A 275,372-nucleotide genomic window follows, 5' to 3' on the forward strand; every position below is an offset into this window, starting at 1 on the left:
CCCGTAAAATGCTCCTCAGGATTTAACCGCCTTTTTATAGACCCTTTTACAGCCCACGTGAACAAATAGTTGCGCGCGCATTTTGGCAACGGAAGTGGTGTTGTTCCCCACTGGCTCTAACGTGTTAGCAACTAAATTTTATCAAAACGGTGTCCCAGCATCAAAATGTCTGGTTGTTGTGTTTACGGTTGCACTAATAGATATTCCACCAAGGGGCTTAAGTTTTATAGGATTCCGACAGGATCACGGCCGTTTCAGAAGAACCAGTGGCGCCTGTGGCTGCAGGCGACTATAGGGATAGTTCACCCAAAAATGAAAATTTGATGTTTATCTGCTTACCCCCAATGCATCCAAGATGTAGACTGATGCCAAACTCGTGCACATGACAGATGGACGTGGCTGTGTATCAAAGGTAAAAAATGATATAAATACTGTTCAGTTTCTCACAAAAACTGATCGTTTCATGTCTTAGGACATCAATGTATCATCACGAGCCGCAGGGTGTAATTTGGATTTGTCTGTGCATGTTTTTGTTTACTTTTAAAGGTTTGGTGCCCATCCATGTCCATGATAAGGCTGGCAGACTGCACCGGTTTTCGTTAAAAATCTTCGTTTGTGTTTTTCTGAGGAAACAAAGTAACCTACATCTTGGATGCATTGGGGGTAAGCAGATAAACATAAAATTTTCATTCCTGGGTGAACTATCCCTTTAAACGTGTTGATTTCAACACACAAAACTCTGAGTCTATGTCATGGTATTTGACGTTCTGTACATGACCACAGACAACGTATTCATAAGCATCCAGTGATTCTCTCGGGTGTACACGCTCGGTTTCTCAACTAAATACGTATATATATCTGGCCACTGTATATTTGGCCATCTGCTAACGTCTTCTATCCACTCCACTATAGTACACGGATCTGGTAGCCGGATACCATTTGATAAAGTCAACTTTTCCAAATTACTTTCTCTGTCTGTGTTGCTTAATCCGCTCGCGTAGCTTGACACACTGCTGATTCTCGCCATACTTCCGTTGCCAATATGTGCGCGCATACGTTGCTACGTCATCATTGTGTACAAACAGTAAAAGGGTCTATTAAGGCGGCACTGTAGTATAACAATATACAAGCAAAACACTGGTGCACTTGGAACTTGAATGCAACATAATTTCGACTCAGTCCTCAGAGTTGATGAGTGATGTTAGCGAGGTGAAGTGTTTTCTCATGAAAAAGTATTTTCATAAAAGTTTGTTGTATATTTTGACTGAATTTTAAAATCTGTCTTTAAAGCCTATAAATAAAAATCTTCATGTTTTTCACAACACTTCAGCATGTTAATCTTATTAAGTGAAAGTCCTTTATTAGGATTTTTACCCAAGCAAACCTCAGAGAACGTGACACATTAGGCTTCTGGAGACTCCAGGTAGGTTGCAGTTCTGGAAAATAATGGCACTGTAGACTAAATGTTTCCTGTTGTTTTCACACCTAATTGTAGGTGTACAATACATTCATACTACATGTATTAATCAGGAACACAAATGGTAAGATAAAAACAGACAAAAACAATATTAGCTGTCGTAGAATTCTGCAAAATCATTACATTGAACAAAATGGAATTTTATTATACAATGTTTTGTAAAGTACCTTTTGTTGAACCTGTATTTAATTCATTTTATTTTTTTAATTTTAAACAGCCTTTTATTGTTTTTGTTTTTAACTTGTAAAATATAGGCTACTTGTACATTTCTGAACTCAAACATGCAACAGACAAAACAATGTCACTACTTGTTAATGCTAAGTCATACTCGTTTCTTAGGTCAGCATTCTCCAATCACACTTAGAAGAGAATTAAAAGAAATCTCTTTAGTCTGTGACTTGTGTTAAAATTTCAGACGGCAGAGGAAAGTCTGTTTTCCACAGAATGGGTAATTGAAGTTGCCTTGAAAGCACTTTAGGTCTCCTCATCAAAGACACTTTCTATCTTTGAAAGAAAGAAATACCATTGTTTCTTTGAGTCCTTGGCCATGAATGCATAGAAGAATGGGTTTAGAAAGCTGTTTGTGCACGCGAGAGAAGCAGATACTTGTAGTACTGTGTGAAAGACAGGGTCGTGCTCTTTTCCATGTATGTCTACCTCTAAAATAGAAACAATTTGAAATGGCAACCAACAGATGAAAAAGGCTGCGATCAGTAATGTCATGATCTTGTAGGGCTTGGTGAATTTGGACATGTGGTTTGCTATAAGTTTACAGATCAGGATGGAGTAACATGTGAACAGCCCATGGTCACCACACCTCCTCGGGGCCCTCAGGAGATCTGTCAGGTAACCCTGCCAGTGTACAAGGCGCGGCAATCTCCCTCGAACGTCATCTTCTAGTTGTTCCGCCCGGAAACGTAGCGAACCTATAAAGTTTGCAACCCCCACGGGGGTCTTCAGGGCAACTAATTCAGGTTAATCCTGCCATTTCGCTGCTACAGTTCCTCAAAAATTCAGAAACCAGCACTGCGCACTGTAGAGAAAGGTTATTACAACCCCGAGCAGGGTCTGGTAATGGAACAGCAAGTAGAAACTCTCCTGAGGAAGGAGGCCATCGAGGTGGTCCCTCCTAAAAACAGAGAGTCCGGGTTCTACAGCCGGTACTTCATTGTTCCCAAGAAGGATGGAGGGCGTCTCCATCCTTACACCATAGAGGAAGTCTCTCAGGTTTGCTTTTAAGGGCAAAGCTTACCAGTACAGAGTTCTTCCTTTCGGCCTAGCACTCTCACCCCGAAGTATGGATGCTGGATGCTGCTCTGGCTCCTCTGCGACTCCAGGGCATCCGCATACTCGAACGACTGGCTGATCAAAAAAGACTAGCCAGCTCAGGTCAGTTAGCGATTCAACATCGAGATGTTGTTCTCACTCAAGTGAAAGACCTGGGGTGAGACTCAACACCAAGAAGAGTGTGCTATCTCCATTACAGAGAACCACTTATCTAGGTGTAATTTGGGATTCGACCACGCTGCAGGCACGATTGTCACCTGCTCGGATCGAGTCGATCCTTACTGCAGTAAATGCAGTCAAGCTAGGCCTTTCACTCACTGTCAAGCAGTTCCAAGTACTGTTAGGTCTTGTGGCAGCAGCATCCAACGTGATACCTTTTGGTCTGCTGTACATGAGACCACTACAGTGGTGGCTCAAAACCAGGGGGTTCTCCACGAGGGGAAACCCATTTCACAAGATCAAGGTTACTCGGCACTGCCTACGTGCCTTGGCCAAAGAAACCCTGGTTCCTCTCTCAGGGTCCGGTACTGGGAGTTCTTTTTAACCACGTCACGCTAGCGACAGATGCATCCCTCACCGGGTGGGGAGCGGTCATGAGTGACCGCTCAGCCCAAGGCCTTTGGAGTGATCACCATCTCCCCTGGCACATAAATTGCCTAGAGATGCTGGCCGTATTCCAGGCCCTTAAATGTTCCTTCCAGACCTGAGAAACCGTCACGTGCTAGTTCGTACAGACAGCACTGCGGTAGTCTACTATATTTATCACCAAGGAGGTCTCCGTTCACGCCCCTTATACAAGCTGGCATACTGGATTCTCCTGTGGTTTCAAGGAAAACTTCTATGCCTGAGAGCAGTCCAATATCTCTGGACGTCTCAATGTGGGAGCAGACTTCCTGTTGAGGCAGGGGCCGAGGCCCGGGGAATGGATGCTTCACCCAGGAGTAGTGAAGCAGATTTGGAGAGTATTTGGCCAGCTTCAAGTGGACCTCTTTGCGACTCAAGAGACATCGCAATGTCCCCTCTGGTACTCTCTAGTGCCTCCAGCTCCTGCGGGACTGGACGCTATGGTACAGATGTGGCCAAGGCCTCGTCTGTACGCCCTTTCCCCGATCGCTCTGCTCCCGGGAGTTCGGGAATAAGTTTGAGCCCTTAGGGGGCGCATCTCATAGTGGCCAGTCTCTCAACCGAGGTTGCTGAGACCATCCTTCACTCCAGAGTTCCCCCTACGAAGAAACCCTATGACCTTAAGAGGAAGTGGTTTACAGCATGTTGTACCCAACACCATTTTGACCCAATTCACTGCCCGACTGGTACAGTACTGGAGTCTCTGCAGTCTCGCTTTTCCGCAGGGCTAACCCACTCCACCCTGATGGTGTATGTGACGGCGTTATTGGCCTTCCACTCCCCTTTCGGTGCCTGTTAGTGGGTAGAGTCCCCTTGGTAATACGTTTTCCTCCACGGTGCACCTGGTGACCTAGCTGGTCCTCGAGAGCAGACGTACTGCTGAGGCAGGGGCCAAGGCCCGGGGAATCGATGCTTCACCTGGAAGTAGCGAAGCATGGAGAATTTTTATCCAGACTCAGTTGGACCTCTTGCGACTCGAGAGATATCGCAAAGCTCCCTCTGGTTCTCCTTAGTGCCTCCAGCTCCGCTCGGACTGGACACCATGGTACAGACGTGGCCGAGGCTTCGTCCGTACGCATTTCCCCCGTGTGCTCTGCTCCCAGGAGTTCTGGAAAGAGTACGCTGGTATCGGGTGCGGCTGTTACTACTAGCCCCGTACTGGCCGGTCCGAGTATGGTTCTCGGACCTCCTCTGTGGAAATTATGGGTGTGGCTCCTGAGGGGGCACAACTCATAGAATCTGGTCTTTCAACTGAGGTTGTCAAGACCATTCTCCTATCCAGAGCTCCCTCTACGAGGAAGCCTTATGGCCTTAAGTGGAACCTGTTTGCTTCGTGGTGTCATGAACACCGTTTAGACCAAGTTACTGCCCGTTTCGTACAGTACTAGAGTCCCTGCAAACTCACAAAATCAGCTCACTACACCCTGAAGGCGTTTGTGGTGGCTCACTGGCCTACCACGCCCCTTTCAGTGGTCTGTCAGTGGGTAAAAGCCCCTTGGTTATATGTTTTCCTCTGAGGTGCACCCAGGTTGAGACCCCGAGGGGTCCCAAGCCTCTATTTCCTCCATTCTTGGAGCACGACCAAAATTTTAAGTATAACTGCATGTGTCCAGTGTGAGCACTGGGCACATACGGCCACAAAAGCATGTGGCATAAACAGAGCTATCAGTAGATGGATCATAGATGCCATTTCTACTACTTTCAAGTCCTCTGGTCTCCCATCTCCATGGGGAAACAAGACTCACTTCCCCCGAGGCTTTCCGCCTCTAAAAGCTCTGATGGCAGGTGTCCCTAGCCAGGACATCTGCAGTGTTGCGGGTTGGTCCTCGCCTCTGAGGTTCGTCAGATTCTATGAACTCGACCTCAGAGCCACTCCTGGCTCCTTTGTCCTCTCACCTTAGCAAAGGCTAAGCCCAGAAATTCAGCCCCCTTGCTAGCCAGGAGGAGACTTCTCAAGGCGCATTCTTTCTGTCAAGAAAGAAGAGAAGTCTTTTCGCCTACTTTCTTCTCGAGTGCCTGAGGGCCGAGGAGCATTTCTCCCCCTGCGCTGTTCATATGACAGGCAGCGGTTGAGAACCCTATCCTCGTGTGCCCGAGGGCTGAGGATTATATTGCCCTCTTGTCCGTGGAATACTAAACAATGGCTTATTCGGTCCCCCTTGTTCTGGCTCTTCCCAGACAAAGGACTAAGACTCCGCGTACGTCTGAGGGCCGAGGAGTACCTCTTGCTCTGGCTGGCGACCAAGCAGAAGTCTACTACTTTCCTCATGTGCCTGAGGGCCGAGGATCACATTGCCCTCTTGTCTGTGGAATACTAGACAATGGCTTATTCGGTCCCTCTTGTTCTGGCTCTTCCCAGACAAAGGACTAAGACTAAGAGTACCTCTTGCGCTGGCTGGCTACCTGGCAAAGGTGTATCACCTTTCATCGTGTGCCTAAAGGCCGAGGATTATATTGCCCTCTTGTCCGTGGAATACTAGAAATCGCATCCTGGCAAGGTTACCAGGCGGAGTTTATTCAGTCCCTCTTGTTCTGGCTCTTCCCAGACAAAGGACTAAGACTCCTCTTGTGCCTGAGGGCCTAGGAGTACCTCTTGCTCTGGCTGGCAACCAGACAGAGGTCTACCACTTTCCTCATCTGCCTGAGGGCCGAGGAACATTCTGGGCTGAGGACTATTTATTCCCTCTGCACTGGTCAAATGACAGGCAAAGGTCGAGAACCCTATCCTCGTGTGCCTAAGGGCCGAGGACCATACCGCCCTCTTGTCCGTGAAATACTAGACAATGGCTTATTTGGTCCCTCTTGTTCTGGCTGTTCCCAGACAAAGGACTACTACCTCTCCTCATTTGCCTGAGGGCCGAGGAGCACTCTAGGAGGTTGAGTACCCTGTCCTCGTGTGCCTGAGGGCCGAGGACCACAATGCCCTCTTGTCCGTGGAATACTAGACAATGGCTTATTCGGTCCCTCTTGTTCTGGCTCTTCCCAGAAAAAGACTCCATGTGCGCCTGAGGGCTAAGGAGTACCTTTTGCTCTGGCTGGCGACCAAGTAGAGGTCTACGATTTTCCTCGTGTGCCCGAGGGCCGAGGAATATTCTCCTTCTGGTTCTAGTACAATACTAGACCAACGATTATTCTCACTCTGGTTCTGGTATGACCAGACCAAGGATCATTCTCCCTCTTGTTCTGGCACGTATGGTTCCCGGACAGAGGTGTACTACCACTCGCGTCCTGGCAATTTCCCAAGTGGAACCATTCCAGTGTCTCGGCAGGTAAGAATTTCAGACACTGTCTTTCCCTCTTGCACTGGCAACCCAAGGGTTCCCAAGACAGAGGGTACTACTTCTCTGGAGTGATGCACCAGAGACTCAATGTGTTCCTTTCCCTTGACCTAGCAGCAGACACTGCGCAGGGACTTGGAATCATGGGAGCGTGGGTCTCGTTCCCCAAAGCGTTGATGACGCAGTTCGAGTTCCCGGAAGGGAATGTCTCGTAATCCTGGTTCCCTGAGGGAACAAGACACTGCGTCATGGACCATAATTCCTGCATCCCTGCGGCGCTCGCTTCATTCCTAAAGAGCTTACGCCGGCATCAAACGCACGTGCTTTATACTTCCTGGTCGCTGACGTCACCGCGCCTGTGACGTCACTCCCGTCATTTCATTGTTTGCAGACATGATTCAGAGGGCGGCTCGCCAATGGCGTTCCCCAAAGCGTTAATGACATACGTAACCCGAGACAGTTTCCACACTCTCTTACACTAAATGCCAGCTCACTTCTATAATGCTTGTGATTGTAGCCATTGCTAGCTGACCACAGCCAAAATCTATTAACTAAATTCAAAAGTGTGTTTTCTCAACAAGATATTCTCTGGATGAATATTGTTATGAAAAACACTTCGCTCAATGCAGTGCTGTACTACTTGCGCAGCCTGACGCATCATGACCGCTCTGTTGTCTGATTCATTTAAGGATTTTTGTTGATGAAGTCCGACAAGCTCTAACAGAGATCTGGAAACTCCATAATGTGAGTGAATTTTCCAGGGTGCTCAAACCACTCGTATAGTTAGTTGGTGTGAGGGCTTATGGGTTCTTGCCTCATCATTAGCAGCAGTGCAACTTCTGTAATGAGAGGACTGGGATGCCCAGCGTAGAGAAAAGATGAAATAAAAGGTTAATTTGGTAAAACTCTGAAGACCATGTATCATTTTAAATGTACTTTACATTGTTTTAAGCTTTGAGATTTGATCAACAGAGTCAAAAATTTTGCTTAATCTACAGTAATCGTCACTTAAACAACTAAATGCATATTATGTTTTGCCAGCATACAATTGAAGATATTGGTCCAGTCTTTTGAATATGTTTGATGGCAACCTGCAGAAGGTAAAAAAAAAAAAACACAGTTACCCAACCATGAAATTTGTAAAGTAATTTGAATAAAAACATAACATAAAAAGTTCGGTCAAATTTGACAACGACTTGGATAGCTGCTAGTTGGTTCATTTTTAGGAAACACTTTTAATTTACAGTATGCAACTTACCCTGGACCACAAAAGCAGCCATAAAGCTTAAGACAGATATTTGGCTGAAATACAACTATTTGGAAATCTGGAAATTGATGGTGCCAATAACAAAAAATCAAAAATCGCCTTTAAAGTTGTCCAAATGAAGTCCTTAGCATTGCATATTAATTAGCAGAAAAACGTTTTATTTTGTTTTTTAAGAAGGAAATTTACGAAATATCTTCATGGAACATGATCTTTACTAAATATCTTACAGATTTTTGGCCATTAAAAAAATCTATAATTTTGAGGCACAAAAGGCTCCACTTTGTTCTTGGAGCAGAAAGGACACTTCGAAGCCTTCCACACTCTCCTGAAGAAAGAGCGGACTCCTTTCCTCTTCCTAAGTTTTGAAACTAAGGTCAACAAAATTGATTTCATTGAGTTATTAACTATTAGTGACATCTCTGACCTTCAATTCAGTGAAAAGAGTTGACATTTTACTGTAAAATTTACATGTAATGCATTATTGTTTGTAATGATGTTTAATCATTTGAAGCCTCTAATTGCAGCCTCTATACCGTCCTTAGAGATGATGTCAGGTGTAAAGTTTTCTAATTTGGACACTGCCTTTTGCTTAGGCAAGCTGAAGTTAACTGTGGGTCTAGCTGTGGTTGACGGTCCATTGTGTGCTGGGAGCAGCAGAAGGGGAGCTTTGCAGTAGGGATGCTCCGATCGATCGGCCGGAGATCTGTATCGGCCGATAATCACTCGATCAGTGCTCACTAAATTTGGCCGATCTCACAAATTGATCGCAATTTGATAACGTCAACGCTTGAGGATGTACATGTTGCATGTGTACGTGAATGAATTTGGTGTGGAATTACTACGGCAAAGAAATACTATGTCAAAGAAATTGTACGTGCAGGAGCATTGTCCAAAACATTTAATACCACTAACCTGATTCAGCACTTAAGAACGGGCCACCGAGAGACGTATAGAGAGAGAGAGAGATTAGGCTTGTGAATGTTGATCAGAGAGATTACATATCAGTTATATAAAGCTCAAAGCATCAGAATCGGCATTGGTATCTGTCGATCGCCATGACACAAAATCGGTATCAGCTACAAAAATCCTGATCTGAGCATCCCTACTTTGCAGCCTTACATACTTTCTTGAAGAAAGAGTGCATGATCTTCTTCCAGCTTGTACACTGTAAAAAATGACCATGAATTTAACGGTAAAAAACTGTAAAAATGCCACGGTAAAAACCTGTGAAATGGTTAATGGTAAGTTCCCCTTCTATATACGGTGAAAAACTGCGTTGCACATTGCATGTTTTTTTAAGTGAAAAAGAACGTAAAATTTACAGTGAATAACCGTAAATTGACATTTCCAGAATTCCCTGTTTCATTTTTTTAATTGAATGTTTTTTTTTGTTTTTGTTTTTGTTGAAATAACTTTTTCTTTTTAGATTTTTCTTGGCAGTTTTGTACATTAGGGTACATCTAATGTTGTTAAATTAATGTTTTTTGCATTTTTTCAATTTTATGTGTGTTACCATGATAGTGTTTGTGTGAATGACACTGTGCACCTTCTATATATGTTATTATTTAAAACCTCCTTGTGATGGGCTTTGGTTCATCATGTGATGTTGTCATCACCACCTGCTTTTGGTGATTATCAGTGTATTACAAAGGTACAAAACAGATTTCAGTGCTTTAAAAGGTTGGTACATCACCATTATATCAGTTTAAAAAATTTAAAATTACGGTATTTACCTGTATATGTAAGTGAAAACTGTAAAATGTAAAACATTGCTACCGTATTTTTTACTGTAAAACCACAGCTGCCAGTTTTTTTACCGTAAATTTTACGGCTTATTTTTTTTTTTTTTACAGTGTATGTTTTTCTGAAACTAAGAAAAACAAATAGAAAATACTAATAGCGACAATAGTTTTAATAACTACATAATTTTAATTTCACCTGTTGAGCTCTACTCCACAGGAGAAGTCACCATGACACTCTGAGTGTCGAGGCTCAATTAGCTCTCAACACTCTCCTCAGAGATGGACAATAATGTTGAAAACATAAAGTCCAGTGTAGATTTATCAGATTTACACAGTGTGTTTCTATAAAGTCTGCACACTACATTTAGACTTGTGTATGGTCTGCACACTGTGCTTTCAGATATGAAGGCTTTTGTCAATAGACGATTTTACCAAATCTTTCTCTGATAAGAACCAGAAAATGCTTTTCATAACATTATAACCAGATACATTTGTCCACTTGTAGTTGCTGATGGCCAACATACTCTCTGTTTGGTTTGTTTTTAGGAAGGTTAAAACTTCGGTGTTCAACATGCAAACAATTAAATATTGAAATTCATTTCAACATTTGGTTGGTTCGACTCGTTCGACTGACCCTAACCGGGGCAATTTTTTTCAATAAGAAGCCATATTTTTAGAACCCTTTGTCATAGAGACATTCTGATCTTTTAACATTATAGGAATACTTTTATTAGGATAGGATAGGATAGGATAGGATAGAATAGAATAGGTGATGCTGTCTTAGAAAAAAACAAAAAAACTGGCACATCACACATTCTAAGTCGGCAGCACTGACCTTCATCATCTCTGTAGACCCCAGGTGTTCCACAACCTTCTTCAAATCTTCATGGTAGTAGCTCTTCATCATAATGAGGACCTTTTTGTTGCTGTTACTAGTGGACTCATCAGAAATTTGCCACTTCCTTATGTTGCTTAATGTTCCTTTTGAAAAGCTCCTTTCCATGCTGTAGACCTTTTTTATATGCAGAAATCAGCTTTCCTTCTACTGTTCTCTTTCAAACACACACACACACACACACACACACACACACACACACACACACACACACACACACACACACCATCATCATCATTCGGATCATTTGGAGTGAGGTGCGTAATTTATTTCAAGACACAAGTGTTCAGGATGGAAACATGACATGACATGGTGTCTTGAAATAACATATTTAAACAATGTTTTGAAATGTGGTTGTGACTCCAGGCCATTAAAATTATTAGAAAAATAATGCACTCCCAAAGTGATAATGACACCAGAGCCAATTAATGGAATAGGCTTTCTCTGTTCTCAAATGAATTAATAGCTATATTTGCTCTTCAATGACTAAATGCAAGTATACGACTTCACAATATTTTATTGCGATAGAACTGAGAACTTTCTTTTTTCCCTTTGTCAATATAAGAGTTTAATCCAGCCCTGATCATAGCACATGCTTTACTTCCACAAAATACTTCCACAACTGTTTTTGTTTTCCTCATCAACAAGATTTTCATCATCTGCTTTCACTTCTTGATTATTTCTTTTGTTGTTGTTGTTAGTTTTGGAAAAATAGATTCAAGAAACAAACTCAAAGCTTTGGCCCACTATGATCTGATGTAATGCAGTGCTGTCATCTATTGCTGAGACCGGGTAAGACTACATATAAGTCCTTGTAACATTCAAATAGTCAGTGCTCTAGTAAACTTAGCAACTATATTTCTCCAGTATATTTTGTACATTTTCATGTCTCCATTTTTTTTCTCTATTATCTGAATAAGATAATTAAGTGATCATTTTAAATCATTCCTTAATTGGAAATGTTCCAGGTGTTTCTTTTCTTTTTTTTCTGTTCTTCTGTTTTCTTGAGAATGTTGTTTTAATAGGTGATGCTTTAATGTTTCATGTATTCCTTATTTATTATTTTATAGAAAATACAGCTTAAAACTTTTATAAAATCTTAAAGGGTTAGTTCACCCTAAAATTTAAATTCTGTCATTAATCACTCAACCTCATGTTGTTCCAAACCCGTAAGATCTTTGTTTATCTTCGGAACACAAATTATTATATTTTTGATGAAATCCAATAGCTCTCTGACCCTCCATAGACAGCAAGGGTCCTTCCACATTCAAGGTCCAGGGCTGTGTTCTCCGAAACCACCTTTACGCTATGTCGTTCTTAAGTTGTACCTTAAGAAGTACCTTATCGTTAATAACTGTCACCCCCCATTTTTTAAAAATAGGCATGAAAGTGCACTATCCAAACTTCAGTTGTTGTAATTCATGAACACTTTGGAATACAGATCTAAGGTTGGTCTCTTTTTAAAGAAGACAATTAGCAGATTATTGCAGATTTTTTTCAAAAAATAAAGTATCAACAAAATATAGAAGTTTAAATTTACTGTAAATAAAATGCACTGTACATTTTTTATTATATTTTATATAAAATACATATTTTACATGACAGGTTTTATCCCAAATTGAAGCCTCACATCTAAATAAGTTATGTTCCAAATTTGAAGTTGATATGAAAAAAATTACGGTTCCTGTGAAAGTTTGTTTAGGACGTTATACCACAAACAGCCACCACTATTTCAAATATTATTTTCCTAATCTTAAAACATTCAAATAATAATTTAAACTCAATAGCTCTTTGTACAACATGCTACTGGTCCAAAGCAGAGAAATGGTGCTTTTATACTCTTTGCAATCCAGCTAACGCAACTCCACCTAATAAAAAAAAAACAGGAAGAAAACTTGGATGAAACAAACATCCCATTCTCCTCTGGCTGGTCTTTGAGTTATTTAAACTGACTAGAAACAGAACTTGCAACCACCCTTTTTCCTTATTGTGACGTAAATCTGAGAATGTTTAGTAAGATAAAATGAAGGTCAGTGCTTGGTTTTGTCCATTGGGTATTGACTAGATTGTGGAAAGTTGGTGTTGCAAACTAGAGATAGATTTAAATAAAAGCTTGTGTCACACTGCCATGGAGATGAGCCAGGAGGAAACTTGCAGGAAACCGGAGGAAAAAAAAACAGATATTTATTGAAGAAAACATTGAATGGGAACAAGAATGTCAATGAACTAAGTAACATTAATAATGGACAAGGGGAGTGAGGAACTGAGGACTATATATACACTGGAACAGGGGAGTGGCAACATAACAAGATAACAAGGGGAAGTACAAATATGGGCAGGGGGAAACCAAAGACACTAAACCAAAAGGTGGAGCCAGCGGAACAAACCAAAACACTGGAAACACAGGGGGAAAACACTAGGAAAAACAGAACAGAACAGGACACAATACTGACAGCTCTGGTGGTGTTCGGGTCAATGTTATTGCATTGAGCTAAAACGTACTGACTTTTCTCAAACAGGGCTACAAGTAATCAGCAAGATTTTAAAATGTATACAATGTTTAATACGGAGGCAGTGCAGTGCTGACAGATAGGGTCATGCTAATATGGTCATGCTTCCTAGCTGTAGTGTTTATAAAAACATAATATATGAAAATATATCAAATTGTATTACATGCATTAGACTGGAACCATATTAACCTACAAACATATACATACACATTCTTAGTTTACATTAAACGCAACGTTACAGTATCATGACAACACGGCAACAATATTACAACACACCATCAGAAAAACAAATGCTTCAAATGGCCTTCTATATAAGGTTGAAATTCATATACAACAGGATATAGTGTGTTAATAGTATTTTTGTAGCGATGCTTATTCTAGCAATGTAAGGTTATGAGTTTGGTAAGTGTATACATGTGATGTAGCAGGAAACACTGGACGGATGACCAGTCAATCACAGGAGAAACTCTTACTCATATTCACTTCACAGACAAGTTAGTGTCTCCAATTGACCTATGGAAAAACTCCACAGAGACAGACCTCCAAGCTCATTTGGGATTTGAACTGGGTGCTTTTCTGGTGTAAAGCAACAGTTCATTCCCCTCACAAACCATGATTTCACACTGATCTGGGTCATGTGCCATCCAGTTCATTTTAATGCTGCATCCCAATAACAGATAGATGATGGGGTTGATAAAAGAGTGGCTTGTGGCCAGTACAGTGGCTGCTGGAAGTCCATATTTCAACGTATTTGAACCCAAGCTGTCGTTTACAGCGGCTTGAATCATGGTTAAGACAATCTGAGGGCCCCAGAACACAAAGTAGACAATCTTTATAGCACAGATGATCTGTTCCTGCTTCTTGCAATATTTACAGCTTCTATTAGCTGATGTCAAACAGCTGAGAAACATTGTCAAAGCTGGCACGAGAACCCCAATGAGAAATCGCATGATAACGACTGCCTTAAGCCTTGCAATGCCATCTTGAGTTGTTCTCGATTTGTCCAAGTCATAATCATCAATGCACTGAGATTCTCTGATCTCTCTGGAAAACAGTGAAGGACATGCCAAGACAGCTGCAATGGTCCAGGAGAGTGAAATCAGAATAATGTTGCAATTCTTGCAATTTTTAGTGCACTTTCTTTTGGAAAAAGAAGCACTGATGCTCCAGAGACTCAGCATGGCTGCTGTGGAGAACATACTGCCGTAGACGATATAGGATGACAACTTGCAGCTTGCACTTCCGTAATTCCATTCAAAGTTATTGTAAGCATACAAAAGCTGAAAAACAGTAGATGCACTGCAGACTAAGTGTGTTGCAGCCAACGCCATAATCCAAGTGGCAAACTTTGGAGAATTCTTGTTTTTCAGGCAGCTGATGACAATGACGATGAAGTTGAGGGTGACACCGAGGATGAGGACAATAGAATATGTTATTAAGTAAGTCATCTTCATCTCTTGTTGGTACTGCTTGGTTACATTCTCTGATACATTTCTTAATGGTACACTTTTAAGTTCTCTAATGATATCATAATAGTCCATGGGATTTTCTTCTCCAGACATTTTGTAAAGCCTGAAACAAAAAGATATTAATTATTATTTTACTGTGAGTAATACACAGCCCAGGAAAGTGTTCAATATAGTCAAAATAGTGTTCTGTTTATTTTATTTTGTTGTGGAACTAACATATTAACTCATGAGAATGTGATAATATGTTCATATGTCCAAATATACTTGTCACATATACACAATGCCATAGAAGAACCCTTTTTTTCTAAATCGTTATATGAAGAACCTTTCTTTTTCACAAAAGGTTATTTGTAGCAAAAGAAGGTTCTTCAGATTATAAAAAGGTGAGAAAGAGATGGTTCTTTAAAGAACCTTTGACTGAATGGTTCTTTGTGGAACCAAAAATGGTTCTTCAAGGCATCGCTGTGAAGAACCTTTTAAAGCACCTTTATTTTTAAGAGTGTACATGTAATATAACCTGCTCCTTCCTGGACACTGAATAGAATATAATCTTTAAAGGAAACCCCCTGTATTAAAGCTTGTATGGCTTAATATAACATAAATGATGTCACTTACTGAAGTCACTTACACTTACTGGCCCTATGCTTAAACCAAATTTCATAACAAATGTCATACCATTGATTTTCCCTACAAGGAGTCTAAATGCTGAGAACTTTTTTCAGTGGCTGTGGCATCAAGGCAAGTGCCGGCATGTTTACATCCTGTCAGGATCTTGTCTCTGCTGTTTGTAATCTCTTATAGTAGCTGTGGTCTACTAAAAGCCTCAAAGGCATCAGGACTAAAGTGGAGAGAACAAAGACTTGATTCTCTAGAAAGTTGTACTTGTCCACAGGCAGTCACTCACATTGCTTCTCTTGTTGCCCTTTGACTGAAAATTACAACCAAAAGCCACACAATGTGGCATCGTATCAGTATTTTATTTTCCGAGTTGTGTTGAGGTAAAAATAAGCAACAGGTAGTGCCATAGTCCCCCCATAGAGGATTTTTTAAATAACGTAAATCATTAATGGGTTTTTTGAAAACAACAGTTTTTCTTAAAAGGAATAATGCAGTCCCGCCTCCTACACTAGAAATAGACAGTCAAGCTGCAGCCACAATCGATCACTTGTTAACAGAGTTAGAATATCCTGTACGGTGACTGGCACATAGTGCACTACATAGGGCAGGCAGAGGTGGATTAAGGTGATCAGGGATTTATATAATAAATGTATATTTATATATAAGAGACAAGTTGAAACACGAGATTTGATTCACGGGAACAAAGCTAAATTTTTACACATTATTTAGATCTAAATCTAAATCATTTTGATAATTTCCACTCAATTTCTAACTTTTAATTTCTATCTAAAATCCTGGAAAAGGTTGTTGCAGCTCAGGTACACGATCATCTTTCAGTGAATAATCTATATGAACAATTCCAATGAAGTTTTCGTTCATGTCATTGTACCGAGACTGCCTTTGTCAAAATTTTTAATAATTTATTGGTAGCGGCTGACTCAGGACTCTTATCTATTTTAATTCTTCTTGATTTAACTTCAGCATTCAACACCATTTCTCATAAAATTCTATTAGATAGATTGTAGCCCATTGGAATCGTAGGTACTTCTCTGGCTTGGTTCACAACTTATCTCACATATCACAAGTCATCACATATTACTACAGGTGTCCCACAGGCCCTTTATTATTTGTCATTTATCTACTGCCACTTGGAAACATTTTTAGGGAATATGGTATACATTTTCATTGTTCCGCCGATGACACCCATCTGTCTCCTTCTAAACTTAATTCATCTTCTCTTTCTAACTGTTTGCCTGAAGTTAAAGCTTGGTTTTCAAGCAGTTTTCTTAAACTTGACAGTAGTAAAACAGAAATACTTCTTGTTGGTCCAAAATATGATTTGTCGAGTACCAGTGATTTTTCAATGTGCATTGATGGTTCTAGTAAAGAGTTTGGGTGTTATCCTGGACAATACTCTATCTTTTGAAGCACATATATCAATACGTTTACTCTGATGGCTTATTATGCTATTATGGTCTATGCTCTTGTCACTTTTGTCACATTGACTATTGTAATGCTCTGTTTTTGGACTTCTTGTTAAACTTTTACACTAGTTACAGTTGCATCTTTTTAGGCATACCGGTAATAATGTTATGTAATTCCTAATGCCATTTTATTGTTTTTATATGTGTTTTATATGCATGTAAGGTGACCATGAGTGTCATGTAAGGCACCCATAAATAAAATGTATTATTAATATTACTTTCAAAAAGATTCTCAGTGACCAAATACATGACTGGAAAAATCTGCAGGTGCATTTTTAAGTGTTTTAACTAATCATCTTGTAATAAATGTAATTTCAGTTCTACTTTCTAAGTATGAATTATCATATGTAATAAAAGACAACAACACAAATAAAAACAGTATAAATAGCAAAAAATAAACAACACAGTTTTTTCTTAGTCTTATTAATTGCAAACATAAAGTACAGCCATAATCAAAGTATGCTAATCTTTCAATATCCAAAGTGCAAATAGAAAAATTTTCACGTATGATACAGCAATAGACAACTACACAACCTATTATAGCCTACATACTAATAACAGCCTAGATATTGTATGTAGCATAATTTGCGTGCATCAGGGAGTCGGTCTCAAAACGCTGCATATTAAAATCATGTGTTTTACTTTACTTTCGGTTTCGAGTTAACAATCACACGAACTCTCGCGGTGCATTCAACAATGTAAGACATTAATTTTGTCAGATGCTCTGCAATGAATCCTCCTTTAATGTTTGTTATGGGCCAATGAGGGTTTTTTTTTTTTTTTTTGTTCACGCTTAAGTAAATTTAAAATAGCCTAATAAAAAATAAATAATAATAAAAAATTGTCTGGCCATCCGCTCATTGCTCTGGCTCTACTATACAGGTATGTGCCAAAATATTAGAATATCGAGGGAAAGTCCATTTATTTCAATAATTTGTTTCAAAAAGTGAAACTTGTATGTTATATTAGTTCACTACACACAAAGTGAAATATTTCAAGCCTTTATTTGTTTCAATTTTAATGATTATGGATTAAAGATAAAAAAAATCGTCTCAGGTTACGTATGTAACCCTGGTTCCCTGAGGGAACGAGACACTGCGTCCTGAAACGCTATGGGGAACGCCATTGGCGGGCCGCACTCTGAGTCATGTCCAACGTCCAATGAGAAACGGGAGTGACGTCACAGGCGCGGTGACGTCGCCGACCAGGAAGTATAAAAGCACGTGCGTTTGAAGCCGGCGTCAGCTTCAAAGGAATGAAGCGAGCGCAGCAGGGATGCGGGAATTATGGTCCGAGACGCAGTGTCTCGTTCCCTCAGGGAACCAGGGTTACATACGTAACCTGAGACGTTCCCTTCCGGGAACTCTACACTGCGTCCTGAAACGCTATGGGGAACGAGGTATCAACGCCCCCATAATTTCCGCACCCTGCCTAGTGTCTGCTAGAACAAGGGGGGAAAAACAGCGTTATAATACAATACAAACCTCAGCCTGGGAATCTGCCAGGACATGGGTGGTAGTACATCTCTGACTGTGGAGCCCACCAGATCAGAGGGAAAGGAGACCTCGGCCCTCGAGACCACGAGGTCATGTCATCCTTCGTCTGGTCTCGCAAGACCGAGAAGGGACAGTGTCTAAAAATGCTTACCTGATGAGACACTGTGGTAACTCCGCCTGGTAGTCTTGCCAGGACGCGAGTGGTAATACATCTCTGTCTGAGATCCATCACCAGACAAGAGGGATAATGAACCTCGGCCCTCAGGCACTCGAGGAGAAGTGGCGGTCCTTTGTCTGCATTACAGCCAGTACAAGAGGGACGCAAGAAGTGCCTGGTGACCTTGCCAGGGCACTGGAATTCATCTCTGTCTGTGATCAGCCACCAGACAAGAGGGGTAGAGTAGGCCTCGGCCTTAGGCACGCGAGGCTAAGGTTCTCAACCGCTGCCTGTCATCAGACCAGTGCAGGGGGAGAAAAAGCTCCTCGGCCCTCGGGCGTACGAGGAGAGATGGTGGTCCTTTGTCTGCATTACAGCCAGTACAAGAGGGACGCAAGAAGTGCCTGGTGACCTTGCCAGGGCACTGGAATTCATCTCTGTCTGTGATCCACCACCAGACAAGAGGGATAAAAAGACCTCGGCCCTCAGGCACACGAGGATAAGGTTCTCAACCGCTGCCTGTCACACGACCAGTGCAGGGGGAGAAATGCTCCTCGGCCCTCAGGTAGTCCGTTGTCTGCGTACAGCCAGTACAAGAGGGATATAGGAAGTGCCTGGTGATGGCATCAACGATCCACTTACTGATAGTAGGCTTGGAAGCCGGGCACCCCCTCTTAGGGGGGCCGTAACAGACAAACAATTGCTCTGACTTACGCCACAGGGCAGCTCTGTGGACATAAGTGTCTAGTGCTCTTACTGGACACATCAAGTTATACTTCCTCTGGTTGTGCTCCACGAATGGAGGAGGATAAAATGCTAGCAGCGTTATTGGCTGTGGTGTTACTGAGGGGACCTTGGGTGTGTACCCAGCTCTTGGGTAGAGAAATGCTTTGGCCAACCCTGGGGCAAAGTCAATATAAGAAGGGGCCACTGAAAGGGCCTGCAGGTCCCCGACTCTCTTAAGAGATGTTAGCGCCAACAGCAGTGCTGTTTTTAGGGTAAGCATCCGATCGGAGGCCTCCTCCAGAGGCTCGAAGGGGGGCTTACACAGCGCTTCTAGCACCACAGCCAAGTCCCATGTAGGGACTCTCGGTCTTGCACGAGGCCTCAGCCTGAGTGCACCGCGGAGGAAACGTGAGACCAGGGGGTTTCTGCCCACTGAAAGGCCGCCCTGAGGGGCGTGGTAAGCCGATATAGCCGCCACGTACACCTTCAGGGTGGAGTGAGCTAACCCAGCGGACAAACGAGTTTGCAGGAACTCCAGCACTGTACCAACCGGGCAGTGGACTGGGTCTGAGTGGCGTTCATGACACCATGACGCAAACAGGTTCCACTTTAGGCCATAAAGTTTCCTCGTAGAGGGAGCTCTGGATTGAAGGATGGTCTCAACAACCTCGGTTGGGAGACCAGCTTCTATGAGCTGTGCCCCCTCAGGGGCCACACCCATAACTTCCACTTCTCTGGGTGGGGGTGGCAGATTGCGCCCCCAGCCTGAGAAAGAAGGTCCCTCCTGACAGGAATCTCCCATGGAGAGCCGTCTAGGAGGGCGATTATATCCGAGAACCATACTCGGGCCGGCCAGTACGGGGCTACTAGCAGCAGCCGTACTCCGTACCGGCGTACTCTTTCCAGAACTCCCGGGAGCAGAGCGATCGGGGGAAAAGCGTACAGACGAAGCCTCGGCCACGTCTGTACCATGGCATCCAGTCCGAGAGGAGCTGGAGGCACTAGAGAGTACCAAAGGGGACATTGCGATGTCTCCTGAGTCGCAAAGAGGTCCACTTGGGCTTGACCAAAGACTCTCCATATCTGCTTCATCACCACTGGGTGAAGCATCCATTCCCCGGGCCTCGGCCCCTGCCTCGACAGGACGTCTGCTCCCACATTGAGACGTCCAGGAATGTGAACTGCTCTCAATGAGAGAAGCTTCCCTTGCGACCACAAGATGATCTGGTACGCCAGCTTGTATAAGGGGCGTGAACGCAGACCTCCCTGGTGGTTTATGTAATAGACCACCGCAGTGTTGTCTGTGCGGACCAGCACGTGACGGTTTCTTAGGTCTGGAAGGAAATGCTTCAGAGCCAGGAACACTGCCAGCATTTCTAGGCAATTTATGTGCCAAGAGTGATGCCGGTCGTTCCGTAGGCCTTGGGCGGAGCGGCCACTCATGACCGCTCCCCACCCGGTGAGGGATGCATCTGTCGCTAGCGTGACGCGGCGGCAAGGAGCTCCCAGCACTGGACCTTGTGATAGGAACCAGGGCTTTTTCCACATGACCAAGGCGCGTAGGCAACGCCGCGTGACCTTGATCTTGCGGAATGGGTTCCCCCTCGGGGAAAACCCTTTGGTTTTGAGCCACCACTGCAGTGGTCTCATGTACAGCAGTCCAAGAGGTATCACGTTGGATGCAGCTGCCATAAGACCTAACAGTACTTGGAACTGTTTGACAGTGAGTAGCAGGCCTAGCTTGACCGCATTTGCTGCAGTAAGGATCGACTCGATCCGAGCAGGTGACAAACGTGCCTGCATCGTGGTCGAATCCCAAATTACACCTAGATAAGTGGTTCTCTGTAATGGAGACAGCACACTTTTCTTGGCGTTGAGTCTCAACCCCAGCTTTTTCATGTGAGCAAGAACAACATCTCGATGTTGAGCCGCTAACTGTTCTGAACTGGCTAGGATGAGCCAGTCGTCTATGTAGTTGAGTATGCGGATGCCCTGGAGTCGCAGTGGAGCCAGAGCAGCATCCACACACTTCGTGAAAGTTCGGGGTGAGAGCGCTAGGCCGAACGGAAGAACTCTGTATTGGTAAGCTTTGCCCCTGAAAGCGAACCTGAGAAACTTCCGGTGTTGGGGAAGGATGGAGACGTGAAAGTACGTGTCTTTCAGATCTATCGTGACAAACCAGTCCTCGGACCTGATTTGATACACGACCTGTCTGACAGTCAACATTTTGAACTTCAGTTTTCTGACTGAGAGGTTTAGCTGTCTGAGATCTAAAATGGGCCGCAGGCCCCCATCCTTCTTGGGAACAATGAAGTACCGGCTGTAGAACCCGGATTCTCTGTGCTGAGGAGGGACCACCTCGATGGCCTCCTTCCTCAGGAGAGTGTGCACTTCTTGTTCTAATACCAGAGCCTGCTCGGGATTTACAAGGGTAGGAAATACCCCGCTGAAAGGCGGCGGCTTGGCGCCGAACTGAATGAAATAGCCTTTCTCTACAGTACGCAGGACCCACATAGAAATGTTTGGCAGTAGTTTCCACGCTGCCAGAAATTCTACTAAGGGAACCAGCCTCTCGAGACTGGTTTCTGGATTTATTAGAGGAGCTAACTTGGTGACCTGTAACAGCGAACTGGCAGGATGCACCTGAAGTGAGCGCTCTAGAGACCCCCGTAGGGGTGGCGAACTCTCTGGTTCCGCTACGTTTCCGGGCGGAGAGACCAGAGAATGATGTTCGCGGGAGACTGCCGCGCCCTGTAACACCGGCAGGGTTAGCTGACGAATCTCCTGAGGGCCCCGAAGAGAGGTGGTCACCGTACTCCTCAGAGGCGGTTAGGCACCTGGTTCTTCGAGAGGGGCTGCCCTCATTGGCCCTGGGCCACGACCATCAGGGCCGTTTAGCCGCGGCCCTCTTAGACTGTAGGACGACCCTCAGGTCGGGCCTAGTCTTCGAGGGCCCCGGCTTGGAGCGTTGCTGAGCCCGCCCTCTAGGCCGCGCCGGAGGGGCACGGGTAGCAACGCTCCTTTTCTGGGTCTCCCTGTGTGAGGAGCTGGAGTGCGGCTGGGGCTGCTCCCGTCCGGCAGCCCCAGAGGAGAAAGTGCGGCGAGGAAGGTAACGCTGGAACGCCGCTGCCTGCCTACGGGCCTCCTGGTGCCTGTTGACAACTGTGTCAACAGAGTCATCAAAGAGGCCGGAGGGGTGCAGGGGGGCGTCCAGGAGCGTGACCCTGTCCTTCTCTTTCATGTCGGACAGGGTCAGCCAGAGATGCCTCTCCGCGGCCACCAAGGCTGCCATAGACCGCCCAACAGCACGGGCGGTCTCCTTGGTGGCCCGGAGCGCCAGATCAGCGGTCCTGCGCATCTCTGACACGCTCACCTCCTCGCCGTCACTAAGCTCCTTCAGCAGGTCGGCTTGGTACGCCTGGAGCACAGACATGGTGTGTAAACATGCACCAGCCTGACCTGCTGCCGCATAAGCCTTGCCCATCAAGCCTGATGTTACCTTTAATGGCTTGGTGGGCAAGGACGGAGCCTTCAGGGACGATGCCAGGCCGGGAGACAGATAGCTCGCTAGTGTCTGCTCGACCTGTGGCATCGCCCTGTAGCCGTATTCCTCCATCCCCCCCACATTACCGTAGTAATCTGAGGCGGGGGAGTAGAGACGTGAGGAATACGGCCTGTCCCACGACCTCGCGATCTCTTTATGGAGGTCGGGGAAAAAGGGAAGGCTCCGTCTGGGAGGTGCTGATTTAGCCCGCAGGAAGCGCTCATCAAGCCTGCTCGCCTGGGGCTCTGGATCTGGAGCGGGTGACCAGCTGATGTTAAGCTTGGCCACCGCGCTCGTCAGCACCTCCACCAGCTCCTCATACTGGGGTGAACGGGGGGGCGGTTGTGGGAGGTCAACGCTCTCGATGTCAACCTCCTCGGAGGAAGACAGGAGAAGCGTTGACTCCTCATCTCGGAGGGAAGGAACCGCAGTGCAGGCTTCCTCATCCAAGAGGAGGTCATACGATCCGCTGGGTGAGGAGAGAGATAGGGGATCACCCGTCTCAACTCCCTCCAGCAGATCTAGCTGCGAACCCCACGAGTGCAGCTGCCGCTCCGCCTCGACGGAAGCGGGGCCAGACCCGCGGGGAACGCTAATGAAAGCCCCCTCCTCAAAGAGGGCTTTCCGGGAACGGAGCAACCGCAGCGGCATCCGCTCGCACTGCGGGCAGCCAGCCCCCTCAAGGGCTGACCTAGCGTGCTCCGCTCCCAAGCAGACCACACATAGATCGTGTGTATCCCCACCAACATTGTAGCGTTGGCAGGGAGGGACACACCGTCTATGTGGCTGCTGAACCGCCTTAGAACGTTCGTTCTTAAAAGAACGTTTTCCCCCTGGCATTTCTGCTCAAATAAAAGTAGTGCAAACTGGCACTGAAAAACAGCAGAATGCAGACAGACAGACAATAACACAGAGCGCTCTCGCTGAATGACAAAAGCTGACGCCGGCTTCAAATGCACGTGCTTTTATACTTCCTGGTCGGCGACGTCACCGCGCCTGTGACGTCACTCCCGTTTCTCATTGGACGTTGGACATGACTCAGAGTGCGGCCCGCCAATGGCGTTCCCCATAGCGTTTCAGGACGCAGTGTAGAGTTCCCGGAAGGGAACCAGTATTTCACAAAATTAGAATATTATGACAAAGTTCAACATTGTAGGCTCCCTGTGTTCCAATCTAGTCAGATAATTAACGCAAAACATCTGCAAAGGTTTCCTCAGCCTTTAAATTGTCTCAGTCTGTCTTAGTAGACTTCAGAATCATGGGGAAGACTGCTGACTTGACGGTGGTGCAGAAGACCATTATTGACACCCTCCAAAAGGAGGAAAAGTCTCAAAAGGCAACTGCAAAAGAAGCTGGATGCTCACAGAGCGCAGTAACGAAGTATATTAACAGAGTGTTAAGAGGAAGGGAAAAATGTGGCCGGAAAAGGTGCACAAGTGACAAGGATGACCGTAGCCTTGAGAGGATTGTCAAGCAAGGGCGGTTCAGAAATCTGGGGGAGCTTCATAAGGAGTGGACTGAGGCTGGTGTCAGTGCATCAAGAACTACCACATACAGATGTCTGCATGACATGGGCTACAGCTGGAGAATTCCATGCATCAAGCCACTCCTGAACCAAAAACAACGGCAGTGCTGGGGTAAGGAGAAAAAGTACTGGTCTGTTGCCTAAATTTTGCATTTCATTTGGAAATCAAGGTCCCAGAGTCTGGAGGAAGACCGGAGAGGCACAAATGTCAAGCTGCTTAAAGTCCAGTGTGAAGTTTTCACAGTCAGTGATGGTTTGTGGAGCCATGTCATCTGCTGGTGTGGGTCCATTGTCTTTTATCAAGTCCACAGTCAACGCAGCTGTCTACCGGGAAATTTTAGAGCACTTCATGCTTCCTGCTGCCGACAAGCTTTTTGGAGATGATGATTTTATTTTCCAGCACAATTTGACACCTGCCCACAAAGCCAAAACTACCAGTAGCTGGTTTAATAGCCATGGAATAACTGTACTTGATTGGCCGGCAAACTCACCTGACTTAAACCCCATTGAAAATCTATGGGGTATTGTCAAAAGGAAGATGAGGGAACAGAGACCCTGAAATGCAGATGAGCTGAAGGCCAGTATCAAAACAACTTGGGCTACCATATACCTCAACTGTGTCAAAGGCTGATCAACTCCACGCCACGCCGCCTTGATGCTGTAATTAGTGCAGAAGGAGGCCCAACAAAGTACCTAGGACAATACAATACTTTTTCAGAAGGATAACGTGTTTAAGATCATTTTTTTATTGGTCACATGAAATATCCAAATTTTCTGAAATACTGTTTTTTTTTTTTTGTTTTTTTTTTGTCTTTAATCCATAATCATCAAAATTGAAACAAATAAAGGAAATAAATGGACTTTACCTCGATATTCAATTTTTTTGGCACATACCTGTATATTCGAAACGCTATTGGCTATTAAAAAAGGGGAGCAAGGCAGCTCGATGTGTCCCGCCCTCCTCCTGTTTCAAAGCATTTCAGTGGAACTTTAAGGAGTGGGGAAAAAAGTTTCCAAATAGGGTATACACCTGACCAAACCCGAAAAGCAGGTCTCATTGCTTCCACTTGTCGGAGAACGTGTTAATAGCTGTTAATAACATTTATATATAAATGTTAGTCAAAATAATGATTAAAAAATTATATATCAATCCACATATGTGATAGACATTGGTTATGATTATCTTTAGTATCTACTTTGAAGGCATCTTAAATCAGCTTCATATTTAACGAGGTATAGTCTGTTGTGTACAACCCCTAATGAGGCACCAGTGAATGAATACATGGAATTCTGTACTGTCTTAAAGCACAGTATTGTGCTTTAAATATATCTTATATTAGAGAGTTCTTATATTACAGTCAGTGAAATCTGACACTATCAGTGATGAGCATATTTAAATACTTTACATTATAATTAGTAGATACTAGTAAAACAACAGCAAACTCTGGAAAACTGTAGTAATTCAGATACCACAGGAAAAAAAATCTTAATTTAATATTGTGGATTAAGAATGAATCTCCAAAACAGTACAAAAAAAAAGCAAAATTCTGCAAAATGACACTACATTAACAAAAAAAGTAGTGTTGTACATTTTTTGCACGCATAATTTACGTTGGAAATCAAGTTATATCAGAAAGGATCTTAAAGTTTCGCCAGAATAACTTCAAATGTATTGCTTTCTGCATACTTTGTGCAAAATGTCCTTACCTTTGGCAGCAAACAAGCCGAAAAAAAGAAACCTGTGTCTGTCTGTGACAACGGTGTACTGAATAAGAAAGTAAAACACAGGCTTAATATTTAAGCTTTTTTTTCCCTTGAAGCACGTGATGGTTTTCGTCAGATGCAATTTGAGCTCTGCTCCAGGACACAGTCCAGAGGTTTAAACAATACCGCTCCTGTCTGATTGATGTTGTTATGCAACCTCATATGAAATGTTTTATTCTTCTAAAAGTAACCATGTTTAAAATCTTGCTTAAAAAGATAATGAACGTACACATGTACATTGGTGGTTCTAAGACTAAAAAGAGAGAGACTTGCACCTAAGATGCCGCATGTTTAGTATAGCTTCACTTGGTATGATGACTGCAAAATTAACTATTTACCTTAACACCGTGTCATAACCAGACGCAATGCGATGAGATTCCAGCGACAAGCAATTGTCTGTCCAAACCAGACGCGACGTGACAGAATAAATCATAAATAACACAGCCAACAGAAGCTGTATGCTGTTGTCCCAGCCGAGTCGTACCAGAAATAGAAACCCTTTCTAAAATATGACAAATTATGACAAACCACTAATTATGGAAACGGACAGGTAACATCACAGACCCCTCTCATCCCAGCCACAACTGCAGACGACCTCACCCTAAGCAGACGTTACATATTTGATATCTCTGTGCACTAGAAAATCATAAAACAGTTCCCCCCCCCATGCCATCAGTTAACACAGAAATTACCACCTGTTTTCTGTAATTCATTTCTTACTGCCTCTTTCTCAATAGCCTATGTAAATACATATTTTTATTTATACAGCTGTATATACAGTATGCACAAATCTGTACACAAATCTTCTGTTCCAGATATGTACCACATTATTATTAGGCCTATTTATTTATTTAAATGTTCTTTCTGATCTCGTATAAAAGTATGTTTACCAAGAGTGTACGCAACAAATTCCTTGTTTATTTGCACACTTGGCAAATAAAGCTCATTCTGATTGCTGAAAAGATAGCTTTTATGTCATGTCGTGTGAGGAACCGAATTCCTAAAACGCAAGTTTTCCTTGATTTATGCATGGTTGATCTGATGCTTGGTGCAGACACTATCGATTTACAATCACATACTGTCATTCAGTGATAAACAGAGTGCAAGCACAATACACGCATCAAACAGCACACGATTAAACATCCAATAAATGAAATAACTTACCTTTTTTTTTTTTTTTTTTTTTTACAGCTGAAGGTATTCCTCTTGATAATATCCCCGCAGAATGCTCATCAGAATTTAACCAGCGTTGACAGACTGTATAGACGATTACCAGCCCAAAAGCTCACCAAAACCCGCCCACTCTAACAAAAAAAAAAAAAAAAAAAACGCACAAAATTTTTACTCTCAAATAGAATGTTGTTGTCATGTCAATCAATGTTGATTAGGGCCATTTCAACTCCTTAAAAGAAAATAATGATGACAAAATAATAAAAGATAGTAGATTTCCCAGTAAAATAGATCAAATATAATGTCATATTTGGCAAATCTCTTTAATTTTATGACATGTCATATTAATAATATTTATCATAAACTTTGATATTTTAAGTGTCAAACGTCAGAATAAGCCAATTTAAGATGTCAACACTGTCATTCATTGATAGCTACATAGTGTGGGATAATCTGACAATAAAAAATAATAACAACAATATTGCTTTTATCTTTGTAGAACACTTTGCACAGTCAAAACTAAGTTCAGCAGCTTTCAAGGATATGCCAGTCTGAACAGTTTAAATGACGCCCTGATGCAGTACACTTCATGTAGTCCCATATTTCGAAATTGTTCAAATGTTTACTAGTGCCATCTGCCTCCATTGGTGTAATTCATGTTTTGAGAGCTGAGTCAGTCTCCCACTCTTTACAGTGTAATTTATATTTAAGCCACTCTCCCTGCTGAAAAAAAAACAGCCTATGCTGGTTGGCTGGTTTTAGCTGATCATAGCTGGTCAGCAGGCTGGTTTTAGAATGGTTTGGGCCACTTTCCAGCTAAAACCTGGATGATGACATCACTGTTTTCTGCATTGTTTTTTATTATTAATAATACAGTACATATATATATTTTTTTGTTTAATAGAGTGTTGTCATTGTATTTGTTAATTTTTAATACATATTTATATAAAAGTATATTTGGTAATTTTATGATAAAACCCCTAATCTTTTTCAATGGTTGTATTTGTGTTTCATTCCTGAATAACATTTAGTTTCTGGGCCAGATCTGTTTTACAGTGCCTGGGCCAGACTTGGGACACATAAAACAACAAGTAATTTTATAGGGAGTGGGCCAGATCAGAGTCAGAGTATGAGTCCTGGCATGTAAAATGACCAATCGTGAAGCAGGCAGGGTGGTCGCCAGAACAGATGGTCTCGGAAAAAGACATTCACCAAAACAATAACAACCGTATTATAACTGAAAGGAAAAGAGGTGAAGTGAGGCCAAGTATGGTGACCCATATTAGGAATTTGTGCTCTGCATTTAACCTATCCAAGTGCACACACACAGTAGTGAACACACACGCAGAGCAGTGGGAGTGGAGAGAGTGCTGGTTATTCACCTTCCCCACCAACAATCCCTGCCAAATCTGAGACTCGAACCCGCAACCTTTGGGTTACAAGTCCAACTCTCTAACCATTAGACCACGGCTAATGAGCTGAGACCACAGTTGAGACTATAATAACAGAATTTTGGCAAATCATCCATTGTGTATTTGTGTTTGCACTTAGGAGAGTGTCAAATGTTTTTACTTAGATTTGTGTTTTTGCAGCACTGAGCAATGTCAATCACAGATACAGGTGCATCTCAGTAAATTAGAATGTTGTGGAAAAAATAAACAGACTATAGTAGTTTAAGTCTTTGGTTCTTTTAATTGTGATGATTTTGGCTCACATTTAACAAAAACCCACCAATTCACTATCTCTACAAATTAGAATATGGAGACATGCCAATCAGCTAATCAACTCAAAACAACTGCAAAGGTTTCCTGAGCCTTCAAAATGGTCTCTCAGTTTGGTTTACTAGGCTACACAATCATAAGGAAGACTACTGATCTGTCAGTTGTCCAGAAGACAATCATTGACACCCTTCACAAGGAGGGTAAGCCACAAACATTCATTGCCAAAGAAGCTGGCTGTTCATAGAGTGCTGTATCCAAGTATGTTAACAGAAAGTTGAGTGGAAGAAAAAAATGTGGAAGAAAAAGATGCACAACCAACGAGAGAACCGAATGATTCAACCTAATCGTTTGAATCACAGACAATGCCAGACAACGTCAGAGGCGTCTAAGGAGAAGAAGAAATGGACTGTTGCCCAGTGGTCCAAAGTCCTCTTATCAGATGAGAGCAAGTTTTGTATTTCATTGGTCCTGGAGTCTGGAGGAAGGGTGGAGAAGCTCATAGCCCAAGTTGCTTAAAGTCCAGTGCTTCCACAGTCTGTGATGATTTGGGGTGCAATGTCATCTGCTGGTGTTGGTCCACTGTGTTTTGTCAAAGTCACTGCACCCATTTACCAAGACATTTTAGAGCACTTCATGCTTCCTTCTGCTGACCAGCTTTTTAAAGATGCTGGTTTAATTTTCCAGCAGGATTTGGCATCTGCCCACACTGCCAAAAGCACCAAAAGTTGGTTAAATTACCATGGTGTTGGTGTGCTTGACTGGCCAGCAAACTCACCAGACCTGAACCCCATAGAGAATCTGTGGGGTATTGTCAAGAGGAAAATGAGAAACAAGAGACCAAAAAATGCAGATGAGCTGAAGGCCACTGTCAAAGAAACCTGGGCTTCCACCACATCAGCAGTGCCACAGACTAATCACCCCATGCCACGCCGAATTGAGGCATATTAAAGAGTAATTAAAGCAAAAGCCCCTACCATGTATTGAGTACATATACAGTAATGGACATACTTTCCAGAAGGTCAACAATTCACTAAAAATGTTTTTTTATTTGTCTTATGAAGTATTCTAATTTGTTGAGATTTTTGTTAAATGTGAGCCAAATTTTCACAATTAAAAGAACCAAAGACTTAAACTACTTCAGTCTGTGTGCATTGACTTTATTTAATACACGTGTTTCACAATTTGAGTTGAATTACTGAAATAAATTAACTTTTCCATGACATTCTAATTTATTGAGATGCACCTGTATATCCGTTGATTTCTGGAACGCAATGGCCAATCAGGGGGATTGTAGTTGATCCAAATAAAACGCTGGAGGTTTTGTTCAGTATTGAGTTCTGCATGATCGCAAATCCTCTCATAACAAAGAAAGTATAGACGCAATGTAAATAAGAGATTCAATGTGCAGTGTAAAGAGATTTGTTGATTATGACGGCAGATTGCGATTAAGATGAGTGACAACTTTTAAGGGGAGCACTTTATATGCTAAAAATAATTCATTAAGAATTTGAATATAGCCAAGTTTTGTTTTTTCATGCTGCTAAGAGCAACATGCTACAAAGTTTTCGGGAGTGACATCCACATATAAATGCAATATTTTCTTTCAAAACAAGTTTCATTTTTTATTTTCTTTCAAAACAAGTTTTCATTTTTGTACAGTGTACAATTTTATTTTTTGCATCTTGAAAAATATATTTCTGTGTTCTGTATTTTGTTTGGAAGATAAATGAGCCTTTAAATCTTTGCTTTACAAGGTATACATATTTTTTAGATGAGCTCAAAAATAGGCTGGCAACTACTAAATGTTTTACAACTACCTGACTTAATCATGAATTACGGCAGGAATACGTGTTAATAAAGCATTTAAGCAACTATTATCATGTGTCTAAATAAAAAGATTTATAAATGTAGATTTAAATAGTTTATTAATAATTTACTTAAACTTAAATGACCTTATGAACCACTGACAACTCCTAAATAACAGGTTTGTAAATAACATAATTTAGAAGTGATAAACTGATAATTAATACAGTATGGATATACAATTATTAAACATTATAGATATGCTCAAGAACAAAACATTTATAGATGTATTTATAAACTGCTTACTAATGCCTATTAATGTGGGAACATTGCTTTATAAAGGATGAATTGACTATTTACTAATGCTTAAATAATGATTCATAGAGTGCAGTGTTTATAAAGTGTTACCAATTATGGCAATATAAATGTATATTTAAAACTTTAATGTTAGATGGGATTAATTGCGATTAATTAGTTCTTTTTTTAATTGATTGGCAGCACTATACATTGTATTGGGCATTTAATGTAAACAGTGTCATCTGTATACTGATTAGATTCAATATAGTTTTTAGTGAGGGGATTCTGCTGGTCTCTGATCTTTCTGCAGAAAGTTAACTAGATGGGAATTGTTATACGTATTTTGTTCTCGTGGCCAGGTACAACTTAAACCATTTGGGTACTGTTATCTCTACACTGAAAAAAATGTTATGTTGAATTTACTTAATTTTATTACGTCAAGGGGGTTGCACGAAATAAATTGATCTAAATCCAGATATATTTTTTAAGTTGAGTGAATTTATATTTTATAAGTTGAGTTTACTTATATTTTATAAATTGGTTATATTTTATAAATTGGTTACTTATATTTCATACATTGAGTTTATTAATATCTTTCAGTAATTTCAGATTAATTATATTCATAATTTTAAGTAAAATTATTTTGAGTAGAATTTACTCAAATTAATTGTGCAACCAGATCAATTTAATTGTTTAATTTCTACATATTAAAATTAATTTTAATCCAATATTTTTTTTTAATCTAGCTGGCAGAGGTGGGACCAAGTCTTTCTATTCAAGTCACAATTTAAAGCCCAAGTCCTCAAAGAGTTAAAGGTAATGAGATAATTAAGTGACTAATTAAATGATGATTGTGCATTAGTGATAAACACCTACTGTTATCGAGAATTACAGAGGATCAAATGTTGATGTTTTATTGGTTAAGATGATGCTACCGTCATGAAGATCAGTGTTTGCTTTAGTTGGGCTCTTGACCCTTAACTTATTATGTTAGATCTCTCTTTGCAACATTATATGTAGTACTGTAGATTAGAGAGATTAAGTCTGTATGTAATGTGATAGTTATCAGGTAGTGGCCTGATTACATGTAGAGTAGCTACTATTGTGTTCAAGTTTAGGTGTTGAATGATTAGTTCTGTGAAGCTTGACATGTAATTAAAGTTTTGTTCTGATAGTTCAAAATTAAAAATTCTGCTAAATGTAGGACATACAAATAACTTCAGCTCTTGTGCTATTCAGACACATGCAGACATCAAGAACCAGCATATGAATCTCAACAATGGTGACAATGAACTAAATTCTTCATGCTGCAATGCATGCTGGGTAACACCATAGTAAAAACTCCCATCATGCACTACAGCATGAAGAATTATTGTCACCACTGTTGAGGATGGTATGATAAGTGTTTATGTCTAAAAGCCTGAGCTGCTGTAAGTCTCCCTTCAATATTTAAGCATTACAGTGGCATTTTTAATAAGACTTTTTCTCCAGCTGTTTGATAGTTTAATGTCAGTCTATAAACCAAAGATTAACCATTACATGATGTTTACTCACATGATTTAAAAGCAAAACATGTTAACTGGACTGCTACCACAAGTTTTTGATTCAGTAATGTGCAAAAATTCGCTGTAAAACAATATTGCAATTGCTTAAAAGCAATTTACTTTGAAATACTAAAAGAGTCAAAAGCCCAACTAAAGCAAACACTGATCTTCATGATGGTAGCATCATTTTAACCAATAAAACATCAACGTTTGATCCTCTGTAATTCTCGATAACAGCAGGTGTTTATCACTAATGCACAATCATCATTTAATTAGTCACTTAATTATCTCATTACCTTTAACTCTTTGAGGACTTGGGCTTTAAATTGTGACTTGAATAGAAAGACTTGGTCCCACCTCTGCTAGCTACCATGTTCCAAAACACAGCTTGAGCTGGTCTAGCTGGATTTTCCAGTAGGGGGATGCAGAATTCAAACAAGTGCATCACGTTCAATCCCCCTGCCTTGGCGCCTTCAGAAAAAAAAATGTGTCTGCACATGCGCAGACCGGACAGTATTTGATGTTTGATTAAACAAGGTTCAGGAGGAGCACGATCAGATAATCAACCCATTCGGCACAGGTGCAACCTGTTTAACCAATCATTCAATCAGCGCATCCTCTATATATTACCAGCCGTCTTACCTCCATCCAGCGACAGTTTCTTGGCATCAAGCTCCTCTGAAAGCCGAAATGTCCGATACCGAGCTCTCGTCATCCGACATCGAGCAGGACGCTCCACCACGAACCACCAACGCGAAGACAACTATTTCTGCCGGATCCAATGCACCCCCTCCTCAGCCTCGCTCCTCAGCCGAGCCCCAGGCCCCGGCGCGCGGGCGGAGGCCCACGAAGCCGTCTTCCCACTCACTGAGGCCACGAAGACACCGCTCACCTCCACCATCAAGACCCGAGTCGTCGTCATCATCTTCATACACCTCGGCTTCACCTTCTATCCCTCCCATCGGGAAATGGACAGTTGCGGGGTTAAGACAAGCATTGGCAAATGCAGAAATTAAGTTTTCCCGAAACATGAGCAAAGCTCAACTCCACGATCTTTACGCGACAATGGGAAAAACCGCCTCACCCCCATCCAAGAAGGTAGTTAAATCCCGCAAGACACAGCTTCATCATGACTCTACTTTTCTTTCTTCCAGGTCAAATTCCAGCTCTCCTCGGACGACGAGACGCAGCAAACCGTCAGCAAGCATGGGCCGCGCTCCAAACTCAGACGCTCTTCCCTCCGCTCCGCCTCCGTCCTCTTCTCATCCTATCACCGAGGCTCCTCCAGCTACCGCGCTACAAACAACTTTGCCCGCTGGAGTGGTACAATTAAACCCTATCCTTCCTACTCCCTTCTTTCCGTCTCAGACAGCTGACGCTAGCGTGAGGCTGCCTCCGCTAGCCGCTCAAGCTCAGTTGCCTGTCTATCACTCTTCCTCTGCCCCTTTTTCATACCAGTGGCCAGCAGCCGCCACTGCAGCTGGCCGAACAGAGCATTATCAGCCAACCATGCATTCTCACTTGCTTCCTCCTTCCTTTCCCTCCACTTCTTCTTACGTGCTTCCCCAAGCACCAGAGGCTATTCCGTGCGTGAGGCTGCCTCCGCAAACGGTTACGGCTTCTTCTTCTCTTTCTTCCAATCCTTCTCTCCAAGCAAAATCTCAGTACTCTTTATTCACAGCAGTCCCTCTAGCCATTCCTTCAAATGCCGCCGTACTGGAACCAACCCCCGTACCGAACTCCATCAAATCCCAAATCTTGGCAGAAATTCAGAACGCTGGCTCCGGAGGCGGATCCATCGCCAACTCCAGTACCTCCCTATTCGCAACTAATATTCCCATAACGCACCCCTTAAAACCTCTTCTCGAGGCGTCACTTGATTCGATCCTCCAAGCAGTCTCACCTAGAACCATCCAGTCATATCTAACGGCCTGGAGATGTTTTAAAACATTCCATGTCTCCTATAACCTACCATTTCCTGATTTTTCTCTCCTCTCAGTCACTTCATTCATTTCCTATCTTAATTCCGTTAGGAGCCTTCAAGCTGGATCTATCAAAGGTTACTTAAGCGGGGTCCAGTTTTTTCACAAACTAATCTTCGGCTTCCCGTCTCCCGAAATAAATAATTCTCAAACCTCTCTTTTAATTAAAGGAATTCAACGCTCTCAACCATCAAGCCCAGATCTTAGACAACCTATAACATTCGATATCCTTTCAAAATGCATCCAACGTCTCCGCACGGGGTACCATTCAAATCACACTGCTCATACCCTCGACGCTATGTTTCTGTTGGCTTTCTTTGGCTTTCTGAGATGCTCAGAAATTGCAATAACTGCTAAATTTAACCCCAAAATCCATCCGACCATCTCTGATTTGTCCATACTCGATAGTGAAACAATTGCTTACTTCATCAAACAAAGCAAAACAGACCAAGAAAAGAAAGGGCACTACATATACGTTTTTAACCTCCCATCTCCTATTCAACCATTTCAGACTCTTCTTTCCTACTTTCAAAGAAGGAACGCCCAAGCTAAAACCTCGCTGGATCCGCTCTTCGTCGACGATTTTAACCAACCCGTGACACGTTTTTGGTTCCAAAAACACCTAAGACTGGTTCTCGCTCAATCAGGCCTACCCGCAGAAAAATTTTCCAGTCACTCATTTCGCATCGGAGCAGCAACCACTGCAGCACAAAAAGGCCTCTCACAACAACAGATTCAAACTCTCGGTCGATGGTCGTCAGGAGCTTTTAAAAGCTACATTAGATGTAACCATATCCACATTAAGGAAGCCCATTTAGCCCTGATCAGTTAAAAAAAAAAAAAAAAAAAAAAACAATTCGCAGTCAGTAGCGGACGAGGCTCTCCCTTCCGGTGCAGCAGAGCCGCGCCTCCCTTCGGACAAGGCACGAGCCCCGTCAGTCGTATGAGTTACGCTGTGTACTCTGTGGCGGGCGTGCTCTCCTTTCCGGTGCAGCAGAGTCGCGGCTCCCTTCGGTTGTAGCGTGGGCCTCCCATCCGACTCTCCAAATCTTGCATACTTTTGCCAATTCAGCGTCAGACAGGGCTCTCCCAGCCGGTGCAGCAGGGCCGCGGCTCCCTTCGGTCGCAGTGTGAGTCCTCCGCCTGTCACACGAGTTACGCTGCGTACTCGACGGCGGACGGGCTCTCCCTCCCGGTGCAGCAGAGTCGCGGCTCCCTTCGGTTGCCGCGGGAGCCCTCCATCCGACGCCCCAACCCCCGCCTCGCAAGGGGGACTCTTCCTTCCGGCGCAGCAGAGCCGCAGCTCCCTTCGGAAGCAGCAAGGGTCCCCCCATCAATCGATTTATTTTCATATTCAGCATCGGAATGGGCTCCCCCTCCCGGTGCAGCAGGGCCGCGGCTCCCTTCGGTCGCAGCGTGGGCCTTCCGTCTGTCACATGAGTTACGCTGCGTACTCGACAGCGGACAGACTCTTCCTCCCGGTGCAGCAGAGTCGCGGCTCCCTTCGGTAGTTTGGGGGCCCTCCACCCGACGCACCTCGCAAGGGGGACTCTCCCTTCCGGTGCAGCAGAGCCGCAGCTCCCTTCGGAAGCAGTGAGGGTCCCTCCACCAATCGCCTCATATTTGCCCATTTCAGGGTCGGACTAAGCCCCCCCCTTCCGGGTGCAGCAGAGTCGTGGCTCCCTTCGGTCGCAGTGTGAGCCCCCTACCCGTCGCTCGAGCTACGCTGCGTACTCGACGACGGACGGGCTTTCCCTCCCGGTGCAGCAGAGTCGCGGCTCCCTTCGGTCGCAGCCGGGGGGCCACATCCGACCATCGATTCGTTTATACTCAAAACAAAACCCGCCTCGCAAGGGGGACTCTCCCTTCCGGTGCAGCAGAGCCGCAGCTCCCTTCGGAAGCAGCGAGGGTCCCTCCATCAATCGCCTCATATCATTGCCTATTCAGCATCGGACTGGGCTCCCTCTTCCGGTGCAGCAGAGCCGTGGCTCCCTTCGGTCGCGGCATGAGCCCTCCGTCTGTCAGCCGAGTTACGCTGCGTACTCTACAGCAGACGGGCTCTCCCCGCCGGTGCAGCAGAGTCACGGCTCCCTTCGGTCACAGTGGGAGCCCTCCATCCGAGGCACCTCGCAAGGGAGACCCTCCCTTCCGGTGCAGCAGAGCCGAAGCTCCCTTCGGAAGCAGTGAGGGTCCCTCCACCAATCGCCTCATAATTTTGCCCATTGCAGGGTCGGACTAGGCCCCCTCCTTCCGGTGCAGCAGAGTCGCGGCTCCCTTCGGTCGCAGTGTGAGCCCCCTATCCGTTGCTCGAGTTACGTGTGCTTGACGACGGATGGGCTTTCCCTCCCGGTGCAGCAGAGTCGCGGCTCCCTTCGGTCGCAGCTAGGGGGCCACATCCGACCATCGAATCGTTTATATATATAAAAAAAAAAAAAAAAAAAAAAAAACCTCTCCTCCTTTTCCCTACATAAATTTAGTTCTACGCATATTTTGGGGGGGGGGGCTACCTAAATTTCTCGCTTCGTGGCAGCTGTCCTATGCATAAAAGCTTCTTTGGGGAGTTCTCTGGGTCCGGCCTGTATTCCGGCCGGAACCCTTCCCCCGGACAGCACGCCAAAATATGCTTAATACTTGCTCAAGCAGATTAGATGTAAGGGCGAACTCGTGAATTGATGTTTGATTAAACAAGGTTCAGGAGGAGCACGATCAGATAATCAACCCATTCGGCACAGGTGCAACCTGTTTAACCAATCATTCAATCAGCGCATCCTCTATATATTACCAGCCGTCTTACCTCCATCCAGCGACAGTTTCTTGGCATCCCTCCTCCACCCCTACTCCCCACTTCTAATCTGTTTCTATCCCACACTAGCAGGGGGAGTTCTCTGGGTCCGGCCTGTATTCCGGCCGGAACCCTTCCCCCGGACAGCACGCCAAAATATGCTTAATACTTGCTCAAGCAGATTAGATGTAAGGGCGAACTCGTGAAATGGCAATTAAATGAAACATATTTTTTTCTAATTACTTTTAATTGAATGAAATTAACTTGTTTTAAAAAAGGGCAGTGAATTTGAAAATTAATAATAAAAAATAAGTAAGTTTAAATAACACATTAAAATCAGTGAAATTAACCAGATAAAAACATGTAACATTTACAAGGGGTCAGAATCATTTTTTTCAGTGTAGGGAGTAAGTTTGCTGAAACTCAGTCGGGGTTCGACTTCCTGTATTGTCTATTGTGTAAGGTCAACACTTTTAAGGACTACCCAATACAATGCATCACTGCCTTAGTTAGAGTTTTGATGACTGTCTCCTGGTCTTTTGCTTCTTGCTAAGCCATCATATTGATTATTTTGTTTGTGTACTCAACTGGCTTTGCTATTGTGTTTGGCTTCCCTGGCTGTGCTATTTATATGTGAGAATATCGCTTGTGGGAGTTTTTGAGTATGTTGTGTTCTAAACTTGTGGGGACAAAAGTTCTGACCGGTTTTAGGGATGTGTGTATGCACATGCTGAGAGCTGTTCTCCACTGTGAGAAGAACAAAGACTGACATTGTTTGGGCTGTTGGCGAGAGTAAACTTTGACTGACCTTCTTTAAATGTCATAGGGTATTTATTATATCCAATGACATCATTAGATGTTTACAAGTGAAACGTAAAATCCTTCATTTGACAATATTCTGTTACCTTCACAAAAAAAACTGTTTCAAATATCAAATTTAATATGATCAAATTATTACCTTTGCTTTATAACTCAGTTTGAATAAAAGATCCAGCTAAATATATGAATATGAATGCATATGATTTTGCACCCTAAAGAAAATGAACAATGATCATTATATATTAACAGCATTTTGCCTCTGCTGAATTTTGTAACCGACAAAGATTTGCAGTGTGTGGTTTTTCACGGTCTCTTTTCCAATAATGAAAGCCTGCATTATATGTTGTCATTCTTACTTGTTCTTCTTTCACTCTTGAAGTGCATGAAACACAAAATCACTGTTCTAGTGGAATATTTTCTCCCTTTTGAAAATAAAGGCTGTGTGATAAATGGTTGTTGACATCTGGACAAAATGGTTTGAGAGCACTGCATTCCTTGAAATTCTAATTTTAATTTGATTACATCACTGATTACTGCATTTAAAAAGTAATCAGATTACTAATTACTTTACTCTCAATTAACTTTCAAGTTTATTTTACTCATAGTTACATAGCATTATTTGTATACACTCCCTTGGATTTTTTCCTTATAGCGGCGGAAACAACTGTGTCATACAGATAAGCATAAGACATTATTCAGAACTATAAAGAGTTTAATTTTATTTGTGTATACAATACTAAAAACAAGCAGAACTTGTGGCATGGTCACAAAAATTAAAAAAAAACTCAGTGTAGACTCATTATTTGAGTTAAATAAATTTCGCTTAGGACTATTTATTTTATTCCTTCTTATGTTGTTTTATTCTGTTTTTTTCCCTACACAGTAGCGCTGCAGGTGCGTGATGTGACGATGTGTGCATGCACTAACTTCTAATTTAATTTAAGTCTAGTTTAACTTCTAATTTTGTTGGTTGACTGTTAATGATCGGTTAACAAGCATCTGTTGTCAGTCCAGAAAATTAACAAAACACAAGTACCGAGACTTGCTACTGCCAATACATCCATAACATGCTGCTGTGAGCATGTAAGAAATACTGCTGCTGCACATATAACATATATGAATACCCCCATATAACATGCAAGAATCACCCTGTAGCAGATCTATACAGGTGGAGCTGGGGAAGGTAGAGGGTTTCTGAAGCACGCTGAAAATGCTGATACAAAAGAGAACCAATCAGCTGCGCCATGTGATAATGATGTCACTATGTCAGACTGAGTTAGACCTGTCGGACTTTTATGACAGAACTTTGGATATATCTCAATAAAGCTATTTTTATTTTATTTTTCTTATTCAAAATAAGGACAACGCACAATAGAACAAAACCATAACCAACTGTGTTTACATTAACTGTCCAAACAACGGTCATGTTTGTCATGTCAGAAGTGGCTTTCTGTGCAGATGATTTGGTTGTATGTCATCGCGTGAGCACTGTATTGCATTCCTCACTGATATTCTCCAGAAAAACAAAATTATATAGCCTCGTAGTGATACTGATCACTGCAGTAGCTCTTTGTTCTTGTGCATGTGTGTTTGTGGCCTCAAATGAATTACAGCATTCCTTCTACACACATTCCCACAATTAATTTCATGTTGAACACAAATGGAGCGTTAAAACTGGTTGATGTAATGTTGTGCGGGTAAGAAGAATATTGTTTATGTGCTTGCATAAACAATACAGCGGGTGGATGGAAATGCCCTCCTAAGTTTGTCATGTGTGCAAAAAAGACAAGACAACATGCAAGTCACATTTGGCAAACAGGAATGACAGAAAAAAACACGCATTATGTCCTTGTCAACACCACATATTAGTTTAAGGGTTTAAAGGGATAGTTCACCCAAAAATGAAAATTTGATGTTTATCTGCTAACCCCCAGGGCATCCAAGATGTAGTAGACTTTGTTTCCTCAGCAGAACACAAACAAAGATTTTTAACTCAAAGCGGTGCCGTCTGTCAGCCATATAATGGCAGTGGATGGGCACCAAACCTTTAAAAGTAAAAACAAAACGATCTGTTTTTGCGAGAAACTGAACAGTATTTATAGCATTTCTTACCTTTGATACACAGCCACGTCCATTTGTCCTGAGCACGAGCTCATCATCCGACACGTTACATGTGTACGCACTCTGGTGTTGTATACGCAAATGCCGGAAGGGGAAATCGATGAAAAGTCAAAAGGCCCGGATGAGTTTGCGCAAGCAAACGTAATCTTTTAGCTTTAAATCAGTTTGAACAATCAGGATAAGCGCAAGTAATTACCATTTCGAATAGCCGCTATACCTACAATCTCTATGCACTGTGTAAACAATGGATGCCCTGGGCTAAGCAGATAAACATTAAATTTTCATTTTTGGGTGAACTATCCCTTTAATTTATTAAATGTGAGATTATGTATGGGTTTTGTTTATAGGAAGTGATCAGATCTAGGAATATCAAACAAAACGTTTCTTCTTGACCCACTTAGATTCTATATTACTGAGACAGATGACTTACAAAAAAAATCATGTCATGTCATTATCACTTTTTTTTTTTAAATAATATTTGTTTTTATTAGCACATTCTCCACTTTAATGATTCCTTAAAGGAATACTCATTTCATTTACTCCTATCATGCTGTTGTCATGGGCACTGAACCAAAAACAGAACAAAAACAGAACTAAACATGATAGCTGTCCTATGTAACCCTCCCCAACTGCCACATACAGTAACAGTGACATACCAAGGAAATGTGAGAAAGACAACTTGTTCCTCTGTATGAGTTTCATGAATAGAAGATATTTGTTCTTGTACAGACATGAAAACCAAACTGTCCCGTCAAATGTCCCAAGGTGCTAAATGTGTGACATTCTTAACTCTTTCCTAATGTCGCTGAACCAGTTTCACTCACACTTCATTGCCAACACAAATAAATGTGTGGATACCATTGTGTACAGGTGTGACTTAAAAAAAAAAAAGCTTTGCAAAGGAGTAGAAAACAGACTTTCAAAAGATGTTGCTTGTAGGGCTGTCTATTGCCAAGAATCTGCGATACATTGCGATACTGTAAGCACGGCAATATACTGGTATATTTCTTATTTTATGAATAGGAAAAGTAGTAATTAAGAGCATACCACCATATGCAAACATTAGCCAAACACACACAGTGGGATCTGCATTTGCACTAAACAGTCCCTGTAACATTCAATGTTTTTGAACCATTTTTTGTGCAGTACGAGTAAAGGGGGAAAATAAAAAGTGCTTGCAAGATTCTTTAGTCATTAAATGTATAAAATGTAAGCTTTTATAAACAGACCACTTTTTTCCTTTACAATTTAAGTTTACATATGTAAGTTAACATACAGCTTAAGAATTACAACTGCTTATTATCAGTAAAGTACTTGCAGGATTTAAAAAGCTGGTCAGCAGAAGGAAGCATGAAGTGCTCTAAAATTTCTTGACTTTGGTTTTCAAGAAACACAGTGGACCAACACCAGCAGATGACATTTCACCCCAAATCATCATAGACTGTGGAAACTTAACACTGGACTTTAAGCAACTTGGGCTATGAGCTTCTCTACCCTTCCTGCCAAACTTGCTCTCATTTGAAAAGAGGACTTTGGACCACTGGGCAACAGTCCATTTCTGATTCTCCTCAGCCCAGGTAAGACGCCTCTGATGTTATCTGTGGTTCAGGAGTGGCTTAACAAGAGGAATACGACAACTGTAGCCAAATCAAAGGCTTTTGGACTCTCTACATTACTGGGTGAATAGTTATTTCTTGCATTATAGCATTTCTTAATTTTTCTCTTCCTCTTTCTCAAAAATGACGTAAATGGTGAGAATGAAGTCATTCATACTTAGGAAATAGGCAGATCGTTCTATATTTAAAGAATCTAAAACATATCTGGTTCTAAAGCACACAAGGATCATTTTAGACCAGTGTTTCGCAACTCTGTTTCTGGCAGCACACCATTAGTACATATTTTTGAGGTCTACTCAAACACACCTAAAACAACACATCAACTTGTTGGTATAGTACTCCCTGCTGTATCTGAAAACCGACGGTAGACTTGCTGTACGAAAGAGAAGCTGAAAAATGGCCAAAAAAATTTGATATATAACACCGTGATAGATATAAAATCATATAGATTCCCTGTCATGTTTTTCTGTTTATTTGATCTTGTTTGCTCAGGCTGACAGTTCCAGATGGGTTGAGTAGAATGAGACTCCACAGCGGGAGCAGATACACTCAAGATCCAATTGCAATATTAGCCAAGATAGCCTAGGGCAATTCATTCCATGACTCAAGCGATTTATTTCTCTTGCACGCCCACTAAACATCGGCTGAATATGCTCCCCTTCTTGCAGCTACTGTTTTCCTTGAACACACTCCCACACTGTTAGGATGGAACATTGGATAAGTTTCCTGAAAGTCATGATTTATTAGGATTTTTTTTCTAAATATATGTAATGGATCCTACTTAACATAAACAACATTGATTGAATTAATAATTCAAGAGTGTAATATGCCAGTGGTTTGCAGTGGTGTTATGAAATGAGGAGGCAAAGTCAATTTTTATGTTTTGTTTTAATTAAATGTAATTCATGTCCCACTCACATCTTGGTTGAATAAACACCACTTACACTATCAAAATAAAAATCTATATTGTATTTTTACATTAGCAATGTAATTAATAGACTATAGAGGGTTTGCACTTACGTCACAATTTGGTCAGTTACCCAAATGCGCAGCCATTTTGGCAATACTCAGATGTAAACAACAGCATGGATTGCACAGTTAATGTACAGTACACTGAATACATTGTTCTGATAATTTATGCTGACTAAACCACGGAAAAAGTGTGTGGAAGCTGCTAAATCAAATTGAGAAGGACTTAGTAAGCAGGAAAGGGCACAATATTTTGACAAACTAAAGTGAATAGGTGGTAAAGATACGTACAAGCAGTATTAATTAAGATATTCGCCTAATGTTTCACCTACCTGACTGGAAATGATAAGAACAAACACAAATGCTGTCAAGTTTCTTGCTCTGGAAATCCAAGTTCAGATTGGCCAACCATAAACACCTTTTGTTCCTCAGACAGTTTTTTGCAATCTTCTCTTGATTTGTTATAACTTTTGGCAGGATATAGTACTCCAAATGTTTTTCCCAGTCTGACCAATGAGTACAGCCCAAAACATGACAATAATTAACCACTTTCAGCAGCAATAATCAGCAAAATATGCAAGTTTTGTTCAGTTTAGTGCATGGCACTGTTTATGTTTAGTGCCACCAATATGGCTGATTGATGACGCGTTGTGAAAACACTCTATTCTGTTTATTTAAAACCAAGTCTAAAACTTGTCTGTTCACTATTTTTAAGCATTTTATGTTTATTCCCAAATAATAACTAAAGGCAGTAACAATTTAAACAATATATTTTATTTAAACAGTTTTTATAACCTATTTTGAACCAATAAATAAACTATAACTTAGTTTATAACTGATATTTATTTATAAACCGATGTTCTGCTGTTCTTTTTCATAAGTCGTCAGAGCTCTGTAAATATTGGTTAAGGATGCGATTTACCTTTATGCTAATTTCTCACTAAAACACCCTACAGATCATGGCAATTTAAAGTTTGATTTTGACATAACAAAGTGCTTATATCTAAGTGTGTGAGTTGTTTACTTACTTTTTTAAATTAGTCTTCCCATTAACGCCATATTGTTCATTCAGGCTGATTCGCAAACGTGGAACATGCACGAACACAAGAGGCGGGATTTATCATATGAACCAATCACAGCCAATCAGAACCAGTCATATCCAATCATATCGCGAAGGAGGCATTGCTTTAAAGGGGTCATGGGATGCAAAACTAACTTTTACATGCTGTTTGAACATTTATGTATGTTGGTAGTTTGTGTACACAACCACCATACAATAATAAAAATCCACCCAGTAGTATTTTTTAATCTTTAAAAGTAATATCTCCTTTTTAAAATCAGGTCATTTGTAGCTTCTTGTCATTGAGATGGCACACAGACATAGGCCACTCCCACGATAGTTGATTGACATGAGCGCCTTACCTTAGACAGAGGTTTCATCGAGCTGAAACAGTCCGACTTCGATCACCATTGTGTGACTTGTGCAGACAAGAATGACTACGACTGAGGTGTTCTGTTGATGGATGTAATAATGAACATAGCAGTCATCATTTACTCCCGACATCTGAGCCGCTGAAGACGCAGAGGATTAATGTTACTTTCATTGCAGAGCTGATTTTGACACAGTAAAAGTTTTTTTTATGCTTTTTACACTACTATTGAGAATGTTTAACCAAATTATTTTATAGACTTTTTATTAGGACCCCAAAGAATCATATGAACTTGTGGAAAATAGGTATCTAATGAACCCTTTTTAAAAAAATTAGTGATTTACACTTTTTATGTCATTTCTTGTCATATTTGCCTTGTCTTATTTTTGTACTATCATTTTTTTTTTTCTGATCCAGTTTTTGCCTCCTTAACGAAACACCCCTGAGCCATAACAAAGAGACAATTTGTGTAAATATAGGTAAGGCAAGTTTATTTATACAGCACATTTCATACATAATGGTAATTCAAAGTGCTGTACATAAGAGGAATTAAAATCATAATATCATAAAAATGAATAATAATAATCACAACATTAAAAACAGAGAATTTAAGAACATTTAAAATAATTGATTTAAAATTAATTAACACAGTAAAAATGATTATACATAAAACTAATGCAATCTGTTCGGACGTAGCACAGTGCTCATTCAATAAATGCACAACTGAACAGATGAGTTTTGAGTCTGCATTTAAATGTGGCTAATGTATTAACACATCTGATCTCTATTTCATGCAATATCCATATTTTTCTGTGATGCACTAATAAATTAAGAAATATCATTACTGTCTCCATGCATCTGTGCTGAAACAAAAACATAATTTTTTGGTTTAATGGAGGGTAGGGTAAATGAATTATGAAACCAGAGAGAGAGAGAGCAGAGTTGTCCTATTCTTTCCTCTCTGTGACATCCTCTCTAGACATATTTGACGTCTCTGCATTTCCATGGTAACCCCTCGCCTTCATCTATCACGAAAAGCTTTGATTATGCGCTCTTATGAACTGTACAAAACATACTCATGCAAGCTGATCACGCAAACACACACTCAAACAAACCAGTTTATGAATAATTATGAAGGGGGGGCGTGCGGAAGGATTGAAAATGATTACTCAAACTCTACAGTGATGATTTGGATCCAAAATGTGCAACGTAACACAAGCAATACTATATGATTCCCTGAAATCCTCTAAGCCTGAGTCAGGAATGTTAATGTAGAAAACAAAAAATGAAACAACAACAAAAAAAAACATCAACAACAATATGTGTTAGAGGTTTCCCATTGCTACCCTAAGGCTTATTGCTTTATAGAAGAATGAAGCACACTGCTCTCATTATATGCTGTGATTCATACACTTCAGTTTTGCAGGTGGGCCGCCGTACCTCAGTAATTCAAATCATGATGGAGATTATTTCAAATGTAATTTCGGTGGAAACATGATTATAGCGTCTCTAGATGCCTCTCTAAAGGTTGCTTTATGCAGATATGCATCAAAGTCTGTAAAGGACATGATTTGTATTTCATGTTTATTGGATTTAGTGACTCTGTAATATGATAAATATGAATAGAGTCCTTCACTCTCCTCTTGGTGTTTATGAAATTGAGTGTGTGTGTGTGTGTGTGTGTTTAGTATTAACATCTGACCAGCTTTAGAACGGAAATAGAGTCATAAATCACTCAGCACATTTATTGCCTCCTTGACCACAACACACAAACACATACCTTAATATCCTTTGGTGTGTGTGTGTGTGTGTGTGTGTGTGTGTGTGTGTGTGTGTGTGTGTGTGTGTGTGTGTGTGTGTGTGTGTGTATGTGTGTGTGTGTGTGTGTACCTGGTATTCATCACGTTGTGGGGACCAAATGTCCCCACAAGGATAGGAATACCAGTAGATTTTGACCTTGTGGGGACATTTCTCAGGTCCCCATGAGGAAACAGGCTTATAAATCATGCACAATGAGTTTTTTTGAGGAAGTAAAAGTATGCACAATCTCCTGTGAGGGCTAGGTTTAGGTGTAGGGTAGGTGTAGGGCCATAGAAAATACGGTTTGTACAGTATAAAAACCATTACGCCTATGGAATGTCCCCATAAAACATGTAAACCCAACATGTGTGTGTGTGTGTGTGTGTGTGTGTGTGTGTGTGTGTGTGTGTGTGTGTGTGTGTGTGTGTGTGTGTGTGTGTGTGTGTTCTCATAAATAAAGCATGTGAGGAATTATTAATGAGATGGCAACACAAATACAAATACAAATACAAATACACTAGAATAAATTATTATATGAAGTTATTGTATCAGTGTATACTTGATTTATGTGTCGAATGGATTAGTCTTTCATCTTTGACAAAATATTTCAAAAATCCACATATTTGCAGACAAGAATTTAAAGGTTTATTACATTAATTATATTATATGTGACCCTGGACCACAAAACCAGTCTTAAGTCGCTGGGGTATATTTGTAGCAATAGCCAAAAATACATGGTATGGGTCAAAATTATTGATTTTTCTTTTATGCCAAAAATCATTTAGAATTTAAGTAAAGATCATGTTCCATGAAGATTTTTTGTAAAATTCCTACTATAAATATATCAAAATGTAATTTTTGATTAGTAATATGCATTGTTAAGAACTTAATTTGGAAAACTTTAAAGGTGATTTTCTCAGTCTTTTGATTTTTTTTGCAACCTCAGATTCCAGATTTTCAAATAGATGTATCTCGGCCAAATATTGTCATATCCTAACAAACCATATATCAATAAAAAGCTTATTTATTGAGCTTTCATATTATGTATACATCTCAGTTTTGTAAAATTTAACCTTATGACTGGTTTTGTGGTCCAGGGTCACATATTTGTTTGTTATAATAATGATTATATTAATGGTATATTGTAAAACTCGTCCTTGTTTGAAATGCAGTATTTGCAGTAAGGGCTATGTCTTTCTCTAGTCAAGGATTGCCAAGATTTTCATTGATGAAATGAAAAAGAACTGTTATTTATTTGATTACTTTTATTACTGAGGCAATACTGACCCCTAGTGTGGGAGAGTGATTTCAACTTTGCCGTAGTTAAAATAAAAGGAAGTATTTTATTTTTTACATCGTAAAAAAATAAATAAAAATAAATTAGTAAAATTATAAATACATAACATAAACTATAAAAATAAACAGTAAAATAAAATAAGATTAAATAAATACAAAATAAAATAAAAAAGATTATAATTTAAAATGAAAAAACAAGCTCTAAATAAAAAAAATAATAGTAAATCCGTTCATAAGAAGAAGAATAAATACAGAATATAAAATATAAAAAAACAAATTAAATTAAATTCATACAAAATTAAATAAAAGGTTCTAACTTAAAATGAAAAAACAAGCTCTGAATAAAATAAGAATAATAAATACAAAATATAAAGTATAAAATAAAACCATAAAAAAGAGAATAGATAAATAGATAAATAAATAGAAACAGTAAAATAAAATAAGATTAAATAAATACAAAATAAAATAAAATAAAAGATATGAACTTAAAATTAAAAAACAAGCTCTGAATAAAATAAAATAAAAATTGAATAATAAATCCATTAATAATAATAATAAGAAAAATAAATCCAGAATATAAAGTATAAAAAGCAATAGAATTAAATTAAATTAAATCAAAATAAAATAAAAATATTTATTTTACTTAAATAAATTATAACTTAAAATGAAAATAAAATAATAAATCATGATTGAATAGTAAATCCAATAATAATAGATTAAATAAATACAGAATATAGTGTATAAAAAACAATCAAATCAAATTAAATTAATACAAAATAAAATAAAAAGGTTATAACTTAAAATGGAAAAACAAGCTCTAAATAAAATAAGAATAATAAATACAAAATATAAAGTATAATATAAAACCATAAAATCAAATGAGAATAAATAGATACAAAATAAAATGAAAAATTATAACTTAAAATAATAATTAAAAGTAACTGATAATAACAACAATATTATTAACAATAATAATAAATAAATTATATTAAAATTCGAAATATATAAATAACACAAAATATATATAAAAATAATAAAAATAATAATATATATAAAAATCTAAAATTAAATACAAAATAAAATAAAAAGATTATAACTTAAAACAATATTAGTAAAGAACATTACATATTGACGTACCAATGAATAGAGCGTCTTGTCCAATCATGTAGTACTACGATCTGAAAACTGTATTGCTGCACAAGGGTGTGTGGCAAACATTTGACCAATCAGTAAGCACATACTAAGTAAAATCAACCAATCAATATCAACCTTACAAGTAGGCCATATCCGATTCGCGGAAGTTGACGTTGCTAACGCCGGAGGAAACATTTTTGAGCATATCCATCATTTAGAGTGAGAATAACACAACAGGTAAGGTATGTCTGAAATTGTACGTTTTGTTTTATGAAGTACGTAGCTTGCCGCCGGTTTTAAGTGTTTGGTGAACGTTTTTCTGTAAACATATATGAATAGTTTCATGACTTGTCATGAACTGCTGTAACGTTAGTCATGGACTGTCTACCATAAGGTGATATTTCTGGTGTCAGCTGGACAAATATCTTGTTCTACAATTGTACAGTTATTTCGCTACTGTGTTAAATAATACTATTATAACAAAACTTAAATGCCAGTGTTGTTAGCTACAGCATATAGGACGGCTATACATATCAAATACAGGCTTAGGTTGTTTCAAAGATGTAAAAAATGTTTGACCATTTGTGAATTTTACTCTCGTCTTCAGACTGTTAAACCACATGAAAGATGGTTGTAAATGTGGTTACAAATCACTTATTATGTTTCATAAACTGTCATATTCCCAAAAGCCACCTGGCTCACATTAGACTGAAAAAAAGACCATAAACCTGATTTATAATTTTAACGCTTAAAGGAGAAGTTTACTTCCAGAACAGACATTTACAGATAATTTACTCACCCCTTTGTCATCCAAGATGTTCATATCTTTATTTTTTTCGTCGTTAAGAAATTGTTTTTTGAGGAAAACATTTCAGGAATTTTCTCTATATAGTGGACTTCTTTCTTGCCCCCGAGTTTGAACTTCCTAAATGCAGCTTAAAAGGGGTCTAAATGATCCCAGCCCGAAGATTTTAGGTTATTTTCTTTAAAAAAAAAAAAAAAAAAAAAAAAAAGAACAATTTTATACTTTTTAACCTCTAATGCTTGTCTTGTCTAACTCTGCGTGAACTCTGTGTATTCTGATTCAAGACAGTTAGGATAGGTTTAAAAACTTCCATCTCATGTTCTTCTCCAACTTAAAAACTGTTCAACGTCACCATAGAAGTCAACTATATAGAGAGAAATCCTGAAATGTTTTAATCAAAAATCTATTTCTTTACAGCTGAAAGAAGAATGACATGAACATCTTGGATGACATGAGGGTGAGCAAATTATCTGTAAATTTTTGTTCTGGAAGTGAACTTGTCCTTTAACTTTTTTTTTTTTTTACATTTCACACAGATATTGTCTTGCAAGCATGTTGGACGCATGGCTTGTGAAATCTGGATCGTTTGATTGATGGCAGCTCTAGCAGTGTTCCGGCATGCCTGCAGCGGTCCTCTGTTCTGGGGCTGGGGACCTGTTCTGTTTGGCCTGCTGGGGTCTGTATTTGTTTTGCTGCTGCCTTTAGCAGGAATAGAGGAGCAATGCTGCGCCACGCTGAAGGGTCTTGCTCTTCTGCGCTGCCAGCTGTGGGGGGGTGCCCAGCGGCCTGTAGTGCACAGCACCAGCCTGACGGTCCCTTTCACTGCACTAGACCTCCTGCCACAGAAAGTCAAGCCCAGTAAAGGTACAATACAGTTGAATCTGCTGTTGATCTATCAAATTTTATGAAGTCTACCATTTTTAATAATATATAGTATATATAGTTGGTTAGGTGATTGGTATTTGACCCTGGACCACAAAACCAGTTTTAAATAGCACGGGTATATTCATAGCAATAGTCAAATATAATTTTTTCTTTAATTCCAAAAATCAGTAGGATATTAAGTAAAGATCATGTTGCATGAAGATATTTTATTTATTAAAACTTTTTTTTTTATTAGTAATATGAATGGCTAGGAACTTTATTTGGACAACTTTAAAGGCCATTTTCTCAATATTTAGATTTTTTTGCACCCTCAGATTTCAGATTTTCAAATAGTTGTATCTTGGCCAAAAATGGTCATTCCTAACACACACCATACATCAATGGAAAGCTTATTTATTCAGCTTTCAGATGGTTTAGAAAATCTCAATTTAAAAAAATTGACCCTTATGACTGGTTTTGTAGTCCAGGGTCACATTTGTTTTTGTCACCATCATTATCATTATTATTGTTGTAATTATATTTTGTTAATATTTCCATTTAGCTTTAGATTTTTATTAGTGCTGTCAAATCGATTAATCACAATTAGTCGCATCCAACATAAAAGTTTGTTTACATAATATGTGTGTGTGTATGTATATATTTGGAGAAATATTAAATGTATTTACATATATTCATATATATTTAGGATTTATATTATATATAAATATAAATGTATATTACATGTATTTCTTAAATGCATACATTGCTGTTCAAAAGTTTGGGATCTTAATTTATGTTTTTAAAGAAGTCTCTTATGCTTTTCAAAAATTCCATTTATTTGATCAAAAATACAGCAAAGTAAAAAATACAGGAAAGTAATATTATGAAATATTATTGCTGTTTAAAATAACAGTTTTCTATTTTAATATGCTTTAAAAGATAATTTATTCCTGAGGCAAAGCTGAATTTTTATTCTCACAATCACCCAGAAATCATCAATGTTGAAAACGGTTGTGCTGCTTAATATTTGTTTTAGAACCTGTGATACTTTTTTCATGTTTTTTTGGATAAATAAAAAGTTAAAAAGAACAGCATTTATTAAAAATTGAATTCTTTTCTAACAGTATAGGTCTTTACTATCATATTTTATCAATTCAACACATACTTGCTGAATAAAATTATTAATTTATTAAAAAAAAAAGAAAACCCCCAAACTTTGCACAGTATATTGTTACAAAAGGTTTCTCTTTTAAATAAGTGCTGTTCTTTGTTTTATTTATCAAAGAATCCTAAAAAAAAATATCACAGGTTCCAAAAAATAATAATCAGCACAACTGTTTCCAACATTGATAATAATCAGCATATTAAAAGGATTTCTGAAGGATCATGTAACATAGAGGACTGGAATAATAATGCTGAAAATTCAGCTTTGAATTAAAATAGAAAAAAACTGTTTCACATAATGTTTCACAATATTACAGTTTTTTTTCTGTATATTTAATCAACTAAATGCAGCCTTGAAGCAGAAAAGTCTTCTTTAAAAACATTAAAAATCTTATTGATCCGATATTTTTGAATGGCAGTGTACATGTACCTGTCTATGTTTATGTATACATAGAAATTTACACAGTGCACACACACATATATATTATGACAGCACTCATTTTTATTTTATTTATTTTTATTATTTTATTGACTTTAGTACTTAAACTAATTTGTTTAACTTTACATTTCAGCTATTATTTTATTTTATTGTATTTTTATTGCAGCTTTATTTCAATTAACTAAATCAATTTGTAATAGTTTTAAACTGTTTTGCCTATTCTAATTTTGTTATATATGTTCAATAACCAAAAAAGCTTTAAAATCTGATTTTCTTGTCTTATTGACCTCTGTGGCCACAGTTGAAATATTATTCTTGAGCTCTTGAAAACTCAACAGGCACTGAAACTCATTAGAAGCTTACTGCAATCTGTCTCCTGGATTTAGATGAAACGGACACAACTATAAAAAAACATTAAAAAATGAAACTTACTTTCAAGTGTTAATGTCTATCGATTATGCCTCTATCATCTAGAATGTCATACCGCAAAACACTGACCATCTGTTTGTTTACAGAGACTCAGTTGGAGGCAAAGGCGGCTCTCCAGCAAGCTTTGGAGATGAAGAAAAATGGCAAAAGGGAGAAAGCTCATAAGCTGCTCATCCACGCGCTCAACATGAACCCAGAGTTTGTGGAGGCACTCACCGAACTAGGAACCATACTGGAAGAGGAAAAAGACGTTGTCCAAGCAGACCACCTGTATACCAAGGCCCTAGCCATCTCGCCCTGTAACGAAAAGGCTCTAGTGAGCAGGGATCGCACACTCCCACTAGTAGAGGAAATAGATCAACGCCATTTTGGAATCATTGATGGAAAGGTACGACGTCTGATGTCCATACCCAAAGGCAACTCTGCTTTGCGTCGGGTCATGGAGGAGACCTACTACCACCATATTTACCACACTGTAGCTATCGAAGGCAACACGCTCACTCTGTCAGAGATTCGACATATTATTGAAACCAGATACGCTGTGCCGGGAAAGAGTCTTCAAGAACAGAACGAGGCAATTGGCGTTGATGTAGCCATGAAGTACATAAACACAACCCTGCTATCCCGCGCTGGAGCAATCGCTGTAAACGACATCCTAGAGATCCACCGACGGGTTTTAGGCTATGCCGATCCTGTCGAAGCCGGGCGATTCCGTGTCGGACAGGTTTTCGTGGGACATCACATCCCACCTCACCCTCAGGACCTGGACAGGCACATGCATGAACTAGTGCAGTGGTTGAACTCAGAGGAGGCGCTCCATCTACACCCAGTGGAGTTCGCAGCTCTCGCGCACTATAAACTGGTGTACGTGCATCCGTTTGTCGACGGGAATGGACGGACGTCTCGACTGCTCATGAATTTAATCCTAATGCAAGCTAGTTATCCACCAATCACTATTCGGAAAGAACAGAGGGCAGAGTATTACGCGGCCCTGGATACTGCCAATGAGGGCGATGTGAGGCCCTTTATTCGCTTTATCGCAAAATGCACAGAAATGACACTTGATACGCTACTGATAGCCACAACTGAGCATGCAGTTGGGCTCCCTGGGGCTAGTAATCACGCCTGTCCTGACTGTAAACGCACCATACCTGTGCATAGCTGATAGATATATGTTGGCAAGTGGGAAAATATTGCATGTGGTGTAAACTGACGTGCTGCCGTAATGGCCATATCAGCCTCTGTGATGAATCACTCTCCAACCTTATATTGCAAGCATGGGACCTACATAAAGAAATTGTGGATCCATTTTAAGTTTGTGCATTTACTGTGTAGCTATATCCGGTACGGTTTAGTTTTTTATTTTGAAAATGGACTGTTTGAAATGTCCGTATTTTAGATTCTTGTTTGTTGTTACTTTTAAATTTGAAATTAAAAGTAGAGCTGCAAAACGATTAGTCGCGATTAATTGATTCAAAGTGAAAGTTTGTTTGCATACATATGTGTACTGTGTATATTATGTATATAGAAATACACACACATAGATGTATGTTTTAATAAACATTTGTATTTGTATGTAAATGTATTGCATATATATACATGTTTGTGTGTGTATTTATATATACATAATAAATATACACAATACACACACATAGTATGCAAGCATAAACTTTTCTTTTGAATCGATTAATCGCGACTAATCGTTTTGAAGCTCTAATTAAATACTTTTCTTTTCCACTGAAGGAACAGCATTAGGTCAGATCTTTAGATCCTTTAGCGACTCAATCCTTCTGCTTGTGAGTTAATGATAATGTGGCATGAATGAACTCCTTTCTGTTGGGAACAATATTTATGCAAGCTTGAGTTAATCTTTTATGGAAAGTGAACAGGTTTGTGAAATGTGAAAGATTGCAGTTCTTTAGTGATGATTTTCAGATGCTGAAGTACATTTTGTGAAGTCTACAGCTTGTTGGACACATTTCTCATTTACAAGCTGGCAGGTTACAGCAAAGAAATGTCATGTTCAAAAATAAGTGTCTGCCAAACTCAGTTTGAGTAATAGTTAACCTTTAACATTTCCTAGAGCATAATCCATGATTTTTTTTTTTTTTTTTTTTTTTTTTTTTTTGAGACGCTTTAAAGTTTGGGGATGGTTAAAGGGTTGGTTCACCTAAAAATGAAAATTCTGTCATTAGTTACTCAACCTCATGTTGTTCCAAACCTGTAAGATCTTTGTTCATCTTTGAAATGCAAATTAAGATATTTTCTGATGAAATCCAAGAGCTTTCTGACCCTCCATAGACAGCAAGACACAGAAACGTAGTAAGGACAAAGTTAAAATAGTTAATGTCACATCAAAACGTTAAATAAAGCCATCATTTTTGTTTTCTTTGTGCACAGAAAGTATTCTCGTAACTTCATAAAATTACAGTTGAACCACTAATGTCTCATGGACTATTTTATCAATGTTTTTACTGCCTTCCTGGGCCTTGCATCAAAAAATCTTAATTTGTGTTTTGAAGGTGTCACAGGTTAGGAATGACATGAGAGTGAGTAATTAATGACAGAATTTAAATTTTTGGGTGAACTATCCCTTTAAAAGATAATTTATTTTGAGATGTTACTTTTCCATATGAAAATTATTATTTGGTGATTGATGTATGATTAATGTTATTTAGGAAGATGTATTACTGATTACATGAATAGTGTTGAAAACTTGTATTAAAAATGCTAGGGACTTTCATTTTTCAATTTTTTCAATTTTTTCAAATTTTTTTTTTTGATTGACATCTTTTGATTTAGTTTGCCACTATTTTAAGCACTTTAATCTATTTAAACATGTCTTTAATTTATTTTACTACTCATGAAAGCTATTTTATTATTGTGTGTAATAAATTATTGTGCAACTTCTATTTCCTCCTAGTGTGTGGTGGATTTATGTCTTTATTTTTTTTTCTATCTTTTCATAAGCAGAATAATAGCCAGTATCCACAGTTGTAAAATATGGAAAATGTTGAAACAATCCAATAGAGCCATGATCAGCCATCATGATTCCTTGATTCAATAAAGTGCTTTCATGACGTGTCATCAATCATCGATACTGGCGGCACAGAACTTAACTGCCATTGAACTAAACGAAACTCGCATATTTGGTGGTTATTGTTGCTGAAAATAGTAAATTATTGTCATGTTTTGGGCTGTACTAATCGGTCGGACCGGGAAAACATTTGGAGTACTGAAGAGTGCAAAAAAAATGTCTGAGGAACTAAAGGCTTTTTCTGAGCCAGGATTTCCAGGGCAAGAATCTTGACAACATTCGTGTTTGTTCTTATTTCCAGTCAGGTAGGTGAAATATTAGGCTAATATCTTAATACTTGTACGTATCTTTACCACATGTTAACTTTAGTTTGTCAAAATATTGCGCCCTTTCCTGCTTACTAAGTCCTTGTCTATATGATTTAGCAGCTTCCACGCGTTTTCCCCCATGGTTTAGACAGCATTAGCAATATAATAAACAATATATTCAGTAGAATATTAACTGTGCAATCCATGCTGTTGTTTATGTCCGAGTATCGCCAGATTCATTATAATGAATTATATAACGTCTATCTGGGAATAAGGTAAATCATTTATAAATCTACTCAAACACAGGAAAATAATGCTGTGTTCCAGGCAGGTTTTTGAGCTTTCAAATCACGACTCGTAGCGTCCCAGGCAAGTCACCCCAAACTGCCTGAGCGCATTTGTTTTTATTATTATTAATTTGTTTGCAACGTTCATACCTGCAAACTTGTCGCTTTTCGGCGACAATCGCCGTTTTCATTGTCAATTGGGTCATTCACGTGAATCGTGTAGAACAGGAGAGTTTTTTTGAGGAGGAGGGGGGGGGGGGTTGGTTGGGCTTGCGTTAATTGACATCTGGGCCGATCGGAATCTCAACTGAGCTCGCGCCTGTCAAGAGAGGGAGGTGGGGGTGGGCTTGCGTGCCATGTAGGCCATTATTGGACAATTCTTATAAATGACATTTTTCCTGGACCAATCTCAGCGCTTGCTTTGGTATCTTGAAACACACTGCCATCTGTGTTCGCGCCTGTCAAGAGACACCTGACCTAATGTTGAAACTCTGATGGAAATTGAAATGACCGTATGCACGGAGCGTTCTATAGAACTTCCGCATAAAGATAAGCAGCTCGTAAACTTCCGCTAAAGCTCATTTTATATGTGCTATATATTAGGTGGACACTCTTGAGACTGATCTACTGCCTCGTTCTTATCAGAAACTGAGAAAAATTATAATTGCAACATTATAAACAATGTTAGCGGCGTGAACATTCAGTTTCTTATTATTTAACAACACATCATTTAAATGCGGAGCCTGGTAATCCGTACTCACCACATCTGCATAGTTGTACATTTAAATGCTGACAGCTAAACACTATCATAACGTGTTTAGGCTAAGGTTAGCTAGCAAGCCATACTTCTCTTCAAGGACATCTTAATCGTATTCTTGATAATCACTAACTTGCCTTCAAAGTCATGAACACATTTTTAAAATCTTATCACAATATTTTAAAGCCTTTATTATTTTCCAAGTCTACAGCTGTGAAATAAAATGTAATTCAAGGACTCATTTTTCATTCATAAAAAACTGCATCGGACAAAATGACTTCGCAGAAAACGTCTTTTTTTAAAAATAATATGGAATGACCCATATAACCAATAGATGGCAGCAGAGGATTATGTATTATCAAAGTTCTATAGTCTTTGGTATTATGCAGCTGCCTTTTAAACTCCCTATATTTTTCAAGACGGCTTTCTTTTTGATTTATTATACAATTTCTAGCATAATAAATTGTAGTACTTTTACCGCCCTTAAGTGTGTATATATATATGTATATGTATGTGTGTGTGTGTATGACCCTGGACCACGAAACCAGTCATAAGGTTAAATTTGACAAAACTGAGATGTATATATATAAGTATATATCAGTAAATAAGCTTTCTATTGATGTATGGTTTGTTAGGATAGGACAATATTTGGCCGAGATACATCTATTTGAAAATCTGGAATCTGAGGGTGCAAGAAAATCAAAATCCTGAGAAAATCATCTTTAAAGTTGTCCAAATTAGGTTCTTAACAATGAATATTACTAATCAAAGATTACATTTTGATACATTTACAGTAAGAATTTTACAAAAAATCTTCATGGAACATAATCTTTACTTAATTTCCTAATGATTTTTGGCATAAAAGAAAAATCAATAATTTTGACCCATGCAATGTATTTTTGGCTATTGCTACAAACATACCCCAGCGACTTAAGACTGGTTTTGTGGTCCAGGGTCACATAGCAAGTGCAGAAAGACATTAAGCTCACAAACAAACAGCCTATAAGGGTGAATTATTTAAATACTTATATATAGTGCACTACAAATACGTGAAATATTGATGGTATAAAAATTAAATAATGCACTCAATATGAATCGATAATTCCGATATATTTAAATATTTCATATAATTTAATAACTACATCTTTTAAGTTTTATCTTGAACTGTAAAATATATCAAATAGTTTGTGAATTTTTTTCAGTTTCCCTCCATGGCGTTTGCGTGCGTGTGTTTGTGAATCCCTTGTCCAGGCTAAGAAGGAAAAAATAATGTTTTTCAGTATAATATACCCCCCCCCCCGGCCCGCCCCGCCCCGCGGACACTGTCACCTTTTTTCCTCTGATGAGTTTGCAGGTCTGAACGTTATATTGTCCTAAAGTCTTTTTTTTCACTGTGTACCACCCGTAGGTGCTGACATCGCGGGCTATGTCACGTCAGAACTCGGAACTATCTAGTAGGAGTATCACGGGTGGGAAGTCACGGGTTTGACGGGTAGAAGGGTGGAAAAACACGAGAAACGGGTTGCCTGGAACGCGGCATAACATCGATATCTTTGTATATATGCTAAATGTTCATCGGGATTTCAAAATAAAAGCTCAAACCCTTACTCTGAGTTTACACTTTTTGATGTCCACATATTCAAGAAATTACAGTGGTTGTAGCATTTCTATCATAAATAAATGGCAAAATATTAAAGATTGAGTGGACATTTGAATTAAGTTTAATCAAAATTAAACAAGGATTAGATGATAGGCTATATAATGTTATATTGTCGCTTAGGTCTCTTTTTATTACCACACACAAAATATAATTATCTGATCACTCGATTAATCGTCAAAATAATCTACAGGTTAGTGACAGCTCTACAATCCACTTAAAACAAAATGAGAAAATATCACAAATGAACACAAGTCATATGTTTGACAACCACATACATTTAATTGCTTCATTAAACAATTTAGGCCTTAAAAAGGAAAAAAATTAAAACTGTATGATTACATACAATTTGCGCAACACAGGTAATACAGCAAGAACATTATTAGAAATAACCAAAAGAGTGCCTAAAAGATGACACTGACAGTGGTAAATAAAAATGGCCAATCTATAATCTAAATAATTAATACACTAATCCAAATTAGGAAAAGAAAGTGCACCATTTACCACACGTATACCATGTTTTCATTATTTTTAATGTTGAACAAGACATTGCAACAGCACGTTGTTGTTTTTGTTTTTTTCTCAATCACTACTTTAGGCCACTGTGGTGATCAAACGCAAATATATAGAGCTACTTTTCTTCTTTTTTTTTTTAGTTCAAAATATACAAATGTTTTACAAAACTATGGCCAACCATTGAGGGGTGTGAACGAGAGTCAAACACAATGCGGGAGGGAACTGTCTAGTGTATGACACTGCAGTTAAAAAAATAGATCAGCTGAACATTTAATAGTGGATGAAATACACAAGTCCATCATAGCCATCAAAACCAGTAAATAATACTAATATCCAGGACATTTTAGATGATATATGTTGTGTGTATACATACACAATACAGTATAGGATGGGTTCACAATCAGGTGAACTCGTAGTGGAAGGTTCTAGCGATATACAGCTGCATAGATTCTTCCGGGAAGGACCCAAATCGGGTCTAAAGCAGCAACCGTGCTCCTCAGCCAGTCCTTCAACCTAAACATGACCACAAACGCATTCAACAAAGTTCTAGACTGTATGTTGAACTGAATCTGGCTGTGGAGCACAAGCTTTAACCTTCAGACCATTATTGAGCACGCAAGGTAAGGCAGGTTTACAAGCTGTGTCAGCAATCAAACTAAATTCAAAGGGCAGCGCTTGGAGAAAATACAAAATGCGTGATAAAACTAGAATATCTACTCACAGCTTTTAATGAAAGCGCTGCAGTCTAATAAACATAGAAGTTCAACCTCTTAGTCACAGATGTGTTGTTGGCAAGGTGCTGGATTTTATTTGCTGACAAGATCATCTATTACTCCATTAGGTCTTCATTTAGAGCTTTTATGAAGACGTTTATTACAGAATTAGTCATCTACACATGCAAGACTGTTTCAAATGGTTGTGGTACTGCAAATAAATTATTTATACAACATGCAGTTCTGACAATATGTAAAATAAAGGTTTTGATCTTTATTTTTAATTTTTTTGTTGAGGTGCAGGACGCATCTACATATCAGCTGCCCCGAAAGGGACCTACTGAGAATTGAAGCTGTGTTAAAATCTATTTATAATATTACATCATGTATCTTCATATTAAATGTTCTTGCATATACCTTTATCATGTTTTAACATCCTGTTAAAAAAATACTCGCTGACAAAATCTGAAATCTGCCCCCCGGATCCCTTTCCCAAATCAAGAAAACAATACAGATCACATTTCCATGGTTGAGGTGTTAAAATAGTTTTACTATATATCGGGGGAGTGGTCACGTATTTACAGAGAGTAGGCTAAATTAAAACGCTGTTTCTCCGCCGGACTCCGTAAGGACACAGCATGGCTTTCTGTCAGAAGGCAGGTATTCTTCTTCTTGTGTTATATGCATACAGTTTCATTTCTTGAGGAGCATCCTGGCAAAGTCCTCGTTTGACAGAGACTTGGTTTGCGTGTCCAGGTTCCCACTTCCAGGTCCTCCGTCCACTCCATCCGTCACTGTGTCATGTGACGCAGATACGGTCCCGTTCTCTGCTTTGGCATCTGGAGCGCTCTGCCGATACAGAGAGCGTGGCAGCAGAGAGATCTGAGTGCGTCCTTTTCCTCGACTGAAAAGAAATGGAAATGTGTAAAGAGAAAGTCGTGATGTTTTTCAGTAAACCAGGACTATGGGGGGAAAAAAAAAAGCAGGATTATGTGAACCATACAAAGCCTTTTCAGAAATTTCTGCATTATACACGACAGTAGAGCTGGACGATTGGGGCTGAAAAATGTAATTGCTAATTTTCAGATAAATCTGACAAACTTTAATCTGTGACTTTAAAATGTGATTTGTTTTTTATTTGCTTTGAACTAAATTTAGTATTTAAATGTAAGATTATAATTTTAACTATGGTTAATTTAAATAGTATTATTAACATTAAACTATAAAAACTATTTTAAATCTAATAAATCAACTGCAGTTTAAAATATTATATATATATATATATATATATATATATATATATATATATATATATATATATATATATATATAAAATAATAATAATACATACATTATATAAATGCATAACTATAATTTTACTTATGATTAATTTAACATTATTAAATAAGATTAAACAGAAATATTCATAAAATTATAAAAAATTGTTACAACTATTTCACTACAAAATAGTGTACAATACTAATTTATATTGTAATAGTGTAAAACAGTATACAATAATAATTTTAGTAAAATTACAATTTATATTTATATACTTATTTCCTCCTTTTTTAAAATATTATAGAAAAATATTTCAAAAATAACAGAAATATTATAGTTAAGTTATAAAAACTATTGTAATTCTGATAAATCAGTTAAAATGTATCATTTTAATTATAATCAATTTAACATTTAATAACAATATTAAACAAATATTTATAAAATTTAAAAAAAAGAATTGTACAACTATAAAATAGTGATTTAAGAAACCATAGTAATTTTATTTTATTGTAAAATTACAATATTAATACTTATTTCCTCCTTACTTTAAACATTAAACAGAAATATTTATTAAAGTTAAACTATTGTAATCAATTAAAATGTATCATTTTTGTTATAGTTAACTTAACATTATTAAAAATATATTAAACAGAAATACTTATTTTATAGTGAAATAGTTTTACAGTGTTTTTTAATAACTATAAGTTGATTTAAGAAACAATAGTAATTTTATTTTATAGTAAAATTACAATATTAATACTTTCTTTAAACATTAGACAGAAATATTCATTAAAGTTATAACTATTGTAATTCTGATAAATCAATTAAACTGTATAATTGTAATTATGATTAATTTAACATTATTTAAAAATTAAACAGAAATATTGATACATTTAAAAAAAATAGTACAACTATAAAATAAAGTGATTAAGAAACAACAGTAATTTTATTTTATAGTAAAATACAATACATATATACTTTCTTTAAACAGAAATATTTATTAAAATTAAACTATTGTAACTGATAAATCCCATAAAATGTATAATTTTAATTATGATTAACTTAAAATGTAATAATATTAAACAAATATTTATACAATTATAAACAAAACAGTAAAACTAAAAAGTGATCATTTAAGAATAGTAATTTTATTTAATAGTAAAATTACAATAATACATTTCTTTCTTTAAACTGAAATATTTATTAAAGTTAAACTGTTGTAACTGATAAATCAATTACATTTATCATCTTAATTATAATTAATTTAACATTATTAAATAACAACATTAAACAGAAATATTTATAAAAAAACTACTGTAAAACTATCACTTTAAAATAAATGTAGAAAAAAGTGTGTATATATACACACACATACATACACACACATATATATATATACATATATACATATATATATATATATATATATATATATATATACACATACATATAAATTATAAATAATATGACATTAAATCACAATATTAAACAGAAATATTTATGAAAGTTATATAAAAAAACTATTTCACTATAAAATAAACTGATTGTTTAGGAAACTAGTAAATTTATTTTATAGTAAAGTTACAATATTAATACTTCCTCAATTCTTTTTTTTCTCCCACTTTTTTTAACTTTAAGCTTTCATTTCTGTGCAAAAACTGCACATAATCGCACTAACCTGTATCGCAATTTGGATTTTATTCTGATTAATCATTTAGCCCTACATAATGGAGTGACAATTTATAGTAAGGGGCAGCAGAAACCTCTTTTACTTTCTGAAATCAAATATTACAGCATGTTTCTTTCCTCTGAATACACGGACCACAAATGTTCACATCCACATAGCAGTAATTCAACACGTGACCTGGTGTATCAAATACTTACGCTCCCTGAGGTTGCCTTGGCATCGCTGCCCCCAGGATTCGACTAGGCGCTGCTTTATCTTCCATCTTCCTGCCAGGGGGGTTGCTAATGGCAACAGAGAGTGTGAAGTTCTCCAACATGGTGCCGTCCATCTTCAGCACAGCCTGTGAGGCCTGCGCTTCATTCTCAAATTCCACATACGCCAAACCCTACAGAGCACACACATGCATTAATTGACAACTCAACATCATATTCCTATAAAAGATCTGTTAAACTTTGACATGTGCCGTATCTACAGGAATATAAATATTATATTTTATTAATAGTAGCTTGGAGACTTGTAATAGGTGTATTTGTAATAGGTGTGCTTTTTATGCATTTTATTTATCATATAAGGTTTGTTTTTGGAGTATATTATTTCTGTGTTTTTGACATGTTGAATTAATTTGTAGTTATTTATATTTATATATTTTTTATTGTATATTAGCTTTTTCCTTAATTTCATGAGTTGTTAATGCTTTCTTTGTTGATTAGATGGAGGCTCTATAAATAAGCTCTTTAGGGTTTCTTCCTCTCTCTGCAGTGTATGGACTGTATTTTTTTTGTTTTGTTTTATATTGTATTTATTTTATCCTTGTGCAAAATAAACTAAACAAAAAAACAATTTAATAAAAAAAAAACAAGACTTAATATATTCATTTAGCATCATTTATCTACTGAGGAAGATATTAATCTTTTGCAGTGCATACAACGTTTAATGCCACAACTTCAAATTTAAGACTCAATTTAAGACTCAATTTAAGACTCAATTTAAGACTCAATTTAAGACTCAATTTAAGACTCAATTTAAGACTCAATTTAAGACTCAATTTAAGACTCAATTTAAGACTCAATTTAAGACTCAATTTAAGACTCAACTCTCACTACCAGTCAAAAGTTTTTGAACAGTAGCCTGCATTGATTTGTTCCGAAGTACAGCAAAACAGTAAAATTTGGAAATAGTGATCCTTCAGAAATCATTCTAATATTCTGATTTGCTGCTCAAAAAACATTTATTATTATTATGATGTTGGAAACAGGTGAGTAGAATTTTTTCAGGTTTCTCTGATGAATAGACAGTTCAGAAGAACATCATTTATCTGAAATGGAAATCTTTTGTAACATTTTAAATCTTCAAGTCTTTATCATCACTTTTGATCAATTTAAAGCATCTTTGCTAAAGAAAAGTATTAATTTCTCCCCCATTTTAATGAGTCTTGTTATAATGCACAAATTCTCCTTATTTCCTATTTGCAGACATTCTCAAACTTTTTGTCATCTAAACCTTTTTCACCCAATATTTACTTTAAAGGGGTGGTCAATAAGCAATTCTGTAAAAGACAATTTCTCTCTTTGCATTGAACTTTGAGCATCACAACTTTGCACGTTGTTTATGCTCAAACAGCAACATTACAAACTAGCTAAAGTTTAAAATATGAAATGACCCCTTTAAGTACCCCTAAGATTTTATAATAAATATTTTAATAATTAAGTATAATATTTGCATGCTCACATTTCTCTAACATTGGTTAATGGTCATATGGCGTGCATGTAAACATAAAATATTTAGTATATTTAAGTGTATATTTAAGTAATCTGATCATATTACCTAAAATCTGTGGTGTAATCAATTACGTTACTGACATGTAATTTGGAATCAGTAATGGGTTACCATTTGTATGTAATCTACCCAGCTCTGGACAGAGACCTACAAACCTTGGGTTTGCCAGAACGGTTGGTGACAAGCCGTATGGCTTTCACTGTGCCATGCTGTTTGCAGAGATCCTCCAGTGTCTCTTTAGTGCAGGTGTATGGCAGGCCTGATATAAAGATCTTGTGCTTCTCCATTGCTGCATTGTACTTAAAAACCTAAGGCATATCACACAAATGATTAACATTTTAAAAAATGAAAACCAATAAGGAAACGTGCAAGAAACGTACTAAAAAAATTGTTCACTAGAACATCAAGAAACACCAGGTCACAAATTCAGTAGTATTCATTCTAGATACCTTGAAGTCAGGATTCTTATTCTTGTCCACACAAGGAGACACATACATAGGCCGCCCATCTACCTCCTGCCTGTCCAGTTTCAGTGCCTCGGGTACACCCAGTCGGTCCTCAAACTGCACATAGCAATAGCCTCTAAACACACCTTTCGGTGTAAACACTGGCCGCACCTGCTGTACAGTCCCACAACCCTGAAACAATGTTCGCATCTTGCCCTCTGGATCCTCCAGATTAAAAGGCAAATTACTGATAAACACACTATTATCATCTTTGCGCTGCTGCTCCTTTGACGTGTCCTGGGCTTGTCGCAATGCATCAGATGTTCCCTGCTGGTTCTTACGGAAACCAGGTGGCTCAGATTTACGTGGTGGTGGAGCTCGTCGGCCAAAAAGCCCACTTTCTGTCTCCATGAGCTCCTCTGTGGCTGTGCTACCAAAGTCCCCCTCTCCTCGGAGCCTCTTGGACGGCAGCTCTGCACACATATGATATGTCAGTACAACTGAAAACTAAACCACACTGTTTTGTTTGGAAATTACTTCTCTGAAAACATTTTTTTGACACAGCTAACAAGAATTACGCAACTTAAAAGCAATCCATGTATACCTGCATCCTCTCCCCATTCTTCCTCGTACTCGTCTTCAGCTTTCCGTTTATCCCCTGTTCTGTTTGCTTTCTGGGTTTTCTTTTGGGATTTTTTATCTGCCTTGGCTTTCCTCCTGTGCTCGGCTTTATCCTCCTCTTGTCTGGCTTGGAGAGCCTCTTTTTCAGCCACCTGCAGGAACAGCATTCAGACGACTCGCTACATTATTTCTGTTATTATTAGGGTTATTAATATGTCAATCCATTCATCGTCTATTTTCGCTGCATGTTTCAAAGCAAAGCTTATAATTACTTCAGGCAATCAGCTCGTGATCCTGTGTTTTTCACGCCTCAGAACGGCTCAGTTCACAGTAAATTAATGCAGTAAAGGCATTTCTTGCATGTGGTGTGAGTTTAGGGCGCATTTGAGAATGCAACAGCCACCAGTTATGCTTTATTTCACTTTATTATAATCGCGGCAGATGATTACAGCATTTCACTAGATTTGTAGTGAGACACGTTTTTGTAAGTCTGTTTTCACTGAAGCTAGAGTTCCTTTTTTTTTAAAGGAAAAAGAACAGTCTAGTCTAGTTGACTTACTCTTGCTCTCTGCTCATTGACTCTGTTGAGTTTAGTGTCTGTTTTTTGAACTGCAGCATCCCAGTCTTCCAGAGACCCTACGAGAGACAACAACCATATAAACCTTAAAAACTCAGGCACCCATATTAACAGCAATCTAATTATGCATCAATTTAACTCACCCTCCACTCTTTCAAAGTTGAGCAGGACATCACAAACATGCTCAGGGTAGTCTGATGTACACTGTACAGCTCTGTGGAGAGCCTTCCTGCAGTGAGCCGCATCTCCATATGACCTGAACCACAGACATACATAAAGAGCTACAAAAGCAGCCTTAACCTACAGTTAAACTAGTGTTTTAAAGACAATATGAAATCAAAATAACCTCAACCCAGACGTAAGAAAAGAAACATGTTTTTATAATATTTCATCAAAAAGTAATAACTTGCTCAATCCCTAAAATTGAATAGATTTTTCTGCTGATATAACCAAGGTTGCACAGCCAAGGAAAAATGATATTAACTAATAATATTATTGCACAAAATCCCCCATCTGATCCAGTCAAATCCTGATGGATAAACATTATCCCCATATTACTTCCTGAATATTCTGCTTCACTCAGTAATATGTTACACTATTGAAGTCAAATGTGTTGTGATAGCAGTTTTATGTCATCTTTAAAACAAAGTGGTTCTCAACTTTATTTGACTCAAGGTACCCATTGTATAACACAAAACTTGAAAGCCCCAAAATAGACAAAGACTGAAAATCTAAGACCATTAGTGAAAATGCTTAATTTTTTGCCCTCAAATGTACATTTTTGTTTTTTTCAAATTAACATGAATATTTCTGAATATTTGAGAATAATCCAAAGAGCATATTGTGCATCGCTAAAAATGAAAACAACCCGTTTGCATGAAAACAACTGACCTTTCCAGATTGTAATATTCCAGCCACATGTTAGCATATTTTGCATTCCCTTTTGTCATGATGCTGTCCCACAGTTCACGGGCTTTCTGCATGTTCTTACAGTGTAAGGCCTGTTTAAAGCAATCAAACACAAGCAGCACTGTAACTTCTGTGGCCAGACTGTAATCAGCAGAATGACATTAGTTAATGGAGGATGGACAGATGCAACAGTATAGTGTTTCCTCACCTCTATCCTTGCCCAGATCTGCATTATTGTGCAAGACAGATCTCCACTTTCACTGAACCCTGAGAAATGAGACAGTAGTTACATGTGCGCTTTTTACAAGTGTGCTCTTATACCTTAAAAAAAGCTGACGAGATACTCACTCTCTTCTACATCCTGTTTCAGGTACTCAAGGGATCGTGCAAAAGCTGCCCGCAGCTCGTCCAACTCCCTGCTCCATTCTGCAAAGATCAACAAATCCATCAATAATAATCAAATTCACTCATCTGATATCAGTAGCCAAAACTTGAGAATGTAAGAGAGGATCAGTAATAAGACAGGAAAAAGACAGGCGCACTTGCCTTTGCTGAAATCAACACGTCTCCTCAGGTAGTCCAGATTAGATTGCCAGATTTCTACATAATCAGTCGCCTGGATGAACCCTGCATTCAAGGCCTTTTCAAACACATCTGAGAACAAAAAAAGTTCATGCTTGTTAATGTTAATTTTTATTTGTAAAAAATCATTTGTTACTTTCCTGCAAAATGTTTCTGCCATTGATAAACTAATTCAACACTGTTAACAATGTTTCAGGGCTGATAGTGGAAAAAATTCTGAGCCTGAACTTTTTTCCTTGCCCCCGAGGTGAGTAGGGGTGGGGGTACTATGTATGCGACACACTTTTAACACATAACTTGTTGGCCCCTGGGCCCAAACATATAAACAGCCTATGTATAACCCTGATCATCATTATTGTCAAGTGGCTCTTTTTAGATATTTTCATATTTGCATTATGCCCCAGTATTATTCAAGAAAACACAGCATTTTCTTCTCAATATGTTCAGTGCCTAGATTGACATTATTAGCCCATCTTAGTACAACCACTGGAAGTAAATGCTACAGCCATACCAAGACATGTTAGTATAAGTGGCAATAATAGTACTCCAAAGTACACAGGAATTGATTAACTAAAGGACATGAAAAGGACACACATTCATTTTTCTTTAACAAATTTAATTGCAAAATATGCACCATTCAACTGAAAAACCATAATAAATAAATATACTGTAAAAGACAGTATGGGATTAACAAAAAAACATTTCTCCTTCCCTTTATTTCTTCCTTTCTGAACGTAGTTTCTGGTCCAAAACAAGGTTAATTTAATTTTGCTTTTTAAAATTCGTTTTATTTTGATATAGTTTTCAAATTTTCAATAAAATTTAGCTTAGTTTTTATTAGTTTCATTAACAATTTTGTTAGTTTTAATTTAGTTTCTATTTTGTGAACACATTTCTATTTAGTTTTTATATAGTTTAGTTTCAGTTTTAGTTTTTTGGAGATCAAACAGATCACGATTTCCTTGCAATTCTAAACTAAGCAAAATAATGTGAGACAAAATATCAATTTCTGCAGTATATTTAAGTGTTTAATTCATTTAAATTAATTATTAATCATTTAATACATAATATTTGTATGTTACAAAAATAATATATTTAATACACCAATTTATAATATTCAATTTATAAAAAAGTGGTTTGAATAAATAAATGACTTTTGAAAAACATTACTGGATGAATCTGCGTTTTTGAATCAATCGCTATTCATTTTTTAACAGTTGTTTCCATCTAGTGGCGAAACAATGCAATCGACACAAACATTACTTGAAGCGCCAATTACTTTCAAAAGACGTGCTCTATTTTGACCTCTACCATAGACATCAATGTTTATATCCAAACTATGATCTTTAATTGCTGTGATAATATGAATGGCTGTATTTGAAAAGACTGTTTGTGAAGCTGTTTTTTACATAAACATGATGGCTGCGCTCTCTGTCCGCGGCAGTGCAAATACAGATTTAAATGTTCCGTAAGGCTTTTTCAAATCAGTTTCCTTGCGCAATAGCATGCTCCTGGTTGCCGGAGCTTTTGACACCAGCTTCCAAAGGGCTTTCCGTCGCTAACCACATCCTCAATCCAAGCCCAGCGCCATTTATTCTTTATGCCTTCATCGATATCTTTAATGTCTTCCCCTGGCTACATAAACATAGCCATGACTTACGGTTTGAGTTGCCAGTATGAGACACACATTAGTACAGTATGGGAGCTAAAAACACCTTCGCGCTAGTGATGTCCGGTTCGCGAACGAATCGTTCTATTTAAACGGATCTTCTTAGTGAACCGGTTGAACCAGTTCACCAAATCGAACTGAATCGTTTGAAACGGTTCGCGGCTCTGGTAAGCACTAATCCACAAATTACTTAAAGGTTTTTACTTTTTAACGTGCCCGACACTCCCTCTGATTCAAAATAAATCAATTTCCCGAGTTATTCAGTTACTCAAACAGTTTTTGAACGGCTGTGAAAAGAGAGCTGATGATGCGCATTAGCAGCTGCCAGAGCGGTTGTCGTTCTCGAGTCATGAATCGGTTGCAGCGGTTGTCGGATCATCAGTACACTGAACGAGAACCGGTTTCTTTCGGATCACCAGTACACTGAACGAGAATCGCTTTCTTTCGGATCACCAGTACACTGAACGAGAGCCGGTTTCTTTCGGACGCGTCCGATTTGAGAATCGATGAGCTGATACTGTGCGCATGCGTGTCATTTTTCAAGGATGAAATGAAGCACGTTAGTCAAGTTGGTCTATTATGTTAAACGTTTTGTTAAAAGTTTACTTAAGGATTCTGTTAGGTTATTGGCTAAAAGGGTTTTAATGATCTTGGTCAGGGAAGTGCCGTGGTACCATAATAAATTAGATGTTTGATTAAAAGAAAACGTGATTTATGAATTAGCTGCACTGTAATAAAAGATTATGATGACATGCAAAAATTGTGTTTGTATTAAATAAACAATGTTTTAATTAAACTATACACAACTATAATTTGAACCATGTTCAAACAAAAATTATTATTAAAAAAATTATTTAACTTTTAAACATGGTGGTATAATGATAAAATTGACGTAATCAAACTACTGCACAAGCAAACCAAGCGGCACGTTTCAGTCACTCTCTGTGTGAGTTCCCGAATCTCATTCTCGACTGAAGAATCGGTTGCAGCGGTTGTCGGATCATCAGTACACTGAACGAGAACCGGTTTCTTTCGGATCACCAGTACACTGAACGAGAACCGGTTTCTTTCGGACGCGTCCGATTCGAGAATCGATGAGCTGATACTGTGCGCATGCGTGACTCGTGCAGCTGCCAAACAAACGCTCCTGCTATGACTGACTCCATCTGAACCGAACTAACGTTAGTTCTTTTTTTACCACTTTATCTGTGCTAATGCTATGAGCGTTAACTGAGGACTTGAATGAGGGGATCTGGTGAAACGTATGTTTATAACAAATAAATCTTTATGGATTGTGCAAGTGCATAGTAAGCGGATCGTGTTTATGATTAGAATTAATTTATCTTATAATTTATTAAATCAAGACTTGTAAAACGTATATGATTACTGCATGTAACTGTATATGGGTGCGGGCGGGATGATAGTAATTACGTTAATGACGTCATTACGTCATAGCGTAAAAGAACTGGTGAACCGGTTTTTTGAACCGGTTCTTTGAAACGAACTGTCCGAAAGAACCGGTTCGCGGAAAAGAACCGAACTTCCCATTACTACTTCGCGCATGGAGCATTGCCTTAACCTGTATCAATCTATTTGACAAAGACACAAGGTCCGCCCCTTCCCTACTTCTAATTGGCTCATTGGCTAGTATGTGTGTATTGTTTGAGTCGTTGAGCGTTAAAGCTACTCTCTGACCTGCGCATCTCAGATCTAGAGAAATGACAGCTCAATATCCGCGAACCTGATTTTTTTTTTTCCCGCAGCCACAATACGCCGGAAATCCGGCGTGGTGCCGGAACGCTATCACCCCTGATGTTTTCATATCCATAGAGAATTGAACTTCCCGTATTTCATGACTACCCATACTATACCCACCAATTAGTTTATTGGGTACACTTGTTCAACTACTTGTTAACAAATATTTAATCACATGCCAGCAACTAAATGCATTTAGTCATGTAGATATGGTCAAGACAATCTGCTTTAGTTCAAACCAAGCATCAGAATAGGGAAGAAAGGTGATTGAAGTGACTGAGTATTTCAAAAACTGCTGATCATAAGAATTTTCACTAGTCTCTAGGGTCTGAAAAAGAGAAAATATCCAGCAAGCATCAGTTCTGTGGCTAAATGCACAATACGTCGAACCTTGAAGACCACACTGAATGCCACTCCTATCAGATAAGAACAGGAAACTGACCCTACAATTCACACAGGCTCACCAAATTTGGAAAAGGTTTGCCTGGTCTGATGAGCCTCTTGCTGCGACATTCAGCTGGTAGACGCTGATTCTGGCATAAACAACATGAAAGAATCATGCTGTCTTGTATCAATGGTTCAGGCTGGTGGTGGTGGTGTAATGGTGTGGAGATATTTTCTTAGCACACTTTTGGCCAATTAGCCGTATTTCTACTGTCAGACCAAAAGCGGGCATGCTAGTGCGCACCAGGGCCCGTCGCGTTTCCACCGTCACTTCTGGGGCTTAATCGTGACTCATTGGTGCTTCCTCTAGGCTAAAGGCCTGAATACTCTGGGCCAAAGCGGGCCAACTGGAGCTAGAGGTGTGGTCATGTTCAAAGGTGGAAATTATCCAAGTTAGGAGATTATCCAAGCTGCTTCTCATTTCCAGTGTTTTTATGTCAAGCTACCAGCTGAAATCAGCATTTAAAACAATTTTTAAACCTGCATTTCAGTTCAACTTGACAGTCTGCTATATGCACAGGTGCACGCACAGTAGCACTGCACTTGCTTTTCTAAATGTAAACTACAAGGTACACTATTCGTGCCATCTAAACAAGGGGTGATCAAAAATTGAGACTATGCCCATGATTAACAACAGTAAACAGACGTTCAGTACAGCGTTAAACCTGTAAAGTGAAAATGAAATCAGTCTCACTTTAAAACAGTTTTTCTTAAAATTCCATTCCTGAAAATCATAGCTATCAGCCAAAGTACGATAGCCACTTTTGTTGCGTTCAAGCTATAGACAAAATAAAAACAGTTTTGGAAAGGGCTTAAAAGCCAGCTTTCATATGGTATCAAAGCCTAAAAAAGGTAACATTTCACCTCATTGGGTTTTCCTAGATCGCATCACAAATGTAAAAAGTCTTCTTGAAAGGAGTACCTGTCACTGTCTGATGGTCAGCCCCATGCCTCTCTAGAGCTAAAAGATAGCTCTTCCACAATCCCATGGTCCAGGGGCAATTCCTGACGGCTCGCTCATGAGCAGATAACACTAGATCTTTAATTTTCAACTGACGATCCTGAGGTAGAACAGAAAAAAAAAAAAAAAACATTACGAGCAAAGTCACAGAATCATTTGTGAATTTTTTTGCAGTCAGAGTTGCTGAGTGCAGCTCTCTGACTTAAACACAAAAATTACATACCATCTAAACATTCTGAGTCTGACTGTGAAATACTATATAGAACATTTCCAATTTGACATTTAAAACAAAACACAACAGTGAAAGGTCTTGATATTAAAGTTGGCAGCTTTTGTACACAATGTCATGGTTTGAACAGGTCAAAACATCAGAAATATGGATCCATGTTTCAGACAGATGCAGAGGAAATGAGAATAACTAGAATAATGAGATTAATGTTGTTCTGGAACCATGTCTGCACCCTCAGGTTGTGTGACAGCTGAATTTTTTAAACTCTACAGCATGTAAATGTTGTTTTAAGGATTAATTGGGGAAGGAAATCATTATCCTGATTAAGCCAAACAGCTGTTTGGAGAGAGATCGTGACAACTCTTATTGCTTGTTTATCTACTAAAAGACTATTCACATAAAATGCAAAAATTTCAGATGGCTTATTCACAGCAAAATATAAACAGATATACACTACGCGTCAAACGCTTTTGCACAGTAAGATTTTTTATGTTTTTTTTAAAGAAGTCTCTTCTGCTCACCAAGCCGGCATTTGTTTGATCCAAAGTACAACAAAAACTGTACCATTTTGAGATATTTGTACTATTTCAAAATAACGATTTTCTATTTGAATATATTCTAAAATGTAATTATTCCTGTGATTTCATTGATGATATTTTAGCATCATTATTCCAGTCACAGCTGAGTAGATTTTATTCAGGTTTCTTTGATGAATAGAAAGTTCAGAAGAACAGCATTTGGAATGGAATAGAAATCTTTTGTAACATAAATGTCTTTATCATCACTTTTGATCAATTTAAAGCATCCTTGCTAAATAAACGTATTAATTTCTAGAATTACAAATCAGAAAATTACAATGCTTTCTGAAGGATCACATGACACTGAAGACTAGAGTAGTAATGCTAAAATTTAGTTTTGATTATAGGAATAAATTAAATTATATTCAATATAGAATATATTCAAATAGAAAACAGTTATTTTAAATAGTAAAAATAATAAAATAATAAATGTTACTGTTTTGCTGTAGTTTAGATCAAATAAATTCAGGCTTTGTGAGCAGAAGAAACTTCTTTAAACATTAAAAATATTTAAACCTTTTGACTGGTAGTGTACATAAGGAATCACAAGTAGATTAACACTCTTTCAACCAAACAAAGTACAACATATGATGATATAATATTATGGCAATCAATAGCGGAATTAATATCTTTTCACACCAAAAATACTGATGTGTATTATACCTATACAAAAGAAATAAATTTTGATAAAATGTTCTTCCACCGGCCCATAGAAATCAATTTCTATTCAAATTCTTGAATAAACAGGTCTTGAAATGGACAGAAATATAGGCCATCTTACACACATTGCTTGTTAAAAGGCCACTGAACCTGCTTCAAGAAGAGCAGGTGTGTGTGTGTGTGAGGAGTAGTCCATAATGATTATAATCCCCCGTCCAAGCCAGCGCTGCTATGCTGCTGCCAAACCATTTACAACGACCTCTGTTGCTCAAAGATTACATGTAACATCAAATTAAAGGAGACGTTGAACAGGGAATCACTCCTCCATTGTAAAAAAAAATTTAATCTACAACCAAGATAAATCTGTCTGTGGGAAACTGTCTTACATCAATAATCATTCAACAAAATGCAATATTGCCTGTACAAATGGGAGAGATGCATAAAATCTCTGCTTTGCACACCCTACGCCAACTCAACATCTGCTCACTGCTCTTCAAAACAATTTCATCAACGACTGAATGATGATATCTGCTGATGTATGAATCACGGTTGCATCATTCTTTAAAGCACACCAAGTTTGTCAGCATTTGGGCCTCTAAAATATGATGGATAAAACTAGTCAAATACTCTAGTTGAATGGGTGATACGAAATTTTCATTCCTTAAATGATCCAGCACTCGGTTACGTAGCTTTAGATACAATACAGCGCTTTGTAAAACCAAGTAATAACCCCCTATATCCATTAGGCAAAGCAGCTCTGTGACTCACAGTGTGAGGTGCATATAATTTTGTTAAATAGCATCTCAATTTAATCACCTAAGAGAGTACAAGCATGAAGGCTTGATTTAATTACTTCACACATCCATAGCTGCCAGGAATTCAACTGCCTGAATGGGCTCCACCAACACACTCCAAGCCGAAGCCCTTAATGCAGAAGTTCATTAAGTTCAGTCGTTGAATCAGAAAGCCCAAATGGATCACAGCTTTGGCTGCTAATATGGGGAGGTGTCGTTCTCTCCCCTTCTCGTTCTCATTTTTCTCTCCCTACGCACCTCCCACCATCTCTCTTTCTGTCTCGTTAACTCGCCGATTCCCCCCCTCTCCCTCCCTCCATCTGGTGAGGTGCTGGCTCTCTAATGTGTTCTCAGCTGCAACTACGCTGCTGTGCATTTGTGGCTTGTGCATCTCATCACCATCCCATTAAAGCAATTAATATGTTCCTGAACAAACGGAGGGAGGTGTGGGATTGGCACACGTGTGGGAGCTGTGCAGAAGGCTGTTTGGTGAAAGCTCACAAGATGTTGCTCACCAGATACGTGGTGTATTTGATCCACAGGTCCGGCACCAGGCAGTTCTCCGCCAGCGCTCGCTCAAATATGATCTGGACACGAGCCGGATCTCCTTCCTTCATCTCAAAATCTATGTAGGACTGATACTCTGCCAGCTTTGGAGGTTCAGAGGCCAGCTAAAGATTTAAAAAGAAAAATGAGAAACATCATCATTTGATTGTAACTGGGAATAAAAAGTCATACAGAAAAATAACATCTGTTCAAATGAAAAGAGCACAAGAGCACTTAACTGATTATTGTAGAGTTTAAATAGTGACTGGGTAATTTAATTGCCACATGGGCAACACAGCTGAACATTAACAATGGCCATAGCTTCCAGTAGGGCTGTGCAATATGGACAAAATAATCATATTGCGATTTTTTGAACGAATATTGCGATTGCGATTTTATTTGCGATTTTGGCAACTGTTTTTGCTTTTTCAAACAAGCTACATACATACATACATACATTCTAAATGTATTCAGTGCACAAGAAGTGCATAACAAAACATTTCACAATGAAATAACATAGTATTAAGTTTAATAAACAAAACATAAAATAAATTAGCCATGTTACTTTTTTCCCCCGGTACTTTAGCCTACTTTGTGTAATAACGAAAACATTCATTTCAGTGGAAAAATAAGTCCAAAACTCTCTATTTTAACATTTTGAGGGCTCTACAATCTTTTGCTTTTTTTTTTTTTTTTTTTTAGAAATTCTTATGTGTTTTAATTTTTCTGATAATTTTTAATCAAATGAAAAATAAACCCTTTTAATTTTTGGCAAACAAACAGAAGTTTACTGTTAAAATCAATACATGGAAGAAAAAATATATTCAGTTTAAAACGTTTAAAATAAATAATAATTGTAGTATTTTTTCTACAATTAAGTGTTTAATCTTGTTGTAATATTTTTTTTAATCATATATATTGTTTTATGTATGTTTTGTACATTATACTGTACATAAGTAATACAAGACTAATATTGTTCTGTTACATGTTAAACCGTAGTTTTATTTTGACAGGTTGCTGTGAAGTTTCTGTGTGTACAGTGTACAGTATGATATGATGCTAGTTTTCTCAAATGAAAAAGTAAAAGTGACACTCACAGCAGCTTTGGCGATTGAGTTTCTGTTCATGTGAGATGCAAATACCAAAAATTAGCGGGAGCATCACGTGTGCTTCAGTATGCGTGTAGTAAAGAAAAAAAACACGTCTCCACCATTCATACATACAGAGGCAAAGGGAACATGCAGGATTCATATTAAAACGGTCTTTTTGCATTTCAGTTTTCACAGACACTAGTCCATATCGCGATTTGAATTAAGTGACAGACCAACTTTTGATTTATTAATCCAAAAATCAACGAATTCCGTGGCATTCCGCGCTATAGTAGATTCGGTTTTTATGAATGAAGTCCACAATCCGTCCGTGTTTTCGCAGAGCAGACATTGTAAACGCGCGACCATGTAGACACAGAAATGACATGCCTTCATGTAAATAATATAAATAACATAAGGCAATTTAGTTTGTTTAATTAAAAAACAATGTATATACCTGTTCTATAGGAAAGATAACCTTAAATGACTTCTATTGTGATCTGGCGCTATATCGAAATTAAAATGAACTTGACGTTCAAGGGGGGATAGATAAAATCGCAGCCTTATGCGGTTTAGAAATCGCATGTGCTTAAATCGCGATTTTTTTGCGATTGCAATTAATTGCACAGCCCTAGCTTCCAGCAATTTAAACAGTTTGTGAAGTACGTTGTAATTCAATTTACTATTAGAAATCACTTCTTTCTGGGAACATGGCACAATCTCTGCTTTCTATGGCAACCTAGTCAGGTTGAATTTGCTTTTCCTGTGATTTGAGTGAATTATTTATTGAACATGAAAATATTAGTTCTGTCAATCAATTAAACAAAAACTAAATCACATTTTTTCTGAAATTTGTGATTAAACACAATTAATCCCACCTAACATTAAAGTTTTTAAATATACTTTTGTATTGCAATAATTCCACATTTCATATTCAAATTAATGTACATAATCTAATCTATTTGTAATATTTGTTAAAAAAAATTTTATGACAAAGTATTACTGATGCCAATATTACTGTGTCTCTAGGAAATAATTTACTTGGAACAATACAGTGTGTCGAACAACAGTCGCATTTCAGATTAGCAGCAGTAGTCCGATTTAATTTAGCACGTGAGGAAAGCGAGTCAAGGTGACGAGGGAGGTGAGAAAGACAAGAAATTAGCTGATTTTAAGTGTTACATATTTAAACTTTGTTATTGTAAAAAGTTATTTGTTATTTTACATTAGGCCTATAGCATGGGGTATTTGTACTTGTTTTGTTAATAAATGAAACATTCAATGTTTAATATAAGTGAGTTTGTTGTACTGTTTAGTTGTCAATTCAGTCAATTGATGCCGAAATGCCGCTAATTTGAAGATGAAAGTAAAACCCGCAAAGGCATTTACGAACTATTTAAATGATTTAAATAGAATTAGTCCAACGAATCATTCAGTTTTTAATGCCAAATTAAAAGCCTCGTACCGAACGGGTCAATAAAAATGTGTATTGTTACACCCCTACTAAATATTACTCAGGCAAGTGACGAAACCTGTGCAGACATCACAGCAGCTGGGTTATTAGGTTATTTGGCTGCTATTACTTTAAGAGCTGCCGGTCACAAACGTGCTTGTAGTTTCATTTGCACTTTATTATGAAATGATACAGGCTACAGTGCACGCCACGAGCACAGTATAACAGCTGATAGGACAGGACATATGGCCAGAAAACATCTTATCTGAGCGCAGTTCACTGTTGTTCTACTGAAGCTCCTCATCACCTGTACCCTTTTTTTTTTTGCCTCGCTCGTGTGACTAGCACATGGCGCTAAAGTGAAGTTTCAGTGCACGTCTGAAAAGTCTCCCGTTTGATGTGGTCTTAAGACGTTCTGCGACTAAACACTTCTTGTCAAGAAAAAAAAAGTGACAGAAGCAGCAGTTATGAGTGGGGTGGCCAAGCCTTGCCCCACTCCTGTGTTATATATTTGTTCTGTTGTTAAACTAGAAAAATTAATGGCCTGTGTTAATTTTGACAGCACTAGAATATATGCAGCTTAAATAATAGAACCTAAATCATTTCTGAGAACTGCTTCACTGCCACACAAGCAGGGTTACTGATTAGTTTGTATTTGTCAGGTTGAGGTCTATAAGCTTGATTACAAGCTTTAAAGTCAACACCATCTACCCATACCCATTTTGTTTCTCTAATGTGCCAAATGTCCAAGTAAAACAGGATATTCTAAGAGGGAAAGAAGGTAGAGGAGTGGATTTTGTCTGTCGGGAATCATTAAATAGTGAAAAGTCTGCGGGTTTCGCAGTCAACTGTGAAAGACTTCCGCCAACACCAAATGGTTAAGCAGCCTTAGTGATGTCAGCCAAAATAGAAGTCATTTCAGAGATAGTTCAAGCCTTTAATATTTGATGAAAGACCAAGAAAATGTAAAAACAAGGAAACAAAAAGACCAGGGATGCATAATAAAGAAAATAATGAGATTAAATTAATTGAGATTTAATTTTGAGTATTTTGAGTACTGATGAGCATATGCTTGTGTACGAACAGCTTTCATTACCACAGATGTTTTATTCAATCAGATTCTCTAAAAGACACTTGAAAAGACTGATTTTGGCTTAAAGCAGGCTACTGCTGTAAACTATTAAAATCACAATCACCATCTTTACCACCACAGCTGCTGCCAGAGACATCTTTTCACATTAAATCATAATAGAAACCTCAAATCATAAAACCAAACGATCTCTACAGCAGTGATATAAGTGTGTAGTTACCAAAGCCTCCTCGAAAGGTTTGCATTTCTCCAACTGTTGCAGGGCACGTCTGTACTGGTGTGTGACCGTGTCAGGTACGCCATCGTCAGCCCAATCCGAGTATTCAGCATATGTTCCCTCCATATCTACAGAACACAATTTCAAACACGGAAAGATCAGAAAGCAAGCCTTCTGAAAGCAAACATTTTCTTTTTGGAGGGACACACAGTGTCTGTTCTGTTACAAAGATGCTTTGAATAATAATCTTTCTGATACTACTGCATTTCTCACCTATGTCATCACTACAAGGCAATTTTCTGACAAAGAAAAACGTAAACATGAGCCATGCTGTACGAAAGCCTAATCTCCGATCTGGCTCTCTTAGCTGAGTGGGATGTGATCAGAGTGTTCTCCTCTGCATCTCCGGTGCCAAAAGCAGCCGGTAAGAGAGAAGGAGAAAAAAAAAAAAAAAAAACTGCTCACAAAACCAGACCATCTGGCTATCTGCGGGCTGCTCCTGGCTCTCCTGTCCCCAGCCTGTGTTACAGCGTCTGGCAGTGCTGGTGTCTACCTGACAGGACCTACATTACTTGGCTTTCATGAAAGGAAACCACATGCAATGATCAATATTATTTGTAACTTAAGTCTTAATCAATCCCATCTGACCAGATTTCAGTTCGGTCTAGACATGTTGTTCTCAGTTTATTTTATTCTGCCAAATTGCGCAATCGTATAGTCATAGTCTAAATTCTTTCGGTGTCCGCTCTCCCGACCCTTTCTGTCTGTGGAGACAAGTTTTTCCGATTATTTTTTCCAACACTAGAAAAAGAAAAGGAAGAATGGGAAAGTGGAGGACTGAAGGAGCTAGAGGGGAGAAAACAAAGTGGCCCTCACCCATAAGTGGTACAGCTAGCTGCCGTCTGAAGAGTGTGTGTATGCGACTGAGCTGGGCGTTCAACAGCTCCTGCTGCTCCTGCGATGGAACGCTGCCAGGAGGAGGCTGGAAAACAGAGCGAGAGAAGGGGTTAAAACACCTATACAAGACAAAACACTGCAACCATTCAAAAGATTTACAGTTGAGGTCAAAAGTTTACATACACCTTGCAGAATCTATAAAATGTTTATTATTTTACTAAAATAAGAGGGATTATACAAAAAGCATGTTACTTTTTTATTTAGTACTGACCTTAATAAGATATTTCACATAAAAGATGTTTACATAACAAGAGAAAATAATAGTTTAATTTATAAAAATGACCCTTTACATACACTTGATTCTTAATACTGTATTGTTACCTGAATGATCCACAGCTGTGTTTTTTGTTTAGTGATAGTTGTTCATGAGTCCCTTGTTTGTCCTGAACAGTCAAACTGCCTGCTGTTCTTCAAAAAATCCTTCAGGGCCCACAAATTCTTTGTTTCAGCATTTTGTGTATTTGAACCATTTTTAACAATGACTGTATCATTTTAAGATCCATCTTTTCACACTGAGGACCACTGAGGGACTACTACAGAAGGTTCAAATGCTTACTGATGCTTTAGAAGGAAACACAACGCATTAATAGCATTAATGAATTTGAAGATCAGGGTAAATTTTTTTGTCTTCTGGGAAACAAGTATTTCTGTAGCTTCTGAAGGGCAGTACTAAATGAAAAAAGTGAGTCCCTCACTTGTCCTCAATGTGAAAAGATGGATCTCAAAATTATACAATCATTGTTGGAAAGGGTTCAAATACACAAAAATGCTGAATAACCAAAGAATCTGTGGGACCTGAAGGACTTTTCTGAAGAACAGCAGGCAGTTTAACAGTTAAACTTTTGAACAGGCTCATTTTTATAAATTCAACTATTATTTTCTCTTGTGGACTATATGTAAACGTTTTAATGTGAAATATCTTACTCAGGTCAACACTAAAACAATAACATGCATTTTGCAGGATCTCTCTTATTTTGGTAAAATAACATTTTGCAGATTCTGCAAGGTGTATGTAAACTTTTGACTTGAACTGTATTTCTTTTTATCTATTTTTATAGCAATTTAGTGCCAATCTGATATTCTGTAATAAATCTGAGAAGGAACCCAGAGTAAATACCTGTACTGTGGAGAGAATAACAATCTCAAACTCCCTGTAGGCCTCCCAGATTGAAGCTCCTTTAGTCATGTGTAAACCCACTGCAGTCAGCGCCCTCTCAAAGACAGAGCGAACCCGCTCAATGCCTCCCTGGGCTCCCATTCCCCCGATGGAGTACTGTACATATTCCAACCAGATCTCTGGACCTGTGGATGCGTTTACAAGTATCTTTTTTTTAATCCTCTAGCAGTTATTACATGTTATTTATTGTAATAATGGTGGTAACAGAATTTGTGTTTCACAGCTAGCTCAAACACTTGATCTAATATTATATTCATAAAACAATACAAAATTTCACCAAACAAAGTTTTAAAGAACCGAAGAATATAAATATGAATACAATTAAGCCACACTTACACATGTAATCCTTCACAGCTCTCTCGAACAGCTCGTAGACTTTCTCACGGTCTGATTCATCTTCTGTTAGGCGAATTTCATCCTTCAGCCAGTCCAGCCAAATCTCTGTTTCACGAAATAAATCAGTCAAACAGAATCACACCATAACCATTCTCACCATGTCATAAAATTTCAACACTCCATTACATACCAAATATATATACACATGTTCATACATATTTTTCATTCTCATTTGTACTCTAAAACATTTTCCCCTGCTATTGCAGTCCAGCGCTATATAAAGATCTCTCATTATCGTGTCCAGTAAATTCATTACAATCATTATCCCAATTCAAATTGTTTCCTGCAAGGCTGCTGCAAAAAGTTATATTCCTGGAGATCAACTTTCCTAGAGAGTAGAGAGTGATGAGTACTCAAACCTCAAGAACAAATCAAAAAATAGCCTGGACTTCTTCTGATTACATAATATGCACCCAATGTCTCTGTTGCAATATCAAAGAAAAGTCTGGCTAACACACAAAGAGAATAAAGAACAGAAGAGCAAACAAAATAAGGATGTCCAACCTTCAGTGAGGGGAAAGAGTTCACTCATCTTCTGCCTGGCCTTGCGCAGTCTGTGAAGCTTCCCTTCTTGCCGCAGGAGTTTGATTAGGTCAACATGGCAGTTGTAGTCAAACACATTGATTGACAGCTGTGGAAATAGCACATGGGGTGTTGACATTAGCTTTTTGATACCCACTTTTTATTCATCAAGTGTCTTGTAGAAGTTGACCTAATAAAGTTTAAAATGCTAAACTCATTCAACATTAATATATCAATGTGGGATTACACTGATCAAAGAAATAACTAAATCAGGAAGCATACAAGCAAAATATCACATGACTGCAATGCTTCGGGGAGTATTAAAAGGTAAGAACTAAATACTTTGTCTTCTAAAGTGCATTGCTCCATCAGTACAGATATATTCTTTCCAAACATTTAAAAACCAATACATATGGATGGGACGATGGTTTCATCTGGACAAGGCGGGCATTCACTGTAGTCTAGCACGCAAGAGTGGGAGACGCTGGACCAGCGCCACTTCCCACAGAGAGAGAAACCGTGTGGGACTTAAAAACATTGGAATAAATTAGATAATGCCTATCAATGTGACTTCTTGTAATTGATCTGCTACATTTTGCAGGGAACAAGCATAAATGTAATCGCTGCTTTCTTATGTATTGCAACTGAAAACAAACTGGCTGATGATTTAAAGATCGGGCACACTTAGTTGACATCACAGCTGTTGCATGACTGTGGTTGCACAGAAAACATCAGTGACTTTAGTGGTCAGGAATGTTCTGAACTGAGCAACACAGTGCAAGCAAGGCCACAGTGACTGAACTGAACCTGTGCATTAATCACGGAGAACCACATAAAGCGCTGTTACTCTTGTTGGAAGGAAACATCTTAAAGAGATAGCTCAACCAAAAATGAAAATTCTGTCATTAATTACTCACCCTCATGTCGTTCCAAACTCGTCAGACCTTCGTTCATCTTCGGAACACAAATTAAGATATTTTTGATGAAATTTGAGTCCTACCATGAGGGTGAGTAATTAATGACAGAATTTTCATTTTGGGGTGAACTCTCTCTTTAATCCAGTCTAAGCTGGGGGTTTTTTTCTCTTGGTCATTATTGCAGCATGACAAAGACCCTTTAAAAGTCCAAGTTTTACATGCTGGCTGGGAAACTAGTTGAAGACCAGCTTATCCAAGTCTTACATCTACATGAATGCATTTGCAAGACGCTTTTATTCAAAGTGACTTGCACTGCATTCAAGGCATACATTTTACAGTTCATGCTTTCCCTGAAAATTAAACCCATGACCTTGGTTTTCCAAGTTAGACATTAAGTTATCTTAATTATTTCAAACCTGTACCTTATTTTAAACACAAAAGAAGATATTTTGTAGAAGATTGGTAACCAAACAGTTGACGGTAGCCATTGACTTCCATAGCAATTTTCCATACTATAGTGTGTTTTCACAATGCGTCAATCAATCAATCAACCATTGAGGCACTGAGCGTAAACAATGCCACTTAACTGAACGAAACTCACATATTTTGCTGATTATTGCTGCTGAAAATAGTCAATTATTGTCATATTTTGGCCTGTGTTAATCAGCCAGACTGAGAAAAACATTCAGAGTACTATAGGTTGCCAAAAGATGTAACAAATTACAGAAAAGAGTGCAAAAAACTGTCTGAGTAATAAATTGGTGTTTGTGATTGAAACTGAACCAGGATTTCTAGGACAAGAATCTTGACAACATTTGTGTTTGTTCTTTTCATTTCCTGTCAGGTAGGTGAAATATTAGCCTAACAGCTTAATCAATACTGCTTGTACTTATCGTTACCACTTACGCATCCGGGTAACTGACCAAATCATGATGTAAGTGCAAACCCTCTATGGACCATCAATGGCTACCAATAAATTTGATTAACAGAAGAAAGAAACTCACACAGGTTTGAAACAATTTGAGAGTAAACATTGAGAAAGTGTCCATTTTGGGAAAACTACCCCTTCAAACCAGCTTTTTAGCTGGAACAGATACATCATTGCCTTCAAGTAATATCAGTCCAATATGTGACCTTGGACCCCAATATTTGTAGCAACAGCCAAAAATACAGTGTATGGGTCAAAATTATTGATTAATGATTGACTTTTATGCCAAAAATCATTAAGATATCAAGTAAAGATCATGTTCCATAAAGATATATTGTAAATTTCCTACCATAAACATATCAAAACTAAACTTTTGATTAGTAATATGCATTGCTAAGAACTTTATTTGGACAACTTTAAAGGCAATTTTCTCAATATTTCGATTTTTTTACACCCTCAGATTCCTAATTTTCAAATAGTTGTATCTTGGCCAAATATTGCCCTAGCCAAATAAACCATACATCAATGGAGAGCTTATTTATTCATTTTGCATGCACATTGTAATGTTACTACAAAAATAAACATGCAGCACTACAAATATATAAAGTTCCTTTATTGTTTTCATCTACTGTACACAGCTTTTCAAAACAGAAACAGCATCCACTCCAAAACAAAAGCCAAACCCCAAGAGTCCTGAGCAATATAACAAACACGTGGGCATGACCATTACAACCACTGCGCAAGTGTCCATCTTCCACCCTGAAAGCCTCCTGCTTCTGCATGTTGTCTGTAACCTTAAACTAATGTGTTTATGTTATAAACATTTTTCATATCTAAAGTCGTGAGAGGAACTAATAGGTGTGTCTTGTAACATACAGCTGGTCCATAGGAGCTCTATGGCGCGAATTTGAACTCCGTGCGTACAGCACGCGTCATCAAAACACTCCAACACTAAACTTTATTACAGTATATTTTACATCAAGTCTTTTGATGTAACTCACTAAACACACATAGAACTGCATATAAGTGGAAAACCTAAGTAAATAAAACGAAACCGTAGGTCGGGGGTTAAATATCAAGAGACAAGTCTTCGCTAGCACGCTTAAGCCTTTGCTAGCCACATTCCTCAGAAACACAGTTACGCATTTCTATATTTCTATTATTTCTGACCATGTATTAAGTATTTTAAGCGTGTAGGACTTTTCTGATACACGGACTCTGACAAATATACGAGCAGAAACTCCCCAGCCGAGTCGTTAGTGCGCTGTTTAGAGAGCTGCGTAACGTTATGTGAGGAGAGTCGCTAGCCTCATTCATTCCTCTCACCTGTTCCTCCAGCCTCTGGATCTCCGCTTCATTCTCCCGCTCGTCCTCCGACGTATCCTCTTCATCTTCTTCCTCGGAATGCTCAACTCCCATCCCTTCTTCTTCTTCCTCATCCGACTCCATCTCTCGCTCCATGCCCTCAGCCTCCTCTTCGATATCTGGCAACAACGTCTGCTCTTCGTTACCCGTCGCCGCCATGTTGAGTACTATCTGCCTGGAAACAGGGGCAGGGCTCGCGCACACAACACAAGAGCTCGCGCGAAAAACAGGGAGCTCGTGCAACCGGAAGGCGGGGCTCGGAGGAAAAACAGGGGGCGCGTCCCAACTACAGGCATTGGTTGCTGTCATTTTGGGATTTGTGCCTGTAGTGCTTTCCAGTAAAATTCTTTGTGGTGGTTTGGAAAACTTTCATTCTTCGTCTGTCAATATCTGTATTGAAATGTTTTTCACGTTTTAGTTCAAAGCAGCAGTAATTACATGTACAGTGACATTCCCAAATATACCCATGTAACATACATGAAAATGTAAAACATGTAATATTACTATTGTAAATTATGCAAAAAAAATTATTTATAAATCTATAATTAAGTGCACGGTGTAATTACTCCCCCTGCTGGTTGAGTTCCACTAGTTAACGCCATTTAAACAGCAGTAATTTAAAATATAGCATGTGGAAATACAGCTACATATGTGACTCTGGACCACAAAACCAGTCATATAGGTAAATTTATTCATCTGAGAACTGAACAAATAAGCTTTCCATTGATGTGTGGTTTGTTAGGATAGGACAGTATTTGGCCGAGATACAACAATTTGAAAATCTGGAATCTGAGGGTGCAAACAAATCTAAATATCGCCTTTAAAGTTGAACTACAAATGAAGTTCTTAGCAATGCGTATTGCTAATCAAAAATCAAGTTTTCATATTTTTCTGGTTGGAAATTTACAAAATATATAGGCCTACATGATCTTTTTTAATATCCTAATGATTTTTGGCATAAAAGTAGAGGACACCAAGACTCAATAAAAAAAAAATAATAATAATAATAACATGAACAGCAAAAACTAAGTTTTTTAATAACCAATACATTTTTATGTTTCGGGATTTTTTATATCGAAGTTTCTATAAAGATGATTTTCAACTAAAGTTTTTGAACAGTATTATATTTTTTCGTGTTTTTAAAAAAGTCTCTTCTGCTCATCAGTCCCTTTATTTGATCCAAAATACAGCAAAAGCCGTAATATTGTGATATATTGTTAGTATTTAATAGAGATGCTCCGATCAGCATTTTTGGTGCCGATCACCGATCACCAAGATCATGATCTGCTATTTAAAATAACAGCTTTTTATTTGATAATATTTTAACATGTAATTTATTCCTGTGATCAATGCTACATTTTCAGCATCATTACTCCATTCACTAGTGCCACATGAAAATCACATTAGAAATCATTCTAATATGCTGATTTGCTTAATTGGTGATTTTTTTTTTTCAGGATTCCTTAGTGAATAGAAATATCCAAAGATCAGCATTTATCTGAAATAAATCTTTAGTAACATTATACACTATACCATTAAAAAGCTTGGAGTCAGACTTTTTTCTAGGAAAGAAATGATAGAAATTAATATTTCTATTTAGCAAGGATGCTTTAAATTGAACAAAAGTGATGATAAAGACATTTATAATGTTACAAAAGATTTCTATTTCAGATAAATGCTGTTCTTCTGAACTTTCTATTCATCAAAGAAATGTGAAAAAAAATCTACTCACCTTTTTGCAACATAATATTAATAATAAATGTTTTTGAGCAGCAAATTAGAATATTACAATGATTTCTGAAGGATCATCTGACTGGAGTAATGATGCTAAAAATTCAGCTTTGAAACCACAGGAATAAATTACATTTTAAAATATATTTTATTTTATTTTATTGTAAATAGTAAAAATATTTCCAAATTTTATTTGGATCAAATAAATGCAGGTGTACTGTTCAAAAACTTTTGACTGATAGTGTGTTATCAAAGAGAGAATGATTTCATATAAAATTTTGCTTTAACTAATATCTCTGTAAAATGGCCATAAGACTGTTTTCCCATTATATACAATGTATTTATACACTGTATCTAATGTGCATATTATTGTATTCATGGGGCATCATGTAATAAAAAGTGTAATAATGGGAGTAATAATTGGAAAGATTTTCAAAATAATATCTAATATTTCATAGGAATATTGAAACTTATATATATATTTTCCATATTCATTTGTTGAGTCCCAAAATATGTAAAAAAAAAAAAAAAAAAAAAAAAACTTGCTTTAAGTCCCCGTTGGTGTCCTCTACAGTGGACGAAACTGATGTCCTGTTTCATGAAACCCCTAACATTTTCCTGAGATGTTGATTCATGACAAATTATTTAAAAAAATAGTCAGATTTAAATGATAATTACAAAATATTATCATATTTCCATAAGAGTGTTCAATTTGATTACTAAATAAATGTCATAGTCAAACCTCCGAACATTTGACATCTCTGAAAAGCCCTGAATGTGAAACCCTTAAAACTGTGACATGTAAAATCTCAGAGAAATTCACTAAAATATAATGTCCACTACAGGGGAGAAAAGTCTATTACTGGGTCCCAGGAGGGTGCAAAGATGAAAAGTCTATAATAAATGATGACTAAAATGTGAGCAGTGCAGTGAAAGCGCTCCTCTGGTGGTCGAGTGCAGTAAACTCGCTGTCACTTTTAAAGATGTTTGCTTGTGTAAAACAGCAGTGATATTAAATTTTTAGCCAGACATTATCTAAATAATATAATCTGAAGGTGAAATGTATCATATTTATAGTTTTAACAAAAATCACAAATGTATTATATATTACGTTTGTATAAAACAGTTAAAGTGCTCCCCCTGCCGGTTGACCTCTGTTTATTCAGTAGTAGTCAGTCATCATGGCGTTAGCAGCGGGAGCAAGGCGCTGTGCATCCTCTGCACTTTTCAACAGATCTTTGTCATTATCAGAGCTCAGAATAGCCTGCTCTTATCATAAAAAGGTATGTCTCACTTTTTGTCCTACTGCCGACCATGCCACGAGAATTGATTAATGATTAATTAAGTTGTAGTTCGTAATGTTTGAGGAGAACAACTTTCAGCGTGAGTGCTAGCTAAGCTAGCGTAACTGCGCATGTAAACAAACCAGCAGAATATTGTACATGTCCTTCTGTATTTTCCGCAGTCTGTTTGAGTATAAAACATGTAAACAGCTGGTCTATGTATTTTCGACTAGATAAAATGACATTCATCCATATTTACAGTTAATGTTAGTTTTAGACTTCACTTGTGTAACTGTCCTACAAAGTCACCTGTGATGTCTTTCAGTGTCTTAATTCTGCCACAGGCGACTAAACCTATATGTTTGTATACTGATAGTTTTGTAAGTACACATAAAACATTTTTTTAAATGAGACTTACTAATAAAGATGAATGATCACTATTGTTATAAAGGTCACTGTCATTATCTATCAAGTACACATTTCCTTTTTGAGTAAACTGTTATCACAAGTCCCTTGATTAATGTCGTTGATTTTTAAATATGATCAGGAAGTGTTTATTGGTTTTTACATGCGTTACATGGCCTACTTTTTTTCTGAAGGTGGTGGATCACTATGAAAACCCCAGAAATGTTGGTTCCCTGGACAAGAATGCCAAGAACGTAGGCACTGGTTTGGTAGGTGCACCTGCATGCGGGGATGTTATGAAACTACAGGTAAGACATTTTTGCTTTTAAATTATATACACATATTAAACTAGTATTTTTAACAGCCAAGCATGGTTTTAAGTCAGTCTTTTCTATCTTTTGCTTTAGTTTGTCAGTAGGAAATATCAGTTTACATTTCCAAACATTAATTTTGCCATTTATTGTAATAATGCAGTGAGATTTTTGTTTGCACAAGGAGTTGGACAACAGCCAGTGCTTCACACAGAGATCTGATCTCACCATCATCCAGTCTGTCTGGAATGACATGAAGAAACAGAACAAACTGAGTCTCCAAGATGCTTCAAGAAACCTACTTGCAAAGCTACATTACTGTTAAAAGTTTTAGGCACTTGTGTAAAAATGCTGTAAAATGAGGATACTGTCAAAAATAATAAATAGATTTTCTTTATCAATTAACTTCTATTGACTAAATTAAATCCACAATTGGTGTGACTATCCTTTGTGTTTAAAGCAGCTTTTTTTTTTAACATAGTTTTTCAGGTAGCTTTGCAGGACGGTCTCTTGAAGCATCTTGTAGACATTGCCACAGTCCTTCTGGATTTAGTCTCTCTCAGTTTGTTCTGTTTGTTCATGTCATTCCAGACAGACTGGATAATGATGAGATCAGATCTCTGTGTGAAGCACTGGCTGTTGTCAAACTCCTTGTGCAAACAAAAATCTCACTGGATTTTTACAATCAATGGCAAAATGAATGTTTGGAAATGTAAACTGATATTTCCTACCGACACACTACAGCAAAAGATAGAAACAACTGACTTGCTTGTAAAAATGCTAGTGTTTTAATAATTTTGGCCACCATTGTATGTATGTATATGTATATAAAAACATTATTTACATCAGTGAATTTGTATTGTTGTCATCCTGTGTCTGACAGATTCAGGTGGATGAGAATGGCAAGATAATAGATGCCAGATTCAAAACATTTGGCTGTGGCTCAGCCATTGCTTCCAGCTCACTGGCCACAGAGTGGGTGAAGGGAAAATCGGTGAGTCATTGTGACTCAGACCATTGCATAAATTCACAGTGTGGTCTCATTGTGCTCCATATTTGCTCTCTAAAGCGTTCCTACCAACATTTCAATGCTATCTTTTCCTTGTACAGATTGACGAAGCCCTGAAAATCAAAAACACTGAGATTGCCAAAGAACTTTGTCTACCGCCAGTCAAACTTCATTGCTCTAGTAAGTGTTTTAAAATGGCTGTTTGAGATCCCAAACACATCGATGGCATTAAAAAAATACTCAAATGCTTGTTTTTTTTTCTGGCAGTGCTTGCAGAGGATGCCATCAAAGCTGCGTTAGCAGACTACAGGCTCAAACACAAGGACGACAAGGAAACATTGGCAGAAGCTCGAAACTAAAGTCCTCATTCACAGACAAGTCAATGTCACCCACTCTCCTTGTGACTCATAGAAAAATGGTGTAGTTTTCTTTCTGAGGATATAATAAACACATTAGCCAGCATCTATCATTACTACTCTATTCGCACTATCTTTGCATTGCTGGTTTGAAGTGGCTTGCATCAACCGACTGTGAGGATCTTTTGGATTTAAGTTTTCTCACACAAATCACGCACAAGGAGTTAAAATAAACTCTTTATTTCCTAAAGACCTCTTATGTCCTCTATATTAAATGCATACTACTGCAATGTTTATAAATGTACTCTGCTACAGTTTATAAGAAAGGAAAATATGGGATTTGAAAAATATCTATTTGTTTAGATTGTCAGAGGGATCATTATAGTTTTGGCAGTCATTTGTATGCAAAAAAAAGAAGCTAATTTGACTTTGGTGCTGTATTGTTTGTTGCAAAAACTTAATAAAGCTGTAACTATTCATGTTGCATTATCCATCGTTTTGTATTATTCTCTACATACGTAACCCTGGACCACAAAACCAGTCGTAAGTAGCACAAGTATATTTGTAGCAATAGCCAACAATACATTGGGTCAAAATAACTGATTTTTCTTTCTAAGAACTTAATTTGGACAACTTCAAAAAAAAATCTCTATATTTTGTTTTTTTGCACCCTCAGATTCCAGATTTTCAAATAGTTGTATCTCAGCCAAATATATTCCTCTCCTAACAAACCATACATCAATGGAAATCTTATTCATTCTGCTTCTCAAGGGTCAAAATGAGTGGTTTTGTGGTCAATGGTCATATTTTCTGTGAAAAACATTGGCTCAAATACAGTTTATGATTGTGTGCTAATGTCTCCTTGAACCTGTGGAAGCGGTGCAACTCTCAGGTTTCGTAGAAGGATGTTCTTCATTACCAAAAGCACTGTAAGCATCAGCAGTCCTGTAAGCACACAAAGGACAGCCAGGATCGCAATAAGCGCAGGGTCACTGGACTGTAGTATTGTCCGAGGAGTGAGTTCGACGTCTCTAGCTGGGGTCACTGAACCAGTAGATGTCACAGGGGCTGATTCTCCTGATGGCTTACCTGTCGAATTCTCCAAACATCCAGGTTCTTCATCTATGGCTGGACTGTAGGGTACTTGGGTGGATTTGGGTATAAAAGATGTAAGATTTAGAGAAAGGCAGTCTTCATAGCTCAGTCTCTCTAAAGTAGGCTGGTCTGACCCAAAAAAGGACCTTGATATTGTTCTCTCAGGTAGTTTTGAAGATTCTCGACATGTGAATGAACTCGTGTTGAAAGCAGTGTCAGATCTAACCAACAGAGATGCACTTGTAGTCTCTTCTGTATTTGGTCCAGACTCTGTGATTGAATTCTCTGATGATATTCTCTCAACAGGCTTAAAAAGTTTTGGGCAGATGGCCATGACTGATAGAGTTAATAGCAACTTATGTGCAAGGTGCAAAGGAGCTGTACATACTAGATCCGTTGCCATCCGTAACCTATCCGTCAGTAGCCACCTATAAAGATACAAGATGTCACACTCACAAACCCACAAGTTATTGGCTAGCTCCACTGATCGAAGATGGGACATTCCATCAAAAGCCCGCTCGGGTATAGAACGTAAACAGTTACTGTTAATCTTTAACACTTGTAGGTTCACCAGTGCACCCAATGAGACCAAATCTATGGTGGATATGCAGTTCGCGGACACGTCAAGGTGTATTAGCGAAGAAGGCAAGCTCGATGGCAGACGAGACAATCTGTTCCCCTTCAAAGTCAACATCCTCAATCTAGTCAGACCTTGCAATGCCCCCGGCTGAATTGCTCGTATCCGGTTATCCTCCAGATCCAATCGTGTGAGGTTCCCAAGCTGCCTCAGAGACCCGGCAGTGATGTAAGTGATCTGGTTCTCTTGAAGCTGAAGGGTCTCCAGACTTGACGGAAGCCCCCGAGGGAAACGGACCAGTTGGTTGTGGCTGAGGCTTAGCTCCTGTAGGCCAGAATACGGCTGGAACACATTATCCACGTTGCAGAGCCGATTCCGGGCTACGGAGAGGACGGCGGTGTTTAGGGGAACGGAGCGAGGCAGAGTATGTAGGCCAAGAGACTCGCACAGAACCAGAGCACCAGGATGAGGACAGCAGCAGCCTTTGGGACAGAGGGACACACCCGGGCCAGCAAGGAGAGACGAATATAGATACAACAAGAGGCAGCAGAGAAGACTAGGACGCATGGCTCACTTGAGGGGAAAGATTGAGAGGGACAGGGGAAGGAGAAGTTAGTAACTGCGTATCTTTTACCACAAATGAATCTGCTGAACAAAATGAATTACCATGATGGACTCTGCAACTCCTCCAGGATGTATTTCCTTTCTTGTGTGTCTTGAGCTTGACTCCTAACACGTTCAAACATGTTACATAAACAGCGATGTGGTACTCACCATTCTTGCCCTATCTCAGCTTAACCCCTCGCTTTCACGTTACCTGTGTCACGTCCTTAACCTCTTCGCTCTTTCCTCACGTCCCTTCCAGAGAACGGTCCGTGCTCACCTTGAAAATTCTGGGTAGCGGCCCATCAAACTTTAATGGCAGCCTTAAGGTTTTGAGTTACCTGTTTTGTATCTTCTCCGCAATGCAAATTAATTGGGCACTCCAGTTGCTTTTCCCATGACACAGCTACACTGGATTAGTAGAGTAGTGATAGGAAACAAGTTTAATATCCATTCTGTGCATGGAATAGACTGTTATTTGTTCTTCTGAAGAACAAAACCATGTGATAGGTTATAGAGATATAGCCAAAATCATGTTTAAGTTCACATCTAATCATTCAAGTGTGGTGAGCTCATGTCACTCTCACCCAAAGAAGTGAAAGTAGTGTGTATTCCCAGAATTATTTAGCACCTCGTGGACAAAAGAGGGGAGAATTCGTCCTTGAGCTACGGTTCTTTTTCGGGGCTCAAGTTTCTGTCCCATTAAGGCTTCACTGCATATCTTTGATGTCTACTCTTTGGTGACTACACGCTACCAACACTTGGCCTTGTGCCGTGGCAGTGGGGTTTTAATTTCAGTTATGAGGCTAATTTGCATTCAGCTGGCTATTAATCAATGATAGTCTGATAGCATCACTGTAACAAAAGCTACGAGAATTTAAAGAGGTGTGAGGATTGTTTTTATGGGAAAATACCTTGCATGAAGGAATTCACCCATGATGGATAATCCATAGTGAGTATATCTTGGGAATTATGAAGTTGTCCACAAAAAGTTTAACACTGGTGTAATGTAAAAAAAAGATTGTCTGGTTCTTTCGCAACCAGTATATTTCCATTAAGGCCAGATATTTCCACATCTCTTGGAATGAGCTTCTGAAATATTGATTGGACATTGTATGGATGTGACAAAAGCTCTGTAGCTGCCGCCGTTACGGTCTGCTGGGCTCTATTGCTGGAGTTCTTGAGTTTCATATGCTTCAGCCAAGCCAACATGATTCTTTTGACAAAACTACACCATTCAAGACAAAGAGAGAGCACAAGGAAGAGGTAACAATTATAATGTTACAAAAATGTTCTATTTCAAATAAACAACCCTGAAAACAAATATATATTGTGGTTTTCAAAAAATATTAAGCAGTACACCTTTTTGACATTGATAAGAAATGTTTCTTGAGCATATTAGAATAATTTCTAAAAGAATCATTTAACACTGAAGACTGTATAGTGGCTGCTTAAAATGAGAATCAGTTCTATGTTTTACTGTATATTTGATCTCTCAGCCCTGGCTGAGAGAGCTCAACAACATACATTTTAAAGTTGTCTTTCACATAAATAATAGCATAGTTTTTTTGTTTGTTTGTTTTGTTTTGTTTTGTTTGTTTTTGTTTCTAAACAATTGTAAACATTTTACAGCATTTTAAACCATCAAATATCACCATTTATCTATGTCCACCTTGTTAAGGGGAATGGGTCATTCCTTGTGTTCTGTGCCTTTTGGACATCATAATACTTAAATTAAACATCTTTTTAATCAATTCTTGTGTAATTATGATAAGCATGTAAAACATGAAAAACAGTTTTGGTCAACCTTAGGCATATAAATTTAAGGATTTACTCAATGCGTCCACCCTGTTGGGTTTTCTGGTTTAACAGGTTGGACACTAACAGATTGGACATTTTGACCTAAAATCAGCTGTGACACTAAGTCTGAGCAAAAAATGCTAACATAGAAGGTGTGTCAAAAACGTTTACTAATTTCAATGTACTTTAAATGTACTATGTACTTTTTTTCATTTCCCCAGGGTGGACATGCTGAAGTTGACCACATCAAATTGGAAAATTAAAAGTAAAAATAGACAATTAACAAAAATGAGGTTCTTACTTACCTTCTACAGTTGTTTTCCCTCCAATTAAATTATATTAGTCATTTGATAAGATGTAATTTCCTTTTCCAACTTACATTTAAAGGGCCAGTAGATGAATATAACAGGGTGGACAATATTTTGAGGGACAAGCTAAAAGCCTTTATTATTATTTAAAAAATAATAATTTAATACTTAAAAACAACGTACAAAACCATCATATTAAGTGTTTTTATCAACAAAATGGCTGACACAACCCTGGGGAGTTGTCTTTGTCATAAACAACAACTTTAGCAACTTAGTATTTTTTTTTTTTTTTTTTTTTTTTTTTACAGCACTTTAACCCACCAATAACACAACTGTCCTATGTCTGGTCTCTCTGCCATTTTGATGATGAATACAATACTTAATATGAGTGATTTTTTTCACATTATTTGGTATATCAGTATCGTATATTTTGGTTTGGTATAACCTAACAGGGTGGACACATTTAGTAAATGGATCCTTGAAATGATATACCTAATGTTGACCAAAATTATTTTTTATGTTTTACATTTCCTTGTCAAAATTACTCAATTGTGTAAAATTGCTAAAATTACATTTTTTATACTTAAGGCTGCATTTAGTTCTTTCAAAAACTATTTACAAATACAGACCCCAAACTTCTGAATAATAGTATATCTGTATCTCTACAAAAATAAATTTATTTGAAACCAAGCAGAAGAGTTATTTTTTGGAGAGTTTTTTTTTTTTTTATTACTTTATGACAAACACAATTAAACATAGGCCTACCTGACAAAATATTAGCTAATAAATCCAATACTGAGTAAAGTCATTAGGTTTAGATAAAATAACAGTCATCAAGTACAACACCTGACAACCACAAAACCAGTCAAAAGGGTCAATTTCTTGAAAGTGAGATTTATACATCATCTAAAAGCTGAATAAATAAGCTTTTAATTTACCGATGTTAGGACAGGACAACATTTGGCCGAGATAGACTATTTGAAAATCTAAGGGTACAAAAAAATGTAAATATTGAGAAAATCGCCGTTAAAGTTGTCCGAATGAAGTTCTTAGCAATGCATATTACTAAACAAAAATTAAGTTTTGATATATTTATGTTAGGAAATTTACAAAATATTTTCATGCAACATGATCTTTACTTAATATCTTAATTTTTGGCTTAAAAAAATCGATAATTTCGTACATACAATGTATTGTTGGCTATTGCTACTTAAGACTGGTTTTGTGGTCCAGGGTCACATTTAATTTGTAAAATATAACAAAGGAAAGTGGTCAGAAAAAGCTTTTCTTAAGTAGAAAGTGATTCACAAAATCATTTCAAGTGTTGTTTATTTTCCATATGAATAATAAAACTGTCAACTCACTATTTTTTTCTTATTAAGTAAATTATTTAAGAAACAGAAAATGAGTTGAACAAACACATTTTTTTTCAGTTTTCCTCTGATGGTGCATACAGTTGGAACATACACAGCTTGCAAAACAACACAAGCACAAATATCTACCAAAAGATTTATATTTAACAGCAGAAAAAGTTTGGACTCAAGGTCACTCCTGCACATTTACAGTAAGATCTCTCACGCTGTGGTGTGATTGGCCTTTCTGAGGTGGCACGTACAGACCAGCGGCTGACTGGAGGCCGCATTAGAGGTGGTAGGCTGAGGCTCCTCTTTCTTCTTGGGCTCATCTTTCTGCATCTCCACCACTTCAACATCCTCCACCTGTTGGACCTCTTTGGGCTTGGGCCGGGGGTCTTTTCCTTCCTTCTCACCTACCAATGCTTTAGTGGGTTCTCGTAGGGTCTTTGCAGATGTCGTCTTGCCATCCTGAAGGTGGTTATGCGGTTTATCCATAGCTTTATTAGGTTGGCTCATGTATTTCCTGGGTGCGTAGGTCTTTGGAGGATAGTAGGCCTCAAGCTTGCGCTTGTGGCTCATGGCTGAAGCGCAGCAGACGATGAAGATGATGACGACCAACAGCGAGGTCACCACAATGATGAGAAGCAAGTTCTCCTTCAGGAAGTCCACCACCTGGTTGAAAAGGAAGTCTTTGATGCGGATGAAAGTGGCGGTTATGTTGGGAGGTGGCGAGGGGGATGGAGGAACGTGTGTGGTACGAGCGATGGGAAAGATGAGTTCGGGTTCATCTCCACTGCCCTCCATGGTCACGTTGAATGGGGCGGGCTTGGCGAAGCAACTGCTGCCCCAAAGAGCAGTCAGGAGCAAGCAAACAAAGTGCAGAGACAGTGACATACTTCTAAATACCTGGAAGAAAATTGACACAGGTGTGGCCATTACTAGTCATTCCCAACAGAAACAGGAAGTGAGCATTATGCTTCATGAGGTTGTTACACCAGTTTTTGTAAGTTATTAACACTTTACAACAAGGTACCATTAATCAACGATATGTAATGCATCAACTAACAATGAACAATACATTTGTTCAACTGTGCATTGTTAGTTCATCTTAGCTCAGGTCCATTAAATAATATTAACAGATGCAAATGTTGATTATAATATTGTAGACTAAATTAACTAATGTAGTTAACTTCATTAGTTACCTTCATGTTAACTAATGTAATTGACTAATATTAACAAATGACACCTTACTGTAAAGTGTTACCAAGAAGTTATATTTCTGTAAAAACATTTGAGCAAAAAATAAAATAAAAGAAATAGAGAAATAAAAATAATTATATTTATATTTTTTGACCACATACACCACATAAATAAATACATAAATAAATAACAGATCAGAAATCAAAAACAGAATGGCATCAAAATAAACAAAATAAAATAATAAAAACTCAGAAAAAAAATTAGATTTTTTGACCACCAATAAATAAATAAATAAATAAACAAACAAACAAAAATGGTCACAAACAGAATGCCACCATAATAAAATAAAATAACATTTTGACCACTATCAATAAAAATAAATAAATAAATAAATAAATTAATTAATTAATTAATTAAACTTTGTAACAAACAGAATGGCACCAAAATAAAATAAAATAAAATAAAATAAAAAAACAGAAAAAACAAAACACAATGGCACCAAAATAAAATAATAAAAACCCTGAAAATAATTATATTTATATTTTTGACCACTTTTAATAATAATAATAATAATAATAATAATAATAATAATAATAATAATAATAATAATAATAATAATAATAATAATTAAATAAAGAAAGAAAAAAACAAAACAAAAAAAAAAACAGAATGGCCCCAAAATAAAATTAAATACAAAAAAAAGCTTGAAAAGATTTTTTATTCGACCACAATCAACATAATAATAATAATAATAAATAATTAACATTTGTAACAAACAGAATGGAACCAAAATAAATTAAAATAAATTAATTAATTAAAAAACATGAAAAGATATACATTTTTATTTTTGACCACCATCAATAATAATAATAAATAAATAAAACCAAAATGGCACCAAAATAAAATAATATAAAACCCAAAAATAATATTATTATTTTTTGATCACCACCACAACAAATAAGCAAACAAATAAATAAATAAATAAATAAATAAAAGTCACAAACAGAATAGCACCAAAAAATAAAGTAAAATAAAATAAAGCATCCAAAAAGTACTATGGCATTTTTTATTTTATATGTATCATGATATTTTTTGAAGTTACTTGGAGTACTAATATTAATGTACCATGGTTTTATTATTTATTTACATCACAGTGCCATGACTTTTTTTTTAGCTGATGATTAATACATTTCTATTGTATTGCAAGGGTCATAGAAGTCTTTGCACTCTTTTATGTAGCTTGCAACATACTAAAAAATTTCCATCTTTCAATGACAGTGAATAGTTATTTAGATGGTCAGCTGTCCACCCACTCACACACAGCCACTATCTGTATTATCGGTACTATCAGTTTTCTTTTAATCACAGGAAGGAAGCTGCTAGCATCACACACACATCAATCTAGACTCTCTACATACAGCATATATGTTTCTGCTTCTTTGCAAGAGAGGAGCTATTCCTGTTACCTCCAGTCATTACTTATTTGGGGTGGAGGCAGAGGGAGTCCAAGCCTGGCTTGTAATTTCCCTGCCTGGCTGAAGCCACCCGCTCACCACAGAAAAGCAAAAGCAAGGCCAGATATATATTTGTGAGGGTGCAGCAAGGCGTGGGAGAGCCACAGCTCACAGGCCTGTATTTACAGCCCAGCTGCAATGACACAGGCCACAGACCAGTAAGACTATTTCTGCACCGCTCAAGAACACACACAGCATGTTCATATACATCGGCAAGACTCTGCATTATGGCTAGACCATTTTTATATAACAACTGGAGGTGGTTTATTAAAAAGCATAGGATGGATAAGCTACTTTAACTGTAAGACTCTGGCTTTTAGCAGCAGCCCAGGTTTGAAGGGAAAAAGGAAAATTCCCTAAACGAACACCATCAGAATTGGCACATATTGAGTACTGTCCAATAAAGGCATCACTACAGATGCCTGCACTTCTTTAAAACTTATTTTTAAAGAAACATTCCCCCTCAGTGCCAACCACACTGACTAACCCTCAGCTCTGACCACATTCTTTGTTCTGCTAATCAGACAGTACAGTTTTGTATTGGTAAACTAGAAGAAGAGGTAACGTGTAGCAAGAATGTTACTTAAAATATAAGCGCAAACAGAGCTAAAAAAAAAAAAAAAAATCATCAAAATAAAATAACAAAAATGTATGGTTGTAAATAGAAACTTTACAATGTAAAAAAGTGAACACTCAGCTTTACGTTTAAAATGAATATCACAAAATATAATAAAAATCATTTTTTAACAGTTTATATAGTTAATTTGAGAAGACCAGTGGGTTAAAAGCAATTGCAAAATGGCATAGAACAGCAAAGCTGGTTCTAATAAAGATCTGGCAACATTTGTTTGCAGATACTGGTATATGTTCTGTATTTATGACATTTATTCATTCCTAAATATTCTTTGAGGTCACTATATCAGAAAACTTTAAACCCATCATAATACAAATTAATTTGAAAGGAGAACTGACATCTACTGTGTGCATGGTGTGCTAACAAACTGTATCTAAAATGCAAAAGTGAAACATCATATATAGTCTCTCAATGAAGGAAATGTAAAAATACTCACCGCTGGTGTTACTTCCTTTCTCTGATGTGCTTTGGCATCAACACTTCAAGCTAAAGGTGGGCAAAATAAATTAGGACAAAGACAGTTGTGAAAGGAAAAAAAGCTGTCTGTGTGTTGTCCTAAAAGGCTTGTGGAAGCTTCTGTCCGTGTGGGTTTTCCTAAAAATGCAGGATAATTGTTCAAGGACATTTCCCTCCCTTCTTGCTCCATCTCCTCCCCTTTTCTGTCCTTCTCTTTCTCTGATCAAGAACATGGATGGAAGCATGAGACAAGGACAATTCAGCTACATTTACCAAACTATAAAGTCGTCAGATGTCACAAAATATAATATTACGCTGTAAAAATTGCTCTACATTTTATCAATATCCTGTCTTTTTTTATTAGCCCCCATTGTATCTGTACTGATTCTTCCTCTTCATGAATGGGAGTCAATGGCAGCACTATGAAGGGAGCATAAGAAAATTATGGAAATTTGGCACACTTGTAGTGATGGTCATGAATAGCGATCTGACCAAATTCAACACTGAAATCGAAATAACTCTTAAATCTTTTGTTTTAGAGATATGAAACTTAGTCCTGCTTATTACTCTTCTCATGCTGATCACATTCAGTAGCCTATCTTAAATCAAGTCTGTACCCATTACATTAGCGACCATTTTGAAAAGTACAGTTTTTCTTTTTCTTCTTTTTTTTTGCTGCTCCTCCTACAAATTTTGTCCAATTCTTTTAAAACTTGGAAGAGATAATATTTGGACTGAGCTGCATAGAAATGACTGAGCAGAATTTTATGACCTACTGGTCAAAAAAAAGTCGTGATGCTGTTAACTTAAACAAGGCTGACATGAAACTGGTTCAGAAATTGGTATCTTGACCAAACTTTGATCAAGCAAAATTAAACTTGGTACACTTCATCGGCATCATGATATGAGGGATAAAGATGGGAACAGTGCCACCTATGGAAGAGATGTAACGTTTTTGCAAAAATGCTTATAACTTTTGAAAACAGTCCAAATTTTGTTATTTATATATCCCTTCATTGCCTGTCATGCGATTCTGATGAAATCTCATACAATTTTTTTTAATTAATTTGCCTGTCCTCCGAAATATATGTAAAACATATGTGCAAAAAAAGTTTTCGCTACTCCTCCTATAAGCTTTGTCCAATTCTGTCCAAAATCTGACCAGATGATCTTTGGACTAAGCCACACAGAAATGACTGAACAGACTTTTGATATTTACTTCAGTTCCTGAGAAATACCTCAAGAAATTTGAGAGTTCCGGAGTTGGTTTGAATTGATTCTCAGAACTCAGTTTGTATGAATAGGTTGAATCTCATGTAACTTAACTAAAAGGAGTTGCATACAGCAATTGACACTGACTTTTAAATGTAAGAGGTCCAAGTCACTTCTATTAAATGATTTATTTAACATTTATAAAATTAGTTAGGTTAAGAATAACTGGGTTAACACCGCACAATGACTTTTTCATGCCATTTTGCACAACATTCAATCAATCAAGTACTTCGAAGTACATTATTAAACACATTCAAAATGAAGTTGCCTACACATATATAATTTGCATAGAAAAGGGCCTATAAAATAAAGTAAAAAATAATATCAACAGTAAAAGAATATTTGCTAACTATTGTTTTTTCCACATATACAATTTACAAAAGGGCCTATAAAATAAAAATAAAATATAAAAAATATCAACTACAAAAATACTATAATAAAAATAAAGTAACTAAACATGGACAGAAAAAAAAATCTTTGCCAACTATTGGTTTTTGCAGTGTTAATCTTATTGGCTTTAGCCTTTTTTTTCTTTCACGCAATGGAAAGTGTGTAATTTCTGTGCAAAAGCCAAATTCGTTCTGGGCAAAATGTGAAAGCATGTATTTTATGTACATTTGCAATGATAACATGGTATATTCAGACTGTGATAATCTCCAACATCACTCTGTTAGAGTAAATTATATAGCTCTAACTAAACCACAGACAGGAATAGACCATATTCAGCAACATATTCCGCCAAGCTTCACTAATGCCTGAGCTCTTCAGAGAACATAGTACAGCATTTCCACACTGAAATGATTAAATATAACATTCAAACATCTTTACACACATTACTGTACAGAAAACCAGAAAATGGATGTTGTAAAAGGCACCACAAAGCCAGGCGTCAGATTATCAAACTTCATTAAGTGAAAAAAAGATGATAAACCTGTACCACAGATATGCTGTGGATTGCACCTCTTGCTTTTGTAACAGCGCAAACCTGAGCACTGACTTAAATGCTTAAGAGTAAAGAGTAAATAAAGCCATGTTTCTCAGTGCATACAGCAAGGTCTACATTTCTAAAGAGGGCCTTCGGTGTCAGGAAGAAAGCTGTTTAGAGTGAGATTATCTCCATCAGGATCTCCATCCTCAGTATTTGGGATCAAGGCTCCATTACTTTTGGGATGTCTTCTTGGCTTTGGAACAGGGTGATCGCTATCGTTCATCAGAGCAGAAATGCAGACCATCTCAGTCTCCTGGAGAAGATGCGCCTTGTGCCTGTATCTGTATCCCGAGAGCTTTGCCGCCAGGCAGATAGTGCTAATGACAAAGATGGTCGTCAGCGCAGCCATCAATGCGATCGCAATGAGGCAGCGACTCACAAGTCCGTCCCCTGGAGAAAAGGCAGTGGAACACGAATGGGTCGTTCCCGTTGTTGATTTTTTAGTGACCGTTGAGGTAACTTCAGTGGTGTGTTTTTTTGCATCTGTCAATGCTCTTGTCGTCACTGCTGTTGTGCGCTTCTCTGTTACCTTACTAGGCTCCAACGATGCAGGAAATGTGGGGGTAGAACTTCCTGCATGTGAAATGTGTCCAGTACTGTTATTTATTGTGGGAAGTTGTGTGTGAAAAGCACTCTCGTTATCTGTTGGCTGGTGGACTGTCAGGTTCTCGCTTCCTTGGGTGTGGTTCAAATCTGGAGCATGATGGTAATCCGTAGTTGCTGAGATATTTAAATCAGGTATTACAGTCTTATACGCATTTGAAACCTTCAAAGTTTCCATAGTGGTGCTTGTTGCATTCTCAGCTTCAGCTACGGTTGCTGTACTGTGTGTCTCGTTGGTGTTTATCGATGTCACGTTGTGACTAATTTCCCTTTTCATCCTAAGAGATCTTGACGTGACCAAACTGCTCAAAGTCAGCAGGAAAACAAGAACCGGTAAACACCCAAGTCTGTTAATCACCATCGCCATCTGCACACAAAAAGGACAGAGAATGTTGCAATAATGCTTTAGACACATACTTTCACATGCAAAACAGCCATTCATGAGCACATTTAAAATCAAACCAAAACGTATTCAGACACCTTCAACAAGTTTGTTCGCTACAGTTTAGAAAATGGTACTAAAAGGGCAAGAACTCAAGAGTTAAACTCTCTTAACAAATTCATGTTGATAATCACAAATAAATCAAAGAAAATAGAATCAGACACCTTCAGAATTTCCTCACAATGTCACGGTTTATCTGCTATAGTTTAGAAAATTGTACTATAATAAGACAAGAACTTAAGAGATAAACTATTTCAGAACAAATTCATCTTGTCATCTTGTCAGATAACTTTGATAAAAAGGTATGTAACAAAACATGGTCAGGTCAAAATGTCAAATCAAAATTTTACTGGTAGTCCACTGTATGATTTTTTTTTTTGGGTGTAATATAATCAGAGTTTACTTTATTTTGCTATCCTCACTTACATAAATGAACTGTAGTGTCCTGCACCCAATAGTAAAGAAAATACCAAATATTATTTCTCTTTCAGACAATGAAAGCCGAGGTCTACCAACAACGAAAGAATAAAACACCTTAGTGTTGTATACAAGTGGGTTATTCATATAACAAGCTCATGGCAGGTTAAGTTTGTGACTTTAGCATATGGGTGAAATACTTCCTTTTAGCTAACAAAGTGTCAATGTTTTACAGTTTCGTACACTTTACTACTCTATTAGTAAATATATATACACACTACAATCAGTCATGGCGATACTTCATGAAATCTTTAACCATTTACTTTAGGTTATGTAGTCACGTACAATCCACAGTTGATATTCAATTGGATTTCAAAAATTACCACACTATATAAACCTTATTTCCTCAATCAACATCTGATTTTAGACTAAATTTGTTACAGGAAAATTCAAATAGAAAAAAACAAGACTACGTACCATCCGTTTCTACCGTTGACGGTGTTGATCAGAGTTCAATGGAACGCTAGGCCCCCTCACACACTCACAATGCAATGCCTCAAAACCTACTCGCAGCAAAAATACAGGAAGTCAAACCTCATGAAGTGTCTGAGGTTCTCAAACTGTGACGCAAACACAAATGAGCAAGCGAGAGACTTAAATATCACATCTTAGTTCCCTAAAACACTAAGTTAGAACTAAGTTAACCAACCATGCTTCCACAAAAAGTGGTTTAATAATTAGAGAGAGAGAGAGAGAGAGAGAGAGGGAAAAAAGAAACAAAGGCCAATACTTCAGTTTATTTTTTATTTTTCTGGTAATCAGTAAGACTCTTTATACTTGAAGCAGATGAATGAACAAAAATGGAACAGTTATGCACAAAATGGAATTTCTAGATCTCCTTCCTAATTTCATTTTATCATTGGAAACATTAAAGGCTCACAGTGTGCATAATGATGAGGGGGAAAAAATGGGGAATTCTTTAAAATCATCAAACTCCAAATGATGGGCAAAAACCTTCCTACAGCCAAAGAGAAACTAAAATATATTTACAACGCATCAAAATAAATCACTTACATCCTGCCTTCTTCCTGCATTATCTTTTCAACCTACAAAAATCCCTTTTCACTTCAATCATTCACCACACACTCGAGGCTGCATCACAGATGCCTCCTGAGGCCACTTAAACACTCAATGTTGGATCCATCACACATCCTGAAGTTGATCCAGCTTGGCACATCTGTACCCATAAACACGTCCCCTACATTTTCAAACCTTTCACTTTAAAACTTCACCAAAAAAAATAAAAAATGAGCGAAGCGAGAGAACGACATCAGAGGTATTGAGTTGTTGCTGTCGATGAAGCCTTGTTTCAAATGAAGTTCTTGTAGGTCAAGTGATGGTTCTGAGGTGAGAAGCCAGTGGCTATTTTAGACTATAAAAAAAGCATGTGGAGGAGGTTAGGTGCTTTTCGAAATCTATGAAAGAGGCACTAGGCAGTGATGCAAACAGAAATGAGATATGTAGAAGCGTCAAAATGAAAACCACAAGACGAAGGATGTAGCCAAAGCAATCTGAACAGCAGAATCACAGTTTCCTCTCTTCCTGGAAGGACCAGTACGTAACCAAACAAAAAGTTAACAACCTCAAACTTGTGCCACACATTAAACACGCTCGTGAAATCATCATCATCTAGACGTAAGCCGTCCCTGGAGAGAATTGGTTCTGCTTGGTTAGGAGAGCAAGGCAGACATTGCATCGCAAAAGGACTTGTTAGGAAAAGGAAGTCATACATGACTCACTATTTTGCTGGTTGGTAGTCACGGTCTACAATGCACAGAAAAAGTATGTACAGACAAAGTTGATGCAGAGAGGCGGTGTGGACGGCACAACTCAAGATGAGATTCGTAGAAGTTAATGAGAAAGCAAAGCAAAGCTAACAGTGTTCCTTAGACCTGAACAATGTCCGACTAGAACAAAGTCAGAGTAAAAGCTATCAAGCCGGTGAAGCAATGAACAAGTTTTAGCTAAAGCTAATGAGCATCTACAGGCGTTAGCTTGTTCGGAGCTTATATCATCATGTTTTGGGATGTGAAACTAGAAGCGGAGGCCTTCTAGAGTTTACAAAGTGGGTTCTCAGAGCAAAACAGAAGAGGAGTTTAGATATGTGGAAACTAGAAAGGGGAAAAACTGACTCAGTTTGATTACATTATCATTATGATGAGCTTTTGCCATTGAGAAAGTGGAGTTGTGAGAACTTTGCAAAACCACCAGAACCATAATTATTTTGCTAATTAATATCTTAATACTTTTACATTGGTACCTGATTAACAAAAGAAGTCCTTTAGTGGAATATTTTAGTGCACCTGTATTGGTTTCCAGTACTATTTTTTATTTTTTTAGAACGGTTCCAATGATTTCCCCTCCTTGCATTACTAGCGTATTGTCCCTTACAAGTACAAAATGAAAAGTTAGTCAAATACTGACAGGGAGGTGCATAACTCCTCAAGAAATTTGGCAACTTAGAAGGGCGAGAGGGGAACTGCAATACTGATGGCTACTTCAAAGTTTGAGCTCATCAAGTTCATGTAACTGCTTCATGATGCAATCTTCTTGGTTACAATTTTAATAAGAAAAACAAAACAAAAAACTTAAGACCTTTCAAGAACACCAGATAAAACACAGCCGTTGCAGAAAGATTTGGAGTGAGACAGAGTAAAAAAAAAAGCTAAACAAGTCAAATTTTGAGAGAAACTGAAGGTGTTTCTGGTTTTCCAAATGGCTATGAGGTATAAACAGGTTTTAGGGATTGCAAAAAAAAAAAAAAAAGAAAAGAAACAAAATTATCATCATCTTGGAATGTTGGTTGGAGTCTTTTCAAGGCAGGCTTCAGACGGAACGCTGTCATGGTGATTGGCAGTGACGGGTCCCGCCCACCTGGCCAATGGGATATCCTGAATAGAAGAAGGGGAAGGGATTTCTGGGTCCTTTTAGATGTCCATTTTAGACAACTGCTCCTCAAGTTTGGCAATTCTCTTTTCCTGACTGCTGACCAGCTCTCTGAGAGATTTCATTTCTTTCAAAACCTCTTCCAGCTTAGCTTCACTTTTCTGTAGAGAGAGAAAAAAGCAAAAAACAAAAGTTTAGGACAATTCTAAACTTAGAATACAGTATATATAAGCAAAAGCTTCTAAGTGCCGAAATAACTGAACATAAACATGCTTATTTTACAAGAAAATTTCAAACGGCACATATACAGGGGTTGGACAATGAAACTGAAACACCTGGTTTTAGACCACAGTTAGTATGGTGTTGGGCCTCCTTTTTTTGGCCAATAGAGCATTTCGTCTTTGGAATTGTCATATACAAGTCCTGCACAGCTGCCAAAGGCATTTTGAGCCATTCTCCTCTTGCAGATCAGGGGTCAGGTCACTATATGATTCTGGTGTAGGAAAATGTTATCTGACTCGCTCCTCCAAAACACCCCAAAGTGGCACAATAATATTCAGATCTGGTGACTATGCATGCCATGGGAGATGTCCAACTTCACTTTTCTTGTTCATCAGACCACTCTGTCACCTGTCTTGCTGTGTGTACTGGTGCATTATCATCCTGATACATGGTACCACCTTCAGAGTACAATGTCTGAACCATTGGGTGCACATAGTCAACGTTCACACCTGTTCTTACTGGTGGAATGTGCAATCAGTGAAGATTGGCCACCAGGCTGCAAAAATATAGCCATGAAACCTCCAACATTATATTGGCCAGTGTTTCAGTTTCATTGTCCAACCCCACAGAGTGGTCTTATGAACAAGAAAAGTGAAGTTGGACATCTCCCATGGCCTGCATAGTCTCCAGATCTGAATATTATTGTGCCACTTTGGGGTGTTTTGGAGGAGCGAGTCAGATGACATTTTCCTACACCAGTATCATGTAGTGACCTGACCCCTGATCTGCAAGAGGAGAATGGCTCAAAATGCCTTTGGCAACTGTGCAGGACTTGTAAATGACAATTCCAAAGACGAAATGCTCTATTGGCCAAAAAAAGGAGGCCCAACACCATACTAACTGTGGTCTAAAACCAGGTGTTTCAGTTTCATTGTCCAACCCCTGTATATTCTTTCTTCTTTTTTTTTTTTTTTTTTTTAAATCAAATGTAAATTCATGTCACATTTTACTGGTTAAAAAAACATTATCAGAAAAAGTTAAACAACAACAACAACAACAACAAAAAAACAATTCTATTTCATATTTTTATTTTTGTTAGTGTTTTTGAGCATTTACATTTATTCCAAAATAATAACTCAAGACTGTAACCATTTAAACAATATATTTTATTTGTGAACTTCTTTTTTGTAGTCAACTTTCAACTGAATTTTTCAGATCATCAGTCATCAAAGCTCTGTAAATATTGGTCACAGACACAGAGATTTACTTTAAATTCCTCCAAGCTGATTACTCACTAAAAACTCCTACAGATCATGTTTTAAATGCCATTTGAAGTCTTAATTTGACTTAAAAACTGGTTATATCTACGTGTGTCTAAGATAGTCTTCCTATTAACAACCTTATATTGTTTATTCAGACTGATTCACAAATGCGGAACGCACACGAACACAAAAGGCAGGATTTATCGCATGAACCAATCATACCCAGTAATAACCAGTCATATCCAATCATGTCGTGATGGAAGCATTGCCTCCTCTCATGTGACTTCCCCCATTCATTCTTATTACCCCCCACCAAACCCACCGCACACTTCAGGGAGTCTGTTAAAACTCAATGGGTTCAGGGGAGGCTGTAACTTTACCTGCTGGTGTCACTATTGAACACTGTTTCTATAGAAAAGCAAGTGGATTTATACACACTTTAATGCTGTATTTTGGTGGTGTTGTTTTTTTTTGTACTATGCTTTTTTTTCCCTCATCCAATATTTTGAGGAGACACGGTCTCCCTTGCGTCCCTGGAAGAAACACCCCTGATAAATTTAAAAATAAAAATGCATTTGTTTTGATCTCTGATCTGATCTCCAAAAATAATTTTGAATCCAATTAAAATAACGTAAGTTTGACATTTTTGAATTCACAATTAAACACTTACATTTGCAAAAGCTAAACACTGAGGTTCACTTTTTTGTGTAATTTACTACAATATTACTCAGCCCATATGCCAGCATTATTTTAGCATTATATATGTGACCCTGGACCACAAAACCAGTCATAAGGGTCAAGTTTGTTAGGATAGTGCAATATTTAGCCAAGATACAACTACTTAAAAAAAAATCTGTAATCTGAGAGTGCAAAAAACAGTGAGAAAATCACCTTTAAGGTTATCATATTACTAATCAAAAACTGACTAATCCGTTATTAAAATCAAAAGTTGTGCTTGTTAACATTAGTTCATGCAATGTGAACTAACATGAACAAACAATGAACAACTGTATCATCATTAACTAACATTAACAAAGATGAATAAATACTGTAATAAGTGTATTGTTCATGTTAATTAATACATTTAACATTAACTAATGGAACCTTAAAGTGTTACCTCTTTTTCAATTTATGAAAATGTTTTTTTTAACAGTTACACTCATAGTTACCAATTACAGCACTGCATACGCAAATAATTAAGACAAAAATGTAGTCAGCTTGTAGGAAAATCTTTAGGTGTGATAAATAGCAGCTAACATTGGTGTGTCTGTAGGGCAGTGTGCTGGCTCCTGTGATTACAGCCCTAAGCAAAGAGAGCTGGGTTTAGAGGGCGGGACACATGTGCTGCTTCTGTCATGTGGTTAAACAGGCATGCGGTTAGGGGTTGGGTCTGCTGTAGAACATCCTTAAAACTATAAAAACACTATATATGTGCCAAAAAAGAGAAGCTGGCCTTGAGCAACACAATAGCTCAGCTGTATGTAGGTCACAACTGAAGCATGGTTCAATTTACAACAAAATTGTGTTTGTTACATATTTCGCAGGGCATTTAGTGGAGAGAATGGAGATTTGAGAAGAAAAGTGCATACAAAGGCAAAGTGAAATGCTGTATGATGAGAAAATGAGTCCCACTCACGATAGATGGTGTGGTGGTGGCAGTCTTGATGGCAGGGGTGGTATTCTCTGTATTCTTGGTCATCTTATTGTCTAGGATGTTCTTCTTGACCACTTTGAGATCACGGTTCTTGCCTGGGATGTATCCATGTTTCAGGGATATCAGGATAGGGTCTCCATTCTTCCCTTCAAACCATTCCTCGGCCTCCAAGGCAGCCTCCGGACCCGCCGTGTCAGGGTAAAGGTCATCCTGGAACAAGTCCGACTGATGGAAGGAAGAGTGTTATTAGTTGTTAAGATATGCAGGATGCGAACCTTGCAAATCATTTAATCAATCATACAAAAGTAGAAATGCAGATGCAGAGTTCAGTTACTTGATGTCTAAGCGGTTTTCTGAATTGATGGCTGTTGGTCATTATTTTGTGGTCAGTGAAAATGTTGTCCAGGTATTTTTGAACATTTTTGGAAACAATATTTATATTTTGGTAACACTTTACAATAAGGTGTCATTTGTTAACATTAGTGTATTCAATAACATGAACGAACAATGAACAATACATTTATTACTTTGGTAATGTTAATAAAAATACAGTCGTTCATTGTTTGTTCATGTTAGTTCACAGAGCATTAAGTAATGTTAACAAACACAACGTAAATGCTAAAATTAACATTAGCTAAGATTAATAAATACTGTAGAAGTATTGTTCATTCTTAGTTTATATGTTAAATAATGTAGTTAACTTTTGTTAAATAATGAACCGTATTGTCAAGTGTTACCATATTTTTTCAATATATACACTACTATTTAAAAAGGTTGGGGTGATACATTTTAGCGTCAAAAATTAATTAACAAATTAATAATTATGTACAGCCAAGATATGTTACAATTATCAACAGTGACAGTAAATACACAAATAAAAAATGTTTAATACAATTATTTCAAATAAATGCTGCTCTTTTGAATGTTTATTTATCAAAGAAACCTGGAAAAATGTATCAGTCACTTCAACAATATTAAGCAGCACAAATCAGCATAAAATTTAAAATTACAATTTAAAATATTCTGAAATAGAAATATTTTAACCTATAATATTATTTCAATTCCCAATAATAACATCAAAAACATTGAAATCTCACTGACCCCAAACTTTTGGAAAGTAGTGTACAACTAGATATTTATAGCTGAACATGTATTGTTTTTTTACTTAAAAAAAATATATGTTTAACTACAATTAGTTAATTACAATTATTTTTAACAAATATACATATAGCTAAAGATTTTTGATGTGAAATATACTGGTCCTGGGTCAGTTGGTTATTCTAATTATTAAACCCTTATTAAAAATAAAAGGACAAAAATATCAATTAAAAAAGGTGAAGTGAACAGAGCTTCTATTTTTGTCGCTGACTTCTCAAGCACTGTTGTCTAGGTCCTGTGGTCAACAGCTACCAGCAGTACTCACGGTTGTACAAGTTGTTGTGAACATACTGCGGTTTAAAGCCAAATAATGAAATGTGATGAAAGACCTGCACTCGGGGAGTAGTATTAAATAAATCAAACCCAGTGAAAACCACCTGAATGAGTTTCAAAACAGGGTCTGGTAAACTAATAGAACAGCTCTTGGACATTGCCAGAAATCAGCAGCCAAAGCAGGAGGGACTTGTGGCTCAGAATATACAGTCCAGCCTGTTGTGCTGCTGTACTCTTAAAATCAAAATAGCAAAACGACTCAAAATGCTCACTTTTCTTGGCACGGTCATGATGATAGGTTCACACTTTCTCTCATGCAGTTTGTAAAACCTGAGAACACACACAAGCACACAAGTCTATTAGAACATGTTCACAAGGGCAGCAGACGTTAGTGTCAAAACATAAGGTGTAAGACGGGGAAAATACCAACATACAACAATAACACACCAATCAATTATGCATGAGCCTGAGATACCCAAAATGGAACCTCTGTTCACGCATCACTCCTCGGTAGAAATACAAATGTTATTTTGAAGGACTGAGTAGCCCTTTGTGAACCAAGTCTAGTGCTGCCCTCTTTTGGGTGGACTGAGACTCTTCCCTGGATTACATGATCAGATTCCAAAAATGAAGTACTTGTAATTAGATTTAATTACATTTAAAATACTTTTAATCAGATTACACTTACTCTTTATGGATTAAATGATTCTATGTTTACACAATATTAAATCACAATTACAATTGATTCTATTTTTTGTCTTTTAAATGTTCTTTTCTGAAATAGCCTACTGCTTATATACATTCAGAAAGTCTTCAGTTTTGTGGCAACACAGCATTTGACCACTGATTTACAAAAATAATTTCGGGTTTAAGAAGTGTTTCAACATTGCATCAACTACTGATGAACTATTGACATAAATTTTCATTTAAATTATCACTCTGTAGATTATTTAACCATGTATTTCTATGTCCTTAAGGCTTTTGTCTTTCACATTAAAATGTACAAATTCATGAATTCACAAATTCATATTTTTCCCCCTCATCTGTTCTACATTCACCTAGTATGTTTACTTGATGTACCCCTGAATTTTTTTATAATAAAATAAAAATAATAAATCACATCTGCATATTCATTGGTTCTCTGACATTGGTCACATAACAAGAGGGTAAACAAACAATTTTTTATTTTATTTTAGTAAGTGCTTTATTGTGATTGATTTTATAATGACCTAATTTAACATTTTTATGATTTAATTAATTATTAGCTTTTAAATAAACTCATAAATCCCCTGCAGTTCCTTCACAATCCCCAGTTTGGGAAACCTTGACGCAATGTAATGTTTAAAGCACTTAATATTGTTAATAACAATAAATAGAATATATTTTCTTAATCTATGTAAATTGATAATAATATAGTACAAGATTTTCCTATTTAAAACAATGCGATAAATGAGATAGGTGAAAAGTAAATCTAAAAGTAGTTTGATTATATTACTTAAAATGTGTAATGTATTGGACTACATTACTAACTACAATTTTTGTCATGTAATTTTGAATCAAAAATGGATTTGTAATCCACCCAGGTCTGTTGACAAACAGCACAAACTCGACATTCAAAATTAGTGTATGAAAAACTAGCAAAACCTCGACTAAATTAACTACATAAAATACAAATATTCAAAAAAAGGTGAAAAAAAAACAAGCAAAAAAAAAAATCAAGGTCATATTTCACCTTATTAAAAATAATTTAAATAAATGAAAAAAAAAAGGAATATATAAAATAATAAATAAATAAATAAATATGTATGTATGTGTGTGTAATATGTAGAGACATTACATTAATGACAAATTAGCATATTTTCCACTACTGTGGAAATATTATATGGAACTAAAAATAGGATAAAATATATATTTTTTTCATATTCCTGACGTATTTCATGAGTTTCTCCCACATGTTACCATCAGCTTAATAATTACTGTTGTTATACCTTGCGATCTCACACTTGTTGACATCCAGTCCTCTTTTAGGCATGTATCCCATGCCCCTCTGAGGCTCCTTAGTGGTAAAGGTGTTGAGGTAATGGACAAAAGGAGCTTCATCCGTGATCTCAAAGTAACGGATACTGCTGTCACCCTATTAGAGACACGACATCAGTCAGACACTAAAACCATATATCCAGGTGTACACTACCATTCAAAAGACAGTAAGATAATTTAATATTATTGAAAGAAGTCTCTTATGCTCACCAAGGCTGCATTTACTTGACTAAAAATGTAGTAAAAACAGTAATATTGTAAACTGTTATTACAATTTAAAATAACTGTTTTCTATTTGAATACATTTTAAAATGTGACCCTGGACCACAAAACCAGTCTTAAGTCGCTGGGGTATATTTGTAGCAATAGCCAAAAATACATTGTTTGGGTCAAAATTATTGATTTTTCTTTTATGCCAAAATCATTAGGAAATTAAGTAAAGATCATGTTCCATGAAGGTTTTTCGTAAAATTCCTACTATAAATATATCAAAATGTAATTTTTGATTAGTAATATGCATTGCTAAGAACTTAATTTGGAGAACTTCAAAGGTGATTTTCTCAGGATTTTGATTTTTTTGCACCCTCAGATTCCAGATTTTTAAATAGTTGTATCTCGGCCAAATATTGTCCTATCCCAACAAACCATACATCAATAGAAAGCTTATTTATTGAGCTTTCATGTGATGTATACATCTCAGTTTTGTAAAATTTAACCTTATGACTGGTTTTGTGGTCCAGGGTCACAAATGTAATTTATTCCTGTGATCAAAGCTATATTTTCAGCATCATTACTCCAGTCTTCAGTGACAAACGATCCTTCAGAAATCATTCTGATTTTCTAATTTAGTGCTCATGTAACACTTGTTATTATTAATGCTGAAAACTGCTGTGCTGCTTAATTCGTTGTGAAAACAGTAATATATTTTTGAGGGTTTCTTGATGATTAGAAATTCAAAAATAACAGCATTCTTTTGAAACCGAAATCTTTACACCATAAATGTCTTTCCTCTCACTTTCAGCAGTCACCCCAAACTTCTAAATGGTAATATATGTTCTGTGTTTACCTTTCCACACAGGTAGACCACGTTAGTATCGGGATCATAGAAGGGCAGGAGGACTCCGTTGCTGGTGTCCATCTCATGGACAGAAACTGGCTCATCAATATTGTCCTGACAGACAAAGAAAGCAAATATATGGTCTAATTATATTTAAAAAGAACAATCACATGCTATTTTCATCATTCGGAAAACAGAGATCTAATTTAGGCTAGTCTGAAGTGTTTGTTTGCATTTATTTATGAGCAGGTGTTAGGATGAAATTTGTCTTTTGTGTTTCCATAGCAACTTACCGGATCCCAGAGGGCGAGTTGTCTCTCGCTCATGCGGCTAAAACCAGTGGTGAACACTTTGCCGTCAGACAGGAAAATAGCTCTCATGGGCCTGGCACCCTCATGGGCCTTGTCCTTCTCCTGTCGGCGAGACACACCATAATACATCACAACACTGCTCACATTCATTTAAAATGGAGCAAGCGAATGCTTTTCGAGTCGAGTAAACACATCAACATACATGCACATAACCTAAGAGGTAAAACACGTCAGTCCATGTCATTCAAGCACTAACCGCAATGATCTCCTCCTTGCGAGGGTCAATGACACGGATTTTCTTGTCCTTGCAGGCGGTGCAGATGAGACTGCCATTGCGGTTCCAGCAGGCGCTGAAGATGATGTCAGGGTGCATATCCTCCATGGTGATCATGGCCTCTCCCGTTCCCACATTCCAGATGATAATCACATTATCACAGCCTGCAGACAAACCCAGAGATGGGGAAATAATCACATTTGAATGTTAAAGATTTTCAATGTATTTATTAGAAAGTACTTGGAGCAGCTTTTTCCATTTGAACTTGAGTGCCAAAACATTAAAAACATGAACACGACAGATTTCATTTCCTCAACCTTGTCTCCTCTCTTTTCCCTATTATTTCTTGTCTGCTCTGTTATGGTTTCTTTATAGATTCCTCATCTCTGATGCATCACGAGGCTTCTCACCTGCGCTGAGCAGGATGTTGCGGGCGGTGGGATGCCAGGTAACGATTCCCACTCTCTTAGAATGACCCTCCAGCACCACCACTGGCTCTGCCATGGAGGTCACCAAACCATTCTCTGGGATCTGCCACACCTGAAAACAAAAATATTCACATTGCAATATTCAAAAATATTTATACTTGATACAAGATACACAGCAGTGAAATAAATCTGTTTATATTATAAAGGTTTCAGATCAGTAAGATTTTAAATGCTTTTTTTTTTTTAAAAAGTCTCTTATGCTCAAAGTTATATTTATTTGATCAAAAATAGACAAAAGCAATATTATGAAATATTATTGCAATTTAAAATGTGTTTTCTATTTAAATATACTTTAAAATGTAATTTACTTCAGTGATGCAAAGCTGAATTGTCATTAGCCATAACTCCAGTCTTCAGAGTCACACGATCCTTCAGAAATCTAATTCTAATAGAATGGAAATAGTTGTGCTGCTTAATATTTTTTTCAGCATTTATTCAAAATAGAAATCCTTTCTAACAATATAAGTCTTTTACTATGACTTTTTACTATCAATTTGCTGAATAAAAATAAAAAATTCTTTCAAACAAAGAAAACAACAACAACATACTGACCCCAAACTTTGAACGGTAGTGTATATTGTTGCTAAAGATTTTTATTTTGAATAAATGCTGTTCTTTTTAACGTTTTATTTAAAGAATCTTGAATAAAAGTATCACAGGTTCAAAAAAAATTTAACTGTTTCCAACATTGATAATAAATCAGCATATTAGAATGATTTCTGAAGGATCATGTGACACTGAAGACTGGAGTAATGATGCTGAAAATTCAGCTTTTCATTACAGGAAGAAATTATATTTTAAAGTATATTAAAATAGCAAACTTATATTCCACAATAGTACTGTTTTTTTTCTGTATTTTTTTAATTAAATAAATGTAGCCTTGATGAGCAGAAAGGCTTCTGTAAAAACATTAAAAATCTTACTGATTGCAAACTTTTGACACACACTATATATACTATATATGCATATACACACACTAAAATGTAAACAAAAACTGAACACTAAAAATATAAAAATGCTGATAATATTAATAAATGCCAAATAGTATAAAAAATAATACTAATTTAAAAAACTATGTTCGATTCAGTGTTATTTTAATTATAATTAAGATTATCCTTATTTTTTCATTTTGTTTAATTTTGCATTACATCCATTTTGACTAGTTTCATTAATTTTCCTGAAGGTGGCAGCAGAGGCCAAAATAAAGGGTCCAGCAGTGTTTTCATTTTAAACGAGGATTAAAAGTATAGATGTTCTTTCAACTTTATATGGCAGAAACAGTAAAAGTACTATGCGAGCATGCTTTTTATAGTCAGCCTCTCTCTTTTGAAATTCCTTTGGTCTTCTACATATCGCTTATTCGTAGCATTTATTAAACAGCTCTCTAAAACGCTTGGTTCTGATTGGATAATCACAACAATTTGTCTGTATAATGACTAATGTACTGTGTAATAGACTGGATGTGTTCACATTATTCCCTCACACAGCCACTGCTAAACCCATTTAATATCATCATCATCACTCCCTAAAAACATTATAGGTCACTAACGAAATTACCCTTCAACATGTCTATACCGCAACATAATTCAGATGTTATGAATCTAGAAAGGTAGGACAAAGAAAAACAGCCAGAATCATCAACCATCACTTCCCGGGCCTCGGTATTCCCCAAGAGAGGAAGAGAGACAGTGTCCTATTAAACTCCACACTTGTACACTCATTACACGTACACAAGCGCTGGAGTTGCTGTTTTTTTTTCTGCACACAGGCCAAATAAGGGCTAGTAGCATGATAAATAGACCCAGAGCCAGCCAGACTGACCTCAGAACTATAAAATAGTAACTGCTGATTCAATGACTTCAGGCTGGGCTTAAACTAATCTAAAACAGTCCAGAAAAGCGAGCCTTTGGTTATGCCTTGATCTGATCTACTGCCGTTCACATGAGTCATGGGGCAGACTTTGCCAACCACACATGGACTCAATGGGTGGGTGGAGATGTGATGAAGGCTATTCAAGGAAACTTATCTACAATTGGTCAAATCCACCCATCAATAAACAAGCTGAAGAATGACTGCAGGGGTTTAGCTAGGGTTGCACTACATATAGTAATAATTTAATAATAATAATTGTGCTGTGTATTAAGTCAATTTTAATGCTGAGAGCAAATGTAAAGAAGGGTGACGTACCATCACGGTGCAGTCTTCAGATCCACTAGCGATGACCTGGTCATTGTGAGGGCACCAATCGATGTCCAGAACGGGGCCGGTGTGGCCACATACTGTAGGGTAGGCCTTATCTATACGGCCCGACTGCAAAGAGAAAACACAAAGACAAATATTAGATTATGAAAGCATTCTGCCCTTTGGGTAAATGAAATGAGCTCTGACAATGCCAGCCAAGCTCTACGTAACACCAAAACAAACACTGGCCTGCATGGCCTGGCCTGCGCTCGTAAAGTGAGGGGGGAGAGAAAGGCATTCTTCTCTAACTTTTCAAACAATAGCTCATCCGGTCATTCAAACCAACAGCAGAAACATTTACACACGACAGCTGATTTATAATAAAAACAGATTGCGGGCCTTTTGTTCTCGCAGCTTGGCTTCCAAATGCAGACACAGAAACACGCGTGCAACGGGTCACAAGGAGGTTTGGGTGTGTGAGAAAGACAAAATGAGATTTTGCCACAATTAAAAAAGCCACAACAACAGTTTAATATTAAAGAAGTTCACTTTGAGAACAAAAATTTACACAATTTACCCCGTCATCCAAGATGTTCATGTCTTTCTTCAGTCGTAAAGAAATTATGTTTTTTGAGGAAAACATTTCAGGATTTCTCTCCATATAGTGGACTTCTGTGGTGCTCCTAAGTTAGAACTTCCAAAATGCAGTTTAAATGCAGCTTCATAGCTAGACAAGTCGAGCATTTGAGGTTAAGTAGTATATAAATTGTAATATTTTTCCCTTCTTCCTTGGCTGGGACCGTTCTGAGCCCTTTGAAGCTGCATTTAAACTGCATTTTGGAAGTTCAAACTCGGGGGCACCATTGAAGTCGGGGCACTATATGGAGTGAAATCCTGAAATGTTTTCCTCGATTGAAGAGAGAAAGACATGAACATATTATTGTAATAAATTATCTGTAAATTTTTGTTCTGGAACTGAACTTCTCCTTTAAGTAACAAGACAAACACTAACAATATATTAATTCTATTCTATTTGGCTGAAAATTTACATTTATCCAATAACATGATCAGAACTAAAACTGAATTGTACATTTTGGTAAATATTTGATTCCTTCAATTATTTCTTTAAAAAGCAGGTGTAGCATAAGCTCCGGTGAGAGTATGCTAGTCTCGTGAGAACCAAGTTGTGTTTACAGCAAAGGAGAACCAGTCTCCTCTTTGCTTATATCGAAATCCTCCGACTTTTTTCTTTACAAATCCTCATTTTGTACTTCTATTTCGTAAATGGTGTTTTGAACCTTACGCCTGCATCCTACATCATCCACTGAAACACCACTCGCTCGTGAATGTGCATACAACAGTTAGCGGAAGCTAGAGATTATGGTTTATAAAGTATTAAATACGGATATTTTTCGTACAAAAACGCATTGATTTGCTTTAGAAGGTCTATATTAACCCCCCCCGAAACCATGTGGAGCACTTCGTATGATTGATGGATGCACTTTATTGGACTTCCAAATCTCAACACCCATTCACTGCCATTATAAAGCTTGGAAGATACAAGATTTTTTTTTTTTTTATATAACTTCAATTGTATTCATCTGAAAGAAGGTAGTCATATACACCTAGGATGGCTTGAGAGTGAGTAAATCATGGGGTGATTCTTTTTGGGTGAACTATCCCTTTAAATAAATCAGTTCAGATATAAAATATTGGTTCTGTATTTAAATAGAAGTAGACTACTGCAAAGCTAGTTTGCACGCAAGTTTGTATATGAAAAACAGTGTTGTTCTTCATTCTGAGCACCTTATGTAATACCATTATACAATGCACAGGCCTGAAGACTAGTGAAAAAAACCCAACAGAAGATTTCCCTCCTCTCTCTTGTACACCGCAAACAAAGAAGCCAAATAAAGGCATGGCTGCGGTCCCATGCCCAGTCAGCTGACTTCCTGATGACATCAGTGCCCTCTGCTCTCCGGGTCACGACCTCTGATCTCTTGCAAGACCAGAATCTCTGCACAGGGCTGTGTGATCAGGTGTCATCTGATCACATTGTTCAATGTGTCGAGTGAGGACCACACCCACACTTTTGTCCACGCTGCTGCTGTGCCTATGGTGCGATTACGTCACAACAGAAAGCCCAGCCCACCAAAGCACAACAGCCAGGGCTATTCTCAGGCTCGGCCTGTACAAAAAGACACTACCCACCTGTGCGGAAAACCACTCTGTGTACACATTCCTTCTCAAGTCTGGGCATGGTTATAGCACAGCCCTATGAAAGAGAAACTATACCTTTCACAGCTATTTGTGAGCTAACCACCCCGTTTCTTTTGAAATGAGAGTGGTGATTTTGAAGAACGAATAAGGTGGCAAAACAACATTTCACAAGAAAAGATCAAAAGTAATTGGAAAGACGGGAAGATACGGAATACGTAAGATGATGTTCTTGAAACGGAGAAGATAATCCAAGAATCACACACAGGGGTCTATTATCAGGAACACTGATTGCCACTCACTTCATGAACAGCTAAACAAACATACAGACAGACTGATACAGCGCTGCTGCTCGCCAATAAAAACACAATTCACTTAAGGTTCCTAATTCAAAATCCAGCTGTGGGCAGCAGTCTGTCAACCATCACATGCAGCAAAGGAAACAAACCAAGACTAGTGCGAGAAATCACTGATGTTGTCATGAAGTTATGGCGATGCTGGTAAACACACACACAATAAGTACAGAAAGGAATGCAACGCAACTACCAGTAAAGCACTGTTGCAAAAAGTCACGTAAACAAAAAGGTCATACATCTAGAAAAGTACACATTTCAATTTTTCATGAATAAGTGTTTTACTAAAGAATTCATCTGCTTTAACCCTTTAAATTTTAGCAACCCGGGACATCATTTACTACCCTCTCCTGCCTTAATTCTTTTAAAGTTTGACAACTTTCTTAGTATTTCTCAATCTATTCGTATTTGTAAGAATACATGTTTAATTAATGATTAATTTTTTGTAAAAAGTGTATATGGTCGCTACTCGAGGTGTGTAATAGTATAAAGTATATTTTTCGTGTGCCAAAATATGTAATTAGCTGCAATTCACCTTTATTCCTCAAGGTGGCAGTTTGATGGACAACAATGACGTGATGTTTTATTCAGAAGAATCACAGGCATAAACCAAAAGAATATCATCAGCAAAAAATGTCACTGGTTTGAATGGCTTTACTGCAGAGCAATTACTGTATGCCATAAAAAAATAAATGTCACTGTTATTGATGGTGGGTGTGGTGAATAAACTGCCAGCGATCAAGAGATTGACTTTGAAGTCATTGATAATAGTTTTGAGAATATGGTTGAGATTGCGAATATGAGCCAGATGCTGAATGTACTGTGGAAGTGTGCTCTGAGAATGATGACGATGATAAAAAAGGTAACAAAATATGCTTTATTTTATTCTTCTGTAATTGTTCTTAAAATATCAAGAGGTTTTTTGCTATTGCAGAAGTTAGAGATCCATCCGTGCTGGATATATAGGCCCGGATTGCTAAATACACGAATATGTAATAATGATTGGCGAAACATTCATGCATTTAAGGGTTAAAAATAATTCTAGATAAACATTTCTGATTTTAAACCCTCCTTACTGTAAAAATGTAATAAAAACAAAATATAAAATAAAATAAAAAAATGATGTAAGAGTGCACCTCACGTGCAACAAGAGAAAACATAGCCAGTGTTCTTGGTATTTCTTGATCTTTTGCACTTGGTTTTTGGCTTGTTTAGTCATAGACATGTGGAAGGAAGCGCTGGCAAAAAAGATGGAGGAGGTGATATAAGGGCAGTAGTTCTCTCAAGAGAACCAATAACTCAAAGCCTCTAAAAGAGGAGGCTCAGGATGATGCACATGCATTAGCCGCTATATTGATTTCGTAACATTATTGCCATTTGTTTGTTATGGATCACTGACATTGCAGCAGGTGGTCATTAGTAATCGTCTGCTTATGGATTCTAGATCGTCTTGCTTTATTTATTAACACATCATAAGACAATATAAAACTTTATGTGCTTATATATGCAGGCTTGTCATCCGAAGGATGAGAAAATTGTAAAAATAGCCCAAAAAACAAAACAAAAATACAGCTATACGAGGGATCACATGATTCTAGATAGGGATGTTAACCGATGACCGTTTGACCGGTGGTTGACCGTATCAACGTTAACCGGTCAAAGTTGTCGGTAGTCGGTTAAAAAAAAAGTGCCGGTGCGTCTTTTACGCATTCTGAAGGTGCCTGTTTTATCCATTGGTTTTATCATGTTGCAGTCTATTAGGCAACATTCCGCATAAGATGGGCTTAGATTTGGAAATACATTACATCTACATTTCAGTGGTAACCGATAAGGTGATGATGATCATCATCTTTCTTTATTATGGTTAGCACTACCTCAACTAAAGCGGCATCTCTTCGGAGCTGTCATTTTCTTAAATGAGCCGTGGAAATGTTTCAAATGAGCTTCTAACCTAGACAAACGCCTTTATTTTCAAAGCGATCACCTTGTACCCAAACCATTTGAAACTAAGGAGCCATTTGTCCTACGATTACATACAACAAGCTCTTCGGCGCCGCGTTTGCGGGACTCATGTTTCGCGCTGTCTGGGATTTTAAAAAAAGTGACGTGAGTGGCAGTGTGTGTGTGTGTGTGTGTGTGTGTGTGTGTGTGTGTGTGTGTGTGTGTGTGTGTGTGCGGGAGGCAGAGCGGCAGAGAGAGGCTGCGATCACACCGAACGCGTTTTTGCAGTTGGAGGCGCCTCTTTTGAATGGTTTTCTGTTGGCAGTGAGCGTTCTACGCGCTGCTTATGCGCCCCAGGCGCCTCGCGTTTTCACCGCCTGCTGCGCCTCGCGTTTTTGCAGGAGCGCTCTGAGCGCGTGAAGTTGCAAAAAAAAATCAACTCTGAGCGGAAAAACGCCCAACGTCATTCGCGTTCTTGTGGTGACGGAATTTTACTGTTGCTTAAAAAGTCCGGAGACTGCAAGAAATAGAGGAGAAAACTTTTGTCTATCGTGGGTAACCCGGAGCTGTATTTTTTAGGGTTTCTGCTAATATGACAGTTTACTTAACAGCATAAAACTAAGATTTTAGAGTGCTCACGTTATAATCCTTTGATTTGACTGACAGGACAGCTGTTTTGGTCGTTGCTTAGCAACATAAAAAAACGCAGCACGCTCTTTTATTAAAAGTCACAAAAAAAAGGCAGTGCTGTGCGCCTCGCGTTTTTAGAACTAAAAGACGCGTTCGGTGTGATCGCGGCCAGATGCGACAGACTTGTGAAATTGCAGGAGCGGCTCGAAATGGCTGTTATTTCAAATAGCGTACCATATTTTAAACTAATCGGTTAACCGGTTTCAACCGGCTAATGAGGCTCGGTGGTCGGTCAAGAAATTTTTTAGTTTTCGCCATCCCTAATTCTAGATCATTTGAAGGCCAGTAACACTATATCTGTTAACAAAATTTGTCTGCAAGATATCTATATGATGTGCATTTTTAGTATACCTGCTTGTTTGAAAGCACACAAAAAAAAATTACAGCAGTTAAATGCATTTTTTTTGTTCAATGTTTGATTTACGGAAGCCTGTTTCTGCCACTGAATAAAAAATATAAAAGGTTATTGCAAATTTTATCTCACAATTCTTACTTTTTTTTCTCAGAATTGTGAGACAAACTCGCAACTGCGAGTTATAAAGTCCATCTTTAAAAAAAAGAGTTGATCTCACAATTTTGACTCAACTCATTAATGACTTAACTCATAAGTCAGAATTGAGAGATATAAACTCAGTTGTGAGAAACAAAGTGACTGGATTTTCAGAAAGTGACTATCTCAGATTTGCAACTTACTTTCTCTGACTTTATAACTCGCAATTGTGAGTTTATTTCACGCAATTCTGACTTTATTTCTCTGACAAAAAGTTGGACTTGCGACTTTATTTCTTGAAATTGCGACTTTATTCCTCAGAATTGCTCAGAAGAGTTCGTCTTGCAACTCTGACTTCATAAATCACAATTTCGAGTTTATTTCACACAATTCTGAATTCATTTCTTAGGATTGCAATTTTGTATTACGCAATTTTGAGAAAAAAAAAAGAAAAAGTAATTGCGACTTTATTTCTCAGAATTGTGACTTAGTTTCTCGGAATTGCTCAGAAGAATTTGTCTTGCACCTCTAACTTTATAACTCGCGATTACCAATTTATTTCACGCAATTCTGACTTGATTTCTTGGGATTGCGATTTTGTATTACACAATGTTGAGAAAAAAAGTCTGAATTGCGACTTTATTTAGTGGAATGTGACTTTATTCCTCGGAATTGAGACTATTTTTTTTTCAGAATTGCTCAGAAGATTTTTTTTTTACTTTATAACTCGCATTTGCGATTTTATTTGTACGAAATTCTGACTTCATTTCTCGGAATTTAAGTTTTGTATTTTGCAATTTTGAGAAAAAAAGTCAGAATTGCGAGTTTGTATTACATAATTCTAAGAAAAAAAAGCCACAAGATATAAAATATAAACTTGCAATTGCGTGTTGTAAAGTCAAAATTGCAAGATATAAACTTGCAATTCTGAGAAAAAAGTCGGAATTGCAACTTTCTATCTCAGAATTGCGACTTTTGACTTCATTTTTCAGAATTGTGATTTTATTTCTCAGAATTGCTCAGAAGAGTTTGTCTTGCAACTCTGACTTTATAACTCAATAAATTGTGACTTCATTTCTCCCATAATGAGAAAAAAAAATCTGATATAAATCCAGTATGCATTATGGTAAATTATAAAGGGAAGCACTGCTAAACTAATATCATGAATATTTATGTGAATTAATTATAGCTTACTAAAACTGGAGTCCAAAACCAGCGTTGCAGCACAGAGTCTCTAACCTGTTGCATAGCAACAGCAGCAGCATTGCTGCAGATCCCTCACCTTGAGTAACACAGGTCTGCCTCAACTCATTCAATCAATAAACCATATTTTAAAAAAAGGATTTCTTTCCTCAATGAAACCAAGTCTGACAGAGACTGAGAGTTACCAGTGAAGTCAGACAAGGAGGAAATGAAAGAGACAGAAAGACAGGACACACTGTGGAGGTGGCCAATAGAAAGTATTACAAAGACAGAGCCGCTTTCTGCAGTAGCTAAAGCATGTCTGTCTTATCTAGTCATAGTGGAAATTTCCATTTCCTCTGTGAGTCCACAGGACCCAGAGGCAGCAGACTACAGCTGACCTGACTAAAGAACCCCAGCAGCTGTCTAACCAGACGTCATGTCATTTTACATGAACCACAAAAACAGCCAATCAGGAATGAGTGGGCGGGCCAACTGTGTGTGAGAATGAGAGCTGCTCAGGAGCAGCAGGTGTATGCAGTTGGCTAATACATATGACCTGAATGGAGGAGGAGGGTAGAATAAAGAAATGAAGCAGAAAGAAAGATCACCAGATAAGAGAGATCCTGTGGTTTGACACTTAAATTAAGGATACATTTATTTTAAATACAAAAATGTATACTGGATAACCAACCTAAAATATATAAAAGTACAAACAAACAAATAAATGATATTTTATATTATAAAAAAATATATAATAATTAAATCAAGAAATGACTGACTTTTGCACTTGAGTGAAACATCCCATCTGGACTGAAATAATTGTTTCATGTCAAATTCTATAAATGCATTAGAAGAAATGATAACATATATAAAAGAAAAATAAATAGAGTAAAAAAAATATATAATATATAATAATATTTTTTATTACTACTTTTATTTATTTATTTATTTTATTTAACTTACTTTTTCGGTTGTTCATCCAGAATAAAATTTCAGTATAATAATAGCAATAATATTTTTTTACATTTTAAGTTATTCTAAATATTAACAATTAAAAGAAATCTCCTAATGACCACAGTGGACTTGACACACTAACCAAAAAAAATTCCCTTCACACTGCCCCCTTTTCTTCTACACTTCTATCAAAGAATCTATTGGGCGCAAGCACTGTGCTTCAACCAATGGAAAGGAAAGAGGAAATGGGTCTGGAAGGCTGACAGGCGGGGAGCTGAGAATGACCATATAAGGTAAAATCTGCAGTCAGCAGCCGCCAGAGCTCAGTCAGTGCAGCAGGAACAGTAGGGGGCTCCTGGAATACAGACTGGGAATCAGAATGACACATCCACGGCCACACACACAAGTTAACTTACATCTGTCCATGTGGCAGCACAGGATATATGGAGGTGGACTTGGAGGTAAAGAGACTGAACTCTCACTTCCTTCCTGTGTGCCCCTTTTTCCCGTTTCTCTACTCTCATCTTTGGTGCTCTCTTGCTTTCCTGCTTTTCTGTGAAGTGACAGCAGGGCTCAAATAGGTCTGTGCAAGGGCTCAGTTTAGTAGCTGATATCCCAACACACATGTCCAACATATGGTTGGATCAATACTAAATAATTCAGCTTTAATACGATACTAAATCAATACCTAAAGCAGCAAATAAACAGCCTTGGTGACTGATGATATAAAACTAGGGTTATTAATCATTAGGATATTAAGTGAAGATTATGTTCCATGAAGTTATTTTGTAAAATTTCTACTGTAAATATAACAAGACTTGAATTGATTAGTAATATGCATCGCTAAGAACTTCATTTGGACAACTTTAAAGGAGAACTGAAAACTGCAAGAGACTGACTCAAATTATCAAGTAGTGAAATTCAAAATCAAAACTTTGTCACTAAATACACACTCCGAAAGTTCCTTGTTACTCCAGGATTTGAGCTCTACTAAAGGGAAGTAGTTGTCAATATCAAAACAGATACTTGTAGCTTAAGTGTAAAAGGGCAGTTTCCTGTGGGATGGTTCATATTTTGTGCTATACACTAAATATTGGAGGGGGTCAGGCAGAAAGGACAAAAATTAGTCACTGTGGTCAGTGTGAATGAAAAGCATGAAAATGCAAGGCCATCCGCTTCCCACCGCTTCCTTCATATGTTAATGAGAGAATACAGCTGAGTGAGGGGGGAGGGTGTCGAGAGAAAGACAGACAACATGTGATTAGTTGGACACCTGATGGTCTCTTGAGGGGGAAAGACAATAAGAGTCTGATTCATGCCGCTCTGCCTCCCACACAAAGAATCCAGCCACAGCCCAGATGAAACTTCCCCCAGCCTCACAGGACAGCACTACACAACGCCACTGCTCCTTACGGCGAAACTTACTCAAGTCGGATAAAACACAGAATACTTCACTGAAGAGTGGGGCATCTTGCCATGACATGCTATGTTCAGGTAAAGATAGAAGGCAGCTCAGACTATTAGGACCCTATGATTTCCGCCATGCGGAAAACGCAGACTGAATCGCAGAATCCAGTCATAGAAATGGAATTTACTGTAAAACGCAGAATGTCACAGAATTTGCCAAATTTTGGATGAATAAATCAAAAGTAGGTCAGTACACTTAAATCAGAATGTGATATGGACTGGTTTCTGTGAATATTAAGCTGCAAAAAGAATATATATGAATTCTGCATGTTCTGTGTGTCTCTGTGTGAATGAATGGTGCACACGTACGGTTTTGTTTACCGCATATACTGGAGATAAACACATAAACAAGTCTCTAGAACTGCCCTGAGAGTCACTTCATGAGCATTTTACTGATTCTTTTGAGAAAAACTGTCGTCATATCATGTAGTACAAACAGAAACCTGAAGATCTTCAACAGCAACCCATCAAAATGAAAGTTCAGTTTAACTTGAAGGAACAGCGACTGAAATAGATTACTTAAATGTAATGATAGTACTACTAATAATAAAATTATAAATGAAAACATTACTTAAGGATTATTTACCAGAAAAATGCAAATACACAGTTTTTCTGAAAAAATAAATAAAATAATATTTTTTTTTATAAAACCAATTAATTAGAGATGCTTTTGATTACAATATTTTAACAAAGCTATTAAAACTTGAAATTTGAATTTGAAAACACAGAATTTGATCAAAATAAAACTAAATTTAGGGGGGGAAAATGTATTTTGTAGGGCCTCAATGTAATTTTTGGTCAACTTTTAATAAATAGCTGTTAAGCTGTTAATTAGATTAATCAGATACACTTTTTAATTCGTATTTTTAATTTAACCATTAAAACAGAGTCTAGAAAAATGTAAAACAGAAAAAAAAAAACTAATTTCAAAAAAGTAAAATGAAAAAAAATTAATGGAATTTGGAAAATAAAATGGATTTATAGGGCCCTATTCTATCAAGGAATATATCAAAAAGAAGTGGATAAAATTAACAGACAGCTGGCATAAAGTGTCTATTTCAATATCAATCTCTGTCTATCTATATATAAGAAGAAAATTGAGTTGATGCGTGCAAAAAAATTAGGTTATATGAATACTTGATTGAGATTTACTTAATTTGCTAAAATTATTTGTAAAAAAAACAAAAACCAAAAAAATAAATTCAAAATGCTATAATTAATACATTTAGGCAAATAACAAAATATCCAGTATTAAATTTCTATATTATTAAAAATAAATGATTTCATAAATAAATTAAAACTAAAACACTAAAAAACAAAAATTAACAAATGTGCACAAGTTTGAAAGTTAAATGAACAATTTATAATACTTAATATTTGTTAAATTTATTTGCAAAATGCAGAAAAGAAAAAAAAAAAACAGTTCAAAATTACATTTATAAAATGAATAACAATAGAATGACCTGTATTCAAATTCTATTTTATTTAGAATAAATCATTTTATAAATAGTGAAAATAAACACTAAAAACTAAAAGTAAATTGTTTTAATTACTACAAGTGAATTTATATTCACAACATTCTAAAATATAAAATAAGATATTTATTTTGAGATTTAATTGTCATTAACGTTTGATGACTGCAAAGGTAATCTAAATGGTCAATGAGCATGAGCATGTGCAACGAAATAGCCTATCATGATACTACTATATATATTAAAAAATGAATAAAAAAAAATTGAGGACAACTTTAGGAATGCTGTCCCAGGTGTCGTGACAAATACAGGCCAACTAAATGCCAACACACCCTGATTATGGCCAAGGGCCTGCTGATATATAAGTCTATCAGTACTCTTATCTGAATAGTCCACCCAAACATGAAAACTCTGTCAATATTAACTCACCCTCATGTCGTTCCAAACCTCTATGAGTTTAGTGCATTAATGAAATATCTTTATGTTCCACCAAACAGGTTTGGAATGATATGAGGGCGAGTAAATGATAAATTAAGACGAGCATACTGAAATCCCATCAGCTTTTCTACAACACTGGCCACTTAAACTTCAAGAGCTTTGTACACTCAGCCAAACAGCTACCATTGCTCCCTGTTGGGAAACAACAGACAGATGTATGGGTCTGAGGATTTTAGGGAATCAAGTGAGGATGAGGAGTTCCCATACAGATTTGAGCTGGGAAACAAAGAGCTGTGCAGGACCTGGCATACGCACAGGGACAATAGCTCCCCCAGAGCCAGCTGTCCGATTGCAGGGGGCTTCTGGGAATGGGGCGGCCTGGGAAGACGGACTATAGACAGATGCAGTGCTGCACTGAATCAGAGGACACACTTAGGGAGGGGTGCAAAGCGTTAGATGAAGCAGAAGGACAGCAGGCAGGACGTAACAGACACAAAGAACCAAAAAAATGACATGCACATAAACTGAAGTGGAGAGCCGGATGGTATGTTTCCTTTGAAGGCTAAATGTAAAGAAACCTTTCAAAAAGCAAGAAATGACAAGCCATCTCAACTTACAAAACCCACATACTGGCAGCCTGAACTTGTCTAAAAACATGTGAAGACAACTGGGAAAATCTGTGCAGTGACATACAGATACTTTCCCAAAAACCTTAAAGTCCCAGCAAAAAATGTTTAATCCTAGCTCGTTTCAGTCCTACGTCAAAGGAATGGACAGATGGATCAAGCAATCTGCTCAGAGAAAACACAATAGTGAGAAAATGAGGACAAACATGATTTACTTACTTTCACTTACAGATTAATACATTCCCCTCACACTTGGAATGACAATGGATTTATCCTTGTGTAATCCATCACTTTGTAAGATGACCTGAAGCCTGAGTTTTATGAAGGCTTCAAGAACCTACAATAAATCCAATAATGTAAATAACGTAAGTGTCATTTGTAACTGTACTCAGCAGGCTGCGCTGGTCTGGCCAGGCAGCTGAGCGTTTGAGTGTGACATCATTTACGAGCGAGTGCGCGTGTTGGTGTGTGACGCTGATGACAGGCTTCGGGATCCAGGCGAGAGCCCGGAGAGGTTTGGATGTCACAGTCGCGTCTGAGCGCTCTCTAATTACAGAGAACTGTTCCGCTTGTCAACACCACTGCTCTGGGTTGTCGTGCTAATCTCGCCAGTATTACCACAGTAATCGGAGATGTGCCAAATGACACCATCAGATATATGAATCCAACACTTTCTACAGATGGCCACCTACAAAGCACAAAACTCATAACTAAGTCTGAAAGGAACAGTTCGCCCAACCATGTCACCATTAACTCGTCTATTGTATGGTGAACATAGATATTTTGAGAAATCCTTCAATGCTTTTTTTTTGTCCATAAAATGAAAGTCACTGGTAACCAAAACCCAATTTCTTTAAAATATCTTCTTTTGTGTTCCACAGAAGAAATAGGTCTGTAATGATACAAGGCTAAATAAATAATTTTTCACTTTTGGGTGAACCAAATTTAAGAATGGTTTATAGCCCATTCTTACAAAGCGTTATGCACAAGGTAGTGAGTACTTCAATGGCACATATGCTACTGTAAAATCAGATTTGCTTAGAAAAGGTGACTGGCTAAAGTGTGCAATAGAACAAATTACACAATGCCCAGACCAGAAGATTACAGAGATTTATGTGTTCACGATAAAGAGAACTAAAACTAAATAACCATAAACAAATACAACTATTATGATACATTATATTTTTGATAATTATTTTTTCAAATCTTAATGACTATCAAATGTGACCCTGGACCACAAAACCAGTCATAAGGGTAATTTTTTTAAATATTGAGATTTATACATCATCTGAAGCCGAATAATTAAGCTTTTAGGACAATATTTGGCCGAGATACAACAATTTGAAAATCTGGAGTCTTCGGGTTAAAAAAATAAATAAAATTAAATTAAATTAAATTAATTTAAAATATCACCTTTAAATTTTCATTGATGTCCTAATGATTTTTTGTATAAAAAAAAATAAGTAATCGATAATTTTGAAGATCACAATATATTTTTGGCTATTGCTACAACTATAACTCTGCTACTTAAGACTGGTTTTGTGGTCCAAGGTCACAAATGTATCTTTATTTTGGGCTGTCTAAATGTTGGGCCCTATGAAATCTGTTTAATTTTTTTTGTTTGTTTTAATTTTTTTTGGATTCCGTTTTTCATGAAATCATGAAACTAAAATGAACTAAAATAAAAGTTTTACAAAAATATATTTTAAGGCCCTATGAAATACAATAAAATTTCAAATTCAGTTTTATTTTTTACTAAATTGTTTATTAATTTTATGTGTTATACCACAAGCATCACACATGCTTCAGTATGTGTAGTAAACGAAACCGCGTGTCTGCATCATTCATTCACACAGAGACACGCAGAACATCCAGGATTCATATTGAAGTAGGGACGGGACGATGCACCTACCTCCCGATTCGATACGATTCCGATACTTGGGTGCTGATACGATATGTATTGCGATTTTTTTAAGAATTCCGATTCTACAAGTATTGCGATTCGATATTGTAATGTGTTGCGATTTTGTTTTTTTCTCTATAGACCATATGGAAAAATGTGAGTAGTACACAATAAAAAAAAAATACACAAAAAAAGCATTTTAGCATTTTTCCTGTTTTATTTCAGTTTATAACAAACTAAATATTTCAGCATAAACAAACAGCCACTAAATGTCCAACAGAACAATACTTCTTGAAATAAAATTCCTTTTAATAAAGTGCTCAAACTAGAAACATTAATAAAATAAAATGAAGAGTCCATAATAGCTTTCTTAGACATAAACTTTAACTTGTAAGCCATTGTTTTAAACTCTGGACTTCAATAAATAAAATATATAATAGAAATAATAACAAAAATGCTTCTTTCTGTCATTCTCTACAACGGCATACGGTCGAATGTCTTTGCATATAAACATAGCCATTGCCTTTTCTGAAACGCTGGGTAACTTATACAATGTCTCATTTAGAGTTCGTTGGCTTGCAGACGCTTCTGCTTTCTCAGGTTGCTTGGCGTTTAACTCTGGATGATGTCGAGCAAGATGCTCGCTCATGTTAGTTGTATTACCACAGTAGGTTACCAGTATTCGACAGAGTTTGCACACTGCTTTAGACATGTCTAGCTGTTCATTCCCTGGTAATTTGTGAAATCCAAAGTGTGATGGTGCAGGCTGTATATCTCTTGCTGTCTTTCCTTCCGTCATTTTCAATTTTTCGTGTTTGCTAGTAAGAGATGTGACATCATGTAACCGATACAACACATCGCCCTCTGCTGAAATAAAAGACGTAACTTTCGTACGCCTCGTTTATAAGTGCTAAAATAAAGCAAATAGTGTTGTCAAAAGTCCCGGTACTTCGGTACCAAGTCGGTACTAAAAAAAATTAAATGTTACGGTTCCAGGTTTTCTTTAGTACCGGTGGTACCGACTATCCGGTCGACCCGGTTCTTGACGCGCTATCTAAAAGGTGCGCACTGCACAGTTGCGCTCTCCTCGGCGCTGCTGCTGATGCGGTCGCTCTGAATCCACTTGTTGACAAGGAAGAGCCAGGCATGCTACAAACATTTTCGATTCTCGGCTGAAGGCGAACATCATAGATCGTCTAGGTTCTCTCAAAAGAAGGAAACGCATCAAACTGAACAAAACACAGTGAAGACCGACTGCAGGATCAAATGAAAGAGTTCAAGTAAGGTATGTTTCAATTTAATTTGATATTTCGAGCTTCTGTTAAGAACATTATTGCATATTTTAATTTGAATGTCGAATTGTAATGTTGTTAATCGTTAGCATAAGCGGCTAACGCTAATATGCTGGGCTTTGGGACGATTTTGGGCTATTTAACGCTCCCATAATTTTTATTAGGATAAAAGAAAAAAGAAATACATGATATATGTACTACTTATACACACAAAAGGCCTGTTTATCCAAAATATGTGTGTTAAAGAATGTACAAATGCATCGTTAACAACGTCTGTCTTAATATTATGCTTAATATCAGTCTGTCAGAAAACATTCTTATTCTTGGCTGGATAACTCTAGCAGGTTCATAAAGCTTTTTATTATTAAATATGAACGCAGTTTGGATTAAATAAAAGTACAGTCAAATAAAACACGTTTGATCTCCAGTTTAGTTTTGTCATACTTTACAATAAGATCAAATTCATGCATTATCTAACAAACTTAAGTGAACAATATATTTTTACAACATTAATTCAAAATGTTATTCAATACAAACACATGATCATTCATGTTTGTTCATGTTTAACAGTTTAACATGATTTTATGGATTAGTAAATGTTGAAATGAGCCTAACCTTAAGAAGAATAATTGCCATATAACTACTGTTTTTTTTTTGTAAGGTCATGTTGTCTAACAAATGAAATCGTTTTGTAAAGAGTTTTCAATACTGCATTTTCTATCTGTGATAGACAGCTAACTTAATATATGTAATCTTATCTAAATTTATTATAAAAGCTGAGGTTTGTTATTTACTGAAAATTAATATTTTTGCTGGTGTCAATGATCTAATGTTGCATCTGGTCAGACTTAGCCCACTGCTTTACTTAAATGTATTATATTTTCTTTTTACAGCTGCAGATTGAGGAAGATCATGAAACACCCCAGCAAACTCTAAACAAGACAACAGTTACAGATGTTTTTATAAGCAGCAGAAACAAACTTTTGGATGAAGCTTGTGTACAATTTTTGAAAGCCTGTAATTTATTTAGTTGTTATTTAATAATTAAAATGTTTACAATCCTTGAAATACTTTTATTACTTGGAAAAACCTGAAACTAAATTTAGATAAGTATAATGAATGACATTGGTTTTTGCACATTTTATTTTTCTTTAACTTTATTAATAAAAAATTGTGTTGTTCAATTAATTTAATTGTGTTTTACTTTGGTACCGAAATTGGTACCGAGAACCGTGGATTTTCACTGGTATTGGTACCGAATACTGAAATTTTGGTACCGTGACAACACTAAAAGCAAATGTATTTAATATGAATTAATATCGATTCTGGTGTAAAAAAATCGATTTTAAAATCGTAAATAAAAAAAATCGCGATTTTTTGTCCCATCCCTATATTGAAGTAGTATTTTTACAACTTAATAGTCAGACACTAGTCCATAACGCATTTTGATGCAAGTGTACTGACCTACTTTTTAATAATTCATCCAAAATCTGGCAAATTCTGTGACATTCCGTATTATACAGTAAATTCCATTTCTACAAATAGAAGTATATCAGTCAAACCAATAAACCATCTTTACAAATGTGAAAAACTGCTCAAATAAAAAAATAAAGGCTGATAGTAAGAGCAAAAACTTCTTCAAATGAGCTGGAAAAATCAGAGCATGAACCCCACACTTCTACATGCACAAACATGCAGACTTGCTAAACCCACGAAAGCTAAACCACTAAACCGCGTACATTGCAGACTAGGTGACACACACACTTCACCCAGATGAAGTAAATCTCTGCCTTTGTAACACAAGCAGACGGCAGTCCGGTGACAGAAGGTTAAAGAGGGTAGTGCATTAAGCTCAGAGGTAACAAAATCCCTACAGGCCTGAGATCTTCATCACATGTATCAAATGACAGAGCACTGCAGATTCAACTCGCACATTTGACTTTAGTCATCACATCTGGACTAAGACAGCCATTAGGAAAGAAGATATCCTTACATCATTGGGCAACAATTAACTATGAGCTCAACATCTTAGTCAGAGGTGGAAATGCCAATAGTGTCACAGCAATAGTGTTGACTATTGCCATTTTGATAGCGGTGCACCGAAATGTTTACAGAATCTAAATTTTCCATTTTGCTGAAAACCAAAACTGCAATAACTTTATTTTTCAACTTTTTTAAACAATCAATTTCAAGCAAAGTTTTCTCCACTCATAACAGCTCTGTCACAAACAAATAAATGTAGACATCTGATTAATCATACCTGTCATAATCACCTCCTTTTGTAGAGATGCCAGGTTGTAATTACGTGTGTGTACATTCAAACATGGAGAAAGACCATAAGCGTGACAAAGCTGCAGTTTGAGACCACTTAAGTGCAGGGTGCAGTCAAGAACCATCACCCAAGATCGGTTTTGCAGAAACAGCCCAGAAATCCTTGTTCACAGTCAGGACATAATCTCTCCTCAACTTCTTGTAGGTGTAAGACTTCTCTTCAATGTTCTTCTCAAACTTTTAAGGAATAGCTCACTGGAAATGTTTACTCGCTCCAAACCTACAGTTGAATTCAAAAATTTACATACCTTGCAGATACCTTGCAGAATCTGCTAAATGTTTATTATTTTACCAAAATAAGAGGATCATAAAAAAAATGCATGTTATTTTTTTATTTAGTACTGACCTAAATAAGATATTTCACAGAAAATACATTTACATATAGTCCACAAGAGAAAATAGTTACATTTATAAAAATTACCTTTTAAAAGTTTACATACACTTGATCCTTAATACTGTGTTGTTACCTGAATCATCCACAGCTGGTGTTTTTTGGTTTAGTCATAGTTGTTCATGATTCCCTTGTTTGTCCTGAACAGTTAAACTGCCTGCTGTTCTTCAGAAAAATCCTTTAGTTCCCACAAATTCTTTGGTTTTTCAGCTTTTCTTTGTATTTGATGATTTTGAAATCAGTTAAGAGCAGTTTTAAGCCGAGGAGTGAAAACGTTCTGATTTTGATGATCAGGGTAAAATTAAATTATTTTGTCTGCTGGGAGTACCAAATGAAAATAAATTATATTTAGGCAAAATAAGAAAAATGAACATCTTCAGTCTGTTCAAAAGTTTACACTCTTGGCTCTTTATGCGTAGTTCTTCCTTCTGAAGCATCAGTGAGCGTTTAAACCTTCTTTAATAGTTGCATAAGAGTCCCTCAGTTGTCCTCAGTGTGAAAAGATGGATCTCAAAATCATACAGTCATTGTTGGAAAGGGTTCAAATACACAAAAATACTGAAAAAACTAAAAAAAATGTTGGACAGCAGACAGCTTAACTGTTCAGAACAAACAAGGGACTCAAGAACAACTATCACTACACAAAAAAAAAAAACACAGCTGTGGATCATTAAGGTAACAACACAGTATTAAGAATCAAGTGTATGTACATTTTTGAATGGGGTCATTTTTATAAATTCTACTTTTATTTTCTCTTGTGGACTAAATGTAAACATCTTTTATGTCAAATATCTTATTCAGGTAAGTACTAAATTAAAAATAACATGCATTTTGTATGTTCCTTCTTATTTTGGTAAAACAATTAACTTCTTGCATATTATTTAAGGTGTATGTAAACTTATGACCTCAACTGTAAATTATGTTTTTTACTTTATGCAATACAACAAGAAGATTTTTTTTTATGAATCCTCTTCCAGGTCTAGTGAAAACAATAGGGACTATAAAATAATACTTCCAAAACAGATTTTGACTAGCCACTTAAAACAAACAAATATAGGATACAATGGATACATAACCACCAAGAATTCCACATAATCACAGTGTAATTTTACAGATCTCTCACCTTATGAAGAGGCAAAACCATAAACGCTCCTCCACCACTGGCTTCCACAATTATGGCAACAAATTTGGGGTTGACCGCACAGAATGCGCTATCCCACGTGACCCGGGACACCCTGATGTCATCATAGCACTGGTCGTTCTTCACCGCCTGGCCGAACACATGCCGGAACTTACTCTGTCGTACAACCCGTTTGAACATATCTGTAGAGAAGAACAGGAAAAGAAGCATGATGAATGAAGCAATCACATGATTTGAAACAGATATATTAAACAGATATGAGCCAGGTACAGGAAACACCATAAGAAATGGTTGAAATGCCATGCATTAATACTAACATTGCTAATGATAAGCAGATCTGCAAAAATGTAGGTTCAATTAAGGCACCCCATCATCATATTAGTGCACTGCAATTTGTAATCCAATAATGTTACACACATCTCAGTGTAAATACCAGCTTTACAGTGTTTAAAGAGTTTGTTAATCCACTGGCTGGTTTAAATATAATCCTAAAACATGACAAGCGCTTGCACTAAAAGTCAATAATTACCTGAACAGAACAGTGGCACAGTTAACTGATAAAACTTCCAAACATTCACATGATTTCCAAGTGTTTGGCACACAGAACAATGACGAAATCCATCTCAAAGAGCTCAAAGCGAGTTCAAAGTGGGACAAGCTGGTTTTGACAGAACACATACCAGATGGGTTCACTATCACCAACGTGGAAAAGAACCAGAATAAATCCCCACTCAGGGCGCATTACTCACCCTATTTCACACAGCAAACTCCATATCAGAGTCAACACTTTACATCGGTTTCTACGCTATCTGTTTCGGCTTGTCTTGCGTCGGTTCTAAAACAAACCTGAATTACGAGAACATTCTGTCTTCGTGCCATTTCCCAATGAAAACAACAGAGGCCCAACTAAAACAGTAGAAACACTAGGGCTGGATCGAGTCAAAAGACAAGAAAAAAAGCAAAATACAACTCTCATTGCTCAGGGGGTGAGAAACAATGTGCTTAAGTCTATAATGTAGTTCACACCCAGATAAAGCACATTTAGACTTGCATATCAATTAAATAGCTTTATAACAATCTGAGCTAAAAAGAGTGCAAAGACTCTGCTTTTATGATGTTTTTCCCCCCTGTAATATTTTTTTTATATTAGAAGTCAATAGTGAAGGGTAGATGACAGGGTCCCCTGAGGCTGGAGGAACATCATGGGGGAATGAGGTCAGGAAGCAGTTCCTGTTGGTGGGTGTGGCTGTTTGACTGAGGGAGAAATGTGACCTTTGTTTCCTGATAATACAGTGTAAAGCACAAATGGTTTTACACCAATCACATGCTACAAAGTCTTCAACGTATCTCAACACCACTAACCCAACACCAGGATCTTCCAATAACCCACTGTAGGGCTGCACGATTAATTGCACGATGTTGTGAGGCGCGTTTAGTCAATGAAGCCGGTACTTTGATTAGTAGTAAATCTCCATCACGTGCGTTCAGCTGGAGCGGCAATTAATACACAGAGACGTAAATCACTGACAATCTACGCCAAATCGTGCTCAAAATCGCATTCGATTTTGAGCGCGATTTGGCGTAGCTTGTCAGTGATTTACGCCTCTGAACGCTCCAGCTGAACGTAGCTGAACGCACGTGATGGATATTTAATACTAATCAAAGTACCGGCTTCATTGACTAAACGCGCCTCACAACATCAAGGATAATTCATAATCAAGGAAGTTTGCTGCCGTAATAAGGCTGAAGCAGGAGCAGTAATACCACGCAGCACATGTGCAAATGCTAAACTAGCTGGGAACTCATTTCTGATAATACTCCGCCTGCTTCGGCCATATTACGGCAGCAAACTTCCTTGACTGTTACGCCGAAATGGAAGTGTAGTTCCTAATCTTATCAGCCTAGAAACTCGCAGCTTTGCATTTCCACCGTCTTAGTACACGATATAACTACAGAAGAGTCAAGTTTTAAATACAACAAATATGGAAACTCGTTGGTCATTTTTGAACGTGATGCTATTGGTCTAATAGGATTCAATGATCTATGCTAAGCTATGCTAAAAGTGATATCGCCAGAACAGGAGAACGGCTGAATGGATTTCAAAATGGTAAAAATCAACTTATTAACTCGGGGGGAGTTGGAGAATGAGCCTATTTCCAAAAAAAAAGTGGAGCGTTCCTTTAACAGAATTTTAGCTGTACAAAACAGCTGGTTTTGCTGTTTGAAATTGCAAATTGTTATGTCTTAACATATTATTATGATGTATAATCTTAATTATGAGCACACTGGTTTGTAGTGCAAACAGTTTTACCATTTACTGCACATTATTATTCTTCACATTATTTTCCTATTGCAGCTAATGTCGCTCCGGAAGGCTTACTTCCACGTTAACAAAAAGGGTAGAGACCAAACTTATATTTTGGCAGTTTGTCATTAAGATTTGTGAGTTTGATGAGTTCTTAAAAGAAAAGTGTGTGAACTGACTATCAGAGCAGCTCTAAAAGAACACACAAACTACAAATACGTCAGTTAGACACTCTCTTTTGTTTCTGTGACATTTTATTAACAAAAGACTGCCTGAGGACTGTAGCTACTTTATTCTGTGCAGATATGGTCATGATGCTACATCTCACACTTCCTCCAGCGTCACAGTAGGCCTCGTTTAGGGCTCTACTGTAGCAGCAGGCTCTAAATACCACATACGCTCCAAACTAACTCAACTGCTGCGATTTCCTCATTCGCACCCCTTTCATTGCCTCATTTCCCATAAGCTGCTGAGGTCGACCGCCTGAAGGTAACGTAAGTTCATAAAGGACTGCAATGTGTCAGGGAGCACAAGTGGAACCGAAAAGGTTTGTTTAGGCAGCAGAGACCGCGCTTCACAATGAACTTCTCAAAAAGGAGCGTTAGGTTCAACAAACTGTCTTTTGTGCAAATAAGGATGTACACAAAAACACAGACAGCGTCATGGTTACACTGCTTCTCTTCTAGCTTAATGCTAGACAGTTAAAGGAACACTCCACTTTTTTTGGAAATAGGCTCATTCTCCAACTCCCCCCGAGTTAATAAGTTGAGTTTTACCGTTTTGAAATCCATTCAGCCGTTCTCCTGTTCTGGCGATATCACTTTTAGCATAGATCATTGAATCCTATTAGACCAATAGCATCGCGTTCAAAAACGACCAACGAGTTTCGATATTTGTCCTATTTAAAACTTGACTCTTCTGTAGTTATATTGTGTACTAAGACCGGTGGAAATGCAAAGCTTCAATTTTCTAGGCTGATAAGATTAGGAACTACACTCCCATTCCGGCGTAATAGTCAAGGAAGTTTGCTGCCGTAAAAAGGCCGAAGCAGGAGCAGTAATACCACGCAGCACATGTGCAAATGCTAAACTAGCTGGGAACTCATTTCTGATAATACTCCGCCTGCTTCGGCCATATTACGGCAGCAAACTTCCTTGACTATTACGCCGGAATGGAAGTGTAGTTCCTAATCTTATCAGCCTAGAAACTCGCAGCTTTGCATTTCCACCGGTCTTAGTACACGATATAACTACAGAAGAGTCAAGTTTTAAATACAACAAATATGGAAACTCGTTGGTCATTTTTGAACGCGATGCTATTGGTCTAATAGGATTCAATGATTTATGCTAAGCTATGCTAAAAGTGATATCGCCAGAACAGGAGAACGGCTGAATGGATTTCAAAACGGTAAAAATCAACTTATTAACTCGGGGGGAGTTGGAGAAAGAGCCTATTTCCAAAAAAAGTGGAGTGTTCCTTTAAAGCAGCGAATAATATGAAGCAACACAGAGCTACAAAAACCCACAAGAACCAGTTTTCTTCGTTTATTTTCGGAACACAAATTAAGTGATTCTGATGAACTCAAAGAGCTTTCTGACCCTGCATAGACAACAATGCAACTGACATGTTCAAGGACAAGAAAGGTAGAAAGGACATTGTTAAAATAGTCCATGTGACATCAGCAGTTCAGCTATAATTTCAAGAAGATACAAGTATACTTTTTGTGCTTATTTAACAGTAGTGTCAGTGTTCAATGCACATTCACGAGTACCACAATGCAATAAGTAAAACATTAGTAGTAAATAAAGTGAAACAACAAATAGAAAGTGAACAGATTTGTAGGCAGAGAAATACATGGAATTGTAAGAATTTAAAAAAAACGCAACCTCACCTGGCACAGAACATTTTTCCTTTGCAAGCCTCTGCAAAGATCCTGTCAAACATTCACTCTCGCCTGTAGCAACATTATGCTTGCATGAGCATTCAGAGGCACTGCTTGCATTCTTTTGCCTGTTTTTATCAATCACTACATCTTCTCTATGATATAAAACAAGCTCTATACACATTCCACACCGAGAGGTATAATTCAGAGCACATGTAAGTTACTACTTCATGTGAAATTTATCACTCGCCACACCTCAAAATCAAGATAAAATCAAAGCTTCGACCGATTAAAGTTTTCCTCTCAATCCACAGCAGAACAAGTGGCAAAACTACACTGAAACTATTATAAATCACAACAATGTTACACAGATTGTGTGTAAAGAGAGAGGCACTTGTAGTATATTTAGTCATTTCCTCTGGGAATAATGCCACATAAAGTGATAATCAGATGGGCTTACTGTGCCAGAAGGACAAACTCACACAAACAGCTCCGGAAAAGATCCAGTCTAGAATGGTGTTCTGAAACAATAAAAGTCAGTAAAGACTGGAGTGAACTCTAAGTGAACCTTTGTAAAATGCATTCAAACTCCAACGATGCCCATGGGCTATGTAGAGCGACCCTAACCGATTATATTCAACACTGCTATCTATTAATGAGATTCTCTGACTTGGTCCGAACAGCGAGAGGTTAAACCATTAAATCCAATCTAACTGAACAGTGTAGCCTGTAGCCATTTTCCAGCTAAAATCTTTTAGTTTAAGAGTCCTTTATCCATAGTTTTCTCCAGTGAAACTTCTGAAAGGAAAATATGCATAGATCAAGCACAGTTTACAAGCAAAAACAGTCCAAAACAGTTCTGAACAAATATGTAGGGGGATTTTAATGTGAGAGGTCAACAGGGGATGGACATTTTCACTAGAGGAAACGTTATTAGGGATTACAGAATTTTGGCCAGAAGTGACAGATTTAAAGATTAAAAGCCTTAATGATGGATTTGTATCTTACAAACACACAGTTTTTCACTTCACCAGATGTTAATTTATGGACTGGAGTGTGGTGGATTGCTTGTGAATTACTGTGATACTGCGTTTGGACTCTCATTCTGACGGTACCTATTCACTGCAGAGGATTCACTGGTGAGCAAATGATGTAATGATAAATATCTCTAAATCTGTTCTCGTGAAATAACAAATACCTACATTTTGGATGGCCTGGGGGTGAGTACATTTTCAGCAAATTTTTGTTTGTTAAAACTTGCTTAAAACTTATTTAATATTCAATATCTGACTCTGTACAGATATAACGTGCTTCCCTTTGAAAAAGTGACGAAAATGTACAATATTTACAAAGAAATAGGTAATACATAATGCTTAATATACAGTGGGTACGGAAAGTATTCAGACCCCCTTAAATGTTTCACTCCTTGTTATATTGCAGCCATTTGCTGAAATCATTTCATTTTTTTTCCTCATTAATGTACACACAGCACCCCATATTGACAGAAAAACAGAATTGTTGACATTTTTGCAGATTTATTAAAAAAGAAAAACTGAAATATCACATGGTCCTAAGTATTCAGACCCTTTGCTGTGACACTCATATATTTAACTCAGGTGCTGTCCATTTCTTCTGATCATCCTTGAGATGGTTCTACACCTTCATTTGAGTCCAGCTGTGTTTGATTATACTGACTGGACTTGATTAGGAAAGCCACACACCTGTCTATATAAGACCTTACAGCTCACAGTGCATGTCAGAGCAAATGAGAATCATGAGGTCAAAGGAACTGCCTGAAGAGCTCAGAGACAGAATTGTGGCAAGGCACAGATCTGGCCAAGGTTACAAAAAAATTTCTACTGCACTTAAAGTTCCTAAGAGCACAGTGGCCTCCATAATCCTTAAATGGAAGACGTTTGGGACGACCAGAACCCTTCCTAGAGCTGGCCGCCCGGCCAAACTGAGCTATCGACGGAGAAGAGCCTTGGTGAGAGAGGTAAAGAAGAACCCAAAGATCATTGTGGCTGAGCTCCAGAGATGCAGTTGGGAGATGGGAGAAAGTTGTAGAAAGTCAACCATCACTGCAGCCCTCCACCAGTCGGGGCTTTATGGCAGAGTGGCCCGACGGAAGCCTTTCCTCAGTGCAAGACACATGAAAGCCCGCATGGAGTTTGCTAAAAAAAAAAAAACCACCTGAAGGACTCCAAGATGGTGAGAAATAAGATTCTCTGGTCTGATGAGACAAAGAACTGTTTAGCCTTAATTCTAAACGGTATGTGTGGAGAAAACCAGGCACTGCTCATCACCTGTCCAATACAGTCCCAACAGTGAAGCATGGTGGTGGCAGCATCATGCTGTGGGGGTGTTTTTCAGCTGCAGGGACAGGACGACTGGTTGCAATCGAGGGAAAGATGAATGCGGCCAAGTACAGGTATATCCTGGACGAAAACCTTCTCCAGAGTGCTCAGGACCTCAGACTGGGCCGAAGGTTTACCTTCCAACAAGACAATGACCCTAAGCACACAGCTAAAAGAATGGAGTGGCTTCACAACAACTCCGTGACTGTTCTCTGCATCTCTGGAGAGACCTAAAAATGGCTGTCCACCAACGTTTACTATCCAACCTGACAGAACTGGAGAGGATCCGCAAGGAGGAATGGCAGAGGATCCCCAAATCCAGGTGTGAAAAACTTGAGTCCTTTAATAATCCCTCAGAGTACTTTTGATTATGGATTGATGCAGTTTATTGGACTTCAACACTTCAATTGAATATCAACACCCATTCACTGCCATTATAAAGCTTGGAAGAGCCATGACATTTGTGACCACAAAACCAGTCATAAGTGTAAATTTGTCGAAATTGAGATTCTTACATCATCTGAAAGCTGAGTAAATAAGCTTTCCATTGATATATTGTTTGTTAAAATAGGACAATGTTTGTCTGAGATGCAACTATTTGAAAACCTGGAATCTGAGGGTGCAAAAAAAATCTAAATATTGAGAAAATCGCCTTAAAAGTTGTCCAAATGAAGTTCTTAGCAATGCATATTACTAATCAAAAATCAAGTTTTTATACATTTATGGTAGAAAATTTTCAAAATATCTTCATGGAACATGATCTTTACTTAATATGCTAATGATTTTTGGCATAAAAGAAAAATCAATAATTTTGACCCATACAATGTATTTTTGGCTATTGCTACAAATATACCCGTGCTACTTAAGACTGGTTTTGTGGTCCTGGGTCACATTTGTTAATATAACTCTGACTGCATTTGTCTGAAAGAAGAAAGTCATATACACCTAGGATGGTAAGTAAATCATGGGGTAGTTTTCATTTTTGGGTGAACTAGTCCTTTAAGTTTGCAGGATTGGTCAAACACCATGCACTCCATTTCAGTAACTCCATAATAACCAGGCCGTTTCAGTAATGGAATAAACAAATCATTGCAGACGTAAGCACACAAGTACTTTAAAAGTGGAATGATTTCTCCTCCTCTTTTTGTCTGCCTTGCACTTCTCCACTTCCGTTGTTTTCACATGTACACGTGGAGATAGACTCTTGATTTGACATCTGCACCGCTCTGAAAACTCGACGTGGCATGTGAATCCAGATGAAACGTGTTGACCTTGTGCTCAATCTGCTCACCACTATCCTGCTGCTGGTGTTTAGTCTCTACTCCGCACTGACACACGGGAATGTCACACGACATTTTTCTGCGAAGGCAATACGAGACACTTCGCTTCACACTTGCATCTGCTGTGCCGGAGGTTAGCATGGGGTCACAACTGTACCGCTCTTGGCAGTCATGCTGCAGGCCAGGTGAAGCAAGAGAACAAGCGAGTGATAGCAAAAGGGAAGGAGAGAGAGAGAGAGAGAGGGGCGTGGTACTTTGCGTAGATTTGAATCAGCAGGTTCACGGAGTCGAACTGCGGTTGGCTGTTTGAAGGTGGAGTCTGGCTGTAGTCAAAGTAGAGCAGAGGACTTACTGCCAAGTAACACATGGTGAAATCCAGCCTGTATTTACCAACACTCATCGGTCGCCTAGCAACACCAGCAAAATACCACAGTAGGAAAGAATGAAAAAAAAAGGTAGAACCAAGAAGAAGTAAATTTGGCCTTTTAAGTACAAAACCTACCCAGCTGATGACGAGACTCAGAGTGGAGCTCTCTGATATGTTACTGAGATTTTTTTTTTCAGCCAAAAAAGGCTACAGTACAAGGTCTGTTTTAGCAGACATGCCTATCACAGTCACTTCAAACCATAGAAAAGGTCAAATAACCTGTCAAATGATTCGTTTTAAAGTGTACTTACTTAGGTAGGCCCTAAAAAGGATTTAGACTGAGATTGCCATAATAAACTGACCCTAAAAGTGGAACTCTGAAGAATCTTAATTCTTACATTTAGACTTAAGTTCTAAGCCTGTGTGAAAAATGTGCTAAATGTTCATATATGGGCCATTCAACAGAAATGGTGTAAACTGCTGTCCCACAACCAAAAAACACATTTAAAAAGCATTTAAGAATCCAAATCTTAGCGATCCTTCTATTATCTATTGAAACCCACAATAACATTTAAAATATATTTTATGTGTACACACAGTTCTGAACTTTGACTTTGGACCAATTCTGTAGAATGGCACATATGTACTTGAAATGTGACCTAGATCATGTGTGGTGGTGGTTGAAATATTGGGGTTTCCATAAACATCCGAATAACCTAAATTTGTTGCAGGCCAAAGTCAGCCCCTGTGGTTAAACCAAGTAAAATGCAAAAAAAAAAAAAAAAAAAAAAAGGTCAAAAAGAAAAAAAAAATGGTAAAGCAACCATTTTTCTTTAGTTTTTTGACCACTTGTGATGGACTGACCCCCATGTTGTGACTATTCAGAGTTTGCATCAACATCACAGAAAACAAGAAACAGGCTTTAGTCTTGAAGTGTACGCTTGGCATTAAACATATGTTAACTCCAAATCACCAACATGTGATCGGTTTCACAAAGGCTAACAATGACTTCATCACTCAACAGCCCACATTCTGACAAGTACAAAACGCAACATGCTGTATCACTCCAGCACACAATAGTTGTCTTGACACTTCCATGAGTCATAAGAAGGCCGGCTAGACCATCCAACAGCTATTAAGATGGTTACATAACACCATAAAACATCCATTTATACAAATAGAGAGCCCTGTATAATTTTACCACATAATCTGGCCATAATCAACAGCTGAAAGGCTTGACATTATTGTCAGCCCATATGTCGAAGAGTCTTATTCAGCAAGACACTGACTGGAATGAAAATGTCCCCTAAAAAGGCAACAATAGGAGTCTTAGAGCATTGCAGAATGGGAAATGATAATTGTGTGAATGCATTGCCAAGCAACACAATATCAATTCACAGCAGGATGATAGAGCAGAATTCTGAAATTGAGTCACAAAAGCAATGCGTGAGAAATGTTCCACAGCACAAAGAGAGGGATGAGAGAATTAGTACCAAAACAGATCCATGATATCTGACCTCAAGTCTGCTGAACATGGGATTTGTTAGAAAAACAAATTGAAAATACATATGATTTGAGTAAAAAAAGTTTGAGTAAAAAGTTTTTCCAACTACATTAGGGTTGCACAATTTGTGATTATCAAATATTGCAATTTGAACATTTTACAGCATAATGAAACTGCTTTAATAAATTATCATAATGTAATCACATAATCACAGATGAAAAGCCTGGCAGAAAACTCTGCAACAGGTCAAGCACAGTTCAAGTTGAATAAAACATAACTGTCTAACTGCAAAAATGAGTGTCATTTATCAGTTCAATTTGGCTCAATCTCAAAGAGTCAGACTTGCCAAATCTCTCCAGCTTCCACTGCACAAACCATACTGCTAAGTGAACTGACACTAAGGCCGTTTTCACACTTGACGTCTTTTTTGACAAGAAAAAGTTGACATACGCGCTTTTTTTAGTTACAAAAAAATCTGGACGCGTTTTACAGCAGAGGGCGTCTTTTTGTTGCTATAACAATGGCTGCAACTGTAGCTTTTGTGGGGACAGTATTTAGACAGGAAGCAAAGTGGGATGGAGAGAGGGGGGACGGGATCGGGAAAGGTTTGCGAGGGGTGCCCAAAGCGCAACGGCGCTACTGTACATGCCGGTGTGCGGCTCAAGAAGCTAGCAATGCTGCACGTCGGTTTTGGTAGTTAACGGGGAGGCGAATCCGGTTCACAACAATAAAATAAAAGTCTATATAACAGCACCTTTCCCATTTTTTCTTGTTATGGAAACAACAGGTCTAGCTACTTGCTTGTCAGTGGTCAGCTCTCAAAAAAGCGAAGGGCGTTTTCTTCAGAAAAGTTAAAATTATTTCAACTTGAAAGGACGCTCTGAGCTGCAGAAAAAGACACCGGTGGTGGCGTTTAAAAAAAGAGCTCAGGGATTTTTTGAAAAGATGATTTACTCCATAGGGTTATAATGTAAAACAGACGCTGGCAGTTAAAAAAAAAAAAAAGACACCAAGTGTGAACACGGCCTAATTCTACAAATGAAAATATTGCTCAATCTCTAAGCGTGAATGAGAACCGTTTCGCAGGGGATGCAAGGTGTATTGAAAAAAAAGAGAATATTTGAATCTCAACATTTAAATTCGAATGGCAACCCACCAAACGAAAATTCGAATAATCGAATATTCTGGTCCAGCCCTAATGTATAGTGATGTATGTAACATGCATGGTAATATTAAATGTCATAGATGAATATTTACAGAGTAATCCACTATTTTGTAGAGGCGGGTCAAAATGACAATTTTCACCTGAGATTTGGAGCCAAATAATAGGGGGGGTAAAAATGACTTCAGAAAGACGGCAGTATCATAATTTTATTTTTACACAGAGATTGGCAGGTCTGTTAGTAAAATCTGTTGACTTTAGCAGTCTTTGCTGCATTATGTGCCAATGCTGATTATTAAAAAAAAAATGGGGAAAGAGCAATTTTTTTCAAGCAAGCAAGTTTTTTCTCTAAAGTTTGCATGCATGTAACTCATGCAGTATTAAACTAGTAGTATTAAAGATATCTTAATGCCTTTTTAAACATTGGGTCTTAACAAACTTTCCTTTTGGCATTTTCATTTTTAAGGCCCTGCATGGTTCAGTTCCAGAGATATTGGAATTTCAATATGGCTCCAGGAGTAAATCGTACACTGTACACATTTTCAGTGGTCAAAACCAAATGTGCATGAATATGAAACTTTTTTCTTTTAAAGAGGACTGACTGAAGAACAAATAATGTTGAAACTAGTGATGCATCTTGTTTCCTTCTGTAAAAACAACAGCTTTGAACATGCCTGTTTGAGTGCCTATAACTTAAATAGTATTAAAGTTATCTCAATCTGACTTTAGATTCTAGTTCTTAAACTTATTTTTTTGGAATCTTCATATTCAAGACCCTGCACCATATTTAGAAATATAGGGTTCTCGATAAGGGCTCCATGGCCAGATTGTTGAATATTCAATGGTCAAACAACAAATGTTGATTACTTTGTATAAAGCCGATATGCATTTTATTTAAAGAACTATGTCTGAAGTATAAATAATGTTGAAATTAGAATTGTATCTCATTTTATGACTGTATTCCACGATTCCACAAACATTTTCTCCATCGCGGAAATCATAGGGTCCTACAAGACTCAGCTGTCATTCCTTTCAACAGCAACAGAAAAAAATAAAGTTTACTTTAGTTTATGCTTCTGTCAGCAAAAAGAGAAAAGCAGACATTTACAAATGGAGCTATGGAATGTTCCACAAAACATTGTTTTTAAACATTTCACAAATCAGACTTGAGTTGAAACAACACTCATAGATTACTCCAATCACAGGCTACTCACATGTCTACAACTACAAATGTCTACAACAGATTTTGGCTATTGACTATTTTAGTGGCTATTAAAACATTAGCATTAAGTTGTATGTGTATAGGTCTATTTATTTACCATGAATATATCAGGACATTTGTTACAGTGTAGAGTGAGTAAACATCTAAATAACCAAAATTTGTTACAGGCCAAAGCCACAGCCACTGTGGTTAAACCAAGTAAAATGCCAGTGGGCAAGCATTCAAAAAATGAGAATAAATGGTCAAGCAACCAGTTTTCCTGACCACTTGAGATGGATTGGCCCCATGTTGTCAGTTGACGTGAAGAAAACAAAAACATTTTAACAAACATCTAACCATAAGTGTTAAAAATCTATGCAAAATGAATATAAGACACATGATTTGGTGGATTGTGAGGAGTGTGCCATTACCTTAATCGACCAGCCTCAAGTCAACTTGCCCTCATTATTTCCTGACAGGTTAAAGAGCATTGCAAGCCAACTTACTGCCAAATCAATCCTGACCATAAACTGATCATTGTGTGTGTGTGTGTGTGTGTGTGTGTGTGTGTGTGTGTGTGTGTGTGTGTGTACATTCCAACCAAGTGTAGAGTAATGCCATGCATCCAGCAATGCTTTTTTTCCATAGTGAGCAACTGTGTCCTTGTATGTCACCATTAGAATGGGAATGCAAAACAATCTACGCTGAGTAGCCGAGCAACCCTGGCAAACACTTTGGGAATTTATTGCAACGTGAACCCAAAATGCAAATAACATCTAATAAACGTACCGATATGGAGTAAAAGTTTCTGACTGTGCCATGCTTGTGTTCTGGGTTAGACAGTTAAACCTACACTGGGCACTAATGCATAAAATTCAAGACAATGTCCAGAAAGCTGCTGGACAGTTTTCCAAGGAATGCTGTAATGAGAACAATGAGGCAGGGAGGCTTGCTCTCACATTCCTCACCCATTAAAAACTGCACAAATAATACCACAAAGAACCGAGGATGGAATTTACACGGTCACACCAGCCATGTTAGTAGACTGCCTACATGAACAAAAGTAGTTACAGATGGCCAGAAGTGTTGTCATCCAAAACAAGCTGTGGTAAAAACAATTTTGTTGGTCTAGGATTCTCAGCCACATAGTATTAAGAAAACAAGGGTAAGGCTAAGATATTTAACCGTAACCTGCTTTGTAAGGTGGGTTACTGGGTCAAAACCACAGTTTCCTCTACATGTTTTTCAAGAGAGTAATTCTCTGCGGGCCTACACCTCCATTCAAAATTTTGGGGTTGATAAGAATTTATTTAGATTTTTTTTTAAATGCACAAGATCACCACAAATGTAGGGCCCTTTGAAATTTTATTTTTTTCTAGAATCAGTTTTATTGTTTTCCATTCATTTTTTTCCAGTTTTATTTAATTAAATATTACTAATCAAAAAGCATGTCTAATTAATTGAAATCACAAAATTGACACAATTTAACAGCAATTTATTAAAAGTTTAACAAAAAAAAAGTTTCTTCTTAAATGTAGCGTTTTCCATTCATTTTCTGAATTCCATTTTAATTTATTTTTTTTAATTTTAATAAAAAGCATCTAAATATTTCATTTTATTTAACAAAACATTTCATATAGTTAAAAATTTATATATATTATATATATATATATTTTTTTTTTGTCCAGAAATGCTATGTTGTGAATTTACATTTAATTTTTTCCGATAAATATTCCTTAAAAATAACATTGTGATAATTTTATTAGTAGTAGTACTGTCACAGTAACTTTTATTTTGATGAGTTTCTGTGAAGACCTTTAAGTTTCTGTTCGTAAATAATGACGATAATTTTGTTTTTTCTCACAAGAAATGGTAAAATCCTCATGAAGTGACTCTCAGAGCAGCCCAGAAATTATGGGTGGGCGATATGACCTAAAATTAATATCATGGTATTTTTCATCTTTTGAACGGTGACGGTATAATATCACAGTATTACTTTTTTTTGGTACATTTTGGGAGGAGTAGCCTGTCCTGTCCCTTTAGTATGTGAATAAAGTTAATATTTTTATAATATAATAAGTAAATGGTAGGTATCCTTTTCAAAAAGAGACATGGGAGAGTATTATGCATTCTCAACATATTTATTTTGCAAAAAACCTAAAGATCTTACTTAGTGTACAACAAAACAAAAATGATTTTTTTATTGAAATTTAATTTCTGCAATATTTAAAACCTTTAAATAACTGGGGGAAATCAACCCATGGCAACAGTTTAAAAGTAGACCAATTCTGTGGGGAAAAACGCCGACTTGGCAACCCTGCACCCAACACGAGCTGCTGGAGTTAATGTCATTGCACACGAGTACGAAATTTTCATCCGAGATTTGTGCACGTTAAAAAAAAAAAAATACAGGTTATGTTAATCGAGTTTACACACTGCCTCTGAAACTTTAGCCCGTCATAAAAAAAAATTGTGTTTGATTTTCTGCATTTTCGCATCCATAATAAGCATTTTGATAAGGATGGCGAATATGAGAAAACTAAAAAAAAAAACGCATACGAAAATCGGACTCAGTGTACAATGACCTTTAGATTTGACTGATCACGGGTCGAAAGTAAAGAGAGATGACAAAAATAGACTGGAGGATTTGCTGCAATCTTTTTAACTGGGTCTGTCAAGTGGTCAAGTTTTTTTTTTTTTTATAAAGAGAGCAGAGTGTAAAAGCTGCCAATCGAATTTGCCATTCAGACATGCTGGCAGCCAAATATGCATGCTTTACCGAGAGAGAAAGAAAAAAAAAAAAAAAAAGATGATCTGGGCATGTCATGTTTTCAACGTGTTCACTAATAAAAGAGTTTTAATCAATCTACAAAGCCTGAAAAGAACCATAGAGACTGCAAATGGAAAGAGTTTTCTTAAGATGAAAACATGAACACTAATGGCCACTTCTTATGATCCAATCATTTCCTGGTGGATAAGAATCAAAAATCATCTGTGTTTTCCTCGCTGCACATTCAGTGTTTCACTTGAAGGTCAGCAATACAAGCTGACTTTAAGAAATGCCTGCAATAACTAGAACACTGGCGGTTTCCCTGCTTACGAGGAAAAAGATAAAACAGTTACTTCATCAAAATCTTAAACTGGATACCAACTAATAAGTGCCGCAAGCAAGTCACTAAATGATTCATAGATTCCTGACCGCAACCTCAATCCAGCTACTGTCTCCAAGTGAACAGATGTCAGAAATGAGCTGAGATGCCGGAATGAAAACTAACTGCTGTTATACTTGTACAACAGAAGTAACAGAAACAAAAGAAGAACTAAGGATTATTTGAGAGACCTAAAGATGATCTATTGATCAACCCTTCATTTAACCAACAAGAGAAAAAGCCTTTTTTATTGAGGCCGACTCTCACTTCACATTGAGTTCTGGGCAATGAATCAGAGTGATACCGCCTCCACAGCCATCTGAGGCGATTCCTTCACTTCCTGAACTTGGTCGTGCACAAAGGAAGCCTTGTAACGTAGCACTGTGGCATCACTGGCCTACCGGATTCATGGTGAAACACAGAGAGTGAAGGATGGTATAGGCCTTATCCAAAAGCTGATCAGAGAACAGACACTTTTCCTTTTTCTTGATCAGGATAGAAGGGCAGCATCATTTTAAGGAGACACAAAAGTGGCACAAATAATTTAAGAATAGTTGTTCATGAGTCCCTTGTTTGTCCTGAACAGTTAAACTGCCTGCTGTCCTTCAGACATTTCCTTCAGAAATGTACAAATTCTTTGGTTTTTCAGCATTTGTGTGTATTTTAATCATTTCCAACAATGACTGTATGATTTTGAAAAGACATCCTTTCACACTGAAGACAACTGAGGGATTCATATGCAACTATTACAGAAGGTTCAAACGCTCACTGATGCTCTAGAAAGGAAAAAACAATGCATTAAGAGCTAGGGGGTGAAAACTTTTGAACAGAATGGAGGTGTACATTTTTCTTATTTTGCCTAAATATCATATTTCATCTTGTATTGCCCTTCAGAGGCTACAGAAGATAGTTACATGTTTCCCAGAAGACAATATGTTAAATTTACCCTGATCTTCAAGTTCAAAAAGTTTTCACCCCCCAGCTCTTAATGCCTTGTTTTTCCTTCTGAAGCAACAGTGAGCGTTTGAACCTTCTGTAATAGTTGCATATGAATCCCTCAGTTGTCCTCAGTGTAAAAAGATGGATCTCCAAATGATACAGTCATTGTTAGAAAGGGTTAAAATACACAAAACTACTGAACACAACCAAAGAATTTGTGAGACCTGAAGGATTTTTCTGAAGAACAGCAGGCGGTTTAACTGTTCAGGACAAACAAGGGACTCATGAACGACTACCACTAAACAAAAAAACAGCGGTGAATCAGTCAGAACACAGTATTAAGAATCAAGATGTAAACTTTTGACCTCAACTGTATATAAATCTATGCAAAAATCCACTAGTTTACCATTGTGACCCATTCCTGCTGCATACAGGTGGGCCCTTAAAGCGGTAAAAATCCAGACACATTGCTGTGCTCTGACATAACGCCGGCAAAGAAAAGGCACAAGACAGAGCGAGTGACAGCTCCAAATGCAGGGGTGTAAGAAAGTGATTACAAGATAAGGAGAGTGTTTTAGCATGTAATCAGACAGAGCCATTTTACACTTGCCTCAGTTCAAACACCATACATGGCTGTGTTTAAAAATTCCATTTACCAAATATTCTCAACACAAGCACTCCCTTTAATTCTAGATTAACTAGAACTCATCTGACACCACTGGGCTCATTAAGGTACCCTTGTCCCTGATATACATGACTAGAAGGATATGGAAATGTTGTTAAGGACGTTCACTGCCAGCATATCCTGTTTGTCTCTTCACCATGAAGGCCAAACCCAGAGGGAAGGTTAATGTATTGAAATTCAACTTAAGTGTCAGGCACCACCCCGATCAGTCTTGATGTCATCATCACACCACAGGCTGATACGATGTTTCTAATCAAAATCAATTCATTCCCTGAATAAAGAGTCACTGGAACACATTGAGATGATTTATCTGGAGGCCTACATGGAATCGGAAGCCACTGAACTCCACAGAGAGTTTTCCAGAAATGGAAACTTGACACATCCCTCACCCTTATGTGCCTATGAAATATTCTGGCTAATTTGATTAAGCTTTCAAAAATGTATATCCATAATGTTGCTGAAATTTTATTCAAAGTGAAACCACTTTGAGTATACTGTGAATACTTAGCTTTGTTGCCCAGCCTTTTCAGGGTCTACATACACCACCATTCAAAAATCTGGGGTCATTAAGCATTTTTTTATTTTTTGAAAGCATATTAGAATAATTTCTGAAGGATCATGTAACTCAGACTAGTAAGGATGCTAAAAATTCCACTTTGCATCACATGAACACATTACATTTTAAAATATATTCAAATAGAAAAATAATGTTTTACAATATTACTGATTTTTATATTTCTGCGGGGGGAAAAAAGCAGCCTTAGTGAGCATTAGCATTTTGACTAAACCGTAAATTCTGACTCATAAAGCCACATGTTATTACACAAATCATGACCTTATTATTCTCCTTGCTGAGGCTTAGCTTGTTTCACAAAACCTTTGACTGTGAGTGTGCCAGTTTGCCTGTGGCTTAAACAGAGGTTTATTAGCTTGTGTCGAACCATCTTAAGTGAACAGATAATGCCATTTCCTTCCTCGTCAGACAGGGTGTGGTTCATCACGTGGTGCAACCGGTGACAGCGAGTTTCTGTTCCCTTAGGCATTTCAGTAAGGGTTCATGTAGCTGTCCTCTTGAGTCATGGAATGCCTTGGGTAGCCATGGCTATAATATAAATCCCACACCTGTCTGACAACTCGCTTAAATCATAGTTTCTCCATATTCGCATTAGCCAATCAGTGGCTCAGATACGCAAATTGGAGCCAACTCTTCAGTCATGCAAATAATAGGCAATAAGAATGAACAAGGACAGAAACTTTTAAGCTTTTAAAACAGGATACAGAAGCGCAAACAGGATATAATAAAAGTGGACTTACAGTGAGATAACTGCATGAGTCATTTGGGCCACTTTTATGATACTCTTACTCTGGTTTCGGGTGCTTTTTGATGCTTTAAAGTTTTAGTGTCTATTAATTGTAACAAACATTAATCAGAAATATGTGAACAGTGGCAGAGGAAGTCAAGAGATTTTGGATGACACAAGAGTAAATAAATGAAAGAATTCCAACCAGTCTGAATGCCATTTGTCATTGGGAATAGAGCAGGGGGATGATACCACCTAAATCCTCTTCCTGCTCCAGGGCCAAAGAGGGCAATTGTGATGGAATTCCAGCCAGGATTTTGCTGCCTTTCGCAATAGTGAATGCGAAAGATGCATGTGTTCATTGCTATCAGCTGCAATGCTTAAACACCAGCTAACTATTTTGCAAGTAATTAGGACTAACATAAAATAAAAAACTTTGACATTGGATGCAAAATTTTTTTTTTTTCAAACGATCATGAAAATACAGTAATCAAGATGAAACTGACGTTCAAAGACGGAGCAGAAAACGGACGTGTAAAGTTATCTTTTAGCTCGAGTATATCCGCGTTGGTCTGAACGAAAACAGCAGACGGGCTGATTGAAAATGCAAATTCATTCTCTGCCGGTAGGAGGCGCTTTTGGAGCAGCAAAAATAGCAGTTTCCCCAATAACAGCTGTAATCAAAGCTCTGCCCTCACAAACACTACTTTATCAGGTAAGATGAAATGAAAACATTAAAGCTTTTCTGAAGACAGTCGGTTCCATATACAGATACATTCATATAAAAACACCCGCGCAACATTTTAATTTTGAAATAGGGCTGTCAAATTTTTTTGAATATTCGTTGAATTTAAAATAAAAATCCACATTCTAATTCAAAAACGTTGCATTTGAATTTTAGGTGTCCTTTAAGGACACAGCCTTATCACTGGTGCACTTATTAGCCTATCCAGTTGAAGTCACTAGATGCGGTGCTGCTGCGTTGTTCATTAAAAATACTGCAGAAAAAAAAAGAAAAAGAAACCATCAATGCGAAGAACATCGTTTATGTCAAAACCGAAACTAAGGCGTTCACACAAAACGCATTATTTCACGCATTTTCTATAATGCGTAATGTCACAGAATTGACCAAATAATTCAAAAGTAAACAGACTGATATTTAAATATGAAATCTGCAAGTTCTGCTCATCTTTTTATGAACAAGCGGCAGAGTTTCACCTACCACAAATACTTAAACACACAAAATGTTTCTGCTGTCTCACTATGTCTCACAAAAATGGCAGATCATGGGAATAAATGTTATGTTCCAGGTTGTGTAGGAGATGTTAAGTGCAGGAATGGGTTGGTGTCTGTACTCAGAAAGGCAAGGAAAACAAATAACGCGTTCTAATAAAATAAGGCGAGACTAGTGGTGCAACGGATCACAAAACTCACGGTTCAGATCATATCACGGATTTTGAGTCACGGAACGGATAATTTTTCGGATCAGCAAAAAACAAAACAAAAAAAGTTTGTTGTTTATTAATTACTGAATGCTTACTTTAAGTACTTCTAATCCACAGCAAAAACTAGCTGAACTAATAAAGTCAGTAACAAAACAAGAACAATTACACAAATGACAAGTGTAGATGAATACAACAAAGTTACTAATAAAATCAATAATACTAGTATTCAGGTGCAGAAATTTAATAATTCATTGTAAAATAACTAGTGCTTCTCACTGCAGGTATTTATAGGATGCTGTCTCTTTAAGGCCTAATGCACGTACCTAATACGTCTCTTTCTCAGCTGTTTCGGTTCACTGAAGACATAACCGACCGTGTTTACCAGAATAAAACAACGGGTATTTAAACATAACTTTGTATGTATGTTTCCGTTCAAGAGAAGTTAAAGAGGAATCAATCTGTGAATCACGCAGTTTGAATCGCGCCTCTCTCTCTCTCTCTCTCTGTGTGTGCTCGCTTCTGGTGTGTGCGGCAGCTGTATAAACAAAAACAAAAAAAACAGCGCACGTGTTCTCTTTTGCAGCAGTGATTTAAAATTGTTTGAATGGGTAAATTGGCAAGACAAAACGTGCAAATTATAAACTTTTACTCTATGATGGATAAATTTAACAGTTAATCCACGAATCACATGCATGCCGAACCGTGGGGGCTGGTCCGTACGGATCACGGATCATCTACGATCCGTTGCACCCCTAGGAGAGACACTAAAGGGACAAGGTTAGCTTCTTGTTAGCAGTAGCCCATTACATTGCAGTACATAAGATTTCACTTACCACATAAACAGAGTAAGGAGAGATGACTGCGTGGATGATGGCGAATGATTTACAGATCCTGAGCATCACTAACAAGCATTTAAACTTGTAAAATATGTGGTAAGTACTGCCGCTGTAGTATAACGTTACAAAGAGCTCGGCAATCGCAAATCAAAAGTGAAAGTAAAATGAAATTAAAGACTTTTATCACCGAAACAACTCGGCCGAAACAGTATGTTGACGCAAACCGAAACCGCGGCCTGCACGTGCTTGTCTGAAGCAACACGTCTGCGGTGTGGACGTATTTCAGTATATCTGAGAAAGACCCACGGATAGCGATTTGCAAACCTTGTAATGCGGAAATTTCAAGAGGGGGTGCGTCTGCAGTCGTGCGTGCAGCGATGAGAGCAGAGATCAAGACAGATGTAGCTTTCAGTGAGTGAAAAACAATGGCTTTACGTTGGTGTTACGTCACAATATTTTTAAGATATGTCTTTTCTAGGGCTGGGTAAAAAATATCGATTCTCCGATTTTAATCGATCTTCAGTTTAACACATCGATATCGATTCGGGAAATCCCCGAATCGATTCTTAATGCACGTGCTTCACGTAAGTGGATCTGAATATTCACCTCTCGTCCTGAAGGTGTCACTAGTGTTCCTGCTGAGAGAGTTTTCTCAACTGCTGGTGATCTAATCACAGCGCAAAGGAGCTATCAGAACATGTTGATCAGCTGCTTATTTTGCAGAAAAATCTGGTGATCTAAAATGATTCGGCTGTAGTTAAGAACTGTTAGTTTTATGGACAGTTAGAATGCTTTGTATACACAGACAAGGGCTTTATAATGGGCCTGTTTTGAACGTTTTGAATTTAGAAAAATGTTTTATTTCTTAAACATGTTTGAAGTTCTTAATATATTTCACTGTTGCACATTTATAGTCTTTTTATTTTTTTACAGTAATGTGCATTTTGCAGTTTGTTTACATGGTGTACAATGGATGCACATATTTATGACGTCTTGTTACAGTGTTCATTTAAAATAAAAGTTGTTTAAAATAAACAACTGTGTGCACCCTACTATTAATGTAGATGTGTATTTCAGTAATAAACTTAAGTAGGAGAGTTTCAGTTACCAGCATTTATATCAAAATATGGATCCCATGTCTGCAAAACTAACATTTTAAATGAAATATTGATAGCTAATCGATATCGAATCGAATCGAAATCGAAATCGGAATCGAAACCATAAAAATAAGAATCGAATCGCCGAATTGGTCACAATACCCAGCCCTAGTCTTTTCTATATAATGTATTTTTCTAGATATTTATGTTTTAAACCATGGAGCTGAGCCAATGGATATCACACAAGCAACGTGAAAACTGCGCAATATGTTAAAGTGAAAGTAAAAACTGACAGTGCTTTCAGCATCTGACGTGCATTCTCTCAGACATTGAGAGACGATTATACTTCATATGCTGATATTAATTTAGTCTCCTGATATTTTTCTTGTGCCCCGAACATGGTGGGGAAAAAAATAAAAATAAACGCATTTTGTGTAAGGGTTGTTTTTTGAAAGACTTAAAGCTCTTAATTTTCATTGATGACTGCAGTGTTATTAGGGGTTAAGTCTTAATTATGATTTCAGGTGGTCTTAAATGTGGGGACTGAAAGACAAGAATTGCGATGAAACTTCAAAAGGCTATCCATTGAATAAATATGAGCGCTGCACGTTTCAAAGTCATTTGCTGCGCTGCTTCGTGAACCATTCTGATAGTGCCTCCTGCTGGAAGAGAAACGCATAGACTTGTAAATGTGAACTGATGGATCCATAAGAATGTGTTATAAAAAAATTAACAATTTAAACAAAGGCAGTAAATATGTATATGTTATTTAAGTAATATAATTCTTGATTGATAATAATTGTCTAAATTAATATAACTGATTTATTCTTTGAAACTTTAATATTAATTTATACAATTGCAATGCCTTGATTTTAGTAAGATTAGTACACTGTCATAGCCATAAATGCAATGGTACTAATAATTGGCATAATTCTTTCGGGTGTTTCGGCCTTGGTTTCCTCTTTTTCGGTTTCGGCCAAGAATTTTCATTTCGGTGCATCCCTAATATATTTTCCTCCATGTGCGAGCTACAGAATGAGCCGCTCTGTGAAACAGCCAATCAGAGCAGAGCTCATCATTATTATTCATGAACCTTCCAAATAAGGCAATAACAGACTATTTCATTCTAGGGACAAATCCAAGGTTTGTAAATGGACCTGTAAAACCATTTCTGGAGAATTTTTGCCCTTTTCTATGTCATATACCTTCTATGTAGATATCAGAGAACAATTTAAAATATTGTATCAATGCATTCTATGGCACCTTTCAATGAATTGTTCAAATGTCATTTGATTATAAAAAAAAAAAAAAGGTTTCATTAAATTTATTTATATGCATTAATATGATTACCACAGTTTTTGATTATAATTTAATAAATCATAAAACACCGAATCCAAAATATTTAATCAGAAACCCCAAATAAATTTTTTTTTAATAAAAATAAAAATAAATTTGATGGAAAAAAAATAATAGATTACAGAGTCCTAAATCCAGATAATTAAATAAATGAGATTCATGGCATCATTATTCACCGTAGGAAAACATTCGGTTTTACGGACGAATACACATGCTGGTTAAACTTTACAATCTGTGAATTGAGCTTAAATGCTCAGATTTATAAACCCAGTGGGATAAGCTCCTACACAAACTCACTTTACAACAACAAAAAAAAAAAGTGCCATGAAATGTAGCACTCAGAACAGAGCTCACAGTCTGGATCTGTTGTTTAGCTATTGAAGATCCATAGTTTCATAATCAATAAAAAAAAGCCCCCGTCTTGTTGACACTTCACCTTTGAATGTTCTTTTACGGCGTGTAAAAGGTGACATTTGAATGTGCAGCTAAATGCTAAACAGGTAAACAACAAACCGAAGTGAATCAAACAAAAGGTTGAGAAGTCCGAAGACTTCAAAGTGACGATTCTAACCTGTTAACTGCTGTACAACTGTTTTTAATCATAACAGGGCAAATCTATCTCAAATGAACAATAAGAAAATGCTGTTTGATGACAGCTGCAGGTTTGGAAAAAGGTTGTATTAAAACCTGCATACCTGCTGATGGTGAGATATCCATTGCAACGCTCAATACTCTGATGAATGCAGCCTAAAGGATGTGCGCCTAACACAAGAGCGTTATCTGGTCAATGTGCAACACAACCCGAAACTGTCAGGTCTTTAGAGGAAACAAAACTTCCTTAAAACTCTCAACAGATTCCCCCTGCCTATATGTGTCCAGTTGTTTCTCTCTATCTCTCTCACACACACGCTCCTGAAGCTGCATCCTCTCCAGCCTTGCGGCAACTTCCTGCATCTCCTGACTAATTTTACCCAGCATCCTGACCCATTTCCCAAGGAGCACAAGGAAACAGGCACAGAGCAGCCGACGCAATGACGTCCATACGCATAAACAGGCTGATGCATTCTGACGGCCAGCCCAAACAATACCATGACAAGATTTCAGCGTGGCCTCAAGCTATATCATGCACCAGCAATGACTAAACAAGAACAAAGAATGGTCTCTTGAAAAAAAAGAGCTACATTTGAACAATAATGCACTTTTATCCATATACAATGTGTTCTTTCATCCTTCTTGTTCTATAAAAAATATATTTAATAAATGCAATCTATGAAATAGAATTGTAAACACTAAGTCAGAACAAATAATCTATAAATACTGCAAACAGACAGCCGTCAATACCAATATATCTGGCATTTCTTACATTTCTAAACATTTTTTATGCCTTACAATACGTCACAGCATTTGAGGTTTCATTATTTTTATTCTTTCCTGCTGCCTGGCAAGTTAGTGAGTCAAAATGAAACAAGCCAGACAATATTACAGTGTGGTCGACACATGGGTAACCACAGAAAACCCTGCACGCTACATAACATTCACTAAAACACTAACCGGGTGTAGCAGCTCAAACACTTGTTCTCCTCCTTTGAGATGAATGAAGGTTAATACAAGACAAGTAAACTACCAAGACAGCTCACAAACACTTTTAGGGTGGATCTGAAGTAGTCAATCTCAACAACTCAAAACAAAGAGGAGTAATTCAATCTAAACAGCCTTATAGTACATCACGCTTATTACAGTTAGGGATAGACAGTAATCTGAGGTTAGGAGTCATGCTGAATGGAACAATGATAACCAAACAACTCTTGTTGTTCCACCTAAAATTACAGAAACATTTTGGCATTTTTAACATCATAAAAAAATGGTTCTAAAGAAAAGGGAAGGCTTTGAATAGAAACAACAGTGCATGAAGGTGCACTCAGCAAGTTTCTGTTCAATTATCTGGTTTTTATTCATTCCAGCTGGTGTATTTTCAGACGCCCCTGCATTTATTCTCAATCACAAAGCTCTGTTTTTACATTAAATGTATTATTATTAGTAAGTTTGTCAACTGTATGACAAGAACAATCTTAAAGACTGATAAGACTTCAGATTTGATCTCAAGTACACTACCAGTCAAAATGTTTTTTTTTTGATGTTTTTAAAGAAGTCTCTTCTGCTCACTAAGCCTGCATTTATTTGAACCAAAGTACATCAAAAACAATACAATTTTAAAATATTTTTACTATTTAAGGTAACAATTAAATGTAAATTATTCATGTACTTTCAAAGCTGAATTTTTTAATCATCATTACTCCATTACTCCTGATTTGCTGCTCAAAAACATTTATTATTATTATTATTATTATTATTATTATTATTATTATTATGTTGAACTTTTCAGGTATATTTGATTAATAGAAAGTTCTGACGAACTGCATTTACCTGAAATATAAATCTTTTAGAACATTATCAATGCCTTTATCATCACTTTTGATCAATTTAAAGCATCCTTGCTAAACAAAAGCATAAATTTCTATATTTCCTAAAACATTATACTGTCTCCAAGTTTTTGAATGGTAGTGTATGTTACAAAAGCTTTTAATTTTAGATGAATGCTGATCTTTGGATCTTTCTAGTCAAAGAATCCTGAAAAAAAAATGTATTCAACATACATGTTTCTTGAACAGCACATCATTAGAATGATTTCTGACTGGAGTAATGCTAAAAATGCAGCTTTGAAATCACAGGAATAAATTACATTTGAAAACATATTCAAATAGAAAAGAGTTATTTTATATATTAAAAAAAATTAACAATTTTACTGCTTTTGCTGTACTTTGGATCAAATAAATTTCTTTAAAACATAAAAAATTACAGTTCAAAAACTTTTCTCTTGTAGTGTAAAGTGTTTAAACTGTTGATCATTTCTTCTTCACATCCATCACATTGTATTACGTTTCAAAGCTGATTTTTATTGCACCCACCCTCTTGGATCTGACAAGATAATCCACACCTACAGGAAGTTCAGCCAACTTGTTTAAACACGTCTCAGCCACTGATATGAATGATCTCTCTACATTTTCTCTGCATATATATTGATCAATTAAAAGAATTTTATGATTCTGCATATCTGGAGATCGTTTGTCCCAAGGCTGACACTTCTATCTGATACTGATATAAACTTTCATTTTTGTTCTGAGGCAGTGAATACAGGACAAACCAGACCAGGCTGACAGTTCCAACAGCTTACTTTAGCAAAGCAAGCTAAAAGCTGCCAAAAAAATTAAGATGAATCACATTTGCTTTGATTGCAAATTAAATTGGTTAAACTTTAGCTGAATTTGTTTAGCGATCAGTCACTTGCTCTCTGTTCTTCTAATCTGATCAGCAAACAAAGATTCCAAGATTCGAATATTTCAAATGAGCAATTTCAAACTGAAGATTCTAACATTCTACACTAGCAATTTAAAGTATAAAAATCGAACATTTCATAATATTATTAGTAACAGTACTGGAATTTTTAATTCAAATATTCTAAAATTCAAACAGATCCAGATGCAGCAACTTTCGCTTCCCACGCTGTTTAAACACTAAAACACAAAGTCTTAATCCATCCATACAAATCACAACATTACATATTCCACTCTAAAAGCATGTCAGTTCAGATATGAAACATTAGAATTTGTTAAATCAATCCACGTTTTGAAGCACTGCAGATCAGCCCATCTGGCCTGATCCACGCTGCCATGATCCCTTCGCATGGACAGATTCTTAAACTTACGCACAGCAATGCAATCTTCGCCTCACGCAACAAACATTACGTGACAGACTGCGTATGCGCCTGCTCTTACCCTCTCAGCTGTCGTAGGAAAAATATATCCAAGCCCGACTTTAATTCTGCACTCTAGACAGCCTGAGCTTCCCAGCAGCGGTCCCTGATCGCGCGAATGTTCCCTGTGCCTCTGCCTCACTCAACTTGTCCGAGACTCGCCGGAAGCCACGCCTTGTTTTTTTTTACCCGCCCCACGAAGAACGCGATTGGACAACCGGGAAATGAGTGGCCTTAGAGTTCACCAATCACAAAGCTTATTCATCTTAGCCCCGCCTATTCGGAGCGTAAACAGGTATGAAGTTCAATGTGGACGACGTGACTGCACTTACTTGTAGAACCAGTTTGCGGACGTCATACATACAGTGAAGTCAGTAAACGTCAAGTTACGTCGATTGGTAAGTTGATAGTATGAGAATGAGGTATAAACACAATTAATTTTGGATAGTTTTTTTGCTATTCTGAGCTGTGCAATACAACGTATATGCTAAGGTTGATTTTCCTAAACGGAAATTGCCACAAGATGGCACCATTATGCTGGGATACACAATTTCATTATTTGCTCCATACCAACATCAAATAATATTGTAATAATAAACAATATTATATATAATCAAACACTCACTTTTAAAGTGGATTTACGTACAATTATACGTTCAAGATTAACACTACCAGTCAAAAGTTTTTTAACTAAGAAGTCTTTTCTGCTCGCCAAGCCTCTTTATTTGATCCAAAGTACAGCAAAAACAGTCAAATTCTGAAATATTTTTACTATTTTAAAATAACAGTTTTCTATTTGAATGTATTTTACAATGTAATTTATTCCTGTGATTTCAAAGCTGAATTTTTGTATCATCACTCGTCACATGATCCTTCAGAAACCATTCAAACATTCTGATTTGCTGCTCAAAAACAAAAACATTTATTATTATTGTGGAAAACAGCTGAGTAGAATTTTTTCAGGTTTCTTTGATGAATACAAAAGTTCAGAAGAACAGCATTTATCTGAAAAAGAAATTTGCAACATTAAAACATTTATTTATCATCACTTTTGATCAATTTAAAGCATCCTTGCTAAGTAAAATTATTAATTTCTATAATTTCTTTCCTCAGAATATATACTGACTCCAAGCTTGTGAATGGTATAGAGTTATAATGTTACAAAAGAGATTTTTAATTCAGATTTATTAAAGATTTTTATTTCAGATAAATACTGATCTTTGGATCTTTCTCTTCATCAAAGAATCCTGAAAAGAAATGTACTTAAATGTTTTATTGATAATAATAATAATAATAAAAATAAAATATTTCTTGAAAAGCAAATCAGCATATTAGAATGATTTCTGAAGGATCATGTGACACTGAAGACTGGAGCAATGATGCTGAAAATCCAGCTTTGAAATCACAGGAATAAATTAAATTTAAACTATATTGAAATAGAAAATAGTTTTTTAAAATAGTAAAAATATTTCAAAATTATACTGTTTTTGCTGCACTTTTGATCAAATAAATGCAGGCTTGGTAAGCAAAAGAGACTTCAAAACATTAAAAATCTGTTTTCTGACAAGAATATGACTGTCCATCAATAATGATTATTTTAAAGGCTTTGCAATGCAATTATGATAACAAAGTATGCAAATACAATAATATGATACTGTAACCATGTCATATTGGTCTAGTTTAATAGCAACACAGGGGGGTTTCTGCTCCATCCCTCTCTTCCAAGGGGTCCATGCATTACATTAATAGTATCCTACCTTTTCTTACTGAAGGTTTTCTCTCTAGTGCTTTGTCAGGTGACTTCTTTGGTGCATCAAATGCTGCTTTCATCTGTGACACTTTTACACACTGTGTTGGATCTAAGGTCAGATCAACCTTGGCCTCAGCCGGCTTGGTCCACTCCTTCATCTTCTTCTGCAACTCAATAGTTTCCTTTATCATATCAGAAACATGTCTTTTCTGTGCACCCTGTGGTGTTTCTGCACTGGTGGTCGGCTTGCTTTCTATCGCGTGCTTTTGGTCAAGCTGGCTTGAATGTTTCTTCTCTAACGCATGACAATTTGCTTGTGTCGACAGCTTGTTCTGCTCTTTATCTTGTTTCTCGTTAGCTTGCATACTTATTAGGTTGCACACGGAGGAGGAATGTTGCACATCTTGTGCAGCAGATGTGTCTGCTAAAGCAGCACAACCATCCCGCACCTGATCGGATGCATCTGTCGGGCTTATGGTGGAATGGGTTGATGCATTTGTTAAAATCTTCAAAAAACTTTTTTCTTGAAGTTGAGAAGATCCAGTGACTTCTGTTTTCTCATCCACACTTGGCCTTTCATCTATGCGACCCAAAGCTGTCTCAGGACCAGCGATGAGCTCAGAGATGGAACCAGTTGCAGATGTTTCCTTATGCAAACTGACGGTATTCCGATTAGACTTGCTGACCTTGTCTCTCTCTGATGACGTCATGTCATCCAATTTAGCAATAGCGTTAGCATTTCCCTCAAACCTCTGCTGTTCTGTAACATCTTCTATGTTAATCACTGCACTTGGAGAAGAGGAACATTCTGGATCCATCTCATGTGTAGCACCCTTCACCATCCCTGCTTTTGGACTCATTTCTGCCAGAAAGCATTCCAGGCTTGTCTCTGTGTGTACTTTGGCCTTTGCTGAAAGAGGGGAATCCTCTTGAACATCAGATTTACAAGGGGGGTTTGAATCTGTAATGTCTTCAGAGAATGTAATACATTTCTCATCTTCATTGCTTTGTAGCCGAGGTTTGTTTTCACCCAGCATACCTACACTGGCAATATTAGATGTCACAAAACAACCCTCTTCCATTTCTGTTCCACGCAGGGAAGGATCTTTTATCTCAGTTTTCGTTGCATGGGAATGACCTAGACTCTTTGAAGCAGAATCCAGATTTTCTCTTTCTTCAGTCTCTTTTATGCCATCTATATTTTTATGACCTCCAGCGGGTGATCTCCCAAGTGAAGTTTCCTTTGTCCAAAGGCTCTCCAAGTCTGACACATTAAATTGCCTTTCTTTCTGAAGCTCTTCCTGTGTGAATTCGCCCGCAGATATCTGTTGATGGCTCTCAGAGTGACCCCAAGGCGACTTGGATGCCACTTCTAAGGCGATGAGGTCCTCTGGGCTCTGCACTTTTTCAAGACTCACAGCTTTGCGTTGTAAATCCGCACCTGCCAGAGATGAACGAGTAAAGCTGGTCTTTATGACATCATCCGTTGGCTGACGCCCCGTAATGTTTTCACTGGCTCTGCAGACATCCTTCATTGACTGCCCCTGGGTTTCAACATTCATCATTGAGGAACGTTCAGCGTTTGGGGTTTCTGGTTCTCTGGCTCCGTAGACATCCTTCATTGACCACCCTTGGGTTTCGACGTTCTTCAGGGAGGAACGTTTAGCATTCGGGGTTTCTGTTACAGCCTTATCTGGATTATCTGGCATGTTCTTCTGTATTTTTTTGTTGCTGTGCTGAATTGCCTGAGTATTGTCCTTTGATGTTTCCACTTGTGAGTTCATCACGAGGTTTGATGTTGTGGGGTTGTTAATCGGCCTGTTGTTTTGCACTTCAGTATTCAACTTGTTTTCAGTAATGACTAAAGCTTGGTCTTGAACTGTGAAGTGAACATTGGTGTCCTTACTTTCCAGAATCTCCAAGGTAGGCCCTGTATTTCTTAGACTAAAATCACAGGCAGCTTCAAAATCTAGTTTTCTATCCTCTTCCTCCTGGCTCTTTAGCTTGTCGTCATTTCCACAGACAGACTCCATTTTCAAACACTTCTTACTCCTGTTTTCTCCTGTGCGTCCGCTTTCAATTTTGTCTTTACCAGGAAGGTCACACCTAAGGTTGTCCTGATGGTCTTCTGGCGTATTCTCCAAGTCTTTTCTCTCGTGGTCTGGTTCACCAGCCTCCCATGTGCCTTGCGTGCAGCTGTCAGACTGTGTGATTCCATTCAGCTGCTGTGGAGCCAGCGGTTCAGCCCTGCCTTCCTCACTACTCTTTCTTCCTCCCTCTTTCTCGCCATCCCCTCCCTCCACAACCCCCCCATCCGTGGGAGCGCACACCTTATAATGAGAATCCAAACCGTGCACTGGTGTAGGTGATGGTGACTCCCTGCCTGGGCCCTCATCCAAGCTTCCACTGGCTGTGTTCTCCTCATCTGTCCCGACACCATGAGTTTCAATGGTTAGATTTCCTTCCTCTTTGGCCCCCCCAGGGTCTAGGCTTGGTCCCTTTTCCTCTGGTCCTGCAGAGCTGTTGTCCTGCCCTAGCTCCCCCTCCTTGCCCTGGTTTTGTCCCATTCTGTGGAAAAAAAAGTGAGGGAGATGTTATTGGCAGTGTATTGTTGCGGACCGCAAGATGTTGATGATGGCATGACTCTGGCATGCAGGTTGTGCCAGTGTTTATCTGAAATTCTTCCACACTTTCACTCCCCTACACAGATTGATGCTCAATAGCTGTTTCTTTAACTGATGCTTACTCTCTTTATTGCTTTTCTTTTTCTACTTATTTTGGATGAACTCATTCTTATCCACCTTTTTCTTCCTGTGAAAGTGGGTTTGGCCATTTGCAAATTTCATGGGTTTGGCTTCCGGTCTCTTCTGCGTCCAGCTATTTTGAGCTGCACAAAACAGCTGGTTTTGCTCCTTGATATTGAAAACTGTTGTGTCTTACTATATTACTTTACTGTATTATCTTAATTATGAACACACTGGTTTGAAGTGCAAACAGATTTACTGTTCTTCTCGTTATTTCCCTATAACGGTTAATGAACTGGAAGTCTCACCCATAGGCTTACTTCCGTGTTAAAGAAAAAGGTGGATAATCATAGTTCAACCTGACTTGTTCTGCTTGCTTTTGCTGATCTTTTGCTCTTGTCGTTGTATTTTACAGGAATGGAAGTCTCTTTGTTTCTGTTATTAACTACTAAAAAATTCAAAATTGGAGACTCAAAATTAAAAAAAAAAACATTTTCATTATTTGAAAAAAAACATACCTGAAATAAAATATTTATAATTATTTTTTAGCTAGCCAAACATGATTTGTCATTTTCATTTACTTTTACTTAATGTACTAAAATATAAAACTAAAACAAAAAAATAAATTAATAAAAAACTACACATTAAAAAATAAATTAATAAAAAATAAGATAATCAAAAGACTAAAATGAAAATAAAAAAAAACTATAATAGTATCTCAGGGATACTAAAATAACACTGGTGGATGAAATACACATATCCTGTACTTGAATTAAAATACAGATGCCCTGCTGAAATATTTCCACACTGTAAAAAAAAAAAAAAAAAAAAAAAAGTTGTTTCAACTTAAAAGAATTTGTTACCCCACTGACTCAACTAAAATTTTCCAGTTGTCAGCAGGGTAATAAATAATTTTAAGTTGAAACAACTTTTTTAAACTTTTTTTTACAGTGCAGTAAAAGCAATCCTTTCAAAAGTGAAAGTATAAGCACTTTACTTACTTATGTACATTCAAGTTACTATCTGATTTATTCCATAATATGGAAGCCTGTTTCCACCATGCAAGAAAAAAAAAAATCATGCTTTGCTAAATCATAATTACAATATGTGACCCTGGACCACAAAACCAGTCATAAGGTTAAATTTTACAAAACTGAGATATATATATATATATATATATATATATATCAGTAAATAAGCTTTCTATTGATGTATGGTTTGTTAGGATAGGACAATATTTGGCCGAGATACATCTATTTGAAAATCTGGAATCTGAGGGTGCAAAAAAATCAAAATCCTGAGAAAATCACCTTTAAAGTTCTCCAAATTAGGTTCTTAACAATGCATATTACTAATCAAAAATTACATTTTGATACATTTACAGTAGGAATTTTACAAAAAATCTTCATGGAACATGATGTTTACTTAATTTCCTAATGATTTTTGGCATAAAAGAAAAATCAATAATTTTGACCCATGCAATGTATTTTTGGCTATTGCTACAAACATACCCCAGCGACTTAAGACTGGTTTTGTGGTCCAGGGTCACATATACACTACACTAAGATTTTTAATGTTTTTAAAGAAGTCTCTTCTGCTCACCAAACCTGCATTAATTTGATCCAAGATATAGACAAAAGCAGTAATATCGTAAAATATCTTTACTATTTACTATTTAAACTGCTTTCTATTTAAATATATTTTAAAATGTAATTTATTCCTGTGATCAAAGCTAAATTTACAGCATCATTACTCCAGTCTTCAGGAATAAATTATATTTTAAAATATATTCAAATAGAAAACAGTTATTTTAAATAGTAAAAATCTTTCAAAATTTTATCAAATAAATGCAGGCTTGGTGAGCAGAAGACACTTCTTTAAAAAAAAAATCTAAATCTTACTGACTGTTAGTGTATAAATTCATTATTATAACGTAAAAAGTCAACATTATGAGATACTAACTCAGTGGTTATGAGATAAAAAGTAAAAATTATGACAAAGTCATAATAATTATGACAAAATTATTTTCAAATTTATGATTTGGCATTATTATGAATTATGAGGGGGCAGCACACTTAAGCTGAGGATCTTTTTTCAATTCAATTCGATTCAAGTTTATTTGTATACAAATTGTTGCAAAGCAGCTGTACAGAAAAGCTGTTCTACTTGAACCTCAACTTCGGTGGGAACAGTGTTTCTTTCCTCAGTGTCTTGTGACTACATATCTGAGCAGCCATTGACTCTTCATGCTTGTCTCGTTACATGAACTGTACCGTCAGCAAGAACACCAGGAATTAGAGTCACAAGATTTTGCAGGAGATCTTTAAAGCACTGTCAGAAACTACAGCTTTACACATTATAAGAATATGAAAGAAATCATATCAAATCCATATGTCTGTCTATTGTTTGGTTTATTGCATTTACTGATATATTCAGTGTTCAAAAACCCTATAAAAGTCTATTTTATGTTATTCTGAAAGAATCACGTAAATAGTGAGTATGTTAAATGTTAAACTTGATTTTAGAGGTGAAGATCTGAAAGTCTGCAGAAAAAGAGTGCCATTTGGCTGACGATGACGAAAAAGGGATACAAATGAGTGCGTCAGTCAGGCGATTCAATCCCCAGACACACTTTGGATCATAATCTCGTGCTCTGTCACACATCATTTAAAGGGCTTATGGGCTCATGAAAGCCACTGATGAAATCTTTTACTTTGGGTCACACTTCCTCTCTATTTCCTGTCTTCAATCTCCCAAAAAAGAAGAAAAAAATCCTCTTCTCATCTGTCAATGCCTCCTTTCCTGACCCAAAAGCAGTGTGAACATTAAAGAAGAAACTGTCTTTTTCTGTCATCATTAATGCATTATTTATGGCTAGTTCATGTCCCTAATTAACTAATAATTTTGCAATTCTTAGGGCCAAATACTATTAGTGATATTTTGTCTCATAATTTGGTCTCACTTTGTAATTTCACAACCATTTGTTATACATTTAAAAGACACTAATACTCAGTTATATTAAAAATAGTAATATTCAGGCACTAATTCAGCAAAAACACAATTATTCAAAAGTGACAACAAAGACATTTATGTTGTTATAGACAAAAGTGTTCTTTTGAACTTTCTATTTAAAAATGTTTGATGTTAAAAATGTTTTTTTTTTAAAGTAATTTTAAATTGTAATTATATTTTACAATGTTACTGTTTTTATTGTATTTTATCACATAATGAGCATGGAGAGACTCATTAAAAAAGAAAGAAAAATAAAAAGGGATTTACAGACTTTTTGTTAAAAAAATATATATAAAATATTGAAAAAAAATATTTATTATAAATGAGCAGTAGTGAAACAACAGAAATGAAACTGATCTTTTATTTTAAAAATGTATCTTGCATTTTAGTCATAAGAGTAATTGTTCTTTCAATTGAGAGTTATACATTATCTGAAAACTGAATAATAAATAAGCTTTCCACTGATGTATGGTTTGATAGGATAGGACAATATTTAGCCGAGATACAACTATTTGAAATCTGGAATCTCGGGGTTTAATGTGGTGCAAATCAAGTTCTTAGCAATGCATATTACTAATCTATTTACAGTAGGAAATGTACAAAAAATCTTCATGGAACATGCTCTTTACTTAATATCTTAATAATGATTTTTGGCATAAAAGAAAAATTGATAATTTTAACAAATACAATGTATTTTTGGCTATTGCTACAAATATACCCATGCTACTTAAGACTGGTTTTGGTCACATAAAAGTATTGAATCTATTAAATACTGTGACTAACTTAAGCATCCTGTTCTTTTTTGATTAATGAGGACACACATGGCATGCATATGTCATTTTCTGAAAAATATTTGTTCCACTAGAATTTTGAATCAGTCTTAATGTAATATGTAAAATATTTATACTGTAGAAGTAATGCAGAAGGCCTCTACGAAATCTAAGTCTCTAAAGTGTCAATGTGTTTCCTGTTCATCTGCCTTGACAGCCCTCACAAACACGTTTACAGGAACTCACACGCAGAACTGGAGGCTTCCATGTCATATGATACGACAGTTCAGCAAAGTTGAAACGTGGCTACACAGTGACGTTTTCAATCCTGTCCTGGGACAGACCAGAATAGACTATTAATTTGCTCATATTACATTGTCGTAAAGCTCAAGATTAAAAGGCTTTTTTAACTTCCTTCAAGATTTAAGATCTCTCGTTAACATATCAGACAGTTGTTAAATGTGATAATAATTGATCAGACTTTTAACAGTTCCTCATTAAATTCTCTGCAAAGTGTGTGTGGACATCAGGATTCCCCGTGCAAGACCATCCCATCCTAAACCTCCACAACAGCTCCATTGTGCTGCATCCGTCACCCTGACACTTAAGGCAAGTCACTTGATTTCCTTGTGGCTCACTGCCTCTTCCATGTATGCAGAATCCGAACAACATAAACAACAACTATGTAACATCTCTCCGCTGTCTCAGAAAGTTTACCGTCTCAATCAACAAGTGTTTAAATCCTAATCTGAGCAACCATAGGTCCTACTAGGTGGACAGCACCCCACGGAATCAACTCCTAAGGTAACAATTTGTCTCAAGTAAAGAAGTGGATACTCACTGATACTCCTGTGACTGCACCGTAATTCCAGGACAAGACCACTCTTTGTTGGATGGATGGATGTTCTGGCTGAGTTCTGCTGGCAAATGGGCTTTTATTACTCTCTTGTGATGTCACAGTCACATTTGCCTAATGCAGTAAGTTAGTCCTCTCCCTGTACAGAAGCACAAAAACTTTCAGATTCTGCTATTAGATGTTTAAAGTTTAGTTCAGCCAAAAATGACATTTTTGCCTTTATTTATTCATCCTGTATCTCCTTTTTACTGAAGAACACAAAACGAGATGTTTAGCGGAATGTTCGCACTGCTGTCTTCCATACCACAAAAGTGGATGGGAGGCCAGGGAGTCTAAAAATGTGACCCTGGACCACAAAACTAGTCGCAAGCAGTACGGATATATTTGTAGCAAAAGCCAAAAAAATATATTGTATGGGTCAAAATTATCAATTTTTCTTTAATGCCAAAATTCATTAGGATATTAAATAAAGATTATGTTCCATAAAGATATTTTGTTAATGTAATACTGAACACAACTTCAAAGGTGATTTTCTCAATATTTAGATTTTTTTGCACCCTCAGATTCCAGATTTTCAAGTAGCTGTATCTCAGGCAAATATTGTTCTATCATAACAAAACATACATCAATGAATAGCTTTTTGTTGATGTATAAAAATTCTAAAAATTACCCTTACGACTGGTTTTGTGGTCTAGGGTCACAGATGAGAGAAAGCACCATAAAATTACATTATGAGTTATTGTTCATGCTACAATCTTTCTCAGCATTTCTGGTTCCATGAAGGACCTTTAACAACACTATTAAACTTTTCTATTATAATCAAAATTGAAGTTTTTTTGGCTTTTAGCATGAATATGTTAGCCTTAAGGTTATAAGCTATAGCGCTCTAAAACAATGACAAAATTCACATTTTATATAAGCATTCAAAGTTACAGTTTCTCTCTTCCACCAAAATGGATCAACGATTTTGATGACATCACCCTGCACTTCAGCTTCTCATCAAACTTTCTGTCCAGTGCTCTTTAGAATCCGAAGCATCATGCCCCTAGGCTGAAATCAGACACTTGTTCACAGAGTTAGTATTTTCTGTATGGTAAATGACATGTAGTTCACTATATAGGGGAAAGGGAACGATTCAGACAGTGTAAATATGCTTTCCATTGAGGCGAAAGAAGTTTCACGCTGTGAATTTTCACAACAAACCCCACAAAAATTGCTACTCAAAACTAGCCCAACTGCATTTCAAGGGAGTTCCCTTACTAAAAAATAACGCAGGGGTAAAATACAGTTTTTTGGCAGGATTCCCCTGTTTGCATTCCTGGGGCTAAATATGACAGTATTGGGGTGGCTTCAGCTCGCGGCCATGAAAAACAACAGTGTTAAAGTAGACCAAAACAGCGTTAAAGTAGCAAATAGGGACTTGGCACAATGGCCCAAGCTGTGATATGTAGACCAATTTGGAGTAGACGTCACAATTACGTCACCGGCAGCTGCGTGCCATTGTGGTGGCAGAAAAACAAGTAACAAGTGGAGGGGAATGGGTAAATTTCATGGAATAAGAGAAAAAAAAATTGTGCCTTTGGATGTCAGAATTGGAATGCAAATCATTTTTATAAAATACTGTCATCAAAGACGCTATTTGGAGCTAAACGCAGATGTTTAAACGGACAGTCTATGAATAAAACCTACTATAATTACTATACTTTTAAAGCATAAATTTGATTTAAACAATTTGTCTACATAATATTCATATATGCAGTTAATAGGGGACATGTTGTATTACAGTTACAGCATGAAATACTATTTAAACCTATAATATTTTACATAACATTTACCTATTTTATCTCACAATTCTGAAGTTTTTTTCTCTGCAAATGCAAGTTTATCTTAATTCAGACTTTACAACTTGGTTTAATTCAACAATAACAAGTTTGTCAATTCAAAGGAAAAAAAGAGAATGACGAGTGGATTTTTCTTATCAGAATTGTTTTTATTTATTATTATTTTATTTTATTATTTTTTATTATTTTATTCTATGACTTTCATAGACCGCTACTTGAAAACTGCCATTTTCTGCCACCAGATAAGCCTAAAAAACCATCATCACTGTTTGCAAACACCGCATTGGTCTATACAAAACGTTATTTGCTACTTAAAAAGGGGGGCAGGACTGCTTGATATGTCCTGCCCTGTCTTTCTGTTTCAGTTGAAATTACGTCAGCACATAGAATAACACTGCATGATATTGCATATCAAGCAAAATTACGTTACAAAATATAACGTTTTGTATATTTCACACCTTGGGCCAGAACCGTTGAGCTCAGTAAAGCTGCATTTGGCAGCGTATGACAGCCACAATCTCATCTATATCGCTATAAAATATGTGACCCTGGACCACAAAACCAGTCTTAAGTCGCTGGGGTTTATTTGTAGCAATAGCCAAAAATACATTGCATGGGTCAAAATTTTTGATTTTTCTTTTATGCCAAAAATCATTAGGAAATTAAGTAAAGTTCATGTTCCATGAAGATTTTTTGTAAAATTCCTACTGTAAACCTATCAAAATTTAATTTTTGATTTGTAATATGCATTGTTAAGAACCTAATTTGGACAACTTTAAAGGTGATTTTCTCAGTCTTTTTGATTTTTTTGCATCCTCAGATTTCTGATTTCAAATAGATGTATCTCAGTCAAATATTGTCCTATCCCAACAAACCATATATCAATAGAAAGCTTATTTATTGAGCTTTCATATGATGTATAAATCTCAGTTTTGTCAAATTTAACCTTATGACTGGTTTTGTGGTCCAGGGTCACATATACCGTTCTGTGTAAAATTCAAATGGGTCTGATACGTTTTGTGGTCTGCGCCGACTTGCTCATATGATCCGCTCCATGTTATCGTTTCTCTGGACCGGAGCAGACTGTGTGAATGCAGCGGGAAATCAGACTTCTTTCACCCCAATGGAAAGTACTTTGTGCACTATATGCCATTCACCATTCAGAAAATACTAACTCTGTGAACAAGTGACTGATTTCAGCCACAGTTTCAGCATCTATTTTTAGTGTAGGGGGCGGGATGCTTCTGATTGTACAGTAGAGAGCATTTGATTGGACAGAACATTTGACGAGAAGCTGAAGTGCAGGGTGATGTCATCAAAATCATTAATCCATATTGTTGGAAATTAGAGACTGTAAATTTTGAATGCTTGTGTAATTGTGAATTTTGGCATTGTTTTGGAGCACATGAGCTAATATACTCAAACTAAAAGCCAAAAAAAGTTTTATTTCGTGGGGACTTGAATGGCATGAATGAGATTTGACAGCTTTGTCAAAGACTTTTAGAGAATAACAACTTTAGTTTGGGCCCATTTCTCACACTAGGATTAAAATGACTTCAAAAAAACTTTGTTTTGAAATGTTTGTCATTTTTGGAGCTGTAACATTTTATTTTATGTTCCACGAAAAAGAAAGACAGGAGTAAATGACGACAGATTTTTCATTTTCTTCTGATCTGTGCCTGATAAAACATCTGACATAATAGTAATAATAACAGATCTGTCCTACTCCTAAGGCCTTCAGAATATTGTTTCTCAAAGCAAAGGCCTTTGGTCAAAGCACAAAACATGACATCACCAGACTCCTCTTTTAACCCACAGCAGGTTTACTAAGCTCTTATCTGTATATGGTTTATATCCTATTACAGTTAATGTGTCGACCAAGCACTTCATAGTTACTCTCAATTTGACGTTCTTAAGAATCACTCCCTCTGTGTTACAGATTAAATTGCTCTGGGACTTTTTTGAGCTGCACTGCTTTGATCCAAACCACTGTACATTCCACCAAGGGTGTGATGATACAAAGTAGGAGCAAGATTGTCAATTCTCTCAAAATAGCAGTAACGTTAAAGACAACAACAGCACTGGCTCTACACTGCTAGTCATGGAAACAAAGATACTGGAAGTGAAGAGAGCATGGTATCAGTATGGTACCACCCTATCAGCAGTGTACCAGTCTCCACAGTCAAAGTTAAGTGAAAGTTTCCTGAAATTATTCACAAGTTGGGGGGAGTAGAGATTGTGTAGAGAGATACTGGTTAAGGTTTGCCCGAAAAGAATCTGCAAAAACAAAGAAACAAAGCCTTATAAATCTCCCTGTTATGTGGCTGGTCGTCATGGCAATGATCATAACAGGATGCTCTTGTTCTCTCTCAGATAATAATAAAGGAGAAATGACTTCAGCACACAGTTCACCAGACACTGAGATTGAAGAGAGAAAACAGGCCACACAGAAGTACAATTGGAGACTGCTGTGGAAGAACCTGGTGAATATCAAAGTATTTTACAGACTTATAGAAAGTATTTGGACACTTGACTCACACTTAAAAAATGAATGACACTGCATTAGGGCTGTCACACTAACGATTATTTTGATAATTGAGTAATTGGTCAATTATTCTAACGATTAACTGATTAATTGGATAATTAAAATTATTTTTGAGGTAATAAAAATAGACCTAAGCAAACAACAGCCTTTAGAATTATTAACTGGTTAACAAAAGCAAGTATGGTTTTATTGAACAAAACTGTACAAATACCTAATGTGTTATAAATAAGAGAACGTATATTTATAACACATGCCTGCAGAGGGCGCCAACGATTGTTTTTACACTTCACAGCGCGATCTAATAAACAATAGTTAATTCAAATGTCCACTTAATCTTTAATATTTTTTATATTTCTTTGCGACAGAAATGTCACTGTAATTTTTTGAAAATGTGGACATCAAAACCTGTAAACTCAGAGTAAGGTTTTGAGCTTTTATTTTGAAATAGCGATGAACAATTAGCATGATGTATTTTCCTGTGTTGGTTTAGGTTTATACATGATTTACTTTACAAATCTGATGAAATTGCGCATGTTTCGTTCCCAGACGTTATAATAAACTCAGACTCACAGCAATATGTAGAGATGGATCCACACAGCCGCTCTGAGCTGCACATAATGTTACTTAACCTACACGCACGTAAATAACTAAAACGCATACGATTTGGTCAGTACCGGATGTGCGGCCATATTGGCGATACTCTAATTTATGCTGTCTAACCCGCGGAAAAAAAGTGTGGAAGCTGCTAAATCATATAGTGAAGGACTTAGTAAGCAGGAAATATCACAATATTTTGACAAACTAAAGTTAATAGGTGGTAAAGACACGTACGAGCAGTATACATTGCGATATTAGCCTAATATTTCACCTACCTGACCGGAAATGATAAGAACAAACACGAATGTTGTAAAGATTCTTGCCGTGGAAATCCTGGTTTAGTTTGGCCAACCACAAACGACTTTTGTTCCTCAGACAGTTTTTTGCTTTCTTCTCTTTGATTTGTTTTAACTTTTGACAGTCTATAGGACTCCAAATGTTTTTTTTCTGGTCCGACCAATTAGTGCAGCCCAAAACATGACAATAATTGATCGTTTTCAGCAGCAATAATAAGCTAAATTTGCGAGTTTCGTTTGGTTCAGAGGCATTATTTATATTCAGTGCCGCCAATATGACCAATTGATGACGTGTCATGAAAACACTCTATTAAAACTGCATCGCATATATTTATTTAATTGAATTGTAGCATCAGGGCTGCCAACTCTCACGCATTGAGCCTGAGACTCACGCAGTTGACACTTTTCACACGCTCTCACGCCACACATCCATTTTCTCACGCTGTCAAAATCACCCTCAGTTAAAACTGTAATAAGAAATTGGCTAAACAGATTTGGTGAACTCTCCAGGGCGTATTTGTGTTTGTGCTCTGGAAATGGCCAAAAGACAACGTGACAACGCTGAGTAATGTAGCCAATCACAGACATATCTGTTGATTTTGAACACCTGTGATTGGCCATTGCGTTCTGCACTTGCCAGTCCTCTCACTGTAAATAAGCGGTTCATTGATTATAAAGAGACTTTTGCGATTAACTGTAGTGACTCGTTTTTAGTGGTTATCAAGGAAGGGCTATTGCGCACTTTTGCAAAGTGTAAAGTTTACATACACCCTGCAGAATCTGCTAAATGTTCATTATTTTAGCAAAATAAGAGTGATCATACAAAATGGCTGTTATTTCTTTAGTACTGACCTGAATAAAATATTTCACATAAAACACGTTTACATATAGTCCACAAGAAAAAAAAAATTAAATGTATAAAAATGACACTATTCAAAGGTTTACATACACTTAATTCTTAATACTGTGTTTTTATCTGAATGATCCACAGCTGTGTACTTTTTAGTGATAGTTGTTCATGAGTCCCTCGTTTGTCTTGAACAGTTAAACTGCCTGCTGTTCTTAAGGTCCCACAAATTCTTTGCTTTTTCAGCATTTTTCTGTATATGAACCCTTTCCAATAATGACTGTATGATTTTGGGATCCATCTTTTCACACTGAGGACCACTGCTGCTCAACAAATGCTCACTGATGCTCCAAAAGGAAAAATGATGCATTAAGAGCCAAGGGTGTAAACTTTTGAACAGAATGAAGATGTGTACATTTTTCTTATCTTGCCCAAATATCTTTTTTTTCCATTTAGTACTACCCTTCAGAAGCTACAGAGGTCACATGTTCCCAAAAGATACATTTTTTTAAGATTTTGTGCGACTTAAAGGATTTTTCTTGAGAACAGCAGGCAGTTTAATTGTTTGAGACAAACAAGGGACTCATGAACAACTATCACTAATAAAAGAAAAACACACAGCTGTTGATCATTCAGGTAACAACACAGTATTAAGAATCAAGTGTATGTAAACTTTTGAACTGGGTCATATTTTATAAATTCAACTATTATTATCTCTTGTGGACTATATGTAAACATCTTTTATGTGAAATATCTTATTCAGGTCAGTACTAAATAAAACATAACATGCATTTTGTATGTTCCCTCTTATTTTGCTAAAATAATTTTATTATGCAAGCTGTATGTTAACTTTTGACCTCAGCTGTATCAGTAACTATGAAATACAAAATAAAATCAAAATGATGCATCTCCATCCGGATCATAAATGAAAACAAATGTGTAATTCCTGCCTCCAGTTTTTTTCCTTTACAAAACACACATCATGAAGTACCACCTGCATTTCATCCCTGTTAACAAGAAAATGAAATTCAATGCCTGATCTTATTTTGAAAAGATCTGATGTTCATTAATCACCCTGTCTCTCCTACAGCCTTAAAGCTTGCAGTAAGACCTCGGACGTCACATATGCAGGGAGGTCTAGCCTGCAGTTGCATAACTGCACAGCCATGCCAGAATATACTGACAGAGCGCAGATGGCACCCTATGATGTCAGAATACTATACTATAAGAGATCAGATTCAATTTGCCAGTAAATGTAGCATGACGAGACAAGAAAAACAATAAGATGGAAAGAAAACGTTTATTCCCATAATAATCACATACAGTACATCATCTCAATAAAATGTACAAAGTGCAATATGCATTGAAACTACAGCAAATCTGCAGTACAAAGGACAAAATTACTGCATACTTAATAGCGATAACAATGGTGACAGGATGAGGAGGACAACGGGCGTCTCTATATTGTGAGCATCGCAGTTTAACAGCATTGCTAATTCACAAAAAAGAGGCTCAATATCCAACTACAGGAAAGTCAATGGATGATTTGGGAACAGACCAGTGTAACATCCCAGAAAAAAAATCCACTCTCCCAGGCAAATAGCTTGAATCTACAGCATCAACGAATGTGGCATTTAATATCGATCCTCAATGCAAAACTTTGGTAATCACTTCATACTTCAATAGCAGAAAATTTTCCTCGCTTCTCTGGAAAAGGAAAACCCTCCAAAACATGGCAACTCCAACAGCTTTCAACAGCGTTTTCCTCTAAATGATGCCAAATATCAATGATCTGTTTCTATTTTCTCTAACGCAACAGTAAATGTAGAAGTGTTTGACAGGAAAATGTTTGCCAGCTTTAAAATGTGCCCATGTAACCCACTGCCCTCTGCCTTAACTGGCAACATTATCAAATAAGAGTCGACACAGAACAATGCCTCTAGTGCTTCTGGGTAAGGCACTTGATGTTGATGACACAAGACAATGCAGACAACCTTTAGACAACATTTAATCTCTAATCTCCGACTCAGATTTGACCTCAATATGGCATCAGACACAAAATGGCAAAGACTTGGGCGAGAGGAAGCGGGTTCGGGGCACATTTAAGGATGCAAATAACTGTTTATGACACTGAACAGCTTTCTGGCTTATTTTTCCTCTCTGATTTTCATATTCAGGCCCCAGGAGGAGGATTAAATAGTGTTGATACTCATTTAATCAACCATTATTCAAGTCGACTTTCAGATGCAAGTACCATAACCTGTTATACATATTTACATACAGTGTATTGCTGTGTGTGAGTGTGTAGAGGTGGAGACCGTGTTTGTGCTATGAGCCTGCTCATGTTTTTAACATTAAAGCGCACACATACTCTGAAAGGGTTTTCTGTTCATAAATAGTTCACAGTAACGGTGTAGCCGCTGTGCAAGGCACCGCTCACTCGCACACACTCGCAAACTTCACATTTCTGTTGCTCAAACTCGACCTGGTAGCATAGATACGTGTACAAAATCAGTTTTAAAAAATATTGGAAAAGTATGCTGCATAATAAACCTCAAGTACTTCAACGCAAGCTGGAATCAGCCAACTGATTGGTAAATAAAGGCCTGTTGACACTTGGATGTCAAAAAAAAGTCATTAAACAGCTGGAATGATGCATTTGGGATCACATAAACTGGTATGGCAAGTGTCCTGACACACTTAAAGGAAAATCTCACTGTCAAGAATATGCCTGGGACAACTTTCAAGTCAAATATCAAATAAAATCTATAAAATCAAAAATCAGAAATTATATTTAGCTTCATGGTTTAAAATTATTTCTACTTTTGAAACTTCTGTAACTTATTTTTACTATATTGCAACCTGAACACTACCAGTCAAAAGTTTTTGAACAGTAAGATTTTTAATTTTTTTAAGAAGTCTCTTCTGCTCACCCAGCCTGCATTTATTTGATCTAAAGTATAGCAAAAACAGTAAAATTGTGATATATTTTTACTATTTAAAATAACTGCTTTCTATTTGAATATATTTTAAAATGTAATTTATTTCTGTGATCAAAGCTGAACTTTTAGCATCATTACTAGTCACATGATCCTTCAGAAATTATTCTAATATTCTGATTTGCTGCTCAAAAAGCATATCTTAGCTTTTTGAATAATAAATGCTGATATTTGAACTTTTTTATTCAAAAAAGAAAAATTGTCCTCGACTGTTTTAAATATTGTTGTTAGTAGCAATAAAAATGTTTTTTCGAACAGCATATCAGCATATTACAATGATTTCTGAAGGATCGTGTGACACTGAAGACTGGAGTAATGATGCTGAAAATTTTGCTTTGATCACAGGAATAACTTAAATTTAAAAAAAAAATTCAAATAAAAAGCAGTTATTTTAAATAGTAAAAATATTCCACCATATTACTGTTTTTGCGGTATTCTGAATCAGATTGCAGGCTTGGTGAGCAGAAGAGACTTCTTTACAAAGATCAAATACTTTTGACTGGTAGTGTATTATTGATTTATTATTTAGAATGTAGTATTTATAAATCATTTGGAGTAATGAGAATTACTTTAAAAAAAAAAAAGGTAAAAAATGTTTAAAATGTTGGGAATGGTAATAAAAATGTAAATTGTTTCGTAAATCCAAAATATAATTTCTTATTTTTCTCTTTTGTGACCTGGACATGCTTGTGTGAGATTTGATGCAATTGATGCCACATCTTTGACTTCTAAATGTCGTCTGGTCTTCTTTCAGAGTGTTTTTCAGTTCTACTTCTGTATAGATTTGGTTCAAAAGGCCAGTCTACCTTGCATTGATTTCTTCATGGAAAACTGACAGCAAACAGAACAAGAAGTTAGAACAGAGCCACAGCATGGTAGGAATCACTAGCAAACTGCAAACAGCTTCAGCTCAGGTGGGCCTAAACAAGCCACTGTCTTTAAAAATAACAGTCATTCTTTACCTGGGTAAATGACTGATTTATATCGCATTTGGAAACATCTAGAGAATCTACAATGGAGGAGCTCCCGTTGGTACAAAATCTTAACAAGTACATGTATGTGCTATTAGAGACATTCCCAAAAGCCCTACTGCTATTTTGACAGCAACATGGACAGTCACATTCATAAGAACAGCAACTGCATGTATGAACGTTTCAGTGGAAGGAGAACAGCAGCTTGATGTCACCTTCGAAATGATTGTCTTTCATCACCCTCATCAAAATGGAAGAATCCCAAACAGATCGCCTTTTTCCCAATGCAAACACTGAAGTGCTGCCTGAAGTTATCTGCCTGGTGTATGAACAGTACTGTACTGGTATGAGGTATTACTTTGAAACCTGTGAGTGAATCATCAGTGCTCTGCGAATGATAAAAGAGTCCATCAGCACACAAAGAACTTTCCTAATCACTGCAAAGAGTCCATTTCCTTTCACCGTCCAGCCAGGAAGTGAAAACACAGCAGGGAGTATGATTTGAAAACCCTTTTCAAATGCGTGACCATGTCCGAAGGAATCTGTGACTCACACTGGGCCACAAATAAGTGATTTATGGTGCGATAAATGGGTGGGCTGATGGAAACATTACACAATGGTCTATTTTGACACTTTCAAGTAATGGCCTCTGGGATGGCGAGTGCTTATTTTGCTTCAGAAAAGCAGTGAAAACCCTTATGAACTGTTCGTTAGTCAGTGCAATACACATCCATTTGGGTTCCATGCAACGCAAGCCTGTCCAGAAGGTTTTGGATACCTATGTTTATATTCCTAACAGAAAGCAATTCTTTTGTAGAAGACACTCTTCCACTCACATTCACTCTTCTGTGAATGTGTGGCTGAAATGTTAAAAAAAAACATATAAATATCTCAGAGTAACATTGTTGCAGAACTCCAAGTGAAGGTACTTTTGCGCTAAAATCTCCCTCTGTCAGCTCTTGAACTCTTCAGGTCCTGCTTCACCTTGGTTGAAGACCTCTATGTTTGTGGAGTTTGAAGAGGAGGAAGAGGGCCAAGGTCTGGCCCATTCTGGGCTGAGCGAGCGCTCGGGTTCTGGGGACAACGACAGCATGAGAAGGGTCCCCGCGTCGGAGGAACACGCCGAGCACAAGTCTTCGGACGAGAAGGTTAGGCTCCCCAGTTTGGCGAGTGAGTTGGAGCGCTTCAGTCGGGAAGGTACAGTAAGTCCTGCAAGTCGCATTCGGGCTTCGATTTCTTGCGTGCGTTGACGCACCAGGCCTGGTTTGCCACGAACGCTGCGGAGGCTGTCGCTGCTGGAGCTGCGAGTGAGCGTGGAACCGTGCGGGGACGAGACCGGCGTCAAGCCTCCCGATCCTAGGACCGCCAACAAGGCCTCATTCGTCAGCGGCACCGCCGCTTCGGTAGCAAAATCAGCCCGTGTTCCAAAAGGCTTGGGAAAATAGTCATTTGAATCACTGGAATTGTTCATTGCATCCTCTGGTTTGCTTGCACAAGCTGCGCGTTGCTCATTTGCACGTGCGCGCTCTTGAAAGAGACCGGAAAGTTTTTCCAAGCGCTCTTTGCGGCGGCGAACGAGGCCGGAGCGTTGCAGCTGTACTAGAGTCTCCTGTGGAGAACAAGACGCTTCTGCCTTCTCCAAAACCTTTATCTCTCTTTCGTTCCTGAGTACAGCTGAGGAACCCTGTGCATCAATCTCCTTCTGCATGGAATCTCCTTCGCCTTTGGCTTCAAGCAGCAGTGTCCGGTTTTCAGGTTCTTGGTCAGGAGATTTGCTTTCTGGCTTATCTTTATGCCCTAAGGGCATTGCATTGGCATCAAGGCACGGATCTGAGGCAAGTTTGCCACACTTGGTTGTCACGGACAGGTTGGCACAGGGTGGCGTCTGAATTGAGATACTGGGCACACTGTTGAGGGGTAAAGGGGCAAGGCCTCGTCTGTTAGCCTCCAACAGAGCACTCTGGCCGGGCTTGGAAGCGAATGATGAACCAGGAGCAAGCTTCTGCTTCAGATGGGCACTTTCCTGAACAGGAAAAGACCAGAAAAAAAAGTCAATTGACTTGTGCCTTAACTTTAAAGGGGACTCAACCTTCTTTTTAGTTGTGGTATACTAAGTCTAAATTACATTCACACTGGTGTTTAAGAAAGCCAAACAAATTAGAATATAATAATAATAACAATAACAACAACAATTTCATATTATTGTTGTTCCTATGACAATAATAGCCATATATTTTAAAACAATTGCACTGTAAAATAAATGAAAATGAATATTTCATAGGAATATTATTTTTGCTTTACACTACAGTAGGGAAATTACGGTAACACTTTAGAATAGGTAACACCTATTAACTACGCCTTTTCCCTCAATAAATTCCTAATTTGCTGCTTATTAATAGTTAGTAAAGTAGCTGTTAGGTTTAAGTATTGGGTAGGATTAGGGATGTAGAATAAGGTCATGTAGAATAAGGCATTAATATGTGACCCCGGACCACAAAACCAGTCATAAGGGTCAATTTTTTGAAATTGAGATTAATACATCTTCTGAAAGCTGCATAAATAAAATTGTTCGAATTTGGCCGAGATACAATTACTTTAAAATCTGGAGTCTTAAGGTGCAAAAAATTCAAAATATTGAGAAAAACACCTTTAAAGTTGTCCACATGAAGTTCTTAGCAATTCATATTACTAATCAAAAATTTATTTTTGATATATTTGCAGTAGGAAATTTACAAAAAATGTTCATAGTACATAATCTTTACTTAATATCCTAATGATTTTTGGCATAAAACTTTTTGGCTATTGCTACAAATATACCCGTGCTACTTAAGACTGGTTTTGTGGTCCAGGGTCACACATGTGCTTAATTAGTACTAATAAATGGACAATATTCTAGTAATATGCATGCTAATAAGGTGAGTTAATAGTTAATAGGTGTTACCTATTCTAAAGTGTTACCGAAATTACAATGCTTCTTTCTTAATTTCTACACTTGAAAGAGATATTTTGAATTTGAACAGCAACGTGTTGTAACGTTGTAACATTACCCATTTAAACCGCTAGCTGTCAGAAATTCATACTGCACTTTTAAGCTTTTATTTTGACGGAAATGGCAGTAGAGCTTTTATTTAGATGGAAAACTCCAGCTTCAGTGAAAACAGGCTTACAAAAATGTGTCTCACTACAAATCTAGTGAAATGCTGTAATCATCAGCGGTGAAAATAAAGCATAACTGGTGGCCATTGCCTTCCCAAATGCACGCTAAACTCACAACACATGCAATAAAAAAATTTACTGCATTCACTGTGAACCGAGCTGTGCGCGAAAAACAGTCCCTGAACGAAGTGTGCGCTACGCTTTGAAACGCGCAGCGAAAACAGACTTGATTAAGGGATTAAGCCACATTGTGCTTTTAGTTTTAGTTTTTTTGACAGATACTGTGCCATAGCATAATGGCCCAAAACACAACTTTAAAGATCTTTTATGTAAGAATAAGAAGTTTAAATATATTTTTAAAAACTACACTTTTTTCCCCAGAAGATCTATCGTTTCATAATCGTCATGTGACCACGATGATATCAAGAAAGTTGTTCTATCACGATACCACAACTGATAATACCGTTACATCCCTACTCTTTACATATAATGGAGCAGTGAAACAATCACGTGAAATACTCACAGTAAGATTTTGTTGCGTTCTGTGGTGGTTGTTGTTGTTGGAGTTCTCGTTGCAAAGATGGTTCACGCTTGCAAGATCAATCCCCTTCTCATTCAACAACTCCTCACTATCTCTCTTCGCTCCCTCTGCTAACGCCTCCATTTCTGCTTGCTCTTTCTGAGCCTCCTCTTCATCCTCTTCTTCCACCGTGCTGAACTCCAACCGCAGACGTAGTTCCTCCAGAGGCTCCACCCCTCGAGAACAGGTCTGAGCGGCTATGCCCTCTCCCGAGTGTGGTAAAGGAAGGCCCTCACGCCCCTCGAAGGTTTCATCATCAAGAAGCGCATCTTGTTCCACATCTGCAACCTCGATGTAGACGCGATCTACATCCACTAGAGGCGGTGCATGGATTGGGGTGGAAGGGTCGCTGTCGAGGGCTGAGTCTGACAGGCGACGGAAGTAATAGTGGTAGTTTTGTGGGTGGCTGGGGTCCAGCTCTAGCCTAATTGGAGAGGAGTGGGCAGCAGGCTCACAGCATACGGTGACCCTGGGGTTCGTGGGGTCTGGGGTGATGTGACCCACAGTTTCGGAGTTCACACAGCAAGGGGCAGCAGCTTGCTGGCAATCGGGGTGATCGCAATCTGAATCAGGATGCCACAAGCGGTTATGACGTTGCTTGCTGAAATGTAGAATGAGAAGAATAGGGTTGAACATTGAACCCTATTAACTCTCGTTATATAAAAAGTATATCCTTTTAAGAAATGTGTACAGGTAAATCAAGACTTTTTATGTTTTGTTGGTGAACCCTTTAAGGGACAGTTCAACCAAAAATGAAAATCCTATCATTAATTGCTCACCCTCGATCCGTTCTATACCTTTAAGACTGCTGTTCATCTTCGGAACACAAATTAAGATATTTTTGATGAAATTCAAGAGCTTTCTGACATAGACAGAAAGGGTGCTTCTTGTATTTTTTACCTACCACGTTCAAGGTTCAGAAAGGTACCAAAATCATTGACAAAATAGTCCATGTGACATCAGTGGTTCAACCGTAATTTTCTATTTTGTCTATGTTTTTGGTACCTTTCTGGACCTTGAACGTGGTAGGACCCTTGCTGTCTTTGGAGGGTCAAGAAAGCTCTTGGATTTCATCAAAAACATTTTAATTTGTGTTCTGAAGGCAAATGAAGATCTCACCAGTTTGCAACAACATGAGGGTGAGTTATTAATTACAGAATTTTCAATTTTCATGAAAAACTACAATGATAAAGGACATTTCTCTTGTACCTGGCATCCAGTATGCCCTCATACTCCGCCAGCTGTCTCATGAAGCTGGAATTGGGACGGGTGATGCTGCGCTTCTGTTTGACGAAGTTGTACGCTTTCTCCAGAGACCAGCCATATTCTTTCATGGCATATGCGATTACCGTAGAGGCTGAGCGGCTTACGCCCATCTTACAGTGAACCAAGCATTTAGACTGATTCTTTCTGCAGAATACAGAAGGTGTAAAAAGTCACAATGAAAGCCAAGGGTGCTGCTTATTTTTAAAAAGAAAAATCTAAAAGAGAGCCTTACTTTGCTTTGACAATGAAGTTGTAGGTTTCGTTCCAGTGAGCCAGCAAGTCTGTGGCCTCATCGTCATACACTCGGATGTTGTGGTAGCAAAATGTTCCAGGGAAAAAGTTATCTATTTCCCTTGTAACATTTAAGATGTAGCCCACCCTAAAACAGCAATGCATTTAGAGATCACAAAAGTTACATGTGGACAACAATAGAAGACCATATGCATGCAAGTTTATTCTTATTCCTTTCATCAGATACTACAAATACACCATGCTTCGTGGTGTTAAAGTAACAGCTTTGATGGATTTACTCTGAACTTTAGCTGAAACAGGAGAAAATGCTACCTTTTAAGAGGTGATATCGATACACACTAACCTTAAATTTCCACCTTTACCTAACATTAGCCCATTTACAGAAGCAGTGTCTAAGAGAAACAACAGAATGGGAGAAAAACAAGCTGTGGATATCAGTAAAGGTTCAGGTAAAACTCACCCAGTTTCCTGAAGCTCCTCTAGATTTGAAGCATTCCATTCAGAACCCTGAAAGATGAACAATGCACATTAATAGCTTTTTACGGAAATAGCCATCTAGTGCCATCTGTCCTGCCACATAACTAACACGCAAAAAAACTTTTGACAAACTTTTTTAATCAAACCAGCGCTTCTCATTTTCCCCTGTTTTTGTTGGCATTTTCTTTATACGTATTTTAAAGGATAGTTCACGTAGAAATGAAGATTACCTAGGTGATATGACTTTCTTCTTTCAGACGAATACAATCAGTCTTATATAAAAAAATGTCCTGGCTCTTCCAAGCTTTATAATGGCAGGCAGTGAATGGCTGTTGAGATTTTGAAGTCCAATAAAGAGCATCCATCCATCATAAAAAGTACTCCACATGGCTCCTGGGGGCTAATGAAGGCCCTTTGAAGTAAATCTATGCATTTGTGTAAGAATAATATCTATATTTAAAACTCAATAAACCATAATCTAACTTTCACTAACTGTCGTATGTGTGTTCAACGAGAGAGTGGCGTTCCAGCAGATGACCTAGGCGTAGCGTAAGCTCTGGTGAGAATATGCTAGTCTAGCAACAAGTTTTGTTTACAGGAGCAAAGGAAGCAAAGTTTACTTTGTTTAGCAAAGGAAAAGCAGTCTTTTCTTGGCTTATATTGAAATCTTCTGACATTTTTCTTTACAATTCCTTGTTTTGACCTTTCTAATTCATGACTGGTGTTTTGTTTTGCTCTCTCGTCTGCGCTTCTGTGTTCATTACTTCTCACTGGAGCTTACACTACATCCTACATCATCCACTGGAATGCCACTCTCTCGTGAACATGTATACGACAGTTAGCGGAAGCTAGATATTATGGTTTATAAAGTTTTAAATAGACATTTTTCTTATACAAACGCATCGATTCACTTTTAGAGGCCTTTATTAGCCCCCCTTAGCCATGTGGAGTACTTTAATGATGGATGGATGCACTTTATTTGGACTTCTATTGGTTTATTTAATTTCAACAGCCATTCACTGCCATTATAAAGCTTGGAAGAGCCAGGGCATATTGTAATACAACTCTGATTGAACTCATCTGAAAGAAGAAAGACATTTACACCTAGGACGGCTTGAAGGTGAGTAAACAATCTTTTCAACTGATGTAATTTGTCATATTTTTATGTTTTGGATGAATTATATATTTTTGGGGTAGGATGAGCTCAGGAAAGGCAATAGAAATAGGAGGAAAAATGGGAATTAGCAGGTTTGCTAAATGAGGCACTTACCAGATAAAGGTGGTCAAAGATGAGCGTGGCTTTGTCCATCTGCCCAAGAATAAGCAGCATCTCATTGTCAATGAACTCTTTGTACTCTTTCAGGTTGCAGTTCATCTGTTGCTCCAAAACATTACGGATCTAAGGAAAAATATACATCATTATTGACTTCGTCTCAATAAGCGTTCTGTTACAAACCTTCTTCACACCTGCTATTAAAATACATCTCAGACAATCTGATCACAAGAGGTCAGCCGGTGATGCATTGCTGGATCCAGTGACCACTTATGATCAGATTTTGAAGAGAAGGGCCTGTTGTGATGTCCCAGTATGTCAGTGTGTAACTGTGTGTTGATAAGACTTTTTTTTTTTTTTTTGCACTTTCTGCGTTTCATGCTGACCTCTTTGGACGTGACATTTTCAAGGTCCTGGCACATCATGATACTCCTGAGTTTGGTTTTGATTAGACATTCTGTTCTCTCCCTCTCTGTTGGCCTGAGGAACAGAAATATAACACCTAAATCGATGGTTCAAGAAAGAGCATCATTTTTAGGTTAACGCTATAATTATTTTGTTTTACTTTAATTTTCAAAAAGTCAAAAATACATTTATACAATAAATAGTAGATACAACATATATTCTGTTTCATCATAGCTCTTTCATTTTGTCCAAATAAAAAGAAAGAAAAAATACATAAAAAATATAAGCATGCATGCAAGAGAAAACATATCAAAAAGCCATATTATATAAGGTTTGTTTGACCATGTTTGGCCCGAGACAGCAACACTGGCTCAAACAATTGCATTACACCCGTCTCTTTTAAAATCTGCATCTCCTCAGTTCCTGCAGATGGCCACTGGTTATGAAACCAAATATTAGATTAAATTGTGACAACATTCAACAAATATGTCTGGCTTTTGCTCATGTTCTCGGGTAGTCACAAAATAATAAGAAAAAAAAACTCACTTCCAAAAGACTAATCTAAATGTTCTTTTATCTACTGGTGGGTTTCACAGTGCCGAGGACTTTGGGCTTTTAGGGTTTGCACTCACTTGTCAACAAAGACTACAGGAGAGTCGGGTCGCATTGTTTCCAGGTCTTGCATAGTGTTCCACTCATTGATGCAGCTCTGCTCAGAGCCGATACAGCTCTCATAGTACCCGATCCATGTAAGTGCCATGCCACCAGGGAAATAGTTGTACCTTCGTGACACCTCACATGCCTTGTGTAAAATCTGCAGTGCTGACCTAAAGGAAAAGCAGGTTAAAGGTGAGGAAGATAGAGTGATCAAACAGTGAAGTAAATGACATTGGTAAAAGAAAACACTAATCTGAGCTGATTCAAACATGCATTGAAACTGTTTGTCCACCAAGCAGTACATACTGACAATACCTTTTTGGACAGCTGTGTTTTTTTATTTTTATTTTTTAGTGATAGTTGTTCATGAGTCCCTTGTTTGTCCTGAACAGTTAAACCCTTTCCAAAAAATGACTATACGATTTTTAAGATCCATCTTTTCAATTGAGGGATTAATATGTAACTATTAAAGAAGGTTCAAATGCTCACTGATGCTTCAGAAGGAAACACAATGCATCAAGATCCGGGAGAAAAAACATTTCAACAGAATGAAAATGTGTACATTTTTCTTATTTTTCTCATTTAGTACTGCCCTTTAGAAGCTACAGAAGATACATGTTGCTCAAAAGACAAAATGAGTAAAATTTACTCTGATCTTCGAATTAAAAAAGTTTTCAATTCCCAGCTCTTAATGCATTGTTTCCTTCTGGAGCATCGGTGAGCATTTGAACCTTCTGTAATAGTGGCATATGAGTTGTCCTCAGTGTGAAAAGATGGATCTTATAATCATACAGTCATTGTTGGAAAGGGTTCAAATACACAAAAATGGTGAAAAACCACAGAACTTGTGGGACCTGAAGGATCACTAAACAAAAAACACAGTTATGGATCATTCAGATAACAACACAGTATTAAGAATCAAGTGTATGTAAACTTTTGAACAGGGTCATTTTTATAAATTCAACTATTATTTTCTCTTGTGGACTAGATGTAGACTAGCCGGGGAAAAAATCCAGACCCTAATCTATTAAGATTAAGGGTCTGGCATCGAGCAATGAAAAGGGCCTAACTCGAGTGGCGGCACCAAGCATGCATTTGAAACTCTCACTGCACGCAATTGAATAACGCCACGACCATTCACAAGCGGAGCGGAGCTAACTGCAAAATTAAACTCTTGCCGTATCCAGTCGGCAAAACAGCAAAAACGTCCTTCTTGCAAAGGAAGGATTGGAGCGCGGTTTTCTGTTCCTCTTTTATATAAAAAGCCAAGTCTAACACAACTGGTGTTCATCTGTAGCCATCTTTCAATAATGTTTATTAAATGATTCCGGATGTCGCAGCACTGTCATCAGCTTAGCTCGCCTCTGGCCCGCCTACATCAGATACACAGATTTGATTGGTTCCCAGAACTGCTTACGTAATGTAGTAACATGCATCATTGCTCAATGCCAGAGTGTCTTGCAGAGACAATTCAAATTGTGCTCTCACGAGACCTCTGGATTTCCAGGGTATATGTAGACATCTTTTACATGAAATATCTTATTCGGGTCAGTACTAAATAAAAAAAAAAAAACATGCATTTTGTAGATTCTGCAAGGTGTATGTAAACTTTTGACTTAAACTGTACCAATAATTCACTTTTATATCAAATACTATCCGATGATCAGATATTCACTGTACCATGGTACTGCCATAGTACTTTTTTGAAAGATTCACCAGATGGCAGTGTGGAGCTCTATTACATTAGGGATGTCAAACTCCCAAAGCACCTGTGAACATCTGAAAAACAGTCCACTCACATCATCTTCAACCCCTTAAGGAGCTGTTTTTTCCTACCCCAGTAACAAACAAGAGCACAAATTCACCCAGCCAAGTAGACAAAGGTTCTTGTTGGAAAAAAACAATTTACCTTGTCACCTGATTATGAGAGATGACTAGATTTATCATAACATAAATATTGTGAAAATAGCATTTCTGAGAGATTTCCTTAAGTAGTTTGTTAATCATTTAAATGATCACATTTAAAAACGTTTTTAACAAGTAAAACTAGAAGAACTAATATTGAACATGAGCATAAATCATTGTATATATCAGCATTTCCACTAAAGACTGAAATGTCAAAAAAAAAAAAAGCAAGTTTAAACTGCTCTAGTTCATTATTGATATTATTTTCTCACCACATGGCCTGGACTGACACTGGCTTGAAGATGTGCGTGCGCCCGGCAGTAGTCACACTGAAGCCCCTGGAGACATGAGAAGAGAGATTAAATAAGGCCATCATACATCATTACAACAAAACTACAACTTCTCTAAATAACAATACAAAATAAGAAATACTTTTTAACATTGTCACTACCTACATTTTCTATTGACAGAAGAATTCAACATGGTTTATCCACCTTATTTTTCCCATAAAAGTAAGCATGGCCATTTGTAAATTTAATGGGTTTAAATTTAAAGGGTTCCAGTCTCATCCGTGTCCAGCTATTGTTAGCTGTACAAAACAGCTGGTTTTGCTGCTTGATATTGCAAACTGGTGTCTTACCATATTATTTTAATGAACAATCTTAATTATGAACACAATGGTTTATAGTGCCAACAGTGTTACCGTTTACTGCACTGTTATTCTTCTTGTTATTTCCCTACAGCTGCTTATGAACTGAAAGTCTCACACATTAACAGAAAACAACTTACTTCCACATTGACAAAAAGGTGCATAATCCACGCTATCTAAATCAGTGCATCAAAACTTTAAGTGTTATCAGGCGAGCAGCAGCATTTCTTCTCCATTCCCAGAGGGGGCAGCACTTACCCATCACCATCTAAATGAATCTTGGTGTCACTCCACAGTGGCAGCACCATCCCAATAGAGCAGTTCTTACTGAGAATGAAAGAAAAACACCCTTATTTGACTTAATGTATTGTCCCTGCAGGAGACAAACTCTTAAACTTTTCTGGTGATACATGCTAAACTATATTTTAACAGTATTTTTAAGTCACCTGTCTTTGTTGCTGAAGTCCATGCCCAGCAAGATGTTTTCCTCAGTGTCTTGACGGCCATTTGTGTAAACTACCACCATGTACCGCACACGGTCTGACCATGCGCTCTCTAACCGCACCGCCTGTGGAAAAGAGTTGATTGAAACAAGTTTGGTTTGTGTAAAACAGGGCTCACATAAACATATACATACAGAAGAACAATATATTAAAGGGATAGTTCACCCAAAAATGAAAAATCTGTCATTAATTACTCACCCTCATGTCGTTCCAAACCTGTAAGTCCTTTGTAAATCTTCAAAACACAAATTCAGATATTTTTAATGAAATCCATGAGCTTTCTGAACCTGCACAGACAGCAACACAACTGACACATTCAAGGCCCAGAAAGGTAGTAAGGACATCGTTAAAACAGCCCATGTGACATTAGTGGCATTTTATGAAGCTACGAGAATACTTTTTGTGTGCAAGAAAAATGATATTTCTTCTCTTCTGTGACAGTCTCAGAAAAAAGTTCATGAGAATACCATGACACATGCGTGTTTTGCTGCACGGCAAGAGAAGAAATTATTAAATAAAGTTGTTATTTTTGTTTTCTTTGGACACAAAAAGTGTTCTCATAGCTTCATAACATTACAGTTGAACCACTGATGACACATGGACTATTTTAATGATATCCTTACTACCTTTCTGGGCCTAGAACTTAGTAGTTGTGTTGCTGTCTATGGAAAGACAGAAAGCTCTCAGATCAAAAATATATTAATTTGTGTTCCGAAGATAAACAAAGGTCTGACAGGTTTTAAATGACATGAAAGTGAGTAATTAATGACAGAATTATCATTTTGGGTAAACTATCCCTTTAACTCTTTAAAAGCAGTGGTTCTCAACATTTTAGACTCCACTGTCAAACAACATTCAAAATATGAATTTAAATGTTAATTATGATTGTGTTAATATAACTCAATTTGAATCATTTTAAGACTTAAGATTATTTAGGTCCCAACTCTCTGGTTGGAGAACCACTATTCTAAAGTCACACAGTCATTTTGCTTTGGGTGAGGAACAGACTAAACTGATGATCCCACCGGTGCTCTCAAATGGACTTCTAAAAATGACGTTTAATGACCCTGGACCACAAAACCAGTCATAAGGGTCAATTTTCTGAACATAGACTGGACATCATCAGAATGAATAAGCTTTATTTTGATGTATGGATTTGTTAGGATATGTCAATATTTGGCCGAGATACAACTATTTGTAAATCTGGAATCTGAAGGTGCAAAAAAAATAAAAAAAATAAAAAAATATTGAGAAAATTGCCTTTAAATTTGTCCAAATGAAATTCTTAGCCATGCAAATTACTAATCAAAAGTTATGTTTTTATATATTTACATTAAAATATCTTCATGGAACATGATCTTTACTTAAAGGAGAAGTTCACTTCCAGACCAAAAATTTACAGATAATGTACTCACCCCCTTGCAACATCATCCACGATGTTCATGTCTTTCTTTCTTCAGTCGTAAAGAAATTATGTTTTTTGAGGAAAACATTTCAGGAATGTTCTCCATATAGTGGACTTCTATGGTGCCCGTGAGTTTGAACTTCCAAAATGCAGTTTAAATGCAGCTTCAAAGGGCTCATATCTAGCGAAATGATCTGTTATTTTTGTCAAAAAAATTACAATTGATATACTTTTTAACCTCAAATGCTCAAATTTTGACATACCCTAACTGTCTTGAACCGGAATACACAGAGTACATGCAGAACCAGACAAGACGAGCATTTGAAGATCATTTAGAGCTCTTTGAAGCTGCATTTAAACTGCATTTTGGAAATTCAAACTTGCGGGCACCATAGAAGTCCACTATATGGAGAGAAATCCTGAAATGTTTTCCTCAAAAAACAATTTCTTTACAACTGAAGAAAGACAGACATGAACATTTTGGATGACAAGGGGGTGAGTAAATTCTCTGTACATTTTTGTTCTAGAAGTGAACTTCGCCTTTAATATGCTAAAAATCTTTGGCATAAAAGAAAAATCTACAATTTTGACCCATACAATGTATTTTTGTTGTGCTACTTCAGACTAATTTTCTGGTCCATGATCACATGTGACACCAAACCTCATTGGTTTTTGTGGTCAAACATCACTGATGTCATATTTGAGAGCTAAACCAGAAGGGAAAACTTAAGTATATAATACTAATAATATCAAATTTGTCTCTTTGTCATACAGACCCATTATGATCTTGGAATAAACTTGGAATCTATCCTATCGAGTCACAATGAACCACATGGATGCTTCAGTATTCTCCTGTTGTGATGGGTTTGGAATGTCATGAGGTGTAGTGAACAGTGACAGAATGTTCTTTCTGAAGACAAATACAGCTGCATGCACAATAACCGTCATGTCACAGGTGATTGACACTAGTATTACTATATATTTCACCATGGAACCTTCGGAAACAGCAGGCAGGACATTTTAACATGCCTTAATAGAAAAGAAAACAGTCTTCAGGCAATACTTTGACAATGAAACCCATTCAGCCTGACTGCATATAACTTCCTGCCAAAATGTTAGTCATTGACTACGTGTGTTCTCTCACCAGTTTGATGCGATCTTCAGAGCGAAGAATGTTGATCATCACCTGTAGATGCTGAGGTAAGTCACCTGTTGAGTGAAACCATCATTACAATCCAAACAAAACCATGATGACTACTTTGTTTATATTGACACCTGTGTCTTAAACACCTATCGAAAATTTATTGAAGAAAAACAACCATAAAAATAAACAAGATACCTAAAAGTGATGTCATATGGTTGCAGAGCCAAGAATAACACCCGCTGAGTGTTACAAATCAGTCTTTAAATGTTGGGTGGGAAGACAACAGTATGCTTTTGATTAATGTTTTTATAGCGCTGCTGATTTTACGATATTCCAGTACAAAGTGTACAAATACAAAGAGGTATTGTGGAAAGATATGAAAAAAAAAAAAGAGTTGTTTCTTAAGTTTACATAATCCTATTTAATTATATGATCAAGTATGACATGAATAAGCGACTGCATTGTGATCAGGTATGTGCAAATAAGTTCTACCCTTTGTGCCACAGATATCAATAATTATAAATCTGACAACCTGTCATCTTATTATAGTCCCTCCCCTTTTGATGCAATTCAGTTAGAGTTAGATACACAAGATGTGTTTACATTTCATTCTCCTCAACACAGACAGACTAACTCCTCTGACCTCTGACTGTGGTGCGGTCCTACCCAAACAAACCTCCTCCTACTCTTGTAAGCTTTGGCAGAATCCATGAGGCAATGATGTAACTGGACTTGTGGGAGGCCAATCAAAGTGTACGAGCAAGTTAAGAACAAAGCCAAAAACGTGTAAACCAAATAAACTCACCGCTTAAGAGCCAAAGCCTGTCATGTACACTCAACAAAACCAATGATGTGCTCTATGGTTTATTGGCTGCTTTGCATTTGAGGCATATATGAAAGGAACAAGGGTATGTTTTTTTTCTCCAACAAAACAAGCCTTTGGTCTTCTGGGTCTCCAAGAATTTACATAACTTTACATGGTTATCTGATAGAAACTGATATGTAAGAGAATCGCTAAGGCAGCGCAGGATGCCACAGCTTTGATCAGAGGCACACAAGTTTATGAGAATTATCGTTATAGTTTCCAATTCTCTGTAAGATATTCAAGTTTGGAACAACTGGAGGATGAGTAAAGTAGGGCAGAATTTGCATTTCTGGATGAGCTATTAGTAGGGGTCGACCGATTATCGGCACGACCGATTATTGGCGCCGATATTAAGCATTTTTACGATTATCGGAATCGGTTATTTTCAAAACCGATTTGCCGATAAAAATAATTTAATTTTGAAATGCGCTCTTTGGCTCCGACGCAGCCTGTCAGAGCTCACCACTCTGTGCCCTAGAGCAGTCTCCGCCCACCGCGCATCTGATTTGTTGGGAGTCGCGAGTCCGACCAATCAACTCGAAGGCTGAAGGCACTGAAGACACAGACAGAACGCTTGCTGGAGCTGCGAGCAGCGTGCGGCAGTAATCAGTTGTCTCTCAAAGGTAAGTCAGCAGCAGACGTTGATTGTGTTTCAGTAATTCACAATCCTTTATGGTGAAGTTGCAAACACACCTCAATGTTATCTTGATTTCCCGGATGCGGAAAACACGGACGGAATCACGGAATCCAGTCATATACCGTATTTTCCGCACTATAAGGCGCATCTTTAATGAATGGCCTATTTTAAAACTGTTTTCATATATAAAGGCGCACCGCATTATAAGGCGCATAGAATAGAAGAGGCAGTCGGGAACGCATTCTGATTGGATGTTTTCCATGGGTTTTTTTTATTAGTAAACTCATTTGTAAAAAAAATAACTTATTTAATTAAAAGATAAATTAATGTTTTTTTACCTTCATTTGCACTGTACTGTAAATTAAAACTAATGGAAATGTGTAGTGTCACATAGGCCTAGGTTAGGATAACAAAAAATTAGGCTATGGAACTGAGTGTGCCTATAATAGGCTATTAATGTTATAGTTTCATGAAAAGGTCTTCTTAACATCTTCTAAAATGAAGAATTAAATTATTAACACTTATATTACACATTGTGCATTTTTAAGCTAATCAATTGATGTGCATTAGATGATGAATTGGATAGTCACCTCATTAGATTTAGCCATCAGAAAATAATTAATGAGAAATTATTATAGCTTATGCTATTACATGAACATTTCTAACATGTAAATAATTTGAAGCCAAATAGTTATATTTCCCCAAGCTGTTTAGCTTTAATACAGTATGCATAGGCTTAATCAGGAAGCATACAGTGGCCCCACTTTTAACTCTCTCTTTATATTACCCTTATTGTAGATGGATGCACGGAAGAAGGCACGAAGTGCAGTGTGGGAGTACTACACTCAACAAACACCAGGGAAGGCAGTGTGCAAAACATGTGGAGATGTTGTCAGTATGGGTGGTACAATGGCAAAAAATGCCAATACTTCAAACCTGTGGTCTCATCTTACCAATTTTCATTTTTACACTAGACACATATCGGTTCAAAATATCGTTTATCGGTGCATTTGATCTGTAATAATCGGTATCAACATCGGCCCTGAAAAACACATATCGGTCGACCTCTAGCTATTAGTTTAATAATTATTCAAAATAACTTAGCACAGTTTGACACATAGCACAGTTTTCTCCATCAGCTATGAATTTGACAGCGATTCGTCATTTAATTTCAGGGGTTTTGTCATGAGTCAATCCATATGACTAACACTGATGCATTTAAAATCAAAGTATTCAACAAATCTACTCATAACAATGATTTAAATACACTTCCAGTCAAACGTTTTCAAACAGTAAGTTTTTTTTTTTTAAAGGAGGTCTCTTCTGCTCACCAAGCCTGCATTTATTTGATTCAAAGTACAGCAAAAACAGTAAAAATTTGAAATATTTTTACTATTTAAAATTTAAAAAACTTTTAAAATGTAATTTATTCCTGTGATCAAAGGTGAATTTTCAGCATCATTACTCCAATTTTAAGTGTCAGAAATCATTCTAATATGCTGATTTGCTGTTCAAGAAACATTTATTATTATCAATATTTAAAACAGTTAGGTAATTTTTTTTCAGGATTTTATCTGAAATATAAAGCTTTTGTAACATTATACACTATACCATTCAAAAGCTTGGAGTCAGTTAAAAAAAATTTGGGAGGGGGGTGATAGAAATTAATACTTTTATTTAGCAAAAGTGCTTTAAATTGATCAAAAGTGATGATAAAGACATTACATTTTTCTAACATAACAAAAGATTTCTCTTTCAGGTAAATGCTGTTCTTTCTATTAATCAAAGAAACTTGAAAAAAGAATATTAGAATGATTTCTGAAGAATCATGTGGCTGGAGTAATTATGCTAAAAATCCAGCTTTGAAATCACAGGAATAAATTACATTTTAAAATATATTCAAATAGAAAATAATAATTTTAATAGTAAAAATATGTAAAAAAATTTTTTACTGTTTTCGCAGTACTATGGATCAAATAAATGCAGGGTTGGTGAGCAAAAGAGACTTAATTTTTATCTTTATTTAGACATTTAATCCAAATCGGCATTTTAGAATAATTTCTGAAGGATCATGAGACACTGAAGCCTGAAGTAATGGATGCAGAAAATATATATTTGCCACCACAGGAATAAATTACATTTTGAAATATATTAATATTTAGAAAAGTTAGTTTTTTTTAAATTGTAATAATTCACAATATTACGGTCACTTTACTGTACCTTACCTTGGTGAGTGTAAAAGACTTCCTTCTAAAACAAAAAATTGTGCCGACCCAAAACTTCTGAAAGGTTGTGCATCGAACACATCTCAAAAGACTGATTTGAAGAAAAATGTAATACCTCATGATATGATCTATTTAAATGTCTTTAAGCAGTACAGGTGTGAATCCATCTGCAAATATTATGGTGTATCTTGCTTTAGGAAGTTGGACAGTGTTTAATAATTCACCACTGATGCTATTTTTGACTGACTGGCTGCCGGCGCCATGAGAATGCAAATAGAGGTGACTGATGACGTCAAAAAAAAATTAACAGAACAAAAATAAGCTGAAATATATGTCATCTAAAAAGCAAGGACATTTAAAGCCATCAGGCTGGAGAAAAGATATTTCAGAGCTTAATTTAAATTCAGAATGAATACCGAGGATTTGCCTCATAAATGATTGTTAAACTCTATGAAGGTCTTTTTGAGAAAAAAGCTGAGCTATTCTCACTGTCAGAGAACATTTTGTACTTAGACTGTTACAGAGGAAGAGAAACCTTACATTGTCTAGTCTAACAGACATCCGCAGTTTCTCAGCGGAGACAGCTGACTTCTCCATTTTTAAGTACTGTGATGCTGTACTTTTTTGAAATTATCTAATTCTTGTAATCTAATTCCAGATCTTCTAGACTGTCTGCAATAGTCACTTCACTTCTAGGAAGTCTTTGTCTTGTTCCTCTTGTGATTGATGGGCAGTTGAGTTATCATTTGTGCACTGTGCAAAAAGGCTCATGACTCAAGCGAAGCTCCAACCCCACGCGCCCTGAGGTCAGACCGTATGTAAAAACAAAACCGCTCGTCAAACCTGCAACAACTCGCTTGTGATTAGCTCTACTGATGCGTTCAAAACCGGTCAAATCGAAACTTCACATCTCAATGAGAAGACAGGTTACATTATAATATTAGCTAACTGACAAAACAGATGCTTGATAATATCAGAGGTTTATAATAAAAACAAAAAAAAAAGTCAGTCTAAACCTGCTGTGATATGACAAACTGTCTGAAAGCAAGGCAAGGTAGTCAGTGCATGCATAAAGCCTGAGGGCTTGTTGTGTCTGCATGGTGTTTAGTTTCTCCCATAACAGATTCAATTCGCCCGCAGCAACTGTACATCCTTCTGTTTTGCAGTAAACATGTCGTTTAATAAATTTAACGTGTCACACGTGTTAGAAAGTGCTGGACGGATGGCGGCTAGGACATCTGTTGTCGTGCATTTGTGTTTGCGCTGTTGCCTCACAGAGACATTCATTAATTGACTGATTAATTAAATGTCTGCTTTTCTAGCAGTGGTTTCGTATTGTAGTTAAAATCATAGTCGTGCTGTACTATAAACTACTGTAGTTAAAAACCGTTTGTGAATTGTGTCTTCCAAACTAAAAATTATAAACTGTTGTCATTCATAACAACCATAACTGTTTTATTGAGTGCATTTACCTGTGATTGGTTGTTTAAAGGTGACGTATCGTGAAAATCTGACTTTCTCCATGTTTAAGTGCTATAATTGAGTCCCTGGTGCATCTACCAACCCAGAAAACGTGAAAAAGGACAACGCAGTAACTTTTATGTTTTGGTAAGCCTTTTTCTCCTCAGAGGAGAAAAGAGAGCAGTGGATTTATTGATTTATTTACTGTATATTATGCTGCTGCCACACAGATCTAATATAAACATGCAATTTTTACCTTCACAGACATATCTGACTGTTTTTGTAACCCCTGCGTGTTTTTAACATCAACTTGTGTGTATTTGACAATTTAAGCGCAATAGGACATGAAAGAGAACTTAGTTCAGCACGATAGGCAAACAGGTGTTTTTTAGCAAAGTATCTGAGGTACAAGCTGTGAAGACACAGTCCTATTCTGGAAAAAGGGGCAGGGAGCAGCAGCTTATTTGCATTTAAAGATGAATGCACGAAAACGACACGTTTCTGCCTTCACTCAAAATTAGCATATTCAAAATGATATAATAAATGATCTGTGGAGTATTTTGAGAAACTTCACAGACACATTCTGGGGACACCTGAGACTTACATATTGTAAAAAGGGGTAAAATAGGTCTCATTTAACATCATTAAAAAATTAAGGGGGAAAAAGGTGTATTTTTATATTTTCCTTTCTGAACAAATAGGAAAACAGTTAACTCAGTTTTAAAATATCGGCACCATAAACCACCAGGAATCACATAAAACAGAGAGATGTCCCATGTGCCCTGTCTATAAGAAGTGATGTTCTCACAGTGCCAATGTGCTGAGCTAAACTGCTAATCTGGCTAATCCACACACAAACACACACACACACACACACACACACACACACACACACACACACTTGTCTGGGACACGCTTAGGCAGTACAGAGTCTGTCCATCAACCGGACAGCATCTGCTGCCGGATTTCTGAATTTCTCTCCCAGGTCAGACACAGTATGCAATAAATTCACCCTTAAAAAATAACTATAGTACTTATAATTTCGACTAAAACACCACCATTCCAACAGTTTTTGTCATTAATTTAAAAGTGACCAATTTTGCCCAATTTTACAATGTGTCATATAAGTCTCAGCTGTCCCCAGAATGTGTCTGCGAAGTTTCAGCTCAAAATACCCCACAGATCATTTATTGTATCATTTTTTTGTATTGTATCATTTCAATGCCTATTTTGAGTGGAAGCATAATCACGCTGTTTTCGTGCATGTCTCTTTAAAATGCAAATGCTCCCTTTTCCAGAATAGGACTGTGCCTTTACAGCTCGTACCTCAGATATTCTGCCAAAACGCATCTGTTTGGTTTTGACTTTCAGGTATATCACGCTGAAATCATGCGTTTTAAAGCCATATCACTTTAAACTTCTGATATACATTTTTTCTGAGCACACACATCTGATGCATGCACACAGAAAGTGTCTGTCACACAGCATGAGAGTACTAAAGTGAGTTCTCTTTCATGTCTTATTGCGCTTAAACTGTCAAATACACACAAGTTTATGTTTAAAACCAACACGGATTACAAAAACAGTCAGTTATATCTGTAAAGATGAACAGCTGGGAAAGAAATCACAAGTTTATATCAGATCTGTGTGGCAGCAGCGTAATGTACAGTAAATAAATCAATAAATCCACTGCTTTCTTGTCTCCTCTGAGGCTGGGACTCTAAATAGTTTTCTGCACTTGTCTGTGCAGCCAACGACAGAACAGTTAGCATGCTTTCCGCAAACTGGTAAACCACTGTTACTGTTAAAACACAAATATTAATCACAGTAAAGGTGTCACTTTAAGTATATTTTCTGCCTTTTTGGCTAATGCAGAAACACACTGCTGTGTGATGCTTTAAGAAGAAGATGGATTTTATAGAAACCTGTCAAGTGCAAGCATGGACTCACCTGCATGTTTGTGGTGAGGATGACCTTTCTGACCCTGCGGACAACTGCCCTGCTGCAAAAACAGAGCGGCCCCCTTGACCATGAAGAAGCTCTCGCTTAAACTGTAAAAGACAGAGGGAACAAAAGGGTAGAGGAGATAATGTGAGAAACCTGGGCAACAATTGAACAAAAAAAACATTTAGACAAAACAATTTAGACAATGTAATACAACAAAGCCCACAGAGACCTAAAAGTTGTGGATTTTGGATATTGTGAAAGCACAACGTGGGTTATTATTATTCAGTCAATAAAATAAGAGAGAGAGAGAGTATATGGATATGTGTCCATTCTTTCCATATAAAAACAAAACATTTGTGAATGAACTACTGCACATCTTTAATTTGCATGTTACCAACCCATTTCACCATCACTCACATGTATGCTCACGACAGGTGCTTTAGGTCTGTGATTTCAGGCATGGCAGTAATTAGCCTCACATGCAGTTAAACACAAACACACTTATAGAAATGTGAACCACCTGAGACTTACTATTATTTTAATGCACTGTGGCACAAGTAAATCTTAACTGAAACTCAGTGCTGGGAAGAGACAGGAATACAGCTGGTAAGGTGAGAAATCTTACAGAGATTACTGATCTGTCAAGACAGCACTCTTGTCTATTATCAGACTGTCATAACAAGGCAGGGATGGCTTGCATTAATTAGGCTGAACACAGTGGAGTAGTACATGACATCGGTTGACAGTTTAATGAACTTGTGTGTTTATGTATACATGGCCTCTCCCTGCCCTTGGATTTGGTCTGTTTACTGTATATTTAAAATAAAATAAAGAGAGAAAGAGAAAGTGAAAGAGTGACAAAGAGAGACAAATTAATTTTTAAAACATTTGGTGAGATTTTAGGTCAAAATGCAATATTCCTAGTTGAAATATTTGTACGTGTCCCTACTAAAAAATTTTTAATTATATATAAAAACAGGAATTTTGTGAAATATGATTACAATTTAAAATAACTGTTTTCTATTTCAATATATTTTAATGTAATTTATTCCTGTAATGGCAAAAGTTTTCAGCAGCTATGACTCCAAACAGTAATAATTTTGTGGAAACCATTTATTTAATTTAATGCATCCTTGATGAATAAACATATTAATTTCTTTCAAAAGAAAAATTACAATAATCTGATTCCAAACTTTTGTTATGCATATATATTGTAAATAATATTCTGAATGTTTACATTTTTTACATATATTCACTGTATACAAGTACACTGCATACACTGCAACCAAAATGGCAGAGAACATCAATAATATTTATCTATAAGAATTCTTACTGTTCTTCATCCCCATTTTAGTCATAACTGAGTATTGATGGGCATAACATTTGTGACTGACAAGTACAAAACAACCCGTGAAGCCCACATTCATGTCACATATACATGTCAGGGACTTGTCAGATAACTAGCTGTTGACTGTGGCTCCATTCATGCAGCACACATCAAGTAAACATGCTCTTTAAATCACTCTCACTCTTCTGAATATTTAAAGAATCACATCAGTTAATGAATGAAGCTGTCACTTTCTTTTATATGAGAACGGTTTATCAACAGAACTGTGCTTGTGCAAATACAGCCTAATTATGCAATGCTTATCACTGGCCATTTTTCTCTGGCCATTTTCTAGATAAAATTTACGCTAAATAGGCAACAGCAGTGAGACTAGGGGTGGGCGAAATGACCAGAATCTTATATCACAATACCATGGTATAGTTATCAGTGCATTAAAGGGTTAAGACATTTCATAATTCTTGTCACCAGTGTCAATATCACTAAAAAACGACAGCCTAAAAAATATTTGTAGCAATAGCTAACAAAACTAGGGCTGCACGATTTGGAGAAAAAATCTAATTGCGATTTTTCTGATCAAAATTGCGATTTGCGATTTAAAATGCGATTTACTACTATTTCATAAAAGAGCTACAGATTTTATATGGTGGTTTTAACAGCACCAAAGAAAGACCAAGCATAATCACAAAGTATGCTACACTGTTCTACTGTTTATTTAAAACCTCTTAAACATTGTTGCCTTTTTTAAAATAAAGTTGTCAGTTATCATGACAAATTAAGAAAATAACTACAGTATCTTAAATAAAATTAAATTAACAATTAAAATTCTATAATAAAATATTATTAAAATCTTTTATAATAAAAAATATAAAAATATTTATATATATATATATATATATATATATATATATATATATTTATATTATTTTATAGTAAAATATAATTAAAATCTTAAACTTTTAGGAATCCAAACACACTGTAAACAATTTTACATCAGTAAAACACTGATGATAACCTACATTAAGAGACACTTTGTTGGGAAGTTGAGCCGCTGCTCCCGCTCATCCTTTCCAAATGGCGTTAACGTTATTTGCTTAGTACACGCAGTAGAGACCTGCACTCCTACGGGAGTATAGCGGGACCAGAGGCAACCGACTGCGGCGCGGGACAAAACTCGATGGGCGAGTGCGGCTGTTCGGGACGCGGGAAAATAAAATGATTCGCGGGACCCCCGCAAAATAGAAATATCTAAAAAGCAAAATATTGTTATTCATCTATTGCACAAAAGCAGCAAGAACAACTAGATACAACTTACAGCTATGATTAGTAAGCACAAGGATAGGCAGTCATCAGAGGTGTTTAAATTAGAATCCACTCACTGCTCAAATATTCTTGCACAGTGCTGAATATTGCGTGCTCGCGAATTAAAACACACGAAGTGTAGACATTGTGAAAGATTCATTGTGCATAATATTCATTGTGTTAGAGCTTTATGAGATCGCATATGAACTGAGATGTCAACTTTAGCTTTGTCTGCTTGCATTCTGCTATGGATACACACAGTAGCTTGCTCTTCTGTTAAGAAGGTTACTTTTATGCGGGCAGGAGCGGGACAAAACATGAATGTCGAGGCGGGAACTGAACGAGATAAACATATTTCTGCGGATGCGGGACTGAAAAATACGTCCCGTGCATGTCTCTACATGCAGTGTTAAAATGCCCCCTATTGGTTAAACTCTGCATCAAACGTATTATAAGCACGAAGACGTAATATGCACATGAAGTGACCTGTCAAAAACGACTTATATGCTTGTTACCACATTTGATAATCAATCGAAATAATCGCAGCTCTTGCGATTTGAAAATCGCACCCTTTCAAATCGCGATTTCGGTTTAAAAACGATTAATCGTGCAGCCCTAAACAAAACATTGTCAAAATTATTGATTTTTCTTTTATGACAAAATTATTAGAATATTAAGTAAAAATCATGTTCCATGAAGATATTTTGTACATTTTCTACAGTAAATCTATCAAAACTTGTATCAAAACTTGTTTTTGATTAGTAATATGCATTTCTAAGAACTTCATTTGGACAACTTTACTTTTAAACTTTTTGATTTTCTCAATATTTTCAGATTCCAGATTTTTAAATAGTTCTATGTCGCCCTATCCTAACAAACCTTCCATCAATGGAAAACTTTTCCAACAAAAGAGAGATTTTCTCTCTTTTGTTGTTTTATTAGCATGAATGACACACAACAGAAATATTAGACTGCTGTCACTTTATAAGCTGCCCAGATCCAATATTCTGTTACATGTGTTTTCTTTCTCAGCTGTTTTGCTTTTACTTGAAGGAACACTCCACGTTTTTTGGAAATAGGCTCATTCTCCAACTCCCCCGCAGGTATTAGTACACAATATAACTACAGAAGAGTCGAGTTTTAAATAGGAAAAATATCAAAACTCGTTCGCCATTTTTGTATGCGATGTTATTGGTCTAATAGGATTCAATGATCTATGCTAAGCTATGCTAAAAGTGATATCGCCAGAACAGGAGAACAGCTGAATGGATTTCAAAATGATAAAACTCAACTAATTAACTCGGGGGGAGTTGGAGAATGAGCCTACTTCCAAAAAAAGTGGAGTGTTCCTTTAAGACCTACATTACTGTGTTTATGAGGATACTTGCAAAAGCCATGCATTTATTTAATTGTTAAAGGCCTATAAAGCAGTAAAATGCACGCAAAATGTGTCTTTACATGTGCGCCTCTCTGACAGTGCTCAGAAACGGTCTCTCAGACAGAGCATATAGCTAAATCAGTTCTCTTTCGCTGCTGATTGTGTTTCAATGGCTTAAAACACTTGTTTTTAAACCATAATGCTTAGAAACATGTGCAAACAATATGTTTTCGTGACCATGTAGTACAGCAATGTCATGTGAGCATGTAACCACCATAGAGAAAATAGTCCAAAATCTCTACCAGTTGACAAATTTCTACTGGTAATCAGCCACTCCTAAGTGAGACAATGCTTTTCCTCTGAGATTCGTTACGGCCAACTAGTTAGACAACCCAATCACTAGTACATTTTAACAATACAGTAGTCAACATTTGAAGCGGATCAAAAAAGTTCATCAAAGTTGTCCTAAGACAAGAACGGGTATTGTTTTGGTTTTAGGTTTGCACATCCCTATACTATTCCACTTCTTTAATTTCAGTTAAATGGTTTGTAATTTTAAAAAAAATTATAAACTTGATACATTAACTAGAAAGCTACATAAAAAAAAGTTTCAGAAAGATTATGGGTTGGCTGTTTAGGAGTGGCAACTCAAAACCATCATGGTCTAGGCAGGCGAAATATTTCGGGGTCACATTGTTTTCTCGGCCTGCTGTGGCTGTGACCCTCTGCTGACTCATCCCTCTCATTTTTCCTGACTGGACTTCCAGTGTCTCAGCATTGAGAGGAACAAGCATCACATGATAAGCAAGCGGCAACAAAACTCGCATTGTACCCCCGACCCCCCCACCGCACCCTTCTCTTTATTTCTCTCCTACTTCCTCCTCCTCCCTTTCTCTAATTCTCTTCTTCAACTTTCTCACCCTCCCTTCAAAGGCCTCGAGGGTGTCAGCGGATCACAGAAGCTTTTGTTTCCATCCTCCTCTCTTTTGTTTCTCCTCTCTCTGCCGCGTTCTCTCTCTGTCCGCCCCTCTGAGCGATTTATGTGAAGGCTGGAAGCAGCTCAGTGCCGTTGGGCTGATGGATTGAGTCATGACTGCAAGACAGACAGCTGAAAATGACGATACACAAGCCCTGAGCAGAGTACGCTCATCTTCAAGGGTGTAATTATGATGTGAGTAAGAGTTTTGAGAAGAAACCGCTCTAAAACGTCTCTGTCCACGTCTCACTTGCATGTTTAGAGTCAGCCGCAGATGGATACGTGGTACCTGTTGTAGGACCAACAGCAACTTTGGTTGAAGAATCAAAACTGCTACACAAACATAAACTTGTGTTGCAGTTTTGATTCCAGATTTTCTAGTTGTTGTTTAGGGCTACACTAAAATCCTATTTATTGGTTAACTTGGTTTAACATTGCATTATATGTATATATGTATATCTTACCCTAAAATAATGTAAAATGCACGGATTTTAGAAGTAAAAACTACAACCATAGAAACAGAATTCCTTGCAAGACACAAAACACATTATGCTTAACTTACAAAACTTAAAACTTTAAGTTTTAGCACTCATGTACTCATGAGTCACAATGCAGAAATGAATATACCTACAATGACATGCCGAACTGATATACCAATCATGACAATGACCAGACTGATGTGTATAAAACAGTTTCTGTAGCTTCTGTAAGGTCAGTACAAAATGAAAAAATTATAATATTTAGGCAAAATAAGAAAAATGTACACATCTTCATTCTGTTCAAAAGTTTACACCCCTGGGTCTTAATGTATCGTTTTTCCTTCTGAAGCATCAGTGAGCGTTTAATCCTTCTGTAATAGTTGCATCTGAGTCCTTCAGTTATCCTCAGTGTGAAAACATGAATCTTAAAAACACACAGTCATTGTTGGAACAGGTTCAAATGCACAAAAAAAAAAAATCGGAAAAAAAAAAAGGAATTTGTGGGAGCTGAAGAATTTTTCTGATGAAGAGCAGGCAGTTTAACTGTTAAGGATAAACACAGGACTCATAAACAACTATCATCAAAAAAAAAAAAAAAAAAGAATATTAAGAATAAAATGTATGTAAACTTTTAAACGGAGCATTTTTTTTATTTAACTATTATTTTCTCTTGTGGACTATATGTAAATGTCTTTTATGTGAAATATCTTATTAAGGTCAGTACTAAATAAAAAATAACATGCATTTTGTATGATTCTTGTTTTTGTTAAAATAGTTACCATTTTGCAGATTGTGCATGGTGTATGCAAACTTTTGACTTCAACTATATACATTTTTTGTATATATTACATTTTATATTGCCAGAAAAACCTCAAAAAGATTCGCCCACCCAAGTAGAGGGCCAATTCTGATTAACTCATACTCACTTTCTCCCAAATGCAGATTTACACACATATTTTCTCAACAACCCCTCCACAGATGCATAAGCAAAAAATACTTTCCATATCACAGCAAAGCACAGTATCAAACACAAACATGTATGTGAGCCTAACAAGCCCACGTAAGTGTTAATAAATTCATGTGAAGGTCAAGACTCATTTGGCACTGGATCGTCTCCGTCTGACAGTATTTGTGAAACGACCATCTGCAGGAACAAAGTGGTACATTGACTTTTATATAATGCTCACAGTTTGCGCCTTAAACACAACCCAGGGCAAATACAAATTGCAAAATCAGACAACTGCATGCCTTTCATTCAGATATGCAAACATCATCACTACCTCTCAGGTAACACTGGCAAGCGCTCTTACGTAACAGTGACAAAACGCTGTTCTGATGTGGCAAGACAAGATTTTACAGGTCAATGCAAATCTACTGTATATGTGACCAACATAAAGAACAAATACACACGTTAGATCGAAACAGAGAGGCTCAGACAAATGTGACCCTGGACCACTAAACCTGTAATACAACCGAGATACAACTATTTGTAAATCTGGAATCTGTGGGTGCAATGAAATCAAAATATTAAGAAAATCACCTTTAAAGTTGTCCAAATGAAGTTCTTAGCAATGCATATTACTAATCAAAAAAGTGAAAATATATTTCTGGTAGGAAATGTACAAAATATGTCCATGGAACATGATCTTTACTTAATATCCTAATGATTTTTGGCATAAAAATATATAATTTTGACCCATACAATGTATTTTTGGCTATTGCTACAAATATACCCGTGCTACTTAAAACTGCTTTTGTGGTCCAGGGTCACAAATACGATGTATGCATGAAATGCTGCCAGCTGCTATATCTGGGTCACACATCACCTGTAGTTCAGGTGGATGTTTCTACCTCTGGACTATAGTTATTACTTAAAAAATTGTCCAGAAGTTACAGTTGGGTCTAAACGTCTGAGACCGCTAGTAAAAATACTTACTTTTTAAACATGTTTTTACTACTTATTACACTACCATTCAAAAGTTTGTTGACAGTAAGATTCCTTTTTTCTTTTTTAGCATTGTTTTTTCCTTTTTACTTTAATGACAGCAGAACTCAAACAGCATGAGCTCTGTAAGTTTGTGCAAAACCTTTTGATCATTTTCTCCAGCATTATTTGAGAATAATCCGCTTTGAGTTTCAATAAAATAAAAAACATCTGACTGTACAAATATCAATATCACAAATTAGTGACGTAGAAATAGCACAGAATCTTAAATATTTCACTTTCACTTCAAATCAAACAACATTGTTCATTTCCAGATTTAAAAATCTAAATCCCTGATTTCCAGACGTCTAGATCTTACTGTACAAGCCATGCATCACAATCAATCAAAGCCGTAAACGCCACGGCATCAGCACGGATTTTACTCAAGTCTCCTGCACCACTTTATTGATTCACTCACATGTGGTAGATCTGCCTCTGTGTGACGAATGCATTATCCACAAAGTACGGTAGCATCTTCAGCACAACTTCCTGACAGGAGTCCACGACCAGATGCATCCTGCTGCTGGCTGCAGGGAAATCTCCCTCGCCCTGGTCTGCAGCAGCACGCTTCGGTCAGCTCTCCAGTTGCTTACGACAGAGGGAGCAAAACAGTACGCAGAGGAGAGGAGGAGCGCGTCTGCAGCCCCTACCTCAGTCTGACGCTGTCTGAGAGTGTGTGAGCGAGTTCCTACTGACGCACTCCCCTCTCTCTCTCTCTCTCTCTTGCTCTGTGTGTGTTGGTAAATACAGATCTGGCCATTTAAAATGCGCGCGGGAAGTAAAGTGGTCTCGCGTGACGCCGGTGTATTCCAAGGGAACACGGAAAATACAATGACATAGGAAAGACATGATCAGTAGGGGGCAGTCATGTAAAGCACTGAACTGAAGCGGCAGCAAACATCGCTCTAAGCCCGAATGACTCGTTTGTACGGTGACCTGGAGAGGACATCTTCTTCGGACATTATTCGTTTATATTCGTTAATTTTCCTATCATTTCGATCTCTTTTAACATTCAGAATCGAAATGATAAATGCTGACATGCCATTAAAGCTTTGATTAAGCTACATGGCTGAGATTTTTACTGGAATGCAGTTAATAGGTTGAATATAACATATACATATACATATACATATATATATATATATATATATATATATATATATATATATATATATATATAATATTCGTCTAATTAATAGATAACCTATAGTGTTTCATTGACGAGTGAATCATTAGTTCCATTTGTAAATCGTTTATGGTCACACACGGGCATAAATACAATCAAAAAGTCAAAACTTTATTGGCATAATTGTCGTTTACAATGTTTGCAAAATGGCAAATAGCATATATACATAAAGTTATTTAGATTAAGCGATTCACAATAAATAAAAACATTCAGAATGTTTTGTAAAGAGATCAAAATAAAGGTGAAAATAACGAATATAAACGAATAATACAAATATTATGGAAAAAAAGAAGGTCAGTTAATGGACAAGACTCTGGGATGCATAAAATGTTTCTTGTGAGGCTATTAAATTTTAAGTACTTTATGTAATGTTTATTCATGATAAACTTGTGAATGCTGTCTACATTGCGCACAGACATCATTAGCATATACAGCATCGCCTATATAATTATTTAATATTGTATTAATTTCTACAGAGATGATAATCATATCTATAGGAAGCTTTAAATTATTACTTAACGAAATAAAACAAATTGAAAACAAAAACTCGTTTATGTAATCCGTAAAGATAAATTTCTCTCTCAAGGCGTCCAAAAAGGTATTGTACTCGAGGAGCGGATATAATATTCTTGATACTTCAAACTTCCATGTTCTGTTCTATAAATTTTGAGAATTAAAAAAATCAGGCTCTCATGAAATCTTTGAAATCAATCTTTGTATGGCTAGTTTATTCAGTTATTCAGTATTGTTGTGTTTCCCCTGTTTTATTCGTTTAATATTCAGAAACAAGTGCCTTTTTTTTTTCAAAACATTTTTTAAAAGAAAGAATTCAACCCTCCAAAATTTTGTTTGCCTATGTCACAATATGAGATAAATCCAGCCCTGTAAATGATGCTGATTTTTGTTGCCAAATTGGTTTGGAAGCGTTGTTGAATAAACAAGTAACGTTAAACTGAACTTTTATGCCTGTATGACTGACAATTTTATTGACCACTGAGAAAGCATTGATTTGGTAAGATGATGGTTCATACCATGTAGAAAAATTACATTTTGAAAAATAGCTTAGATGTAGTAAACTACTTTTGCCGTGTTGCTGCTGTAGCTTAGCTTAGCTAAGGAATGGGAAACCACTACAACACTGTTATACGTCATCATACGTTGTCGCTAGTTCTTAATGTTACATCAGAGGACATGCGCCGATGTTTATCACACATTTCAAGATGTTGAAAAAAATGTTGTAGCGTTGCAAAAAGTACAAATGTACGGTGTACGCACTGTTCATTCACATGTACACATATGGCCGTAAGCAAAACAAACAATGCGTTATCACATGCACGGCAAATTGCAAATCTGTGGTGTAGTGGTGCCTTGAGAAGTGGGTAAATGCTTCATTTGTGTACAGCAAATTGCTGGAGTTCGAAAATCAGGAGTTAGGCAAAAAAGTGTGAAAGAGTTAAATTTTTGGAGTTTATTCTTTAACTTTCACAACAGTTTGTGTTACGGGATACTCCCTGGCTGTGTTGTATTTCGGAGTTCATTCATTGGTGTTCAGGGGCACGTTTTAACAATAACGTTACATCAGGAGCGCGCCATGACACGAGCCTGGTTCTGCCACACGATCGACTGATGAAGTTGTCTACTTCGTCATGAGGTAGGTAAAAAACTAACTCCAAAATGTTCTTTATCTTCTGACAGACAGCTGATTATAGCTGTTACGTTAGTGTACTGACGCCAATAACCGCGGCGAACTTTGTGTTGAATGAATCTCCGATGCAAAACATGGCTGTTTTGAGCGGACTTTTTTTCGATGTGAACAAGCTAATATTAGCTTACGTCTTTCTGTTCACCTTATTTTTTTGTAAACGAGTGTTTTGCTGTCAAATTTAAGTTGCGACTCGCTCAAGAAACATTCTGTTAAGCTTCCATAATGTCATGCCGACGAGACGAGGTAATATCTAGCAATGTCAGTAAACTGAAGTGTCTAAGTCTAACTTTACCCTGGCTAAAAACGATCATAGTTTAGCCATGAACGTGTAAAGTAATGCCTGCAATGTTTTGAGTCGTAACGGCTAACGTTACAAATGTTTTAGTAGTGACTCGTGACCTATGAGAGTTCGTGGCTTTCATATTAAACATTTTGCATTTTCAATCACACTAACAGGTTGTTTTAAATTACATGTTTTCTCTTCATTGTCAGGATGTTGACAGAAGTGCTGGATGGAGGGAAGTAGTAGTAAAACTGGACGAAATTTGTTTCTCAGATTTTCTCAATTCAGGTGAGTTATGTGTTTAGTAATCAGTTAATAAAGAGTAAGTGACTGTAATTTTATGATTTATTTTGTAAATAACATGTTGTTGATGTTATTGTGTAGTCCAGCAGAAGTTTTTGAGATAAAACAACACTGAAAAAAGATGACCAGGGCTCAGCTGATGTACTACATGTTTTCTTGCTTTTTGGATGTCAAAGGACTGGTAAGTATTAAATAATACTTCAAAATGTTATTGAAAAAAATATATATTTTTACATTTGTCTGAACGATTATCTTTTCTTAAAAAAAAAAACAATTTCTTTGTGACTGAAGAAAGAAAAGAAAGACATGAACCTCTTGGATGACAAGCGGGTGAGTAAATTATCTGTATTTTTTTGTTCTGGAAGTGGACTCTTCCTTTAATGCCTATTGTTTATAAAGGGATGTTTATCTTGTGTTTCGGTCATGCCAAAGTATTGATGACCATCATCTGGCCACTAAAGAAAACCCTCAGCCATATCATCTTTCCTCAGGGACATCAAAAGCACAGGTTTCCACCTTTTACATCGTCTTGGACTGAGAAGTTTCGCCTTGTCAGTCATGTGAAACCTTGGGTATTGTTGAAGAGCTGTTCAAGTAAAGTAAAGTATCATGATGCTCTGTCCAGCCTGTACATATTTTTTTTTAAAGACAAATGTATATAATAATGATATAGGTAGAACTGAAGTCAAAGAACTGAGAGCAAGGCAGTTGAACAAGCAGTATTCTTATTTAAGCAAAATGTTAAGTTCTGTCCTCTGTGCTCCATCCTTCAGCTTTCAGTTTTGTTTTTATTCAGGCGCCTCAAACTAATTCATGGAATGTATCCTGGTATCACTGTGGAGTTGTTTCTTGTTACTTCATCTGATGTATATCTACCTCTGGTTACACAATACTACTGCACTATTTTATAATTATTCAGGTTTGATTTTATATAATGCAATGATGTGTTTTTGACTATGCTGTATACAATTTTACTAAACATTTCTTGTTGGCACTGCAGACATGTATTAAATGTAAATGTTTTGCTGTTAGATTTTACAGTATTTTATGACAGCAGTTAATTTCAAAGTGTTTACATGCATGGAATTTCAAAATCCAATCTATGTATTTCCTGAAATAAAAGCAGCTAGTTGAGAGTATGGCTTTCAGTGTAGTCATTTCCACATAAAACATATTGTGTTTACCCTAAGAAGTGTTTTTAACACTGGTTAAAGAGTTTAAATTATAATTAACTAAATTTTAGAGTTAAAATTACTCTCCAAATGATTAATATTTTAACTCCAGAAAGTGTTAAAATCTAACTCTGAGAAAGTGTTAAATTCTACTCCATTGAATTTCCTTTTGAACTTTCAATTTGAGCGCATTGGTTTACTGGATCCTTGGACTGAAATGTTTACAGGGGTTCACTGGTTTAAGAAATTTCAGATGGTAAAAATCTGCTTCTTTTTAATTGTAAGGTATTTTTTTTTTTTTTTCATTATTATGTACTGATTTAAATGACTGGGGTGTGGGAAATTCCCTCGCCACATGGCCTTCCATGTTTCTAACTTGCAGTCAAGTGTATATGACATAAAAATATATTTTGTAATATCAATCAGTGCAAACAGTGCTATCTGCTAGCAAACTTTAGCGATTTTTTGCAAACGTTTATTTACAGAACAACACCATAAACACAAACACAAGATTAAAGGTAATATACATATAATGAAAAATTGTCATAAATATCCTTATTAATGGCAAAAATTACCTATATTTATAAGTCTGCTTGCTCGAGTGAGCAGGCATGTTGGAAAATGGAAATTTCTCTTAGCCCTTCGTTTGAAATGAGGTCCCGAAAATTCTTTGTTTGGAGGCCTATCTGGCCCTTCCCCTTCCCCCTACCCTTCCAACCTAACGAGAAATGAGACACCCCTAGCACTTCACCCCCCCCCCGGAGCCAAGCCAGCTCTTCTCACCTTTATTCATAGGTTGGGGGGAAGGTGAAAGGTGAAATGGCAAGTTTAAAAGTGACACGAACGACCCTCATTAACAATTGTGAGGTTAGATGTTTGAAAGGTTGTGAAAAAAATGGAGGCACCAGTGCAATCACTTTTTTTGTGTGAAAATAAATAAATAATTTCTTCATTTTTGCTTATAAAGGTATAGGAGTAATACATCATTCTGACCTGTAACGGGTCCATTTTTATTTTAGTGCACTCACAATAGCCTATAAACAACTCATGCGTTTATAAAATAAAGGAAAACAGAAGATGCGCTTTCTGCCGTCTGTTCTTGAACATCGCTTCACAATGAACAAAAGCTTTAAATTACCACTTTAAAACGAAATAATTCAAATCGAAAATAGAAACGTTCATTATGTAATCTGTAGGCCTAAAGATTTAAAGATATTTCTATATAAAGGCACGTCCAATTTAGAAATGGCGAGAAATTTTTCTATTTATCTCCATTATTGATGAATGTCTAAAATATAAAAGTAAGGAAAAGCCTAAAACAGGGCTGATTATATTTATTTTATAATTCTATTAAAATTATAATGTTATAGAATATACTATAAAATAATTATAATTACAAATTATACTGGCATAGAGTATATGTAAAACTTTAATAATTGTAGCTGCTTATATTTTCAGATTTTATGTTTCTCTGTTCTATATATCTTAAAATTTAGAGGATTTGCTGCAACGCAATTTTGTCCGATATGCAAATTATTTATTAGCCTATTAGTATTTTAATCCATAAAGCAAATGCTTTAAAAACACCTTTAAAAAATACTATTTTTGCATCCAGATGCTTTTAAAGAACTTTTCAATATACATGTTATCTTATATCTTAAATGAACTTGTATCTTAAATGTAAACCATGATTTCGTTGTATTCCCTGTGTAACGAATCTCTTACTTATAGCTACATTTTAGGTGCGTCTGAGCTTTGTTGTTTATGGTTTTTTTAAAAATCAAGAGTTGCGCGCACTCAACAAAACTGACAAGACTCATTTGAACGCTTCTGATAGACATTGCATTCCTAACCCAACAGAATCGTGTGTGGTTCGTTATAACACTGTAAAAACGCCTAAAAAGAATTACGGTGCAGATTATCTGATCTTAATGTAATGCCGCAATTTACATTTTCTATTCATTTTCATTTTATTGTCAACAGACGTAATATATTGATTTTGTTTGGGCAGGGGAATATGTCCAATTTAGTGGCATTTTTTGGCCCCAGGTCAAGCCTTCCCCAGCCTTACACACGCTCCGCCTATGATACTAACTATATATATACCCTTAGAATATATAGCCTATATATACCCACTTAGAATAATTTTCTTCCCGACCCGACACGCTAAATTTAATTCTCATTTCCAGAATCTCACATTTAACCATTTGGAAACAATGTCGAGTATAAAACTTTTTTCGCAGTACATCCATTATATTTCCATGTTCCACTTTTAAGACGTATTACAGCCCTGCATTTTAGTCCGTCAAAGATCAAATGCGGGCTAAAATTATATTTTAGACATTCAGTGGTGATTTAAAAAAAAATTGCAGCGCTGGAGGAACCACGAGACCAGGCTACCATGACGGTCCTGTTAGCAGCATTGAGCGCACGTTCAGCACAGCTTGGAAGGGTTCCTTGTTTAAAGCTTACCACAAAACACTGGCAAAAGTAAATACCATGACTGTCTAATAGTAAGGAGATATTTTAATTATTTATTTAGAAACTACTGTTTTCTGAGTCAGTGATGATGCAGTTAACAGTCCTCATATCCTCGTTGGACGCGCGCCTTTAGAGAGAAATGCATCTCTATGGACTAGCTACATAATAAAAACAGTTTTTGTTTTCTATTTGTTTTTTTCGTTAAGTAGTAATTTAAGTCTTTCTACATATTTATTTATCATGTCTGACAAAAAAATAACGGTTAAATATTTTCCACTGAAAAAAAAATGTAACTGATCGAGCTTGAGCCTTCATGTCCTAAAAATGTGTTTTGCTCTCTCCGCACAAACGATTGGATATGCACCTAATAGCGCATATTTATATCTATTATTATTTATTTCTTTTATTTTACATCTATGGATTTTAGTTTAGCCAATTCGTGATTTGAGAAGGCAAATTGAAAGAGTAGGTCAACTCACTGTCTGCCGCTTGGTCTTTAAGAAACAAAAAGCTTACGTTTAACGAACAAAAATGCTCCAATTTTTTTTTCTAAATTAACTTAATAAAAAGGAAACGAAATTATAAATACTTTGCCGTTACATACAGAATGAATTACCGATTATGGCGCCAGATATTGAAACAACAGACATAAATACTGTCCAAATAGCCCTCTTTGTGCAGGGCTTGGCCACAGAATGTTGTTCCTTGCGCCACCTGGTGGATATTATATGAAGCGCAACAACGTTTTAAAAAAACCTAAAAAAGCCCCTGCAGGCCGCCGCGTGGCGACGCGTGCTGAATTGCAGGCTGCCGCGTGAAAAAAGACGCATTTTTAATGGCCAGATCTGTAGAGAGAGGAGGAAAAACCTGTTCCCTTCTCTTTGCAGTTACACAGGAAGGGATGAGGCACTGTGTGTGTGTGCGCATGAGATCTCTCCGCTGAAATTGGAGCACTCCAAACAGCTCTGACACTGCAAGAAGCCCAGCAGGCCACAGAGATCCTGGTGTTTCTTGGAGAAATAAAACCGCTTAATTCCAGCAAATAATAAAGGGAAATGGAGAGAAAAAGCAGATCAGAAAAAAAGAGAAGCTTCTTCTTGCTTCTAAAGACAATCATTCAGACAAAAAGAAAAAAAAATACAGGATGCTTCTTAGCTGGCCTTCATTGCTCACCACACCCTAAAAATGATCTGTCCCACAATCTTCTGTGTGCCATCCTCGCATTGGCAACAGTGCTGCTGTGGGACAAAGCAGGGAAGACTTTAAAATCTCATTAGGAGCAGAGACGGGGGATGTGCTCCCCCCTTGAGTGTCCTAAGTAGACTGCGTGCGGTAAGTGCAGAGACTGGATGAATGTCTGTACTCCACTATCTGCCTGTCAACACTGCGGCTTGACTGAGAAGGACAGAGTACTGGGTCTCTCACACAAACAGGGAAGCAGTACTCAGATGAAGAGGGTTGACTCTTTCTGTCTAAAAGCCAATAAAATAGGACAAAGAGTAAACTGAGACACCAAGGAACAGAAATAGCCAGGGGGGAATTTACAAAAAAAGGGGGGAGGGGAGATATTTAAGAAGGAAGGAAGGATGAACAGAAAGGAAGATGAAGAGCGCCGTCTAAAATAACTAAAGAAGCCGGGTGAATGGGACGTACTGAAGGGCATTTGGAATTTTTGTGAAACCACCAAACAAAAACAGCAAACAAACAAACAAAATGTTGCCAGGTTACACGATTTAAAGGAATGTTCTGGGTTCAATGTAAGTGGTATGCTGTCAATAAGCACTAAAATTAACCTAAAAAATAAGCAAAAACCATGTGTACATTAATTAATTTGCAGTGGAATCCACTTTTCCTTTTCCTTCAGAAAAGAGAGCGGAATATTTTCGCCACATAAACTTATACACTGTAACCTAAATATCCTTAAATGGATAGTTTACCCAAAAATGAAAATTCTGTCATTAATTACTCACCCAACTATTTTTTTACTTTATTTTTACTTGTCATGCTTACAGTAACATAACTTTTATTTTTTTCTAAACTTTATTTTTGACCAAATAAATACATCCTTGGTAAGTATTTGAGACTTCTTTCAAAAACATTAAAATTATACAGACCCCAAACCTTTAAACGGTAGTTTAAATGGCCTTATGAAATCAATTTTATTGTCCCCAAATTCCATGTTGTTGCTATTTTTTTCCAAATTATTTTTTTTTCCCGTTTAAATTTTTCTGGAGTTTTTTCCCCCCCATTTTAATGGAAAAAATGCATGTCTAGCATGTCTAATTAACTGAAATCATGAAATGTACACAATTTAACAGCCATTTATTAAAGTTTAACAAAAATTACATCTTTAAGGCACATACGTGAAATAAATTTTTTTTTTAATTCTATGTTTTCCATAAATTTTCCATTTGAAAAGAGTCCATTTGAATGGTTTCATTACATTTTAATAATCAAAAGCATCTCCAATTAATTGATTCTATATTTTAAAAAAAAATAATTTCTTATTTCGTTTAATTATTATATTATATTATTTATTTTCAGAAATACTGTGTTGTGTATTTCTGGTAAATAAATTCTAGTATTTTTTTTCCAAGTAAATATTCCTCGTAAAATAATGTTTTAATTATAATTTTATTAGTAGTAATAACGCAAGTACTATCATTACATTAAATAATATATTTATGTAAAAATTTCTTCAAGTTAAACCAAAGTTTTATGCTTGTGACTAGAGATTATGTTTATGTTCATGTACTCACATATTCAGGCAGCAGAGGCTGAAAGTACCGCGATCATCATGCGTGCTACAGTATGTATGCAGTAAACGAAACCACGTGTCTGCACTATTAATTCTCGCAGAACAAAAGTATTTTTGCAGTTTAATATTCACAAACACTAGTTCATATCGTGTTTTGATTTACGTGTTCTGGCCAACTTTAGATTTATTCATCCTAAATCTGGCAAATTCCATAACATTCCGCGTTATACAGTAAATTTCATTTTAATGACTGGATTCCGACATTCCATTCGTGTTTTCTGCATCGCAGAAATCATAGGGTCCTATATGTTATGCAATACTTTATTGAAAAACCAAAAAAAATGACTCATTAAGAAAATTATTTTTGGAGTATAGTTATGCATTACAAGCACAATTCCTGTGAGAATTGAAAAGGTTTAACTTAGTTGTTCAATGCATAAACTGAGGAAAAAAACTTGAACTGAGCCTGGAATATTCACTAGGTCACAAGATTGGATTGATATGTTTGTTGTAAATTCAGAAAAAGTCCTCAGATATGATCATTAAATCTTTCTTAATCTGGAACGATTTACCACCAACAAAAATTGTGGAACTGCTAAAGACCTAATTTGATAACAATCATAGTTTTTCCAAATATCACTGTTTCTTCTTTTTTTCTTCCCACAAATGAAGTGCATTTCCTGTAGGGTTTATTAAACAGTAGTTCTGTTGAGCTAAAACATCCCCTTCACCCTAACCAAATCGCCTAATAAATTACAACAGATGGCCATGTGCTACTCGACCAGACATTCTTCTGTCTCGGACATATGTGCTACTGTAATATATACGACAGGTGTGCGTTTAAATATATTCATGATGTATATCCTAGAGCGATTAGCCTTACTTGCTCACACTTTGACACGCCAAGTCATGAAGCACAAGACTACACTTACGGAGCTTCCCATGTGACTCAGCATAACCATGCCAACGCTATCAGGCAGACTCCAGAACACCTGACAGGTGTTCCGATTCAGGACGCCTGCATGTAGAGCTTTAAGCAGATCAGGCGTGTGTGTGTGTGTGTGTGTGTGTGTGTGTGTGTGTGTGTGTGTGTGTGTGTCTCTGTGTACTGCAAGGTGTGTGTTCACTGGATTAATCCAGTGTGCTGAGACTGCAATGGTACACAAAAGTGCCACAGTCGCTTTTCTGCACACACAGGCACAAAAAGATTAAAAGCTTCTTTTCTGGGAGCAGATGTTACATAACATTTCCATTATGTATTTGCCGAGCAACGAAGGAAAAATGAGGGACAAAAAGAGGGAGAGGGCAAACGGCGCACCAATCTTTTCTCAGGTGTCAAGGCGAGAATGATGAATCGCATATGACATCAGTGTTCTCCAATCTATTGGCCACATGCCTGTATTTGCACCGCCTCCTTATTAATCATAGGAATTGCCACATACACTGGCCTGAGTCTGAATGATGTTGAAAAAAACTCACATTAATTCAATGTGATGCACATTTTGTGCACTTGCAGTAGAACATGCGATTCTAAGAAAAGAGCAATTTTCTTGTTATTTTAAAAGAATAGTTTACCCAAAAATGAACATTTGCTGAAAACTGACTCACCCTCAGGCCATCCAAGACATCTAACGTTTGTTTCTTCATCTGAACAGATTTGTTGAAATTTAGCATTACGTTTACTGGGGATCTACTGAATGCAAACAAGTGAGGTAATGTTAAATTTATCCATATTTGTTTAGATGAAGAAACAAACACATCAACATCTTGGATGGCCTAAGGGTGAGAACATTTTCATTTTTGGGTGAACTTTTCCTGTCACAGCAATAGACTTGAGAATGGTTGTTTTGTAGCGAGAAAAATTAAATGAAAAGGTCATGCTATTGAATTTAATTGCCATATACAATACGCCAAATGCTTGCTCATGCAGGTAGGTCACTTTCTATCCTGGCTGACAGCTCACATTTATAATTGGTTGCAGTGATGCAGTCTAGTTTAATATATTAAGCAGTACAGTGCATCTCATTTCTGTGTATATGAACATTTTAAGTTGTTCAGTCATACTGACGTAATTGGACATCCTTCTGAAAAAAAGAAAAAAAAGAAAGAAATGGTTCACTCCTAAATTAAAAGACCATGATGTTCAAGGAAAACATTCAAGGATTTTTCTCCATATAGTGGACTTCAGTCAGATGAAGGTCCAAATTGCAGTTTCAATCGATTGGTCATTTTCTAAAAATGTAAAAAAAATAATAATAATAATAATAATAATAATAATAATAATGATAATAATAATAATATATATATATAATATATATATATATATAAAAATATATATACACATTTTAACTGTGAATGCTTGTCTTGCACTGGCTCTGCATCTATGACTTTATGCATTGCGTAATCACGTTGAAAAGGTCATGCATAACATAGGTGGAAGTACCGACCCAGTGTTTAAAAAGCAAACGTGTAAAGAAAGTCAAACGCCCTTTACAAAAAAACACGATGCCGGGCGATTTTAAATTGGAGCAAAAAAAATTAGATGTAGTTTTTCGCTCTACCCTACATTTCAAGTGCACAGCCGAAGAACTAACCGTGTGTAACCTTCCCAACATGATTATGAAATGCATGAAGTTGTAGATGTGCATTGCAACCTTCAGCCACAGCCGATCCCCATTGAAGTCCATTATATGGAGAAAAATCCTAGAATGTTTCTTTTCGAGTGAAAAAAAAAAAACATGAACATCTTGATTGACATAGGGGTGAGTAAATTATCAGAAAGTTTCAATGAAAGATTGAACTAATTCTTTAATATTTTCTCACAGCCTGACCAGCAAAATAAGTGTACGAAACTGCTCTGAAACCAGCCAACAGCTTTTTGCCAAAACCTGGCTGGGAGACCAGGTAAGACCAGCAAAACAGCTTAGGCTGGTTTAAGATGTTTTGATCAGCAGGGTTGGTAGCAAAATATAAACTTTATCATTGGCTGAAAGTGCACTTTAATAGCCTCTGAAGATAAAACAAAAAACAAAACATAAACCAGAAACATCTCATCCATCAAAACTGATGTTCAAAATTAGAGCACCAAGATCAACTCTAAATCGTGTTTTTGTTTTATTTTTTCAGAACAATACTGCAACATTTTAACTTGTATGTTCTCTAACAGATCAGAGACATCCACACACACCCAAATACTCAAACCTTGATATGCACTACAACTACACCCAAACATAAACATAGATTGCTGTGCTTGGCTGCTCCTGCCTCTGTGTCTGTTTGGTGAAATCACCAGCTGGCTCAATGCTGTGCCACCTGGTTGATTTCACAGAAAAAAGTCTTTGGCTGGTTCAGCAGGCATTCCTGTGTACATCTTGCAAAGGGTAAGATTAGGGTTAGAGCTATTAGAGGGGTCCTGTCTATGATAAGGGTAAAAATTTGGGGGGGGGGGGGGGTCCTCTATTTAGCCTATTTATTCATCCATCCAGACACCATAAAAGACATTCTTATCCAGCTATGCCTATTTCAAAATGTTTGAAGGGATAGATCACAGTAGGCCTTAGGGCTGGGCGATTTGGCCTAAAATCAAAATCTCGATTAATTGAACATTTTAACCCGATTACGATTAATGAACGATTGTTTTTTTTATTCATTAATAAAATTATATTTAAATAATATTTATTTTTTTTGCCCTCATAGTTTACTGACAAGTTTTGTACAGTAAATATGCTCACATATTACAAGTGAGAGATTTTTGAATGAAGGCTGCACACACTATCTACTATCTGTGATTATTTATTGAACATCAGTGTTGAACAACTGAAATGAAAGCACACATTGCTTAAAACGAAAATTCACATTTTTCTTAAATTAGTGAAAATAAATAACTTGCACTTTTGGAAACAAAATAAATTATTTATAAAATAATAATAAATATTAAAAGTAGAGAATAAGCAGTATCTCTTCTAAATAAAATTACTCTTGTATATCCTGTAAATACTTTTTACTGTATAAATACTGCTTAAGCTCTCCATCGACACGTCGGAGGAATAACGTAACGTAACGGAGCGGGGTCACCTGACTCCACACGCAGTAATGTTTTTAAAGGGAAAGTAATTGAAATAATTGACCTGGAAAAATTTGATCGATTATAGGTTCTGAATGTCGATTTCGATTACTTTTCGATTACTCGCCCAGCCCTAGTAGGCCTGCACAACTTGGAAAAAAGAAATCAAATTGCAATTTTTCTTATGAACCACTGATGTCACATGCACCATTTTGTCGACGTCCTTATGACAGAAGTTTCATTTTTCGGTGAACTATCCCTTTAAATATATGTATGGTCACTATATGACCATAAAACTGCAGCAAATACAAACAAAATGTATTCTTGTATTCTGATACATCTGCATTAAAATACTCAAAGCCATGGCATTCATCACCCCATTCCACAGAGTTTACACTAAACCACAAACCCCACGTAAAAGCATTGCAGATTCTTACACAACACATATGTCCACAAGATTTCAGGAAAGTACAAGAGAAGTCAGCCTTAGGTAAGAGAAAAGGAATCTGTCAGGTTTATGATGAATGTTACTTCAGGAATCAATGAGCTCAGGCAGAAGGACAGGTCTTTACATGTGTGTATAAATGAATTACATCAGATACTATAAGTCTGTCATATTCTGATAATTGCACAACAATGAATGGAGCAAGCTGGAATGCTCAATACAGGACGTCTTTAACACATAACAACTAGTAGTTTGTATCTGTACAACAGTAGCTAGCTCGGGCTCTTGACTGACATACTCAAACTACTAGTGTTTCGGTTCCTACAAGTCTCATAGTCTAAAATGGCTGTTTGTGTGGAAGAAGTGTTTTCTGTTTTGATGATGCTGCTGTTCTTACATTGTTTTATTTAGCTCCATGCATCTGTTGCACTAGTGACTTTATCTTAACCTTGTTTTTCCTCATTAAAAGAGGATTTGTTTCACATGAGCCTCTAGGACATCCTGTTTCCCAACACACATCATTTTTCAGTTGGGTTTTCTACGCTCTGGATAGTTCCGTGAATGCATAGATTTTTAGAATAAAGGTTGAACTAGTTAATTAGTTCATTGAACCAGTTATCAGTTGAATTGGAATTTCTATTCTGATTTTAGAAGATGCAGTGGCTTTCACAATATAATAATGAAAATGTGCTTATAATGTACTAACCCTGGATCCTCTGCAATAAATGGGTGCTGTCAGAATGAGAGTTTATTCAGACACCTTTAACATTCCTCACATCATCACAGTTCATTCGCTATAGTTTAGAAAATGGTAATAAAATATGTCAAGAACTATCAATACTTTGATGATCATTTACCAAGCAATGCTTAATTTTGTTCAGTTTGTGGTGTAAAAAGTTTGCATTACCAATTAAAGAAAAAACACTTTAATCGAGAAATTACCCGGTCAAAGTATAGAGAATAAGAACAAGAATAATGTTTGGTCCTAAATTTTTAACAATTTTACTGGTAGTCCACTGTATGAAGAATTTTTGGGTATAATATGTCACAGTTAACTTAATTTTGCTATCCTTGCTTACATAAATGAACTATAGTGTCCTGCATCTACTAGTAAAAAAAATATAAAAAATTATATCTGGTGCCTGAATCATTTTTTGTTTGACTGTATGAGCTTTTCTCAGAACAGACTTCACTTTCTTAGTCACTTGCAACGTTTTTTAACCAAGTGATTTTGCGATGACTTTCATTTATTTTTAGTTGTAGCTCCAGTGCTCACTACTTTTTAGGTTCACTGTATATGCTCTCTGATTGGTATTTGAAAGAAACTCTGTTTGGTTAAGAAGTGCTGAGGGACTAAAGTCTTATCTATGAGTCACAGGAAGATACAGAAATCAGACACAGCCTCCATTGTGTTTGCAATCGCTAACCCTGGAATCTCAGAGTCCTTTTCTCATATCCTGTTTTTACAGAAACACTAAGCACTGAACCAATCACAGGGCAAACAGAGCGAGAAAGAGACCGAGATGGACAGAAAGTACTAAAAGCACTTAAAATGCGCTGAGGGAACAACTGCTCTTTCGCTTATCAGATGACCTTATGTAGGTCACACACGGCACATGTGCTTACATCCAGCAGAAAACAGACAGGCGGCATTAGTGGGTTCATTCAGGTACATAACTGGCACAGTAGTTCCTCCACTTTCTTTTCTAAGCTTGATTAGAATTAAAAAAAACGACCCGTTTCCTTTTACTCTTGAACAAAGTACTCATTATCTTTGTATTCACACGTTCTGGGGATTAGTTTGTTTGAATGCGCTTCTTGCTAGCCATTCATTCACAGATACTTTTACTAAAAGCACAAAATAGAGTCATTATAGTACTTTTCAATGTAATTTAGACAGAACATTTAAATGTAGGACAACAATTGCTATTGATTCAACTTGCGTTGAGTTTGCAGTCAACACAAGAGTTATTTCCTGAGCAATGTGACCTTTGAGGATGTCATGTGACCTTTAGAATGACAAATCTTCCTCTGTACACATCCTCTTCCTTTAGCTCCTCAATCTGTACTGTACATTAGAATTCCAACTGTCCTCACGAGTTGTTATTTGACCTTGTTTGGCCAATACCTCGATGGCAACACTGAAACACAGAGTTCAGAGCGTTTCACAAAGTACTGCACGTCAGCGGACAACTTATCTCTTAAGAATTTTACTTCCAACCTCGTGACCTAGATTCAAAGTTTGAAAGGACTGGGACATCAGTCCAATCCCAGCAGACACAAGCCCTAGTTTAATATGTCCTCTAAAAGATATGCTGAATGAAAAAAAATGCTGAAACTAAAAAGAGTCCGGACAAATGCCTATTTCAAAAGCATTTGGCCTTATTAAAGACTAACAACATGACTGTATAAAATGATATTGCACTGATTCTTGCAAGATTCAAAATATTTTTTAATGTGTGCATTGATTTTATATAGATCAATTAAAGGGTTAGTTTACTTCCAGAATAAAAAATTCTTACTCCCATGTCATCCAAGATGTTCATGTCATTCTTTCAGTTCAGTTTAAGAAATTAAGGTTTTTGATGAAAACATTCCAGGATTTTTCCTCTGTATAGTGGACTTCAATGGGAGCTAATGGGTTGAAGGTCCAAATTGCAGTTTCAATGCAGCTCCAAAGGGCTCTACACAATCCCAGCTGGAATAAGGCTCTTATCAGATGATGATTTGTGTTTAAAAAGTATATAATTTTTATTTTTTCACTAAATGATAGCCTTATTCCTCATGGAGGATCATGTAGAGCCCATTGAAGCTGCATTGAAACTGCAATTTGGACCTTTAAACCGTTGGCCACCATAGAAGCCCACTATATGGAGAAAAATCCTGGAATGTTTTCCTCAATAAAATGTATTTCTTTTCGGCAAAAAAGACATGAACATCTTGGATGACATAGGGGTGAGCAAATTATCATTACATTTTTATTCTGAAAGTGAACTAATCCTTTAAAACATAATTTCTCTAACAGTCACTAAAAAAAATACAGAAAAATAATGCTTTTCCAAACATATTAAACATCTGTCATCAGTCAAAAAAATATTTTAACATCCAAAATTGCACTTAGATGTCATGAAAAAGCAAGTCAAATATGTCCAATGCCTAGACCAACATCAGAGCCGCCACACTAAATTAAATTTAATTGAACCGCATGAGAAATATTTATAACTGTTTTACAGCTTCTGTGTCAGATGCAATTTCAATCATGATTTAATTATGATGCATCACAAAGTACTGTATCAACAAAAATCTGAGTGAAATGGTTGCAAATGCAAAAAAAGTCCTTCCTCAAACTCACTTGTGACATTGAAAACAACTTATTCTGTAATTTGGCAACTAAAAACAGAAACCCGGGCTCATCAGTGTCCCTCTGGTGACATTTCCGCACAATGATACTGCATTGCTTTTTTTCACTACATCTGAAAAGCCATACATGTCTGGTAATGCGACACAAATAGGAAAAAAAGGAACTGTGTCCCTGAAGTCACAAGCTGTGTGAGAAGAAATAAAAGTTGTTTTACTGATACTAGTGTTCATTTCAGCTGTAAACTCTAGTGAATTGTATGTATAGGTACTTGGGATGTAACGCTTCACTAATTCACAGTTCGGTTCGATACGACACAGTGGTGAAGGTAGGGAAGAAAGCGAGATGGGAGTTTTTAGGAGTTACACCCTAAGTGTCTTGACCCGGATCACACAGACTACGCATGAGCATCACAGAGACGAGACAAGACGAGCATTTGAAGTTAAAAAGTATATAAATTGTCAATTTGTTTAGAAAATAGCCGATCGTTTCGATAGATAAGACCCTTCTTCCTCGGCTGGCCCTTTGAAGCTGCATTTAAACTGCATTTTAGAAGTTCAAACTTGGGGGCACCATACATATCCATTATATGGAGAAAAATCCTGTAATGCTTTCTTCCGAAAACATAGAAAGAAAGACATAAACATCTTGGATGACAAGGGGGTGAGTACATCTGAAAGTTAACTAATCCTTTAAACGTGAATAAAAGCAAGGAAAAGAGGGAAAACTTATATTTCACATTATATTTTACACACTTCAAGCTCTTTTATTTTTCAAATGTAATAGGATTAGTTCGAATTGTTCATTGTAATGCGCACCAAACCAAAAGCCTCGTACCGAACGGTTCAATACAAATACGTGTATCGTTACACCCCTAATAGGTACATTTTCGAGTTTTGTAAAAATGTAGGTAAAAACATGTTTTTTTTTTTCATTGAGCCTAGGTTGAAATCAGTCAGTTTGGCTCCAAAACAGGGCCGGCGCCAAAGGGGGGCATTCGCAGGCCTTGCCCCCCCTTCCCCTCCTCCCCCTCCTCCCTAAATGTGATCGTTTTTGAAAGCGTAAGTGAAAAAACAGCACGCGTACTAAAGCGATTGCACGCTTTTTTGAGCGTCAGTGACTGCACTCGAACGCAGATTGCACACTCCAACCTCGTCAATGTGATTTCCACCCTCCCTAGAAATATAAATGCCCCCTGATGCCCTGGCGCCAGCTTTGCACCTAAATTTTTCATTTGAGAAGCCAATGGCTCCCTATTCATTTAGTCTGCAGCCCCGCAGAAGGTACAGTAGTTGGCAATGCCCAACTCCACTAAATACTATTTCATCCATCTGTCCACTACAGTCATTGAATTACAAGGAACCAGATAGCTCTATTAAGACAGATATTCATTAGGAGCGATATAGTGTCTGATATGGTAGGGAAAGCCAGCGAGACGTTTGCTCAAATTAAACCCACTTGATCTCACTTCAGTCGGAGAGGAACTAAAACTGTAATAAAAACCCACTGTGGTGTTAGAGCTGCCGTGAAAGCAGTGATCAGACGCCTGGGCTCAGATATCTTTGATTATATGTGTGTTAGAACAGTAGAGAAGAAGCATCTCGCAAACTACAGGGTGTGAAGAAGACTCCTCCTAGAATGGAACTGATGGACTCTTTATCATCTGCTTTTGACAGATTGGACCTTGGGAACACACACAAACACACACAAATACTAAAAAACTGATTTAAAACTCAGTTGTTACCTCTGATTTAGCCGGCGCTCATCGTCACTTCCAAAGTCCTGGAAAAATAAAAAAGAAAGTGTGAGGGAAACAGAAGTTAGCCATCTGAAACAATAGATCACTAAGACATGTCCACACCGTTCTATTTTAATTTTATTGCTTTGAGCCTTGAGATAAAGAATAGAGCAGGATGTAGGATTGTCTGATGTAATAAATCTAATTATGTCTTCACGCATCTTCTACCTAAACCAAATTATAAGTTATAAATTCAGCATCTGTTGTGAAAATGTCAGCAGAATTCTGGAATAAAGTAATGGAGAGGCCAGAAACCCTCAGGCCTCGGAACTTTTCCAAATTCCACAACCTTACCCGACTCAAACCCAGCACAACGCACAACAATCTGGCCTAAACACAGTTCTTTCCCCCCCCCCACATGATCTCTCTCACTTTCTCTGCTAAATGTGTAACCTTTAAGCACAATACAAGACCTATGTGTCCCAAATAACAAGAAAGCTTTGATATATCACTATTCACAGCAGCGCAATATGACAAAGAAGAAATGTTCTCTTAAAGTTGAAACGTGAAGAATGGGGCCTCTCCTTAAGATACGGTTTCATCATAACAAAGAGTGTTTTTAAAATAGTTCTTCACTGTATGTGAACGTGACGGCCCTGCTTATTAGGTTACTGATAGTGGTATGTAGCACTGAAAGAAGGCTGGGTAGTGTGCCACGGTCAGATGTGACAGATGCCTGAAGGCGAAGAAACCGTGTCAGGGGAATCGGCCGTGCCAGGGTTTCTGTCACGTACCAAAATCAGTCCCTTCATGCAGAACCTGAGCTTATAAACTTTATAAGCAGGGCAGAATGAGGAGTGGAAACAATGAGGTTTGCGAACAGAAACAGACGTTTTGGAGGCGTGAGGCTTCCCTGTGATTTTATAACAGACTAAGTGGATGAACAGATTGATAGCACAGGGTGAAAGGTAGAAAATAAGAAGGTAGAAGTCAATATGGGGCTAAGGATTTGAATTAAATATGCATAATCGTCTAAAAACAGATGTAAAATACAACCAACAACATTAATTAAAGGATTAGTTCACTTCCAAAATAAAAATTTGTTCATGTCTTTCGTTGTTCAGTCGAAAGGAAATTAAGGTTTTTGAGAAAAACATTCCAGGATTTTTCTCCATATGGTGGACTTCAATGGGATTCAGTGGGATGAAGGTCCAAATTGCAGTTTCAATGCAGCTTCAAAGGGCTCTACATGATCCTAGCTGAGGAATAAGAGTCTTATCTAGTAAAATGATCAGCCATTTTTGTTATTAAATGTAAATTTACATACTTTTTAACCACAAATGCTCATCTTCCACTAGTTCTGCGTTGTGTATGGTCACATGTGGTTAGTTTCTTTTGGTTCAAAAAGGTATAGTAGGGTGAAAACTCCATCTCATTTTCTCCTCCAACTTCAAAATCGTCTTTCTTTGCATGTTCGCTTTGTAAACACTGGGTCAGTACTTCCATCTATTTCACACATGACCTTTCCAATGCATGAGGTTGGGCTAACGCAAAAACATCGAATTTTTTTTTTTTTAGAAAATGACCAATCTTTTCGCTAGATAAGACCTAATTCCTCAACTGGGATCTTGCAGAGCCCTTTTAAGATGCATTGAAATTGCAATTTGGGCCTTTAACCTGCTGAACCCCATTGAAGTACACGATATGGAGAAAAATCCTGCAATGTTTTCTTTTCTTCTCGACTGAAGAAAGAAAGGAATGAACATCTTGGATGACATGGGGGCGAGTAAATTTATCAGGAAATGTTTATTCTGGAAGTGAGCTAAACAATTAAAGTACATCTTTTTGTTGTGTATGACCTCACAGAGATACTAGATTTGCACATATTAGAGAGCACAGAAAGCTAAAAGACTTTCTTGACTGTTGTAATTGCTTATCATATTACACTAGACAACAATGTGCTGTCAAGTCACAGTCAATAATCAACAATCAGTCAATAATCATGTGCAATTTTTGAAATTATTTAATTTTCTACATCCAAAAAACAAAAAAAAAATTTGTAAAACCTACTTGAGTTATAAATTTTTTTACTTTTTTCATTGAAAACCCATGTTTTCTAAAAGTTAAAAAAAAAAAAAAACTAAACTTGACTAAAAAGCTTTTCAATATTAACAAATTGAGTTTCTCAGAATAGAAATATTACACTCAAATAAAATGTGTCTAACACACAATAAGCTCTGATGTGACGTACATATCGGTGGGTTTTCACAGTAAATATGTGTATCTAAATCTTCTGTGTCCAATCTTCCATTAGGTGCAAATGACTCGACCTATTACTTAAAAACAGAACACAATTTAAATAGTTATTCTCTGGTAACTTTCCTGTCCAATTAGATGTTAAAGAAATGGTTCACCCAAACATGAAAATTCTGTCATTAATTACTTACTCTCATGCTGTTCCAAACTAATAAGAGCTTCGTTCACCTTTAGAACACAAATTAGGATACTTTTTTAAAAAATCCGAAAGCTTTCTGACCCTGCATAGACAGCAACACAACTGACACGTTTAAGGCCCAGAAAGGTAGTAAGGACAACAATAAAATAGTCCATGTGACATCAGTGGTTCAACCTTAATGTTACAAAGCTACGAGAATACTTTTTGTACGTAAAGAAAACAAAAATGTACATGCGGGCGGTGCTGCTGACATAAAACCTGGACATGCTGTGCCTTGTTTTCAATCAGAGGAATGCACACGCATGTATGTCTTGTGAATGTGCATCAAAGACTGACATGGAATAGAAGAAATTGTTAAATAAAGTTGTATTGTTGGACTATTGCATTGATATCCTTACTACCTTTCTGGGCCTTGAACGTGTCAGTTGTGTTTCTGTCTATGCAAGGTCAGAAAACTCTTGGATTACTTTAAAAATAACTTAATTTGTGTTCTAAAAATGAATGAAGGTCTTACAGAGGGTGAGTAATTAATGACAGAGTTTTCATTTTTGGGTGAACAAACCCTTTAAATGCTGAGGCCGGATCATTGAATCAGTGAGCTGAACCATCAAGTGGATCATTGGTTCTTTTTGTGACCAAACGATTAAGAATAGTTGTGAACTGAATCAACAGATTAGATATATAAAGCTATAAAATCCCACAGTTTCAGAAAATTGGTAATGCAAAAATACTACTACAATGCATTTTATGTCTTGTGTCTTCACAAATTTAACTTCAGTGTTTTAGAAAGAAGGTCATACAGGTTCGGAACAACATGAGGGTAAGTAAACAATGACATCATTTTCATTTTTATGTAAACTAATCCTTTAAGAAAAAGAGGGTCCATTTTGATTTAATGTTCAATTTAACTCAAACACCACACAAATATTCTGCAGATCTTTACCCTTGGAACCTTAAAACCATTATTCCTCATTAATTAGTTTCTGTTTTGCATCACTGTCTCTCATTACCTCTACCCGTTCTTTCTATCCATTCCTCTCTCCCTCCCTCTCTGTCTCTCAGTCTCTGCATGAGATGACATCACTGCAGCTGCATGTTCCCCAGTCCTCATGTTTGAGGTTGTGATGTGAATTCTAAACAGTGTGTGTCCGCACTAGCATAGCGCATTACGTAATTATTCTTACGGCCCAAGCACACCATGAACAATAAAAATAACAATAACGATAACCACATTAACATCCACACCAACGCACGATAACATTCTGTTTATTAGAAACACGTGCTGCAGTTTTGTCATCTGCTGCTTTAAATACTCCAGCTTTGTAAAGCAGGATGGATTCTGATTGGCTGTCAGTGTTTTTATCATTCATCAACTGGAACAAAATCATTCTGCACGTGATTCCAATGTTATTGTACTTCGGTGGCATTACCATTATAGCTGTGTCATGGACTTTTAGGATTTTTGTAACTGTATCTTTATCACTATTGTCAGTGAATGCCCTTTGCGTGAACAGGCCTTCAGAACCACAATGTGTGGCCCTGGACCACAAAACCAGTCATAACATAAGGGTCAATTTTTTTTGAGTAAATAAGCTTTAAATTGATGTATGTATTGTTAGAAAAGGACAATATTCGGATATACAACTATTTAAAAAAAAATCTAAATATTGAGAAAATTGCCTGTAAAGTTGTACAAATGAAGTTCTTGGCAATGCATATTACTAATTAAAAATTAAGTTTTTATATATTTATGGTAGGAAATTACAAAATCTCTATGGAACGTGATCCTTATTTAATATCCTAAAGATTTTAGGCATAAAAGAAAAATCGATAATTTTGACCCATACAATGTATTGTTGGCTATTGCTACAAATATACCTGTGCTACTTATGACTGGTTTAGTGGTCCAAGGTCACATATAGATTTAAACATTAAAGATCTAAACCTAATCAGTTTTAGTCCAACTAAAAAACAAAAGACAACATTTCCTAAAAGTTAAGAATATTCATAATCTTACCCTGGTATTGTTACAGAAACTAGGGCTGGGCGATATGGCTGAAAACTATATCACGATATCAGTGTTTCATATCGGTCGATATCGATAATTATTGATATTTTTATGACCCATTTAAAATAAGGACCAGGAGAAAAATATATTACACTCAAGCATTTTTATTTTAAACTTAACCTGCCTCTGATCATAATCCCCTCAGTTATTAAGACAGAAATGTCAACAACCATGGAAAACTCAAATAATTAAAATGTAAACATAAGTCTAAAGTCACAATATACACTTAATTATCTCTTAATCCTCAATTCAAACCCCATTCATTGTCGATAAAGTGAAGGTTTAGTAATGTGTGGCCCAGAAGTACGGCTTGACCACAGGTCAGAGGTTGTTGCAAAGTACTTGGCTGATAATATTTATTTCTTCACAGATTGCTGGTTGCCAGTAGCCAACATTACTTCTTTCCCGGTACTTTAGCCTATACTTTGTGTAATAACAAAAATATTTATTTAAGTGAAAAAATAAGTCCAAAACTTTCAACATTTTGAACAATAGGGCCTTACAATCTTTTTTTTTTTTTTTTTCAGAAATTCTTGTTTTAATTTTTCTGGTAATCAAATGAAAGCAAAATCACAGATTTATTTTTAAAAATAAAAATAAACAGAGATTTACTGTTAAAATTAATACATAGAAGAAAAATTATATTCAATTAAAAAAAGGTTTAATAATAATAGTATTTTTTCAACAATTAAGTGGTGACTCTTTATTTTATTTTTTATCATATATATTGTTTTATGTAAATTATTTAAATGTGAACATATAAACACCTACATTATACTGTACAGTAATACAAGACTAATATGGTTCTGTCACATTTTAAACCGTACTTTTATTTTGACAGGTTGCCTTGAAGTTTCAGTGTGTAATACAGTATGAATGATGCTAGTTTCATTAATGAAACGGTAAAATTGACAAAAAGTGACACTCACAGCAGCTTTGGAGATTTTTGTCTGTTCACGTGAGATGCAAAGGCCAAAAATTAGCGGGAGCGTCACGTGTGCAGTATGCGTGTAGTGAAAATAAAACGCGTCTCCTCCATTCATACATATAGAGAATAGAGATATAGAGGCAAACGGGAACATGCAGGATTCATATTGAAACGGTCTTTTTGCATTTCAGTTTTCACAGACACTAGTCCAAATCGCGATCTGAATTAATTAACAGACCAACTTTTGATTTATTGGTCCAAAACGACGAATTCCGCGGCATTCCGCCCTATAGTAAAGTCCGTTTTTATGAATGGAGTCCGCGGTCCCGTCTGTGAGGAGACATTGTAAACGCGCGATCATGTAGAGACAGAAATCAAATGCCGTCGTGTAAATAAGATAAGTAACATAAGGCTATTTAGTTAGTTTAATACAACAACATGGACCCGTTCTGTAGGAAAGATAACCTTAACTTCTATTGTGGTCTAGCGCTATGAACTGAACGTTAAAGGGGGGCTGGGCGGGCCGACGAAGAATACAAAATATCGAAAGTTTTATCGAACACATTTTATATTGATATCGATCTCTTGTCTATCGCGATATATATCGTTATCGTTTTATCGCCCAGCCCTAACAGAAACTCAATTAAAAGTATGATTTACACCCTGAACTGTGTGTATATGATAATAATAGTACTCAAAAATCTAAAATTCATCATGTGTTAGTTAGTCTCATAGTACAGTATCCATCAGACCATGTCACTGTTCTTTGTGCTCTCCCGTTGAAATGTGTAGAACTGCCGCCCCCTACTGGGTGTAGCTAGTGAAATGGATTTCTAAGGCAACTATGATGTCAAAGAAACTATTATGAAGGTGGAGGAAAGACAATTAAACCCTACAAGAAAATTGCTTTTCACTTTTCGGAACCACCACCTGAAAATCACTAACAATGAAAAGCAATGCAGCTCTCCTAGTGAGACTGGCTAAAAGGGTCTCGCTCTCAATGAAAAGGTAAAAACAGGAGGCCTTTCATTGGATGAGAGGAGCTTAGCTGTGCCAGGGCACAATGATTTAGATTTAAATTTCTGTCAAGCAGAAATGCGGCCTCAGGGGGCAGACCTTTAACTTTCACACAAAGAACAGCAGCTCATGAGGAGGCACCAGTGTAACAAAAATTGCCTGCAAATCTGCACCATACAGATAAAGCAGCAATGTTAATGAAATTACAGCATGTGATAACTTGGCTAGATGTGTGTGTGTGTGTGTGTGTGTGTGTGTGTGTGTGTGTGGAAGCACAAATTAGGAACTATGGGCAATAGGGAAGGCAGAGCTTAGTATTTCTATTGTTGGTTTTGGATACAAAATAGCTCATTACTGAAAAGCACCCAACCTTTTGACAGTTCCCCTCGTAAAACAGCTTGACTGAATTAATAAAAACACACAGTCCAACACAATATCATGAGGTAGACGCAAACAAATTCTCCCTGTAATACTGCAGCTACTACTGCACAACGACATGATATTTTCAATATAAATATAAAGGCAAAACATATACAGTGGTGGCCAAAATGATTAGAACAGTAGTATTTTCACTAGCTTTAAAATGGTTTTAAGTCAGTTGTTTCCATCTTTTGCTGTAGTTTGTCAGTAGGAAATATCAGTTTACCTTTCAAACATAATTTTTGCCATTAACTCCACACAGAGATCTGATCTCATCATCCTCGAGTCTGTCTGGAATGACATGAAGAAACAGAACAAACTAAGACAGACTAAAGAACTGTGGCAATGTCTCCAAAATGCTTCAAGAGACCTACCTGCAAAGCTACAGTACTGTTAAAGGTTTTAACCACTGGTGTAAAATGCTGTGAAATGAGAATGCTGTCATAAATAGATTTTCTTTATCAATTAACTTCTATGAACTAAATTAAATCAGCATTTGTTGTGGCCATCCTTTGTGTTTTAAGCAGCTTTTGCCCTAGGTGCACTTGCGCATAGTTTTTCAGGCATCTCCGTTTCTTCGTGTCATTTCAAACAGACTGGATGAAGATGAGACCAGATCTCTGGCTGTTGTCAGACTCCTTGTGCAAACAAAAATCTCGCTGGATCATTACAATTAATGGCAAAATGAATGTTTGGATATGTCCTACTGACACAGTACAGCAAAAGATAGGAATAACTAACTTAAAATAATTTTCAGCTGGTGAAAATACTAGTGTTCTAATAATTTTGGCCACCACTGTACATCTTGATATTTAAGTTTACTCAGTAAGTTTTTGTTCAAGTTTAGCTGATTTCTATTCATCCTACCACTAAGAACTGTTACGCTGAGTGTGTATATAATATATAAATTGTGTCCGTTTTGTTTTTACATACTTTTTTTATTTTTTTTTTATTGAAATTACAAAAGATTAACACTAGTGAACACAGTAGCAATACTTTTCAGAACAGGACAGAGAACACAGAAAAAAACATGCTAATAACATTACATTTCACGGTACATACCTTTAGGTATATTTTAATATACATTTTTAAGAATATGTGAACTTGTTTTTATATTTTAGTAATATAACATATACATTTATAACTGTAATATAACTGTATGTTTATTCTTTGCATAGCACCTTGCTCCCTGACTCACTCAATTGAATGACACTGCTGATCACGTGATGTCAACATTGCTGCGCCCATCAACGGACTAACCGCTCTATATAATATAAAACACTATTTTATAGACTGCTGATATGTCCTAAGATATCATCTTCCGTGGGTGTACATAATTAAATTGTTTTTTCTTAAAAGTATCATTCATTTATATGTATAGCGTTTTAGTAAAACATACTGAGTGCACTTTTAAGGCCTGTGATGTTATCCATGAATAATCCTTAGTTAAACCAGTCTGTACCAAACAAAACAGTGTTTTTGTGGTTTGTTCACTAAAATCAGATATATTCTTTCGCAACGGTTAAACCACTAACGTTACTTGCAGGACATCCTGGAAACAACCCTTTAGCCATTAGAGTAGGCAACAACATTCCTGTCAAACACTTTCTCCTGGCGACAGGACTTAACTCAAAAGCATCACATCTAAACCTGAAGCAAAAACACTATCTACAAACAGAGATTAGGCACCATCTCCAAAAAAACACAAGATGAAAGCAAGAATTCACGTCAAGAATCATATTTAGGCCATGTGTAGTGCACAAAACGCCCAAAGGCGAATCAGGTCATCTCACAACATCAGACAGACGCAGTGACACAGCGTTCAACTTCAATCCCTCCATCAATCCTGATGGCATCCCGCTAGTTAGCTTTACAGCCTGAGCTATATTAGCATTGGGCCTACGTGACTCAAATATATGGGTCCTGTTGTGTTTTTATTAACCATTACATCATCCCATCTCATCTCAGCGTGTTTATTTCCGCTTACCTCCCCCGCGTTGGTGGTGGTGGTGCTGGAAGTGGACGCCGCGCTGGGAGTGGGCGAGCGCTGCAGGGTTACCAGAGCCATGGATGGAAATCTCTCAGCACAACGACCAGTCTATCTGTCACAAGCTAAACCGACTAGCGGATTTTCCCCTAGCAGCAGCGCCAGATACACCGGGATTGCGCTGTGACTCCACGCGGTTGAAGGGACCGCTGTTAAAAGGCCATGGCTGAGCAGCTGTACGGCGTTTTTTGTGTCGCCGATTCCGTTTTGACATGAGTTGGATGATGTTTTGGTGCTTCTCACTCACTGCCGCATGTGGCTGAAACTCGGACTGCTGCCTTCAGCTCATACAGTCTATAGTGGTATCTCTGCTGTGAACGAATCAGTGTTTTTGAATGAATCTTTTAAGTGAACGATTCACTTCCATATTTTGCAGTCACCGAGTCCCTCTCTTTCACAAAGACTGACAATGGACTGGACCAATAGAATTCGAGTATTAGCTGTGTGGACGCATACCATTGGCTGGATTTACTGAACAAACACGCCCTTCAATGAACGAGTCATAGATTTGAATCTGGACGAGGCATTTCGTTGGACATTTGAATGAACTGGGACTGGGAGTCTAGTAGCCTACTTCCTGTATGTGGAAAAGTAAGGATTTTACTAAAGCTCGGTTTAGAGTATTTAGGCTCCTGCTTTTTATATGTGCTTTTTATTGTTTTATTTTATATGTACCCAAAAATTAGAATTTCGAGGGAAAGTCCATTTAGTTCAATAATTTGTTTCAAATAGTGAAACTTGTATGTTCATTACACACAAAGTGAAATATTTCAAGCCTTTATTTGTTTCAATTTTGTTGATTATGAATTAAAGACAAAAAACAAAAACAAAATTCAGTATTTCACAAAATTAGAATATTTCACGTGACCAATAAAAAAGTATTTTAAACACATGTTGGCCCTCTGAAAAAATGTGTTAAAAGTATAATGTACTGTATTATGTCCTCAGTACTTGTTGGGCCTCCTTTTGCACCAATTACAGCATCAAGGCGGCGTGGCATGGAGGCGATCAGCCTTTGACACAGCTGAGGTGTTATGGTACCCCAAGTTGCTTTGATATTGGCCTTTAGCTTGTCTGCATTTCGGGGTCTCTGTTCCCTCATCTTCCTTTTGACAATACCCCTTACCCCATAGATTTTCAATGGGGTTTAAGTCAGGCGAGTTTGCCGGCTAATCAAGTACAGTTATGCCATGGCTATTAAACCAGGTACTGGTAGTTTTGGCTTTGTGGGCAGGTGCCAAATCCTGCTGGAAAATAAAATCATCATCTCCAAAAAGCTTGTCAGCAGCAAGAAGCATGAAGTGCTTGATCAAAGACAATGGACCCACACCAGTAGATGACATGACATGACTCCCCAAACAATCACTGACTGTGGAAACTTCACACTGGACTTAAAGCAGCTTGACTTTTGTGTCTCCCTTGTCTTCCTCCAGACTCTGGAACCTTGATTTCCTAACGAAATGCAAAATTTGCTTTCATCTGAAAACAGGACTTGGGAACACTGGGCAAGAGACCAGTACTTTTCATCCTTGTCACTAGTGCACCTTTTCCGGCCACATTTTTCCCTTCCTGTTAACATTCTGTTAATATACTTCGAGACTGCGCTTTGTGAGCATCCAGCTTCTTTTGCAATTGCCTTCTGAGACCTTTTTTCCTTATGGAGGGTGTCAATAATGGTCTTCTGCACAACCGTCAAGTCAGCAGTCTTCCCCTTGATTCTGAAGCCTACTAAGACAGGCTGAGACAATTTAAAGGCTGAGGAAACCTTTGCAGGTGTTTTGCGTTAATTAGCTGACCAGATTGGGACACAGGGAGCCTACAGTGTTGAACTTTGTCATGATATTCTAATTTTGTGAAATACTAGATTTATTTTTTTTTTTAATCTTTAATCCATTATCATTAAAATTGAAACAAATAAAGGCTTAAAATATTTCACTTTGTGTGTAGTGAACTAATATAACATACAAGTTCCCCTTCAGTCGTTTCACTACCACATTACATAAGGGAACTCGCCTGAGAGACCAATCATATCTGAGCCTTATTCAAAAGGCCAATGAACATTGGCGAATGGTATTTGCATGCCAAGCCACTCCCCTGTACATACGGGTATATAAGATGGCGGCACGCAACCACTCATTGCCGCGGGCCGGGCCTACCACGCTGCTGGACAGGCTGCCACCGCCCTGCACTCCATGGTCACCTTACAGGTCTACCATGGGACAGGTCTCTATGGGAGAGGGACGCCACCCGTGACCCAGGGACCAGCTAGGAACACCCGCAGACGAGCTGCGAAGCGTCCCTGACTCGGGCAACCCGGAGGTGGAGAAGATCGCTCCTTATTACATCTGCTTTCCCACTCCCGGTGGAGGGCCAGGAGTAACTGTGAACTCTGATGCCGCCGCCGGCCCCCACAAATTCACAAAAAGAGCGGATTTTCTCACCTCCGGGGTTCTAGCCCCGAGCTCCCTTCCAGAGCAGCACTTCGCTTCCTCGGAACTGGACTCGGAGCCCGATTAAATCGCCAGCGTGGGAACCATGGGAAGAAGGTAAGCGCTGCTCAGTGCAGCCAGACTTTTCTCCAGGACGTTTATCCTTCTGGGATCAGTCTCCTTTCCCTTTCCCCCCCATGCTGCCCCACCGCGGTCATATCCGTCAACGCTCCCTCGATACCCCTGGTGACACGGCTGGGAGCCTGGCTTCAGCTTCCCAGCCCCTCGCAGTGGTTGATACGGACGGTACGTCTCAGCTATACGATTCAGTCCGCCAGGCGTCCACCCAGGTACATAGGCGTTCTTTACACTACTGTCCATTCGGACACGCATGCCGCTGTCCTGCGTGCGGAGGTTGCAGTCCTGCTGGCGAAGGATGCAATCGAGCCTGTCCCAAAGTGGTCTCCACTCCCGTCGCATGTCACAACTCGTCCGCCATCTGCTCCTCTGGAGTCAAACATGGCTGGAATTGCTATGTGCCATTCACATACCAGGGGAACTCAACCGTGCAGCCGATCAGCTCTCACGGCAAACCACCCTCCCTGGAGAATGGCGACTCCACCCCGAGACAGTCCAGCTGATTTGGAGCCATTTCGGCAAGGCCCAGATTGATCTGTTTGCCTCCCCTGAATCCTCCCATTGCTAGCTGTTTTACTCCCTCAGCGAGGCTCCCTTCGGCAAGGATGCACTGGCACACAGCTGACCTCCGGGGCCCAAGTACGCCTTTCCCCCAGTGAGCCTCCTTGCACAGACCACCCTGTGCAAGATCAGGGAGGACGAGGAGCAGGTTCTGCTGGTTGCTCTGGATCTGCTGGATCTGGACCCGGATCTGGTTCCCAGAACTCATTTCCCTCGCGGCAGCACCTCCCTGGAAGATCCCCTTGAGGAAAGACCTTCTTCTCAGGGGATGGGCACAATTTGGCACCCGTGCCCTGACCTTTGGATCCTGCAGGTCTGGCTCCTGGACGGGACACGTCAGACCTCTCCGGCCTTCCACAGATCGTGATAGAAACCATCACTCAGTCCAGAGCTCCCTCTACAAGGCAGGCTTATGCACTGAGGAGGGGTCTGTTCGTTGACTGGTGCTCCTCTCGAGGAGAGGACCCACAGAGATGTCCGATTGCAGTAGTGCTTTCCTTCCTGCAAGAGAAGTTGGAGCGCAGGCTGTCCCCTTCGACTCTCAAAGTGTACGTTGCTGCCATCGCAGCATATCACAATGCAGTGGATGGAACATCCCTGGGTAAGCATCAACTTTCAATAATTTGTTTCAAAAAGGGAAACGTCTAGGTTACGTAGGTAACCCTCGTTCCCTGATGGAGGGAACAGAGACGTTACATCCCCTGCCATGACCTGATGTCGTGCTGACGCAGCCTCGATCTGGCTCGATCCGGCTCCTCAGCAAAAACCTGAATGAGTGGTTGCGTGCTGCCATCTTACATACCCGTATGTACGGGGGAGTGGCTTGGCATGCAGATACCACTCGCAAATGTTCATTGGCCTTTTGAATAAGGCTCAGAGATGATTGGTCTCTCAGGCAAGTTCCCTTATGTAACGTCTCCGTTCCCTCCTTCAGGGAACAAGGGTTACCTACGTAACCTAGACGTTTCCCTTTTTGAAACAAATTATTGAAATAACTGGACTTTCCCTCAATATTCAAAAATGTTGGTACACACGTAGCTTGATTAAAGCCATGCCATGCATTTGTCAGAATGAATGTACAATGGTATATCTCCAATTGTGAAAAAAAATGCCTGGACTGGTTCTAGAGTATTTTTGATTTGTGGACATTGTGTTTAAAATGTTGTGGTTGTAAATGACTTGGCCGAATAACAAATCAGCTAAATGGTTGATTCAATGACATTAGTGAGTCAATGTCACAAAAAGACACTTGTGACATTGCTTGACTACTGTATCAATATTTTTTTGACTGAACTGAATCAAAATATCTACCCACTATTATTAAGCATAAAATCCAAAGCCAAACATCCAGAGTTTTAGTCTAATCACCAAATAAAGCTGTTTTAATATTGAGTATGGTGTGAATTATTTGTTTTTGATCCGTGTTTTTTTAAGTTAACATAACATGTTAACGGTACTGATAATATTGACCAAATATAGTTTTTCCATGTTGCCCTATGAGTTAAATATATTTTTTCAAGTGTAATATTTAACAACATCAAGATGAGGCTGGTTCTTATATAACCCAGTGGACTTCACCCCATCATCAAACAAGAAAACAAATAGCGACACTTCCTGAATATCCTATGGAAGTTACGTAATGGGGAATGAGGTTAATTAGTAAATTCTGTTTTGCTTAAATTGGTCTGTCACTGCATTGCACAAGTCAGTGTATGTGAGAGAAAAAGAGTCAAGAAGAGCTTCTGGGATTTCTTGGGAAAAAAGCGTCTGGTCAACTTTATTCAGGTTAGTGAAACTGTTTCTTTTATGGATTCTTTCCAGCTTGGTATTACAGCACATGCAATTTATTATTTTATAGACTATAAAAAGCTCACAACAATGATAACTAAAGAGTCAAGGGTGTCAACGATGAGTAAATTTTTCTTAGTTTGCCAAAATAAAATATTAAAAATAAACAAATATATTTTCCAATTAGTACTGCTCTTCAGAAGGTACAGAAGATACTTACATGTTGCCCAGAAGACAAAGTAAGTTTACCATGATCTTCAATTTAAAATAGTTTGTTATGCATTGTTTCCTTGTGAAGCTTCAATGAGCATTTGAACCTTATAATAGTTGCATATGAGTCCCTCAGTTGTCCTCAATGTGAAAAAGATAGATCTCAAAATCATACAGTATTGGTGGAAAGGGTTCAAATATACAAAAATGCAGAGAAACCAATGAATTTGTGGGACCTGAAGGATTTTTCTGAACAACAGTGGACCATTCAACTGTTCGGGACAAACAAGGGACTCATAAACAACACAGTATTAAGAATCAAGTGTGTGTAAACTTTTGAATGGGATAATTTTTATAAATTCAACTGTACACATGCACCTTTTTAGAAAAACTTTTTCATCAATAATAAGTTAGCGGCAAGATTAAACACATGGCAGCATTGGTGATTACTGACATTTAAAACAGAAATGGCAACATTATATTTAAAAATAGTACCTAGATAAAGTAGAAGCTAATTTAATAAATAAAAATAACTGCTAAAAAAGCCTATGAAGATTTTTTCCCACATGTATAAAACAAATTACGTTTTCAAATTTACTAAAGATGTAAAGTATTTGCACATTTATGGTCTTTTTTTCTGCAGACATGAGGGTGTGCATCATTGGAGCCGGGGTCATTGGTCTCTCCACCGCTCAGAGCATCTACCAGCACTTCCACGACAGGATCAATCCCCTCACCATAGAGGTGTATGCTGATGTCTTCACTCCACTCACCACCAGCGACGGGGCAGCTGGATTCTGGCAGCCGTATCTATATGACAAGGGGAACGTGCAAGAAACGTGAGCTTTTATTTACGTGAAAGTATCTGAATCTAATAATGTCAGTGAATCAGTTGAAGCATATCCTTATCCTGAAGAACTCAGGATGGTGTATATTTTGTAGCAGCAAGTAAAATGTTTTATTTCCTTTTCACAGTAAATGGAACAAAGAGACATTTGACTATCTTCTAAGTTGTCTCAGCTCTCCAGATTCAGTGAAAATGGGAATCTTCCTTCAGTCTGGCTACAATCTGTGCACTGAAACTGCACCAGTGAGAACACTGTCACTTTCACTGTCACTAAAAAGTTTGATATTCAGTATACATAGTTGACATTGGCATTTAAATGAATAATGCTGTATTTTTAGGTATGTTTTGTGTCTCTTTCCTCCACTCAAACAGGACCCTTCTTTTAAAGATGCTGTGTTGGGTTTTCGCCAGCTGACTAAACGTGAACTAGACTTGTTCCCAGGATACAAGTACATATTAACTGAATCTAATCTATTGTTAACCTTGTTATTTTTAAATTCAAGGTTTACATACACCTTGCAGAATTTGTAAAATGTTAATTATTTTACCAAAAATAAAAGGGATCATACAAAATGCATGTTGTTTTTTATTTAGTACTGACCTGAATAAGATATTTCACATAGAAAATGTTTACATATAGTTCACAAGAGATAATAATAGTTAAATTTATAAAAAATTACCCAGTTCAAAAGTTTACATACATTTGATTCTTAATACTGTGTTACCTGAATGATCCACAGCTGTATGTTTTTTTTTTTTTTTTTTTTTTTTTTTGTGATAGTTGTTCATGAGTCCCTTGTTTGTCCTGAACAGTTAAACTGCTTGCTGTTCTTCAGAAAAATCCTTCAGGTCCCACAATTTTGTTGGTTTTTCGACTTTTTTTTTTTTTTTTTTTTTTTGTATTTGAACGCTTTCCAACAATGACTGTATGATTTTGAGATCCATCTTTTCACACTGAGGACAACTGAGGGACTCATATGCAACTACTACAGAAGTACTACCTCACTGATGCTTCAGAAGAAAACACAATGCATTAAGACCCGGGGGTGACAATTTTTGAATTTGAATGTCAGGGTAACTTATTTGGTTTTCTGAGCAACATCTAAGTATTTTCTGTAGCTTCTAAAGGGCAGTACTAAATTACAAAAATCTAATATTTAGGCAAAGTAAGAAAAATGTGCACATCAGTGAGTGTTTGAACCTTCTTCAATAGTTGCATATGAGTCACTTAGTTGTCCTTAGTGTGAAAATCAGTGTGAATCTCAAAATCATACAGTCACTATTGGAAAAGGTTCAAATACACAGAAATGCAGAAAAAGCAAAGAATTTGTGGGGCCTGAAGCATTTTTCTGAAGAACTGTTCAGGACAAACAAGGGACTCATGAACAACTATCACTAAAAAAAAAACAGCTGTGGATCATTCAGGTAACAACACAGTATTAACGGGATCATTTTTATAAATTCAACTATTCTTTTTTCTTGTGGACTATATGTAAATGTTTTTTATGTGAAATATCTTATTCAGGTCAGTACTAAATAAATAATAACATGCATTTTGTATGATATAATAGATAATTTTACATTTTGCAGATTCTGCAAGCTGTATGTAAACTTTTGATTCGAACTGTATATTATCAGTGTTTAAGGTTTAGTTTTAATTTCTACTGAGTTTAAATATAATTGATCTTAGTATCATATCTACATTTCTATTTTCACTTATCCCCTTTTAGTTTTGGGTGGTTCAACACCACTATTATGATTGAAGGAAAGACATACCTGCCCTGGCTTATGGACTGGTAAGAGATCTGTGATGATTATATATATATATATAAATATAAAATTTTATATGTAAAATCATAATATATACCATTTTCTGATGTTATCCATACAGGTTAAAACAAAGAAATATCAAGTTTCATCAGAGAAAGATTGGTTCATTTAAAGAGGTTTGCGTTTGTTGCATTGTTTTGTTTTTACAACACAAAAAAAATCATTCTGTGTGAATGGCTCCTAGGACTAGCAACCCTAAGCAACCCTGATCTTTATTGTGAACATCATCTATCTTGTTGTAAAGTGACTGTGTATTTTAATTTCCTAAAAAAAAATGGGCTCTAGTTGGCAGACAGTGGTGCTGATGTTATCATCAACTGCTCCGGTGTCCGATCAGGAGACCTCCAGCCAGATCCTGAGCTCCAGCCAGCCAGAGGACAAATAATTAGGGTCAGATTTAGTGGACAAAAATGGTTCAGGGGTTGAGTTTTAAACAGAATAGTTTAATCTCTGATTCTGTGCTGTATGTAAACAGGTAGACGCTCCCTGGTTGAAACACTGGATCTCCACACATAATTTCTCAGCTAGAGGTAATTCAGCATACATCTTACCTGGGTGAGTTAATTTTAATATTTTATCACAGTCAATATACAGTATATATATATTTGTTAAATGTATAGGCAAACATGATGTGTTGGTTCCCATTTTAAGTTGTGTTTACAGTGTCTTGTCTTAGGTTCTCAGTTTCTCGATTTGTTTCTGCAGGAGTCGTTTAGTCACTGTTGGTGGAGTTTTCCAAGTAGGAAACTGGAATCTACAGAACACTTCTGTCGACCATAAAAACATCTGGGAAGCCGCCTGCAAGCTTGAGCCCAGTCTACAGGTAGATCACATGTTATCAAAATCTGTTATTTAAAGAGTGATTTTCCATATTCCCAAAGATTTGCTCAGTTTTATTTTTCTTTAGCATGCACGGATTGTAGAGGCCTGGACTGGTCTCAGACCCGCACGCAGCAAAGTTAGACTGGAGAGAGAGACCATACGGTCTGGACTAACCTCGTTTGAGGTGAGCTCATAGTAAAGCGAGCAGTATTTCTTCTCCTTAACTTGCTTTTTTTACAAACCATGTTGTTTTCATTAACTTCAGGTCATTCATAACTATGGACATGGAGGTTTTGGACTGACCATCCATCGTGGATGTGCTGAGGAAGCTGCTCGTCTCTTTGGACAGATTCTGGAGCAGAAAGGCCTGCTAGCACACTCTAAATCACGTCTCTAATAGATCTGGGCCTCTTTGGACATTGCCAGCCATAATTTTTATTAGACATCAGCAATATTCTCATATATACTCATTGATTCCATGAGTTTAAGAATGTATCCTAAACTATTGGGATCATAAATAATTTTTTATATTACTCTTTAATGGAATTTTAAAATAAAATATAACACATAATAGAACTCAGTTGTCAGCATGTTGCTCAGCTAATGTGTAATAAAGAATCATGAATTATTATTTGCTTTTATCTAATGCTTTTTAAATTAAGCTTTATTGTTATAAGGCAGAATATAAAAATAGGCTATAATTTGTGAACATACTGTTAGCTCCAAAGAAATCTGCACAACCTGTGAATCAGCTGAACCTAATAATCAATTAAACGTGTACTCGAGCATGATTAATAAATACATTTGCAGTTTTATAAATAAACACTCTCTGTGTACAGACACACAATTGCAAGACGAGCAAGAAACTCTCTGAAGTCTGGACACATAGGAACAACTGCTCTCATTACCCTTATGAATGTATATGAAATTAACCATGGTTTTATTATAGTACCATATAGTAACCATGGTATTTTGGCGTATTGATTTTTTATTTGTAGTAAAACCATGGTTAACTTTCATACGGGTAAAACTCTGACTATGTGAAAGTGACAGGGTTTTGATAAGGTTTCACAAATATCCAGAATTTACCTTGGAGTTGATGCAACCCATGTTTCTGGGGTAAATAATTCACAAATGATTTGTTGCCGCCTGCTGGAGTAGCGATGTAACGAGTGGACAAATCAAAAAGATTCGATTGACTAAGATGAAACAACCTCCACCACTATGGCTGAATTGGGAATAACACACTAGCATTTTTTAATGTTACTAACATCAAAAAATAGTAAGAGTATTGAGAATCCAACCCATACTGAGCTGAACACGAAAACAAAAACAACACGAATAGCGCCACCTTAACGTCACAGCTGACGTTATGTAATGTGGGAAAAAGTTAATTTGTAAGTTTTGCTCCCTATCATTGCATTGCCCATTGCCCAAGACTGTTCTTGCAAGAGAGAAGATAAGGACGTGTTTTAGGACGTCGTCGGTCTCTTTTTGGAGGTAGCAAGACAAAAACGTTTGGTGAGTGAAAGTGTCTTTTTATAAAATGACCTGATAAAGTCATCTATACCCTGAATGCAATGTAATGCAATTCTGCCAAATGCATAAATGTAAAATATGGATTAATTCCAGCTTGGCATTACATGCAATGCATTACCTATTAAGTTATATACAAAAAGATCACAAGGATTCAACTAATAAGAACAACTCAAACTCTCTAACCTCGTTCGTTGTTATTGTACACGTTAACTTTCTAATTGTATCCACATGGGATGGACATAATATTAAATAAAAGAAATTATGATTTTGCCATGACTGTGTATTGAAACTAGGGGTGTGCGATATACAGGTGCATCCCAATAAATTAGAATGTTGTGGAAAAGTTTTTTTATTCCAGTAATTCAACTCAAATTGTAAAACTCGTGTAATAAATAAATTCAATGCACACAGACTGTAGTGTAAGTCTTTGGTTCTTTTAATTGTGATGATTTGGCTCACATTTAACAAAAACCCACCAATTCACTATCTCAGCAAATTAGTATACTTCATAAAACCAATAAAAATCATTTTTAGTGAATTGTTGGCCTTCTGGAAAGTATGTTCATTTACTGTATATGTACTCAATACTTGGTAGGGGCTCCTTTTGCTTTAATTACTGCCTTTATTCGGCATGGCATGGAGGTGATCAGTCTGGTATGGAAGCCCAGGTTTCTTTGACAGTGGCCTTCAGCTCATCTGCTCATTGTCTAATTATTATTGATAAAATCCCAATCCCAATATTAAGATATTATTTTTTGTCAATATCGCACACTTCTAAATGAAACCATTGTAATATTTCATTAAAAAAAACCTGCATTTTTATTTACACTTGATTATAGTTAGCAGACATGAGGGTGTGCATCATTGGAGCGGGGGTCATTGGTCTCTCCACCGCTCAGAGCATCTACCAACACTTCCACAACAGGATCAACCCCCTCACTATAGAGGTGTATGCTGATGTCTTTACTCCACTCACCACCAGCGACGGAGCAGCTGGACTCTGGCAGCCGTATCTATATGACAAGGGGAATGTGCAAGAAACGTAAGCTTTTATTTGTGTGAAACCGTCTGAATCTAATACTGTCAGTGTATCAGTTGAAGCAGTTGAATCTTGATGAACACAAAAAAAATCTATAGCAGTGAGTAAAATATTATGTAATTATATTTCCTTTTCTCAGTAAATGGAACAAAGAGACATTTGAATATCTAGTAAGTTGCCTCAGCTCTTCAGATTCAGTGAAAATGGGAATCTTCCTTCAGTCTGGCTACAATCTGTGCACTAAACCCATGCCGGTGAGAACATTATCTTTCCATTGCATATAATTATGTCATTATCTACAGAATGGTATATAATAAACTACAAGGTCTGACACAGAACATACTGTAGTACATTGTCAGGTCAACATTTCACAATTTGGTCTCTGCTTGGCTATAACATGAAACATTCACCTACACTACCAGTTCAGCGCAGGGCATGTCTGAAATGGCAGAACAGAGCATAATGAACCTTATTGTATAGCATAACAAAAAAGAACTGGTCAGAATCAAAAGACCTAAAAGTCCACTTTAAACTGCTGAGGCCCCTCTCTCTGGCATGAGTTAAGACCAGTATAAAATTAGAGTGAAAATAACTGACCCATCTCACTGAGCCAAAAGAGATAATTGTGAAAATGTCTCTCTCCTCAAACAGGACCCCTCATTTAAAGATGCTGTGTTGGGTTTTCGTCAGCTGACTAAACGTGAACTAGACATGTTCCCAGGATACAGGTACTGATCACCTGCATCTCATCACATCAAAGTTATTTCCATAATCTGATGTCGAATACTTATTCTCACAATCAGCTTTGTTGTTTTACACTTTAGGGATTATAGTAATGATTTCAATTAAATTCAGTTCTCCTTTTTACTCTATCTTTTTAGTTTTGGGTGGTTTAACACTGCTCTCATGATTGAAGGAAAGACATACCTGCCCTGGCTTATGGACTGGTGAGAGATTCCTGTTATCTAATCAGTAAACAAAATTAGAATTGGAATGAAATAGAATATACACTGGAGTTCAAAAGTCCACAATTGAAATTCTGAAATTGCTACATTTTAGCAATTTAGCAAACTTTAGCAAAGAATAAGTAATATTTCAGATTTCTAGGTTTATGTACAGTATATAATGTGTCTACACATCTTATGCAAGCATATTTGTGTGTCCAATTTTTACGTGAATGTTCTTATTCTTCTGTTTTGCCGTATATACATCAGAATAACCATTATGCGTTTATATGGTTATGTAAAATCTGTTGTGAATGTGTTACTCATTTACGGTCAGACTCTTTTCTGGTCTAACAATGATTAACACTAACTTTGATACCTTGGTCACATTTCTGCTTTCTGCAGGTTAAGACAAAGACAGGTCAAGTTTTATCAGAGAAAGATTGGCTCATTTAAAGAGGTTTGAGTAATTCCCTTTTCATTTTTATTTGTCTTTTTAAATTAAGGGTCCAATATCTTAAAAATTTACATTGCCATCTAAAATTTTGCGGTCAGTAGGGCTGCAACTAACGATTATTTTAATAATCGATTAATCTGTCGATTATTTTTTCGATTAATCGATGAATCGGATTAAAAAAAGGGGATTTACAACCCTTTATTCAAAAACAGAACTAAAATCTTTAGAAAGTGCACGAACATGTTGCTCCTTGAACTGTTATAATAATAATAATAATAATAATAAAATAAAAATGGACTAACACAAAAAACATACACATGTATGCTTTACATCTGCCAAATATATAGACTAAATAAACTAAAATTACTATCCGTCAAGACAGCGGCTTGCTGTGGTGTACATGCGGCATTTCCCATCAAGAAGCCTCTCAAATTAAATTCCTCAGTGCGCATTAAAAAAGTCATGTGACTTTGCACGCTGGAACTGGATAATTTGACTAACTTTCTGCTACATTCATTCTGCCATGGCGGTGTTTAGTGTCCTGCCATCAGCAGCGACCAGCTGGAAGAGTTCCGCATTCAAATGCACGCAAAACTGGCCTCAAAGCCCCAGCAAAAGTAATTACCATGAATGTGTCAAGGCAAAAATTAAGAAAATATTCGAATTACTTATTAATAAACTAGTATTTTCTGATTCAGTGTTGCAAAGATGAAATTGACGATCCTGCCATCTGCTCATTAATGCCTAATGCATCTTTATGGATTAGCTAATGAAAGAGTTTTGTTTTCGATTTTAATTATTTCGTTTCATAGTAAAATAATAATTTAAAGCTTTCTATAGATATTGTGTTTGTGAGGCAATTATCTGGGTTTCGGTTAATTCTTGTGAAGCGCTCCTGTTTAAACCAAAGATATCAAGCGTATTCTGTTTGTTTTCTTTAAGAGCACATTTTGTTGATACTGTGAGTACACACAAACTAAGCTAGACCCTTTACAGTTCCGGCCCGGGTGGTAAATTACTCTTACCTTTATGAGCAAAAAAGAAATTCCACATTGCACTGGCGTCTCCATGTCCTGCAAAGCGCGCTTCTCTCCGCACAAACTTTGGAATTATCTTGATTGAATGATTAAACTAATATTGTGATATGTTTTAAGTTTTTTATATCAATGGATTTAAATTTAAATCGCGATGAATTAAGCAGGCTTTTGATCTGTCTGCCGCTGTTTGCTAGGTATAACTTTAAAAAACAAAAACTTGAATTTAACAAACAAAAAGTGTTCCAAATATATCTCTAAATTAACTTTATAAACTAAAGGAACGAAAATAAATGTAATCACTTTGCCATTAAAAACAGCAGCTGTGTAATGAGGAAGAGAAAGAGAAAAAAAGACAGTCGGACTGGAAATTCAGTTGGCCAAAAATTGATGAGCTGTCGGACATTTTTACAAGGAATGTTTGTTTAATAGCCTATTTAATACTCTTAGGCTACTTTCTTAATTAAATATATTATTTCTTTGATTTATTTTAGCGTTTTCAGGCTGATTGTTTGCTGACTGAAGTGTAGGCTATATATAAAAAAAACAATGTGCCACCGTCACAGCCCTATTCAAAACTGAGACGATTTCACCTCAGCAGAGCTCCTCTTTTTCCTCACGGTTGTGGTATGTTTTCGACACATTATACAGACAGACAGTGTTACAAAAACTATAGAAGTAGTTTTCTCCATCTCCACTATCCAACGACCCGTACAGCAGCTGTTTTGCGATCGAGCATTGGCTGCTGTGAAAGTACGCTAGCCAAAGTAGGCTTATCAAACATGTTTGATATAAATCGGGGCAGCATATATATATAATGTAGAAACGGTGCTTTATGCTCAAATGTTCCAATTTTGCGCATAAGTTAAATTCGCATTTTTGGATGGAAACACAGCTTATGAGGTGCCGAACTCTGCTGGCATCAGTGCGGGAGAGAGACCGAATGTGTCCACTCCGCTCTGCGCTCATTTTTTTTTTAAATATATATAATAACAACCAAATGTCTCTGCGTCGCGCGACACAACGAATCGATTATGAAATTCGTTGCCAACGCTTTTAGTAATCGATTTTTATCGATTTTATCGATTCGTTGTTGCAGCCCTAGCGGTCAGTAATATTTTTTTAAGAAATCATTCAGTAATGATAATGCAAAACATCTAAAACACATTAAATTGATCAAATTAAACTGAACACATTAAAGTGACTGTCATTTTACAATGCAACAAAATAATTACTTTAAATAAAGTCTGTTCATTAGAACCTTCTATTCAACAAAGAATCCTAAAAAAAATGTTAACCCGCAAAAAATATTAAGCAGCAAAACTGCTTTCAACTGGGTCAAAATTCAAATAATAATAAGCATATTTGCTAAAAATCAGCATATTAAAATGACTTGAATGACAGAAGAATGAAGTAATGGCTCCTGATAATTCAGCTTATTTTATATCAAATAAATGCAGCCTTTGTGTGCATTAGAGACTTCAACATTAAAAAATGTTATGTACCCAAAACATTTGAATAGTAGTGTAAATGTTAACTGTATTGTTGAAATCGGTAAGAAGAGTGTAGCAGCTGGATAATAGTTTTAACATAATATAAGCAGATTTACTAAGATTTTTACTTAGATTTCTAATTAATGTTCAGAGTCTTCTTGCCTCATCTATACTCATTTTAATCATGAAATGTGTGTATTTGTCATGACCTTAAAAATGGGCTCCAGTTGGCAGATAGTGGTGCTGATGTTATCATCAACTGCTCCGGCATCCGATCAGGAGACCTCCAGCCAGATCCTGAGCTCAAGCCAGGTAGAGGACAGATCATTAAGGTGAGATTTAGTGGCTAAAAGGCAGTCAGGCTAAAGCTTTTACCTCAGTGTTTTGATCACATGATTTTTATATCAACAGGTAGACGCTCCCTGGTTAAAACACTGGATCATCACCCATGACTCATCAGGAGTCTATAACTCTCCGTACATCATTCCTGGGTAAGCCTCTTTATGATGACACTTTACTGTATTTTCAGTAATTGGAATGAAGCTGAAATAAAATAGATTAAAAATGAGAACATTAGAAATGTTGCATTAGCAACTAGGTGAAATAAAGGCACAACATTGCTAATTAAAATTAATACTGAAAATAGAAAATAAAAGCTAAATGTAAATTAACAAATACTGTGATAGTATTAATAACATGTAATAACATAAAAATTGTTGTCATAATTTCTATAATGATCTACAAAGTCTTGTCTTAGCAGTGTTACCTCAGGTAATTTGGTTTCTGCAGGAGCCGTTTAGTCACTGTGGGTGGAGTTTTCCAACTAGGAAACTGGAATCTGCAAAACACTTCTGTTGACCATAAAGGAATCTGGGAAGCCGCCACCAAACTTGAGCCCAGTCTACAGGTAGTTTCAGCCATTTTAGCCTTGCTAAAAAGTGTTTGTTTGAATCTGCTTGAATGAGTTGATTAAATCGGCTTTTTTCTCTATAGCATGCACGGATAGTGGAGGACTGGACTGGTCTCAGGCCTGCACGCACCAAAGTAAAGTAATTCAAAACAAGTGAAGACAAAAGCATTATGACCATTTTTTCACCTCTTTAGCTTTAATTCACTTGTAGCTTTAATTTAAAGTTATTATAGTTTTAGTTTTAGTAATTTTAGTACTTTCAATTATTTCCCCAAGAAGAACCATTGTATTCGCTTGCAAAATGTTTGTTTTTGGTCGCAAAACTGGTAATGGAAAAAAAATATTGTAATGTTTTTGCTAGTTACTCGGAGAACACGATACTTCAAGTGAATGCAAAGGATTTGCAAGAGAACATAAACATTTTGCAAGTAAATGCCAAAATTTTGCCAGAGAATATGGAAGCCTGTTTCTGAAATAAAAACTCACAATTCTGACTTTTTTCTCACAAATGCGAGTTTGTATCTCGCAATTCTGACTTTTTTCTCAAAATTGTGAGAGATAAACTCAGAATTACAAGTTATAAAATCAGAATTGTGTTATAAATTCACTATTCTGGCTTTTTTTCCTCAAAATTGCATTATACGAACTCGCAATTTAGCCTTTCTTCTCACAATTGTGAGAAATATAGTCAGAATTGCAAAATAAAATCTCACTATTCTGACCTTTTCTCATAAATGCGAGTTTGTATCTCACAATTTTGACTTTTTTCTAAGAATTGTGAGATATTAACTCGCAATTACAAGTTATAATGTCAGAATTGTGTGTTATAAATTCACAATTCTGGCTTTTTTTCCTCAAAATTGCATGATACGAACTCGCAATTCAGACTTTTTTCTCAGAATTGTGAGAGATAAACTCACAATTATGAGTTATAAAGTCAGAATTTTGTGTTATAAATTCACAATTCTGGCTTTTTTTCCTCAAAATTGCATGATACGAACTCACAATTCAGACTTTTTTCTCAGAATTGTGAGAGATAAACTCACAATTAAGAGTTATAAAGTCAGAATTGTGTGATATGAACTCACAATTCTGGCTTTTTTTCTCAAAATTGCATTGCGAACTCGTATTTCAGACTTTTTTTTTCGTATTTCAGAATTGTGTGATATAAACTCACAATTGTGAGAAAAAAAGTCAGAATTGCAAGAAAAAAAATCTCACAATTCTTACTTTTTTCTTGCAAATGCCAGTTTGTATCTTGCAATTCTGACTTTTTCTCTCGCAATTTAACTGTTATAAAGTCATAATTACGAGATATAAACTTTTAGTCATTTTTCCTTCTATCTCATATTTTTTCCCATCATCATGTCCCTTTAGGGCTCTGCAGATTCATGATTCTCTTTTCACAGTCCATGTTGTTTTCATTCACCTTCAGGTCATTCATAACTATGGACATGGAGGTTTTGGACTGACCATCCATCGTGGATGTGCTGAGGAAGCTGCTCGTCTCTTTGGTCAGGTCCTGGAGCAGAAAGGCCTGCTAGCACACTCTAAATCACGTCTCTAATAGATCTATGCCTCTGGATAATGTTAACTACAGTATTAATTTGATTCTCTCTAATCTAATAACCATTGTTATGAGTCCATGAAATAATGAAACTCCAGAATTGAATTTCTCTACATTAAAAATAAAGATACATAAACTCGCTTTCTTTTCTTTTTTTGAAGCACAGTTTATTGTTATCATACATGTACATCCAGTGCAGTGGCAAGAGATCTGTGCACACAGACACAAAACGCGGCACTAAATCGCAAAAGGCAGGCAATGCTCTGCACTCACAGGAACAACTGCACTCTTCCCATCATGCCACACACATACCCACTGTACGGTTGAAAAGGCAGAAATACAAATAACCAAATATATCATTGAGCAGTCGAGCTGAATAAACAAAGATGTTGCTAAAGTTGTGTTATGATGCAAGCCATTGTTGGAAAAATGTGCTTGGAAGCCTGATGTGCCAGAATAGACAATAATAAAATATATTTGACCTACAGACCTGTTCTGATGAAAGCCACTTGCTAATGTTTTATTGTTATTGAGCTGTATTTTAAGATAAGTATCCAATAACTTTTGATATGCCTGATTATAAGGGATCAACTGGAGTTTATACACTTCACATGAGTGATTGCAGTCAGCAGCCAGTGAGAGGACAAAGGGAGGTGCTCTCAAGTGCTGAGTGGTGCGAAATGAAGACTTTGGTGTCCACTAGATACGCCACTGGTGTCAGCGAACATCTAAAACTATGAATGGATAACATTTAACCAGCTTGAAATATGGTAAATGGTTCAAAAACAAGATAACAGACCACAAACTGGTGCAATGTCTGAGTTATAGCAGCATCCTGTTTTTGCTTCAATAAGGAGATAAACGTTGTCATGACTTCCCAAAGGAATGCTGGGACTGGATTGTAAGGCCCTCTTAAAAAAAAAAAAAATAAATAAAAAGTATTTTTCTACTCACTGTCTTACTAAACCTGTTGCAAACACACAGACTCTTGTGCTATCTTTCAACTTCTGGATGTCAGGTTGAAATCTTTCATTGTTTAAATGCCCCTCAGATCCTTTAAACGTGAGAGTGATTTCATGTGTTAAACTGCGTAATGCAGTTTGTCATGTTTTAGATCCATTTCAACCCATTTCCAATTGGGAATGAGGCAAAATAGGAGTATTATGTAATGGGAATCTATTCCACTCCAAGTCTCTGATCCAGAGGTTCAAAAAAAGAAACCTTGCAACCTTTGGTGGAGGAATGTGTCATTACTGGACTAATTTACAGTAGATCTAAACCAAGAGTTCTTAAAATCTTTAAATCATGTTATTCCTTTGTGGACACACATTGCATTTTATTACAGAATGGATCCCCCATTTGCATCTAGGAATGTTTTCTTCTACAAAGTCTTCCCAAACCTATCCGTGGTGTTCCTTAGTCCTGTGATCCAGAGCTGGAATGTGGAATCCCTCCAGGGCTGTGGTCTGACGCCCGTCCCATCATCTCCTGACCCCACTCTCTGTGACTGGACTCCTGGAGGCCTCGTCCTGTTGTCTCTATGGGCAGGGCACAGGAAGCAATAGCAGCCAGCAAACAGCAGCAACAGTACACCGACAGAGTCAGGTACACAGAAGACTCCAGCATCACCTTGAGGAAGAAAGCACAGATTGATAGAATAAGTAAAATACTTCTAGATCACACCTTTAAAGAAGTCCCTAGAATGTCTCTGTGAAGTTTCAGCTCAAAATATCCCATAGATCGTTTATTATATTATTTTTAAAATGTTCTTATTGCACTTAAACTTTCATGTCTTATTGCGCTTAAACTGTCAAATACACACAAGTTTAGGTTAAAAAACACATAGGAGTTACAAAAACAGTCAGTTATGTCTGTGAAATTAAACAGCTGGGAGAGAAATGGCATGTTTATATTATATCTGTGTGGCAGCAGTGTAAAATACAGTAAATAAATCAATAAATCTACTGTTTTCGTGTCTCCTCTGAGGCTGGGACTCTAGATAGTGTTCTATGCTTGTCTTTGCAGTTAATAACAGAACAGTTAGCATGCTTTGTTCGAACTTTTGCCATGGTGTTAGAACTGGTACACCATTATCTCTTGAGGCGCTGTGGGTGTAAACATGCAGATTATGAGCCGGTAATATTATAAAAAGATCCCTTTACTATGTCATGGTGGAGCGAAAACTCATGTGCTCTGTTAGGGTTAGGATATTTACATTATTCTGTATGTATTTTGTCATTTTCTAGTAGAGCTGTCAAAAAGTACCAAGCTCAACTTGAGCACGTGAACACTATGGCCAATCAGTGGTGTTTAAAAATCATCTCAAAAGCGCTCAAATGTAAGCAGGAAATGGACGTTTTTAACATTTCAGTACCGAAAGTACTTTTTGACAACTCTGTTTTCTAGTTATTGTTTCCACACCTGTGCCACAAATGGTGTGATGAGAGCTCCAACACGAGCCATCCCACTACTAGTGCCCAAACCCAGTGCCCTCGTCGCTGTGGGATACACCTGCAAAAGACAAAGAGAAAGAAAGAGATATTGAGTGATTGATTTATAACCATGATCTTCTCATTGAACATTGAACTATTACTTAACCACTGGGTGGTTAGTGAATGGACCTACATGGGTCTATTACTTCACATATTTCAAGTTTCTTCAGCATGCTGTTATGCTGTAAACTCTTTCAAAACCAGTTAAATATCACACACAAAGATTAATGTAGTTAGGTAAACTGCCTCGCTCCTTTAGGTAATATACAGTCAGTAACTGTTCTTAAGTAACTGCGGTATGCAATAAAAATGACCTCAATGAAATTAGCAACAGAGACAACCTACAGACACTATGAGTAATATTCAACTCTGAGATCCTGTATCTGGAGATAAACTCCAGTAGTTCAGGATGACAAAGTGGCCTGTTTCATGTCAGGTGAACTGCTGCAATAGCTGCCAAGAGGTGGGAGTGAGCCAGGAACTGGACGCTTCCCAAGGTCAAAATCCTTCTCCAGCACAGCTGTTGCCTTTAGCAAAACATTTAACACTACATTGGCAGTCTACAGGCTTTAACCTCCTTACAATTTATCTGCTTAGAGTGTCAAGTTTTGCTGTGCTTCTATTACATCTTCCTTTGACAGGGCAAAGAAGGATAGTGGTTCCTTCTGAGCCTCAGTTCCTCCAAATAATAATTATATATCAACTGAAATAAATTGAAAAGCAGTTCTCACCTCAGGGGTGTACACATATGCAGCCTGGAAACCTCCAGCGATGAAAGCCCTCGCAATGAAAATAAATACTGTCAAAGAAGTCCTGCAATATAGAAAATGTAGTTATTCACAGTATGTTTACATATCAGATTAACATAGGCTTGAGTGGCCTAGAAAAATGTCAGTAATAGATGTGGTTTCTGACCTTCCCACACAGGCGTAGAGCGGCACAAGGCAAAGGGAGAAGACGAAGAAACACAGTGCCATAGTCTTCCTCCTGCCTAATCGATCAATCGCCCACAGGGTCACCAGTAGGCCTGTGATGCATCAATCAATACGTTTGTCACATTTACTTTTTGCCGGACAGACATTATTTAAAAATGAGATGATAAGGGAATAGTTCACCCAAAAAATTAATTTCACAATTTCAAAATTTAGATTAGTTTGTTTCTTAATTGGAACAGATTTAAATGGATCCTCTGCAGTGAATGGGTGCCGTCAGAACGAGAGTCCAAACATCTGATAAAAACCCTCTATCTTGGATGACCTGAGAGTGAGTAAATTTTCATTTTTGGAAGAGCTATTCCTTTAATGGTGTTATATTTCAAATGTATACCGGGGAACTCAGAAAGTGTGGTCCACAGAAGATCTTTGTAATCATCTGAATTCAGATATTTGCACTCCAAACTGCAACCTGGCTCTCTTTTTCTGCCCTTTCCCTCTAGGGGGAGACACACGACCAATATATGCACACAGAATACATTTGTTGTGTATGGTTAGCATTCTACAACTTTATAGCTTGAAATATTAAACACACTGGCTTGCATACTATTTAAAAAAAAACATTAGGCTGCATACAGGTTATACTGTATACACTAGCCTTACATTCTCACAATGGTCCAGTCTGTTTTTAAACATACAATAGCTTTCACTCACCACCACAGGCGCCTCCCTCCTGGAAAAGCTCAGTGGTCAGCAAAACCACACCATAATATGAAAATGCATTAGAGAACCTGCAACAGAAGACACACAATAAACAGAATATGAATGAAAGCTCCAAGAACAAAACATTGTGGAATATCTGACTGAAATTGTGAGGCAAAACAGTGATATATGACAAAAATTTCAGGGGAAAATTTCATCTACATAAAGAATGCAGACATGAGTGTTCACACAGTAATTAAAGGATTCGTTCACTTCCATAATAAAAATGTCCTGATAATTTATTCACCACAATGTCATCCATGATGTCCATGTCTTTCTTTCTTCAGTCTGAAAGAAATTAAGGTTTGAGGAAAATGTTCCAGGATTTTTCTCCATATAGTGGACTTCAATGGTGCCCAACGGGTTGAAGGCCCAAATTGCACTTTCAGTGCAGCTTTAAAGGGCTCTACACGATCCCAGTTGAGTAATAAGGGTCTTAGCTGGCGAAATGATCTAAAAAAAAAAAATTCTATACTTTTTAACCACAAATGCTCATCTTGCGCTAGCTCACACATACGTAATTATGCACGTATAAGGTAGGTGGGAGAACCAACCCAGTATTTACAAAGCAAACATGCAAAGAAAGTCAAACGCCCTTTACAAAACAAGTCAAACAATAATGTTGGACAATTTTAAAGTTGGAGGAGAAAATACCTTTTTGAGTAGGGTAGGGTGAACACGTGACTTTTCCAACATGATTACACAATGCATGAAGACGTGCATTTGTGGTTAAAAAGTATATATATATATATTTTTTTTAAGAAAATTACCAATTGTTTTTCTAGATTAGAGCCTTATTTCTTGGATGGGATCATGTAGAGCCCTTTGAAGCTGCATTGAAAGTGCAATTTGGACCTTCAACCCACTGGCCTCCATTGAAGTCCACTATTTGGAGAAAAATCCTGGAATGTTTTCCTCAAAAGCCTTAATTTCTTTTTGACTGAAAAAAGAAAGACATGAACATCTTGGATGACATGGGGGTGAGTAAATCATCAGGACATTTTATTATGGAAGTGAACTAATCCTTTAATAGAAATTTGGAGGACCATCTTACCATATGAACCAGAGCAGAACAGTGGTCCAACGGAAGTGTGGAGAGAAAAGATCTTGAATTTTCCCCCTGTCCTCCTGAATGCAGAAAATAACAATTACACTCAAAATAAAGAGAGAGAAAATATGTCAAAATGGTTAGAAGAGAGAGAAAGAATAAATACTGTAATATTGTGAAATATTTTTTTACACATTAAATAACTTTTCTATTTTGATATACAGTACAGACCAAAAGTTTGGACACACCTTCTCATTCAAATGAATGAGAAGGTGTGTTCAAACTTTTGGTCTGTACTGTATATTTTTCTGTTTATTAAAGTTTTTACTCTACATTTGTGCAGTTTTCAGTGGGTTAGTGATATTTTTTAAATATATATTAATTAATAAATAAATATTTTTAAATGTTTTTTTATACAAAAACTGCTTTTTATGTAAAATTCACTTTATAAAAGACCCACATTTCTAACTTTAATTCATGGGGATAACATGGATAATTTCACATGGTTTAGTGTAAGATTTTTGCCCATCATTTGGAAAATCCAGTTTTAAAAGTAAAAAAAAAACAACAACTACAAATAACTTTTACCAGTAGGTGGCTGCAGAGCTCCACTATTTGCTATTTGCTATTTGACCACCTGAAATATATTTTTTCACAAGTTTTTTTCAGTTGAATTCATATCTACAGTACAGACCAAAAGTTTGGACACACCTGAATGAGAAGGTGTGTCCAAACTTTTGGTCTGTACTGTATCTGTGAATAAATATAATTCATTTTCTTATTCCTGTGATGGCAAAGCTGAATTCCACAGCCATTACTTCAGTTTTCAGCAAAACATTTCTCATTATTATCAATGCTGAAAATGGTTCCACTGCTTAATATTTTTGCAGAAACCATTTTTTCGGGATTCTTTGATAGAAAGTAGTATGAATAATATTATCTAATAGTTTGGTATAGACAAAGTTGGTTCTTTTTTTCATAAATGTAGAATAATTTCAAGAACAAACATGTTAATGAATCATATGAATCTGCATGAAAACATCCACACACCAATGCAGATTTAACACTATTGCTTTAACTATTTAAAAATTAAGACTAAGTAAAGAAAGCCAAAAAATGGCACACATTATATAAATAAACTAATATACACAAGTATATTTTATTAGTACTTTACCTGTCTGGCCACTATGAGTTTTCCAAGTGGCATGGGGACATTATTCTCTGTGGCAATGCGTTTGAGTGTGTTTAAAGCCTTCTCCTGATTTCCTGTCAGGACGTCGTAACGAGCGCTCTCAGGCAGCCACTGTTGATGTGCATTTGACATTTTGCTTACTCTACTGTTTGTTCAGACAATATATTGCTCACACCACAAAAACTGGCTTGGATTATTCATGTCTAGCTCTAAGAGAAAGAACAAACTGATAATTGAGAACTTCATACTTACAAAGCAAAGAAAAGCAAAAATGAAGAGTGGAATTGTGGAGAGGGCCAGCAGCCAGCGCCAGCCCAAAGTTGGCATCACCAGAATAGCCAGCAGCACTTCAAACACTGTACCCAAAGCCCAGAAAATCTACAGCAGATGTAGTGAAAGAGATTTCACACAGATTTAGAGTAAATCCACAAGCTATCCTAGTTATGCTTTGGTTCAACTTATCAACCTCTTTCTTCAATGCGGAAGTAAGCCTATGAACTTCCATAGACTTCCATGGACTTCCAGTTCAATTGCAGTAAACAGTAAAACTGTTTGCACTACCAGTGTGCTTATAATTAAGATAATACATGAAAATAATATAGTAAGACACAACAATTTGCAGTATTAAGCAGCAAAATTAGCTGTTTTGTGCAGCTAAAAATAGCTGGATGCAGATGAGACCAAAAGTCAGACCCATAAAATTTACAAATGGCCGCGGCAGCTCTTACTAAAAGAAAAAGGTGGATAACTGAAACAGTTTAATCAGGCCTATGATATCTGTATAAGAATAGAATAGAATAGAATATTACCTCTATCAGCAGAATGCAAGTGGCTCTGGACCGCATGGGGAGAAACTCAGCATACAATGTTACTCTTAGAGGAGAGACCAAAAAGTTTGCTGTAAGTCTCTAATTGTTTAATGAAATTGTTATATAAATTCTAATTAATAGTAAAAAATAACACTGGAGAACCTACAGATTAAAAGAAGCTTAAATGTTCATGTTAACTAAAGTAGTTAAGTAATGTTAACTAATGAACTGTATTGTAAAGTGTTACCAGTAAGTGTAGCCTTGGTGACCACAAAAGACTTTTCAAAATCTTACCGATCCCAAACTTTTGAGCGATTGTTTATGTATTTAGATCCAGGTCACACTTACGATTGTGGAGCCCCTCCAATCCCGAAGCCCACCAGAGCTCTGAGGAACAGGATCCATCCATATACAGGTGCAAACGCACTGAGTAGGCCATAAAACAGGGTCCATAATGCACTCATCTTCAAACCCTACCACAAACACAAACAGCTCTAATCATTCCCCGCTGATGCACAGTGAGATTATAAATAACATTTGTGCCATTGGACATGCACATACTGTTATTTAATTTATAAACATACTCACTGTTTTTCTCCCATATTTATCAGATATGTTCCCCCATAATGAAGAACTGATCATCATTCCGATGAATACTACCTGTTTCAGAGAAGCGGAGAAACTTAGTTATTCATTACATATGCGTCAATGTAGTTATTCAGGCAGACTCATTTAGGAACAGCTGATGCAGGAACAAGAAGACCAATCCTACTGCCAAACCTGTCTAAAAAAGCATGAGGGGAGTCATTATTGACTCAAGGAATAGTGTACAGTACCGAAGTTAGCAGTGCCACCTCCCAGCTGGGCAGTGCCCACTCACAGTGCAGTTGAGGGGCCAATATACTGAGAATCATCATCTCCATGGCGTCGGCCATCTGCACATAAATACAACTATCAGCAATATGGAAACAAATATAGCAACTACTCCTACTCCTAAAGATTTACAGCTTATAAAACCATACTGTTCATTTGAATGATAGTAATATATTATAAATAAAATGTCTCATTTATACAGTGTCTTTCTAGAACCCAAGGTCAATTGATAATGTAATTATACAGTGTTGTGAGGATACAACTATTATTTCCTCTGTGCTTTTCGTTTGAGATTTGTTACCCATGAAAGCCCAGTCAGGACGGACAGTTTCCACTGGAATGTCCCAAAGCCAATAGCTTCCACTGCATCCTCAACCATGAAGGTATCTGTTGAAAGAGAAACATATGGACAGTAATTTAGCCTTGAAGATGTTCAGTGAGCTGTCTAATATAGCATTTAAAAAGACAGTTCACCCAAAAACTAACATTCTGTCATTAATTATTCACCTTCAAGTCGTTGCAAACCCGCAAGACCTTCGATTATCTTCTGAACACAAATTAAGATATTTTTGATGAAATTCAAAAGCTTTCTTACCCTGCATAGACAGCAATGGAACTGACAAGTTCAAGGCCCAGAAAGGTAGTAAGAACATCGTTAAAGTAGTCCATGTGACATCAGTGGTTCAATCGTAATTTTTATGAAGCTACGAGAATTTATTTAAACTTCATTTAACAATTTCTTCTGTTCTGTGTCAGTCTTCACCACATATTCATGGAAGTACCACGACATATGCATGTGCCTTTCTGGCACAGAACCCAGATGCGCTGTGCCTTGTTAATAAGCAGAAGTAGACGCACACTGTACATAAAACAGTCTTCGTAACCGTGATTGAAAATTCTGACATAAAGGATGATGAACTAAGAGAGATTGACGTTATACATCAGAACGCTAACTCCTGTGTCAGCAGCACCACACAAGTGTCATGGTATTCTCTTGAACCCACAACGTAGACTGGCATGAAAGAGAAGAAATTGCTGAATGAAGTCATTGTTTTTGTTTTCTTTGCGCACAAAATGTATTCTCACAGCTTCGTGAAATTAAAATTGAACCACTGATGTCCCATGGACTATTTTATTGATGTCCTTACTACCTTTCTGGGCCTTGAAAGTTGTGTTACTGTCTATGCAAGGTCAGAAAGCGCTTGGAAAAAAAATATCTTAATTTGTATTCCGAAGATGAATGAGGGTCTTATGGGTTTAGAATAACACGAGGGTGAGTAATTAATGACAGAATTTTCATTTTTGGGTAAACTAACCATTTAACATGCTCAAAACTCTCCTTTCTGTTTTTTTTTTTTTTTTATTATTATTTTAGTTTAATTTTTAGTAATTTTGTTATTTGCTTCTCCTTTTAGTTTTGTTTTTGTTTTTTTATATATTTCCGTTTGTCTGTAATTTATTTTAACTTCTGTTTTTCAAATATTTGTCTTATTACAGCTTTAATTAACAAAACATTTGGAAAAAAAACATATTAAAAATTAATATATTAAAAGTAATTAATCAATTACAAGTTTAGATTAAAAATATCAACCCTGGCTGAAAATGTCCAAGAAATATAACACATTCAGGGTCAGATTTGCTAAACAGGGCAAATAAGCATTAAAGCCATTCCATAAAAGCGCAGATAGGATGGGAAAATTCTGCATGTGATTTAAAAACAATGCCCACATTAAAGAACACAGGTGCAGCCAGATCATTTCCATAGTGACCAGCATAATCTACCAAGAGCAGAGGGGTCATCGGATGCAAAACTAACTTTTACATGTTGTTTGCACATTAATGTGTGTTGGTAGTTTGTGTACACAATCACCCTACAATGATAAAAATCCACCCAGTAGTATTTTTTTAATCTTTAAAAGCAATATCCCCTTTTTAAAATCAGGTCATTCTCAGCATCTTGTCGTTGTGACGGCATACTGACAGAGGCCGCTCCCACGATAGTAGATTGACATGAGCGCCTTACCTTAGACCCGCCCTCACCAAGCTCAAACAGTCCAACTCTGATGGCCCTTGTGTGACTCAGGTGCAGACAAGAATGTCTCTGATTGAGCGATTGAGGTGTTCTGATGTTGTTGAATGTAATAATGAACACAGCAGTCGTCATGTACTGAAGATGCAGAGGAAAGCGTTACTTTCGTTTTTAAAAGGAAAGCGCCTATCTCGATCGTTCGTGCGAATCGTTCCTGATGCAGCTTCACCCAGAGCAGAAGTGAGTATAAAGGTGTTTTTATGCATCTTTGTGAATGGCCTTTCTTAATAATGTGCTTGTTGGCAAGTTTCGCCGCTAAATGCAGCTAAACACGGCTAAACACGGCTAAATGCTGCTAAAGTAAACATTACGTCTCTTAATCCCAGAGAGAGGCGGGGCGAGCAGAGCTTGGTGGTATTTAAAGGGGCCATGTCTTAAAATGAGTTGAGTTATTGCAGAGCTGATTTTGACAAGGTAAAAGGCTGTTTTTACACTACTATTGAGAATTTTTTACCAAAGAATATTAGAGACTTTTCATTGAGACCCTAAAGAATCATATGAACTTGTGGAAAATGGCCATCCGATGACCCCTTTAAGACATGGTTTTTTGGGGCGTTAAATAATAGCAAAATACCAGTAATTTGACAAGTGCAAATGTTAACCGCAATGCGTGGATTATTTTAATACTCTCCTCCCATAAATTTTCCGTCTGAAAGGGAAACTCCTACAAATGCATATTCAATACACCTTCTCTAACAAACATGCAACTGATGATCAGTAAGCTATATTAATTGGCTAATCATACCATCAGTGGGGTTGGCAAATTCCCGAGGTACCGGAGCACCATCGGCCAGGGAAACAGACTCCATATCCGTCCGTCCTCCCTCCACCTGCAGAACCTCTTCCCTGCCGCCGCACTCATCCTCTGAGCGAGTGCTTTCGCCTGTACGTCGAAATTTCACCACTCTGTAAGAAAGACAAACAGAATCAATACAGGATTAAGAATCAGATCAGATAATTCAGATTAACACATTTCTTTATATTGCATATGAACAGCTCTGACTAAAGCAACAAGTAAGGAAAGGATTCAGGATGAAACATGCTCTATATCTTTCTACTGTGTCTATTTTTGAAAAACATGAAAAAAGATCATATAATCACAGATTTAAGAGGCCTGACAGCTTAACCACAGGTTTAGCGATGCCTATGCATAATATAGCAGCAGCCCACACACCATACTATAGTGTGGCAGGCCAAAATAAATCATTTAACAGAACAAGCATCTGTACGTGGAATACAGCTGCAATGTGCGGGACAGAATGATGCACATAATAAGAGGCTGTTTCCAAGGTGATGAGAGAGCTTCCTGTTTGTGCAATGCCTGGAAAGAAAGCACAAGAGAAGCCAGCATGGTGTGGAGATGTGCGAAGAGACAGCGGAGCGATGTTCGAAACTGTGACTCACAACCGACAGCCTTTATGGGGCAACCTGATGACAGGCATCTTCTCGCTGAATGTTTAAAGAAAACAATAACAGATGCTCTAGCGGTAGTCGGAGGGATTTTACTTTACAAATATCGTCACAGCTACGAAGACAGATTGGATCAGGGAGCAGTAAATAAGAGGAGCACACAGATATCCCGTGGTTTAATTACTGTAATTGCAGTGCTCACAGCGACACTATGAGCAATAAAGCCTTCATGAGCAGACAGGCAGTGTAATTAAACAGATGACCTCTCCACGCTCAGCAGAGACAAACGTTTCTCTGGGAGCATTTGAAAAAAAAACAGAAACCTGGATGAAGATCATAAATCTTCTGACATTTGCAATGGGTTTTAAGCTCCTGTTAACATAAAGAAAATCCTAAGAATGAAGGGTAAAACATGGAAAAGACCAAAGCCTAGCTGAAGCAAGCTCTACATCAACAATCAAGAGCGCTGCCATTATGATTTCTGCACTCCATCAGATGGAGACCGGGCCTACTGCCAAGCATCAGCAGCACAGGAATAACATCAGCATAAGCAGGCAGTTTTTTTTTTTTCAAAACTCTTACATGCATCAGTGGAAAGACCTTTACTGCAACACAGATGATCAATGACACACAAGGACAGATTTCCATTTGTTTGTAACTTGCACTGTATTGTTAAGATGCCACTGATGCATGGGGTGATCAATCATCAAGATTGAGACCAAGATGCTTTGCTGTTCATGCCTGACCTCATTCCATTTAAAGAAAAAAGTCTTATACCTTGTGCTGTGCTGAAAATCCTTTACCTGATTTGGTTTTCTCTGTCGAATTGCTTGTAAATCTCCCATTATGCTATATAGTCATCAAATCTTTGATTCAATCTTTTTGTCAACTTGATTTATTTAAAAATTTTTTGCCTAAGCTCAGATCAATGATACCTACATTACCAGTCAACAGTTTTTTGTTTTTTAAAGAAGTCTCTTTTGCTCACCAACCCTGCATTTATTTGATCCAAAGTACAGCAGAAACAGTACAATTTTAAACTATTTTTTTTTTACTATTTCTAAAAACTGTTTTGTATTTGAATATATTTTAAAATGTAATTTATTCCTGTGATTTCAAAGCTGACTTTTTAGCATCATTACTCCAGTCACATGATCCTTCAGAAATCATTCTAATATTCTGATTTGCTGCTTAAACAAACATTTATTATTATTATTATTATATTGAAAACAGCTGAGTTGAATTTTTTCAGGTTTTCTTGATGAATAGAAAGTTCGGAAGAACTACATCTACATCTGAAATAGAAATATTTTGTAACATTAATCATCACTTTTGAACAATTTAAAGCATCCTAAATAAAAATGTTAATTTCTATTATTTCTTTCCCCCCAAAAATATACTGACTTCAAGCTTTTGAATGATATAGTGTACAATATTACAAAAGCTGTTTATTTCTGATGAAAGCTGATCTTTGTACTCATCTGTTTTAAATATTGATAATAATAAGAAATTTCTTTAACAGCAAATAAGCATATTAGAATAACTTCTAAAGAATCATGTGACACTAAAGACTGAAGTAATGATGCTAAAAAATTAGCTTTGATCACAGGAATAAATTACATTTTTAAATATATTCAAATAGAAAACAGACATTTTAAATAGTAAAAATATTTCAACATTTTACTATTTTTGCTGTAATTTCGATCAAATAAATGCAGTCTTGATGAGCAGAAAAGACTTACTGTGCAAATGCTTTTGACTACAGTGTACAATCAAACATTTTAAAAAAGAATTAAAAAACCTGTGCTAATTGAAATAAAATGGTAATAAATTTTTTTATTTTTATAAGCAGAACCCCATAGACAATTTTTGGGAACGCAAGTGAAACAAGATGGGGGGAAAACATTTTGGAAAGCTGTGAAGACAGTAAAAATTTAACAGAAAAAAAGGTAAAAATTATTCAGTTAAAAATGTTACCTTACCATATAAAGTTTAAAATTATATTAGATCTAACAGACATGTAAATGTAATTTAATAATGTAATTTTACAATAAATATTGTAAAAAAAACCTGAATTGTAAAGTAATAATTACATATGTAATTTACAATAAAAATAAAATATTACTTTATGATGAAAATAATATTACATTAAACAGGACAATATATGCACCTTCAGAGAAGGTAAAAGTAAAAAATTAAAATATATATTTTAAAATAATTAATAGGCAACCAGTGACTGCTCTGCTTTTTTTTTTTTTTTTTTTTTTAAATGAGAGGGTTTTTAACTTAACCTTGGGTAAAAAACGTCTTAACACTGTATTTAATCGTGGGTTAAGAAGCCCTGTCACTGTGTTAAAATGAACAATTTAACAAATTTCTATCTGTGAGCAGAATTAGAGTCTATTCCACAACAAAACCCAAACATACAGAAGTAGCCATTGTGTAATAATATTCAATGGAACCGTCATGTACAATCCAAATGAATCAATGGACGAGGAAAATAGTCTGTGCAACACAACGTAACTGCTTTAAAACATACTCTGTTAGTTTAATCTAGCCTACTTGGTCTGTGTATCAAACATATACACCTTTGCAAATACCCCTTTTCTACATAAGCCTGCATCTACAACAGCCGTTATGTAAGCAGTGATTTTTCACATAAATTGCATGAATATCGATGTCACATTGTGGACGGCACATTCTAGTAGCCGATCACCAAAAGGGTTTAAATGAACGGAAGACAGTGTTTGCATGATGGCTCAGGTCGAGTGCGGATGAAAGAAACAGGATGAAAAGCAGACTCACGGAAGCTGTCTTAACTGAAACAAATCATCGTCCATTATCGGGCTGTTCGTCGGGCTGCCGGTGTCTTTGTCTCATTGCCGTTACATTGCTGTCGAGTCAAGGCTGATTTCAGCACCACGGGCGTGAGGACAGTGAAGAGCTCAGAGAGGGGCGGTGTGGTGCGGAGCGTCCATGATTTCTGCGCCTGTCGTGTCGCTGCTGGCGTCGCTCGGTCGTGCTGGATCTCTGCAAAGCCTGGAACGCCCGTGTCATACCAAACTACCGGGAGGGAACTGGTTATATGTTCTAGATATGATCAATCAAGACAATACACTTCGCCTTCCATGAATTTCATTGACTTTTTTTTTATGTAGGCATATATTGGTAATTCCACCAAAAAAAAAAAAAAAAAAAAAATCCTATTTCCTAAGATTTAACTATTTCAAGCTTTCAATGCGACAGAATGTCTGTTAAATTAGTGCTGTCAAACGATTAATCGCATCCAAAATAAAAGTTTTTGTTTACATAATATATGTGTGTACTGCGTATTTATTATGTATATAGGCTATAAATACACACACATGCATGTATATATATATATATATATATATATATATGAAAAATAAGTTATGTAAATATATTAAATATATTTATATATAATATAAATGATATGAATATAAACATTTTTTATATATACATAATAAATATACACCGTACATACATTATGCTGATATATATACTGTTTGTGTTTTCATATATACATAATAAATATATAGCTATATAGCTAAAACTGCTCGATCCTGCAGGTTTGCATTGCACAACATCAGAAAGATCAGGCCCTTCCTAACAGAGCATGCTGCACAACTCCTCGTCCAGGCCCTGGTCATCTCCAGGCTGGACTACTGCAATGCTCTTTTAGCCGGTCTTCCAGCATGTACAATCAGGCCTCTACAAATGATTCAGAATGCAGCAGCACAGCTGGTCTTCAATGAGCCCAAGAAGGCCCATGTCACACCTCTCTTCATATCCCTGCACTGGCTACCGGTTACGGCTCGCATCAAATTCAAGACACTGATGCTGGCCTATAGGACAGCCACCGGCTCATCACCTGCCTACCTCCATTCACTACTACGCATCTACACTCCCTCCAGAAGTCTGAGATCCTCTAGTGAAAGACGCCTTATTGTACCACTACAGAGAGGCACGAAATTACTTTCCAAAACATTCTCCTTCAACGTCCCTGCCTGGTGGAATGATCTTCCCACCCCCATCCGGAACGCAGACTCCATAACTGTCTTCAAGCGACTGCTGAAAACCCATCTTTTTTGACACTATTTGACTCAATAAAAAAAAAAAAATTCTTCTCCTCTCTTTCCTGATCTTCCCTTTCTAGCCCGTACTCATCTAACAACGCCTAACATATGGTATTTTTGAGCACTTCCTATGTCGATCTGCCTCCTTAGGATGAATCACTTGTTGTATTCCCCAATTGTAAGTCGCTTTGGATAAAAGCGTCTGCTAAATGAATAAATGTAAATGTAAATGTAAATATACACAGTACACACATATGTAAACAAAAACTTTTAAATTTGAATGCAAATAATCGCTTGACAGCACTACCGTAAATAAGTTGAATCTCAGACTAAAGAATAATATGTCAGGATTTACCTATGCCTTTTACTATTGCAAAAGGCCATGTTTGTTAAAAAGTAGTGCTGGGCAATGATTAATCACGGTTAATTGCATCCAAAACAATATGTTTTTGTGTACATAATATATGTGTGTGTACTGTGTATACTTATTATGTATTTAAATACACACATGCATGTATATAGTTAAGAGAAATATGTTATGTTTATATATTGAATATACTTATTAGTGCCATCAAACGATTAATTGCAATTAATCACATCCAAAATTAAAGTTTTTGTTTACATAATAAGTGTGTCTACTCTACTGTGTATATTTATTATGTATTTAAAGACACACATGCATGTATATATTTAAGAAAAATATGTTAACTGTATATATAAAAATATTTATATTTAAAATCAATTTATTTAAACATGTAAACATTTTCAAAATATATACTGTATGTTTGTGTACTTATATACATACTAATTACATATAGTGTAAACAAAAACTTATTTAGAATGCGATTATTCATGATTAATCATTTGACAGTACTAATACTTATATATAATATAAATAATATTATATATAAAAATATACATGTAAATATTTTAAATATATATACTTTATATACTGTCTCTTTATATAGCCTATACATAATAAATATACACAGTACACACACATATATAAACAAAATTTTTTATTTTGGATGCGATTAATCGCGAATAATCGTTGCCCAGCACAATTATAAAGATAAAGCTGAGAATTCTACAGATATCCAGACTTCCATAATCTGTTGTACAAAATCAAGGTAATAAAGCTGAATATTGAAGAAAAATATATAACAAAATATATATATTTTTAAAAAGTACTTAGTGAAAAAAATAATGTCATTTTAATAGTCATAATAAATAGTTCTGATGTTGATGGATAACAAGTCTTTTTTAATAAACTTTCCATTAAAATTTATAAAAATATATACACACACATATATGTGACCCTGGACCACAAAACCAGTCATAAGGTTAAATTTTACAAAACTGAGATGTATACATCATATGAAAGCTCAATAAATAAGCTTTCTATTGACGTATGGTTTGTTAGGATAGGATGCCGAGATACATCTATTTGAATATCTGAAATCTGAGCGTGCAAAAAAATCAAAATACTGAGAAAATCACCTTTAAAGTTGTCCAAATTAAGTTCTTAACAATGCATATTACTAATCAAAAATTACATTTTGATATGTTTACAGTAGGAATTTTACAAAAAATCTTCATGGAACATGATCTTTACTGAATTTCCTAATGATTTTTGGCATAAAAGAAAAATCAATAATTTTGACCCATACAATGTATTTTTGGCTATTGCTACAAATATACCCCAGCGACTTAAGACTTAAGGTTTTGTGGTCCAGGGTCACACATACATACATACATACATACATACATACATACATATATATATATATATATATATATATATATATATATATATATATATATATATATATATATAAAGAAATATATATAGAGAGAAAGAAATTGAATATAAACTATAAGCTTTCATCACCTTTTTTCAGTTGAAATCTGCAAATAAAGGACGGATAAGCCAGGAATATCCTCATTGAGAACGAATATGATAAATAAATAAATAAATAATTAGTACTTATTAGTCAATAAATAAATAAATTTAGTTTGTGTTGTGTGAAATGCCTATAAAAGTTGGTGTCAGCTTTAAAATCTATTCATATATTCATTGGTAACACAAAACGAATCCAAATACACATATAAATCCTTTAAAAACTCACAAATATTTAGTCTTCATGGCTTTTTAATTTAAAATATATATGTTTTTATAATAATCCAGCTATTTTGTGAACCTACTAAGGTAGTTTTCCTAACCTCAGCAGTTAAGGTTGGTTTTGAACACTAAACGTCCTCATTAACAGATTTCTCTACTCTACAAACAATACCTGCCTCATTTTGGCTTATAAACACGGCTTTCTCAGCCTTTCATCATTTCCGCCTACATCATAGAGGCTCGTCCTGCTCCGCGGAAGGTCCGTCGCGCAACAATGCGCAATGTTTAGTTCCGCACATGCGGGCGCAGTGAAATATGCCTTGGTGCAAACAGGGAGCTACATACAAGCTCGCCCGAGAGTTCTTACGCACTGGAACCGCTGCAAGGTTGGAGTTTGCTTAAAACGTGTGACATGACGGCTGAATATTGAATCGGTGTAGCTCAGATAGACGCAGGGTAGGCAGTAAAGATGGTGCCAGCTGTTGCACTGCAGGCCAGCAGACATACGCTTTTATTACTGTGTTTGTACTTCATTGTTCAACACATGAATAAACAAGCGTCTGTCTTTTTTACTTTTTATGTTATAAATCAAGTAAACATAATTGCTGTTATAAATGTATTCGAACGGTTCTCTTTGGAGCTTGATAGCCAGCAGTAGCTTATTAAAACTACTCCAGCATAAATACATGTATGGTTATTTAATGATTCAGAAAGCTTCAATTCAGTATTCAGCATGAGGTTTGGTTTTGTATGTTCAATCCCCCCTTTAAAAAGTGTGTTGTGTAATGATGGCTTATGGTTTTTGCTGGAGAGCCAGGCTTAATGCAAACACAGCTGTCAAGGTCAGAAGCAGTCTGCTGTCTGTCACAGGTGTCCCTCTGACTTGTTTGTTTGTGATCAGTCTGCATGTGATGATCTGTAAATGTGCTCTTTTTATTCAGTAGACTGTGCTTGATACAACCAAAACTTTTTTTCTTTGTTTCAGGAACAAGATGATGAAAAACTGGGGTGTAATTGGTGGAATAGCTGCTGCCATGGCTGCTGGGGTGTATGTACTTTGGGGGCCAATTTCAGACAGGAAGAAAAGGAGGAAAGGTGAGTTGTCTGTGTTATTGCTCTATGCAAGATATGCTTCTTAGTCTGTTTAATAATATAATGTATTCTTACTATTATTATTGAATGTGTAGTTTGTCTTACAGGTAAGGTTCCTGGTCTGCTTAATCTGGGGAACACATGCTTTATGAACTCACTTCTCCAGGGCCTGGCAGCGTGTCCTT

General features: G+C 37.0%; 13 protein-coding genes across 18 annotated transcripts in view; 5 read left to right on the forward strand and 8 right to left on the reverse strand.

Moving 5' to 3' along the window:
- Positions 1-12,738: 12,738 nt before the first annotated feature.
- Positions 12,739-25,847, reverse strand: LOC141335649 (chemerin-like receptor 1). Its single transcript, XM_073841175.1, has 2 exons — positions 25,807-25,847; positions 12,739-14,652 (listed from the first exon to the last, which is right to left on the reverse strand). Exon 2 carries the CDS (start codon positions 14,640-14,642, stop codon positions 13,629-13,631), a length of 1,014 nt encoding a protein of 337 aa, XP_073697276.1. The 5' UTR covers positions 14,643-14,652; positions 25,807-25,847; the 3' UTR covers positions 12,739-13,628.
- A 22,652-nt stretch (positions 25,848-48,499) lies between these two features.
- Positions 48,500-54,960, forward strand: ficd (FIC domain protein adenylyltransferase). Of its 3 annotated transcripts, XM_073840792.1 has the most exons (4): positions 48,509-48,584; positions 49,570-49,609; positions 49,689-50,016; positions 52,135-54,960. In XM_073840792.1, the coding sequence occupies exons 3-4, from the start codon at positions 49,746-49,748 to the stop codon at positions 53,211-53,213; spliced, it is 1,350 nt and encodes a 449-aa protein (XP_073696893.1). In that variant the 5' UTR covers positions 48,509-48,584; positions 49,570-49,609; positions 49,689-49,745; the 3' UTR covers positions 53,214-54,960. The 3 variants fall into 3 exon arrangements, with proteins under 3 accessions (XP_073696894.1, XP_073696893.1, XP_073696895.1); XM_073840793.1 differs by lacking the exon at positions 49,570-49,609 and having other exon boundaries at positions 48,500-48,584; XM_073840794.1 differs by lacking the exon at positions 49,570-49,609 and having other exon boundaries at positions 48,524-48,589.
- A 3,392-nt stretch (positions 54,961-58,352) lies between these two features.
- On the reverse strand, positions 58,353-85,131 carry sart3 (spliceosome associated factor 3, U4/U6 recycling protein). The gene is made up of 19 exons (XM_073839722.1): positions 84,907-85,131; positions 81,718-81,844; positions 81,154-81,258; positions 80,758-80,942; positions 79,560-79,665; positions 78,687-78,811; positions 74,805-74,960; positions 71,990-72,128; positions 67,164-67,271; positions 66,966-67,043; positions 66,826-66,884; positions 66,600-66,709; positions 65,852-65,964; positions 65,691-65,767; positions 65,115-65,283; positions 64,514-64,983; positions 64,220-64,372; positions 62,486-62,673; positions 58,353-60,227 (listed from the first exon to the last, which is right to left on the reverse strand). The coding sequence occupies exons 1-19, from the start codon at positions 85,102-85,104 to the stop codon at positions 60,017-60,019; spliced, it is 2,877 nt and encodes a 958-aa protein (XP_073695823.1). The 5' UTR covers positions 85,105-85,131; the 3' UTR covers positions 58,353-60,016.
- Positions 85,132-87,835: 2,704 nt separating this feature from the next.
- On the forward strand, positions 87,836-90,517 carry iscua (iron-sulfur cluster assembly enzyme a). The gene is made up of 5 exons (XM_073841043.1): positions 87,836-87,959; positions 88,559-88,672; positions 89,559-89,669; positions 89,786-89,864; positions 89,952-90,517. Exons 1-5 carry the CDS (start codon positions 87,858-87,860, stop codon positions 90,041-90,043), a joined length of 498 nt encoding a protein of 165 aa, XP_073697144.1. The 5' UTR covers positions 87,836-87,857; the 3' UTR covers positions 90,044-90,517.
- Positions 90,518-95,735: 5,218 nt separating this feature from the next.
- Positions 95,736-99,699, reverse strand: tmem119a (transmembrane protein 119a). The gene is made up of 2 exons (XM_073841382.1): positions 99,563-99,699; positions 95,736-96,684 (listed from the first exon to the last, which is right to left on the reverse strand). Exon 2 carries the CDS (start codon positions 96,670-96,672, stop codon positions 95,998-96,000), a length of 675 nt encoding a protein of 224 aa, XP_073697483.1. The 5' UTR covers positions 96,673-96,684; positions 99,563-99,699; the 3' UTR covers positions 95,736-95,997.
- A 1,292-nt stretch (positions 99,700-100,991) lies between these two features.
- On the reverse strand, positions 100,992-103,852 carry selplg (selectin P ligand). Its single transcript, XM_073841348.1, has 2 exons — positions 103,782-103,852; positions 100,992-102,812 (listed from the first exon to the last, which is right to left on the reverse strand). Exons 1-2 carry the CDS (start codon positions 103,782-103,784, stop codon positions 101,919-101,921), a joined length of 897 nt encoding a protein of 298 aa, XP_073697449.1. The 5' UTR covers positions 103,785-103,852; the 3' UTR covers positions 100,992-101,918.
- Positions 103,853-104,094: 242 nt separating this feature from the next.
- coro1ca (coronin, actin binding protein, 1Ca) lies at positions 104,095-162,873 on the reverse strand. Its single transcript, XM_073840513.1, has 11 exons — positions 162,758-162,873; positions 136,041-136,240; positions 117,174-117,296; positions 114,909-115,038; positions 114,481-114,662; positions 114,207-114,326; positions 113,923-114,027; positions 112,808-112,953; positions 111,092-111,149; positions 109,371-109,613; positions 104,095-106,411 (listed from the first exon to the last, which is right to left on the reverse strand). Exons 2-11 carry the CDS (start codon positions 136,236-136,238, stop codon positions 106,292-106,294), a joined length of 1,425 nt encoding a protein of 474 aa, XP_073696614.1. The 5' UTR covers positions 136,239-136,240; positions 162,758-162,873; the 3' UTR covers positions 104,095-106,291.
- A 1,599-nt stretch (positions 162,874-164,472) lies between these two features.
- Positions 164,473-167,052, reverse strand: LOC141334867 (uncharacterized). The gene is made up of 2 exons (XM_073840091.1): positions 166,115-167,052; positions 164,473-165,997 (listed from the first exon to the last, which is right to left on the reverse strand). The coding sequence occupies exons 1-2, from the start codon at positions 167,050-167,052 to the stop codon at positions 164,473-164,475; spliced, it is 2,463 nt and encodes an 820-aa protein (XP_073696192.1).
- Positions 167,053-179,285: 12,233 nt separating this feature from the next.
- Positions 179,286-239,223, reverse strand: ssh1a (slingshot protein phosphatase 1a). The gene is made up of 15 exons (XM_073840620.1): positions 238,602-239,223; positions 229,733-229,770; positions 202,774-202,874; positions 195,636-195,700; positions 193,030-193,151; positions 192,842-192,910; positions 192,207-192,272; positions 190,005-190,199; positions 189,354-189,447; positions 188,965-189,093; positions 187,678-187,724; positions 187,198-187,344; positions 186,909-187,109; positions 185,643-186,300; positions 179,286-183,986 (listed from the first exon to the last, which is right to left on the reverse strand). Exons 1-15 carry the CDS (start codon positions 238,680-238,682, stop codon positions 182,916-182,918), a joined length of 3,084 nt encoding a protein of 1,027 aa, XP_073696721.1. The 5' UTR covers positions 238,683-239,223; the 3' UTR covers positions 179,286-182,915.
- A 4,213-nt stretch (positions 239,224-243,436) lies between these two features.
- On the forward strand, positions 243,437-257,724 carry dao.3 (D-amino-acid oxidase, tandem duplicate 3). 3 transcript variants are annotated; one of them, XM_073840525.1, is made up of 12 exons: positions 243,472-243,574; positions 243,765-243,816; positions 244,431-244,626; positions 244,763-244,877; positions 245,007-245,083; positions 246,365-246,430; positions 246,526-246,580; positions 246,750-246,854; positions 246,940-247,019; positions 247,170-247,287; positions 247,372-247,470; positions 257,615-257,724. In XM_073840525.1, the coding sequence occupies exons 2-12, from the start codon at positions 243,798-243,800 to the stop codon at positions 257,636-257,638; spliced, it is 954 nt and encodes a 317-aa protein (XP_073696626.1). In that variant the 5' UTR covers positions 243,472-243,574; positions 243,765-243,797; the 3' UTR covers positions 257,639-257,724. The 3 variants fall into 3 exon arrangements, with proteins under 3 accessions (XP_073696625.1, XP_073696626.1, XP_073696624.1); XM_073840523.1 differs by lacking the exon at positions 257,615-257,724 and adding an exon at positions 247,552-247,915 and having other exon boundaries at positions 243,473-243,574; XM_073840524.1 differs by lacking the exons at positions 243,765-243,816; positions 257,615-257,724 and adding an exon at positions 247,552-247,915 and having other exon boundaries at positions 243,437-243,574.
- LOC141335157 (D-amino-acid oxidase-like) lies at positions 248,365-256,410 on the forward strand. 2 transcript variants are annotated; one of them, XM_073840527.1, is made up of 11 exons: positions 248,365-248,807; positions 249,665-249,867; positions 250,004-250,118; positions 250,516-250,592; positions 250,746-250,811; positions 251,214-251,268; positions 254,020-254,124; positions 254,204-254,283; positions 254,582-254,699; positions 254,786-254,841; positions 256,138-256,410. In XM_073840527.1, exons 2-11 carry the CDS (start codon positions 249,674-249,676, stop codon positions 256,172-256,174), a joined length of 903 nt encoding a protein of 300 aa, XP_073696628.1. In that variant the 5' UTR covers positions 248,365-248,807; positions 249,665-249,673; the 3' UTR covers positions 256,175-256,410. The 2 variants fall into 2 exon arrangements, with proteins under 2 accessions (XP_073696628.1, XP_073696627.1); XM_073840526.1 differs by having other exon boundaries at positions 248,370-248,807; positions 254,786-254,836.
- On the reverse strand, positions 257,686-271,086 carry svopa (SV2 related protein a). Its single transcript, XM_073840522.1, has 16 exons — positions 270,682-271,086; positions 267,212-267,372; positions 264,679-264,764; positions 264,341-264,439; positions 264,093-264,164; positions 263,853-263,977; positions 263,505-263,568; positions 262,948-263,073; positions 262,678-262,806; positions 261,510-261,583; positions 260,408-260,484; positions 260,088-260,192; positions 259,677-259,788; positions 259,493-259,574; positions 258,691-258,780; positions 257,686-257,898 (listed from the first exon to the last, which is right to left on the reverse strand). The coding sequence occupies exons 1-16, from the start codon at positions 270,714-270,716 to the stop codon at positions 257,686-257,688; spliced, it is 1,650 nt and encodes a 549-aa protein (XP_073696623.1). The 5' UTR covers positions 270,717-271,086.
- Positions 271,087-274,387: 3,301 nt separating this feature from the next.
- The window catches only part of usp30 (ubiquitin specific peptidase 30), a 1,825-nt gene continuing 840 nt past the window's right edge, over positions 274,388-275,372 (forward strand). Inside the window, exons 1-3 of the mRNA XM_073840092.1 lie at positions 274,388-274,481; positions 275,081-275,190; positions 275,295-275,366. Of these exons, the coding sequence (XP_073696193.1) occupies positions 274,411-274,481; positions 275,081-275,190; positions 275,295-275,366 (253 nt within the window). The 5' untranslated portion in view covers positions 274,388-274,410. The remainder of the gene's footprint in view (positions 274,482-275,080; positions 275,191-275,294; positions 275,367-275,372) is intronic.

This window comes from Garra rufa, chromosome 5 (assembly GCF_049309525.1).
Source record: "Garra rufa chromosome 5, GarRuf1.0, whole genome shotgun sequence".
In the NCBI taxonomy this organism is placed as follows: Eukaryota; Metazoa; Chordata; class Actinopteri; order Cypriniformes; family Cyprinidae; genus Garra; species Garra rufa.

What these genes read in the sequence shown, in the direction of transcription:
- LOC141335157 (XM_073840526.1), top strand. Translation starts at nt 249,674, where the DNA reads ATGAGGGTGTGCATCATTGGAGCGGGGGTCATTGGTCTCTCCACCGCT. An exon ending in CTGCCCTGGCTTATGGACTG is followed by an intron (nt 250,812 to 251,213) that starts GTGAGAGATTCC and finishes TGCTTTCTGCAG; the next exon opens with GTTAAGACAAAGACAGGTCA. An exon ending in TCTCCGTACATCATTCCTGG is followed by an intron (nt 254,284 to 254,581) that starts GTAAGCCTCTTT and finishes TGGTTTCTGCAG; the next exon opens with GAGCCGTTTAGTCACTGTGG.
- ficd (XM_073840793.1), top strand. Translation starts at nt 49,746, where the DNA reads ATGGCAGCTCTAGCAGTGTTCCGGCATGCCTGCAGCGGTCCTCTGTTC. An exon ending in GAAAGTCAAGCCCAGTAAAG is followed by an intron (nt 50,017 to 52,134) that starts GTACAATACAGT and finishes GTTTGTTTACAG; the next exon opens with AGACTCAGTTGGAGGCAAAG.
- tmem119a (XM_073841382.1), bottom strand. Translation starts at nt 96,672, where the DNA reads ATGTCACTGTCTCTGCACTTTGTTTGCTTGCTCCTGACTGCTCTTTGG.
- sart3 (XM_073839722.1), bottom strand. Translation starts at nt 85,104, where the DNA reads ATGGCGGCGACGGGTAACGAAGAGCAGACGTTGTTGCCAGATATCGAA. An exon ending in ACTCTTTCCCCTCACTGAAG is followed by an intron (nt 81,259 to 81,717) that starts GTTGGACATCCT and finishes TTCGTGAAACAG; the next exon opens with AGATTTGGCTGGACTGGCTG. An exon ending in ACGTGTTGATTTCAGCAAAG is followed by an intron (nt 67,044 to 67,163) that starts GCAAGTGCGCCT and finishes TGATCTTTGCAG; the next exon opens with AATGGAGCAGGGAGTTGGAC.
- dao.3 (XM_073840523.1), top strand. An exon ending in CTGCCCTGGCTTATGGACTG is followed by an intron (nt 246,431 to 246,525) that starts GTAAGAGATCTG and finishes TTATCCATACAG; the next exon opens with GTTAAAACAAAGAAATATCA. An exon ending in AGATTGGTTCATTTAAAGAG is followed by an intron (nt 246,581 to 246,749) that starts GTTTGCGTTTGT and finishes AATGGGCTCTAG; the next exon opens with TTGGCAGACAGTGGTGCTGA.
- coro1ca (XM_073840513.1), bottom strand. Translation starts at nt 136,238, where the DNA reads ATGTTCAAACGGGTTGTACGACAGAGTAAGTTCCGGCATGTGTTCGGC. An exon ending in AACTCGCCCTCTGGGATCCG is followed by an intron (nt 114,028 to 114,206) that starts GTAAGTTGCTAT and finishes TTTGTCTGTCAG; the next exon opens with GACAATATTGATGAGCCAGT. An exon ending in TGGTCTACCTGTGTGGAAAG is followed by an intron (nt 112,954 to 113,922) that starts GTAAACACAGAA and finishes TGTCTCTAATAG; the next exon opens with GGTGACAGCAGTATCCGTTA.
- svopa (XM_073840522.1), bottom strand. Translation starts at nt 270,716, where the DNA reads ATGGACGATGATTTGTTTCAGTTAAGACAGCTTCC. An exon ending in TTTTTGCTTTTCTTTGCTTT is followed by an intron (nt 262,807 to 262,947) that starts GTAAGTATGAAG and finishes GCACATCAACAG; the next exon opens with TGGCTGCCTGAGAGCGCTCG. An exon ending in GTTCTGCTCTGGTTCATATG is followed by an intron (nt 260,485 to 261,509) that starts GTAAGATGGTCC and finishes CTTCTGTTGCAG; the next exon opens with GTTCTCTAATGCATTTTCAT.
- LOC141335649 (XM_073841175.1), bottom strand. Translation starts at nt 14,642, where the DNA reads ATGTCTGGAGAAGAAAATCCCATGGACTATTATGATATCATTAGAGAA.
- ssh1a (XM_073840620.1), bottom strand. Translation starts at nt 238,682, where the DNA reads ATGGCTCTGGTAACCCTGCAGCGCTCGCCCACTCCCAGCGCGGCGTCC. An exon ending in GAGCGCCGGCTAAATCAGAG is followed by an intron (nt 202,875 to 229,732) that starts GTAACAACTGAG and finishes TGTCTTTTACAG; the next exon opens with TTTAAGCGAGAGCTTCTTCA. An exon ending in TCCTCACCACAAACATGCAG is followed by an intron (nt 195,701 to 202,773) that starts GTGAGTCCATGC and finishes TTCACTCAACAG; the next exon opens with GTGACTTACCTCAGCATCTA.
- iscua (XM_073841043.1), top strand. Translation starts at nt 87,858, where the DNA reads ATGGCGTTAGCAGCGGGAGCAAGGCGCTGTGCATCCTCTGCACTTTTC. An exon ending in GGGATGTTATGAAACTACAG is followed by an intron (nt 88,673 to 89,558) that starts GTAAGACATTTT and finishes TGTGTCTGACAG; the next exon opens with ATTCAGGTGGATGAGAATGG. An exon ending in AGTGGGTGAAGGGAAAATCG is followed by an intron (nt 89,670 to 89,785) that starts GTGAGTCATTGT and finishes TTCCTTGTACAG; the next exon opens with ATTGACGAAGCCCTGAAAAT.
- LOC141334867 (XM_073840091.1), bottom strand. Translation starts at nt 167,052, where the DNA reads ATGGGACAAAACCAGGGCAAGGAGGGGGAGCTAGGGCAGGACAACAGC. An exon ending in AAGAACGTCGAAACCCAAGG is followed by an intron (nt 165,998 to 166,114) that starts GTGGTCAATGAA and finishes CTGCAGAGCCAG; the next exon opens with TGAAAACATTACGGGGCGTC.